This window comes from Lepus europaeus, chromosome 7 (assembly GCF_033115175.1).
Source record: "Lepus europaeus isolate LE1 chromosome 7, mLepTim1.pri, whole genome shotgun sequence".
Taxonomy (NCBI): Eukaryota; Metazoa; Chordata; class Mammalia; order Lagomorpha; family Leporidae; genus Lepus; species Lepus europaeus.
The window spans coordinates 45,003,440-45,291,797 of record NC_084833.1 but is presented as its reverse complement, the minus strand read 5'-3'; the positions used below and the strand labels follow the sequence as shown (position 1 = coordinate 45,291,797).

The 288,358-nt window shown below is 40.7% G+C and overlaps 2 protein-coding genes, 1 non-coding gene and 1 pseudogene across 5 annotated transcripts; all 4 read left to right on the top strand.

The window, feature by feature from the left end:
- Positions 1–60,656: 60,656 nt before the first annotated feature.
- LOC133764965 (small nucleolar RNA SNORA42/SNORA80 family) lies at positions 60,657–60,790 on the top strand. Its single transcript, XR_009866531.1, has one exon. It is a non-coding gene; the product is annotated as a small nucleolar RNA SNORA42/SNORA80 family (small nucleolar RNA).
- A 6,856-nt stretch (positions 60,791–67,646) lies between these two features.
- HTATIP2 (HIV-1 Tat interactive protein 2) lies at positions 67,647–88,121 on the top strand. 3 transcript variants are annotated; one of them, XM_062198072.1, is made up of 6 exons: positions 67,647–67,792; positions 68,070–68,265; positions 71,165–71,272; positions 80,602–80,739; positions 85,250–85,311; positions 86,971–88,121. In XM_062198072.1, exons 1-6 carry the CDS (start codon positions 67,683–67,685, stop codon positions 87,194–87,196), a joined length of 840 nt encoding a protein of 279 aa, XP_062054056.1. In that variant the 5' UTR covers positions 67,647–67,682; the 3' UTR covers positions 87,197–88,121. The 3 variants fall into 3 exon arrangements, with proteins under 3 accessions (XP_062054056.1, XP_062054057.1, XP_062054058.1); XM_062198073.1 differs by lacking the exon at positions 67,647–67,792 and adding an exon at positions 67,808–67,948; XM_062198074.1 differs by lacking the exon at positions 67,647–67,792 and adding an exon at positions 67,842–67,932.
- Positions 88,122–90,322: 2,201 nt separating this feature from the next.
- PRMT3 (protein arginine methyltransferase 3) lies at positions 90,323–242,020 on the top strand. Its single transcript, XM_062198071.1, has 16 exons — positions 90,323–90,426; positions 90,736–90,871; positions 92,374–92,456; positions 94,980–95,029; positions 95,654–95,756; positions 111,495–111,654; positions 112,887–113,028; positions 117,742–117,807; positions 127,292–127,413; positions 143,906–144,005; positions 180,027–180,105; positions 192,935–193,122; positions 198,561–198,647; positions 226,821–226,871; positions 227,067–227,154; positions 241,208–242,020. The coding sequence occupies exons 1-16, from the start codon at positions 90,399–90,401 to the stop codon at positions 241,315–241,317; spliced, it is 1,593 nt and encodes a 530-aa protein (XP_062054055.1). The 5' UTR covers positions 90,323–90,398; the 3' UTR covers positions 241,318–242,020.
- LOC133764848 (glycine cleavage system H protein, mitochondrial-like) lies at positions 120,853–121,326 on the top strand (annotated as a pseudogene).
- Positions 242,021–288,358: the final 46,338 nt, after the last annotated feature.

Below are 288,358 nucleotides of genomic sequence, written 5' to 3'. Positions count from 1 at the left end.
AAAAACTGAGGGATTTCATCACCACCAGACCAGCATTACAAAAGATGTGTAGGGGAATCCCACATCCAGAAGTGAAAGAAAGATAACTGCTATGTGAAGACACATGAAAGCATAACACCCACTGGAAGAGAAGAAGCACAAAAGAGAAACTGAAAAGAATCAAACCTGATCATTACAGTAACCACCAAACCAGAGGGTGAGCAACAAGAAAGATTCAAACAACGAATATTCCAAACAAACGCAAGAAAGTTAACAAAATGACAGAGTAAGTCTTTACTATCAGTAATACCCTTGAATGTAAATGGACTAAATACCCCAATTAAAAGATGCAGACTAGCCGAATGGATTAGGGAAAAGAAAGTAAGACTCAACAATATGTTGCCTGCAAGAAACTTCACCAGTAAAGACACAAACTGAAAGTGAAAGGATGGTGAAAGGCATTCCATGCAAGCAAAAACCAAAACCAAACAGGAGTAGCTATGCTTATATCAGAAAAAATGGACTTTAAAATAAACAAGCAAAAAAAAAACTATAAAAAGAAACAAAGAATCCCACTATACAGTGATCAAATGATCATTTCAATATGAGAGAGGGAAAGCTCTCACCTGCTGGTTCACAGTGGCCGGGGTAGGCCAGCCTTCAGCAAGGAACCAGATCTGCCATATAAGTGGCAGGGATCGCACTATTTGATCCATCATTGCTGCCTCCCAGGGTCTGCATTAGCAGGAAGTTGGATTTGGTAGCTGGAAGTGGGTGTTGAATTTAGGATTTTTTTTTTTTTTTGACAGGCAGAGTGGACAGTGAGAGAGAGACAGAGAGAAAGTTCTTCCTTTTGCCGTTGGTTCACCCTCCAATGGCCGCTGTGGTAGGCGTGCTGCGGCCGGTGCACCGCGCTGATCCGAAGGCAGGAGCCAGGTGCTTATCCTGGTCTCCCATGGGGTGCAGGGCCCAAGGACTTGGGCCATCCTCCACTGCACTCCCTGGCCACAACAGAGAGCTGGCCTGGAAGAGGGGCAGCTGGGACAGAATCCGCCGCCCCGACCGGCACTAGAACCCGGTGTGCCGGTGCCGCAAGGCGGAGGATTAGCCTAGTGAGCCGCGGCGCCGGCCTGAATTTAGGAATTTTGATATGGGACACAGGCCTCTTCTCCACTCATCTGAAAACCCACCCCTTCTCTCTTATTTCATTTTTTTTGAAAAAGGATTTATGTATTGGGGCTGGCACTGTGGAATAGTGGACTAAGCCTCCGCCTGTGGTGCCAGCATCTCGAATGAGCACCTGTTCCTGTCCCAGATGCTCCACTTCCAATCCAACTCTCTGCTATTGTCTGGGAAAGCAGTAGAAGATGGCCCAAATGATTGGGTTCCTGCACTCACATGGGAGACCCAGAAGAAGCTTCTGGCTCCTGGCATCGGATTGACCCAACTCCAGCCATTGGGCCATTTGGGGAGTGAACTGGTAGATGGAAGACCTCCCTCTCTCTCTGCCTCTGCCTCTGTAACTCTGCCTTTCAAATAAATATTTTAAATAAATATTTATATTATATTTAAATATTTAAATATTAAATATTATTAAATTAAATATTATTAAATATTAAATTAAAATTAAATATTTAAAATATTTATTTGAAAGGCAGAGTGAAGGAGAGAGGGAGGAAGAGACAGAAAGAAACATCTTCCATTTGCTGGTTCACTCCCCAAATATTTACAACAGCCAGGGGTGGACCCAGCTTAAACCAGGAGCCAAGAACTCCAGACAGATCTCTTACGTGGGTGGCAGGGCCCCAAGCAATTGGGCCAGCATCCACTACCTTTCCAGGCACATTAGTGGGAAATTGGAATTGGAGGAGTCAAGAGTCAAACCAGCACTCTCATAAGGAATGCCAGCACTGAAGTTTGTTATGGTGGAGTCTTAGATTATTGATTAAAGGACTTCTTCACCTATAAAGCATGTATTGCTATACATTTTCCTCTAACCTGTATCAAGAATTTGTAATGTGAAAAATTAGCTTGTTCATGCTTGTCAATTTATATAGCCTTGGTTAGAGCAATAGATTCCTAAATGTTAATGATGGAATCTGCATTAGTTATCTTGGATCAGCAATAAATGTTTTGGCTGACAGATTGCATCTTTAGTATCTCTGCCTTGGAAGATGAAATCTAGGGGCTGGCACTGTGGCACAGTAGGTTAAACCTCCACTTATGGCACCTGCATCCCATATGGGCGCTGGTTCTAGTCCTGGCTGCTCCTCTTCTGATCCTGCTCTCTGCTATGGCCTGAGAAAGCAGTAGAAGATGGCCCAAATCCTTGGGTCCCTGCACCCACATGGGAAACCAGGAAGAAGCTCCTGGCTCCTGGCTTCAGATTAGTGCAGCTCCAGCCATTGTGCCCTTTTTGGAATAAACCAGTGGAAGGAAGACGTTTCTCTCTGTCTCTCCCTCTCACTGTCTAACTCTACCTCTCAAATAAATAAATAAAATCTTTTAAAAAATAAATAAAAATGAAGATGAAATCTAGGTTCTGATTCAGCTTTGCTCAGCATAGCAATGAAGAAGTGAGGGCTGGGGGAGAATATTGCCTTTGTATCCCCTTGGCCAGCCTCTCAGGAAGAGAGAAGAGCAGACTGTGGAAACTGCCACCTTTAATACTCCCCACTGCCGGCGATAAAAATGGCCCTAAAAGCTCAGGCTCTCTAACTCTCCCATCCGAGTTAGCAAGGAATCAAGGTGAGGAAGAAGAAAAGTACTTTTCTAGTGCCTAAATAAAGGAAGAATTTCCATTCCTCTCCATATATGAATGGGGGGAAAGGAGACATGGCCCCACCCTCCTTGTGCTCCCACCCCGCTTTCCCCAATTCACATATCTTAAAGATAAGTGCACTTACTATGACTTCCTAACTAAAGCTCACAAGGCTTAAGTGGTAAGTCTAACCATACTAGCTGGTTAGTAATCGCACACACAAAGTTCCCTGGCTGCTGATCTAATATACTTTTTCCACAGTGTAATGTTTAAATCATTTTCCCCTTGCTTTTAAGCTTATAACCAAAGTGTAGAGTGTGTGTGTGTGTGTGTGTGTGTAGAGGTAGATTTTAATTAAAGGATTTGATTAGTCAATTCCTAGTTAATAGAGATAATTGTCATATGGAAGAACTCTGTTTTAAGGAATAGGGATTTTAATAGAAAATATTGTTAATATTGAATTATGTCAAAATCATTTAACTTTGGAGACTGGGTGTCCCTGATTCAAAACCCTGCCCTGTTACTTTGTCTTGTTTCTTCTCTTAGGCAATGACAAACCCCAAATCATAAAGGCTTTTTGGTCTCAAAGGCATGATTTTCTTGCTGTTTTCCAAACTGCACAGCACTTAACCCAGAGGACTGACCCTAGGACTTCCGGCTCTAACTAACTGCCCTGATTTTGACTTTACATGAGGAAGGAAGGCTGCCGTGGAGTGGAAGATCTGGTTGAAGCAGACGCTAGTGTTAAAAGAGCAGTCGCTCCTCTTACTAAATGGTTCCAAGAGCAAGGAGTCAGCCTGCTCTTTCCCCTCCCAGCCAACCTCCCACCCTCCACCCACACCCCCTTTACCCAGGCAAAGGGGTGTGTGTCTATCTGCATATTCATTAAAATGCGCCAAGTCTCAGAACTGGCTTTCTCTCCCCTCATTCTACTGCCTGACAAAGGATTTGTGACAAAAGACCTTCTTCCTGGTTTGTAAAACAGTTGTGTAAAACTCGGACTGTAAAGTCACAGTTGACTGCTTTAATGTGGAACAGCTGGGAGGGTGTAGACACACTGGCAGGTTGAGACAGGGACTGGGAATGGTCCCCCATTCTGCACAGGGTCGACTTAGTCACACCACCTGCTGCCCCTATTATCTCAAGAGCAAACCAGTCATGACACACAACAGACGGACACACGGCACCAGACGGTGCAAGGGAAGTTAAGAAAGGATAAATTAAGTGATCAATAAAGATAAGGGACCCGCTCAGCAGTAAATGGTGCTGACAGATCAGACAAAACATGAAGCAAAGGGGCATTTGATAATGTGGGGGTGTGTGGAGCTTAGCGTCAACTTTCATAGTATTGACATTTCAGAGACCACTGGGACATTGACAGTGGATTTTCCCTGACTGCTTGGAGGTGGTTGCCTTTATCTTTCCATGGTACATCAAGAAGGGTCCAGCATCCAGTTTAAAAGTGTAGAAAGGTACATGCATGAAGGAGATCTCTGCTGGCACTGCCCCAGGCCGAACTAGACAGTACACGTGGGGGAAATCTGAGGTCTGGTGACCACAAAGCTGCCTTTTTCTTTTGATGTGAGGAGGGTCATTCATTCATTCATTTATTTGAGCTGATCTTGTATGAGCATCCATTCTGGACTAAGTATAGTGCTAGACCTAAAAGACGATGGAGGCTGATGGTTTTATTAGTGGCAATGGTACAAAATTCTAATTTCCTGGAAGACATTTCAGACCAACAAAGGAGACAGCTTGTCCCAACTCAACACCTCCCCACCTCAACACCAGTCTGTAATCTTTTAAGTACTACAGATGCTGATGAATGACCAGAGCTGCTTGAAGGCGTCAAGAACGTTTGTACAGAGCAGGCTGGATGGGAGAAAGTTCAAGGAGAGGCATTGCTGGCAGAAGAAACAGCATAGCAAAGCAGGGAGAGGTGGCAGATGTGGCCTTCTTTCCCAGACTTTGGCCTGCAGAGTTCTCAAAGTCACGGTCTACTGAAGGGAATGATTTAAACAGTGCAGTTTTCTTCACATAGACAGTAGTTCCATCAGCCTTTCGTATCGATGTATTTCGCATCCATGGGTTCTGCATCTGTAGATCCACATTCATGGATTCAAACAACTGTGGACCAAAAACTTATGAAAAAAATGCAACTGTACTGAAAATATACAGACTTTTTCTTGTCATTGTTTCTTAAATAATATAGTGTAACAACTAGTTACATAGCATTAGGTATTATTAGTAACCTAGAGAGGATGTAAGGGCTGCAGGAGGACTTGTGGACGTAATATGCAACTAGTACAGCATTTTATACCAAGAACTTGAGCATCAGCAGGCGATCCTGGAACCAATTCCCCTCAGACACCGTGGGCTGACTGTGTGTAGTGGGGGAGAATGAAAATGTGAATTAATTTTTTGAGGTAAAACCCCAATATGTCCAAGGCATTGGGGAAGGGGGCTGTTCCATCAGGCTGCTTTCGGCTCTGTCCCTACAGCTTCGAGAGTTTGTGCCTATTCTGCTCTGCTATCAGTAGAAAAGCTTGAGACTTGGATTTGAGCTGCACTCAGTGTGGTGCAGCTAGAAAATAAGAAGCATAGGGGGAAGAGCTGGGGTGAGCAGGGGAAGGGAGAAGGAAAGAGGGTCGGAGAGGGCATGGCCATGACGGGAGGGCTCCCAGGCCTCCTGTTGAGACAGAGCATACAACATACAAAGTACTTTTTTTTTCAATGATAAGTTATTTATTTATTTATTTATTGGTATTCTTTTTTTAAAAAAACTTTAATTTAATGAATATAAATTTCCAAAGTACAGCTTATGGATTACAATGGCTTCCCCCTCCCCCATAACTTCCCTCCCACCCGCAACCCTCCTCTTTCCCACTCCCTCTCCCATTCCATTCACATCAAGACTCATTTTCAATTCTCTTTATATACAGAAGATCAGTTTAGTATATAGTAAGCAAAGATTTCAACAGTTTGCCCCCATATAGCAACACAAAGTGAAAAATACTGTTGGAGTACTAGTTATAGCATTAAATCACAATGCACAGCACATTAAGGACAGAGATCCTACATGATATTTTTTTAAAAAATTGATTAATTTTCTATGAAATTTCCAATTTAAAACCAAGTTTTTTTCATTTTCAATTATCTTTATATACAGAAGATCGATTCAGTATATACCAAGCATAGATCTCATCAGTCTGCACCCACACAGAAACACAAAGTGTAAAAATACTGTTTCAGCACGAGTTACAGCATTACTTCACATTGGACAACACATTACGGACAGAGATCCTACATGAGGAGTAAGTGCACAGAGCCCATGAGAGTATTTTAGGCATGGAAAGCCAAGACACTCTGGAAAAAACAACAACAACAAAAAAAGAAGACCTAAATGAAAGATCTCTGCAAGTGAGATCCCAGTGGGAAGAATGGGGCCATCAAAGAAGGAGGTGCCTTTCTCTGAAGGGAGGAGAGAACTTCCACTTTGACTATGACCCTGTCTGAATAAGATCGAAGCCGGCGAACCCTAAGGGCTTCCATAGCCTTGGCAACTCATGACTAGAGCCTAGGGAGATTACTGATGCCATAAACAAGAGTGTCAAGTTGTTAATTCAACAACAGGAGTCACTGTGCACATACAAAGTACTTTTAAAGAATTCTTTCGCTGGAGTCTGAACATAACCCTTGAAACAAGGATAGTACAAGCACATCTGTGCATTTGTTTAATGCTGACTTTCAAGAAGGTCCTGTGACTAAAGCAAAAAGAATGGACTCAATGAGAAAGAGACTAAAATTATTGAGTGCTTACACTAGGCCAAGCACTTCAACGTTCGTTATCTTATGTAGGTTTGGTTCATGCGACAGAAGAGCCAAAATAAGATCAGTCTAAGCAGGGTTTAAATAAGAGCTGTTCAGAGGCAGTCATTACAGAGCTGGTGGGAGGGACCACTATCCTTCATTCTAGGCTCTTTCCATACTTTTCCATTATCCCCAAGAACCAAAAAGTGGTCAGCCATGGCCATCATGCCGGTGTTCCAAAAAATAGGAAGGGATTAATGAAGGGCCTGTGAGAATCCCAATTTTATTTCACTGGCCAAAATTTAGTCATGTGGCAAAACTAGCTGCAAGGGAATCTGGGAAATGTAGTCTTTTAACTAGACAGCATTGTGCCCAAATATAAATGAAGAGAACAGCTATGGAATTAGTATCTAGATGAGGGAGTGCTTCTGAGAAGGTAAATGATTTGTCATGAGTCACAGACCAGAATGCTATAGGAAGCCAAAGAGCCTGTGTTCAGTTATAGTTGGCCCTAAATCCAAATCTGGTGCTACTTCTATACTTGGCTGCACCTGGACATGGCACTGTGGAGTTTTGGGATGGTGGTGGGAGGTGATGGGTAAGCTTTGATAAAATTAAAACTGAAAAAGTAGGAGTACACTGAATCCCATGATGAAGATCAGAATCAATGATAAAGAATCCTACACCATATGTTTGGTGATAATAATAAACTACCATTTCTTGAACCTTGACCACATAGAGGGCTTTATTCTGCATAAGCTCACTATTGCTCCTGCATTTGGAAGATATCAGTAGTTTGCATTTCAAATAGGGTGTGTTAAATGAGTGGTTGGAATAAGCAGGAGAAGGGAGCCGGAGAAAAACTAGTTACAGAGGATTTGGCCAGAGGAGTTAAATTACTTGCCCAATTAGGATTTTTCTCTTTTTGCTCTATCTTTATACCACACTATCTCCCAATGAAGCATTTGAAAGTAGTAAACTTCACTATAGATTTATATTCACCTACAGTTTACCTATCATTATTTCAGAGGCGAAAGGATCCCTAGTCTTTACCAATCAACTTCCCTGTCACTAATAGTGGAGATACTGAGGCTCAGGCGTGTAACAACAGCAACAACTACAACAGCAATCCTAGTTAGGGAGTACCGAGTGCTGCAGGGGAGCTGACTGCTCAGTGCTGGCTGGCAGTGCTAGGCTTGCTTCCACGACCCCTATCAAGGGAAAAAGAATTGCTGATCCGAAGAATGAGACTCTAAAACGTTGAATGCATCATGGTTACTAGTAGGCAGGATCACTGTGCTAAAGAGCCCCAACATTGCTTCCTACATCTGTATTCTGAGACCTGGACAGGGCCTGGTCCATCAGGGTGGGCCTAACCATCTCTGTCTTACTCCTCCTCTTTCTCTTCCTCCTTTCTTCTCATCCTTTTTCCTCTCTCTCTTCATTCCTTGTTCTCCCATTCTTCTTCCTCATTCTTTCCCTGTCTCTTCTCCCACGCCCACCCCACAGCAAACTAGCCAACACCTTTTCCCAGTTTCCCTCGACCTCTTTCCCTATGAACCCACCAGAGGAGAGTCAATGCTGAGATTCTGATTTGGAAGAATGTGAAGGCTTGGCTTAGTCCTAAAGCTAAAACCCTATTCCCCATCACAGCTTTTCCAGAACTTAGAACAAAGGTTTGCAAAGATAAATGCCAAAGTGGAACTTGGATTTCCATTCTGCTATGGATCTTCAAAAGAAGGAGCTAAAGCAGGGTGGGATTTGGGCATGCCTGGTTTCCTCGATCCAATACAATCATCCTCGAGCAGTAAGAAGTTATTACCTTGTGCAGGATCTCATGCAGCCCTCACAAAAGTCATCTTAGGAAAATGCTGTTACCATTGATGAAGAACCAAGATTCCCAGTGTGAGGGATGTTCCCAAAGTAACACCACCAGTGAGTGGCAGTGCCACCAAGGTCATAGTCCAGGTCAGTCTGACTCCAAACCCTGCTCTATCTGAAGGCTGGCCACTGGTCCCTCTCTTCTCCCCTCCACACACTGTACAAAAGGAACTTACATGTGCCAATACCACCTTGACTGGGTACTCTGACAATCTTACGTGAAGTAGAGAATCCCCAGTTTTTCTAAAACTGCTCCTGACAGTCAACATCCTAGTCTTTAGTTAATGCTTTGCATCTGTGAGCTGATTACTCACCAAGCTGGCCATGGAACTAATTCCTTTTGTGAACTGGACTACAAATTAAATCTTTTAAAAACATTTATTTATGGTGTACCTGAGGCCCCCAGAGGCCGGCCTCAGCCTCTAGGTAGGACTTGGGACCCGTTTGGAGCACCAGGCTGGCTCTTGCGTGCCCTGGGGCAGGCGAGAGGCAGACCAAGCCCAGCGCAGCCAGGCCTGCTGGCCTGACCGCGGGCCTCTCTCAAGCCGCGGCCTGCATTCTGCCCTGCATTCGGCCGGGCACCTGAGCTCAGCCCTGTCCCCAACGCACTGTCTTGGGCTGCGCAGCACTGTGCGTGTGTGCCTCCCACTCCGACATCTAACTCACTGTCCTAGGCCCTGCTCTAGAGCTCGCGGGCCTATAGAAAAAAAAAATATATATATATATTTATTTATTTGAAAGGCAGAGTTGCAGAGAGAGGGAGGGAGAGACAGAGAAAGAGAGATCTTCCATCTGCTGCTTCACTCCCCAAATGACTTTATTTTTAAAATTTTTTTATTATTTATTTATTTGACAAGTAGAGTAATAGACAGAGAGAGAGACAGAGAAACAGAGAGAAAGGTCTTCCTCCCATTGGTTCACCCTTAAATGGCCGCTATGGCTGGTGCTGCGCTGATCCGAAGCCAGGAGCCAGGTGCTTCCTCCTGGTCTCCCATGCGGGTGCAGGGGCCCACTTGGGCCATCCTCCACTGCCTTCCCAGGCCACAGCAGAGAGCTGGACTGGAAGAGGAGCAACTGGGACTAGAACCCGGCGCCCATATGGGATGCCAGTGCCGCAGGTGGAGGATTAACCAAGTGCACCATGGTGCCGGCCCCACCCCCAAATGACTTTAATTGGTGCTGGTTCAAGCAAAAGCCAGGAGCCTGGGTGCGGGCACTGTGCCATAAAGGTAAAGCTTCCTCCTGCGGCACCAGCATTCCACATGGGCGCTGGTTGAGTCCTGACTGCTCCAGCTCCCTGCTAATGCACCTAGGAAAGTAGCGGAGGATGGCCCAAGTCCGTGGGCCCCTGCACCTGCGTGGGAGACCCAGAAGAAGCTCCTGGCTCCTGGCTTCCGCTCAGGCTGTTGTGGCCATTTAGGGAGTGAATGAGCAGATGGAAGACTCTCTATCTGTCTATCTCTTTCTCTACCTCTCTCTGTAACTCTTTCAAATAAATAAAATAAATCTTCAAACCGAAACAAAACAAAAAGAATGCCTGCCTTCTGTGTTAAAAGCCTAGGCCTCAGACCTTATGCTCAATTGCAAATGGCCAAAAGGTTTTGCAGACTCTGCTTTCCGGCGCATTGAATGCAGGCTGGCCTTGAGACTTACTTAGATCAACAGAATACAAGTGAAGTGCCTATGAGTTCTGAGACAAGGCCTCAGCACTACTTGTAGGTTCTGCTTTCATTTCCTTGGAAGGCTGCCACCTGATGAGCAAATCTGCAGAAGCTTCCTTGAAGAGAGGTCCAGTCCCAGCATTCCCAGCTGAGGCCCAGAGTGGTCATCAAGGCCATCCCAGGCCAGCTCCAGTGCAGCCAGCATAAGCCCCCAGCCAAAGCGCAGAATCATAGAGAGTAATAAAATGGCTGTTGTAAGCCGGGAAGTTTCGGGTGGCTTGTTGTGTACCAAGCGATGAGGTCAGGGGGCTGAACTACTGTGTAGCCGTGTGACCTTGGACAGGCTTGCACAGTTTCCTTGAGCTCCAGGTCTCCTATCTATAAATGTGAATAACTAGTCACAAGTCAAGGGAACTGCACGTGTAGCACTTGCTATGTAGATATCAGATGGTTAAAACACATGAAATTCCTTCTTCATGAAGAATAAATTATGCAAGGATAAGCCTGAGAGGAATGCAAAGTGGCTGGAATATCAAACTGTAGATTAGAATTGTAAAAATTTAAGAACATGATAAGTCGCAAATTCCTGGAACAGACAAGTAGGTATAGGGATTTTTTTTTTTTTTTTTTTTTTTTGTGCTAAGAGGGGATTTAGAGTATTGGTTGCATTCCTGGGTTTGGGGATCTTTAAGGTTCATTCTATTCTTGAGAGTCTGTGAATCTCAGCTCCAAGAATCATTCTGTGAGCCAGAATAAAACTTTGTTCTCTTTTCCTCATGGTCTTTCTAACCAGATTTCTTGTAATGTTTACTGGTAATGCCGGATTGTGGCTGACATCTTACCTGCTTTGTTAGGCTTGGGTTCTTTCTAATGCCAACTTAAAGCTAGCCAAGAATAGAAGACTGAAAATTTGATGAATTCATCATCAAACACAGAGCAATACTACAGAGCAATTTTACCAGCAATGCTAATGGGAGCAGAAAAAAATGATTATGATAATAAAGGCAGTAGGAGATAGAAATGTAGAAGTTTTGTTTCGCTGATTGGTTAAACACATGTTAAGTGTTCTACGAGTGGGTGTTGTTTGGATGGTATTTTTATTTGTGGTTTTTGGCTTGCTTGTTTTCAGTTGTTTGTTTCAATATTTAAAGATTTCATCTTGATTTTATGGTGAAAAACTTTTTACAGCAAGTGGCCTCCTGTTTCTCTATTACCTATGGGGATCTTATGTAAACTCCTTAATCTCATTAAATAAATTCATTGAAAACCCCTACTAATGACTTAACTCAGAAACCCACAGTTGCATTTAGTAGATATTCTAATTCTTTTTTTAAACTAAAGACATTTAGGCTGGCGCCGCGGCTCACTAGGCTAATCCTCCGCCTTGCGGCGCCGGCACACCGGGTTCTAGTCCCGGTCGGGGCACCAGATTCTGTCCCGGTTGCCCCTCTTCCAGGCCAGCTCTCTGCTGTGGCCTGGGAAGGCAGTGGAGGATGGCCCAAGTGCTTGGGCCCTGCACCCCATGGGAGACCAGGAGAAGCCCCTGGCTCCTGCCATCGGATCAGCGCGGTGCACCGGCCGCAGCGCGCCAACTGCGGCGGCCATTGGAGGGTGAACCAACGGCAAAAGGAAGACCTTTCTCTCTGTCTCTCTCTCACTGTCCACTCTGCCTATCAAAAAATAAATAAATAAATAAATAAAGACATTTAAAAACATAGAGCAAATTAAAGTGGAATATTTCAGCAAGTGATAAACCAGTTTCTAGTGTCCCAATTTTAGGTGGTTTGAGGGAACAAGGTACAGGGCTATGGCTTTGAAATTGAAGTTATAAAATAAACCTTCACAGAATATAAGTGAGCTGAAATATTCTCCTATGCCTCGCTAATGTTTTCATGGAAGAAAAATTAAATCCCCAGGTCCAGTTTTCTCCCTGTATTTTCTGGTCTCGAGCTCTGGCCTTGGGATCAGAGCACATTCTGCATGTCTCTTTGCTGGTGCGAGTCCTCATCTTTGGGCTTCGCTCACCCCAGCACTACTGATGAATAAACATCATGCTGTCTGTGGCGCCCCACACACTTTGGAGACACTGTTCAGCTTCAAAGTGTTCAGAATGGCCCAGTCTGGTTTTGTTAATGACATTAGTGGGCCCGCATTGTGGGGGTGAGGGGCGAGACAATGCGCATCTCTTACATCATCAAGCACAAGGAGCTCTGTCTCCAGCTGTACAAACAGCACAGGAAATGGATTTTTTCATCGTGTTATTTTTTTGCCTATTAAAATTATGCAAACCCGGCAAATACAACAATTGCTTTGTTAAGTCTCTGAAATGTCTAACCATTCATTTCCCAAATAAGGAGCCTGCGGTGCGTTTGATGCTGAGGATTGTTAATCCCAATCGTGGAGAACTAATAAAATAATAAAAAAAAAAAAAAAGGGCCCCAGAAGTGTTTATAAATTTCAATTATCTCTTGCTCTCTATCCCAGGATTGGGTGAGACAGGATGGGGTTGCCTTCAAGTAGCACTTGAGTCAGGTTGCATTTTCTCTTCCCCGGCCCCTGCTCACCAGCGTCTCTCTTTTGTGGCTGAATCGCCTTAGTGGGGCTGGTGTTTGGAGGTGCTCAGGGCCAGTAGAGACAAAGCAGGCCTGCTTCACAAAGGCAAGGGAGCCAAAGAAAGCAAAATTGAATCTCCAGTACCCTGCTCCTGAGTAAACAGACAAAACTAATGGGTCTGCCATTTCTCCTCCCATCCAATTACCGAGCTCCAGTAGAGAGAATATGGCGACATCAGCTCACACGCATTCTAACACTTTTAATCCCCTGCACACATATAAACCTCACATCCACCCACATGACTGCATTCCCAAAGCCACCCAGGCAGGCAGTGTGAAGGAATGGGCTGACCAGCTGCAGAGACCTGCTTCTTCAAGTTTCAATCAGCTAATGAGGGATATGCAAATGAAAAGCTTATGGGATTACGGCTTGTCGGACAGCGGTTCGTCCCAGTGATAGAGAACTAATACAGGTGTTAGTAAACGGGTTATTAGGCCCAGCCTAATTTAGGCCTATTCACGCTGCGCTTGCACTCTTAGCCTAAGCATTTGTCCTCGTCCTGCAGGCCCAGCAGGAGCTATCTTTAGGCCTGTGGTGGGTCTGACGTGACCCCCTCACTAAAAGATATGAAGTTAATCAATCCAGCCGTTGGATAGTCAGGCACACGGGGCGCCATGAGAGCGGCCTTCCAGGGGGAAGGGCCTGAGAAACTGCCGTGGGGCAGCAAGAGGCTGTTCAGCTCAGCAGTGTCCCCCGCTCCTGCTGCTGCCTTCCAGCCCCTCCCAGGCAAGTGCTTCCTGGGAGCTGCACCCAGCCCCTGGGCTTTTCTTTCTTGGAGCCTGAGCGCTTACTCTGTGTGCTGTGCACCTCTGCAGGGTGGCACAGCCTCTCTGCGGACTGTGCAGCTGAGGATGGGTGCTGTGGAGGAACCAACGGCTACAGCTGGGCAGTTTCCTCTGCTAGCCGACTACCAGATGGGGTCAGATCCCCAGCTCGCCTAGTCCAAAGCTGAGTAAGGCCCACATTCTTTCTCTGCGTTTCTGAAATCTCCAAAGTTCAGAAAACCAAAGGATTTTTTTCTTTCTTCTTCTTTTTTGAAGATTTATTTATTTGTTTGAAAGAGTTACAGAGAGAGTGAGAGCAAGTGAGTGAGAGAGAGTGAGAGAGTGAGAGAGTGAGCTTCCATCCACTGATTCACTCCCCAGATGGTCACAATGGCCAGGGCTGGGCCAGACCAAAGCCAGGAGCCAGGAGCTTCATACAGGTTTCCCATGTGGGTGGCAGGGGCCCAAACACTTGGGCCATCTTCCACTGCTTTTCCCTGGGTCTTGTCAGTGATCTGGATTGAAAGTAGAGCAGCCGGCACACAATCCAGTGTCCGTACGGGATGCTGGCATCACAGATAGTGGCTTTACCCACTATACCACAATGCTGGCCCCCAAAGGATTTTTTCATAACCATTTGACAGCTTTTGAATTGACACAAGGCTACATGCACCCTTTATATCCATTAAGTCTAACAATTTATGTATATTTAGTGGCAGATATATTACTCTGTCTGATTTTGAGGTGCTATTATAGATGCTGCTTTGGGTTTTATGTAATGTATATATTTTACATCATTCATAAATTTGTTTTAAAAATATGAATCCTGAAACATGTGGTCTAAGAGTTTCAGAAATGAAGTTATAGAACTGAATACTTGATTCATCCACCAACAACTAGAGGAATAACTACATTATCAATAACTACATTATAATGCTGTACCAAAAGAATCTTCCAATGTCAAAGACACTGCCAATAGTACAGGCTAACCCTGTGTAGTCATCAAGGTACCCAAGAAAGCAAGCTAGAAGGCAGTAGTTAGGTGATAACCGTAGATTAATTTGAACACATATCAGCAACAGCTAACGTTACATGAAGAATTTCCTGTGTCGCCAGGCTCTGCACACACTGTGCTATTCAACACATAGAAAAGCCATCTTACAAATGGAGCAACAAAGACTCAAAGAGACAACTTTCTCATGTCCTTCATGTATTTTGAGGGATATTCCATCCAGACTTGAGAGACAGTGGTAACTTAGAACTACCTGAAAGTGGAATTCCTTGTTCTGGTAGTGGGAACATTCTCAGCTTCCTCCTTCCTCTGATAACATGGCAGAAACACTGACCAAGCTTTATAATTTGTGCTTCTGAAAGCCATTTTGCCTCACTCTGTCCTCATGCCTGTCACTTGACAGCTTTCATTTTCTTTTCCAGTATTCTCACCTTCTGGGAATACAGCCTTCATCATTTCGACTTTATACCTGAGAAACTCAACTTTCCCTCTTTCCCATTACTACTTACATGTGTGCCTATCTGTAAAACACCCAGATTAGAGGTCTGTGTTCAGTTTATCTGTATGTCTCCAAGAGCAGCTAGAACAAGGCTTCAAACAGGGAGTTCACTCCCCAGATATCTCATGAACACCTACTACATGCCAGATACTGGGAAGACAGTGCAGATGAAGAAATGAATGGGATAGAAGAAAGCATTTATTGAGTATGTACCATTCTCATTGATAGATATGTGTTAACCTGTTTAATTCTCTCCAAAATCCCTGGAAGAAAGAGCTAATATGATCTCCACTCTGATCAGAGAGTGGAAATCAATTGCCCATAGATGATACACAGCATATGGCAAATTTGGAATTCAAACTCAGGAAATTTAGCACCAAAGTGTTGGTGTTGAACTATTTTGCTGTCTTGTAGCTCCATAAGAAATAGTCTTTTTCAAGACATTACTGCACTGTTGGAGAAAATGGATTTGTAAAATAATTACAATTCCATATCCTCAGTATTAGAATGTCAGACAGTGGAAACACAAAACCAGGAGGCGTCGACTCTGCCTGGAGAACCCCAGGAAAACCTCTTAGAGGCGGCTTTGATAGATCTTCACATAGACCTGTTGATTATAGCATGCATAGACTTCTTCACTTACTCTTGTTTATTTAACACGTATCAAATATGGAGGCATGGAAAATGCTAACTCAGAGGGAAGTAAAGACGGTATCTCCAATATGAAGACTTTCATGCAATACAACAATTCAACTCACCTGTGTAAAAGGATGAAATCCTGTCATGTGCAGCAAAATGCTTGAAACCGGAGGACATCGTGTTGATGGAAATAAGCCAGACATGGAAAGACAAATACCACATGTTCTCCCTTATATATGGGAGCTAGAATTAAAAAAAATAAGAACCTCAAGCTGAACACAGACTGTTGATTGCTAGAGGCTGCGCAGGGAGCTGGGAGGAAGACAAAGAGGAGTTTGGATTAAAAAAATCAGGAAAGCTGGGTGTGGTTCATTCATTGTGACCAAGGTACTAATATGAGACGTTAATACGGGAAATGAGGCCGAGGCCGGCATTGTGGCATAGTGGGTTAAGCCACTGCCTGCAGCACTGGCATCCCATATGGGTGCTGATTTCAGTCCTGGCTGCTCCACTGGTGATCCAGCTCCCTGCTAATGTGCCTGGGAAAGCAGTGGAAGAAGGCCCAAGTGCTTGGGCCCCTGCACCCACATGAGAGACCCAGAAGAAGCTCCTGGCTTCATCCTGGCCCAGCCCCAGCACTGCAGCCATTTAGGGAGTGAAGCAGCAGATAGAAGACCTCTCTGTCTGTCTCTTACCCAGCCTCTGTAACTCTGCCTTTCAGATAAATTAAAATAAAATTCTTTTTTAAAATGGGGGAAATGCAGTGAGGGGTATATGGGAACTCGGTATATTGCCAGCTCAAAATTTTTGTTTTGTAAATTTAAGACTTTTGAAATAAAATGTTTAGAAGAAGACTTTCCCACTGAGATCAATCGTGATATTAACAAAAATAGCTTTTTAATGCTGTTTAAAGAGAGGTGTCAACATTTGGAAGATCTGCATAATTTATTTAACCAATATTTTCCAAATGACCAGTGCAAAATGCTACAGTCAGGTATGGGTAAAAGATCCATTCAGAGTGCCAGTTGCACCAATGGTTTTTAATATGACAAAGTATGAAAATTCCATTAAAATGGTTTAATTTCCACATTGCTGATAATCTTTAAGAATTCACTACTTTTAACGCTGAGGGGCACAGTCAAAGAATTAAATCCAGTAATGTGAGATGGTTGTTGAAACATTCATTTTTGTTTTTTCCGATTACATACTTGTGGGGCCAATTTTTCTTCATATACTTCAACCAAAACAACATGTCAACAGATTAAATGCACAGGCAGATATGAGAGTCCAGTTGTCTTCTACTAAGTCAGACATTAAAAGGATTTGCAAAAATGTAAGACAATGCCACTCTTATCAAGTATGTTTTCTTTTGGGAAATGGTTATTTTTCATAAAAATATGTTATTTAAATCTACTAACATATAAGGCATTTGTTTTTAATGAATTAATAAATATGTTTTAAACCTTTCCATTTTAGTTGTTGATATTGCAAATAGTGAAAGAGATAATCTTCATCAACAAAAGTCTTTGGAATTCTTGATTTTTTTTTTTTTCCAAAGTGTACAGGGGTCCTGAGACCAAGAAGCTTAAGAATCACTGACCTAATAGAGCATTATTTTGTCCATGAAGGGTAAATTAGAGTTTTCTTGCTGAGAAAGAGAGGCCAAACTGAGTGTGTGAAGCCAGGAGGGCCCATGCTTGGGATGCCATAAGGGGGTCAGCTTGGCTGGGCTGCAGCTTCTGCAGGGCCGAGGGCAAAGGAGAGCTTGTAAAGCTGCAGACCCCTTGTTTGCCTGCACAGGGGTTTGTGTTTATTCAGTGGGCATCTGGGAGCCACCGGAAGTCTTTAAGCAGGGTCATGATCTGATCTGATCTGCAATTTAGAGTGATCGCTCTGCACTGGGTCTGTAGCAACATTTCTCAGGGCCTAACCCCAGGAATTTTGTTAGGCTGCCATTGCATTTTAGAAGTTTGGGTTTGATAGCTGGTCTGTCCAATCATTGTCTGCTCTCGCAATCCCCGAGTCCCACATGTATGCCAGCTTCCTGTCCTTGGAGGGTGCAAACCTGAGGACACTGCAGCGGGAAGAGACAGGGAGGTCCACAGCAAAGGGGCGACACTGATGGCTTACCAGTGTCTCTGGGAGGGTCCTCTTTGACTGGAGGGCCCTTGAAATGCAAGCACTCTTTGGCACAAACAGAAAGAAAAGAAGGGGGCTTTATGTAACAAGCAAAATTAGGTTTGGAGAAAATAAGATTTTTCCAATTTTTAGATTTCTCTCATTTTTCTTTTAGTGAAAAGAAGCCACTACATCTTGACCTAATTTTCTACAAACTCTTCTGGAAGATAGCAAATTGATGTGCCCATTATCATAAGGGGTATCTTTTATCCTCTTGGGGGGAAAACTTATAGTAAATTAGTGTTTAAAAATTGTAATTCTTATTTATTTCTCAAGGACTATTCTGATAAAAGAAAAGAAAAGAAAAATCACCTCTAATCCTCTCTGCCACAAACACTATTTTTATTATTTTCCATGAGCTCTGTCTTGGCCCACAACATATATAATTACTACACAGTCACAGCATTAGAACCATTTTCTATTCTACCTTCTTGGTTTATTAAAGCAAGAGAAAAATGGACCCAATTGAGTTCCTGCTGAATACCAGAGACTGTAGATGTTGTAGCATACTTAATTCTTGTTGCTACTCAATAAGTTACTTAATAAGTCATAATTTTCTAGAAAAGTTGTCCTATAAGAGGTTGTGTGAATACTTATTGGTTATCAAAAGAACCAGCTTGTTAATGACAGAGGAAGACCAGCTGTTTTTGTTGGCAAGGTCTCTTCCTGTTTTCATCATATTTTCCCATATTGGTTCATCATCTCCATTGCTATACATTGTGTTAGTTTCACAGTATTCTTATAGATTATAAACTGCCTGAAGGCAGGAACGCTGGCTAAGCTGTCTTTATCCCCAGCACCTGCACAGGGTCTGGCATGTCAGGGTACTGAATAAATATTTATTGAATAAATGCATTCCACTTTGGATGAGCTCAGGGTTCATGAGAGCCTCCTATTGGATCTTCTCCCTCCTTCTCCTTGCTTACTTCATTTGGCGACATTTGATCAAATTTTATATGCTTCATGAGTTCTTCCTCCACGTGAGTTCAACAAGAAACTCACAGTCTAACAACGAGGCAGCAGAATACTGGAAAGGAAGTGCTTGCTAGAGGCGTGCACTTAGAGAAAAGAGCAACTCTCCTGGACCAGGGGTGTGGGAACATCTGGGATGGCCTTCCAAGAAAGATGGTGCTGTTCCTTCGACAGATAGCACCTAAAGCCTAGCTAGCTGTCTTTTGAATGAAAGAAGCCTCAGATGACAGGTGTTTCATGGAGCAAAGGCTTGAAGGTTTAAGCTTATCTTAATTCTTTTTGACATTTTATCTTAAACAGAAAGTACATAACACACATTTTTGTTCTTTGAACACCATATGATTTAAATCCATAAAGGCATCTTGCTATGTTAAGGAATTGAAGGAATTCTATTTGTAATTTCTCTAAAAAGTGAATAATTGCTACCTTCCCCCTGAAAAATGTGCCTGTTATCCATAATTCCATATACCTAATTTTCCAGCTTCTGTAGTTCATAGGGTTTAGAGGTAGTGTCATGTACAATGACTTTGGTTATTAAATTTTTCTTACCTGATACTGTAAAATGAAGGTAAACTCTTTACTGATTGGTTGGCATCAGTTTCATATGGACTTACTAGTGTGATCTTTTGCATTCTATCTATGCCAACATCCTCAGAACTCAGAATACTGATATGACACTTATAGTGCCAGAGAAAGCTGATTCAGGATGTGTTACATAGTTATGTAAAGAAATGATTTTCTCTCCCTTCAGAAATGTCATTTACCAGCTCTATGAACTGGTATAGAATTTATCTTTGAATAACAACATAATCAACAGCCAGCGCAGTGCCCTGCGATTTGACTGAAGGAAACTTTTTTGAACTTGGAATTTGTAGGGACAGGTATGTAATTAGACTTCTGTCCTCTGTCTCTAAAATTGTCTTCTTCTTCCTGCCCTTGCCTAGATCTCACTGGGGAATTTATTTTCCTGGAAAACTAGAAAAGATATTGGAATTATTTAAATGCCAGAGTACGAGGCAACTGTATGTATTTTGTGATTCTGGTTGATCTATAGAAGAGTAATTCCAAATGAAAGTTTTTAAACAGGGAGTCTTGTAATATGATTCTGCTTCTCGAACACAAGATAAATATCAGTAGTTTTTATCTGCAGTTGTCTCCTTGAATATGAGAGAAACTTTAACTTTGCTTGTTCTCTTGGAAGAGAGAGGGCCGAGATTTCTCAAATTCTTCTACACAAAAGTGTTTTTTGCTGCCTAAATACTTTTACTGTTGGAAATAAAGGAATCAGTTGGCTAAGTCCTTCAGCAAATGTTCCAAATACCTAATTTGGGCCAACACCTTGTCCTGGGATTGTCCTGTTAACCTTTCACCCTTTACCCAGCCTGCCATGCGGACATGATCCTCTCAGCATCCTCCCAGGCCAGGCTCGCAACATGCACGCTTAAGTCTATTTAGCCTGGGGATTTGGGGGAGGCAGCTTTTCCACACCGCTTTGTTCATCACTGCCATTTGTTCTCTGTAGTCCCTCCCAATTAGTGGGCCAGCACTTTGAAAACACGTGATTTTATTGCCTTGTAGACAATTCCTCTGTTCCCAGTGGAGAGAAATAAGAATGGGTTCCTGACATTGTATAAGATGTCATTGTGTTTACGTATTCAGATCTAGTCCATACAGAAATTGGTGCCTCACATATTGCAACATCTGTGACTAACAACATTAGAGGTTCCAAGCCCACTTTGTAAGTTACAGACAGTGTTACATGTCCAGTTTCCCTAGCTCCTTGCAAGAAACCTGTGGAATAGGTAGCAATCATCAACACTCAGTTTCAGCTGAAATTGAGGAAAGTATTTCCAAAACCATTCATGTAAAATTCACTTATTGCCTATTTCCATTTGCTATTTCATTTGAATAATAAGCTTTTAGATTTAAAATAATTTGGTTTTCAACTTAATTGGTTCATTTTTCATTAACACAAGCAACTGAACAGGGAAAGTAAGATGTATCACAAGTCTACTGGTTCACAGTCTAGGGTTGGCACAACATAGAAAAATAAAAGAAAAATGAAGCATTAGAGGCAAATCGGAAAAATCTAAAGAGAATGCATTAGCGGACTTAGAATATGAGCTTTGGCATTATAATTCAATAAAAATAGATGAGTCATTATGTAAATGGTAATAGATAACCATTTGGAAGAAAAAAGTCCCTAACGTACATCCTATGTGAAAATTACAAATGGTTCAAATATCCCAATGTCTTAAAAATAAAATTAAAAATTTAGATAAGGGTTTTAGAAATCTATTAAGTAAGAGACTTTTCTAATCAAGACGAAATCTAGAAGTCAGGAAAGAAATCAGATGCTTTTAATACAGTAAAATATAACATGGCAAAATCAAAACCAAGCACTGGCCTAGAAATAAATATGAAATATAGAACAAAAAAGCTTAATATTCCTACTATAATTAGTGCTTCTACAAATTTTAAAAACAGAACTCTAGAATTAGTCAAACAATATAAACAGGAAATTCACATAGGAGGAAATCTGCAAGACCTAAAATATGTGAAAACCAAGCAATCTCAGTAGTCAAGGAGATATCTAATATTGTAATGGTGTGATATCATTTTATCTCATCCAACTGGCCAAAAATATAAAGAACAGTACCGTTGTCAACTGGAGAGGATGCTAGAAAGTTGTCATTCCAAAAGATACACAGGAAGGGGGAATTTGTCAATCACTACAACCCTTTTGGAAAGTAATCTGGCAACAAATATTAAACATACTTTAAGATATTAAATTTCCATTTGACTTAGCAACCCTAATTTTTTAAAGAATTATTTTTATTTATTTTGAAAAATAGAGGAGTTACAGAGAGAAGTAGAGCCAGAGAGAAAGAGAGAGAGGTCTTCCATTCCACTGGTTCACTTCCCAAATGACTGCAATGGCCAGAGCTGAGCTGATCTGAAGCCAGGAGCCAGGAGATTCTTCTGGGTCTCCCACACGGGTGCAGGGACCCAAGGACTTGGGCCATCTTCTACTGCTTTCCCAGGCCATAGCAGAGAGCTGGATCAGAAAAAGAGCAGCTGGGACTTTAACCTGCGCCCATATAGGATGCCAGTGCTGTAGACTGGGGCTTCAACCCACTGCGCCACAGCACAGGTCCCAGCAACCCTAATTTTTAAAAAACACATTCCACAGATACAAAACTTGTTAAGTTTCTAAGATCAGGAATGCCTATTATGATGTCTATAATCATAAAATAAAACAAAGTATTCATTAATAGTGGCATGGTAAATATATCAACTGTATGAAATATTATTCAGTCTCTAAACAAACTACAAAGTACAAAGGTACTTCAAAAATTTCATGGGAAAATGAAAGTTTATTTTGGTGCAGAAAGTTTTGAAATCCATGCATAGTTTTTTCATAATACACATTATCCATGAGCATTTTAAAGACCCCTTTATGCATGAATTTCAATTTTTTGACATCAAAATCAATGTATATTTTAATTTCATTTCCTTTGGGAAGGAACTCATAGCAACTCTCTATAATATCACTACAAGGCTGTAATAAAAACAAGTTTTAAACTAAACTTACTACATATACAAGTATGAACGCTTACTAGGAAGTAATTGCAAATGTGTCCTATCACCAGTCCTGGAAGCTCCAGGAAGTCAGCTAGCCCTTTGGTGGCTTTAGTCACAGTACTCCATGCCAGTTTTCCTTGAACCATAAGTGACACCAGTGCAGAGGCAGTTTTGATCAGGCTATCAGAAATCCCCCAAAACAAACTAGACTAACACCCTTTGGGATCAAGCCTTAAATCCCATCTCTAGAGAGCAGCTGAAGAGACTGCAAATTCTTAGTCCACTCTTCCCATTTTATAGCTAGGAAAACTGAGCCCCAAGGAGAGTTTTTATGCCTTTACTGAGGCCATATAGGAAGTTGGTTCAACTGAGTTTATCACATCCAAAAGATTGGCTTACCACCCTTTTACCAGCTCACCTTTTTGTGCCCCAAAATTCCAAGCAGAATTTTCCTTACTTTGATAGACAAAAAATATTTTCAACCTCAAACACAACACAAAAACTTCTTTAAGGGATTCACTGATGCGTTGAGCAGTGATTCAGTTTTTGCAATGAAAAGATGCAAATTTCCTCGAAGAAATGTGTCATCTGTCGGATCAGCTCATAAATAACTCAGGTACAGGACTCATGAGCATGTGCAAGTGTTGTGCATCCCCGGTGACAGATAGGGACAGTAGGAGGAAAACTCACAGATCTCTGAGGTTTGACAATAGAAAGGATGTGAAGCACTCACCCTGCCTTCCTATTGCTTCTGGGTTTGGGGCATTGTTTTGAGAAGAGGGCCTGGTGTTTTGTTTTCAGCTTGGAAACAATAGCAATCCCAGGCAGAGTTTTCACAGTGGTGTCAGGAACATTCTCACTTTGATGGTCACCACAGTGCAGTGCTAAAGTGCTGGAGTCAGGCAAGTTTCTAAAAAACCTCAGGTTTTTCAACTGATCTCCTCTTTTGTTTCAGGCATATTGTGATTCAAGGAGCTATAAGTCACAAGTGTAAAGAATCGGAATAATTCAGAAAGACAAACATAATAGGCAGGTTTTTTCTAAAGATGCCGTGTGTGTGTGTGTGTGTGTGTGTGTGTGTGTGTGTGAGAGAGAGAGAGAGAGAGAGAGAGAGAGAGAGAGAGAGATTTATGTGAATGATAAAGGAACAATAACAAGAAAATGTGGGAGGGGGTTAGTGGAGAATGAGACTTCCAGTAGCGTAAAGAGATAGATTATCTATAGCATCTGGACTTTACTGTCTCTAATTGTCTAACTATATATTTTTATGTAATATAAGTTAAAGGAGTTAAAGACTTGGCTGATTCACATCGGGGGACTTCTGCGTCAGCAGTGATGGTGGTGGCTGTGGCTGGATCACTTCTTTAGTAACCTATACTAGCAGCTGCATGATAGCACGTGGAACACCACAGTAATTGTGCACAAGCGCAGACTCTGAAATCATACTCCCTGAGTTTAAATCCCAGATCGAACACTGATTGAGTGTGTGTTACTAGATGTTTTATTACTTGTGTCTAATGTGGGGTGAATCATTTAACCTCACTGCCTAGTTTCCCTGTCTGGAAAATGGACAAGATAATGGTACCTACCTCATAGGGTCGTTATGAAAATTGAATAATGACAAAATTCTTAGAAGAGTGTCTGGTAGAAAATAAATACTACATGTGTTTCCTATTATCATCATCTTCTTCATCACTCCTAAGCCTGTATACCTAAACTCTCTCTTTAAACTAGGTGTTAGAGTACTAGGTATGTGTCTTAAGATATGCAAGTTTTATAGCTTTAGATTTTAAAAAAGTGTTGTGAAAGTGTATGACAACACAGCAGAATTTGGAAGTTTGCACACAGTGATTAAGTGTCCCAGTTCTCTTGGAGACAGAGCTATGGCATGGAGAGTTAAGCCTCTGCCTGTGATGCCAGAATCCCATATGGGCGCTGGTTCAGGTCCCAGCTGCTGCTCCACTAAGCAGCAATGAGTTATCTCAGTAGACTTCCTCATGGATTCAGTGAAAAACATTCCCATGAGAAATGAAAACAGAGTTTCCTATCAGCAGGTAGCACATTTAGTCTCTGAATTCTTGAGAAATTTCTCAGTTATAATCCCTTTTGAAAGTGAAAACTGACCCTTTTGTTTATCCTTTTGTTTAAATCAGGCAGCCAACAATTAGCTATTGTTGATTGAGCACCTTCTGGGGGAATGTGAGGGATTCAAGATGGGATCTTTATCTTTGAGGAACTCACAGGAGAGTTAGGAAAAAGAAATGCTGAAGCATTGAGCTGTTCAGGAACAATTAAATTACATGTCTGTTGCACAGATGAATATCAGTGTGGGCCCAGTTTTCAGAGAAGGCTTCAATAAAATAGTGGAACATGAATCCAATGACAATAGGGACAAGTATCCTTTCTCCTTACCAAAGGGCATCATGACTGCCTGTCTGTGCAGATCTTCTCTAAATTATGCTTGTTTTAAGAAAATACCCAAGGAGAGAATACAGAGACAGTGCTACAGTCATGCAGCACAGCCAGCTGCCAGCTGCAAGCCACCAACTTACCATGTCATACACATGCCGCTGAGTATCTACTGAAGGAGTAGACACTCCACTGAGCCGTGACAGAGGTGTATCTCAAAGGTCAAAGCCATCAGAGGAGAAAATCAACAAGTGGTTTCACAAATGCCTACAAATAAACATAGAAAAACAATAAAGACGAACATGGAAAATAATAGGACTCCCCCAAAGGAGCACAACAATATTTCGATATTAGAATGGGAAGACAGAGAGATTGATGAAATGCCTGAAAAGGAATTCAAAAGATTTCTCAAAAACAATGAGAAGCAAATTCATGAGTTAACAAAATCCATACACAACATGGATGAAAAATTTTACTGAGAGTCAGAGATATGAAAATGAATCTGAAATATTAGAAATGAAAATTCAATATATCAAAAGTACAGTGGAAAGCCTTAACAACAGACGTGTGAGGCAGAAGAAATAGTATCCAAGCTAGATAGCTAGATAGTATCCAAGAAGACAAATCTTTGGAAATAGACAAAAGGAAAAAAATGTGATGGGGCTGGCACTGTGGTGCAGTGATTTAAAGCCCTGGCCTGAAGTGCTGGCATCCCATTTGGGCACGGGTTCTAGTCCCGGCTGTTCCTCTTCCAATCCAGCTCTATGCTATGGCCTGGGAAAGCAGTGGAAGATGGCCCACGTCCTTGGGCCCCTGCACCCATGTGGGAGACCTGGAAGAAGCTCCAGACTCCTGGCTTCGGATTGGCACAACTGTGGACGTTGAGGCCATCTAGGGAGTGAACCAGCAGATGGAAGACCTCTCTCTCGGACTCTACCTCTTTCTGTATGTGTTCCAAATAAATAAAATAAATCTTTAAAAAAAGAAAAATCTATGAAATTAGAAAAACTAAAAACAATGTTCAAAATTTGTGGAATAGTATCAACTGATGTAACATATGGGTCTTAGGAGTTCCTGAGGTGTGAAAGAGAACGGATTCAAAGCCCTATTTATTCAGTGAAATAATAGTAGCAAAATTCCCAAATTTGGAGAAAGAAAGTGTCATCCAAGTACAGGAAGCACATAGAACTCCTCATAGAAATGACCAGGAAAGATCTTCACCATGACACGTTATAGTCAAGCTTTTAACAGTAAAACATAAAGAAAAGATTCTAAAATATGCACAAGAGAAACACCAGATTACCTACAGAGGATCTCCAATTAGACTGACAACTGATCTCTCATGAGAAACCATACAGGTTAGAAGAGAATGGAAAGATATAGTCCAAGTCAAAAAAAAAAAAAAAAAAAAAAAGCAAAAACAAAAAAAACCCTGACATCCCAGAATACTGCACCCAGCAAAGCTCTTATTTACAAATGAAGGTGAAATAAAGACTTTACAAAATAAATAGAAATTTAAAGAATCTGTTACCACTTATCCAGCCTTACAAATGATACTTAAGGGTGTGCTGCACACTAAAACAGAGAAAGATAGTCACCATCATGAGAAAATGTGAAGGCAGAAAATCTCCTAGTAAAAGTAAAAAAGAAATCTAAAGCAAACAATAAAAATATTTATGGGGAAATGACAGGAAAAAGTCATTACTTATTAATAATAACCTTGAATGTAAATGGCCTAAATTCTCCAATTAAAAGATACAGGCTGGCCAAATGGATTAAAAAACAAGACCCATATATTTGCTGCTTTCAAGAAACACACCTCACCAACAACGATACACACAGACTGAAAGTAAAAGGATGGAAAAAGATATTCCATGCTAATGGAAATAAAAAAAAGAGTAGGAGTGTCCATCTTAATATCAGAGAAAATAGACTTTAAGACAAAAACTGTTAAAAGAGACAAAGAAAGGCAGTATGTAATGACTAAGGGATCAATTCAATAGGAAGATATGACTATAATAAATGTATATGTACCCAATGTCAGAGCACCAGGAAATTTAAAACAAATGTTAATAGATCTAAAGGGAAACATAGACTTCAATACAATAATAATGGGAGACTTCAACACCCCAGTTTCATTAATGGACAGTTCAACTAAACAAAAGAAATCAACAAAGAAACTACAGAGCTAATGTACACCATGGACCAAATATACTTAATTAATACCTACAGAACATTGCACCTCACAGTTGCAGAATACACATTCTTTTCATCAGTGAATAAAACATTCTATAGAATAGACCATATGCTAGGCCGTAAAGCAAGTCTTTAAAATTCAAAATAATCATACCATCTATCTTTCCTGAACACATTGGAATGAAGCAGGAAATTAACAACTTAAGAAACTCTAGAAAATATGCAAATACATGGAGACTGAACAACATACTCTTGAATGAAAAGTGAGTCATAAAGGAAATCAAGGGGCTGGTTCTGTGGTGTAGTGGGCTAAGCATCTGCCTATGGCACCAGAATTCCATATGGGTGCTGGCTCATGTCCCAGCTGCTCCTCTTCCGATCCAGCTCTCTGCTGTGGCCTGGGAAAGCAATGGAAGGTGGCCCAAGTGTTTGGGCCCCTGCGCCCATGTGGGAGACCCAGAAGAAGCTCTTGGCTCCTGACTTGGGCTCAGCTCCAGCTGTTGAGGCCATCTCAGGAGTGAACCAGTGGATGGAAGATTTTTCTCTCTCTGCCTCTGCCTCTCTGTAACTCTACCTCTCAAATACATAAATAAAATCTTTAAAAAAAAACTCAAAAGAGAAATCAAAATATTTCTGGAAACAAATGAGGATGACAACACAACATACAAAAACTTAAAGGATGTGCTCTCTCTCTCTCTCTGTCTCTCCCTGCATCTCATCCTTTCAAATAAAATTTTAAAAGCCTTTTAAAAAATTAAGATAAGGGATCGACGTTGTGACACAGCAGATTAAGCTACCACCTGCAGTGGCAGTATCCCATTTGGGCACTGGATTGAGTCTTGGCTGCTCCACTTCCTACCCATCTCCCTGCTAATGTGCCTGGGAAAGCAGTGTAAGATGTCCACATCCTTGGCCCCTACACCCATGTGGGAGACCTAAATGAAGCTCCTGGCTTCAGCCTGGCCCAGCCCTAGCTGTTGCAGCCACTTAGGGAGTGAGCCAGAGGATAGAAGATTTCTCTGTCTTCCCTCACCCCCACTCTCTAACTGTGCCTTTCAAATAAATAAAATCTTTAAAAAAAGACATTGAAAGTCATGAAATAAACAATCTAACAATGCATCTCAAGGACCTAGAAAAACAAAAACAAACCAAACTGCAAATTAGTGGAGGAAAGAAATAATTAAAATTAGAGGAGAAATAAATGAAATTGAAACAAAAAAATGATACAAAACATCAATGAAATAAAAATCTGGTTTTTTGAAAAAATAAAATTGATAAACTAATGGCCCAACTAACAAAAAAATTGAAAAGACCCAAATTAATAAAATCAGAGATGAAAAAGGAGATTTTACAATGGATACCAAAGAAACAAAAAGAATCATCAGAAATTACTACAAACAGCTATATACCAACAACTTGGAAACTCTAGAAGAAATGGACAGATTTCTGGACACATACCATCTACCAAAATTGAGCCATGAAAACATAGAAAGCCTAAATAGAACAAAATCAAGATGGACATTGAATCAATAAGAAAGGCCCTCCCAACAAAGAAAAGCCCAGGACTAATGGCTCCATTGCTTAATATACCAAACTTTTAAACAACGAATTTCAATTCTTCTCAAATTACTCAAAATGATCAGAAGGGAGAGAATCTTCCCAAACTCCTTCTATGAGGCCAGCATCACCTTAATTCCAAAACCAGAAAATGACAATACAAAGAGAACTTTAGACCAGTATCCCTGATGAACACAAAGGTAAAACTCCTCAAGCAAATACCAGCTAATTGAATTCAAGAACACATAAGAAAGATCATTCACCCAGACCAAGTGGAATTTATTCTTGCTATGCAGAGTTGGTTCAACATATGCAAATCAATAAATGTGATATAGCACATTAACAAAGAATGAAAACCATAGATTATCTCAATAAATGCAGAGAAAGCATAAAATACAATGTCCTTTCTTGATAAAAAAAAAAAACCATAAGCTAATTGGGTATAGAAGGAACATTCCAGAGCCAACATTGTGGCATGGTGGGTTAAGCCACTGCCTGTAGCACCAGCATCCCATATGGGTACCAGTTCAAGTTCTGGCTGCACCACTTCCAATCCAACTGCCTTCTAATGCACCTGGGAAACCAATGGAGGATGCCCAAATTCTTGGGCCACTGCACCTAAGTGGGAGAACAGGAAGAAGCTACTTGCTCCTGACTTCAGTCTGGCACAGCCCAAGCCATTGCAGTCCTTTGGGGAATGAACCAGTGGATGGAAGACTTGTCTGTCTTTCTCTCTCTCTCTCTCTTTCTCTCTTTCTGTAACTATACCTTTTATTTATTTTTTTTGCATAGAGGTTATTTATTTTTTTTAACTTTTTAATTTGTATGTATCTCATAAATACATTATGAATGTAGTAATCCTCCTCACCATACCCACCCTCCCATCCATCCCCCACCCCTTTCTGCCCCATCTCCTGTTTTATCTGAGAATGAAAAAGAAAAAAAGAGTGAACAAAATAAAAAAAACTAAGAGAACTGTTCCTCAACAGTCTAGACCAGGGCTGTTCTATGTTTTTGCTTCTCAAAGGTGATTTCACTTTTTGTTCCCCTTTCCTCTTTTCCCTTCCTTCCTCCCCCTTCTTTCTTTTTAGAAACTTAATTATCTTTAAAGAAGAACCCAAGGATGATACATCTTTTGTGAGCTCTTAGACATAACTATAACCTATGAGACATAACAATAGCCTCCATTTAATACACTAAAAGGAAGTGATTCTTCAGAACAGGTTTTACTATTAAGTTTCATGGTACAACTCTTTGGGTACAGAGGTCCTGCATGGAAAGTTAATGCATACTGACTCTTGTTTATTTAACAAATAACACTCTTATATAAGAAATCAGTGATCACCCAAGGCTCTTGACATGAGCTACCTAGGATATGGAAGCCTTTTGGGTCCACTATCTTGACAAGGCCATAAGCAAACTGGAAGTTCTCTCCTCCCTTCAGAGAAAAGTACATCCTTCTTTGGTGGCCCCTTTTTACCACTGGGGTCTCACCTAATGGGGTCCTTTCACCAAAATCCACTCAAAATGAACTAAAGACCAAAGTCTATGACCTGACACCATCAAATAATTAGAGAACATTGGGGAAACCCTGTAACTATACCTTTTAAATAAATAAAATGAATCTTAAAAAAGTAACATGCCTTAACACAAAGCAATCTAAGAGAAACTCATAGCCAGCATCATATTGAATGTGGAAAAGTTGAAAGAATTTCCACTAAGATCCAGAACCAGATAGGAATGCCCACTTTTACCATTGCTATTCAATATATTTCTGGAAATTTTAGCCAGAGACATTAAGAAAAAGAAATCAAAGGGATACAAATTGGAAAAGAGGAAGTAAAATCATCACTGTTTGCAGATGATCCTGCAAACAGGAAAAACAAAGAGGAAAAACAAAAGACTCTACTAACAGACTACTGGAACCATAAAAGAGTTTGATAAAGTTGCTGGATATAAAATCAATACATAAAAATAAATAACCTTTGTATACATAGACAATGTCAGATCAGTACCATTCATAATAGTTACCAAAAATTTTAGTATCTTGGAATAAATTTAACCAAGGAGGTGAAAGATCTCTATGATGAAAATTATAAAGTATTAAAGAAAGAAATAGAAGACACATATCAAAAAAATGGAAAAATCTTCCATGTTCATGGATTGGAAGAAAAGTATCATCAAAATGTCCACATGTCCCAAAGCAATTTACAGATTCTTGTGGGCAGCTTTTGGATAAGCCAAAGCTAATCTAGGCCTGTGGAGCTCCTGGGATAAGAAAGTCACATACTCCCATCCTGTAGGAGGATGTTAATCAAGAACATGCTGTTAAAATTATCTGTGCTACCGGAGGCCCCCGATAAGTTGCTTACATATGTTGTTATCTTTTGTGCTTCTTTGTGCTTCTCTATTCTGCAGCTGGTTATGTATAAATACTGCTGGGACTTTAGAATAAATGAGCCTTGATCAGCCTTGTTGTCTTGGCTCTACTCTCTGTGCCCTTGTCCCTCTTTTCATTCCCACTCCCTCCTTCAGGTTCCATTCGACTGGTGCAGCTGGCCTGCACAGATTCTATGTGATCCCAATTAAAATACCCATGACAGTCTTCTCAGATCTAGAAAAAAGGATGCTAAAATTTATATGGAAACACGAGAGACACCAAACAACTAAAACAATCTTAAGCAACAAAACAAAGCCAAAGGAATCGCAATTACAGATTTCAAGACATGCTACAGGGCGGTTATAATCAAAACAGCCTGGTAGTGGCACAAAAATAGACATTTAGACCAATGAAAGAGAATAGAAACTCCAGAAATCAATCCACACATCTATAACCAACCAATCTTTGACATATGAGCTAAAATCAATCCCTGAAGAAAGGACAGTCTATTCAACAAATGTTGCCTGGAAAATTGGATTTCTGCATGCAGAAGTACGAAACAAAACCCATACCTTACACCTTATACAAAAATCAACTCAAAATGGATCAAGGATCTAAATCTATGACCTGGTACCATCAAATTACTGAGAACACTGGGAAAACTCTACAAGACATTTGCATAGGCAAAGAATTCTTAGAAAAAACTCAAGAAGCATAGGCAGTAAAAACAAAAATAGACAAATGGGATCACATCAAAAGTTAAGAAGTTTCTGCACTGCAAAGAAAATACTCAGCAAAGTGAAGAGGCAACTGACTAAATGGGAGAAAATATTTGCAAACTATGTAACTGATAAAGGATTAATATCCAGAATTTATAAAAAGCTCAAGAAACTCAAAAACAACAAAATAAACAATTCAATACAAAATGGGCAAAGGACATGAGCAAGCATTTTCAAAGGATGAAATTCAAATGGCCAAGACACATAAAAAAATGCTCAGGATCACTAGCCATCAGGGAAACACAAATAAAAACTACAATGATGTTTCACCTTATACTAATTAGAATGGCTATCATCCAAAAAATTAAAAATAATGCTGGCAAGGATGTGGTGAAAGGCACCTGAACACACTGTTGGTGGGAATGTAAACTAGTATGACCATTATGGAAGACAATATGAAAATTCCTCAGAAATCTGAAAATTAATCTACCGTATGACCTATCCATCCCACTCCTGGGAATTTACCCAAGGAAATGAAATCAGCATGTGAAAGAGTTTTCTGTACCCCCATGTTTATTGCAGCTCAATTCACAATAGCTAAGATATGGAATCAACTCAGATATCCATCAACTGAGGACTGTAAAAAAAAGTGTTATATATATACACAATGAAATACTACCCAGCCATAAAAAGAATGAAATGCTGTCTTTTGCAACAAAATGGATGCAACTGGAAACCATTATACTTATTGAAATAAACTAGTACCAAAAAGACAAATATCATATTTTCCCCTGATTTGTGGTAACTAATATACAGAGTACAAAAAATGCTATGTATATGAGTGAAATTGATATTTTGGGATTAGATTAATATTTACAACTCTTGAGGAACAATTGTTTTTTCCATTTACTACTTGTTGAATTCTTTATTTTATGGAGAGTTAAGCAAGTGATTATAAAATAAACTGAAAGTATGTCATTGTAAAAATTAAAATGAGGGGCCAGCACTGTAGCGCAGTGGGTTAACAGCCTGGCCTGAAGCACTGGCATCCCATGTGGGCGCCGGCTGTAGTCCCAGCTGCTCCTCTTCTGATCCAGCTCTCTGCTATGACCTGGAAAAACAGTAGAGGATGGCCCAAGTTCTTCGCTCCCTGCACCCGCATGGGAGACCTGGAAGAAGCTCCTGGCTCCTGGCTTTGGATCAGCACAGTTCCGACCTTTGCGGCCATCTGGGGAGTGAACCAGTGGATAGAAGACCTCTCTCTTTATCTCTAACTCTCTCTGTAGCTCTGTCTTTCAAATAAATAAAATAAATCTTTTTAAAAAATTAAAATGAAAAATAAGGAAGGAGGATGGAGGGTGCGAGGATGGGAGCATGGGAGGGAGGGAGGGATGGAAGGTAGGGTGAGAAGTATCATTATGTTCTTAAATCTGTATATGGAATACATTAAATTTTTTCACCTTATATAAATTAAAACTTCTAAAATTTTATTTAAGTTATATAAGTTTCATGTATTTCATACATACAGATTTAGGAACATAGTGATACTTCTCACCCCATCCCACCCTACCCCCTCCCACCAACACCCCAACCCTTCTTCCTCCTCCCTCTTGCATTCCCACTCTTCATTTTTACAAAGATCTACTTTCAGTTTACTTAATGATCATAAAGTTAACCCTACACCAAGTAAAAGAGTTCAACAAGTAGTATGAAGAAAAAAGCCACTGTTCCTCAACAGAAGAGACAAGGGCTGTAAGCAATCATCAGATCTTAAAATGTCCATTTCACTCCAATATATTACATTTTAGCTACTCTATTATCTCGGGTCTAAGAAAACATATGGTATCTGTCTTTTTGGGACTGGCTTATTTTACTAAGTATAATGGTTTCCAGTTGCTTCCATTTTTTTTGCAAAAGACTGGACTTCATTTTTTTTTTACAGCTGAGTGGTACTCCAAGTGTATATATATACCATAATTTCTTTACCCAGTTAACAGTTGATGGACAGTTGCTGTCATTATTTTATAAATTAAATTTTTTTTGGTAGTTGTCATAGGATTATAAACCGAAAGCATTTTCATATCCATGAGGATGCTTTCATTATAAATGAGAAATTTTCATTCTGGCTTAAGTATTACAAGGAATATATTCTCTTTCTTAGAGACATGGGTGGATCAGGTTTTGGGCACAGTTTGACTAGGGATATACCTCTATTTCTCTATGGTTTCTTTTAAGATTTACTTATTTATTTATTTGAAAGGCAGAGTTACAGAAAGAAAGAGGGATAAAGAGAGAGACATATCTTCCATCTACTGTTTTACTCCTCAAATAGTCACAACAGCTGGGGCTGGGACAGACCGAAGCCAGGAGCCTGAAATTCCATCTGGGTCTCCCACACGGGTGGCAGGTGCTCAATAACTTGGGCCATTTTCCACTGCTTTCCTAGGTGCATTAGCAGGGAGCTGAATTGAAGTGGAGAGCCAGGACTAGAACCAGTGCCCAGATGGGATGCCAACATTTCAGGTAGCATCTTAAACCACTTTACTACAATGCCAGCCTCTATGAATTTCTCTTTTTATTTCTTCCTTTGTGAATGGCTTTATCCTCAAGCTGGTCTCCAATGTTCTTCCATGTATGGTTCTGAGCCCAACTTCAATAGGATATCCTACTGACCCAGAACTTTGGGGTATGAAAACCTTTTAGGTGTCTAAAAATCTCTTACATTTTAACAGTATTCCAGGTGACTCTTGGTCATAGTAAAGATTAGAAACCAAGGGCTGGCGCTGTAGCTCACTTGGTTAATCCTCTGCCTGCAGCACTGGCATCCCATAAGGGCACGGGGTTCTAGTCCCGATTGCTCCTCTTCCAGTCCAGTTCTCTGCTGTGGCCCGGGAGGGCAGTGGAGGATGGCCCAAGTGCTTGGCCCTGCACCCATATGGGAGACCAGGAGGAGGCACCTGGCTCCTGGCTTCGGATCAGCGCAGTACACCGTTGGTAGCAGCCATTTGGTGGGGGTGAACCAACGGAAGGAAGACCTTTCTCTATGTCTCTCTCTCTCTCTCTCTCTCTCTCTCTCTGTCTCTGTCTCTCTCTCACTGTCTAACTCTGCCTAATAAAAAAAAAAAAGATTAGAAACCATTGGAGAGCCTTGAAAGAGCACATGGTGTATTCCAGGTGTTTCAATCACAGGCCTGCAATAATGATAGGACATTAGCCAATACTTGGCAAGGCAAAGTCCCTTTGTGATTACACCAGAGGCAGTCAAAATTCAGATCAAAAATGCCATAAATTTTTCTATGTGTCTTTCCCTTGAGATATTTGACACAGCAGCTCAATCTTCACAGGGAGATCTCTAGAGGGAGAGGCAGAAGGGGGACTAGCAGAGACTATCCTTAGAATTTTTTCTTACAGCAACCAAAATATACACTCTATCTGGCACTATTAGGAATAAAGGTATTCTTTAGATAGACTAAAGTATTTTCAAGGAAAATTGAGCCTGCCACCTGGAACAGAATTTTCCTGGGTCCAAAATGTGCTATGGCAGCTGAACAGCACAACCAGTGACTCCCCAGAGGGAGAGAAATGTTGTTCTCAGTCTTCATTTGTCTCATTTATGATTTGCAGGATCTCTGTTGAGTCTGTGTTTGTGAAAAGATCCAGTGGGTAAGAATGTTTACACTTCCTCTGAGTATTTGTGGGATTCACATTTATTTCCAGTGAGACTCAAAATTTGAGAATATTCATAGAAGCCTAGAAACTCCATAAAAATCATTAGAAATGAAAGAGTACATTGGTTTAAAAATGTTTTAGCCTGAGGTCTCCTCCTTCAAAATGTGCTCTATATAATAGATGAAAGCATCACCACTCTGGTTGAAGTGGGGCGCAGTCCCAAGCCACCTTTCTCATCCTCTCCAACTTCATCCACACCCTGCTTGTCCCCCAGGTAAGTCCCTTGAGGCACCTGTGCAACACTGTGCTAGTCAGCTATTATTGCTGCAGAGCTGTGTGATAAATCAGCCCCCAAACCCAGTGGTGTAGAACAAAGGGCACTGACTTATTTATTTATTTATTAAAATTTAGTCACTTTTATTGACAGTTGGGCATTTGCCATTTTTTTAATAGTATCCAGGTGATTGCAGGAATTAACATTATTTTATAACGGTAACAATACCCTGTTATTCCTGGAATGGTAGTACAAAGGTGACTAATTTAATCTCTTATGGTTCTGCAGAACCCATGGTGCTATGGTCTTAACAGCAGATTAGGTGAAGCAGATGTGGCTGCTTAGAGTTTAAGGGCAGGCAAGTAGGCTCTGCTGCCTTAATATCATAAATTCTTCCACTGATGATGCCTTAATTTGGTTCTGCTTTCTCCACTTCTGTTTTCAGTAGTCCTAGAAATTTGTGAACTGCCTACTCTGCATTTGAGCCTAACGTGGGCACTTGAGAAACAGCACTATTTATGGGGGGAACTTTAGTTTGTAATTTAAATTAAGGTATAGATGAGTTATTAGATCTGTTCGCCACATACCTACTAGGACTTATAAGCACAGGAGGACACAGATGTCCAGATAAATAGGCATAAGAGGGCTGTGCTAGGGGCTAGCACTGTGGCGCAGCAGGTAAAACCACCACCTATAGTGCCAGCATTCCATATGGGCACCAGTTCCAGTCCTGGCTGCTCCACTTCCAATCCAGCTCTCTGCCGTGGCCTTAGAAAGCAGTGGAGGATGGCCCAGGTCCTTGGGCCCCTGCACCTACATGGTAGACCAGAAAGAAGCTCCTGGCTCCTGGCTTTGAATTGGCACACCTCTGGCTGTTGCAGCCATCTGGGGAGTGAACCAGTGGTTGAAAGACCTCTCTCTCGGCCTGTGCTGTGAGAGAGAGCTAATCCTCCGCCTGCAGCGCCGGCACCCCAGGTTCTAGCCCCAGTCGGGGCGCCGGATTCTGTCCCAGTTGCTCCTCTTCCAGTCCAGCTCTCTGCTGTGGCCCAAGTGCTTGGGCCCTGCACCCGCATGGGAGACTAGGAGAAGCACCTGGCTCCTGGCTTCAGATCATCGCAGCACGCTGGCCTTGGTGGCCATTTGGGGGGGTGAACCAACAGAAGAAAGATCTCTCTCTCTCTCTCACTCACTGTCTATAACTCTCTCTCTCTCTCTCTCTCTCGCTAACTCTGCTTGGCCAAAAAAAAAAAAAAAAAATACAGACCTCTCTCTCTTTCGATCTCTTTCTCTCTCTCTCTCTCTGCCTCAGCCTCTCTGTAACTCTGCCTTTCAAATAAAATAAATAAACTTTAAAAAAAAAGGACCATGCTGTGCAGAAAGGACATAAACAGGATTGCTGTGGACTTTCTCAGCCTGTTTTCAAGGCTCTATATCTTACACTTTCAAAACAATATACTTCTGGCCGGCACCGTGGCTCAACAGGCTAATCCTCCGCCTTGCGGCGCCGGCACACCGGGTTCTAGTCCCGGTCGGGGCACCGATCCTGTCCCGGTTGCCCCTCTTCCAGGCCAGCTCTCTGCTGTGGCCAGGGAGTGCAGTGGAGGATGGCCCAAGTGTTTGGGCTCTGCACCCCATGGGAGACCAGGAGAAGCACCTGGCTCCTGCCATTGGATCAGCGCGGTGCGCCGGCCGCAGCGCGCTACCGCGGCGGCCATTAGAGGGTGAACCAACGGCAAAAGGAAGACCTTTCTCTCTGTCTCTCTCTCACTGTCCACTCTGCCTGTCAAAAATAAAAAATAAAATAAAATAAAAATAAAAAAAAAAACAATATACTTCTGAGAACACCGAACACAGAGCTACATATTCAATCTAGGGTTAATAAATAATTTGTTCAATAAATATTCACAGGTGTGGGCATTTAGTTTAGTGGTTAAGATGCTCACAACCCACACTGGAATATTCAACACTTGGCTTTGGCTTCTAATTCTGGCTTCCAGCTAAAGAAGATCCTCAAAGGTAGCAGTGATGGCTCAGGAAACTGGGTTCCTGCCTCCCACGTGGGAGACCTGGATCAAGTTCACAGCTCCTGACTTTGACCTGGTCCAGCCCTGGCCATTGTGGGCATTTGCATAGAGAACCAGTGGATAGCAGATCTCTGTCTCCCTCTGACAGTCTCTCTGCCTCTCAAATAAATAAATACAGTAACAAATATTCATGTACTGCTATCACCTTGACTGATTAAAACAGCAACATCTGCTGGCCATCATTACTTTTCTCCGATTACTACTTCTATTTTTTTTTTTAAGATTTATTCATTTATTTGAAAGGTAGAGTTACACAGAGGCAGAGAGGATGGGTGGGGTGGGGTGGTCTTCCATCCGCTGGTTCACTCCCCAGATAGTCACAATGGCCGAAGCTGCGCCGATCCAAAGCCAGAATCTTCCTCCAGGTCTCCCACACAGGTGCAGGGGCTCAAGCACTTGGGCCATCTTCTACTGCATTCCCAGGCCATAGCAGAGAGCTGAATCAGAAATGGAGCAGCTGGGACTCGAACCGGCACTCATATGGGATGCCGGCACTGCAGGCAGCGGCTTTCCCTGCTAGGCCACAGCACTGGCCCCTCCAATTACTATTTCTAAGTGGCACTAGAAAAAAAAAATGTAGAGCTAGGCTGTGTGAGCTACAGAGCTGCATATCAATATCAATACTCTGTGAAATCAGGGATTTAGATCATTATCAGTATTATTGTGGAGTGGAGATGAGAGACTTGAAATGTGAGGTTGCTGGAGAATGGAGACTCGTGTGATGAAGAGGGAACTCCACAGCTAGTGTTGGCCATTTGATTATGGGCAGCATCCCCAGGCACTGTGGTAGGTCCTGAGGATGCAGCCATAAATGAGGCAGGTACAACTGGAGTCCTCATGGCACCTCCAATCCAGTGGACTGAGGGCCGGACAGGTGGTGATTATAATTTCTTGGAGTCAGTCTTTACTGATGTTCCTCCATAGTAAGCCATATTAGGATTAAAAACAAACAACAACAAACCATCCTGGCTTAGAGGATACTCACAGAAATATAAAAAGCAAATAGAATGACGTGTTAAAAATGCTATCATCCAAGATGCACTTGTAGGAGACTATTACTTCTGATTAAGGAAGGCGAAGTCAGAAAAAACCACAAAACAGTGTTCTGGGCTGAGCTCAGAAGGATTGGGTGGGTTGACCAGATGGATCTGTGAATGTTGGGTTAAGAAGTTACCCTAATAGTTGACACTAGACCGTGCAAAACACACAGCTTTGGAAAACATATGAACAGAAGCAACTGCCGCAAAGCATCCTTAGGCTTAATTCGGTTTATTTACAAGCTCAGTTATTTAAAACTTACATTTTCCTACTGATTTTGTTAAAATGTCTCCCATAAGAGCTTGTCATTAGAAACATACCTACTGGATTATCCAGTGTTTGGATATAATTTATAGAGTGCTGCGTGGGTGGCACATACAATTTTCCTATTGCTTCCTATTTTAACTTTACCTTTCCTGGACATTGCTTACCAAGACAAATAATGATAAAATAAAAAAACAAGATGGGGGGGGGAGGAGACTACAGAGGAGAAAGAGGGGAAGAAGGTAAAGGAGAAAGGAATAAAGGCAGGAAGGAAAGGAATAGGGGAGAGAGAAAAATTCAGGCCAGGGAGCACAGAGATGAACTGGGGGTGTGTGCTCATCTGGAGGTGAGAATACAGTACAGAAGAGACATCAGTTGTGAAAAGGAATGACACAGCCTGGTACTGAGTGTGGTAAGATACAAGCATGCTGAAGGAGTCAAAAGAACCAAAATAAGTGGGAAAAAAATGGACTAGGTCAGAAGAGAAAGATGGTGGGGCAATGCTCAATGAAGGTGACCTGGTTCCAAAAACAGGTGGAGCCTGGGCTGTTGCTTTCCTTCCTAGCCAAACTTGCAAAAGGCATGCACAGGCTTTATCCTCCTGCACAAAACCACCTAAAAACGAAACTTGCTTCAGTACAGGCAAAGTAGTTAAAAATGGGGAGTTTGCAGAAAAGAATATTAAAATTGCATATCCTGTGTGTGAGGTGAGTACGCCTAAAACCGTCTCTCTTAAGCCAGCAAGCATTATGCTTTGCAGGTTGCTGGGCACCACGGTTGTTTCTTCTCCTTCTAGTGAACCTTTGGCCAAGAGCAATTTCCCACTTGCAGGTGCCGCCCGGTTGTCACTAGCTATGGTTCCACCAGGAAATCATGTTCAGCTCTTTTGTAACAGAACAGTTGAAACAAGCTCCTGGGGAAGATGACAAAGCCATCTTCTTTCTGATTATGATGGCTGAGTCCCACAGAGTTCCATTCCTTGAAAATATCCAAAGCCCAGGCAGCTGCACATGACTTGATTTTTCAAATAGAGTCGCAGGACTGTCATTTCCCCCAGGGATTTGCCCTTTAAGCTGCAGAGCGACAGGCATCAAATGATACCCATCCTCCGCCACCGGGGAGCACAGGGAGAATTTTCATGTTTCACAGCTGAACCAAACTTCACAATGCGCCGCGGAAGAATTGGTAAAAGGTTGAGCTAGAGCAACCGTCTTCAAATTGGAATACTAATGATGACCTTTAATGAAGCCTGACAGTACAATCTGTTTCTCATTGTTGCTTAAGTGCCAGCTCCCAAGCTCACCCTGGCTTTCAGGGCAGGGCCGGACTAGGATGAATGGGCCCTGCTGGTGAGCAGGCCTGAGCACAGCTGATCTTTCAGCCAGGATTAAATTAATTAAAGTGATTCTCTCGGCCAGAGAATTAGTCTTTTTATCTGTCATTATTGTATTGTTTATTAATCTCCAATGGAGGCTAATTGGTATCTGAGCTTTTGGGGGCAAGGGATCTTCGAGTGATAGGGATGAAATTGTCCTCATTTGGAATGGGGAGAAAAGGAAGGGTTGTCTTAGTTGTAGATGTGAAATGACCTTGTTAATGTAAGACCTTCATCAAAAGACTACAACAGCCCAAGGCAAGAACTGTAAGGCCGATGAACCTATAAAGAGAAAGGTTTGCCCATGTTGGCTTTGCTTCAGATTATTAACCAATGGAATGGTCACTAAGAAACCTACTACATGCAGAGAGCTGTGCCTCGGAATTGAGAGATGGTTTCCTGGATCATGGCTACAGGGTGCACTCTAGTTAAATAGACTCTGAGTTCCATGCTCCAAAGGAATCTAGAAAAAGTGGGAATGCTTTCTAGTTCAAACTCTGATCTCAACAGATAATAGAGAAAATGCAGTATGTAGTGAGGAAGCTTATCAAAGCTATGTTATTTTGTAGAGTGAATAAAGCTGCCAGGCCAGCTTGAAACACCAAGATGTGCACCGAGTCCAAAGGGAATATAACCTCATTTTTAAAAGCTTTTAAAAATTTTATTTGAAAGGCAGAGAGAGAGAGAGAGAGAGAGAAATCGATCTTCCATGTACTGGTTCATGCCCCAAATGGCTACAACAAGCATGGTTCTGCCAGGCCAAAGCAGGAGTCTCAAACTCCATCTGGGTCTCTTTCCTGGGTGGCAGAGACCCATGTACTTGGGCCATCTTCTGCTGCTTTCCTAGGTACACTAGCAAGAAGCTGCATTGGAAGCAGAGCAGCCAGGACTTTAACTGGCACTCTGATTTGGGATGCTGGCATCCCAAGTAGCAGCTCGACACCTTGGGGTCACAGCATTGGCCCCAATGTGACCTCAGTTTTAACTCTGTCTTTGGTGCTCCTCTCAGGGCTGGGGTGAACTCAGAGGAATGACCCTTGGAGGGGATCTGGAGATTGGGCAGATGTGGGAGGGGTAGGACCCAGGACACCTTGAGAACAACTTCTCAGGGAAAGAGAGTCCCAAGCTCTGTCTGATTTAGTGAATGTGTTCTACATTGCAGCTGGCCAAAGCATCATTTCTCTCATAGTCATTCCAGGAGGGGACATCCAGGGGAAATCCCTGTTCAGAAGTTCTCCTCTCTTCTAACACAATGAGACACCACCCCCTCCCCATATGATATTGGAGAATGGGCTCTTAATGAAACACTAAAACACACCAAAAAAAGTTTAGTATAATATCTCCTCTTTTGCTCAAAAATATTGTTTTGAAGTTGGCAGCAACTCCAAGATTTCCACTAAAGATCAGGGCTAATAGCACCATCCGTTATGAGATTAAAATCTCAACTTTCACACAACTTAATCAACATTGCTGCCTCATTATACGATACAGAGTTAGCACAATATTGTATTCAGTGAGATTTACTCTACACTCAGACACAGGTTAAGGCTCAAAGGGTGGGGGGGGGGGCACCAAAGTATTGAGGAATGTAATCACTGCTGCAGACCAAAGGCTGACATTTAAAATTTTGTAGTATTACCTACAATGTCTTAATAATGACAAAATTTTATGTTACCTGGGTCAGGAAAATTCAGAAAATTACACTTAATTTGGTATTTCATTTTTTTAAAAAAAAATCTATTTAATTTAGTTGAAAGGCAAAGAAACAGAAAGAGAGACAGATAAGATCTCCCATCTGCTGGTACACTCTCCAAATGCCCACAACAGCCAGGGTTGAGCCACTCTGAAGCCAGGCGCCAGGATCTCAATCTGCATCTGTAACCTGGAGAACAGGGACTCAATTACTTGAGTCATCACCTGCTGCCTACCAGGGTGCACATTAGCAAGAAGCTGGAATGAAGAATGGAGCTGGGACTTAAAACCCAGGCACTCTGATAGGGCATGGGTGCATCTCAAGTGGCAGCTTAACACGGTGCCGAATGCCTGCTTCTTTATTTGGTATTTTAACTGGACAAAAGAGTTGAAAGCATTTGCTGTTAGACTAGAACATGTGAATCTCTTTCTGGATCTAATGCTTACTTACTATGGACATTAGGTCATAAACTTGAGACTCCTTCCCTCTTCAATAAAATGGAGATCACAAGGAGCCACGTTGTGGCCACCTACAATGCCAGTATCCCATATGAGCATGCATTTGTGTCCTGGCTGCTCCACTTCTGATCTAGTTCCCTGCTAATGGCCTGGAAAAGAAACAATGGAAGGTAGTTGAAGCATCTGGGCCTCTGCCACCTACTAGGAGAACTGGATGAGACTCCTGGTTCTAACTTCAACTTGGCCTGTCCCTGGACATTGCAGTGTTCTAGGAAGTTAACCAAAGAATGAAAGATTTCTCTCTCATTCACTGAAATGCAAATAATAAGTAAATAAATATTTTTTAAAAATATGGATAGCAAAACTGACTCTGCAGAGTCATTGTGGGCATCCAAGTAGGTAATACATGTTGTAAAAAGTGTGTTCTCTATTAAATATATGATTCAGGATGATTTGGGGTACAAGTAACAGAAAATACATTTCAAAATAGCCTGACTATACAGAGAATGTATTAGCTTTCATGGCGGAAAACCCCTGAGATACGTTAGGCTCTACTTCTTTCTGCACCGATCTCTGCTCTGCTCATCTCTGTGGATTTATTTACCATCAGTTTGCCTTGCTGGTAGTCTCGACACAGCTGCCAGCCGTACTCTGGGCCAGGGACTTCCTGGCCTTCCTATGGATGCTTCCTACGGCCTTCAGACAAAAGTTCCAGGTTTTACTGGGACTTGGCAACTCCCAAATAAGGTCAAAGAGGAAAGAATTTTCCAGAGTGGCCCAAAGCAATAAAAGACCACTCTAAGACCAAAGGATAAGGTCAATACCATCCAAAGTGTGTAGAAACTAGATAAAGAGTAATGTCTTTCCAAAGCAGTATTAGGATTGAGAAAAAAAAAAGGGGGGGGGGGGAGGACAAATGCTGAATAGGCACAAATCTCTACTCACTTGTGAAAATGGGTATTAGCATCCTAGCTCAGTTTGGAGCACACACCTTTATACTTCTGTGTATTTAATTTTCATAGCTTTAAGTTTAATTGATTGAACTTAAGACATTTTCCTCCTCACTTTTTGTTGCATGTCTCAAATTACTGAGATTTTTCCGCATTTGGTTTGTAACTCCATGTGTAGTTTCTCCACAGTGTTCATTGCTCATGAACTTTTCAAAGAACCTTCATATGCATGGATTTCAAACATTTCTTGGACCCAAATACATTTATCTTTGAATTTAGTTTTGCACAAGCTTCTTTAAGTACTCTCAAATGTGGAAGAGCTTAGAAAACTGCTTTATACAAACAGCCAATACTCTCCTCTCAACTTGGCTTTTCAGTATGGTCCTTTAAGTTTGGAGAGGCTGACTAGAACGTCAGGATATTGTGCTTCTCCAGATAGTCAAATTCCTTAGAAATTAGATCCATTCATAATAGATATGGCTTATAGATTCCAAGAAGAAACTGTTCACAACTTCAGACTTCTCTGAGACAGATCAGTCACTGGCTCTTCATGTAACAGCTCTAATAATTTTTTAATGGCTCAATTTGTTTAGCGATTTAGAATCCTTAGGGATCAGTGAGGGGTACCTCTAATGCAGACCAAAAGCAATAACAACCAAAATTCCTTGTAGCATAATTATGACCTAAAGCCTAATATTTCTTTTTATATTTCTTAAGTATCACAAGGCTTAAAAGTCTTTAATAATTATCATATTTCTTCTGTATATCTCTGTTCATTTGAGTCTTATAACCTCTCTTGGGATAGGTAAGAATTATCAGCTTTGCTTTATAATTGAGGATAATGAATTGAAGAAAGGATACTTTGTCAAAGATTTTTTAAAAAGTGACAAAACCAGGTCTTTTGACTCCGCGTTCAGTGATCTTTCCACAGCAGCATGCTGTGTACATTTGGAACTTCATGGGAACTACTACGAAAATGTCCGATTCACTTGGAGCTCAAAAAAGGACTTGGGCATCTGTGTCAGCCAACTCTTGGAATGAGTTAGTGAGAGGAGCACCAGATCTTCGTCGCTGATGAGTTTTCGAGGTCAGCAGACTCTCCAGCTTCATCTGAGTGGACACCGGAGGACGAGCTAATGATTTACCATCTCTTCAAACTCTTAAGTTCTCGAATTCATAATGAAGGGCGGATGATCATTCCAAGAGCTTCAAATATGTTGTGAAAAATGACTTGCCCATCTTAAAGCGTCTGTTTCTGACAATTAGGGTGTTTTATTAACAATTAAGTCTGCTTCTGAACCATGACCATAAAACTGATGTTGCCCGGCCACTCAAGTTGTTCCAGAAAAGAGAATACTGATGAGATGAGTTCATGTTGGCCCTGGTAGGTGTGGTCTCGTCCATGGCCCTCAAGAAAAAGAACCACCAATTCTGAATTGTGGAACTCATTTGCAGTGAGGCCCCAACCACAGTGGTCCAGTGATGACCATTCCTCCCTTTGGATTAGAATAGCTTTGATTTAAATCACTAGTAGAAAAACAGGTACAGATCCTAGCCAAGTTTTCCTATTAAAAAAAAAAAACTCACTTTTTTGTTGTTGCATAATCCGTTAGCTATAGTCTTTGCATCTCAGATACCTATAGCACATTTTTCACTTCAAAAGCACAATGCCTTTAAAACAGTGATCTTATATCTATTTTTGTCTCATATAACTGTAATGCTTTGTTATAAGCAAAAATAATCGAAGCAGATACTTTAATAGTGACTAGAGAAGATAATGAATTATCTGTAATGTAACATGGATATATAGGAGTTATTTTTCTTGTATTTGCATAACAAAATTATTGCCAAATTACATTATCTTCCAATAATGCTTGTGTATTGTATATTTTTTCTTAATTACCATACATAATTATTTTAACATAACCAGCACATGCCTATTTTAAAATTTAATTACTATTTTTTATTCCATTTCACTCGTATACATATAGCTTGAATTGTACCAAAAAGGATATGCGGTAGAATGCTGTATGTTAATTAAAAAGTAAGATTTAAAAACAAAAAAAAACTTATAAAGAGACTATTTCAAGTCCACGAAAGAAACTTGAAACTCCAGCAGCTGACTTCAATCTCGTCTATTTATGTATAATCTAAGAATAGGCTTCAGTTTCACCACTTTTAAATCCCCCAATGAGTTCTTATTTCAGACTGAAGTGATTGAGGCCAGCAATGGTGGTAGAAAGCTTTCTGAGCCTACAGAACAGTTACTGCTCTTAAATGTTAGAGCTTCACACATGACCTTTACTGCACCAGGGAGCTTCACTGACCCCTTCCGGTCTTGATGTGCTCTTCTTTAAGCTCTCACCAGCTGAGTAATCCATAGCCTTGTGAAGTATTGTCATTATGGCAGGATGACACTTGGATGTGTAGGTGAATTCCTGTCATCAAAATAATGCTATTGTTGTTACCATTACTGTTGTTATTGGAACAGGTCCTGGGATTTGATGAGAAAAATGGGGCTTGCTGTGCTCTGTTAATCAACCTTTCCTTAACATCACCTTAACACATACTAGGACATTTGCATCTGCAGTGGCTCTGCAAGAACTTGAATTTCTGTATTCAAGTCAGTCCAACTGAGTTCCACTGTTGTTAAATGGTTTTTTGGCATGAGAATGAATGTGGCGAGACTGAACTCATTACACTTCTTAGCCATGACAAGGATGAAGATAAACTGTCTGCTGTTGTCATAGGTTGTGCATTGCCTATCTCATTCAGAAGTGGTTATGTCTTATGAAAATCAATTTAGAGGGAAACAGTTACCAATTATGTTGCAAATATTGTGTTCCATAGGCTTGCTATTAATTGTGTTACTGAATCCTTCTAGGAATTCCATATACTTTTATGTTGCAAATAAATAGTGACTCAGACTGATGGATACCTAGCATGGACCCATCTGCCTCCAAAGCATGTGTTTGTTTGAGAGTAATGAATCCCAAAGCCAAGGCCTGTTATCCAAAATGTTATAATAACTCTAACTAGTTAACACAGCTATATTGACTCTGTTTTAAAAATATAAAAGGTCACTTCTAAACACCATGAGGAATCAAACAGGCAATTCCTTCAACAAGTCAATAGCATCAGTAAAGATATAAGTTTGGGAAAAGGAGATTGCTTTACGTAGATTAAAAGAGACAAAATAGAGCAGCCAAATACAATACATGGACCTTGTTTGGTTACTATTCAACTATGCTATAAAATTGTATCTGTGAGACAAGTGGAATTATTTGTACATGAATTAAGTATCAAATAATAACAAAGAAGTTAATAAAGAGCAATAATCTGTAATTATATAAGAGATGCAAATTGAAGCACATAGAGAAAACAATAACATGATGTCTGGGATCCACTTTAAAATGCTTCAGAAATAAGAGAAAAGAAGAAAGGAGACATCTCTAACAAGGCTGGCAAATTTGTTAATTATATTATCTGGGTGATGGGTATGGAAATGCACTATAGAATTCTTGCTACTTTTATGTATATTTCAATGCTTGAGCATAAAAGCATTGAAAAACCTTGCTTGTATTTTGTCCATAATCTTATAGATGGACACTATAATCCTTATACCAAAGCTGTGAATGTTAATGTAGTATTTAGATACAACTGAAGTTTAAGATTTCAGAGTTGGAGCTGAAATTCTCGAATTTTAGCGCTACACTGCTCTCTTGTGGTCTCTGCCAACATTACAGCATCAAGGCTTCATTAAAATCCCCTCACTGTCTTGCTCCCACCCCATCCTTCCTCTTCCACTCCATCAGTTGAGCTTGCCCGCTAGTTTTAAATTTAAATGCAGGTTTTAGAAGGCTCTTTGGAGATAATAGTGTCTTTGTCCACGCTGGAATCCTGAATGCTTCCTCCCCTGCACTTGAGATTTTCTCCCCTTCATTGCTTTCTCTTAACAGTAGATTGCATGAAAGTGACAAAGAGACTCCAGAGCAGCTAGTTTCCAAAAGCTCACATGTCTGAAAGGGAAACTGAAATATTTATTGAGCTGAGAAGATGACTGCGTTTTGATAATGCATTTTTGTAATTACTCAATTATGAATTCCCATTTATAAATAATTAATCAATGTTAATCAGAGCTCCTGAGAGGAAGCATGTTTGACAAATGGCCAACTGATTAGAAATCCTATTCAAAGGTATCCTTAAAATGACTTGAAGAAGAAAAAAAAAGACTCTGGGAAATGATATAAAATTATAAAAATGCTAAATGATGTAAGACTCCTCCGTAACTGAGAAAACGAAATATTCTTTACAAAACTTATTCTGACAAGGCATCCGATGGGTCACTAATTTTTAACCAAACTGCTCTCTTACAAATCATACAATTAATTACTAGATTGTTTTCAGTTCACACTAGGCTTAACCCAGTGTTAAACACATAGCCAATCAACAGAAGAAAGTCAGTCAGCAAAACGAAATTTTTTATCTCTTTTACCTAGAAGTGGCATGAATCTAATGCATGCCTTCCCTGCTGTATCATGTTTGGCTTTTCAGTCTTTTCATAACCCTATCATTTGATCCTCACAAAAAGTTGGGTGCTAAACTGAATTATTTTACACATGAGGAAATGGTAGAACAAACAGTACAAGAGCATTTGCCCAAGGCCACAGAATTGGTAAGTGGCAGAGCTAGAATGAGGACCCAGATCTGTGGGACACCAACGCTGTGTCCAGTTCCATCACAACAGTGCCAAGCACATAGCCCCTGTCTTGACCTCAGGGAAGGGCACTGGAGCAAAATTTAAGAAGATTCACTTAGTTCCAGTGCAAACAGCTGCTCACAAAATCCTGCTGTAAAACCTGACAGAAATGAGCTCATCTTAAAAAAAGTGTTATTTATTTTAATGGCAGAGTGATAGACACACACATGCACACATACACACACAAACACAGAGAGATCATCCATCTACTGGTCACTCCCCAAATGACTGCAACAGTCAGGGATGGGCCAGACCAAAGGCCAGAAGCCTGAGACTCAAGCAATGTCTCCCACATGGGTGGCAGGGACCCAAGCACCTGAGCCATCATCTGCTGCCACCCAGTGTGCACAGTAGCGGGAAGCTGGATAAGATGCAGCGTAGCTGGGACTCGAACCAGGCACTCTGGTATGGAATGTAGGTGTCCCAAGTGGTGGCTTATTCTGCTGTGTCACATATGCCCTAGGCTTTACTTTTAATTAATTAGCTAATTTATTTTATTTATTTGAGAGAGGGGCAGATGAGAGAGGAAGAGAGTTCTCCCATCCATTGGTTCAATCCCCAAATTGAGAAATGGCTGCAATCATCAGACCAAAGCCAGGAGGCTGGAACTCAACCCAGTCTTCCATGTGAGTGGCAGGGGCCCAACTGCCTGAGCTGTCATCTGCTGCCACCTAGGGACAATGGAATCTCAATAAATAGAGTCAAGACCTCTGATGTGGGATGTGGGCATCCCAGGCAGCATCTTAACCACTGTACCAAATACAAGCCCCCAAAACTCATTTTAGTGGTAGAACTGATGTATCTCTCAGTCAAGGTTCATCCTGCACATATGCATGTGGATATGAGTATGGGTGCATATGTTTATCTCCTGCGTCATGAAGATGTGAAATACATGTACAAACAAATGGGATTTTCATCATTTGTCAGTGTTTTGGCACAGTGGGTTAAGTCATTGCTTATAATACCTGCACCCCGTATCAGAATGCTGGCTTAAGTCCTGGATGCTCTGCTTCCAGTGTAGCTTCCTGCTAATGTGCCTGGGAAGGTGGTGGAAGATGACCCAAGGACTCGGGCCCCTGCCAGTCATGTGGGAAACCAAGATGGAGTTCCTGGCTTCACCCTGGCCCCTATCCGGCTGTTGCAGCTATTTGAGGAGTGAATCAGCAGTTGGAAGATCTCTTTATCTCTTCCCACCCCTCTAACTGTTGTTCTGCCTTTCAAGTAAATAAATCAATTTTTTTATAAAAAGTATTTTGACCAATGCTATCAAGTGTAAAATTCTAAATATTCTGCTTCTCAGGTTGTCCCATGCACTCAAGGAAATATAACCCACATTTGTTCATTCATCCATTCAACAAGCAGGTATTTACTGTGTGTGCTGCTCGGGCACCATTCTGGCTGTTGGAGATATAAGAGTGAATCAACCAGATTCCCTGCCTTCACAGAACATTCATTCTAGTGAGACGCTTGTCAGTACTATAGTGCAACATGAAATTGCAGAGAAATATGGTGGCTGTAATGGTGAAGGTGTGAGTGGTGTAGAAAGGCACCACTATTATATGGAGCCACTGACAACCAAAATCACACATAAAAAACATGTGTTGTACAAGGGAGTATTTGTGTCACTTCTGGGAATATCTGATTTAGTTATTTTTAAAAATGTATTTATTTATTTGAGAGAGTTAGAGAGAGGGGAAGTCAGAGAGAGAGAGAGAGAGAGAGAGAGAGAGAGGTCTTCCATCCACTGGTTCACTCCCCAGATGGCCACAAAGGCCAAAGCTGGGTCAGGCTGAATTCAGGAGCCAAGAGCTTTTTCCAGGTCTCCCACATGGGTGGCAGCAACCCAAACATTTGGCTATCTTCCACTGCTTTTCCCAGGACATTAGCAGGGAGTTGGATTGGAAACAGAGCAGCCAGGACACAAATCAGCTCTCATATAGGATGCTTGTGTCACAGGTGGTGGCTTCATCCACTACACCACAATGTTGGCCCCAAATACCTGATTTTAATGAGTAAAGCAAAAATTACATTCAAATTCCAATTCTTTCAGTTAGAAGTTGTGTTATCTTAAATGAGTTAATGGTTTTACACTCCATTTTCCGATAATATTAATACCTACCTCATCTCTACTCACAGCATTATTGTGAGGATTATAAGATAAAACAGATTAAATATGGAAGGCACTCCACACAGTAACTGTCACAAAGTAAGAAATAAATACAACTGTTGTATTAGTTGAAATTCCTTTTGTTGCAAATGACTGAAACTTAAAACAATTATTTGCCTTCATAATTACATCCAACAGCGCTTTAGAGCCTGATCTGTCTCTCTCTTTTTTATAAGATTTTATTTTATTTATTTGAAAGTTACAGAGAGAGGTAGAGAGAGAGAGAGAGAGGTGGAGGTAGAGAGAGAGAGAGAGAGAGAGAGAGAGAGAGGTCTTCCATCTGCTGGTTCACTCCCCAAATGGCCATAACATCTGGAGCTGAGTTGATCCAAAGCCAGGAGCCAGGAGCTTCTTCCAGGTCTCCCACATGAGTACAGTGGCCCAAGCACTTGGGCCATCCTCCGATGCTTTCCCAGGAGCATTAGCAGGGAGCTGGATTGGAAGTGGAGCAGCTAGGACTTGAACCAGTGCCCCTATGAGATGCCAGTGCTGCAGGCTGGGGCTTTAACTCACTGCACCACAGCACCAGCCCCTGATCTGTCTCCTGCTTGGTCCTGCTGTACTCTGCTCTGACTTCACTCTGGGACAGAGCCTCCTCCTCAGGTAACAGGACACCTTGCAACAATTGATACATTCAGGGCACATTGCCCCAGAATATGCACATTCACATACTGAATATTTAAGCTGAGGGAAATTGAGAAATGGCAGGAAGTGCTCTCTGAACCTCCCCCACCTGCCCTGAAGTTGCTCATAGGAGCCTCATGTGAGAGGTGCCCTCCCCACACCTGGAGGAGAGGAGCACCTTCCAACACAGAGGGATGCAGGGAGGAACGTGAATGAATGGGGTTCCCCCAGCGCATTACCCTTGTCCTAACTCACTTGTCCATGACTTTCCCCCTCTTCATCCAACCTGCCCTAAAAATGCTCCGGTTTAACCACTTCTCAAGACCTTCATTTCCTTATGAAGGCCCTTACTAATATAAATCATTAAGTTCATTTGTATGTTTTTCCTCTTTTTAAATTTTATTTATTTATTTTGCTTACTTGATGATCAATTTATTTTTTTAAGATCTATTTATTTATTTGAAAGAGTTATACAGAGAGAGGAGAGGCAGAGAGAGAGAGAAAGTCTTCCATCCACTGGCCCACTCCCCAATTGACCACAATGGCCAGAGCTGCGCCAATTCGAAGCCAGGAGCCAGGAGCCAGGAGCTTCTTCCCTGTCTCCCACACAGGTGCAGGGGCCCAAGGACCTGGGCCATTCTCTACTGCTTTCCCAGGCCATAGCAGAGAGCCAGATCAGAAGTGGAACAACCGGGTCTTGAACCAGTGCCCATATGGGATGTTGGTGCCTCAGGCCAGGGCATTAACTTGCTGTGCCACAGCGCCGGCCCCTCAATGATCTATTTATTTAAAAGACAGAGATGGGGCAGGTGGTGTGGCATAGTGGGTAAAGCCACCACCTGCAGTGCCAGCATCCCATATGGACATCGGTTCTGTGTCTCTGTAGCTGTCTTTCAAATAAATAAATAAATCTTAAAAAAAAAATACAGAAACAGACTGGATTTTTCACCCACTGATTCCTTCCCCAAATGCCTGAAGCAGCCAGGACTGGGCCAGGCTAAAGCCAGGAGCCCAGAACTCAATCCAGGTCTCCCTGATGAGTGGCAGGGAATGAGATACTTGAGCTGGGACTGGAAGTGGAGCTGGGCATGCACGCCAACATAGAATGAAGCTGAGTCACCAAACTCCCGTCCCTGTTTTTCTCTGGTTCATCTCTGCCTCTTTGCTCTTGTGGTCCTAGCAGAAAGCTTAGCAGGCTCAGAGGAAAAGATGTTTTACTCCGCTCCATAGACAAATATCCTCACAGATCCAGGGCTGGCAGGAAAGACCACACACCTTCTTCTTCAGCAGTCACAGTCAAAATAAAACATGATGGCTTGTGAGCTCTGCTTGAGTCCTGTAACACAATCACTAGGGCAAGGGGAAGAAAACACTCGGAGTGGTTAGCCCTGAATTGCATGCCTCTTCTTGGAAGTGGATCTAGAGGCCCCTGCTGAGCTGGGATCAGGGAGGAAGGTCCCAGGGGAGTGTGAATAGATGCTGTGACAGCTGTCCACTGTTGTGTAGACATAAATGCTAATAGATAATGGAGCCAAGCACGGACACTCTGCATGACTTTTTAGAAAATGCTTATGCTTTAATGGAAATGTCTTCTTTTGGCATTCTCTGTCTCCAAGGCTATGTTTTCACTTTCTCTGATACATAGAGTGTTTTTGTGTATTGACTCGGTGTTTATCGAGCATCTGGTAAGGCCAGGCTCTAATGTAGATGACAGGAATACAGTAGTGAAGTAAACACTGTCTCCATGGAGTTTATGTCTCTAGTGGGATGTACACCTGCACCTGCTCCAGCTTCTGCGCACAGCCTGGAATATACACCCCAGAGTCAGCACTGTGGCATAGTGGGCTAAGCCTCTGCCTATGGCACTGATTCATGTCCCAGTGGCTCCCCTTCTCATCCAGCTCTCTGCTTATGGCCTGGGAAAGCAATGGAAGATGGCCCAAGTCCTTGGGACCCTGCACCCTTATGGGAGACCAGAAGCTCCTGGCTCCTGGCTTTGGATTGGCCCAATTCCAGCCATTGTGGTCGCTTGGAGAGTAAACCAGCAGATAGATGACCTCTCCCTATATCTCTCCCTATATCTTTCTGTAACTCTGCCCCTTAAATAAATGAATAAATCTTTAAAAAATAAACAAAAAAAGACATACTTTCCTCATCCTTCTTTTCAACTAGAAAAGCAATGTGTGTGCCTTCTTTTTATGTCATGGCTGAGAGGGACTTTTAGTCTCAAGGGACATTCCATGTCCTCTCCTCATGCTGTCCACCTCATAGTCTCTGGTATCCTTTCCTGCTCATGGAAAGGGAGAAATCCAAGCATGCTGTGATGTCTGAGGTCTTTCTCCAGCTGTCACTTTGAAGTTTAAGGTATGAGATGTGTCCCTTCCATTATGTGACCATTGCAAAGACAGTCTTTCTAGTTTGCCATTTGTTTGGTCTGGTGAGAGGGGTGATGGTAAAATCTGAAATTACTTGGCCAGTTTTCTCTGAAAGCCTCAGGTTTATAGTTCGTTGGTTCACCATAGCATGGAAGAACTGAACACTGATTCCGGGTGGTCTCTGGTGGTCTTAATCTGGGTGCCTTGGTTTTTTTGTTTCTTTTGTTTTATAGGATTTATTTTATTATTTATTTGAAAGAGAGTGACTGAATGAGAGTGAGAAATCAGCCATCTACTGGTTCATTCCGCCAATGGCCACAATGGCCAGAGCCCGGCCAGCCTGGAACTCCATCCAGATCTCCCATGTGGATGTCAGGGGTCCTAGTACTTAAGTCATCTTCCTTCCGCTGCTTTCCCAGGAACATTAACCTGGAGCTGGATCAGACATGGAGCAGCATGGAGTCAAACCATGGCTCCGATATGGAATGGCAGCATCTCAGGAGGTGACTTAACCCACTTGCCAAAACACCAGCCTCATCTTGTTCAATTCTCTCAACAGCTTGGAGAGGTAGTTTCCTTAATTGAAAGGTTAAGAACTTCTCCAAGTGTGCACAGCTAGCAAGTGGCAGAATTTAATTTTCTCACTTGTAAGATGAGGGGAGCAGATTAGATAAGATTTCCGTTCCAGCTCTGCTGTGGTTTGATTCTGTGACTGCTGTGTGGGTTGTATCTAAGCAGGAACTCATAGAGACAGAGCTCTTAAAAATGACATGATTCCAGGCACTTCACATGGGTGATCTCATATAACCTTCACAACACCCAATGAGGTAAGTACTATACTACCATGGTTCCATTTTACAGACCAGGAAACTAAGGCAGGAGGAGGATAATAGCTAAAGTGAAAGAAGTAAGAATTGAATTCAGCTGCCTTACTCCACAGCCTTTCCTCTCAAACATTGCACATACTTTCTCCGGAGATGATGTGGAATGGACATGGATGTGTATTACTAGGTGAAAGGTAAAGAATAGAAGAATTTCAATTAGGGAAAAATAAAAATACCACAAAAAATTTAATTTCCAATGTCACTAATGGGATCAAGACAAAATTATGAGTCTGTCTATCTTCCTGCCCACAGCATCTAACACACCACCAAGCGCACAGGAAACAACTAAGAAGTGTTTGGTACATGGACAAATTTATTACCAGCAAACTCCTTTACTTTTTGCATTCTCTAACATCGCTTATTTATTTTACCTTTTTCACCTGTGAACTACCCCACTCCCCAGTGAAAAGTACTGGTCAGCAAACTTGCATGCTTAGTCATTCCCTGTGTTGATAATCAAGAGAATAAACAGTAAACCTCATTTTAAGGATGGGAGGGACTTTTCCAACACCAAGCGGTTCCTTGGGAAATACTGTGTTTCCACCTTCTCTGGCGCCCTCTAGTGCTTTGTAGCTGCAACAAATCCAGAGTGTGGCGGCTCCCAGGAGTTGGGGGATTTGCCAGGGATTCTTCCCTGCAGTGCTCTCTCTCTTTCCCCACCCAATCCCATCTAAGGTACTTTTTGTTCCTAAATGTTGTTCTAATCAATGCTTGCATCAGTAACTGTGAAATACTCTGTAACCTGACTTCCTCTAGTCATTGCTAGCTTGTAATTTGCGTTATCAGTTTGAGTTTCCTTCAGGCCTGCTAGAGACACACAACCTATAGAATGCCTTTATGTGTTTCTTGGAAGCAGGTCCCATGTGCGTGATTTGGCGAAACTGCTTCTCTTCCCAGCTCTCCCTCCCTTCTCTTTCTGAGCTCAGGGCTCCCAGTTTCTTGAGAAGTTTAAGCCGTAGGGAACACTCTTTGGATGAAGAAAGCATACAGTATCTCCTTTCATTGTTCCTTTATGTACTCATTTATTTTTTGAAGATTTATTTATTTGAAAGGCAGAAAGAGAGAGAGAGAGAGAAATCTTTCATCCACTAGTTCACTCCCCCAGATGGTTGCAACAGTCAGGGCTGGGCCAGGCTGAAGCCAGAGCCAGGAGCTCTGTCCAGGTCTCCATCGTAGGTGGCAAGGGCCCAGACACTTGGGCCATCCTCCACTGCTTTTCCCAGGCCATTAGCAGGGAGCTGAATCCGAAGTGGAGAATCAGGACTCACAGGTGGCAGCTTTACCTGCTATGCCACAACACCAGCCCCAGCTTTTCCTTTATTTAAAGGAGTCCTCCAAGCAGCACTACTTGTGCTTAAGTATCTTGCACAGCTTTGTGCATGCATGTTAGTGAAACAGGGCTTTTAGCTTTGTAAGTCCACTATGTGCCATCAGACTCTTTCATGTGACAGTGGGAAACTAACAGAGGCTGTGGAGGTAAATGCGACAGCAGATCCCACATGGTCTCTGGGTCACCCTTCCTTCTGATGACTAACTTTCTTACTGCATGAAGCTGCCTTGCCTGGGCTGGGTGTTTGGCACAGTATTCCAAGGTACCAGTTGGAATGCCTGCATCCCATAATTAGAGGGCCTGGTTCTAATCCTGGCTCCTCTGCTTCCCATCTAGCTCCTTGCTAATGGACATTCTGGAAGGCACATATGATGATTTAATTAGTTGGGAGCCCCAGATGGCGTTCTAGCCCTGGGGAGAGAACCAGCAAATGGGAGATCTGTCCATCTCTCTGTCTCTTTCAAATAAAAATGAAAATAAGTAAATAAGTGAAATTTGTTTTAAATAAGAAACTTTCCATGCCTGGATCATTCTCCCAAGAAGCCCCTCAGACCCCAGCAAGTAGATTCCAGGTAGTCTGTCTCAGTAACTGGACAGATAAGCTCAGGTATTTTAGATTCTCATTAGACCTAAGTTGGCATCTATGCTATATTTCCATGAACTTGAATAATGGTATTAAAATGATCAATAATAATGGCTAAATTTCCCTTAGCACATAGATGCAATTTATTTGTTCTAAACACATTGCTAAGTGCTTTACATGCCATAGCTCACTTAATTTTCAGAAGCCCCCTATGCAGTAAGATATATAACAATCCTCATCTTATAATAAGGACACCAAGCTTTAGAGAGGTGACATGCTTTCAGAAACACCATAGCCTTGAGATAATCTATCTGATGTAGTTGTCTAAGACAGAAGACTGTAGTTCAAATGCTAGCTCTGCCACTTTCTAACTGGGCAACTTTCCGTGAGCTAGTTAGCCTCTCTGTGCATCTGCTTCAGTGTCTGTGGTAATAATTCCTCCGTCATGCCGGCGCCATGGCTCAACAGGCTAATCCTCCGCCTTGCGGCGCCGGCACACCGGGTTCTAGTCCCGGTCGGGGCACCGATCCTGTCCCGGTTGCCCCTCTTCCAGGCCAGCTCTCTGCTGTGGCCAGGGAGTGCAGTGGAGGATGGCCCAAGTCCTTGGGCTCTGCACCCCATGGGAGACCAGGAGAAGCACCTGGCTCCTGGCTTCGGAACAGCGCGGTGCACCGGCCGCAGCGCGCTACCGCGGCGGCCATTGGAGGGTGAACCAGCGGCAAAAGGAAGAACTTTCTCTCTGTCTCTCTCTCTCACTGTCCACTCTGCCTGTCAAAAATAAAAATAAAATAAAAATAAAAATAAAAATAAAAAAAATAAAAATAAAAAAAAAATTCCTCCATCATAAAGTTATTGTATTCAGTGCATTATTATGTAAAAAGTGCTTTAAAGTAATTGGGAAATACAAAGGACTATATAAATGTGGGCTTTTTAAAATTTTTTAAAAAATTTATTTGAAAGGCAAAGTGGCAGGGAGGGAGGGAGAGAGAGAGAGAGAGAAATAAAGAGAGAGATTTTCCATCACTGGTTCACTACCCAAATGGCTGCAATGGCTGGGAAGCCAGGAGCCAGGAACTCCATCAAGGGCTCCCAGGTGGGTGGCAGGAGCCCAAGTAGTTGGATCATCTTCCTCTGCCTTCCCTGGTAAATCAACCAGGAGCTGGATTGGCAGTGGAGCAGGCATTAAGTGGTGGCTTAATCAGTTGTGCCACAATACCAGCCCCTGTAAAATGTGTTTCTTGGTTTTGTTTTTCCAGTAAGACAGTTGAAACTCAGTTTTCTTCAGGACACTATATGTCCTAAGGTGAAGAGTATGTTCTCTTTATGGATATTATTAGAAAATGGGTATTATTAGGAAATGCCTAGTAACACAAGATCATTAGACTTTTTAATTCTCAAACATTTGTATTAATAGCATTTTCCATTATAGAAACTTAAAGTTTGGTACCACATCACATCTTGACAGTACTTCTAATATAATCCAAATAGCCTGATTACTTGGTGTCTCTATAAGATGAGAGACATAGGTCCTTTGATTTTTTCAGTTGGGCCCAAACTGGAAAAACCAAAGTCCAAGATTTACTGGAAATTTTAGAGACCAGATTGTTTGAAACTTTGATTTTTTGAATGCCTGTCAAGAATGGCAAGAAGGCTCAAAATCCAAAATATCTGGTTGAAATAAGATTCCTTAAAATCATGACATAACATAGACCAAATTTGATCATTGTTACAAGGTGATTATTCAAATCTTTGAAAATAAGCACATATTTAAATAACCCATAGCTCTTAATAAAAATTCAGCTGTTTTTGAACAATTAGAATTTAACAGACATCAAGAGAACATAATAGATTACTTTAACACATTGCTTTAACAGAGCATCAGAGTTTAATTCTATGTCAAAGAGAAATTGAGCTTCCTGTGATCTTTTGCTGTGAGGTTTCCTTCCTTTACCTTCTTTCATATTGGTGACCATGTTTCTGTGTTTCTGTGTGTAACACATCTTTAAGCATCTTTTGCAGGGCAGGATGAGTGGCAACAAATTCTTTCAGTTTATGTTTGCTATGAAAAGTCTTAATTTCACCTTCATTCACAAATGAGAGCTTTGCAGGATATAATATTCTGGGCTGGCAGTTTTTCTCTCTTAGTACCTGGGCTATGTCTTGCCATTCCCTTCTAGCTTGTAGGGTTTCTGATGAGAAGTCAGCTGTGAGTCTAATTGGAGATCCTCTGAGAGTAATCTGACGTTTCTCTCTTGCACATTTTAGGATCTTTTCTTTGTGTTTCACTGTGGTGAGTTTGATTACAACATGTCGTGGTGAGGATCTCTTTTGGTCATGTTTATTAGGGGTTCTATAAGCTTCCTGTACTAAGATGCCTCTGTCCTTCTCCAAACCTGGGAAATTTTCTGCTAGTATGTCACTGAAAATGCCTTCTAATCCTTTCTCCCTCTCCATGCTTTCAGGAACTCCTAGAACCCGAATGTTGGGTTTTTTAATAGTATCATGTAGATTCCTGACAATATTTTTTAGATTTCTTTTTTTTTTTCCAGTGAGTACTTTTTTTAAATTTTTTTTAAATTTTTTAACTTTTATTTAATGAATATAAATTTCCAGTGTACAGCTTATGGATTACAATGGCTTCCCCCTCCCATAACTTCCCTCCCACCCGCAACCCTCCCCTCTCCCGCTCCCTCTCCCCTTCCATTTGCATCAAGATTCATTTTCAATTCTCTTTATATACGGAAGATCAATTTAGTATAAAGATTTCAACAGTTTGCACCCACATAGAAACACAAAGTGAAACATACTGTTTGAGTACTAGTTATAGCATTAAATCACAATGTACAGCACATTAAGGACAGAGATCCCACATGAGGAGCAAGTGCACAGTGGCTCCTGTTGTTGACCCAACAAATTGACACTCTAGTTTATGGCGCCAGTAACCATCCTAGGCTGTCGTCATGAGTTGCCAAGGCTATGGAAGCCTTCCAAGTTTGCCGACTCTGATCATATTTAGACAAGGTCATACAAGACAGAGTGAGGATAGTAACCAATGATCCTAAGAGTGGCATTTACCAGGTTTGAACAATTATACAGCATTAAGTGGGGAAGAGGACCATCAGTACACACAGGTTGGGAGTAGAGCCATTGGTGGTAGAGTAGAGGTTATGATTACAAAGGAATGAGGCCCAAAAGCACTAGACAGGGCCTAGAACAAAGGACAGAGTCATTATTAGAGGAGCTAAGAAAGGTGCTGTCTAAGCTACAAGTAATTTTTCTGATTGAGAGGCAAATAGAACCTGATAGAAGGGGCTTGATAATAATCTGGTGGGCTTTAGGCCTTGTAAATTCAGAGGCCCAGACCTATCTATCTCTTCACATGGGGTATATCCTAAGGGAGGTGTGAACCTCCTAGGGGAAGGCACTCTGTTGACTTTCATTACTTGGCTGGCCTGGGAGGAGAGCTGGCCAGGTAAAGGCAGGTGGCATCTCTAACAAGAAATTTACAGTTCTGCCTGCAATGTTGCTGACCCTACTTGACCATCCCCTCAGCTGCAATGGTCACTTTGGAAGTTGGGCTGAGTGAAGGGCTTTTCAGCTTAGAGCCAATAAGATCTGTGGCTCTGACCTGGGCATCCTTCGACTCCAGGCAGGTCCATTTCCAGTGATCCAACTCTTGGCAGAGCTGCCAGGGCTCTTCACAAGCTGACTTCTGCTGAAGCCCAGGCTTACCACATTGAAAGCCACTGCAGTGGACTAGCCTGTTGGGTCTCCTTGAGGGCAGATCACTGTACAGATCAGCCATTAATAGGCCTGCCACCCATTGCTTCTGATTTTCTTTTGTTTGCCTGTACCATTAGGAAATGGATCATAATAACATGTCCTTCCCCAGTGAATTTCCCCTGTAGTTTGGTAGCAGCATCACCCAAGCTATTTTAAATGGCAAATATCTTTGTTTGTCTATAAGGTCTAGGGATGTTCATGTGTGGACAGCATTGCAAACCATGCTGCCATAGCACTGTGAACTTCCTTAAGGCCTTTCCCGGAGTAAGATAATTGCTAATATTTTGCAGTGCTTACTTTATGCTGGATGCTGAGTGTTTTTTTGAATCATCTCAATTCTTCACTGGAAATGCTGTGAGTTAGGTAATTTTTATCATGTGCACTTTATATATGGAAAAACCAAGACTAGACAGACTAAGGCATTTGCCCAAAGTCTGTGCACTGAAGGCTGGCAGAGCCAAGATCTGAGACAAGGAGTATGGATGCCATGCCTGAACCCTTAACAATAGCTTATACAGCCCTCTCAATTGGTGATTCATTTACATTTTGCAGATAAACCTCTGAGTTAAACAGATTTTTTTTACCAATGCCCTCAATGTGTATTGAACTAATCAGTGTGCAAGCCAGAGCTTCTACCTGAATCTCATACCTCAAAAATGTATGCTCTTTCATTATTATTGTAGAGAACTTCAGATAGACAAAGTTGGTTTTTTTAATAAGGATTTTTTTATGCATGGGTTTGGATTTATGGCAGGCCGGTTCCCCTGGGCGTCTCATAATATTCCATGGCAGAGCAATCTATGGTCCCAAACCATTGGCTGGCATCTGTCCTTAGGTTGTTGGCACTGAAGTGGGTTGCACAGTAGAAAAGAAAAGGAAATAAGAGAAAAGAAAAGATTTTTAAAATTTATTTGAAAGGCAGTGAGAGAGAGAGAGAGCGAGAGCGAGAGTGAGAGCAAGAGAGAGAGAGAGAGAGAGAGCTTCCATCTACTTGTTCACTCCCCCAATAGCTGAAATGACCAGGGAAGTGCCAGGACAAAGTCAGGAGCCCAGAGCTTCTTCTGGGTCTCTTATGTAGCAGGGAGCTTGATTGGAGGTGGAGCAGCCAGGTCTCGAACCAGTGCCCATATGGGATGCTGGCTTTGCAGGTGACGACTTCACCTGCTATGCCAAAATGCCAGCCCCCATTTCTTTTTAAGTAAGGTCTTTCACATGCACTTCCTTTTCCTGTTTCCTGCATGCTGCTTCAGACCATGCCCTCCTCCTATAGATTCTTTCAGCAAGAGCTTCCACCGGAAGTCAATCTTGTCTTCATTTCTTCCTGACTTTCTTTATCCATCAGGTGTAGAGTTCATCATGCAACTCTTTTGCTTAGGATCTGCCTAACATTTGTCCTGTTTACCATGTGCAATAGGCTGAATGGTAGCCACCTAAAGTTTATGTCCACTTCCTAACCCCTAGAACTTGAGAGTGTGACCTTTGGAAAAGGAGGTCGTGCTGATGTCGTTAAGGATCTGGAGATGAGATCATCCTGGAGCATTCAGGTGGCCTCAGTCCAACAGCAAATGTCCTGCTAAGAGGAAGGAGGTAAACACAGGAGCATGGAGAAGCCACGTGCAGACAGAGGCAGAGATTGGAGCTTGCAGCCACCCGCTAAGGAATGCCTAGAGCCTCTGGAAGCCAAAAGAGGCCAGATAGAATTCCCCAGAGTCTCCAGAGGGCACCAGACCCTGCTGACACCTTGATTTCTGACTTCCAGCCTCTGGAACTGTGGGAGAATAACTTTCAGCCATAAACTGCTGGTTTGTGGCCATTTGCGACAGCAGCCCTAGGAAATGGTCACATCCTCTTCTTCTTTGGGGGCTCCAGATGTCTGTGGCTTCTCTGCTCCTTCTGTTTTGCATAAACCTTCTGTCCGGCTGGTTTCTTCTTCATTGTCTCCTCCGTGGGACGCTCCAATTGCTTTATGTGCCTTCTTTCATGTTGCTTTCCGTGCACTGGAAACATGACATGCTGGCTCAATAGGATTTCTCCCTGGAAGGGAACTGTCTCTTGAGGTGGGGTGACACTGGGGATGGAGATGAGATCTCCAAGGACGTGGGGGGCGGTACAAGCAGGGCTCCCTCTGCGAGTGAGTTCATTGCTATGTTTTCTCCTTTTATTATTACTTTCTGTTATTTTTTTAAGATTTATTTACTTGAAAGGCAGAGTTACAGAGAGGCAGAGGCAGAGAGAGAGAGAGGTCTTCCATCTGCTGGTTCACTCCTCAGATGGCTGCTATGGCTGGAGCTGTGCTGATCCGAAGCTAAGAGCCAAGAGCTTCTTCCGGATTTCCCACACAGGTACAGGGGCCCAAGGACTGGGACCATCTTCTGCTGCTTTCCCAGGCCATAGCAGAGAGCTGGATCAGAAGAGGAGCAGCCGGGACACAAACCAGAGCCCTATGGGATGCCCACAGTGCAGGTGGTGGCTTTACTGTCTATGCCACAGCATGCCGGCCCCACTTTCTTTCTTTCTTCTTCTTCTTTTTTTTAACCAACCTCAACCTTCCCATGCTGCCTCATGAAAGAGTAGGTCTGAGGCTTGTTACTTCACAAATTATGCCACATCCTTGGGCATCTTCTGTAAAGTCAGAATACTGACAAATGGACCACTACTCTCCTTCTCAGGCTCAATTATAAAATATGGAAACCTATCCATGAAAAACTTTCTTCTAGAACACCTACTAAGAGTGAAACACTGCCCTGGAACTGGGGCTAGAGCGGGGAGATAGATGCGGTGGCCTCACAGAGCAGTCTTCCTGCATTAATGAACACAGTGCTTATCTACTTGGACTTGGCCAAGGTCATACAGGTAGGCAGTGGCTGGAGAGGCTTCAAACTTACTTCTGTTTTGCTTCAAAGTTCCTACTTTCTGCTAGACTGGGTACATCAGTCAAGGACCCGGCAGGAAACAGAGCACATGCATCCATGGGGGCAACTGAGAGAAATTTAGACAGATAATTTAAGGGCTTGGGGAGGGTTAAAGAAAACCTGAGAAGAATGGTGCTTGCCCCAGTACTGGAAGCAGCAGGAGGCCATTACCACACCTATGTCTAAGGGAGTGAGGTGAGCAGGTGGTTACTAGAGCTCAGAGGGAGTACCGTAGCCTTAAGGGAGGCCATGAGACAGGAATTAGGAGCTTTGGTAAAGGGCCAGGCCCCCAGCAACCCTGCAGGGAGAATTGAGACTCTAACTTCTTACTCTTCCTGCCTTCAGTCTCCTGCTCTTGCTTGCTGTTGGCCAGATCCCACCAGAAGCCAGAGGACAAGGGTGATGCAGGTCTTCAAGGTCAGCTGAGGGTCGCAGAAGAGGGTACAGAGCTGGAAAGTGGGTCAGCAATGCTGAGGTGAATGGAAAATGCCTGGCGCACCAGTGTTTCTCCCACACCCGACTCAATCAGATCGGACCTTCATGAATTTGTCTTCCCCATGTCCCTATCCGCTCAGCTGTACTTAATACGGTTTTAAACATTTTCTCACTTTCATAATCTTCATTGAGTGTATTAGCAGTAACAAGTACTAACAAACTTATGGTAATTAAGGTAATAGTCCACTACCTTAAACAAAGAACACTGTGAAAAATCAATATAACGACTGGAAATCAAGTTTACTAAATTTAAGATAAATAATAAAGATAAAGATAAATAATAATATTTATAAAGATAAATTAAAAATTAAATGTAAATAATATTTATAAATGGTTATTTATCTTCTGAGGTCCTCTATAATCCAGGATCTACTTGCCTCTCCAGTCTCCTGTCTTCCATCTCTACCCTCCATGGTTTTTTGCTTTCTCAAAACCAACTATACTCCTATCTGTAACATCAGTAGTACCACAATCTGTACTTTTGCACAGATTATTCCTTCAGTATAGATCAGTGAGAGAACACTCAGGATTGCTAAGAAGGATGAATAATAATTAAAAAAAAAAAAAGAGGAGTCTTTAAAAGGTTCATGGAAAATACAAATCATGAAGAAAAAAAAAAAAACTATGCACTGGGGCCAGTGTTGGGGCCTAGAGAGTTCAGCTGCCGCCTGCAACAGCAGCATCCCATATGAGCACTGGTTTGAGTCCCGGCTGTTCCACTTTTGACCCAGTTCCTTGCTAATGTGCCTAGGAAAGCAGCAGAAGATGGCCCAAGTCTTTGGTCCCTGCATCCAAGTGGAAGACCTGGATGAAGCTCCTGGCTTGGCCTGGCCCAGTCTTGTGCATTGCAGCCATCTGGGGAGTGAACCAAGTGATAGAAAATCTCTCTCACTCCCTCTGTCTCTTCCTCTCTCTCTCTAACTTTTCCTTTCAAAAAGAGAATGCATGGATTTCAACATTTTTTTCCCACAAAAATATATGCTTATAGTTTAATTTCATTTTTCAAAATACTTTTTGAAGTACTCCCATAAAGCACTATCTACTAAAAACAAGAATGATTGCATTCCAGAAGAAGATTCTAGAACTGGACAGGAATTGCTAATGATTTTGTTATTGATCTGGATATCAGGTTTTTATCCTGGCACCAAGGCTTAACTCTGTGCTCTAAGGTCATATTACAGACACATGAAGAAAATTAGCACAGAGGCAGGAAATGTGGACGGATATACAAAAGGCTCTCCACCTTCACACACCTTTGAAAAGGAAAACCTTACTGCTGAGAACATGGTAGATACACTAAATCAGCTGCCTACGTTATTGAATCTAATTCTTTGTTGTATTTGTTCAATGACAGGGAAATATTGCAATATTTTCTTTTAGATGCTTACCTCTACCAAATTCAACCTCTGTGTTCCCAATCAGATATCTTGGTTATGTGACATTTATTTACAGCTCTCCTTTGCAAAAAAATTACCCAGCATATATATCCAGCATTAAATGGGGTAATAAAATGAAGACATATGGCCACTGTACATGCCATTTAGCATCCATTCTCCTTTCTTCCTATAATAATGACTTTTACTTTCTCTGGAGATGCTACCTTGTCCCCTAATCTCAGCCATGTGGGGGGGAGTTAGGCCCACCCAATTTTGTTCCCTGGGCTGCAGTGACAGTCATAAACTCAAACATGTGAATAAATATTAAAACACATTTAGCAAAAAAAAAAGACACAAAAGAATAAGTCTATGCAATATAATTCTGTTGTAATGAAGTTCTAGAACAGGCAAAACTAAGCTAGGTTGACAGTGATCATCAAGTGTTAGTGTCTAGGGCAGGGAGGGATCACTAGGAAGTAGGAATGAAGGTGCTTTCTGGGTTGATAGACATGTTCTATATCTTGTTTTTAGTGGTCCTTACCTAGGTGTATACATGGCTCTCTAAAATCCTGTCTGTGAACCTTAAGATTCTGTGCACTTCATCGTATGCTGACTGTGAAGTTGGGGTGGCCATTGGGCCTAGTAGTTAAGGTACCACATCACATATCACAGTGCATGGAATGGAGTCCTGTCCGCACTTCTGATCCAGCTTCCTGTTAATGCACACCTTGGGAGGCAGTAGGTAAGGATTCAATTAGCTGGGTTCCTGCAACTCATGTGAGAAATCTGAACTGAGTCCCTGACTCCCAATTTGTGCCTGGCGCAAGCCATTACAGGCATCTGGGCAGTGAACCAGAGGATGGAAGCCCTCTATCTCCCTCTCTCTCCCTTACTCCTTCCCTCCCTGCTTCTCTGCCTCTCAGAAAGTTATTATTATTAAAGAAGAGGAGAGGAGACACTAGAGTACATGAAATAATCTATCAACAGGTCTGATAAATGGATTCCTAAGACAAAGTAAGCTGACAAGGTGTCATGCTGCATTTTGGACTCAAAGGGAAGAGTCTAAGCGCTGAGACAGGCAAGTGGGGAATGAACCAATCTGCTCCCTTATCAGTCAAGGTTTTCCTTAGCAAACAACAGACTAGATCTCGTTGGCTTGAGGGAGGAGAAAAATAATTTATTGATTTATATGTGAAGCAAGTCACAGAGAAGCCCCATGTACTGAAAATTTGGAATGTGTCCTTTATTTAGCCAGCAAGCCAGAGCAGGATAACGCCTCAAGATCCCTCCACCTGAGCAGAAGCAAGGGTTGGACTTTGAAAGCCATAAACCACAGTCACATTTGCTGGAGGGATAAACAGGACCAAGGAAAAGGCAAGGGTTAACATTCAGCCATTACTGTTTTTATAAGTTGATTTACAGGTGTAGACTGTGCTGTTGAACAGGACATGGTAAATCAACCTGACAATTCCCAGAAAGTCTCCTGGCCTGCTCTCACAGGCAGGGGCTGGTGGTCAAATAGAAAACAGCAAAGGGCACCTACAGGCATTATGGAGGTTATAAAGCTAATCTAACACTTCAATAGAATAACAGGAAGTGTTCAGAACAGGCTGTGAAAACAAGCAGCAATCATGGGAGGCAAAACATAGACAAGATCATGCCAGTGGATCATGGGCATATCACGGGATGCCATCATCCTATACCCTTATCCCCCCCAGTGGGGCTGCAGCTCAGGCTTTTCCGAGTATTTGGAGTTAAGTTCCAGTCCCACTCCCAATTCCAGCTTCTTGCTAATGCATACCCTGGGAGATAGCCATGATGGCTCACGTAGCTGGGTTCCTGCTATCCACATGGGAGACCTGGACTGAGTTCCCAAGAACCCCAGCCATTGCAGACATTTGGGCAGTGAATCAGCAGATGAGAGTTCTCTTTGCCTCTCTTTCCCTCTGCCTCTCAAATAAAGATAACTAAACTATTATACAAATGATCAGCTTATTGTAGTGCAAATTTTTTTGGAAATGTATGTATGGTTTTTTCATACTACACATTCCTCATGAACGTTTGAAGAGGTGTAGCATAGTAACTCCCAAGAAGATAGGAGAGGAAATGTTTTCATTCGGCTTCTAGAGTGGGCGGTGGGCCCCACATGACCAATGTTCACAGCACAATCCATCTCCATTGTTCATATTCCTGCTCGTCATTCTAATCCCTGTCTGGGACTTCCAACATCCAGGACAGTCCCAGTGTGAATAGCTGTGGTCTAAGCCATTGACCCGGGCTATGGATGAAATGTGGAGGGTCACCCTATCCTAGGCCAGGACTAGGGAGGGATGACTACTTATACTGGTGAGCCAAGGCAAGAGCTTGAATTACATGACAGAAATATCTGGAAGGCCAAATGGGCGGACAGGAGTTTGTGGTTCATCTGGGTAGTGGAATAGCTGGCTAGGAGAGGGGTCAGAGGATTGCCCAGCCGTGGTCAATGTCAGAAGGTCAGGGTGTATGGAGGCCAGTGGCACTCAATATGCAGAGAATAGGTTTGTTTTATCTCTGGATGGCTAGACGGGCAGGGTTAAGTTTTTAACGTGGTAAATGTGAGATGAAGACGTCTGATAGACAATTAAAACGACAGCTTGGGCGATCATCGAAGGTCAACCCCGCAAAGGCTATGCCTGGGGCAGATGTGAGCTGACCCCGGTAGCGAGGAAGAAGGAACCTGTGCGGGTCCTGGGGATTCCCAAAGTGAGGCACGAAGGCTCAGGGGCGATCGCCACCCAGAGCGGCACACGTGCTGGGGCCATCTGCCCGCGCCGGCACTGGTCCCACGAGCCCTTGCCCAGGTCCCGCCCCTGTGGGCGGGGCGAGGCCGCGGCGCCGCGAAGTCGCCCGGAAGACGGGTAGGCGAGGGCGTGGCCGTCGCTGACCCCCGGGCCGGGCCGCGGAGGGGTAGCTTCAGGAAGGGACGGCTGCCCGGATGCGCGGGCCCGCGGCACTGGGCGCGGCGGCGAGCGCGCTGGTGGCCGCCTTGCTCCTGCTGCTGCGTGAGGACGCGGGGCCCGGTGCGGCCCCAGGGGACCCCGCCGGGTAGGGGACCGAGCCGGGCTCCCACACTCCTGCCGGGGCTGTGGCTGCTGTGGGGTCTAGAGGCCCGATGGAGCCAGTAGGTGGTGGCACCTGGGCGCACCCTGCAGGTCGGATCCCTTCCCAGGTGGCTGTTGGCACAGGTGCGGGGCCGCGCAGGTGACTCACCACTTTTCCCGTGGGCACCGATGAGGCGATGACAAATAAACAGCCCTTATATCAGGGGTAAGAACGGGCCGGCCCTTCCTCAGATCAGCAGCTGTCTGTGTTATTTCCCCAGCATGGCCGAGGCCGAGGAGCTGCCGAAGCTTCGGGAAGACTTCAGGATGCAGAACAAATCTGTCTTTATTCTGGGCGCCAGCGGGGAAACCGGCAAAGTGCTCTTAAAAGAAATCCTGGAACAGAGATTGTTTTCCAGAGTCACTCTTATTGGCCGGAGGAAGCTCACCTTCGACGAGGAAGCTTATAAAAATGTGGTGGGTATTTGAGCTGGGACCAAAAAATGTTCCTGCAGTGATTCTGCCTGGTGAACCCCTACTCCACTCCTGAGGGCTGAGCAGTGCGGGGCTAGTGGTAGAGGCAGCCAGAGGTGGTCAGTCGGTGCCTGATTGATCTGTGACAGCCCCTCCTGGAAGCCTTGGCCAGGTTGTAGGCCCAGGCCAGCCTCTTTCCCACAACCCGTCTCTCTGGCCACTGCTCTGTGTGGCCAGATCTAGCTTGTAAGGAGCACTGTGCCAAGTCCAAAGAGTTCTCTTTGCTGATTCATATTTGTACAGTTGGATTCTAGAAATGGTAGTGGGACCATGGCAGTTTTCTCAACTACTTTGCTTATTTTGTCGGCCTGTGCACTTCACATTGATGTGGTCAGTACATCTGAAAATGCAGAATGCAACAGGTGTATGGAAATGACCAGAGGGCGTATTTTTGCTTGTTAAGAATTTTCCCTGCTTAGCTTCCCAGGCTTGTGTCTGTAAGTGGAATATCCACACTTACGGTGGATATACCAGGTTTCTATCTGGTGATAACCCCTGAATGTATGAAGAGTGAGCTCCATGGAGACCAGGTACTCTAAACTGGTTTGCTGAACAGCAGTGAATTCAGTAATATAGTGTGATCCTGAGATGCCACACCTGCAGGATTTGGCCCTGCCGATTTCATAGATATCCCAGGTAAAAAGTGATCCCACAAATACATATCCTTGATTCCTTCAGGTCCATGTTCAGGTATTTTGCGAATGTCTTTGGTTCATCAGGACTTTCCTGTTTAAAACAGACATCTTTGCTTAGGTTTCTGCAGATAACGTGCGGTCTTCATAGTCTGGTTTGATGGACTATGTTAGATACTCCTAGTATTTGGAACCTGCCGTTGAAACCTTTGTTTTGAGAGTCAAGTTTTCATGGCACGTGTTTTGAGCAGGTGCTTTGTGAAAATGTGTGCTCCGGCAGCATTATGTAATTGCCAGGAGAATTCTTTAGGAGGAATTGACGGTAGGGAAGGAAACCAACATTTTTGAAGTTCTGGAAGACGGAATCTATCAGACTTTCATTTTTGAAGCTTTATAGCAAATCTTCATGGTTAGATGGGGGTTCTTAAATTTCAGTGTGCATGAGAATTCCTGTGGGAGCTTGTTAAAAATACAGGTTCTGTTTCACCAGTATTGCTATGGGACCCAGGAATATGCGTGTTTATCCAGCACCCACTGACTGATTCTGATGCAGGTGGGTTCATGGACTGGACCAAAGGAAAGATTATCACCTACATTCCATACCTGAAAAAAAAATGGAGTCATGATCACTAAGTTAGCCCCAATTACATACCTTGTAAGTAGCAGGCCCAAGATTTGAACCTAGGTCTTAGATTCCAAACACCATCCCATCCCCACATTATACTTGAGTGGTCTCTTTTTTGGTAGGCTACAGACAGATCTTTTATTTGTCCATAGAGAAATTGTAATTGAACCTAACTTTAGAAATCTAGTTAACCTTACAGGTACTGTGGACATTAAAGTTTGTGGGAAAATGGAATTAGAAGTGTATTTTGGTGCAAAAGTGTTTTTAACACCATGCATAGTTTTTTCATAATATGTATTCTCCATGATTTTTTAAAAAGATTTATTGATCTATTTGAAAGTCAGTTATACAGAGAGAAGGAGAGGCAGAGAGAGAGATAGAGAGAGAGAGAGAGAGGTCTTCCATCTGCTGGTTCACTCCCCAGTTGGCTGCAATGGCCGGAGCTTTGCTGGTCCGAAGCCAGGAGCCAGGATCATCTTCTGGGTCTGCCACATGGGTGCAGGGGGCCAAGGACTTGGGCCATCTTCTGTTGCTTTCTCAGGCTATAGCAGAGAGCTGGTTCAGAAGTGGAGCAGCCAGGACTCGAACCTGTGCCCACGTAGGATGCCAGCACTGCAGACGGTTGCTTTACCTACTATGCCATAGTGCTGGCCCCATCCATGATTTTTTAAAAAAGATTTATTTAGTTGAAAAACAGCTACAGGATGAGGGTGAGGGAGAGGGAGAGGGAGAGAGGGACAGAGAGAGGGAGAGAGACAGAGAACTCTAACATTCTTGGACTCACTTCCCAAATGGTTGCAACAGCCAGTTCTGGGCCAGGCTGAAACCAGAAGCCAGAAGTTCCATCCTGATCTCCCACCTGGGTGACAGGACCCAAGTACGTGGGCCATCTTTTTTTTTTTTTTAAGGTTTTATTTATTTATTTGAGAGGTAGAGTTACAGACAGTGAGAGAGAGAGAGACAGAGAGAACTATCTTCCATCCGTTGGTTCACTCCCCAAATGGCCGCAACGGCTGGAGCTGTGCCTTTCCAAAGCCAGGAGCCAGGAGCTTCTTCTGAGTCTCCCATGCGGGTGCAGGGGCCTGAGGTCTTGGGCCATCTTCTATTGCTTTCCCAGGCCAGAGCAGAGAGCTGGATTGGAAGAGGAGCAGCCGGGACCAGAACCGGTGCGCATATGGGATGCTGGCACCACAGGCGGAGGATTAACCTACTGTGCCACAGGGCCAGCCCTAGATCTTTTGCTGCCTTCCTAGTCACATTAGTAGGAAGCTGGATTAGAAGTGGAATATCCAGGGCTCAAACCAGCATTCCAGAATGGGATGCCAGCACCACAAGTGGCAGCTTAACCCGCTATGCCATAGTACTGGCATTTTGAAGACCTGTCATATGCAAGAGCTTAAAAAATGTCTGCATTGAAATCTAATACTACTTTCCATGAACTTTTTGAAGTACCCTAGGACATGTGTATTTTACTGCTTTTTGATTGGGAAAAATAAATTTGAAACATTTGATGTTACGTAGGCAAACCCTTCAGTAATGGTTTGTCGTTTATTCTTTAAATTAACACAGCTATTCCCTTGTCTAGAATCAAGAGGTGGTGGACTTTGAGAAGCTGGATGACTACGCTGCTGCCTTTCAAGGTCACGATGTTGGATTCTGTTGCTTGGGTACCACCAGAAAAAAGGCCGGGGCGGTAAGAAGCGATGTTCCCTTCCTCTTTTTGCTGCCCGGAGCCGTTTCTTGCTCCCTCTTGGTCTTTCTGCCCATTGCAGTGCTTAAGGTGGAAAAGCTCTGATTCTTTAAGATTCTCTGTGCTGCACTAACCTTTGCTGTCCTTTTAAGAGAACTGATAAGTTCTTCTTTCCTTCAGACTAATTCATTCCTCAGTGCTGGAGACATCGAACATATTTGTATGATCTTCCCTCTTGTAAATATCATTGTCATTACAATAGCCCCTCACTAATTACTGAATAAATGTAATTGGCTCATGCTGTTAGCAGTAGGCTTTTTCTCCTTTTTTTCCTTAATAAATGTTTTAAACTTGAAGCGTTCTCTCTCACTTGAGTGATTTGCTATTTCCACGCAGGCTGTGAACTGGGCTAGAACATCAGCACACCGCGGCACGATTCAGCCGTCCTCTGGGGGTGACTCAGCCCGCAGCGCTGATTCAACCCCGGTGATGATTCAGCCTTCACTGACGCAAAACTCCTTTAAGCACATTTTATCTTCTTTTTAATAGTGTTCTAAATTGAGTCGGCTCCTCTCCAGGAATCATAGTTTACTATATAGTTATAAGCCCTAATTTATGGTGTAGAGTCTGGGCAAATGCTAATACCTCTTATTTAATTTATAGTTGTCTTCAGTGTCTCTCTAGCAGAACTCACTTGCTGGAGCTCAATGTGTCTGTTAAATATGCAGAATCCTGTTTCTGCCATGGGCACTTAGCATTGGGTTATGAATAAGGCCGGTGCATCTGAATCTGTAGGGGAGCTTAGGGTTAGAAGCTATGGTTTATACCAGCTGCGTAGGTGGGCTCAGCTGAATTTCTGCAGGCCTCGTGGAGTCCAAAAAATAAATTCTGTTTATCCTTTCAGTTGAGGTGTTCCATGTTCACCTTGGAGCACAGTGTGGTGTTAAGTTCTGTGCTGGGAACTGTGGAGTGTAGAGAAGTTGGATTTGCCCATGAATTGGCACAGTGTCTCTGTTAGAAAGGGTCACGTTCCTACTCACCAGCTGGTACAGTCTTTTCTGTCCTAGAGACAGTCACAAGCCATGTGCCTTCCAAAGGCATCCAAAACTTTTGTCCTAGTACACTGCAGGTTTCACGGTCTCAACTGCCAACCTGATTTTGGTGGTGACTCAGCAAAATAAAATACTGCATTACGCATAGATCAGTTGATCTTCATGACATAAGGCAAATCTCATTGTAGAGCACTCCAGGGAAGAGTCCAAATTGCATTCAAACTGTGTAATGCAATTTTCCGAAGAATTGGGTGTCTTCATGATCCAGAATATATTTAAAAAAAAAAAAATAGGATTGTTTCCCCACCTCTCAGGCTTCTCAGTACCTTTTGTTCTCCTTTAAAATCCATTTGAAAAGATAAAAGCAATGAATGAGTAAACCAGGTAAAAGGCTAGCAAGCCAAGCTGTCTCATCAGTGAGTCAGGACTTAATGGTCTAAGAGGTAGTGACAGAAAGTAAGCTGACACTGTCTGGGAGAGATCTTCTTCTTCTTCTTTTTTTTTTTTTAATGAAACTAATCGGGGTTGGATGCAAGATAAAATTTGGAAGCTGTGATAACTTTGGGCAGTTTAAAAGAGAAGACAGCTCATCAGTGCTAGGTTGCAAGAGTTGCTGGGAAGGTCATTGTGGATTTCCAAACTCCTGCCAGGTGTTCTTTAGAGGCACTCACCTGCAGCTCATCAGATGGGTACTGCAAATCTGGTAGCAAGCCTAGTGTCATTCCGTAGCTGGTTTGTAACTGCAGCACCCCAGATTTTGCCCTTGCAACCCGAGTTTCCAATAGAGAAACTGCAAGAACTCCAGAGATTCTATCTCAGTGTTTAGATCTCCCAATTTACTGCCCTGTGGTCTTCAGTGCATTAATTTGCTGAGGCCTTCATAACAAAGTTCCACAACCTGGATGGCGTAAACAACAGAAATGTACGGCCTAATGGTTCTAGGGCCTGGACGTCTGAGCTGAAGTTGTCTGTAGGGTTGGCTTCTTCTGAGAGCCAGGAGAGAAAGGTTAGTTCAGGTCTCACTCCTTCTCTGTGTCTCCTCTTTCTCTGTGCCTCTTCACATGGTGTTTTCCCCGTGTGTGTGTGTGTCCACATTTCCGCTTTTAGAAGAGCACCAGTCATAATGGATTAGGGGCCACCCTCCTCACTGTGGCCCCATTTGAACTAATTACAGTGATCCTGTACAGTAATCCTGTTTCCAAATAAGGTCACACTCTGAGGTACTAGGTGGTTGGGACTTCAACATAGACTTTGTAGGGGCACACAATTCAACCTATAAAAGTCTGTCTACTTAGATTTCTGTTGAAAATGGTGCTCAGATAGGTGCATGAGCTTTCTAATCTTCATTTCACATTCAGAAGCCATAGTTGTTGAAGCAGTGCAGTGGCTTCCTGATATGGGCCTGATCCATATCTACTGGATCTAAATCTGAGATTGGAGTCTGTATTTTTAGCAAGCTTCTTGGGAAATCCAGATGCAGCCAGCCCTGTTCTTCTTGCTGCACCTGCTTTCGGGAGGACCTTACCTGCTGTTTTTCTGGGTAGTTGTATATGTTCTTCAACTTGCTTTAGTGAGTAACTTATATGCTAGGGAAGGTTGACGTACCCTTTGAAAACCAGATCTACATTGACCTTGAGTGAAGAGCAAAAACTTAAGGATACCACTCAAAAACAATGCGTTTCTCCTTTGTGTTAAGAAAAGGGTTTGGTTGGGAGTCTGATAGGGTTTCTCCTCTTCATCTCCTTACCCATTCAGAGTGGGCTCCAGCAGTCTGGGTCTTAGATTCTGTTGGATGGGTATGTCAGTAATGTGAAGAAAGACTGCAACTGCTGTAGTATTTGTTGTACTACAATAGAGTCTCATGGCTTCTGGTTGTAGTGATAGACTCTTCTAATCTGGGAGTTTGCAACTACAACTTGTGGGCCAAATACTGAGCAGCACCTAGTTGGCCTGTGAGCTAAGGGCAGTTTACTATTTTTAAAAGATTAAAAAATTCCAAGAATAATATATGTCATGCCATTTGAAAATTTAAGAAATTTAGATTTTAGTATCCATAATTAAACCTTCATTGGAATACAGCAATGTGCAGTACCCTACATATTATCTGTGGCTACTTTTGTGCTATAATGCTAACAATGTAAGCATGCTCATTACAGAAGCTTCCAGTGCCGAAAGCATTTACTATCTGATCCTTCACAGAAACAGTTTCTCCATTCCTCTTCTAATGTCTGTTGTTTCTGATGTCTAGGAGGGAGCTTGTGAAGGAGCAAGGACCCAGGTCAGGGGTGAGGAACCTTTTTTCTGCCAAGCACTGTTTAGGTATTTCTAACGTCATCTAACATCGGGCCATACCAAATGGTCAACTTAAAAATTGACCTGCCATAGATTTATTGAATTTTGAGTCCCACCTGCAGTTGCCTTAATAAGGCCGGAGTGGAGGCCAGATGTTTCCCACTCCAGACCTAAATGACTCAGGGGACTCAGATCACAGGCTCTATTTGGATGCCAAGTAGCTGGGGAACTTGGGTATGATGGTTAGCTTCTGTGAACTGTGCCTCCTTGTCTTTTGAAAGCAGAGGTGGCCACTACAAATTCCCTTCCAACTGCAAAATTCTTTGATTCAGCGATATAGAGAGAAGTATTCCCCAAGTGGAAAAAATTCTAATGTAGAGATTGACCCAGGAATCCTCATTATCTGATTTTATTTTTCTACCCAGAGCTCTTTCCCCTACCTAGATCCTTCCCTGCTACTGTACCTCAAATATAGTGGTGCCCTCCAGGACACAGATGGGGTCTCAGCTGATACCATTGGTTGGTTGTCAGCATGTCTGTTTTCTGGTCTAATTTATGGTCAGAATGAAGCAGAAATGTGGCTAAGTGGGTCCATTTACAGAGTGATAGACCCTTCCTCCTCAGAGAAAGACTCCATGACCTTGAGTCATTGGGCATGGTTTGTTGTCCTATCAGTCAGCTCTGAAATACCTTGTTAGGGTGAATTGTTCTGAAGCCAGAGTGCTGTTCTGAGTTTTCAGGCATTGGTAAAGAAGAGAAGAGGAAATACTTAATAACTCTGGATTTTAACAAGACTTAAAATAGGAATAACTGGGGAATCTGACTTCCTGGAGGTTTGTGGAGCCTGTGTAGATATCTCTGCTTAGTACATTGTGTTTATTTTGAGTGGGTATTGGGAAGGATTTCATTAATTCCTTTCTCTGGAAGAAACTCTGATTAGAGTAGAACACACCTGCTATGTAATCATAAAGCCATGATAAACCTGATGGACTTTGTGTTCTTTCTTTTTTCTGGCCATATATGGTTAGGGAAAGTAAGTACAGTTTTGCTGAAAACTGTTTCTGAAATACAGAGTAGTGTGTTTTAGTTAGTTTTTCTATTGTTTTTTAATTTGAGCTATTGGAAAACAGGGCAGGGCATTAATAAGATTTTAAAGATCGCTCCCTCCATCTATAAATGGAAACTGCTTTACTTCAAAGAAAGTGTGTGTCGATAGCTCCTAGCCAGTCAACCAGGACCCTTGCTTAAGTTCCATTTCTAAGTCCTTGAAAGCCGTTGACCCTTTTGCTTTTGAATTTCATTCAGCAGCTAACAGGCCATGCCATCAGGGTGAGGGAAGTGAAATTCAAAATGTAGTGGGCTTGGAAAAACGCGTATCTATAATCAGCTTGAGGGCTCAGAGGATTTGTGAAATCGTTTTGGATTAGCAGCCATTGATTGCTAATAAAACAATATTTAGCTTTGTCCAGAGAACAGCAATGGAGAAAGGTATGGGCACCTTGTCAACGGGGCCCATTGAGCAGGGATGATGGGTAAGTGTGGGGGTCTCTGTGGCGGCGTGGGTGCTCGTCCTTCAAGGAGCGGTTGTCAGCCGCCGGCGAGGCCGGTGAAAGGAAGGACGCCAGAGGCTGATGGCTGGGGGGGTATTGGTGTGCCTTAGCTGACTAATCAGATTGAAAAAGGCCCATGGTATTTATGTCACTTTAATTTTCATCAAACAATTGGAGACGACAGCACTCTATTAAGGAGAGGTTGATCCAGAACTAAAGCCAAATAAATTAGGGTCTCAGTTTAATCAAATTATCCCTTTACTGGCTCTGGGATTAAGTGAGGGAGACAGCGTCGGTCTAGAGACTTGTGATTGGTTGAATCTTTCCCTTATTTTTAAAGAAGCCGATGAAAGAAAACGCATTTTAGCAGCAACAACTATAATAATCCTTCTAAGAACTTGTGCTAAAAGAACAACACAAATCACAGAATTTATTTCACTAGTCAACTATGTGATTTTATTGTGAATAGCAAACCTATTATTAAAAATTAGATTTCTGGTGAATTGGAGTGAGGAGAAGAAATAGGTATGGAAGAGAAATTTGTTGTTGTGTTTTAGAATTTTCCTACACAGTTTTGGGTTGTTTTTCTTGGCATGCTTTCAGCACATTAAAGTTTCATTTTGGAGAAAGACTCGAGAAGAATCACTCCTCTCTCTCTCTCTCTCTCTCTGTCTTCAGGATGTGTTGAATATTAAAATTACTTTTCTTTCCATTGAGTTACAAAGCAACAACCTGAATTTGAACCAGCTTGTAAGACAGGTTAGCCAAGTCTATTATTTAAGCTCAAACGTCAACGTGTATAACACAAAAGGAAAAGGTGATGGTTCGTGGGACAGGAGATAAATTTATTTTACCTAAGGTAAGGCAGATAAATAGCACTGCGCTGCAGGTAGTAGATGTGGTTAAAAATGTACTGGTGAGTGATGAGAAAGGAGGCTGTAGGGGGCTTTTAGGGTAAGGGTAATGCTCTAGTTCCCGTCTGGGAGGTGGTTGCAGAAGATGTCACTTTAAGAAAATCCACCAAGCTCTGTGTTTATAATATGTATACTTTTTTTTTTTTTTTTTTGACAGGCACACAGTGAGAGAGAGAGAGACAGAGAAAGGTTTTCCTTTTCTGTTGGTTCACCCCTCAATGGCTGCTGCCGTCAGCGCGCTGTGGCTGGCGCGCTGTGGCTGGTGTACTGTGTTGATCCAAAGTCAGGAGCCAGGTGCTTCTCCTGGTCTCCCATGCAGGTGCAGGGCACAAGGACTTGGGCCATCCTCCACTGCACTCCCAGGCCACAGCAAGCTGGACTGGAAGAGGAGCAACCGGGACAGAATCTGGCGTCCTGACCGGGACTAGAACCCGGTGTGCTGGCGCCGCAAGGCGGAAGATTAGCCTGTTGAGCCGCGGCGCCGGCCAATATGCATACTTTTACAATATACTTCATTGCAAAGCCAAAAACATGCTGGGCCTGTTGTTTTAAAATTGCATATTTTGGGTGGGGGTTTTTGCTGCTCTAGCAAATTACAAATTACCACAAACTTAGTGCTTTAAAAACACAGATTTATTATCTTACAGTACTACAGGTTAGGAGTCTTCTGCGAGTTATCACTAGGATAAAATCAAGGTGCTGATCGGGCCTGTTCCATCTTGGAGGCTTCAGGAAAGAACCCACTTCCTACCATCTCCCGCACCTGCAGCGGCCTGCATTCCTTGGCCCACAGACCCATTTCTCCATGTTCTGGGCCAGTCCTCTTCACATGGCATAACTCTAGCCTCTTCTGCTTCGATCCTCTGTTTTCAGGGACCCCTCTGGATATGTGAGGCCTTCTTGTGTGATCTAGAATGATCTCCTTATGTTAGGGTTGGTTGATTAGCAACCGCAATTCCCCTTTGCCATGTAACCTTTTTGTAGTCATTTTTATCATTAGAGCAGGAGATCAAAAGGAACATGAGTGGGAGGAAAGAGCCCTCCTGAAGGCCTCAAGAATCTGGAGTTCTGCTCTGCTGTGCTGCTTCCCAGCTGGCAGTTCACTGGACCTTATCTCCCGCCTACACATGAGGGAGATCGACGTGATACCCCCTGAGGTCCCTCCTAACGTCTGTGAAAGATATACATCACCACACCAAATAGAGCATTTAGAATCACGAGCTGCCACAGTGACAGTTGTAAATTAAAAAGGTCACTGGGGAGGGACAAGTGTCTGGCGCAGTGATTAATATGCCATTGGAGCACCTGCATCCCATATTAGAGTGCCTGGGTTCGAGTCCCAGCTCCACACTTAATTCCAGCTTTCTGCTGGTGTGCACCCTAGGAGGCAGCGGGTGATGGCTCAGGTAGTTGGTCCATTGCACGTATTTCAGAGACCTGGATTAAGTTCCTGGCTCCTGACTTCATCCTGGCCTAGACCTGGCTTGTGGGCATTTGAAAAGTCAGCCAGTGGATGGGAGTGCTCTCCCTTTCTCTCTCTCTCTCTCTCTCTCTCTCTCTATATATATATATATATATATATGTGTGTGTGTGTGTGTGTGTGTGTATATATATATACATTTATATGAATATAAACATATAGATTAAAAAAAATCATTGGGTAGTAGTCCAGTCTTCATATTTGGAATCCCACACTGTAAGACATCATTATATAATTTTGTCACTCAGTGTCAGTAGACTTTAAACTTCTCTTCAGTTGTCTCAAGTTTGAGGATGTCAAATTTACAGGGAGCCCAGGAAGCTGTTACTCCGTAGAATTCCCTGCTCTGGGTTCCTTCAGTTAGGCCCTGGACATGAATCTTCATTCTGTCGTTTGTGTCATCCTTTTCTCTCCTGCTTTCATTGCCTTTTAGTTCTGTGTGGTTTTTTTCCTGACTAGTTTTGTCTTTTCTCAGCTTTGTTGGACTTTGATTCATTTAAGTATTTTTGGAGCACCTACCACGTTCTGGGCATATGCAGATGCTGCCAGGTGATTAAGAAGACAGAGCTAGCCACCAGCCTCACTGAACTGAGTCTAGACAGGGGCTCTGTGCTTGTTTTTTATTATAAACCCATGAGTAAGAACACTTGAGGATGGGTTCCTTACTAATGTGTAAGGTATGTTGTATAGTATACCCCCAGATTGGGAAACTAAATATATTTGGTTCTCTTAGTACAGGTGTGGGGAATGGCCAGCCCACTGACAGTATAAGGCCCACAAAATCATTTCATCTGGTCTCGCCAGGGCAGCTGCAAGTGGAACTTGAAATTCAATGAATCTATAGCAGGCTATTTTTTAAAGTTTTTTTTAATTTATTTGAAAGGCAGAGTTACAGAGAGGCAGAAGCAGAGAGAGAGAGAGAGGCCTCTCATCCGCTGATTCACTCCCTTGGTATCTGCAATGGCCAGAGTTATGCCGATCCAAAGCCAGGAGCCGGGAGCTTCCTCTGGGTCTTCCACATGAATGCAGGGGCCCAAGAACTTGGGCCATCTTCTACTGCTTTCCCACACCACAGCAGAGAGCTGGATTGGAAGTGGAGCATCCGGGATTTGAACTGGCTCTCATATGGGATGCTGGCACTGTAGGTGGCAGTTTTACCCACTTTGCCACAGTGCCAGCCCCTTTGGCAGGCTAATTTTTGAGATAATTTTGGGGGCCAGCATTGTGGTGTAATCAGTAAAGCTACTGACCGAGATACCAGCATCTCATATGGGCACCAGTTCGAGTCCCAGCTGCTCCACTTCCAATCCAGCTCCCTGCTAATGTGCCTGGAAGATCAGTGGAAATTGGCTCAAGTGCTTGGACCCCTGCACCCACACACCCTTGTGGAAAATCTAGATGGAGCTCCAGGCTCTTGGCTTTGGCCTGACCCAGCCCATTGCTGTTTTGGCCATTTGGGGAGTAAACTGTGGATGGAAGATCTCTCTCTGTTTCTTCTACTCTCTCTGTAACTCTGTCGCATAAAGAAATAAATCTTTAAAAAAGGGGAGGGGGATGATAACTTTGTATGACATACAAATGATGTTATAAATATTCAGAGTGCCTTTGGCAATAAAAAGATTCCACACCCCTGTCTTAGTGTCTGGGCAACATCCCTAGAAGAGTTGACCTAGAAGAGAAGATAGAGAGAAGGTTGTAAGACCATAAAATTATTAAAAGACAAATGTGTAACTCAACGCGGTTTCCCAGCTTGATGGTATGGTTCCCCTGGCTCCGCGCAGTTTTGTATAGTGTGTGTTTCAGTGCCATCGTCCTTGCTTTGTCATTGCCGTTTGCCTTGCTGCTGAAGCTTCTGTGCCTATCTGGAGGACTGTACTTGGAGTATTTCCCAGGGTCTTCGCCTGTCTTTCGTGTCTTGCTCGGATGCATTTTATTTAGATCCCCTCTTCCCCCTGGCCTCGCAGACTGCCACCCAAGCTGAGTAGCAATCTTTAAAATAAACTCGCAGCTTTTTGGAAATAACTCACATCCTTTTCCCCCTCAGGATGGATTTGTTCGTGTCGACCGAGATTATGTGCTGAAGTCTGCAGAGCTGGCAAAAGCTGGAGGGTGCAAACATTTCAACTTGCTGTCTTCGAAAGGAGCTGATAAGTCGAGCAATTTTTTATATCTACAAGTTAAGGTTTGTGCATGTTTCCAGCTTTCATAACTGTAGAGAACCCGGCCAACTGGCAGTTCTAAATATTAGAGTACTGTATAATACCAACAATCTGTAAATGTGTTATGCATTTTTCTAGCTATAGGGACTGTTCCTTCAGGAATATATTCAGTAAATGGGAGTTATTTGAAAGATAATTTCCCATATCTTTCCCCCTATTAATTAATCAGTAACCAATGGAATGAGATGCGGCAGCTCTGGCCAGTGTGGCATCTTAGCACTGGAAGAAACTAGGAGACAGTGATTCTTAAACTTTTCCCTCAGTTGCCCTAACAGCTGACAGGAATATTTCAGTTTCCTGTAGATCCTGGGACAGCTAAGCTGAAGCAGTCTGCTAGGTACAAGCTTAACTTTCTTGAGTCTTCTGTTTTATCTTAAAAGGAAATCCATGTACATTTACACGAGTGTACATTCAGTTCTGTACATGCTGTTAACATACCCCTGTTCATTTTAGTAAACATAAATATAAATTCCATGTTTACTTTATTAAGAAGATTCCATTGACTTACCTTCAGGATGAATCAGTGCTGAAGGAGTGCAGGCCATGGCTCTGCTTTGTGTGGCTCCTGGTGCACCCCCAGTGCCCTTAGTTTACAAAGCAGGGCCTCAGAGGGCACTCCGCTGACGACTTCCAACGTGAAATCTTTTTACACGAGGTCCTCCAGCTTCTGCTTCAGTATCTGCAGCAGTAGGGAGTTTAGCCACTTGTTAAAACCTCCTCACCTTGCTCAGATCCACTTAAAGGCCTCCAGTTGAAATCCATCATTCTATATTTGAATTGTTATCAGTTCTGCATTTTAAAACAACAAAAACAAGTGTAATCCTTTTTTTTTTTTTTTGCCTGTAGTCTTTAACATATTTGGAGATTGAGATTGCTTTAATTGTGTTTTTCCCAGTCATAAGTCCTTGCACCATTCTTTATTAGTTCCTATTTCTACCTCCTTCTTCACCCTTCTTCACTTTGTTAAGGGAAAATGTCACAAAGATGTACCAGAATTGTAGTGGAATTACTACTTTTCATGTCCTGGACACCATACCTTGATACCTCTTTTTTTTTTTTTTTAGTGAGATTAAGAGAGTAACCATTTTAGTAAATATCCTTTATCAGTTTGCTCATGATAAGTCTGTGATAATATAAATTTTTAGAACTTTTCCACATGGCTTACAGCTGAGTCATATCTTTCCTATCCTAAAATGGTATTTTGAGCCAGGTAAAGATCAGGGAGCCACTGATGAAGTTAAATCAAGAATGAATGGTTTAATATTTTAGAGTTTAGAACAGTACTGAAAAGGAAAAGTATCTGTCCAAATACGAATGGAGGTTCTGAGAAATGTTATCAAGTAGGATTTTTGTTCTCACTGCTAGCGTAATAAAAATTCATATCTTTTTGGAAAGAAAATATGTTTTTTCATCTTTAAGAATAAAGACATGACAGCCATAATACTGATTAAATTGAATAAAAAGAATAATATCTGGCATTCATTGAGTAAGGCGTACTCTTTTTTATCTGTGAGGGAGATGGAGAGAGACAGAGATTGCCCATCTATTGGTTCACTCCCTAAATGCCCACAATGGCTGGGATTGGGCCAGGCTGAAGCCAGAAGCCTGGAATGTGATCCAGGTCCCCCCGTGAGTGTGGCAGAGACCCAAATACTTGAGCAATCACCACCTGCTTCCCAGGACACACAATAGCATGAAGCTGGCATCAGGAGCAGAGCCAGGTCGAACCCAGGTACGCCAACATGGAGTGCAGGTGCTCCAATGACTTCTTAATCTCTACACCAATGGCCCACCCCCAGGTAGTGTTCTGAGGCCTTTGATGTGCATGTGTGTGGAAACTGAGGTACCATGATATAAGATCACCAGCTAGTCAGTGGCCTAGGTAGGATTTCAACACAGGCACTGTGATTCCAGGACCCAGCAGAAGGACCTGCCACAGTACCTGGGCCACGACAGAGACTCAGCAAATCCTTAGCAAGGCCAGGAAAACAGAAAGAGACCTCTCCATTCGCTAAAGTTGACCTGCTTTACCAGCTGCACTGGGTTATGCATTAGACTAATTAAAAGAACAGCAAGCCAGATGAATGTTGAGGAATCTTCCCTCCTGAATAAAGCATCGTCTCCTGCATGTAACATTCTTAGTGTTTATCTCCGATGTTCTCGGTCTCCTTATGGGTGAACTCTCCTCCTCGCACCTGGATGTAGAAAGTCCTGCATCCTTTAGGAACAGTTACTGTACTCAACAACATTTCAGGCTGCCTTCACTGTGGGCCAGCTGTGGGGAGAATCAGTCACATCCTTTTATGGGCTTCCTGCTGTGCTGTGGGGAGAGATGCTGGGGTATGGAGCCCAGAGTACTGGGGTGTGTTCTGTGCCCTCAGAGTCTGCTCTGTGGGGGAGGACACCACTTTCCAGAGTATGTGATCTTTTGTTATTGCACACAGTCCTTGACCTCAAAGATCTTTAAATCCGCTTGTATTAGGGGATCCCCAGAGGCATCCCCAAATTCAGTAGTGTGCTACATGGCTCACAGGACTCAGTATATAGTCATTCTCACAGCACTGATGCATTACAATGAAAACATAAAGCAAAGGGAGAAGGGCATGGTGTGAGTCTGGAGGAAAGCGGATGCAGGCTTCCACGAGGCCTCCTCTCCCTCTCTCAGCTCTGTTTGCACAGGCTGAGCCCACTTTCTCCAGAGTGAATACTGTCTACCAGGGAAATTTGCCTGAGCCCAGGATTAAGTCACAAAGGTGCACCCAGGCTGGCAAAAATTGCAGAGCTTCAGAAAGAAAGCAGCATAAACCACCCTGTAGGCACCAGCTCTTCAGGCACAGTGACATTCTCCTTGTCAGCCAGGGAATGCTGGGAGCACTCCTGAAATCCAAGTTCCCAAACCCATGCTCAAGGGCAGGCAGTCTCAGCTTGCTACGGTAACTCCTACACACACTGCTGATAGAATCAAAACACATCATTGTTAAAAGCTAACCAAGAAGTGCATTTCTACATAAAACCTAGTCTGTGATTGTTAGTAATAGAACACTACTAGAATGATGGCCATCAGTTGATGAATGGATGAATAAGATGTGGTACATCCATACAGTGGACCATTACTCAGCTGTAAAAAGGAATGCTACACGCTACAATGTGGATGAACCTTGAAAACATTATGCTAGATCTCAGAGAGGCAGTCACAAAAGGCCACAAATTATATGGCTCCATTGATAAGGAATGTCCAGAATAGACACAACTGTGCACACAGAAGGTAGGTTAGTGTTTGGCGAGGTCCTGGGAGAGAAGATGGGGAGTGACTGCTAATGGTATGGGATTTTTTTTAGGGTGATAAAATGTTTTAAACTTAGATTATGATGAATGTACAACTGTCCATATACTAAAATCCACTGATTAAAAAATTTAAAGGATGTTTAAAAATAAGCAGCTAAGGTTATGTGATCTGGCAGGCTAGGGCCATGTGAGTGTGGGAACAGGCCAGGAGGAAGGAGGAATGCCTGCCTCTGGCTGTCGACTGGCAAGGCCTTCTGAGGGGCCTGCAGCCTGCGCTCCCCTGGCATTTCTGGCTATGCTATGGCAATGCTTAACACATTGCATGAACAATCATGGGTTGCTTACCAACTCAGTTTAAAGCAGCATCTGGATGTAATCTCATTGTCTTTTGAACTTCCGTGGGGTTTGCTAAGTGAGACACTGGGGCCAGGGTTGTGGTCCAGCAGGTTAAGCTGCCGCCTACAACACCAGCATCCCATATGAGTGCTAGTTCAAGTCTGGCTGTTCCACTTCTGATCCAACTCTCTGCTATTGCATCTGGGAAAGCAGAGGAAGATGGCTCAAGTCTTTGGGCCCCTACACCCACGTGGGAGACCCCTCCCCTCCGTGGAGTTCCTGGCTCCTGGTTTTAGCCTGGCCCAGCCTATGTCATTGCAGTCATTGGAGGCATGAACTAGTAGATGAAAAATTTCTCTCTCCTTCTCAAACTCTGGCTTTCAAATCAATCAATCAATCAATCTTTTTTTTTAAAGAAGTGAGTGGCACAGAGGGTCTGTGGGTTTTAGACACCCCAGAACTATCTATAAGCCAAAAAAAGGCTGATGTCTGCTAGCCTGCTTTGTTAACCTGGATTAAAGGGAGAGTATTCTGTCATGATTGATCTACTAGTGTATCATGTACCCTCACTGGATCTGGCCAGTGTTCATGAAATGAGAGGCCCAGTGATGCTGCCATTCACTCTTTCAGAAGATCCTATGAAAACACTCCATATAGCAGGATTGAATGATCTCTTCCTTTTTTAATATCTCTGACTCTTTGGAATCTAAAATGTTTGATAAAGATGTTTATGAGTTTTGAGACCTAAGGAAACAGATTATCTTCAGAACCCTAAATGATTTTCCCTTAAGATTAACCTAAGTGTGCTGGTCTCACTTAAATACTAAAAATGTGGGGTTTTTTTCTTAACAGGGGGAAGTGGAAGCCAGAGTTGAAGAATTAAAATTCGATCGCTACTCAATATTTAGGCCTGGGTAAGTATTCTTACTGCTGGAGAGTATTCTGTGGCTTGTCAGTCCCTAGAGCTCATGTTCCTTTTGGAGAGGCTGACATCTGAGGTATTATTGTAAGATATGAAAGATATAGGCGAGAGGTGGCTTGCCTCTCTGAAGGACCCACCCCTTGGCTTTGAAAGAACAGGTCAGTGGTGGTACCAGCTGCAGAACAATTCAGAAATTCCTGGATGGCACCAGCTACCTTCTTTTGAAACATTGTCTTCCTGTACCACCGTATCAGCTTGGGCTGCCGTGATGGAGTCCACAGACCAAGTGGCTGAGGCAACAGAGATGGATTTTCTCAGTCTGGAGGCTGAGAGTCCAGGATCAGGGGCCTGCCAGTGTTGCTCTCTGGGGAAGCTTTTTCCCTCACTGGCAGATGGGTGCCTTCTGTCTGTGTCTTCACCTGGCAGTTGTTGGTATATTGAGTGTATCCCTCAAAGGCTCACATTGGAAGCCTCCTCTCCAAAGTGGCTGCAGGTGGTGGAAGATGGGTCCTGGATCAGGCGTTTGGTGTGATGGTTAAGACCCTGCTTGGGGTGCCTGCATCCCGAATCAGAGTGCCTGGGTTCAAGTCCTGTCTCCCCTTCCAATTCTAGCTTCCTGCTAATGTGCACCCTGGGAGGCAGCAGATCATGGCTCAAGTAGTTGGGTCTCTGACACCACATAGGAGGACCTGTTGGAGTTCCAGGATCATGGCTTTGGCCTAGCCCTACCCTCGCTGTTGTGGTGTCTGGGGAGTGAACCAGTACATGGGAGATTCTCTCTCTCTCGCTTACTCTGGCTCTCTGTCTCTGCATGTCTGCCTTTCAAATAAATGAATAAAAATTTAAAAAGGATATGAGATCTAGTTAAGTATCAGGGTGGGGGCATCACCCTAGGAGGGGATTAATTCAAGTATTTGGGGATTGTATGAGTTCTCAACAGAGTGGGTTGTTAGAAGGGAGCCTGGCAGTTCCCTTGAATATTTCTTCTGTGTGCATTACTTGCCACTCTTTTTTCTTTCTTTCTTCCTTTTTTTCTTTTTTAAGATTTACTTATTTATTTGAAAGGCAGAGTTAGAGAGAGGGAGAAACACACAGAGAGAAGGATTCCACTCTCCAGTTCACTCTCCAAATGGCTGCAACCAGGCTGAATTCTGGAGCCAGGAACTCCATCCAGGTATCCCACATGGGTGGCAAAAACCAAGCACTTGGGTCATTGTCCTCTGCTTTTCCAGGTGCATTAGCAGGGAGCTGGATCAGAAGTGGAGCAACCAGGCCTCCCCAATTTGAGCTGCGGCACCATAGGCAGTGGCTTAACTGTGCCACTGTGGCTGCCCCTACTCGCCACTCTTGCATGCACTCTGGCCACTGTGATTCCATCCGCCATGATGGGCCCTCACCAGGTCTGAGCAGATGCTGGTGCCCTTAAGCCTTCAGAAATGTGAGCTAAACAAACCCTTTATTATCAACTACCCAGCCTTAGGTATTTTAAGAGCAACACAAAATGAGTTAAGAGAGACATCACTTAACCTCAGTTACCTCTCACATTGGCAGTTAAGGGTTCAACATACAAATTTTAGTTCAGTCCACAGCACTCAATATGGTCAGAATGCAAGTTACCATCTCCTCTTGTTTTTCTTTTTTTTCTCTTTAGAGTTCTATTATGTGACAGGCAAGAATCTCGCCCAGGTGAATGGATGGTTAGGAAATTCTTTGGTTCTTTACCAGAATCCTGGGCCCGTGGGCAATCTGTGCCTGTGGTGACCGTGGCTAGAGCAATGCTTAACAACATGGTGAGACCAAGCGACAAGAAGGTGGAACTTCTGGAAAACAAGGGCATCCATGACCTGGGGAAGGCCAGTGGCTCTCTCAAGCCATGAGACTTTGCACTGTAAACCCCACACCCAGCACCACATTGGTAATTTCAGGGTCTAAAGAAAAGTCAGCATGCCTCAACTTTGTTGTTTATTCTGGGACACTCAGAGCCAATCAGGACACAATCGTGCTCTGTCTCAGTGGTTCAGAGCCCAGCTGTACGTGCAGCTCAACCAGGGAGCTTTGGAAGAACAGATTCCTAGGCTCTATCTTAAGCTTTCCAGATCAGAAGTTCTGGGACGTGGACACCAGAATACATGCTTTCCTTTTGCTAAAACTGCTGCTGGTGGTTCTGACGTCGCTGGTTGGGAGACCAGCTTTGAAACACTTGCCTGCAGAGTCACAGCAGCAGTCTCTGATGGACCACAGAGATGAGCTCTGTTCTAAAACTGGTGACATTGTTGTCTCTGAGTTATCCAGGTGCTAATGAACCATATAGCATTGTGTAAGTGAACATTGTGCCTTTACTACTGCTTTGGAAAATATAATAAAAGTTAGAGCTAAGCTTATATAGTTCACGGGGAAAATGAAAAAGAGGAATAAATGGACATCTTAGGTGCTTCTTCAATTGTTTGAAAATGTCCAAGTATTCGTGGTGAAAGAATGGCAATTAATATTTATTAAGTGCTTGCTAAGTTTTATCTTTACATGTGTTAGCTGTATGTTAACCTTCCAAACCGTCCATACTGTCATTAACCTCGTATCTTAAATGGGGAAACAGGCTCTTTGTAGTCAGCTTTCTTGCCCAAGGGCTAAAGCTGAAAACATCGCTGGGAAACGTCGGTCAGGATTCTAACCTAGATCAGCCTGATTGCATGGCTTCTACTTTTATGTACTCTGCAAGAGCACCCTGTATCTGCGTATTTTCCAGTGACTCCAGTTAATTGTTAATACAAGTTGTGGATGAATAAAATTGGAATATTTGGGTTTCTCCATTGGTCTGAGATCCTTCTAATTAATAACAAAATGTTCTCATAGTCAGGTTCTAGCTCTGTTCCGATCCAGTTTTTTTCTAATAGGTACCCAGGGAGGCAGCAGGTGATGGCTCCAGCAGTTGGGTCACTGTCACTCACATGGGATCCTGGGACTGAATTTAGGCTCTTGGCTTTGGCCTGGTCAGCTCCGGCTGTTGGGGATCTTTGAGAAGTAAACAAGCAAATTAAAATTTCTCTTTTTCTGGCTCTCTGCTATTCAAATAAATAAAAATTTAAACATGTAAAACCATGGCAATGGAAAGGACCATGCAGAAGGAGGAATGAACAGTAAGAGGAGCACACAGTGCTAATTTCCATCATGAACAAAGGATGACGGTGAAACTTGTCTTAGCTTCTGTGCTGGGGGAGGCAAAGTGATTTGAGTGACTCAGTCAATTGCAGATTCTACAGTATGTCAAGTACATTTATAGCATCAATGGACACTGGAGGATAGAGGCCATCCTCCTTAAGAGGGTATATATTCTTAAAAGGGAGATATTCCCCATGTCAGTCCTCCAGAGAAAGAGGCATACTCTAGGGCAGGCTGGGGTCCTGGAATCAGTTGTAATAAGCACATGGGACACTTTCCTCCTGCCCACTGGGGTTCCGTAGTGGCTGGATTTTCAAGAGCCTAAGTGGGTCCCAGTGCTGACAAGCGTGGTCTCCAGGAAAAGAGGCAGCTGATGGGGGTGCGCCATGAGCATATGCTGAGACCGGTGGCCAGTTTTAACTTATTTCCTTACCCACAAACCTTCAGGCAGGTATCGTTCAATCTTTCAGTCTGATGTCGAAAGTGAAGTGGGATGATGGAAAAGGGTCTGTGTTCATCTTTGCAGTGTGGAGAAAAGCAGCCCACTCCTGAGGCCCACCCAGTGGTGAGAGGTGAGCTTCAAGGGACAAGATTCTGGTCCACTCAGCCCTCCAGGCTGGGCTGGTGACCTGGTTGTTACTAAGTGAGTCAGCAGGTTTCCCCTCGCATGCAACACGGAGATGAGCCTGGCTGGATGAGTTCATTTTGGAAATACAAAGGGAAAAATTAGATGGGCCCTGAATGAGTTCTTGAATTTACTCAGCAAACACCGAGTACTGCCTGTGTGCCAGGCACTAGGGCTACGTCAGTGAACAAAACTCTTATCCAAGGGAGCCGGCAGACACTCTGGCACTGTCATAGAAAGTAAAGGGGCTTCACAAAGGTGGTGGGAAAGTGGAATGAAGAGTTTGCATTTGGGTGCAAAAAGATTTTGAAATCCATGCTTAGTGTTTTCCTATGATGCATTTTTCTAAGCACTATGAAAAACGTTTTTGCACGAAAAAGTCATTTTGATGGTTCAACGTGGCCTCCAGGAGTTCACAGTTAAGGGAGAGAATGCATTCAGAGCAGTCAGCCATAACACAAAAGCATCGCTTTCCTTATGGGCCAGGCCGCGTGATATGTGACACATGGCCTTTTACCTCATCGTGGAAACAATCAAGCTAACAAACCGTACGTGCTCCTGGAATAACAGTGGAACCTATTTTTAGAAATGGTGGTCTCCGGAAAGACACTCCAGTTAGACCAAAGGAGGACCACTTATTTGCAGTGTTCAGTCCTCTCCTCACTTGGGTTACTCAGGGCAAGCCTGGGAAACCTGTGTCTGCACCGGGCTTCCTCCGCCACCAGAGGGCGCTGAGGGGTGGTCGCACCTCCACAAAGCGCTCATCCTAGGAAACAGACGCTCAGGGGACGCCATTCCGACCGTAAAACTGCACTGGCCTCTCACCGGCTCAGGGCTCAGGGCGGCCGGCCGAGACCCCTCTCAGGCCTGCCGCTGCTCAAGGAAGAGACCTACGTCTCCCACAAGACTGCGACGCCCACAGCTCACGACGGCGCTGTGTCAGCGCGCACGGCGACCACCCTGAGGCAGCAGGAGGCGGAGCCCAGCCCACCGCCCCGGGCACTCGGCCCCACGTGACGCCACAGCCCCGCCCACTCGGCCCCACGTGATACCCCAGCCCCTCGCCCCGCCCACTCAGCCCCACGTGATAACCACCGCGGCCTCGAGGCCGGAAGCGCTCGGTAGCCAACGTGCGCGCTCTCGATCCGGGACGTCCACGGAGTTGTCCAAGCCCAAGCCCTGCCGCGCGCTCGCGCTCTCGCTCCCGGATCCCCAGCGAGCTTGGCGGCGGCGGCTGGGCGCGCGTGGCCCAGCCGGTCCCCGCCTCCAGGCACGCGGGGCTCCCGGGTGTCTCAGCCATGTGCTCGTTAGCGTCGTGCGCTGTCGGTGGGTACCCCGGCCCCTCAGCACCGGCCATGCCAGCCCCCGCCGCAGTCCCCGGCCCAGCCCCAGGGTGTGCCGCCGTGGAGCGGGAGAAAGACCTTCCGCTCGCCCCGGCGCCTTCTGACACGCGGGCCGGGGCCGTGGGGCCTTGTCGGGGGTGGAGTCGGGGTGGAGGTGGTGCTGGGTGGGGACGGCGGGCGAACGCGGCCGTGGGGCCCACCGGGGAGTGCCCTGTGCATCCCGCGAGCCCCTGCCCGTCGGGCTGCGGGGCGCACAGGTGTCCGGCGGCGCTGACTGTCGTGCGTGTGTTAGGCGGCCGGGGCGCTGTGGAGGAGGCCGAGGACCTGCCAGAACTGTCGGACAGCGGTGACGAGGCCGCCTGGGAGGATGAGGACGAGGCCGAGCTCCCCCACGACAAGCAGCAGACCCCCTGCCTGTTCTGTGACAGGTGCGTCCGACTCAGCACCCGGCCCCGGCCCCAGGGTGCCCGGGGCCTGGAGTGGAACCACAGTGGCCCGCCCTTGAGTTCTTGAGCCGGTGACTTGGGCTGAGGGCTTGCTGAGAAGGGAGAGCCCGCGGGGCGCAGCGGGTTTTACGCTGCCTGCTTCCGTGGGCCTCGGCGGCCCCTGTGTAGGATCAGACCGTTTTGCGCTGTGTCTGTGGTTCCCACTTTGGCGTGCACCCTCGTCCCTTGAGTCAGTAAAGACACATGCTCAATTCTGCACCTCGGGCCTGCCACATCGGGTCGGGTCTGGAACTCTGGGACACCCTCAGGTGATTCTAGTCTTGGTAGCTTGGTTAACACCTGTGGGAGCCACGCTGAAGCGGATAATTGCTAAAGGCCCTTCAAGACTTTGCATTCTGTAATTCCTTGACCATTAGAGAGCTCAGGTGAAACGTTTCCGTTTGAGCCCGTTCCATCCTGTTGTTCAGCTTAAGCAGCCCACCCCCCTCCACCTGTCGAAAAGGAAGGGATTGCTGGCTTTTTCACTTAGGGAAAAGAGGCTGCAGTATCAATAGCTTGCCCGAGGCCACAAAGTGGTGATATCTTTCCCAAACGCACATTCTTTCCACTTAAACTTCTGCCTCTTAGTCTCAAGAAGTTCTGACTTTGTTTGCTGTGGGCAAGTAGGCATGGCTGACATTGCCCAGTGTGACTTCCATACACATTTTCTAGTGTCTCCTACCTCTGGGCATGGTGCTGATTGATGGTCTGTCCGTGTTCCCGTTGGGTGGGCCAGTTGGCTGCATAGCCTCAAGTTGTCATGCAGTGATATTGAGCACCAGGCGTGCTGTGTCTTGCGATAGGCTCCATGAATAGGGCAAGTAGCCTAGCTCGCTAAACATTTGTTGAGGTCTAACTACAGTGTCTGTGCTAGGCCTCTGCAAGAGGTCCCCAGCTGCCTTCTATGTCATTCGGTTTTTCTGGTCCTGTCATAAGGGCGTGGTCCTCACAGTGTGTACTGCAGGTTCTTTGGGAACACTCCAAGATTGCTTTTGAAATAGGGCACTTTGGGAATGTGCGAGCTGTAAGGTTGCATATCTGGCTTTATTTCTAAAAGCTGTCTGAGCTGTGCCAGGTCAAAGCCTCTGAAAGCAAAGTTGACCCTTGAGGATCAAAGAATTCTCTAGAAGGGAGTTTTCAGGCCTTGCGGGAAACAAGGTCTCTTAAAGGGAACTCTTCAAAGCCCATTGATAAAATCGGTGCTGTTCTTCGGTGAATAAATTAACTTCCACATTTAATTTGCCCTATGTGTAAAATGGGACCCAGTAGTACTAATTCCCTTTAGAAGTGCTGGATTCTGTTCTTTTGTTTGCAAGTGTTTGTTCCATCTGATTTGAAAATAAAATTAGAAACTAGCTGGATGAAAAAGTATACATTTAACATGAAACCCATATTCAGACTTCCCCAAGGCCTGTTCCATGAAGCTGTGTTCTTGATTTTACCAGGTTGTTCACATCAGCTGAAGAGACATTTTCACACTGTAAGTCTGAGCATCACTTTAGTATTGACAGCATGGTCCATAAACATGGTGAGTGTTTTTAGAATTGAGACAATTTGAGTTGTGAAATTTGAGTTCAAATTTGATAATTTCTCAGACTCTTTGTATACAAGTCTGAAATAATGAAACATACAGTAATATCTTCTGTAAATGTAGTTTTTTGACAAGTGATTTTGAGAAGGTTAATAACTCACCCTTATAGGCAATATTCACAGTATTTTTCTTAATAGTTTTTTTTAAAGATTTATTTATTTATTTGAAATAATAATAGAGTTACACAGAGGAGAGGCAGAGAGAGAGAGAGAGAGAGTGTTCATCTGCTGGTTCACTCCCCAATTGGCCGCAACAGCCGGAGCTGCACTGATCTGAAGCCAGGAGCCAGGAGCTTCTTCTGGGTCTCCCACGTGGGTGCAGGGGCCCAAGGACTGGGGCCATCTTTTCTTTTTAAGATTTGCTTATTATTTATTTGCAAAACAGAGTTACACAGAGGAGAGGCGGGGGTGGGGGGTCCTCCACCCGATGGTTCACTCCCCAATTGGCTGCAATGGCTGGAGCTGAGCTAGGCCGAAGCCAGGAGCTTCCTCTGGGCCTCCCACACAGTGCAGGGGCCCATGGACTTGGGCCATCTTCCACTGGTTTACCAGACCATAGCAGAGAGCTGGATTGGAAGTGGAGCAGCCAGGTCTCAAACCGGCGCCCATATGGGATGCCGGCACCTCAGGCCAGGGCGTTAACCTGCTGTGCCACAACGATGGCCCCTTTTTTTAAAGGTTTATTTATTTATTTGAAAGGCAGAGTTACAGAGAGGCAGAGGCAGAGAGAGAAGTCTTCGATCCTCTGGTTCGCTCCCCAAATGGCTGCAATGGTCGGAGCTGGGCCAATCCAAAGCCAGGACCCAGGAGTTTCTTCCGGGTCTCCCATGCAAGTGCAGGGGGCCCAAGGACTTGAGCCATCTTCTGCTTTCCCAGGCCATAGCAGAGAGCTGGATCAGAAGTGGAGCAGCCGGGACTTGCACCAGCGCCCACATGGGGTGCTGGCACTGCAGGTGGTGGCTTTACCTACTATGCCACAGCGCCGGCCCCCACAATATTTTTCTTAAGATGTATTTGTTTATTTGAAAGGCAAGAGAGAGAAGGAGACAGATCTTCATCTGCTGTTTCATTCCCCATGTGGCCAAAACAGTGAGGAGCCAGGAGCTTCATCTGTGTTTCCCACATGGGCGCAGGGGCGTTTTCCTCTGCTTTTCCCAGGCCCTTTGCAGGGAGCTGTATCAAAAGTGGAGCAGCCAGGATGTGAACGAGTGCCCAAATGGGAAGTCAGCTATGCAGGTGGTGGCTTTCTCTGCTGTGCCCAATTCACAGTATTTGAGCTTATGATGGCTTCACAACTAAAAAGAGGAAAAAAATAAACACCTTGGTGTGTGATTGAAGTTTTGACCTATTTGAATTAGGTAAGGAAACAGTGGAGGTGGACTTGAGAAAAGGAGATACATCCTCATGAAAAGAGGTAACTTCATCATGTCCAGGCACATCATAGACTCCAGGGCCTACAGAATTGAGTTTTATAAGAAATGTGGTAGAGAGTATTGAAAAAGGGAATGGTGAAATTAAGGTAGTATGTGAAATAGGTGATAATTGCATTGAAACCTGCATTTAAACATACTTGGTGGTTAAAGCCTTCAACTGAATTACTATACTGTTACACTAAAGTGAGCTAAATACACAGTTGCTTTCTGGTCCTTGTACTGATTAACAACCAGAAAAAATATTAATGAAGTGTTCTTCAATAATATTCAAACACCAGATAGATTTTTAGGTCTCAGATAAATATGTGATATAATGTGTTTATACATCATAAATTGAGCTGCATTGACTTTTGTAAGACATCAATGACAACCATTTTTCTTCGATTTTTAGAATGGCATTTCTAAACTGAATGGAATAATACTTAAGTTATAATTTTGTGTTTTTCAGTTACCAATATAAAGGCCTTAGTATGTTTTTAAAGCTACTTCATAACGATATTTTTCATGACAAATAGTAAGCAGTTTGTCATTGCTTTCATTTGTGTTAAATGCTGCTTTGTTTCTGGAAAGATACAAGAACCAGATAACAAGCCTCATTATTTTTAATTTGCACTATCTAACTTTATGTAAGCTAATAAACTTTGAATATTCTGTGTCCCAGCAAAATTATAATTTGGTAAGCACCATAAAAAAGAGATTGAGAAACTTTAAGCTCTCATGTTAACTGCCAAATACTTGGTAAAATCTAGGACTTAATTTTCTGGCTTTGTGTTGTTCTGACAAATGAGTATAATTCTAAAAATTAATCTCCCATTTTTATAAATACAAGAAAAGCACTTAATTTTGTCATCTATGGCTGCTTCTCAAAATATTTAAGTTAAAATATCAAAATTACTATTTCTAATTCTTAATAAAAAATGCAGAATACTATAGTAGAGGTCAGACATTTTACTGTCTAATCAGAAGTTTTTATAGAACAGGTTAATTCATGCTTACATTATGTTAAAATAGGTTTTTTTTCTTTTTAGGACTTGAATTTTATGGATACATTAAGCTAATAAATTTTATAAGACTTAAGGTAAGTTGGCAGCTTAATTTACAATTTTGATTTGAAAATAAATACCACAGTGACTGTCAATGCACTGAAGAAAGATGATGAGCAACTATATAAGGAACTGTTTTAAATTTCTCATTCATCCTCGAGGGAATCATAGGCAATAGGAGCTAGCACAGCATGAAGTGCCAAGTATACGTTTATACACATGCTTACATAAATGTCATTTTTACTGTGTCTAAAAGATGATTCACTGCTATGTGTAAAAGTAATTCAGTTTTAGGTTAAGGGAATTATTGATAGGCAGTATTTCCATAAAATCAGAAATAATTTATGCTGTGACTTCAAGTACTTAGGTTGCTGTTTTGTTCTTTTTTTCTTCAAATGCTTTTTTTTTGTACTATTTAAATTAATATTTACATTGTCACTTTCCCCAAATCTAAATGAAGATGAAACTCTACCTGGAGAACATTAAGTAACCAGATATCCAGTCAAGCTAATGAAATGGCGGATTGACTATAGACTCTTTAACACTGATTTTATAAAATGCAGATAGAATTTGTTTCTTAATTTGATTTCCCTAGTTTTCACTAGGGAGATTTTATGACTACATGCAATTCAAAATCATGCAACTAATTTTACATCCAGAACCCTACAGTTGAGTACATGAATTCCATATACAACCCAGTGCCTTGGGAAAAAGAAGATTATTTGAAGCCAGTATTGGAAGATGACCTTTTACTTCAATTTGGTAAGATGAACTTACTGTATCTGCTTTAATTGACAGAGGGCAATTTCTTTTTTTTTTTTCCTTTTTTAAAAAAAATTTATCTGAGAGGTAAAGATACAGAGAGAAGGGTCCTCCATCTGGTGGTTCATTCCCCAAATGGCCACAATGGCCAGAGCTGGACTGATCTGAAGCCAGGAGCCAGGAGCTGCTTCTGGATCTCCCATGTGGGTGCAGAGGCCCAAGGACTTGGGCCGTCTTCTGCTTTGGCAGGCCATAGCAGAGAGCTGGATCAGAAGTGGAGCAGCTGGGACTAGAGCCAACACCCATATGGGATTCCAGTGCTGCAGGGGGAGGCTTAGCCCACTATGCTACAGCACCGGCCCCAACAGAGGGCTATCTCTTATAGCAAAGTGGAGGTACAGTGTTCAGGAAGATATACAAGTAGTCTCCTCTTATTTGTGATTTCACATTTTGTGGCTTCAGTTGCTTGCAGCCTGTCGTCCAAAAATATTAAATGGAAAAATCCAGAAGTAAACAGTTTATAAACTCTTAAACTGAGCCATTCTGAGTCACTTGATAAAATCTCAAGCCATGCTGCTCTGTCCCAGCAGGTTGTGAATCATTCCTTTGTCCCTGTATCCATTCTGTGTACCCTGCCTGCCTGTTAGTCACTTAGTACCTGTCTTGGTACTTAAACACTTGTGTTTATTAAGAGAGAGGGAAGGAGACCATGTTCACATACTTTATCACAGTGTATTGATAAAATTGTTCTATTTTATGATTTTTATTTATACTGTACCTAATAAATTTTATCATAGATACATGTATATAGGAAAATGGTATATATAAGATTCAGAACCCTCATACTTTACAGGAATCAACTGGGAGCTTGGAACTTAAGTCCCACAGAAAAGAGAGGGCTATTTTATCATCTCTTTAATTCTTTGAAGACTTCTTCAGTTAGTTGGTTTCAGTCAGAAAATTAAGTCACTGAAAGTTTGACAGTCACACTGACAGAGACCAGGGAGGAGCTTAAAAGTAGAAACTTGTTTGAGATTTTGTATAGGATGTTTGAAACATAAAAAGACTTGAAAGAATAATTCTTTATTGTTTAACACCGATTTTAGGAAAACTTGAGGTTTAATAATATTTGCTACTCTTGTGTCATATATTCAGCCCATACTTTTATTGGGACATACATAGTTTATTGAATTTTATTTTGATGCAGGACAGATTTTCATGGGCTTGTCCTTGTTTACCCTTAATCTTCCCTTGAGGCAGGGTCACTGTCATGTTGTGACTACAACTTTCTTTTGTTTACTCTGTGCTTCAGTTTATCGCTTATTAAACAAGGAGTCCAGGAAAAATGTTGTTGATCCCTTATACTTTATAGATCTGATCTGCAAGAGTGAAATTAAATACTCTTTTCTTATTTATATTTGATTTCCTATTTCTTACTCTAGTCAGGTGGAATGGAGGTTATGAGCTCCTCAGTTACCAAGGCTATTTTTTTTTTTTTTAAAGATTTATTCATTTATTTGAAAGAGTTACAGAGAAAAGGAGAGCCAGAGAGAGAGAAAGGTCTTCCATCCAGTGGTTCAATCCACAGTTGGCTGCAATGGCCAGAGCTGTGCCCATCCGGAGCCAGGAGCTTCCTCCAGGTCTCCCACATGGATGCAGGGGCTCAAGGACTTGGGCCATCTTCTACTACTTTCCCAGGCCATAGGAGAGAGCTGGATTGGAAGTGGAGCAGCCGGGACTTGAACCAGCGCCCATATGGGATGCTGGCAGTGCAGGCAGCACTTTTACCCACTATGCCACTTGCTGGCCCCACCAAGGCTGTTCTAAACAGGCTCCCACCTACAGAGAATAGGTTGACAATGTGTATTTCAGCAGATGTTTGATTATAACTGGCATCAGAGAGCAAGGACCGTCCAGTACACAGATTCTTGAATTCCTGCCAGGAAGGGATTTGGAGAATAGCAGGTAGCAAGCAGCAAGTGAGAAACGGAAAGGGCACACTGCACAATTAGAGTATGGAGGTGAGTGGCCCCATCTCTGAACTGTGTTTAACCTTATGTGGGTGTTTAATGAAAGGGAAGGTGCATTCTAATAAAGAGGAAGAGTAGTCATGGTTTTCCTGGGAAGTAGATGGGGAATTTCCCTGAAGTCTAGCTCCTGCCCCTTTTTGCTCCTTATATGGTCCAGTGTTTCATGTCCTGGTGGCTGGTAGCTGTGTTGTTTGGTATGCTAATGTATCCAGTGAGTGTATAATGAGCGGTGGGAACGGTGGGTGCATCTGGGTCAGCCTTTGCTCCTAAACTGGTATGAACCTAGCCTGTATGGGGTGGGGGGAGGGTGTCTGTTTATCTTCAGAGCATGAGGAACCAAACCCATATCCTTTACACCTTGAGATAACAAGAACTATTGCCAGGTGGCTAAGCTGCTCCATTGGCCTCTCTGTCTCATTACTACTCTTTTTTTTTTTTTTTTTTTTAACTTTTTGACAGGCAGAGTGGACAGTGAGAGAGAGACAGAGAGAAAGGTCTTCCTTTGCTGTTGGTTTACCCTCCAATGGCCGCCACGGTGGGTGTGCTGCAGCTAGCGCACCATGCTGATCCGAAGGCAGGAGCCAGGTGCTTCTCCTGGTCTCCCATGGGGTGCAGGACCCAAGCACTTGGGCCATCCTCCACTGCACTCCCAGGCCACAGCAGAGAGCTGGCCTGGAAGAAGGGCAACCGGGACAGAATCCGGCGCCCCGACCAGGACTAGAACCTGGTGTGCTGGCGCCGCAGGTGGAGGATTAGCCTATTGAGCTGCAGCGCCGGCCCCACTACTCATTTTCTTGAGCAGCACTGTTATTGAGTTGTATGGTGGTAAGATGTGGTATTAAGAACCTTACGGCCGGCCCCACTACTCATTTACTTGAGCAGCACTGTTATTGAGTTGTATGGTGGTAAGATGTGGTATTAAGAACCTTAAGGCCGGCTCCTGCAGTGCCAACACACTGGGTTCTAGTCCCGGTCGGGGCGCCGGATTCTGTCCCTGTTGCCCTTCTTCCAGGCCAGCTCTCTGCTGTGGCCAGGGAGTGCAGTGGAGGATGGCCCAAGTGCTTGGGCCCTGCACCCCATGGGAGACCAGGAGAAGCACCTGGCTCCTGCCATCGGATCAGCGCGGTGTGCCGGCCGCAGCGCACTGGCCACAGTGGCCATTGGAGGGTGAACCAATGGCACAAGGAAGACCTTTCTCTCTGTCTTTCTCACTGTCCACTCTGCCTGTCAAAAAAAAAAACAAAACAAAACCTTAAAATGATACCGAGGTACTATTGATCTTGGACAAAGCTCTTAAGCTTTCTGTTTTCAGTCTTTTCATTTGTAAAACGAGGAATTAAGGCCAGATTTCTGAATTTTCTAGGTCTGAAGTTTAGTGATTATCAGATTGATTATTCCTCTACTTCACAACTTCAGTTTCACTTCTCAGAGTGTTTATTGTGATCTTTTTGGTAAATGACAAAGTGCCCAATAGGTGTTGATGACTTCTTAAATTCAAAATCAGCTACTGATCACTCACAGGATGAGAGTAGTATGTTAAATCGATTAGGAACTTGAGCAAATGAATGTCATTATCCTGTCCACAGGGAGCTGCAGTCTTGTACTTGGGTGCTTTGTAAAATCATGTGTTTCATGAGAAGAAGAAAAGGTAATGCAGGTCAGAAGAGGAAGAGATTTCTTAGGTCAGTTACAGATTAATTGGGGACTTTGTGCTGGTCAGTATGGATACAGATCAGTATTGGACTGTTAACTCTCCAAAGCTCAATCAACTTAATTTCTTTGAGCCCGAATTTTAATTCATAGGAAGGTGATAATGACACTAACCTTGTAAAGATTGTTACAAAGATAATGCATATTAGCACATCCTTGCCACAGGGTAAATACTTAATAAAGGAGAATTTATTGTTACCGGTAACTAAATAAATTTTACAGAAATTTATATGAAAAAGTTGTGACTAAGATCTAAGGCAATTAAAGAGACCTGGGATAGGAAGTAGACCATGAATTTACTTTTTGTGTGTGTGTGTGTGTGCATTGCCATATTCTCCTATAATCTACTCCTGGTGGATGGTGGAACGATTGAAGAGCTGGTATTCAGTCTCCTGGCTCCAGGCTTGATGACTGACCATTTCACCTCATTTTCTTGCTATGAACACTTTCCAAGTATCTGCTAAATATTTGGCTTTGAGAATATAAAAATGACTAATTTAGTGAAGGAGAAGACTAAGAAAATAGGCAGTAAAAGTTCAGTCTGAGTGAGAAAAGGTAACTTTATCATGGAGAAACCTGGCAACACTGTTTTTTCCAGATAATCAACATTTGCATCATCAGTGATAAGTCCTACAGATAGTAAATACCCTTGATCTAGGTCATCAAAGCCAGGAATCTGAGGAACTGCCACAGTCAACTGGGATTTAAGGAGATAAGACAACTAGATGTACTATATCCTAGGTGGGATATTAGAACAGAAAAGAGACACTAAGAAAAAACTTGGGAAATCTGTATCAGTAAAAAAATCCTGTAATGTGTTAATATCCTTTGTGAGTTTAAAGAGTACTTAAAATTCAAGGGACAAATATTTGATAGATCAGTGGGCAAAAAATATGATTAGACTGTTTACCAAAAGTATGAAAGTAGTTCTGAAATGTGAAAAAAGGTTCAGACTCTCTGACATGCAAATTAAAATAACTCTGAGATACCATTTCTCTTTAGCAGACTGGCAGAAGTGCTTTTGGATAACAAATTGTTCTGTTGGTGAGGCAGTGGACTTGTGCTTGTGGAGTGCAAATTTGATAGCGCTTAGCAAAATTATGCATGCACTTATATTTTTTAAAAGATTTATTCATCTATTTGAAAGAGTTACAGAGAGACAGAGGCAGAGAGAGAGGGAGGGAGGGAGAAGGGGGGAAAAAAGAGATGTCTTCCATCCTCTGGTTTGCTCCTCAAATGGCTGCCAATCCGAAGCCAGGAGTCGAGTTTTTTCCGGGTCTCCCATGCAGATGCAGGGGCCCAAAGACCTGAGCCATCTTCTGCTTTCCCAGGCCATAGCAGAGAGCTGGATTGGAAGTGAAGTAGCTGGGACTTGAACCGGTGCCCACATGAGATGCCAGTACTATAGGTGATGGCTTTACCTGCTACGCCACAGTGCCGGCCCCTGCACTTGTACTTTAACACAGCAGTCTGACTCTTAAGAATCTTTCTTAAAGATACATTCTGAAAGTACCTATACACAGAAATTACTCATTGCAGTATTGTAATTTCAGAATATTGGAATTGACCAAATTCCCGTGTATAGGAGAGTCATATAAACTGTTGCATCCGTAGCATACCAGAGTATACCCCTGCTAAAAAACAAATAGCTCTGTGAACTGATAAGAGTGACAGCCAGAACATAATGTTAAATGCAAAAAAGTTAAAACCCAAAATAACACTTAAAATGTGCTTTTCTTGTAAAAAAGAAAAAAAATTCAAGAAAATGCACGTTGGCCATTTGTGCAAAAGAAATAGGGAAGCTAAAAAAGATTAGTTATTTAAGGGGAGGGCTAATATGGGAAGGGATGGGAAAAGTATATATTGGGAATTTGATAACAGAACAATGAGAGAGTAGCACTGAGTATATTTTTGTTTGGTTCCAACTTTTAGGATTACTGTAATGTTTCTCGTAGCTTTCATATAGTCCGCAAATCAAGACACAGTATTTGGCCTAGCAGTTATGGTGCTGATGGAGAAGATTGAGAGTCATATGTTGAAGTGCCTCGGTTTGAATCCTGGCACTGGCTTCTAAGTCCAGCCTCCTGCTGATGCAGCCACTGGAGGCAGCAGTTGATGGCTCATGTAGTTGGGTCCTGGCCACCCACATGTGAGATTAAGTTCCTGGCTCCCAACTTCCACCTGTCCTGGCCCCAGACATAGCAGGCATTTGGAGGGGTGAGCCAACACCCCTCTCTCATGTAAATTAAAAAAAAAAAAATTGGAAAAAAACAGGATGGGACTGGAGGAGATGGCAAGTGGTATAAAATGGAATCAAAACACTAATGAAGTTGACTGTATTACAGATGAATAACATAACATATTGAAGTGGTTGGGAAAGAGAGAACTTCAGTAGCCCTCCCCCCCTCGAGTTTCCCTTTCTACAGTTTGGGTTACCTGTAGTAAAAATTATAATCTGAAAATATTAAATGGGAAATTCTAGAAATAAGTAATTCATATATTTTATTTTATTATGATATATAATTGTTCTATTTTATTATTAGTTATCTCTTACTGTGCCTAATTTAAAATTAAATTTCAGCATAGGAATGTATATATAGGAACAAACATAAGCTCCATAGGACTTGTGGTACTCTCCAAGGTTTTAGGCCTTGAGGGGCATTGAATGTATGTGTTTACAAAGTTAAGGGGATGAACCACTAATGTGCTGGAATTTTGACTCAGTAATGGGATGAGTTAAAAAGCACTAATGTAAAGGAAGGCATTTCTCACAGGGTGTGGATTAGCAATTCTGACACTACTTTTTGTGTATACTAGAATTGAACAAGTCAGTATACTGTGGGTAATAAGAGCCATGTTGCTCCTTACCAGAGGAAGAGATCTTGAGGTAGTGAGAATGAAATGAATCCTGTGATGATAGATTGGAAGCAGCAGTATCAGTGTGAATTCATGGTCTTTATGTAAATACAGATATATAGATACAGAAACAGATATATGTGCATGTGTTGGTATATTTCCTGGCTTTCTACTGAGGAGGCCTAGAAAAATCCCATGATCAAAGAGCACACTCAGTGCCCAGTTCTTTGTTTCCAACACTATTGTCCAATAAGACGAACCAAGACTTCTCCGGGAGGAAGTGCTAGAAAAAAGGGAGTGATTATCAGGAACACAAGAAGCCTCCTGAAGGAACCCCTTGTGCCAGAGCTAGAATGATTTGAGCAACACAGAAAATGATCATGAAATTGGATTTTAGCTCATTCCTGAGTCCATACTGACATAAATAATAAACCAAATAAATGAGGAGTAGCTAGAGTTTGACTTTAGAGTAAAATTCCCATTAATAAATACAGAAGGAAAGAGAAAAATGGAAAACCACCATTAGAGAAGCGTAACAATAATTGCTTTCAGAAAAGATTGACCAATGAAAGCTAGTATTAGTGGACAGAAATTTAAGGATAAACAGGATTTGTGTAAAGTGAAGTATCTTCCCTAAGAAACTTTATTAACTTCAAAGACGTAACTTTTAAGAGCAGAAACCTGGCAGACAACTGAGAAGGATACCCATTTCTCTGCTATTCTTGAAAAAATGTGTAACTTTATGCCAGTCATTAAAAAAAACTCAGATAAACCTAGATTGAGGAACATCTACAAAGTCACTGATTGGTACTCTTCAGAAGTACCAAGATCATAAAAACATGGAAGGACAGAGGAAACCAAAGAAATAAGTAGATGTAGTGTGTAAGCCTCGTTAGGGGACATTATGGGGAAAACTGGTGAAATTAGAGTAAGGTGTGTTGTTTAGTTAATAACACTAGTAATTTTTTTTCTAATATTATATAAGGTGTTGGTTAACATTAGGGGAAGAAATGTACTATTGCACTTTGCTTAAGTCTAAAATTGGTTCAGAATGAGCTTTTAGAATGTAATGATGTTTGAACATAGGGTTCTATTGGATGGTGTAGAGGGAGGTAATCTAATCTGGAGGGTTTAGGAAGGCTTCCCAGAGGAAGTGATGCTTGAATGGTGTTTGAAAGATTAAGTTGGGATTATTCAAGTGAGAAAAAAGTAGAAAGATGTTTCAGACAGTACTTTTAGGCATGAAAAGTTGAATAAAACATATGAGGACCAGAAAGAACCAACCAACGTTATTTGCAGGTGTTGTGATTGTCAACATGGAAAAGATAAAAGGATCTACAAATAAATTGTTAGTACACAAGAATATAAAGAAGTAAAATGCTTCTCATCTAGAAGTTAAGATTACTTGTGCATGACAAAATTAAGTGGAGACAAGCTAACAGCAATGGTAATAAAGACACCCTACTATGTGTAATGTGTCCAAACAACAGACTTAGATTCCTCACTCATGTGTCTAGATCAAGGCAGATACAGACCAGATGAAGCTCTATATTGTACCTTCAATAAAAGTCCTCCAAGGGTGGTTTGGGTATTAACTTCTGGCTGACAGAGAAAGTGGAACATTGAGTGGAAGCTATTTTTTGTTCTGTTTGTTTTCAAATGAAACCTGAGAGTGGCAACAGTTTCTTCTAATCATCTTCACTGAATGTAACTGACCACACTTGAAGGCTGAAAAATACAATCTAGGAAGAAGTGGAAATGTTGATTTAATAGACCTGCCATAGTGCTGTATTTCTAAATTTTGCAATCATACCACTTATATAGATATCAAAGGGTGTTTGTTTCCTCATTGTTAGAGAGTAGGCAGGACTTTTTAGTTAAATAGATCAGATGTCAGTTGTGCCTTGCTGATATTGAAGTTTGTAATAGCTTTTGCAGCTATGCAGTGAAATGTTCTGCAGGTAACAGGTCCATTTGTTCAGTAGTGTAGGTTGGCTCTTTTTTTTTTTTTTTCCTTGTCTAGTTGATACATTCATGAAAGTGGAGTGTTGAAGTGCCCTGTTATTATTGGAGCAAATGTCTCTAGATGCATTAATATTGTAAATAGCTGGGTGCTCTGGAAATAGCTGGGTGCTCTAGCATTGGGTGCATGTACATTTACTATAGTCACATCTTGCTGTTGAATTGATCCCTTAATCATTACATAGTGCCCTTTGTCCCTGTTAACTTGTTGTCTTAAAGTCTTTTTTTCTGATATTAGGATGGCTACTCCAGCTTGTTTTTGATTTCCATTTGCATGGAATATCTTCTTCATCCCTTCACTTTTTTTTTTTTTTTTTTTTGACAGGCGGAGTGGACAGTGAGAGAGAGACAGAGAGAAAGGTCTTCCTTTGCTGTTGGTTTACCCTCCAATGGCCGCCACGGTGGGTGTGCTGCAGCTAGCGCACCATGCTGATCCGATGGCAGGAGCCAGGTGCTTCTTCTGGTCTCCCATGGGGTGCAGGGCCCAAGCACTTGGGCCATCCTCCTCTGCACTCCCAGGCCACAGCAGAGAGCTGGCCTGGAAGAGGGGTAGCTGGGACAGAATCCGGTGCCCTGACCGGGACTAGAACCCGGTGTGCCGGCGCCGCAAGGTGGAGGATTAGCCTATTGAGCCGCAGTGCTGGCCCCCTTCACTTTTTTTTTTAAGATTTGTTTTTATTTGACAGAGTTACAGAGAGGTAGAGACAGAGAGAGATCTTCGATCTGCTGATTCACTCCCCAATTGGCCGCAACGGCTGGAGCTATGCCAATCCAAAGCCATGAGCCAGGAGCTTCTTCTGGGTCTCCCATGTGGGTGCAGGGGCCCAAGGACTTGGGCCATCTTCTACTGCTTTCCTAGGCCATAGCAGAGAGCTGGATCAGAAGAGGAGCAGCCAGGACTAGGACTGGCGCCCATATGAGATGCCAGGACTTTAACTCGCTGTGCCACAGCGCTGTCCCCCATCCCTTCACTTTCAAGCTGTGTATATCTTTGTTGGTGAAATATGTTTCTTGTAGGTGGCAAATAGATGGATCTTGTTAATCCACTCAGCCAATCTGTATCCTTTTTTTTTTTTTAAGAGATTTTATGTGTTTATTTGAGAGGTAGAGTTACATTGGGAGAGACAGAGAGGTCTTCCATCTGCTGGTTCACTCCCCAGATGGCCACAGCAGCCGGGGCTGAGCCTATCCAAAGCCAGGAGCTTCTAGGTATCGCACACAGGGGCAGGGGCCAAATTGCTCGGGCCATATTCATGCTTTCTCAGGCCTTAGCAAAGAGTTGGATCGGAAGAGGAGCAGCCGGGACTCAAACCAGCATCCATAAGGAATGCTGACGCCACAGGCATAGGCTTAGCCTGCTACACCACAGCATCAGCCCTTTTTACTTCTACTAGAAGGTTTTATTTGCATTCTATCATGATGCTGATTATATTTCTCCGTTTCTGTATGTTGCACATTTGTACATCCTTAAGTATCATTTGTAAGGCTGGATGAATGGTGACAAATTCTTCCAATTTCTGTTTGTTTTGGAAAGTTTTATTTTAACTTCATTTATAAATGAGAGCTTTACAGGGTACAGTATTCTGGGTTGACATTTGTTTTGTTTTGGGACTTTGTGTCTGTCCTTTCTCCCCTGGGTGGGTTTCTTCCTCCCTCCCTCCCTCCCAAGGTTTATTTATTTATTTGAAGGTCAGAGCTACACAAAGAGAGAAGAAGAGGCAGAGAGAGAGATCAATCTTCCATCCACTGGTTCACTCCCCAGATAGCTGCAACGGCAGGAGCTGCACCGATCTGGAGCCAGGAGCCAAGAGCTTCCTTCGGGTCTCCCACACAGGTGCAGGGGCCCAAACACTTGGGCCATCTTGCATTGCTTTCCCAGGCCACAGCAGAGAGCTGGATCAGAAGTGGAGCAGCCGGGTCTCAAACTGGCGCCCATATGGGTTGCTGGCACTGCAGGTGGCGGCCTTACCCACTGTAACACAGCACTGGCCCCTCTCAGGTTTCTAAAGAGAAATCAGCTGTTAGTGTAATTGGAGATCCTCTGGTGGTAACCTGGCATTTCTCTCATGCACATTTTAGAATCTTTGATTTTTGTTTTACTGTTGACAGTTTGACCAGAATGTGTCAGTCATGTCTATTTGGAGTTCTTTGTGCTTCCAATACTTCATTGTCTCTATCTTTCTCCAAATCAGGGAAGTGTTCTGTTATTTTACTGAATAGACCTTCTAATTGATTGTCTTTTCACTCCTTCAGGAATTCTTAAGACAGGTATGTTTGGTCATTTGATAGTGTTCCATAAATCTCAAACACTGTTTTCTTGGTTTTTCTACCTTTTGTTGTTGTCATTGTTATCCTCTTCCTCCTCTTCCCCCTTGTCTCTCTCCCTCCCTCCTCTCTTTCTTCTTCATTCATTTTTTTTTTTTTTTTTTTGCCTGCTCCCTCAGTGGATATCTGGAGTTGTGTGCTGGGTGGTGCCAGGGAGCTCTGGCCAAGTGACATGCAAGTTGGGCATGGTAGATCTCTATCATCCGCGGGGTGAGGGTATGATCCTACGGTGTGTTCACAAACCCAACCCCTCTTTGCCAGGGTGAGCCAGCTCCCCAGGATAATCCCAGAGTGCCTGTGCACCCCACCCTCTCAGGTCCACCATCCACATGAAAGGATCTGTGTGCTCCATAGTGTGACTAGGGAGCCTCGCCAACTCTCAGGTGGCTCCTAGCTTCTGGAGTTGGACCAGTTGGACCCAGTGATTACTGAAGGACCCATCCACACCCCACACCCTCCTCAGTTTCCTGGTCTATAGCGCAGTCACAGGATTTCCGCAGTCACAGGCTGCAGGGCTCCCACAGCCACAACAGGCGGGGGATCTACTCCCTACCCAGTGAGCTCCTCTGCGCACAGAAAGAACCACTGTGTTCCCAAGTCAGCCACCCACCCACCTGAGGCTGGCCAGGGGAGGGTAGGGAACAACATCCCTCTCTCCACAGAATCAAGTGGGTGCCCCGCCTCACCCCAACCAGTTTCCCAGACTGGACTCAAAGTCAGTGATCACCACAGATTTCTCCCTGGTGTGTGGTCCACAGCAGCTATTGTTTGCTTTATTATGGGAAGATGGTGCTTTTTCCCCACTTGTCACTGGATACCTTGGTGGGGACGTGGGAAGGAAATCGATGTGACCTCCCTTCACGGAGTTAGGAGGGTACTCTGCCCCCTGCCAGCTCTTCAGGCTGCAGCCAAAGTCAGCGGGGACTGCTAGGTTTTCCCTCAGTTAAGATCACTAGTGCCATGCTGGCTGCTGCAGATTCTTCTCACCCTAGTCTGCGAAGATGGTGTCTCCATTGGCTGCAGGAGTCCCTAGTGGCCTCCTGCTAGCTGCTGTGTGACTGTAGAGTCTTCACTGCTCCACGGTGTCTCTCTCTTCTTTCTGTAGACTTTGCACTGGAAACCCCTCTCCCACTGTCCCTGGGAACGTGGTTCCTCCCCTGTTCTTCTGTGATCTTCTTATGGTCAAAGTCAACTGTCTGTCCCCTATTCGGCCATCTTGGATTCTGGCTATTTTTCTAGCTTCTTAAAGTAGAACCTTGAGTGTTTCATTTCAGACCCTTCTTTTATATTGTAAACCTTCAAGAGCATACATTCTTTTCTTAGCACTGCTTTAGCTATGTCCCACCATTTTTGGAATCTTAATATTTTCATTGTTGAATTTAAACTATTTTAAACTTTTCTAATTTTTTGACTGATATTTAATGGGCTTCTCAAGATAAAAATGTTCTCCCTAAACATTTCAATAATTGATTTCTAATTTGATTCCATTGTAGTCAATGATCGCACTCCGTTTTCAACACTTAGGTTTATTGGGGCTTGTTTTTATGGCCTGGCACTTAGTCTTTCTTGGTGAACATACTGTTTATATTTAAGAAGAATGTATATTCTCCAGTTACTGGCTGTAGTATTCTATAAATATTAGGTTGAGGTGCTGGATAATTTTATTCGGATCTTTTCTTTTTGAATTTTTTGAAAAGATTTTTTGAAAAGATGTATTTGAGAGGCAGAGTTAGAGAGAGGCAGAGGGAGAAAGGTATCTTCCATCCACTGATTCACTCCCCAAATGGCCACAATGATCGAAGCCATGAGCCAGGAGCTTCTTCTGGGTCTCTCACGTGGGTACAGGGGCCCAAGGGCTTGGGCCGTCTTCCACTGCTTTCCCACCACATTAACAGAGCTGGATTGGAAATAGAACAGCTGGAACTGGTGCCCATATGGGATGCTGGCTCTGCAGGTGATGGCTTTACCCACTGTACCACAGAGCTGGCCCAAAGATTTATTTTTTATTTATTTGAAATACAGAGTTAGAGAGGAGGAGAGACAGCATGAGAGAGAGAGTGAATTTTTTATTTAATTCTATCAGTGGTTGAGTGAAATGTGATTGAAGGATTATCTCTTTTGCCTTTTATTGCTTCATGTGTTTTAGGGCTCTTTTGTGACATTTATAAATGTTTGTAATTGTTATGTCTTATGAAAAATTGATCATCTTTTGTAATAGTTCTCATCTGCCTCAAGGAAGTTTCAAAGGTGATTTGAATAGTGTGAAACGGAATGTAAACCTGGCAGTTCTCATCTTTCTGAACACGGTTTTGAATTAGACTGTGGTGACAGATTTGTTGCTCTGAATCTTAATGTTTATGGAATACTTTGTCCCTTTCAAGTTTATACGTTTAACCTTTAATATTTACATGTTATTGTTTGAGTTTTTAATATGACTTTTACTATAGCAGAAAGCAAAGCAGAAACTTGTCCAACAGTTATGAGGAGTTTTGAAAACAAAATAGAAATGAGGTTTGTAAAAAACAACAACAACAACAACAACAAAAAAAAACCATGCTGTACGAGCCTTTAATGTCTAGGAAATAGTTTCTTGTGCTCACTATTTTTTTGTAAACCAAATAGTGAACTAATATATAGTTTTAAAAACATCTCAGTATTCTGCAGAATAGTGAGATGTTAGTAATATATAGCATGGCTTTTATAACAAGATTTCAACTTTAGCTCTATTTTGTTACAGTTTTATATCAAGCTTATTTTCTCTAAGAAATATTCTCTTAAATATTTTAGCTATAAACTGAGTGGGCTGAAAACATTGTCATATTTCCTGGAGTGCTATATTGAGAAAATATAATATTTGCCTTGTTTATAGGCTTAAGTTGATCTGAAAGTTAGACTGGTAAGTGGATATTAGGGTTTTGTGAAACTTACCAGCTATGTATATTGTTATTATTGTTATATTGTATATAGTTATTCTACAACATTAAATGATTTATGTGTACTGAAATTAAAATTTAAAACTTTAATATTTATTAATATCAACTATATAAACTGTAAAGTATTTATATATTCTACTCTACTTTGCCCCAAATGGAAAAGTCATTGAATATTTAGAATTCTTATCTATACATTGTTCCTGAAGAATATTCTTTTTCTCTAGCTTTATTAATGCTTAATTGATAAAAGAAAGTTGCATACATTTAATTTTTTTTGTTTTTGTTTTTGAAGGCAGAGTGGACAGTGAGAGAGAGAGACAGAGAGAAAGGTCTTCCTTTTGCCGTTGGTTCACCCTCCAATGGCCGGCGCGGCCGGCGCACCGCGCAGATCCGAAGGCAGGAGCCGGGTGCTTCTCCTGGTCTCCCATGGGGTGCAGGGCCCAAGTACTTGGGTCATCCTCCACTGTACTCCTGGGCCATAGCAGAGAGCTGGCCTGGAAGAGGGGCAACCGGGACTAGAACCCAGAGTGCTGGCGCCGCAGGCGGAGGATTAGCCTATTGAGCTGCGGCGCCGGCCAGAAAGTTGTATACATTTAAGATATACATGATGATTTCATATATGTGTGCATTGTGATTACAGTCAAGCTATTTAACATATCCATCACCTCATATACACATTTGTGTGTGGGTAGAGAATACTCAAGAGCTACTGTGTTGGCCAATTTCAAATACACTGTAAGCATTATTAACAGTAGTCACCATGGTATCGTTTAGATGCTAACAACTTAGCTCAAAATTGAAAGTTTGTGCCGTTTTTGACCGGCATCTCCCTGTTTCCCCTAACCCTTAGCCCCTGGCAGCCACTATTCTCTGATTTTTTTTTTTTTTTTTTTGGAGGGCATTCCCATATGTATGTGAGATCATGCAGTGTTGTGTTTCTATGTTTGACTTATTTCATCTAGCATAATGTTCTCCAGGTTCATTCATGTCAACACAAGTGGCAGGATTCCGCTTAAAGAATATCTAAATGTAAAACCTGCTTTTCTGTAGATCATGGCACAGCTGATAGGTGATCTTGTGAAGTGGCGAGTCCATGAGCTAGGAGGGCGGGTCTGGGTTTGAATCTTGGTTCTTCATTAAACATCCATGTGACTTTGGGTTAGTTACTTAATTTTGCTGAAATTTATTTTTCCAGTACTTTAAAATAGAGATAAATATTTATTGACATCTTAGGCTTGTTGTTAGGATGAAATGAGATATAATGCATGTATACTTGAAACATACCGGGTGATCTGTAAATGTTAGGGTTTTTTCTTCTACCTTTTCCTTTCTTCCTGGGTTTAACTCAATATAATTCAAGTTCATATATATGTTCAACTTAGGTGACTAATAAAAATTTAGAATATTAGCATACTCTGAATTCAAATTGAAACAGCTTGAATGTTAAAAATTTCATTAAAAGTACTTCTGAAGGGCCAGCGCTGTGGCTTATCAGGTAAAGCTGCCGCCTGTAGTGCCGGCATCCCATGTGGGCACCAGCTCAAGTCCTTGCTGCTCCACTTTTGATCCAGCTCTCTACTATGACCTGGGAAAGCAGTAGAAGATGGCCCAAGTCTTTGGGCCCCTGCACCCACATAGGAGGCCTGGAAGAAGCTCCTGGCTCCTGTCTTCAGATCGGCCAAGCTCCAGCTGTTATGGCCATTTGGAGAATGAACCAGCAGATTGAAGACTTCTCTGTCTCTGCCTCTCTATGCCTTTCAAATAATGGGTATGAGGATAGAGGATATATTTTTTCCTAACATAATGATGCATATTTCATTGTTATAAGATGGCCTGATAATAATGTCCCTTTATTTCTTTAGATGTAGAAGATCTTTATGAACCAGTGTCAGTCCCATTCTCATATCCCAATGGACTCAGTGACAACACATCTGTTGTTGAAAAATTGAAACAAATGGAAGCCAGGGCCCTGTCTGCTGAAGCTGCATTTGCTAGAGCACGTGAGGATCTGCAGAGAATGAAGTAATTAACCAATCTTATAGAAAATTAGATTCCCCAGAATAATATAGCTAATGGCAAAGCAGAGGATAGTAGTAGAACCTTTCATATACTGGAAAGCACAGTGTAGATACTTAGTTTTAATAGTGTTAAATGTATGTAGCATTTTATATATTGTGGATATTGTTGATTAATATAAAATTTTATGGTTTTACCTGTTCTCATATACTTTTTCGTAATAACTGTTATACTAATGGTAGTCATTCTGACAGCTGTGCTCTTGTTCTTTGATTCCTACAGTCTTCCTTTCAGTTTGCCTGTTTCCAATTCATTTTTAAAATTCTTCCTATCCTAGATTTTCAGAAGTGTAGGGATTAATATTTTTTAGGTTTGAGTAAAAATAACAGGGTTGAAATTATTGTGTTTAAAGATTCGAAATGTGATTATAGTAATCGGAAAACCAGAAACATGGAGCAGTCTTTGTAGTGAGTAAATTAGCTTTCTAGTGCTATAGTGCTTCTCAAAGTTTAATGTTTATAGAATCTCCTGGGGATCTTCTTAAAATGCAGATTCTGATTGGAGAGTTCTGGAGTAGGCCTGAAATTTATACCTTAGAGTTTTCCCTGTTGAGTTTGTAAGGTTGTTGCTTGTGCCAGAGCACCTATTTGATACTCTTCTAGAGTGTCCAGCAAAAAAGATAGAGCCAATTAGTTGTTCTTCCATAACCAACACTAGCTAGTTTCTGTTCTTGGCACTTCTCTCCCTTGCATGCCAAATCTGTGCTTAATTATGTCAAAGAGGGAGATGAGTTAGAGAGGGAGTGGGTGGTGTTAGTGTCTGTAGGGGCCAACTTTTTGTCCATTTTAACCTCTCAAGATAAGAAGGTTTTAAAGAATGTTAACAGAACTGAAATATGCTAAATTGACTCAGCTTCTAAAACATGTCTTTAAACAATAGAAATAATAAATTCCAGTAAAGGTAAAGTGCTATTTTGTTCAATTGGAAGATATAAAGAGTTATAATCCACGGCCAACATTGTTTTTGTGATTTGCAGAAGAGCTTTCAAACTGGGTTTGAATATGCCATTGCGTTAAGATCCAGCAGGGGGAGCTTTGGGTTGCTTGGGATAGAATGTGATATAAAGGCTCATCCCACTCAGTACTCCGCTCCCTCCCCTCTCTTCCTCAACCTCTAGCCTTTCCTTCTTTCATGGTCCAATAAACCTGTCTCAAGGGTGTATTTCAAATTGATTACAGACAATTTGCTCAGGATTTTGTGATGAACACAGATGTCAGAACCTGCTCGTCATCTACTACCATTGCAGACCTCCAGGAGGATGAGGATGGTGTTTATTTCAGCTCATACGGGCATTATGGGATACATGAAGAAATGCTAAAGGTTAGAAAAGAGCGCAGATGTTCCAAAGCCATGTTAAGGGGAAAATAGAATTCAATAGGTTCCTTCTTAACACATGTACAATGGGAGAACTGCTTCTTGGTGTGTTTTGGAATTTTTAGTGGGGGAGGGTATTCTGGGTTTTTGTTTTAGAACTTTTTTTTTTTTTTTTTTTTTTTAAACCAGAGTAAGGGAAAAGGTTTATTGTCAGGTGGGAGGAACCCAACAGGCTGCATAAGAGAACAGCCTAGAACTCCTTTTTAAAGCTTTTTGGAGCTTTGTGGCTCATCTTAGGTTGAAAAGATTAAAGAGGCATCAAAGTCCTTGTAAATTCTGTATAAGATTATTTATGAAATCACTTCTTAGAACATTGGAAGAAACTGAGTAGTGTTCTCAAATGCAACTATTCAGCAGTGATAATTAAATCACACATTTTCCCTTTAATTTACAAAGGAAATGATTAGTTTTAGTGTTTTAGATAGCAATGTTGCCTTTCATTAGACAATTAAATAATATTTTTGGTATAAAGTTTGACAGGTAACTCATGGTTGTTATGGTGTTAACTTTTTTGCATTTGAAATCATTGATAGTATGGTACTAGTTCCTAAATTGGCCAAATCAAATATTTAAGTCTGGCTTGTCTTTATTTTCATAATGGTAATATTTATATAAAGTAGAAATAGATTTTTCTTACCTTGTAATTACACATTTTATTAAGTATTCTATTACAGAGTATAAAAGAGTAGGATGTTAATTTTAATTAGTGAAACTGAAAATAGCTAACTAGAAGAAATATATGTGAAAATGTAAAAATTATTGAAATTTTTAGATGTTTATCTCTGAATTTTAAGTGCTACATTACCTTTTCATTTCTTAAACCAACAACAACAAAAAAAACCCTTCCTAAATCCTTTCAAAAATTGTTTTATTCTACAGAAGTTCTAAGAATAGATTTTCCTGAAACGTATGCATTTAAAATAACCAGGAATATTTGATAGTATGTGTATATTGTGCTGAGTCAGTTTTGCAGAATCAGAGTTGAAGTTTGCTGATACATAGCAGTGTCACATTTGTGCTTTTTGTTGTCACATGAGTAGTGACATAGCATTACCAATTACAGGTATCTTGTAAGTAATAAATGATTTTAAGTGAACTTGTTTAAAAGAAATTGACATCCTCTGTTTTTTGTTAATTTTATGTTGTGTGAATTTTTTGTTGCAGGAGTTAATCTCAGCCTGTGTTTATCACTTTAAATCACCTCCCAGTTTAAATGCCATGGCCCTTTAGTAGGTTTGTTATAGAAATTATTTTGGGCTTTTGAGACAAAGAGCACTGAGACTCCCAGTAGATTTGAGTGTTCTCCTAGAGTCATCAGGAAAACTTAGTTTGAATAATTAGCACTACAAATCTATATCCTGGACACTTGTTATGGGGGTTGGGGGCAGAGAGAGAGAGAGACCTTCCATCTGTTAGGTCACTCCCCAAATGGCCTCAACAGCTGGATCTGTGATGATCAGGAGCCAGGAGCTTCTTCCGGGTCTCCCATGTAAGTGCAGGGTCCCAAGCACTTGGGCCATCCTCCACTGCTTTCACAGGCACATTAGCAGGGAGCTAGATTGGAAGTGGAGCAGCTGGGACTCGAACCAGCACCCATATGGGATGCTGGCTCTGCAGTTGGCAGCTTTACCCTCTATGCCACAGCTCTGGCTTCATAGCTGTCTCTTAAACTAGGGAGTGTTCACATCTGACTGTGTACCTTTAAGTCGTCTTATTCATAGATATTAAGAAGTTCCAGGGACCATTGCTGTGGTATAGCAGGGTAAAGCCGTCACCTGCAGTGCCAGCATCCCATATGGCACCGGTTCATATCCTGGCTGCTCCATTTCTGATCCAGCTCTCTGCTATGGCCTGGGAAAGTAGTAGAAGATGATCCAAGTCCTTGGGTCCCTGCACCAGTGTGGGAGACCCGGAAGAAGCTCCTGGCTTTTGGCTTCAGATTGGCACAGCTCTGGCTGTTGCAGCCAATTGGGGAGTTAACCAGCAGATGGAAGACCTCTCTCTCTCTTTCTGCCTCTTCTCCTTTCTCTGTGTAACTCTGACTTTCAAATAAATAAATCTTAAAAAAGTTTCGGCTTCCAGGGCTATCTTCTTCCCTTGAGAGAACCATTTAAGAATTCTTACTAACATCACTCTCCATTTCTTGGTTTCCCTTAGCTTTTGTATAGTATCATTACCTCTTGGAGATGATGGTCATCTGAGCCTCTTGAAGATAACTAAGTTCTAGTGATTTCATGGAAAATATGGATATGTTCAATTCAGAAAGAACTATGTATTACAGTTTGAATTATGTGCTATGGGTGAATGTGAAATGCACCTTAATCTACATTTCTTCTCTTTCTAACCAGAATAGTTCTTAGCAGATATAAACTATTCGTTGTTAACTTATCACTAGAATGTTATCTAACTTTTATAAATTAAAATTCAGAAGCCGTATTTACAGGATTTATTTTTATGCTTAGGATTGGCATTTTGTTTAGTCTTAGGTATTTTAATGACTTTTTCAGCAGATGTCTTAATTATGATTTTGAATAAATTATTAGTGGTGTTAAGATGAGTATAACTTTTTTGAATTTCAGAGATAGCTATAAGGGGATAGATTTTGAAATTCCTTGCTACTTCATTTTTTCAAAGCAGAGTCATTATTATAAACCTGAAAGCACCACTTTTTTTTTTTTTTTTTTTTTTTTTTTTTTTTAGGAGAAACATTGTTCTCCCTAGTAGCACATACACGGGTCATAGTGTTAATTTGAAGTTTTGGCGATGTTTCTTTACTACATTCTTCCCATTGTACCAGCAGCTAATGCATGTGTTCTGTGAAATTTCACAAGTCTATAAATTAAAAACACTGTTATCTGTATATGCAAAGCAAATAGTACATACCTTGTCTATTATCTTTAGTCTCATTTTTAGTTTTTCTTAATATTTGTAGAAATAATCCCATTGTACTTTACCAATCAAAGTATATTTTCCCCTTGATTTTTAGAGGTCAATTTTGTTCTTTGGTTTAATAGGTTGGTAGAAAAGATAAATTTCTCTTTAAACCTTGTTTTGTGTTAGTCTTTTTTTTTTTTGGAATAAATTTTTAGGGATGGTTGCAAAAGCTAGTCTTCTGTTTGCATATTCATGTTAAGTGGGTTATTTCTTTCAGAATTTCAGTTTTTAAATTGAGGCTGTGCTATACACAAGGCACAATATTTGTTGCGCTTTGAATTTCCATATAGTGGGGTGAACACATAGAAAGAACCAAAATGAAAGATTGCAGTTCTCTTGAGCAGCAGTGCATGGAGTTAGGGCAGTGGTTGGGATTCCGTTGATTGAGTTAATCAGTGGTGGCCCAGTGTGATTGGTGAAAACTTTCCAAATGACTGCAATCACCCATTGTAGGTTTTGTTTTAGCAAAAATCACTGGTTATCATGTAAGCAGAGTATAAATAAGTATAAATATGCATAAATATAAGCATATTTAATGTCTAAAAATAAGTATATATATAATGTACACTCATATAAATATGTATATATAAGTATATATAAATATAAGTGTATATATAGGTATGCTTTAAAAGTTTTAAAAATAGATAATTAATATATAAAAATTTATGTAAACAGTAACTTCCCCTAGTAATTTCTTAAAATATCTTTTAAGAATTAAAAGTTAATAAAGGGGAAGATTTAAGTTTTTTTTGTAGAGCAGGTAGATGTGATAATCAGAATGCTTCTAATTAGTTATGAATATTTCCCTTCTAAGGTCCAGTAATTAAGTAAAATGACTTGACTTTCAGTTTAAGATATCCTTTAAAAAAGGCTCAATATTGGCATAAAAATGTTATGGGGAGCTATGGTTTGTATAACATTTCAATACTATAACATTTGGTGTAACTCTTTTTACATAGTGAGACTCAAAACCAGGATTGTCCTGTGATATTTATTTTAATTATAGTCATTATTTACTTGGCAGCAGAGCCCCTGACTGCTTAATTTGCAGTCAGTGTGTGTCTCAGAGAATCAGTGCATGAACCAACATAAATGTTAGAGTTGAATGCCTGCTATGGTTGCAGATCAGTGTAGGAATCTCATAATCTGGGCTTTGGTGCTTAAATGATTTACCTTTAGGCTTACAGGCTTTTAAGGATCATTTCCTAGTACAGAAATTTCTAGAAGTTAAACTGTATTATAAATGAGATATGGGATGATCACCGACTTTCTTAGAAAAATGTATTCAGAATGCCTTCATTTTTCATATGTAACTGCAACTTTTATGTTTACCTCTTTTTCTCTTTCCTATGTTTTAATATAGCTCTGTTAACATTAAGTGCAGGCTCTAGGTTCCAGGCACTTTTTAAAGGAGCATATATGATGATCATCTTTTGTTAGCTTTAATTATCACTTGAAATCTTACGGTAAAAAATACATGTGAAGAGGAAAATGTGTGCAGTTTTTAAGAATGTAAATAGCTCTTACTTAACATTCAGTGATCTTAAATATTTTGTTTTTGTGTTGTTGCCATTTATATTCTTTATTATTATTATTTTTTTTAAAGTTTAATTTTCCAGGCAAAATGTAGCGGTGGAAACTAGCATTGTGTGATTAAAATAGCAAATACTTTTCTAAAAAAATTGTTTTCCTATCTTGTGAAATGTTTTTTTCTCTCTACCCTAGGATAAAGTACGAACAGAAAGCTACAGAGATTTTATATACCAAAATACACATATCTTCAAAGACAAGGTAAGTAATAGAGGTTTAGAATAGAGTAACAGAATTGCACATTTTGTGTTGTTCTTGGGGAGTATCCTCTGTTGGGTCATCATCATGATAAACAGTTGATTTAACATACTCTAGCTTTATTTCATGGAAGACTTTTATGATAATGTTCTGTGGTGCAAAATATTGATAACAGAAATGCTGATTGGTGCTGTCATTCCACACTTTTTTAAAAAAGATTAAGTCATTAATTACAATGACAAAGCCTAGTTAAATCCTCATTCAGATAATTTTACTTAAACTGTACTTTGATTTACAGTAATGCCTCTGAATTTCAAATGTATTAGACAAACCTTAAAGCACACCTTTGGATTTTTTTAATTTTACAGACAGGAATACAGAGATACCCCTAAGTATTTTTAATTCAAGAGGCAGAAAACGGACAAAAAGCACTCTGATCTGCAGGTTCATTCCCCAGGAGCCAGGAACTCAATTCAATCTGTATTTCCCACATGAGTGATAGGAACCCAGTGTTTTAGCCATTGCTTGCTGCTGCCCAGGGTCTGCACTGGCAGGAAACTGGAATTGGGAACTGGAACTCGGACTCAAACCCGTGCACTGGGATTTGGGACCCTGACATCCTAACCTGCCTCTTAACTGCCAGGACACCAACCTGCCCCCACAGCACACTTTTAATTATTATTCTAGTTTGTATCAAGTCATTAAAAATTAACAATTTTAAGATGTTATTAATGAAGAGGGTTAAATATTATAAGGTAGAATTTGCATTTTATGCTTTCTTTTACTACCTTATTCACCTCTCTTTTAGTTACTTTGTATTTTACAATTAGTTTTTTAATACTGCCTGAAGTTATTTCAAAGATGATCACACTCGTGTATGTGTGTTTGAAATTTGTGTCATTTGCTGCTTTGTTCTTTATGAAATTGTTTATTTCTTCCTTACTCCTTCCTTCCTTCTATCTCTCTTTTCCTCTTTGTCTGCATTGGCTCAGTTACTTAAATATTCAGGTTTTCTGTTTATTCTTTCTTACTGGAAATTAGTCCACTAATTTAGTCAACAATATTATGATCACTTCCATTTATAAAACTGCTTGGAAATTTTTCCCACCCTTTTTGCTTCAAGCACATGTATATTGATAACGTAACAGATTTTTATAATTCCTTTTTCATCTCCGTTTTAAAGGATACTTCTCTAAGGTTATTTTCTGGGATTTACGTGATATTGGGGTAGAAACAACATTTATGTTTTGAGACTGCTTTTTCCTGATTTTTATAGTGCTTGGAAAGAATCTGGGTTGATTTTTCATTTTCTATGTTTCTTTCATAAGGGTACTGTTTCACTTATGAGTTAGCTGAGTAATACAGAAATGTTCTGAAATTTATATGGAGCTGTGATATCTTTTGGCCAAAGTATATCATGAAGGACTTACAGTTGTGTGTGTTTGCTGATTCCCATCACAGACATACATGATTTCATTTTTAAAATCTTACTTATTAGTACTTAGTATTTAGCTTTTTGGTATGCTTTGTATATGTGCAGTGGAGACTAAGAAATTCAGTTTTTGTATTTGCACACAAGTTCTGAATACAATGTGTTTAAAAAACTACTTTGTTTCCAGTGAAGCAAATTATGTCCCTGTTCTAGTTTTTTGTTTTGAGTTAGATTATGCCAAGATTTTAATCTCATTTTTTCCTTTATATGTTTTATAGAATTTAAGCATGTGCTGGTCTGGGAATTGCTAATATTGGCTAGTCAGGAGCTAGCTATATAATTTTGGGCAGATAATGCATCTGTTTGGACCTTGTATGTCAAGTGATTTTTTTTAATCCCTCTGGTTTTAAAATTCTGAGATTTTTGCTGTTATGAGAACATCCTCATTATCTTTCTTTGAGACATCTTCTCTTAATATTTGTATAAGATGAATAAATTGGTTCAAGAAGTTAGAGGTTTCTCCTTCAGTATACTCTTGGATATATTTTCATCTTACAGTAGGCAGAAGAATACTGAAAAGGCTCGAATACCAGTAATTACAAGATGAATCATAAACATTTAGTGTTAGTGTGTGTTTCTCTATACATGGACCAGTTCTTCTAATTTTTTAAATTAAGAGTATTTTTCTTTGGTATTTTACCTAAGCGGCTTGCATTTAACTTAGTGTGTAACACATTTGCTTGTTATTTATGTTTTCAAAGCCGTAATGTAAAATATTATATAGAGAGGGCATTGTGTTATAATGGGCTAACCAGCTACTTGGGACACCTGCATTCCATGTTGAAATGCAGGGGAGTCCCAGCGACTGTGCTTCCAATCCAGCTACTGCACACGCTGGGAGGTAGCTGATGATTTAAGTGCCTGGGCCTCTACTACCCTTATGGCAGTTACTGGCTCCTTGCTTTGTCCTGATCTGGTGCTGGCTGTTACGGACATTTGGGGAGTGAACCAGCAAATGGAAGATTCTCCGTTTCTTTAACTCTCACTATTGCTGTGCTTTTCAACTAGATGAAAATAACTATATAAACTTAAAAGAATCAGTTAAAGCACATTCAGGGTACAATTTTCTATAGTTAACAGTATTAAATCCAAAGATTTCATGTTTTTAAATGATTTGGGGTACTTTTTTTACACTAAGGCTGCTGATTTAGAAAATATATATTTAAATAGCTTTTGATAATTTAACAGATTAATTTCAAATATATTGTCCCATTGTTACTATGTAATATAATTAGGACACGTATTTGTTACCATATTACTCACGAAGAAATTTCAACTAGTAAGATAATTGACTTGCCCCCAAAACTAGAAAAAATAATCAGGTTTTTTACTATGTCTAGGGCTAACTCTGCCACCATGCTTTGAGCACCATTATGCTAATATAGAGTAATTAAGTAATAATTCAAGTGGGATATGTTACATATCAACTCATACTGTTTTTCACATGGTATCATTTCCGTGTGCCATAACCAGGATGTAGTCATGAAATTATTTAAATATAATTCTTTTTGTGCAAACATGGCACTGCTAGTGGCGTGGAGCCTGCAGGTTTGCTCATGGCTTCGGTGCCTGCTGTACCCTCTTTACCTCTGCCTTGGCAACTGAGGGCGGGCGCAGTCCAGACGCCGCATATGGGACCTGCTCTGCCTTTGGTGCGTAAATTCACAGAGAAACACGAATGGATAACAACAGAAAATGGTATTGGAACAGTGGGAATCGGCAATTTTGCACAGGAAGGTTTGGGAGATGTTACTGTAGTCTGCCTGAAGTTGGGACAAAATTGAAAGAACAAGCTAAGTTTGGTGCTTTGGAAAATGTGAAAGCTGCTTGTGAACTCTATTCTACTCTGTCTGGAGAAGTAACTGAAATTAATGAAGAAGCCCTTGTAGAAAACCCAGGACTGGGTAACAAATCTTGTTAGAAGATGGTTGGCTGATCAACATGACACCGTGTAACCCTTCAGAACTAGATGAACTAATGAGTGAAGAAGCCTATGAGAAATACAGAAAATCTATTGAGGAATAAAAGTAGAACCCTTATGTGAACTAGTATGGAATAACAGGACTTAAAATAGCAACTTTTAGCAATATTGATGGGAAGAGATAATACTTTCAACTCTGCTACTGGAAGAAAATCTCCCCTAACTTTGTAATAATTGCAAGTAAACGCAATATGTATCTTTTTCACAGTACCTTGTGATTTTTATACTAGGGTCTAGACACTAGTATTTAGAATACATGAAGTTATCTGTGGTAAAAACTAATTATAGAAATACTGTAATTCAAAGATCATTGTTATTTTAAGCCTTTTGTAATATTGTAATTTTCTTATACCCATCCCTGGATTGGTCAAAATATGGAATGATCTTTCCATTGGAAGTAACTGGGAATAGAGAACAGTTTTTGTTGTACAGTGCCAGAGAAAGAACAATACTCTTAATTTTGCAGCATACTCCATTTGCTGATACTGTTTTATACAGTGAAGCAGCAACTCTGTAGCAAAATAAGAAACATAATAAAATTTTCAACTTCCTCATTAAACAAAAATATAATTCTTTTTAAAATGTAGGAAATAACATAGTTTCTTAAATTTTATTTCCATTTTTTTCTATTTGCTTTTGATGCTATTAGAATAACAAACCACATCACCATACCAGCTTTGATATCACATTATATAAATGCATAATAGAGATTTTTTTGAAGAGTACTTATAGTTAAAAATATTTTTCTTCCTTTTTTCCTTCCCTTTTCCCTCCATTCTTTCCACCTCCCCCATGCCTCCTGTTAATATATTTTCAGTTCACAAAGCTCCTGTGGAGGCCATATGGTTTCTCATATTAATTTAACTTTGGTGTTCAGTCACACTATCACCCACTCATAATTAATTTCTATTTGTAGTTCATTGGAGAAATTCCCAGTTAGGTGGCTTCTTTATGCATTTGGTTATTATCTACAGTTGTAATTGCTAAATTTTTTGTCATCTTTTAGAACAAGTAAATCATATTCCTTCATCATTTTGTAAAATAATGTTATCCTGTTATTTCCACCTCTTTCTTTAATTCTTTCAAGTTTTGTCTGCATAATCACCTCCTCCTAAGCTACATGTGAGAAATAATTGCTAGGTAATTTAAAATAGAGGCTTTAGAGGCTAATTGACCTATGTTTCAATTCTCATTCTATAATTTACCTGTTGGGTGACTCTTCACCTGTTTCTTTCCCTCTGTGGAGCCTCCTTTTAGAATTGGGGGTTAAATAACAATCAGATATATTTGTATGTACATTTACACATTATGTGTGTGTGTGTTACCAGAGAAAACATACTCTAACTGAAGTGTACTATTCATGTCCTTCTTTATTGTCTTCACTCAAATTTTTCATAGAGATCATTCATTCCTTTTTAACATTTTATTTCCTCCAGATTTGTTATTGTGGTCATGGTAGTGGCAGTAAAATACACATAATGTAAAATTTACCATCTTAATCATGTAAATTATTAAAAAAAGATTTATTTACTTATTTATTTGAAATGCAAAATTAGAGGGAGAGACAGATCTATCTGCTGGTTTCATCCCGAATAGCTGCAGAGCTGGGCCAGGCTGGGCCAGGCTGGGCCAGGCTGGGCCAGGCTGGGCCAGGCTGGGCCAGGCTGGGCCAGGCTGGGCCAGGCTGAATGTAGGGACAGATCATTACCGGGAAACCATCTAGGCAGAGGTTAGGCCCAAAACAGTGCCCCTTTTTAAAATTATTTGAAAGAGAAACAGACAATAGATACTGCCCATTGGCTGGTCCACTCCCCAAATGCCTGAACAGCTGGAATTGGGCTAGGCCAAATAAGAGTGCTGAAATCTGAGTCCTGGTGTCACATCTGTGTGACAGGAACTCAACTCCTTGAGCTGTCACCTGTTACTTCCAAGGGTGTGCATTAGCAAGCTGTGCAATAGGAGGAAATTAGAATTGGGAATGGAGGCAAAGTTGGAACCCAGGCACTCTGATATGGAATGCAGGCATCACAAGCAGTGGCTTAACTGCCACAACAAACACCAGCCCCTGATAGTGTGTTTTGACAACTTTCTTTAGTAAATACCAGACTGTTTAGATTTTCTCTTTTGGAGAATTACATTAAGTTGTATTTTTAGCATATAATTAATTTCACTTATAATAATACAGAAGATAAAATACTGATGAACCATGTGCAGGACTTACCTGAATAGAGATTTTTTTTAAAAAATTGAAGAATAATGATTTAAAGTTTAAAATTATACTGTTTCTGAATAGGAAAATTCAAATAAAATTGTCTGCTTTCCCTAAGTTAATTTATAATTTCAGCTCAATTCTCATGAAAATTCTTTGACTTTTCTTTTATCACAGAGAAACTGATTCTCATGTTCACATAGAACAATAAATGTATAAAATTATTCCAAAACACTGTAGGAAAATTTTTGAATTAAGGGTAGATCAGCTTTATTAGATACTAAAATAATTACAAAGTTTCTGTAACTAAAATAGTCTCATGTGAATGTATAGATTATTGGAACAAATGAAAATCCAAAATAGACCCAGATATATGCAGAAATACTAGTAAATGGTAAAGGTTTCATTTCAAATTGGGACGGGGAAAACAGACTAATAATTGATATCAGAACAATTTGTTAGCTTTCTGAAAAAAAGCAGAACATTGCCTCTTATGTCATGATTAAAAAGTAACTTGTATTAATGAAAGCACAAATAGGAAGAAATGTATAAGGATGTAATTGAGTACACTTTGGAAAGGTTTGTACAATTATCAAAGTTCAGAAACCACTGACAAAAAAGTTAATAAGTTTAACTGTAATTAAAAATTTTCTGTACAGCAGTAATCACTGTATATCCTGAAGGGGTCCAGCATTGCAGCCTAATATGTTAAGTCATCTCCTGTGACACTGACATCTGATACTGGAGCACTGGTTCAAGTCCTGGTTGCTCTGCTTCTGACCCAGCTTTCTGCTAATGTACCTGGCAAGCAATAAAAGATGGCGCAAGTGTTTGGGTCTTTGACTGCCACATGGGAGACCCCAATGGAGTTCCAGGCTCCTGGCTTCAGCCTGGCCCACTGGCCCAGACCAGCTGTGTTGTTGCCATTTGGGGAGTGAACGATGAAGACAAGATCTGTCTGTCCTGTCTCTCACAGTCTGCCTTTCAAATAAATAAATCTTTTATTTTTTTAAAAAATTTCTAAAAGAAAACATTACAAATCATGTCACAGATAGCTAATCTCAAAAGAACTCTTGTTTGATGTTAGTTCTTATCAATGTAATCAATGAAAAAATGGAGACTGAATATAAGTAGATAGTTGTCATAAAAATACAGATATCTCTACAACATCAAAAATTATGCTAAATCATATGGGTAAAGAAATCAATATTAAAACTAGACTAGTGTCATTACCTTGTAATTACCAGTTTGGGAGATATTCAAAAATTTGTGTAATTCCATGGGCTGATCTCATCTGTGAAGTAGTTGGTACTGGCACATGATTCATTGGGACCTTCAGGCATAGAATTGCCCAGTGCATGATAATTTGCTTATGTCTAGCAAAATTAAAGTTATGGATATAATTTTTGACTCAGTGTTTTTACTTCTTGGAATATATCCTATAGATGCACTCATGTGGGAATGGAATTATGTATGAGGTTATTTATAGCATTTATTATCACAGTAAAATTTCAGAAACTACCTAAATATTTTTCAATAGGAAACTGGATTGGTAGATTATGGTACAGCCATAATATGGACTCCTACACAGCTATATAAAGGAAAGGAATTCTAAAAACTGATACGGAAAGAGGTCTAAATGAAGTAAAAAATTAAAAAGGAACATGTAACAGTGAGCATAGTAGGCTGCCATTTGGGTTAAAAGGAGAAGGGAGAAGGGAAAACAGCTTGTAATGTGCATAAAAATTCTTAAAAGATTAATAAGAAATATTTTGATGATTAAGCTATAGATATTACCTAGTAAAAAAAATTGGTTAGCAGTGTAATAGATTCTGTTTTAAAATAGTTTTATTTTTCTTGCAGTAGTTTTTCCTTGCCTTGTATAAAATTGAAGTCTCTGTGTAATGTAACCCCTGCCTAATTCTGACCTCTCTTAGCTCCACATGGCCTTTTTGTCAGCTAGCTAAGTCATGCTAGCTGTCTTTGCCTGGGATTGTGTGCTTTGCATTTAATAGCCTCCATGACTAAAATGGTCTAACACTGGATCTTTTCCTGGCACACCCCTTTATGTCATTTGGTTCTCTGTTCACCTGGATCAGAGTGGTATTCTCAGACCTATCTAAAATTCCACCCTTACAGCCTCTATTTGATTTTCCTTGTAACACCACTTCCAGATGCCATTTTTTACTTGTTTAATATCTGTGTCTCCCACTTGACTGTAAGCACCTTTAGGGGAGGGGTTAGGTCTTGTTTGTGGCTGTGCCCCATCACCGAGATAATGCTCGGTTCTTAGTAATGTTCCGTAATTCCTTACAGTAGGAAAGGGCAAATGTTTTCATATTTTTGGAAAAATATGTAAGATTTTTCGCCATTGATAATAAAAGACTTAAAGTACTGAAACTTTTAGTAATTTCAGAGTAGTATACCTCCAAGTATTTTAATGTTCTTGTGGCAACTTATTTTTGTTTTTGCTGTGAATTGAGCAGGTTTCACTATCCCATTCTGAGAAAGCCTTATGAGATTCTGATCTAGAAATAATTGTTCCCCAGTTGCCCCCAGTATCACCTTAAATTTTGGTTCTTCTAAATACTTTTACTAATAATTGAGTTACTGGATTTTGAGGTTTATTCTTAGTTTTTTGACATTTACTAAATTTAGTTGACTGATTTTGAAGATGGAAAAGATATGGTGATATTCTACAACCTTAATTCATTTATAACCATTTTTAAATTGTTTTGAATCAAACAGTTCTGCTTAATTCCTGCCATTCATGCTTGAAAAGGTTTATTTCTACTAAAATCTACAATTATTGAGCCCAAATTATAACATAGCTATAGTAGGGAAATTAAAAACAATAAATGTCTATGAAGAAATCTATTGAAATTGCTTGTTTCATACAAAATGTCTTTTTTTTTTTTTAAAGATTTTTTTCTGAGAGTCAGTTACACATAGGAGAGGCAGAGAAAGAGAGGTCTTTCATCTGATGGTTCACTCCCCAATTGGCTGCAACGGCCGGAACTGCCGATCCGAAGCCAGGAGCCAGGAGCTTCTTCTGGGTCTCCCATGCGGTGCAGGGGCCCAAAGACTTGGGCCATCTTCTGCTGCTATCCCAGGCCATAGCAGAGAACTGGATTGGAAGTGGAGCAGCCGGGACTAGAACTGGCACCCATATGGGATGCCGGCGCTTCAGGCCAGGGTGTTAACCCACTGCGCCACAGCGCTGGCCCCACAAAATGTCTCTTAAATTTAGCATGGTTGGGCCTAATGACAACAGATTAAGATTATGGCTAATTATGCTGTTACTGATTTAAAACAGTCCATCGTAATATCTTCCGTTTCCCTCAAGTAGGAATTACCATATTTGCTAGAAAAATTTAAAGTTTTTGTCATCTTTTCTTGGTCAGAAACACTACAACGTATGAATAGAATTTAAAAGGCTGGCACCGTGGCTCACTTGGCTAATCCTCCACCTGTGGTGCCGGCACCCCGGGTTCTGTTCCGGGTCGGGGCACCGGGTACTAGTCCCAGTTGCTCCTCTTCTAGTCTAGCTCTCTGCTGTGGCCAGGGAGGGCAGTGGAGGATGGCTCAAGTGCTTGGGTCCCTGTACCCGCATGGGAGACCGGGAGGAAGCACCCAGCTCCTGGCTTCGGATCAGTGCAGCGCCGGCCATAGCAGCCATTAGGGGAGTGAAACAACGGAAGGAAGACCTTTTTCTTTGTCTCCCTCTGACTATAACTCTACCTGTCAAATAAAAAAAAAAATTTAAAAGACCTTTTTGATAACATCTGTTTTTTTATTATGCCAGGTGGTTTTGGATGTTGGATGTGGAACTGGAATTCTCTCTATGTTTGCTGCTAAAGCTGGGGCAAAGAAGGTTCTTGGAGTTGATCAATCAGAAATACTGTACCAGGCAATGGATATAATAAGGTAGATGCATTTTTTAGTCTTCATTTTAGAATAGTTTAAAATTTGATGATTATTTAAGATATTTTATTGTTTTACCTATGTAATGCAACTGCAAGACTTTTATCTCAGTAAAAACATTACATAATAAGATTTGAAATTGAATTGAGCTAGACATGTTGGAGCTCTGGTGCTGAATAATCTTTTTACAGTTCTCATTGACAAAAATCATCTATATATAGTTTTTTGGCTTTCCAGTGATGTCGACAAATATGTTAATTCTAATGAAAAATTAGAAGTCATTGGTACGTAGAGTAATATTGAAAGAGGACTCTATAGAACTAAATACATCAGTAATGTTTTCTTTCATGAGTAGCAGTTAGACTTAAGATTATGTTTTTCTCTTGTGACAACATTAGCCCTTCTAATTAAGTAAATTCCAAAATGGCTAAAGAAATAGAGTAGATTTAGTTTATCTCCTGAAACTTAATTTTATTCTCTAAAAATATCTCCTTTTCTTTGGTTAGTTGTTAGGTTAATTGATTAATGGTAGATTTTACAGTTTTATATTCTACTAGGCAGGCTTTTAATTAAGTATAGCTTATACAATTAAATTTCTTTAGAGCCGTGCTTTACAAAAGTACCTTAGATTTGAAACTTAGGAGTAATTTGTAATTAATAAGCTTCTCAAAGCAGTTTTTAAATGGTGCTGCCACTTAGACTTATGCTCCACTTTTAGAATTGATTAGTGACTTATTGGTTGATCTTTTCTGATGGATATAAAATTTAAATATGAGTATATAAAAATTTTCAATGTTTTAGATTTTATCAGACTGGCTAAGATGTGTTTAAGAGCGCAGGGTTGAGTCAGGCTTGAATTGGAGTCCTTATCTACCAGTTAACCATTACAATCTAGTAAAGTTTGTTTTCCTAGATCTTAAGGTACAGTTACTGTGTACATCCTCCTCATTTTGTGGGTTCTGCAGAGAATACCTTCAATTGTTTGTGCAATTGCCATTTAAACAAATGAGATCCACTGTTCCTGGAGAGGTCAACAGCACAAGAAATATTAATCCCAAACTATCTAGGTTCTGTACTTATCATAAACATATTTTAGAAGTTCTTCTGATTCAGCCAGCGCTGTGGCTCAACAGGCTAATCCTCCGCCTAGCAGCACCGGCACACAGGGTTCTAGTCCCGGTCAGGGCACTGGATTCTGTCCCGGTTGCCCCTCTTCCAGGCCAGCTCTCTGCTGTGGCCCGGAAGTGCAGTGGAGGATGGCCCAGATGTTTGGGCCCTGCACCCCATGGGAGACCAGGAGAAGCACCTGGCTCCTGCCTTCGGATCAGCGCGGTGCGCCGGCCGCAGTGCGCCGGCCGCGGCGGCCATTGGAGGGTGAACCAACAGCAAAGGAAGACCTTTCTCTCTGTCTCTCTCTCTCTGTCCACTCTGCCTGTCAAAAAAAATAATAAAAAATAAAAATAAAAAAATAAAAAGTTCTTCTGATTCAAAATATTTAGTTATGTGAGGAAAAAAAAACTTTAATCAGCATAGAATTAGTATATCTTAATATTTGAAAATATTCCCAAAGGTTTTGGAATATATTGAAATGTTACTAAATTATGACTTGCACAGATTGGCTGGAAAATTAGTTTGAAAAAGTATAATAATAGGGGGCCGCGCTGTGGTGCAGCAGGTTAACGCCCTGGCCTGAAGCTATACCAAGCACTGGCCTCTCACTCTTCTCTCTTGAATTCCACTCTCAACTTATATGTTATGGGATACATGTAGATAGTTAAATTGGTTCTATAGTGAAGCAGTTTACATATTTATCGTTGGACAGTTTTTTGTGTCTGTGTGTGACAGGAACATCCAAAATCTACCTGTTCATCAAACATATCTAATACAGTTTAGTTTATTAGCTATAGTATTCATGTTGTACTTTAGATCTCTAGACTGGTTCATCCTACACTTCTGTTATTTTGTATCCTATGACCTACATTTCCTACCCACCAATCCTACCCATGGTAACCAGTATTTCATTCTCTATTGCTATTTGGCCTCCTCCTTTCTTTTCCTTTTGCTTTTTTTTTGGAGGGGGGGGTGTTCCATATATAAATGAGATCATGCTGTATTTTTCTATTTCTGGTGTATTTCACTTAGCATGGTAACTTACAGAGCATTCTAAATGAATGCCACATTTTCATTGTTTATTTGTTGATGGAACTCAGATTGTTTCCATATCTTGGTTATTCTAACTGATGCTTCAGTGAACATGGAATACATATATCTTCATTAAGTGATGATTTCATCTCCTTTTAGCATATTTCCAGAAGAGGGATTACTGGATTGTAGAGTAGTTTTGATTTTTTTATTTTTAGGAACCTCTATACTTTTTAAAATAAGGACCGTATCAATCTATATTCCCATCAGCAGTAGACTAGGGTTTCCTTTTTTTTCACACCTTTACCAACCCTTGTTATTAAGGATGGATTTTTTTTTTTAATAGCTAGTTCATTATTCTTTTAAATATGTGCAACTGCATTAGGGATTATGATTTCAGCAAATGAATATTCAGTCCATAGCATACTCTACAGTTCAGTTTATAGGGAAATCTAGACAACGTAAACAAGTCTATAGTGACAGAATGGAAGTCAAGAGTTGCCTGAGAGGGGCCAGTGTTGTGGCGTAGTGGGTTAAGATGCTGCCTGTAATGCTGGCATCCCATATGATTTGGTTCAAGTCCTGGCCGCTCCACTTCCAATGCAGCTCCCTGCTAATGTGCCTGTGAGGACAGTAGAGGATGGCTTAGGTCCTTGAGCCCCTGCATCCAAGTGGGGGATCTGGCTGAAGCTCCGGGCTCCTGGCTTTGGCCTGGCCCAGCCCCGGCCATTGTGGGAGTCACCCAGAGGATGGAAGATTTCTCTGTCTGCTTCTCCTTCTCCACCTCCATCACCCAAACTTTGCCTTTCAAATAAATAAAATAAATCTTAAAAAAGAAAAGAGTTGCTTGAGAATGAGGTTGGGGAAGGTTGGAAGAGAGGGATTCCCAAAGGGATAGGAGGAAATTAGGGGACTGATGGATGTGTTCATTATGCTTTCACAGAAGCATAGTCACATGTTATTAAATTCTACATTTGAAATATGTATGGCTTGCTGTTAATTTTACTTCAACAAATCTGTAAAAAGTAGAGTCTGATCTACTTGAAATAAATCATTTCAAAATTGAAAAAAATATGTGCAAATGACAATCTTTGAGTTGTGTTCAAAACAATTATAATTTTTACCTCATGTTTTTATTTAAAAATGTTTTTATTTAAAAACATGACCTGACATTTCTAAAGAAATGAGTTTAGGATAGAATTAGAATTCGAATTGGGTTGATGATATAAACAGGGCTATTAGGGTTTAAGAAGAATAATCTGGCTATGCTGAGTTTGCAGAAATGATTAAAGTAGAATATAGATTTTTCTAAAATGTTAGGACAAATAGAACTCAAAATGATTTATAGAAGGGAAAGAAATTGTTCTTGTTGTTCTACATTGAACTGAGCAGTGAATGATCACTTCAGAAACATAAACTTACCTAAGGATAGCAAAGCTATTCAGTGGCCAGACAATTGCATCCTGTGTTCACCCTCAGGAAGCAGAAATAGCTCCTGGTAATATTTTTACCATTACTCTGGCTGCTTTTGGTTTCTCATTGACACGGGCATAGAATAACTCATTTAGTTAGACTCATGGATTGTTGCAGAGAAGTTTTCATGAGAAAGTTGATCCATTCAAATCTAATAGCCTCAATGCAGTGCTTTCAATCTCAGTTTGACATTAAGAATGCAATCTTTTATATTGCCTGTGTCTAGAATACTGTTAGGAAGGAAGATTAAGAGAAGCCTAGGGAGTATTTTGATCTGTTATAGTGCTTATGTAAGTGTCCTTCTCCAGACTTGAGGACAGGAGCTTTAGCTTCTTCATCTTCTTATCCCCGGCACTTCTCTAAGTGTCTGCACAGGGTAGATACTTAGTAATGGTATTTGAGTAGAACTGAGGTATCTGAAGATAATAATTTTACAAGGATAGTTCAAAAGCTCATGTAAAATGGAATTAAAAGATCACTTTGTTTTTGGTGTATTAAAGTTTGAAATTCATGTATAATTTTTTCATAATACTCCTTTTGCATATATTTAAAGGCCTTACATATAAGATTCACAATAGTGTCCAGAATATACCATCAGTAATTCTTAAAATGACTTAAAGCTGAAGAGAATCTTGAACCACTGATGTGGCTAAAATGGTAAAACCATCTATTTTTCTGTTCAAAAGCCATATGACTGTGTTGTAAGTCATGAAAGTGAGCAAGGCACGTTGTAAGGAAACTGATTTTATTTCCTCTTTCCCTCCCACCCCTAAGATCTCTTAATTTCCTGTCTGCTCAGTGAGACTATCTTTGCGATCCCATGACCACCCACTAGTTCAGTGGTTCAATTGGAAAAACTCACACAACTCTCTACAAAGCTGTACTCACACCCGATATGTGTTACAGCAAAGGATGCAGTACATGAACAGCAAGAAAGACACTCAGAGGCAGAGAGGCAGGTGCAGAATCCCACATCATCATTCCTTCTCTGCAAGAGTCACTCAAGTTATGCTTTTATCCCCAGCTTCAAACCTAAGGAAAACATGTGAGGAGCACTATCCAGGGAAGGTTGCTTGGGTCTCAAGTGTTCATAGTTCTTATAGACATAATGCTGGAATATACCTGTCATGTGACCAGCCATGATGTAAACACAAATAAGACACCAGGTGCATATCATGAATTTTCATATTTACTTCATGCATGATGTTAACCTGGCTTGCCCACTGCTTCAGATCAGTAAATTGCTACCCAGCAACTATGTGAATGTTCTAGGAGTTCTGGTTTTTAGACTTTATCTGGAGAGTCATTGCCATGGCCACAGAAATAAGCAACAACTGAGTAGAACAAACCTGCTGTGTTAACTGTCTTCTCAGAGATCATATCGGAATCCTGGGATTTGTACTTGACCTTTCCTTTTCCTTTACTCAACAAATCAGTTGGAGAAAGAATTTTATTGAGTATCCTAAATGTTTCTCAAATCTATGCCTTAGCTTACATTCTTTTATCCTCACCTGCATTCGTGTGTCTGCATTTAACTGAGCTGTTGCTTGTACTTGGTCCTTACCTTCCATTGCTCTCTGTTACCCATTCTTCTTAGTGCTGCCAGACTGACTTTCCCACCCAGTTCTTCTTTCCTTTAAATAAAAAAGGATGAAAGGAAAAAAGAAGTTTTTGTGTTGGGATAAAAAGAAACAAAAAAATACCCATAATACTGCTGTCAGAGATGACTGGTACATTTAGTGTAAAAAAAAAAAAAAAAAAAAAGTCTGGCTCTGCAACTCACTAGGCTAATCCTCTGCCTCTGGCGCCGGCACCCTGGGTTCTAGTCCCAGTTGGGGCTCCAGTTCTGTTCCAGTTGCTCCTCTTCCAGTCCAGCTCTCTGCTGTGGCACCGGGAGTGCAGTGGAGGATGGCCCAGGTCCTTGGGCCCTGTACCCGCATGGGAGACCGGGAGGAAGCACCTGGCTCTTGGCATCAGATTGGCGCAGTGTGCCGGCCGCATCGCGCTGGCTGTAGCGGCCACTTGTGGGGTGAACCAATGGCAAAAGGAAGACCTTTCTCTCTGTCTCTCACTGTCTAACTCCCTGTCAAAAAAAAAAAGAAGAAGAAATATAAAAGTAGGTTTATTTTGGTTCAAAAAAAATCTGAAATCATGCATAGTTTTTCATGATATACAAATTTATGAACTTCTTAAAGATCCTTCTTTCTTCTCTATAGTCTTAAAAGTGTTAGGTCACAAGAAATGAAATACTCAGAGATGTAAGCGTCACTGGAATAAAAGCTCCCAAAGTTTAGGCAGAGATTTTTCTCTCTTCTGATTACCAGTATGCCTCATCCACCTGGAAGGGTACCTGGAAATAGGAGGTAATCGGTATAAAATACTTAGTGAATGAGTAAATGAATGAGTAAGTGTCCTAAGAACACACACCAGAAAATACAAAGGATGCATTTGGGGTGGGGCCAGTGTATGGAGTAGCCATGGTGGGGGTTCAGGTCTGACCTGTGTTTTTCACTGCCTGTTGTATTTATTTTTCATGTGCATACTTCTGCCCCTGCTTCTTGTGGTTGGGGATCCTTGCATTTTGTTGACATTTGTGACTGGAGGACCACATTCTTTTTTTTGTGTGTGTGACAGGCAGAGTAGACAGAAAGAAAGGTCTTCCTTTTGCCGTTGGTTCACCCTCCAATGGCCGCCGCGGCCAGCGCACCGCGCTGATCCGATGGCAGGAGCCAGGTGCTTCTCCTGGTCTCCCATGGGGTGCAGGGCCCAAGGACTTGGGTCATCCTCCACTGCACTCCCTGGCCACAGCAGAGAGCTGGCCTGGAAGAGGGGCAACCGGGACAGAATCCAGTGCCCTGACCGGGACTGGAACATGGTGTGCTGGTGCCGCAAGGCGGAGGATTAGCCTAGTGAGCTACGGCGCCGGCCAAGACCACATTCTTTAATGTAAGGAACTGATACAGGTTTTCTGTTTGAAGAGAGGAGAGCGGGAGACCATGTCAGCTTACAGTTCCTTCAGTACTTGTTTAGTTCCTTTGTCAGGCCCACTTTACATACCTCTGCACTTGAGGAGTTGGTTCCCTCCTACCACCTCCATTGTCACCTTTCCTGATGAGTTCTGACCATTGGGTCCTTTGTCACATCTTCACCAATATGATTGCATTACATTTTTGCCTCCCATTAAGTGACCAGAATCTTTGGTTCCCCAATATTCTCTCCAAAATCTGCATACATTTGTTTGTTAGATTTTGTATTAAAATTTAAGTTGTTATTTCAGTGCACTTCAGAAACAAAATAGTAATAAATATGTGTGTTTGGATGACAATAAAGTGATGAAACCAAAGAATTATTACTTTTTTATATTTTCAAATCTATTAGGGTATTTCTAACTCCTTTATATGCTTTTTAAAAACACAGTTATCATTCATGTATTCTTCTAAGTGAACTTTAGAGTTGTTTTTGTCACTATTTTAAGTAGCATTTACTTGATGATGTGTTCTGCATATAAATTCGCATAATATTTATGCTCTTTACTTGTCAATATCCCTGTGTTCCTTAGAATAGACCATATATTTTATCTAAGTCACATTGTACAAAAGCAGAGAACAGATTTCATTCTATATTTCTTAATCTAAGGATTGTGAAATGGCTCTTCATTGTCTTTAAGTAAAATCTAGACTTCTTACCATCACCTCTGAATACCTCCCAACATTGTCTTTGCGCACTACCTTGTATTGTTGTCATTGAACTAAGCTGTGCATAGTTGTTAAAACTTGCCATTCATCTCCCGTACATTCACATGCAGGCAGCTGTATGCACTCGCATTCCTCCAGACCTCTAAACATCTTTGTGGGTGTTGTTTTCCTAGCCAAGTTCAGATATCTCTGAGGTTTATCACATGAGCTCCTGTAGTGCCCTGCCTGCTTTCTGTCCTGTCTCCCTTAGACCATATTCTTATGGGCATGCACTTTGTCTCTAAGCCCAATGTATGGTAATTAATCATGATGATGTCCCTGTACCATTATGTAAATGTTCAGTTGCTACTTTTAAGGTGGACATTAAAAAAGTGTGTGTTCTAACAAAATTTCCACTCAGAAAAAGTTGGTAATTTAGTTTTTAAGGAATTCTCAGATAATCCAATACAAATGCTCTTTAAATATATACATCATTTCTGTAGCAAACAAAGCTATGCTATGATTTTTCAGCTCGTGTTTCCAAAGATAGGATTCATTTACGATGCTTTTATATTGAAGGAAGGTTTAGTGAGTTGCCGTTTGAGAAAACTAAATATAATCTGTGGTATTTTTCATGAATGGAAAATCAGATGGTGATTAACAATCTTAGGAAAGAGGTTATTTATGTGGTTGATATCTGTGTTGAGCTCTTTCATTATGAAAGTACTAGGATTTATGGAGCTTTTTCTTATTGTGTATTCCCTGAAATCCTATCTTTCCTGTTCTATTCATATTTGAACAAGTAATTACTGATGCATTTGTAGCAGACAGTAACGAGCCTGAGCAGATGGCCTCTTAGAAAACACGGATCTTGTTGCAACATGGCCATTCTGAAGATTTTTCTAGGCAATTGGGAATATTTTGCTCATTTAAGAAACTTGCATTTTGTTTCTCTTTGAAGTGTTTATGATTTTAAAGCCTTAATTATAAGTAACTAATTCTATGCTACTTTAGTAATCTTATCAGAAGCAACTGTGTTAAGTATCCTTTTGAAAAATCTTAGATAAGAACTTAATTTTCATCTTAAATATACATATAAAAAAGTACATAAAACAGATATTTAATATGCATAAGTATGTATAGGCATTGATTTTTTTGTGTGTATGTTGTGAAGTAGTGGTTCAGGTTTGTTTTTCATTTCCCCCCCTCCCTCCTCCTCCTTTCCATCATTCTGAAAGGCAGAAAGAGAGAGACAGGGAGATGAATTCCACCCAGTGAATGTCCCTCATGATGACCTGTTTTGTTTTGTTTTTTTAAAGATTGAATTATTTGAAAGGCACAGTTACAGAGAGGCAGAGAGAAGTCTCCCGTCCACTGGTTCACTCCCCAAATCACTGCAGTAGCTGTAACTGGGCCGATCCGAAGCCAGGAGCCAGGAGCTTCTTCCAGGTCTCCCATGCAGTGCAGGGACCAAGCACTTGGGCCATCTTCCACTGCTTTCCCAGGCCATAACAGAGAGCTGGATGGGAAGTGGAGAGCCGAGGCTTGAACTGGCGCCCATATGGGATGCGGCTTTACCCCCTACAGCATAGAGCTGGTCCTGTGATTAGCTGTTTTAATTTATTACTCCTCAGTCTATACCTACTTGCCATATATTTTTCAGGTCTCTTTCATTTTATTGTTTTCTGCAGTCATTCATGAAAACAACAGGCTTACTCAGATACTACTGACTGCTAGGATTTGTACTGTATCCTACACAGCTTGTTAATAATTTCTCCCTAGAAATCCCTTTTAGCTTCTCTTTTTCACTTCATTTTTCAAAAACCATCCAAAGAAGCTCCTCTCAATGAGCTGATCATTGTTTTGTCCACAAGTCTTTTCACCCACTGATTATCCTTTTCTTTGTATGTCAAAAACATCATGTGGCTAACAGTCCCTGTTGCTTCAGCAGGATTTTATTTGTAGATATGGGAGAGAATGGGGCAGTTACTGCTATTGGGGTAGGCGTCCTGCAACCCATTTTTACTCTCAGTAGCAGATAAATTGTCATGCCACTGGGAGCATCCATTCACAACCACTTAGGTATTGATCATCAACCCGAGTAAGCCCTTCTAGTTAGGTAATATAAAATGAGTGATACAGCTTCTTGATTGTTATTCCTAGAATCGGTGCCAATAGTGCTTCCCCAGGCTTTTCTGGTATTTCTCAGTAATATACATCTGATTTCTTTCACTGAATACACTCAGAATCTGGGTCCGCAAACTTGTTCTCCAGCTACTTGTGTCATCTTTGCGGGAACTCACAGCTTCAAGTTCATTACTTTCCTGGTGAGTACTTCATCTTTCTGGGCAGCCATAGAAGCATAAGAAGGCCTTTCAGTGAGAAGAAAAGGTGTTCTTAAAGCGTTTTCTCCTGCCATGGTCTCCTCTGTGAAAGGACAGGTGTTTATTAGAAACACTGCTAACAGCCAGAGAATGGAAATTTTCCCTCTTTTCTCCTCTGCCTGTTGGTCTCTACCAGTCTGTCAGGCAGTTTCTGAGTCTGTCTTGCTACTTCATATGGAGGGTGGGTAGGCAGCCATTCCAAGATTAGAACCTTTTCCTAGGTTTGTTTTGTTTTGTTTTGTTTTGTTTTTAAAGATTTATTTACCTGAAAGTGTTACGCAGAGAGAGAGAGAGAAAGAGAGAAGAGAGAGATCCTCCATCTGCTGGTTCACTCCCCAACTGGCCACAACAGCCAGAGCTGTGCCAGTCCAAAGCCAGGAGCCAGGAGCCTCCTCCAGGTCCTCCATGCCGGTGCAGAGGCCTAAGGACCTGCACCATCCTTCACTGCTTTTCCAGGCCACAGCAGAGAGCTGGATCAGAAGTAGAACAACCAGGACTAGAACCAGTGCCCAATGGGATGCCAGCACTGCAGGCAGCAGCCCCATCTACTATGCTGCCTTGCTGGCCCCCCTAGTTTGTTTCTTAATACCCTCCTTTCTCTGGCCAAAGAATGCCTGTATTTTGGATTTAATCAAATTGTTGGGTTTTTTGTTTTTTTGTCAGATAATGTATTTTGCCTTTTTTCTTATAGTTATTTTCCTCTGTGTATAGAATTTGTAAGTTGCTAGTGAAACTGCTGTAGTATGGAGTCAGTAAACTTCAGCCTGTAAGCCAGACACTGATCTTGTAAAATAAAGCTGGGCCACTGCCATTCCCTATTGTTCACATGTTGTTTCTTGCTGCTTTGACAGAACATAGTTGGATAGTTGCAAAAGAGACCATAAGCCCTACAAGTCTAAAATATTTGTAACTTGGCAATTTAAGAAAAACATCTCCAAATCTTTTTCTAATTCCTCATTAGTATCATTCCATTGTCTTCTGGCTTTATATTATCGATGTTGGTAAGAGACCTGTTAGAACAACCCTTACTCCATTTTAGGAAATCTGTCTTTGTTGAAGACTTTTCTCTTCGTCTTTGATTTCCCGAAGTTTCATTGTAATGTCTGAGGTGTTTTTTTTTTTTCTTTAATTTGAGATTCATTAGATTTCTTTAGTCTGTGTATGAATGATTTTTATCAGTTCTAGAAAATTCCCACAGCTCCTCAAATGTTTCCACTTTTCTTTCTCTTTTTCTGGTACCCATTTAACTCTAGATTAAGTCTTCCAACTGCATCTTTAATTTTCTTTGCTGTGCTTCCACAGTGGTCTAAAGCATGATGTGGTGTATTTTTTCTGTAAATGGTGGGATAGGAAATATTTTAAGCCTTGAGGATTATCTCTGTTGCTGCTACTACTACTTTTAAATATCTCCTTCGTTTGTGTCTGTACAAAACTGGATCATAATCTGAAAGGCCTTAATTTTCTAATGTCTGATCCAGACATTCAGTTAAAGGACAGATTAACAGATTATTGGGGGTCGGCATTGTGGCATAGCAGGTTAAGCCTCCTCCTGCTACGCCAGTTGGAGACCCGGCTTCTCCACTTCTAATCCAGCTCCCTGCTAATGCGCCTGAGAAAGTAGCTGAAGATTGCCCAAGTGCTTGAGCCCCTGCCTCATGTGGGAGACCCTGAAGAAACTCCAGGCTGCTAGCTTCGGCCTGGCCTAGCCCAGGCCGTTGTGGCCATCTGGGGAGTGAACCAGCAGATAGAAAATTCTTTGTCCCTCTCTCCCTTCCTCTTTCTCTCCCTCATCCATTCCTCTCTTTCTTTCTCTCTCCGTCTCCCTCTATCCCTCTCCGTTTCTTTCTGTAGCTCCTTCTCTCTCCATAAATCTTTCAAATAAAAATAAATAAATAAATTAGACATTGTTAGATTGAATAAAAAGAAAATATAAAAACACTATAGGTTAAAAGTGAAAAAATGGGGGAAGATATATCAAGTAAACTTGAATCAGAAAAACCTTGAATAACTATATTAATATCATACAAAGGAAACTAAAATGGGTTAAGCTGCTGCCTGCAGTACTGGCATCCCATATGGGTGCTGTTTCAGTCCCAGCTGCTCCATGTCCAATCCATCTCCCTACTTATGGGCTTGGGAAAGCAGCAGATGATGACCCAAATACTTGGAGCCCAGCCACACAAGTGGTAGACCTAGATGAAGCTCCTGGATCCTGATTTTGACCTGACCCAGACCCAGTTGTTGGGACCATTGGGGAGTGAGCCAGTGGATGGTTCTGTCTCTCCTCTCTCTAACTCTATTTTTCAAATAAATAAATCTTAACAAACACACACAAAAAAAACCCATCTGGCATAAAGAATAGTATTTGATAATGACATGTTACCAAATAATTAAGGAAATATATATAATGATATAACACTTAGCCTATTATGATCTAATAAACCTTCAAAATACATAAAGCTGGGGCAGGCATTGTGGCACAGCAGGTTAAGCTGCCACTTGGGATGCCCACATCTCATATATTAGAGTACTTGATTTGAGTCCTAGCTTCTCTGCTTCTTATCCAGTTTCTGCTAGTGCATACTGGGAAGCAGCAGAGGATGGATCAAAAACTTGAATCTACCCCTGCGATGCAAAGGAAGCTCCTGGCTTTGGCCTCGCCCAGCCCTGGTTGATGCAGGTATTTGGGAAGTGAACCAGTGGGTATTAGATTGTCTCTCTCCCTTCTTCCTCTCTTACTCTTTTTTCCTTTCTTTGTTGTTTTGTTTTTGGTTCTTTTGTTTTTTTTGTTTTGTTTTGTTTTGTTTTAGATTTTTTATTTATTTAAGAGGCAGAGTTACAGAGAGGGAGAGACAGAGATCTTCCATCTGCTGGTTCACTCCCAAATGATAGCAACTGCTGGGGCTGTGCTAGGCTTGAGGCAGGAGCTTCTTCTGGGTCTCTCATGTGGGTGCAGGGACCCAAGCACTTGGGCCATCTTCTGCTGCTCTTGCAGGTGTATTAGGGAGCTGGATTGGAAGTGGAACATCCAGGTCTCGAACTGGTGCCCATATGGGATGCTGGCATCAGAGGCAGCTGCTTAGCCCAATATGCCACAGTGCTGGCCCCTCTCACTCACTTCTTACTCTTCTTTTCCCTCCTCATTCTCCCTACTTCCCTCCCTCCGTTTCTCACCCTTCCACTTAGTCTTTCAAGTAGATAAAAACAAATACTTTTTAAACATATTTGAAATAAAAAACTGACAGAAATGAAAGGGAAAATAGATATATTTATAATCATGATTGGAGCTATCTGCTCCTCTCTCAACTGATACAATAAAAAGAGATGTAAAATTAATTGGACAATAGAAGACCTAAGCACACTAGTAGTAGCTTGGTTTAATTGATATTTATTTAACACTCCATCCAAAGATAGCAGGATCATCTTTTTAAATGCACATAGAACATTGATCAAGACAGATTACATGTGGAACACTAAAAGAAGTCTTAATAAATTTAAAAAAATTTAAACCTTACAAATTAAGCTTCTGTCCACACTGAAATTATTTTATAAAACAGTTACAGAAAGATTTCTGGTATTTCCCAAAATATTTGGCAGTTATGCAGCACACTTCTAAATAACCCACATATCAAAAGAGAAATCTTGAGGGAAGCAAATTTAGAAAACAGTTTGAACTAAGTTGAAACCAAAGCACAGTGTATCAAAATTCGTGGTATGCAAATAAAGGCATGTATAGAAGGAAATCTAAATTTTTAAGGCTTATATTGGAAAAGAAGAAAGATTTAAAATTCATGAGCAAAACTTGCATCTTAAAATTGTAGAGAAAGAAAAGCAAAATACATTTGAGTAAGAAAAGGAAAGGAAATAATGAACAGAGATCAATGAATTGCCAAGTAAAACAATGTAAAAAAATGAAAACAAATTTGACTCTTAAAAATTAGGAAAGTTGATAAATCTACACTTTTTAAGAAGAAATGATCACAGTTTTGAGTACAAGAAGACATCTCTACATACCCTGCAGACAAAAGGATAATAAGGGAAAACAGGCTCTAACTTTCAAAGGTTTGACTTAAAATTTTTTTAATCTTACTTTGATGTAAAATCAATATGCATTCAATAGAAAGTGCATGAAATTTTTAGCTTTACCTGGGATACCATGTGATATTTGCGGTGCTGAGCAGTCACAGGGAACACTGCACCCATTCAACTGTGTGATCAGGAAGGTAAACAACCAGTACTTCACATTGTACTATGTTGTTACACTATTGGTGTTGGGGGACTTAACCCCACATAAGTTGAGGAGTAGGTGAATTATGAGTACCTGCATACTCGTATTTATGACAATTTAGGTAAAATGGTAAAATACCTTAAAAAATACTATAACTGACTAAGTGAAATCTAGTAAGAAAGCAAGTTGGTAATTATAAAACTTACCACAAATTAAACTCTGGGCTCAGGTAAGACATTTCTTGTTATATTTAATGAAGAATTAATACTGTTAATTAGGAAATATTATACAGAGTGGTTAACCTTAGTAGATGTTAACCTTAGTAGATGAAAAAAACTTAGCAAAATTCAAAACTTACAATTCATAAGAAACACTCAGTGCGACTAGCATCATGGTGTAGCAAGTAAAGCTGGTGCCTGTAGTACCAGCATTTCATATGGGTACCAGTTTGTGTCCTGGCTGCTCTATTTCCTATCCAGCTCACTGCCAGTGGGGATCCGGGAAAAACAGCAAAAGATGGCCCAAGGTTTTGGTCCTCTGCCACCCACATGGATGACCCGGATAAAACTCCTGGCTTCAGCTGTTTGCGGGAGTGAATCAGTAGGTGGAAGATCTCTCATGTGCTCTGTTTCAACCTCTCTGTAGCTCTGACTTTCAAATAAATAAGTCTTTTAAAAAAGAAACACCAAAAAAAAAAAAAAAAAGGAAACTTAACAAACCTATAGTTGGTGTCATGTTTAATAATAACTGACTAATGCTTTCCCCTTAAAATTAAGAACCAAACAAGGATGTCCATTCTTCCCACTTCTATTCAACATTGTACAAGAGTATCTAGCAACTTCAAAACACCAAGAAAAGGAAATGAGATAGATTTGAAGGAAGATATAAAATTTTACTTCCTAATAACATAATCATGTAAATGTGAAATCCTAAGGAACATATAAAATACCAAAAAAAAAAAAAAAAACCATTATCACAGTCAAGGGATTCAAGATCAAAATTTGAATATCATATATCTAAACCCCTCAGTTATTTAGAGATGAATTTTACAAAGTATGTGTTAAGATATGAACTCTGACAAGTGCAGAAGATTACCAGAAGCTAATTCTGAAGTACACATGGAAGCACAAATGACCTGGAATAGCCTATAGAATTCAAAAAAAAAAAAAAAAAAATTGAGGCTGGTGCTCGCTATGCCTGTATCACATATCAGAATACCGATTTGAGTGCCAGCTACTCCACTTCCAGTCCACTTCCCTGCTATTGCTCCTGGGAAAGCAGCAGATGATGGCCCAAGTACCTGGGTCCCTGGCACCAATGTGGGAGACCTGGTTGAAGCTCCAGGTTTCAACCTGGACCAGCCCCAGGTTTTGTAACCATGTGGGGAGTAAACCAGCAGATGGAATGTATTTCTCCCTCTTTGTCTCTTAATCTCTCTTACTCTGCCTTTAAAATAAATTTTTAAAAAATTTAAGGGGGGAAAAAAGAAATTAAAAGATATATGCACCAAATTTTGTGATTTAACTTAAAGCTACAGTAATCAAGAAATATTAGTGTATTGGCCTAAGAATACAGATCTAAATCTTGGGATGAATTCAGAGTCCGGAAAGAAACCAATACATACATGTTTGCTTTTCTGTTAAGGTGCTGAAGTAATTCCTTAGGTTATTGAGTTTTTACCAACAAAGTTGAAGCTATCACTAGTGGTAGTCTTTCCAACAAAGTTTTTTCAAATACTCCATCAGTAGGTATTTGAATATTACATTTCAAAAATATTTGATATTCATAATGAAATAGCCTATAAGTAAATAGGGCAGGGCTTACCTATTTTTACACAAGAGCTCAGAGCTTAAAAAAAATCATTGATAATTACTTAGCTGAGAAGTGTTAAAGGAACAAGAATTTAAAATTAAGGGTGTCTGGTTTCTAATTCTGCCACCATTTTGACATAGTACTTCTCTTTAAACCATACATTTATTGGGGTCAGCATTCTGGTGCAGTTGTTTAACCTGCCACCTGTGATGCCAGCATTCCATATTGGAGCACTGATTTGAATCTGCTTTCATTCCATCTCCCAGGGAAAACAGTACAATGCTCAAGTGTTTGACCCCTGCTCAGCCTGTCCCTGTTGTAGCCATTTGGGGAGTGAACCAACAGATGGAGGATTTCTCTTTTTTTTTTCTCTCTCTCCCCCTCACTCTCCTCCCCCCAACACCCATCTCTTCATCTCTCCCACTCTGCCTTTCAAATTAATTAAAAAAAAAACTTAAAAATTTGTTATGTTTCTGATCTGTCTGTAACCTTCCTTTTTTTAAAAAAACACACTAACTTTATTGACATGTATTCTTAATAAAATTAGGATTTCTTTTCAGGAAGCAGTTTGAAATGTTGCTTCAGTGTATTGCTGTATCAACCAGAAACACTTTTTGGGTGTTCAGGACTGACCGAAAAATAATTATGATGACCAGAAAATAAACTTTGAAGATACTTTTTTTGTTCCACAAAATATGAACCATTGGCAAGAAATTATGTAATTTGACTACCTTTCAGAATCTGTTTCATTTACTAATCCAGTTCATTATGATAATTTTCAGACTAAACAAACTTGAAGATACTATTATACTAATTAAAGGAAAGATTGAAGAAGTTCGTCTTCCAGTAGAAAAAGTGGATGTTATTATTTCTGAGTGGATGGTAAGTATTCACAGAAGAAAAAAAAACTCTTCATTTATAAAAATAAAGCAACTTATATGGTAACACTTTTTCTGCATTTAATTATATTTGATAAGTGGAAGAATGGTAGCATTATTTTAAAAATAACTATAATCTTTTCATGATACTTTATTCTGAAAGGCACTTGTAAATTCGCTGTTTATCATCTTTTTTAAAAAGAATAAAGTGTCCCGGTTGCCCCTCTTCCAGGCCAGCTCTCTGCTGTGGTCAGGGAGTGCAGTGGAGGATGACCCAAGTCCTTGGGCCCTGCACCCCATGGGAGACCAGGATAAGCACCTGGCTCCTGCCATCGGATCAGCGCGGTGCGCTGGACGCAGCGCGCCTACCACGGCGGCCATTGGAGGGTGAACCAACGGCAAAAGGAAGACCTTTCTCTCTGTCTCTCTCTCACTGTCCACTCTGCCTGTCAAAAAAATAAAAAATAAAAAAAATAAAGTTTTTTAGGTTTATTAGAACAAATAATTACTATTTTTCTATTTTCTAAATTTGTCAGGCCCTGAATGTTTGCCTGAATCCCTCCAAGGACTAATAAGTACTTATTAGGACTATTTCATCAATCAATATGATGCTAGCAACATTACTGTCATACTAAATGTACTGTTTTGTGATGTTAGGTCATGTAATCAATCTTTTATCACAAAAAAATAGTTTGTTTTTTTTTTTCCAAGGATTGATTTATTTATTTGAAAGAGTTACACAGAGAGAGGAGAGGCAGAGCAAGAGAGAGGTCTTAAATCTGATGGTTCACTCCCCAGTTGGCCACAACAGCTGGAGCTGCGCCGATCTGAAGCCAGGAGCCGGGAGCCTCTTCTAGGATGCAGGGGCCCAAGGACTTGGGCCATCTTTTACTGCTTTCCCAGGCCACAGCAGAGAGCTGGATCGGAAGTAGAGCAGCTGGGTCTCGAACCGGTGCCCATATGGGATGCCGGCGCTTCAGGCCAGTGCCACAGTGCTGACCCCATAGGGTCTCTTTCTATTACAGAATTTTAATTTTTTCTTCATTTTTTAAGGTAAACATATTCCATATAATTCATATGTACAGATTTATGAACATAGAGATACTTTCCACCCTACCTTCCTGCCTACCTGTGCTCCCACCCTTCCTCCTCCTTCCTCTCTTATTTTTACAACGATCTACTTTGAGGTTATTTCATACTAATAGATTAACCCTACACTAAGTAAAGAGTTCAACACATAGAAGAAAAACACACTGTTCCTCAACAGAAGAAACAAGGGCTGTAAACAATCATTGAATATCAAAATATCAGTTTCACTGCTGTACGTTACCATTTTTGGTACTCTGTTAAATACTACAAACAGAGAAAATACATGATAGTTGCCTTTTTGGGACTGGCTTATTTCACTAAACATAATGGTTTCCAGTTGTATCCATTTAGTTGCAAAAGACAGGAATTCATTTGTTTATATGGCTGAATAGTGTTCTGTAGTGTGTATATACCATAATTTATTTATCCAGTCATCAGTTGGTGGGCATATGGGTTGATTCTATCTTAACTATTGTGAATTGAGCTGCAGTAAATATGGGGGTACAAATAACTAATTCATATGCTGATTGTGTTTCCCTAGGATAAATTCCCAGGGTGGGATTGCTCAGTCATATGGTATCTCTATTTTCAGCTTTCAGAGGTCTCTCCATATACTTCACTCCAATACTTCCTTGCACAGTGGCTGTACTAGTTTACATTCCCTCTGACAGTGGATTAGGGTACCTTTACCACACATCCTCACCAGCATTTATTGTTTGTTGATTTCTGTATGAGAGTCATTCTAACTGGAGTGAGGAGAAACCACATTGTTGTTCTGTTTCGTATTTTCCTGATGGCTAGTGATAAAGAGCATTTTTTCCTGTTTCTGTTAGCCATTTGATTTCTTCTTCTGAAAAATGCCTGTTCAAATCCCTGCCCAATTCTTAACTGGGTTGTTTGTTTTGTTGTTGTTGAGTTTTTTGAGCTCTTTATAGATTCTGGATATTAATCCTTTATCAGTTGTGTGGTACCTAAATATTTTCTCCCATTCTTTTCGTGTTTTCTTTTGCAGTGCAGAAGTGTCTCAGCTTGGTGTAATCCTGTATGTCTATTCTGGCTTTGATTGCCTATGTTTCTGGAGTCTTTTCCAAGAAGTCTTTGCCTATCCCAATGTCTTGTAGAGTTTCTCCAATATTCTCTAGTAATTTGAGGGAACAGGTCATAGATTTAGGTCCTTCATCCATTTTTAGTGGATTTTTGTGTAAGGTGTGAGGGTAGGGGTCTTGGCTTCATGCTTCTCCATGTGGAGATCCTGTTTTCCCAGCACCATTTGTTGAAGAGACTCTTTGCTGCAGGGATTGATTTTAGTCCTTTTGTCAAAGATAGGTTGGTTGGAGATGTGTGGATTGATTTTCAGAGTTTCTCTTCTATTCCATTAATCTACAAGTCTGTTTTTGTGCCAGTACCAGGCTGTTTTGATTATACCCCTGGGGTATGTCTTGAAATCTAGTATTGTGATACCTCTGGCTTTGAGGTTGCTTTAACTGTTCAGGGTCTCTTGTGTTTCCATCTCAATTTTAGTATCCTTTTTTCTAGATCTGAGGAGAATGTCATTAATATTTTTATTGGGATTATACGGAATCTATAAATTGCTTTGGATAGTATGGATAATTTGATAATAATTCTTCCTATGCACAAATATGAAGATTTTTCCATTTTTTTGTGTCTTCAGTTTCTTTCTTTAATGTTTTATAGATTTCAGTGTAGAAATCTTTGATATCCTTGGTTAAATTTATTCCAAGGAATTTCATTTTTTGTAGCTATTGTGAATGTGATTGATCTTTGAAGATCTTTTTAAACATGTCATTGTCTGTTTATACAAAGGCTATTGATTTTTGTGTATTAATTTTATATCCTTCCACTTTACCAAAATCTTTTATGTGTTCTGATAGTCTCTTAGTGGAGTCTTTTGAATCATGTCATCTACAAATTGGGATAATTTTACTTCCTCTTCCAATTTTATCCCTTTGATTTCTCTTCTTGCCTAGTGGCTTAGGCTAAAACTTACAGGACTATATTGAATAGCAGTGGTGAATATGGGCATCTTTGTCTGGTTCTGGATCCTAGTGGGAATGCTTCCAACTTTTCCCCATTTGATAAGGTGCTGGCTGTGGGTTGGTCATAAATTGCCTTGATTGTGTTGAGGAATCTTTCATAGATACCGAGGTTGCTTAAGGTTTTTATCATGAAAGGATGTTGTATTTTATCAAATTCTTTCTCTACATCTCTTCAGGTTATCATATGATTTCTGTTTATCAGTTTGTTAATGTGATGTATCACATTTGTTGATTTGCGAATGGTGAACTATTCCTACATACCAGGGATAAATCTTACTTGGTTCAGGTAATGATCTTTCTGTGTGTTGTTGCATTTGATTAGCTAGTATTTTATTGAGCATTTTTGCATCTGTGTTCATCAGTGATATTGATATATAGCTCTCTTCCTTTGTTGTTTTTTTGGTTTTGCAGTTAAGATGATGCTGGCTTCACAGAAGGAATATGGGAGGATTCCCTCCATTTCAATTGTTTTAAATAGCTTGATAAGAATTAGAATTAGTTCTTTAAAATTCTGGCTTTTGTTTGTGGGGAGGGTCTTTATTACTCAATTTCCATCTTGGTTATTGGTCTGTTTAGGTTTTCTGTGTCTTCATGACACAATTTTGGTAGATGTATGTGTCAAGGAATCTGGTTCTTTTAGATTTTCCAATTTGTCAACATATGACTGTAGTAATTCCTGATGATTCTTTTTATTTCTGTGGTATCTACTGTTAGATCTCCTTTTTCATCTCTAATGTTATTAATTTGGCTCTTTGCCCCTCCCTTTTTTATTTTGGGCTAATGGTATGTCAGTTTTGTTATTTTTTTAAGTAACACAGCTCTTCTTTCACTGGTCTTTTGCAATTTTTTGATTCAGTTTTGCTTATTTTCTTTTTTTTTTTTTTTTTTTGACAGGCAGAGTGGACAGTGAGAGAGAGACAGAGAGAAAGGTCTTCTTTTGCCGTTGGTTCACCCTCCAATGGCCGCCGTGGTAGCGCGCTGCGTCCAGTGCACCACGCTGATCCGATGGCAGGAGCCAGGTGCTTATCCTGGTCTCCCATGGGGTGCAGGGCCCAAGGACTTGGGTCATCCTCCACTGCACTCCCTGGCCACAGCAGAGAGCTGGCCTGGAAGAGAGGCAACCGGGACAGGATCGGTGCCCCAACCGGGACTAGAACCCGGTGTGCCGGCGCCGCAAGGCGGAGGATTAGCCTAGTGAGCCGCGGCGCCGGCCTCAATTTTGCTTATTTTCTAATTATTTCTTTCCTCCTAGTAATTTGGGATTTGGTTTGTTGTTTTTCTAGGTCCTTGAGGTGCATTGATATTAGATGTCTTTCAAATTTGTTAATGTAGGCACTGGTTGTTCTAAACTTCCCTATTAACACTGCTTTTTGTTGTAACTCATAATTTTTGATATATTGTATTGTGATCTTTATTTCCAGGAATTTTTTTATTTCTCTTTAGATTTCCTGTGACTCACTGTTAATTCTGGAGTATGTTGATCAGTATTCATGTGTTTGCATATTTTTAGAGATTCTTGAGTTGTTACGTTCCATTGTGGTCACAGAAGATGCATGGAATGACCAGTTTTTTTGAGTTTGCTGAAACTTGCTTTATGGCCTAGCATATAGTCTATCCTATGTGTATTCTGTGACTGTCAGGTGAAAAATTCTTCAGATATCAGTTACATCCATTTGGTCAATAGTGTAGATTAGCTCTGTTGTTTCTTTGATTTCCTGTCTAGTTGGTCTGTCCATTGATGAATGTGGGGTGTCACTATTGTATTTGAGTCTATGTCTCCCTTTAGATCCATTAACATTTCTTTTAAATAGCTAGGTGCCCTATGGTTGCATATATATTTGTTATAGTCACATCTTCCTGTTGAATTAATCCTTTAATCATTATGTAATACCCTTCTTTTTTAACAGCTTTTGTGCTAAAATCTATTTTGTCTGATACTAGAATGGCTACACTCACTCATTTTTACTTTGTTACCATGGAGTAACTTTTTTCATATTTCACTTTTAGTCTTGCATGTATCTTTGTTGGTGAGATATGTTTATTACAGGCAGCAAATAGAAGGGTCTTGTTTTTTAATCCATTCAACCAGCCCATGTCTTTTAATTGGAGAATTTAGGCTGTTTACATTCAAGATAACTGTTAATAGATAATGACTTGGCCCTGCCATTTTCCCATAAATATTCTATTGTTTGCTTTGGATTTCCTTTTTACTTTTACTGGGAGATAGTCTACCTTCACATTCTTTCATAATGATGAATATCTTCCTATGTTTCTGTGTGTAGCACATCCTTAAGCATCATTTTTAAGGTAGAACTAATGGAAACAGATTCTTTGAATTTCTGTTTGTCATGGAAGGTCTTTATTTCCTCTCATTCCTAAATGAGTGCTTTGCAGGTTACAGTATTCTGAGTTGACAATTCTTTTCCCCTTAAGACTTGGACTATATCTATCCATTCTCGGCTACCCTATAGGGTTTCTGATGAGAAAGCTGTGAATCTAATTGGAGATTCTCTGAAGGCAGTTTGGTGTTTCTCTCGTGCACATTTTAAAATCTTTTCTTAATGTTTTACTTTTGAAAGTTTGACTACATTGTGTCGTGGTGAAGATCTTTTCTGGTTATGTCTATTAGGAGTGCTATGTGCTTCTTGTACTTGGATGTCCCTTTCTTTTTCCAAATTGGGGAAGTTTTCTGTAATTACTTCACTAAAAAGCCTTCTAATCCATTCTCTCTTTGCACACCTTGAAAAACTCAGCAGGGGGGAGGGCATGATCATATCTGTTGGTTTATTCACACCTTCCCCTCTCTTCCAAGGTGATCAATGCCTGGGGTTAGCCCACAGTGGGTGCAGTAGTCACCAGTGCTGCCACATGAACCACATGAAGGATTTGTGCAGCCCTCAGGGTGAGCACAGACTCTGCAATGACTCACTCTAGGCAATAGGGAGCTCTGGGCCTCTGGCACCCCACACGGTCATTGCCTAGAGACCCAGCTATACCCTATGCCTTATACAGTCACAGTGTTCCCACAGTCATAACATGCAAGGCTGAGGATCCTCACTGTCCCACTGTCCTGTCCCATCCACAGAGAGAGCAAAGGTGTTCCCAAAGCCAGCTGCCTGTGGGTGCTCTGCCTCAACCATTTGAGCCCTGAAGCCTGTGATATTTTGAGGGCATTGGGGTACCTCACAGTCCTACATGGCTGCTCAGTCCCTTCTCAACCCTCCCAGCTAGACTCAAAGTCAGTGGGGAAAACCAGTTTTTCCCACTGGTATAATCCCCTGATCACACAAACCCACCTGAGCCACCGCAGCCACTACTGGGGTCAAAATGGCACTTTCTCCCCACCAGTTGCCATGTGCCCTGGTGGGGATGGGAGAAAGAAACATTCTTTTCTTTTGCTGGAGTAGGCAGATACTCTACCTCTCATTAGAACTCCAGGCTGGACTCAAGACACTGTGGTCTGCAAGGCTCTCCTGGCAATATCATCAGTGGCATGGGCTGCCACAGCCTGCTCTCACCTTGCTCTCCAAAACTGACATATCCTCCAGTTCTGGGCTGCAGGTGTTTGGTTCCCACATTAGTTGTTGCAGGTCTGTGCCTTCCACACTGCTCCATGAGGTACCTCTTCCTTCTCTACAATTTCCACTGCAAACTTTTCTTCAACTGTCCCCCTGAAAATGCACTTTGCTTTTTTTTCTGCTATTTTAGCCTTGTCTGAAGCAGTACATCTTTTCCCTAGTCAGCCATCTTGGAATCCCCCAGATGCAGTCTGCTGTTACAGAATTAATAACTGTGTATTAAAAAGCTTTATATTGTGCTTTTAAAATATCTGTGTAAGCAAGAATATTTATTTTAAAATGTTTAGAAGTTAAGATTAATGGTATTTGAGGTACTGATACGCTAATATTATCCATATTAGCATGATGTGATGGAGCTAGATAACATTTCTTATGAACAAAGCTTTCCTGTTATCTCGGTTTTAGGCTTTTCAATATCTGATATTGCAGTGTGACTAGCTGAGTAGTTCTTGCCCTAACCACAGAAACTGTATTCTGGATATTGATGTTCTGGGAGTTTTTTATTTCAAAATCTAAGATAATCTAGAAGTATAAATATGCAGTTGAAGTCTTGGAGCCAGTTAGTCTCATGAGTGAAATAAGAAACTAGCTGGATCAGGTGAATTTCTGAGACTTTATTATGTGAATGAACTTTTTGAAAGTCGTGTTAGTCTTTGTCCTTAGATCCATTTTTGCTCCCTTCTGTTTTTTTTCTGCACCAAATGTGGACTAACCTGGAAGGCTTCCTTTTACAACTGACTTCCACTCAGTTTGAGGAAGCCAATAGGAAGCACTTATAGCTTTAGAGTAGGAAGAAACCAGAGCATTTCTTCTCTTCTCACATTACTTGTCTTGTTGCTACAAAAGCTCACTCTTGGGTGACTGGACTGTCATAGTCCAGCAGCTTCAATGCTGCTGTGTCCTTATGGTCTTGCAGCGCTACCTCTTCTTTTGCCTCTGACCTATAGGTGGTATCATTTCCTGGGGTTACTAAAGTCTGGTTGCCCCACAGTCTTGATGATGCTCATAGCTTTTATCTTTTTGGATAACTTACTTCCTGCATTTTCCTCTTTTTGAGAGAGAGAGGGCACTCCCATCCACTGGTTTACTCCACCAAAGCCCACAATAGCCGGAACTATGCCAGGGCAAATCCTGTAGCCAGGCAAACTATCTATATGTCAGGAAACCAAATCCTTGAGCCATCAGAGCTACGTACCATGGTCTGTATTTCCAGGAAGCTGAAGTCAGGAGCCAAAGAAGGGGTCAAACCTGGGTACTGTGATATGGAACGCATGCATCTTAACCACTAAGTTAAATGCCTGCTCCCAATTGTCCTCTATTTACTTCTGTTTTTCTAAGTGGGCTCTAACTGATATAAAGGGCACTTTTCATTTTGGGAGGCCTATCAGGTGTGATCTCTGCTTGATTCAGAAGGCATTGTTACACAGGCAGTGTTGAGCCACTGGATCCTGAGGTGAAAGGAGTCTTTGGTTTGAGAGCCAAGCTGATGGAAGCCCTTCAGTAAGGGAAACAAATCAGCATGTCCTGGAAGTGTTAACTAGGAACTTCCCTTTTTACTCACAACAAAGATGTAACTTAAGTGTTTGTATTATCTACATTTCTTTGTTAAGTGTAAGTGGAGTTGAAGTGTAACCATAGTATTAAATGCTCTAGATATTAGACACAGTACTCTTTGGCAGTTCTATCACAGTCAACTCTGGATGGTTATTTCTCTAATGAAATTTGTATATAAGACTTTAAGAGGGATTGTGCTGAAATATTTTGAATCATCTTAGTAAACTAAAAATACCCTTCTAAATTCTATAAGTCCTCTCCTAACTGTGGTGTTGCCATTATAATTTCTGAGCTGAAAACCTGAAAAATAATGACATAATGAAAAAAGGGACAAATGTGCTTTCTAAAGTTTATCCACCATTTTTCTGATACTCCTACTTTGGCTGAAATAGTGGGCAGTTGGCAAATATTTGACCATTATAAATCTGTAGCCACATTTTCATGAACCAACATTGTAAAAACAGCATCTTTCAAAGATTTGTTTTTGTAAACGGCATTATAAGGTTACAGAAAATCTAGAATGAGCCATGTTTAAGCTGTAGCACATACTTTTTTGTTTCTTTTTACGTCTATTTTCAATGGAGAGGTACCAAAAAAGGAATCTCCTCTCCCAAATTAGCTACAGATGTTTAATGGACTTGTAATCCAGTGTAGCAGTGTAAACATCTTACATTGCAGAGATATACATCTGTTTTCTCTACTATGGTCCACTAACTGTTTCATGGCTTAATCTAGATATGTTTTTTTGTCTGCAGCTGTTCATGGATTTCACATTCCATTTGGAAGATTTTTCTAAACAAGAAAGTAATTCTAAAAGCTAAATCTGTTGTTAAGCAAGTTGTCCAGTAAATTTTCCTTTCCTTCTATTTTTATTTTTTTAAAGATTTATTTATTTTAAAGTCAGAATTACAGAGAGGAGAGGCAGAGAGAAGTCTTCCATCCAATGGTTCACTCCCCAAATGGCTTCAATGGCTGGAGCTGTGCCGATCTGGGAGCCAGGAGCTTCTTCAGGGTCTCTCACATGGGTGTAGGGGCCCAAGGACTTGGGCCATCCTCCACTGCTTTCCAGGCCAGAGCAGAGAGCTGGATCGGAAGTGGAGCAGCCGGGTCTCGAACCGGTGCCCATATGGGATGCTGGCGCCTCAGGCCAGGGTATTAACCCACTACACCACAGCTCCGGCCCCTCACTTTCCTTTTAAATTAATGAATTTCTAGGCTCAGACTTGCCTTTAATTTTACATTTCCAATTTTATTTCCTAAAAATATTTTGTTATATTTAGAATATAATTTATTTTATATAAGGTGTACATCTTGATGCTTTGATGTCTGTATATGTAGTCAAATGATGACTACAGACAATTTAACATAGCTATCATCTGACATATCTACCTGTTGTGTGTGTTTGGTAAGAGTGCCTAAAGTCTACTCTGCAAATTTCTGGTGTATAATACAGTATAACTAAGTGTAATCCTCATGCTGTGCGTTTCATTTTATTGAATAGGAAATTCTGTTTGACAAAATTGTATCAGTTAAATACAAACAGCTGAATCCCTGGAAGATACTAATATTTATACCTAAGAGAATGTAGTCTAATTTCTCACATTTTATAGAAATAAGATAGTAGAAGCTATTGTTTCTTTTTTACTTCTTTCTAATTGCCTAATAAAACTGCAAAAAATAAGTTTATTAATTCTGGTCAAGCAAACCAAACTGACTCATTTTGTCTTGCTTCTTTCTTTGTCATTAGCATCACTTAAAAGTACATAGTCCAAGTGATCAATTTCAGTTCACATTCGATGGCTCTGATAGGTCTAAGAATCAAAGGGATCACACAAACAAGACAAGTGTCTGCCAATACTAACTGACAGAATCAAAAAGGGGAGAAAGATCCAACATGGGAAGTGGGATACACAGCAGACTCATAGAATGGCAGATGTCCTAAACAACACTCTGGCCTCAGAATCAGCCCTTAAGGCATTCGGATCTGGCTGAAGAGCCCATGAGAGTATTGTAGGCATGGAAAGCCAAGATACCATGGAAAAGAAAAAAAAAAGAAGACCTAAATGAAAGATCTCTGCGAGTGAGATCCCAGTGGAAAGAACGGGGCCATCAAAGAAGGAGGCACCTTTCTCTGAAGGGAGGAGAGAACTTCCACTTTGACTATGACCCTATCGGAATAAGATCAAAGTCAGCGAACACTAAAGGGTTCCATAGCCCTGGCAACTCATGACTAGAGCCTAGGGAGATTACTGACGCCATGAACAGGAGTGTCAAATTGTTAAGTCAGCAACAGAAGTCACTGTGTACTTAGATCCCATGTAGGATCTGTCCTTAATGTGTTGTCTAATGTGCAGTGATGCTATAACTAGTACTGAAACAGTATTTTTACACTTTGTGTTTCTGCGTGGGTACAAACTGATGAGATCTTTACTAATTATATACTGAATTGATCTTCTGTATATAAAGATAATTGGAAATGAAAAAAAAAAAACCTGGTGTTAAATTGGAAATGGCATAGAAAATTAATTAATTTAAAAAAAATATTATGTAGGATCTCTGTCTTTAATGTGCTGTACACTCTTATTTAATGCTATAACTAGTACTCCAACAGTATTTTTTTTCACTTTGTGTTGCTATATTGGGGCAAAGTGTTGAAATCGTTACCTAATATATACTAAACTGATCTTTTGTATATAAAGAGAATAGAAAATGAATCATGATGTGATTGGAAGGGGAGAGGGAGCAGGAAAGGGGAGGGTTGTGGGTAGGAGGGAAGTTTTGGGAGGGGGAAGTCATTGTAACCCATAAGCTGTACTTTGGAAATTTATATTCATTAAATAAAAGTTAAATTAAAAAAAAAAAGTACATGGACAGGGTTCTGCAGCTGTGATTATGGTAGTCACCACAGGGGATTCTTGTTTGTACTCCTGTTATTTTCATTCCTCAGGACCATCAACCAAAATACGCATTAGGTGAACTATGTATTTTGTAGTCGTGATCACAAATGATACACATCTGAATTATTTAAGGTCCCTTGTAATTTTTCTGTTTAAGTTTGTTTTGTTACAAGATTTGTTTTTTTTAAATGTTCTGGATTTGTCTTTGAAATTTAAGAATCAGTTTTCCATCCCATCTTCACCAGAATAGGATTATCTGTCTGTGCATATACTCACTCATAAACCCCCCACTTAGACTGGTAGAATGTCCTTATTCATATTTAATTCTCTTTATTGTTATAAGTAGCTTTTCAGGTTTTTAAGCCTTTAATCACTTGGAAAATATAGCTTATGTTTGGCTTGCCAACTTTCCAGGAAGTGACCATGAAGCCTTTCATAAGGTCACATTTTAATCTGTTGGGAGTTGAATGTTTTTGTTGCTTTTAGTGTGGCTTGGCAGTAGAGCTATGCCATTTCAACCAACTGCTATGAAGATTAGGGGCCTTTCCTAGTGCATTTTCTGCTTTAAGTGATAAAAGTTTATATTTTTCTTGTTTTAACGAATATTATTCTGGAAGGTTTAAGATAAACGTAGGCAATTTTGTATACATAGTTTCATTTACAAAAATGTTTTCTAAAATAATATCAGATGTCTGGTAGTTCAAAATAAGGGAATATAAGACACACTTCACTCAAACTCTCTACCTCTTCCCATTTTTTTCCTTAGATTTCTTATTCCTCTGTTGCTGCCTAAGAGAAACAACATCTTTTCACTGTAGGAGTTCTTCTACTTTTTAAAGTCAGTAATCGGAGTTACCTAAAAATAACTGTAAAACGTGTTTTTGAGGGCAAGGATTATTGTTCTTGTTGCTGTTTTCTTCTCTTTTCTATCTTGTTTTTGTTGCTGTGAGAGAGACAGACAGACAGACAGACAGACACAGCTAGCTTCTATCCTCTGGTTCACTCCTCCGATGCCCACGACACCCAAGGCTGGGCTGAGGCCAGGGAGCCAGAAACTCAGTCCAAGTCTCTCTCCCAAGTGAGGGGCAGAAACTCAGTTACTTAAGCTATTACTGCCCTGCCTCTTAAGGTCTGCATTAGAAGAAAGCTGAAGTCAGGAATGGGAGCCAGCAATTGAATCCCAAGTACTCTGATGTGAAATTTAAGTCTCTTAACCATTAGGCTAAATGCCAACCTCTTTGACACTTCTTAATTAAGCCTTCTTGAATTTTTTCCAGAAAGAAATATAAAAGAGATTTGAATGCTGATACTGGCATGGTTCATAATATCAAACACTAGAAAGAAGCCAATTTCCATTATAGAAGGGCTCAATAAGCTGTGACATACTTATTCAGAACATCATCCTGAAGAGAAATGATCATACAAGCATCAACATGGATAAGTCTGAAATAAAATATATATATATATATATCTGAAATAAAATATTTTGGTGAACAGCACTATAAAAAGGACTTGTGAATTTCATTGGCACCTTTTTGTTTTTGTCTTGTTCATTTTGAAATACATAACACATAAAGAGTGTTTGAAAAATATCTAAATACAATTTGAGAACAATAATAAAATAAGCACCCTTGTCCTCACCATACTGTGCAAGAAAGCGTATTTTCAGGAAGCATCTTTGGTACTTCAACACAGGTTACATATTTATAAACCTATAGTACCTAAGCTTCTTAATTTTCATTAATTACACCTTTTCTGCTTGGGTATATATCCTTAATACCATTGCTTAGTTTTTACCTATTTCAACTTTATGTAAAGGAATTATACAGCCTATATTTTTCTTTGACTTGAAAGTTGTGCTTAACTTTATGGTTTTATTTCAGATTTATACATGTTGATGCTTGTATGATCATTTCTCTTCAGGATGATCTGAATAAGTATGTCACAGTTTATTGAGCCCTTCTATAATGGAAATTGGCTTCTTTCTGGTGTTTGCTAATATGAACCATGCCAGTATCAGCATTCAAATCTCTTTGTCCAGGTGAATGCCTGCAATTTCTCTAGAATATATGTCAAATAATAATGTCGATAGATCATGAGGCTCTAAAAATACTGAATAATGGCAGATTTTTCCATAGCATTCGTGTGAATTTACACTCTTTTGTATGTTGGCTGAGAGCTTTCTTCGCTCCGCGCCTTCACTAACACTTGATACTGGATGACATTTTAATTTTTGCTAACCTAGATGATGTAAAGTAGTTGATCTCATTGTAGTTTTCATTTTAGTTACAAATATACTTCTTACTAGTATGTTTGTAGCTCGTTTCAGTGTATTTTTATATGAGATTTCTATGGGATTTTTAATCTTTTTATTCTGAAAAGCTACTTTATTTTTCTAGTTACCAATCCACTATTAGTACTCATTACCTGTTCTTCTTGTTTCTGGGCACAGAGAATTTAACTTACATGTCCTTTTTGAAGTCAAATGTAGCTCTATGATTTACTTTGGCCAATGAATTCATTAGAAATCTCATGTCATTTCCAGATAGACTGTTTAAGAGCCAGTGTGTGATTTGCTACTACCGTTTTCCCTAGCCCATTTATTGTAGAATTGTATATTAAAATGAACCTTCTCTTAGCCTGACTCCTTGAGTAATAGTAATGAGCAATGACTCTTGTCAGCTTGTAATACAGGAAATAATTTTTTTTAACTTTTATTTAATGAATATAAATTTCCAAAGTACAGCTTATGGGTTACAATGGCTTCCCCCTCCCAAAACTTCCCTCCCACCCACAACCCTCCCCTTTCCCGCTACCTCTCCCCTTCCAATCACATCATGATTCATTTTCTATTCTCTTTATATACAGAAGATTAGTTTAGTATATATTAGGTAACGATTTCAACACTTTGCCCCAATATAGCAACACAAAGTGAAAAAAAAATACTGTTGGAGTACTAGTTATAGCATTAAATAAGAGTGTACAGCACATTAAAGACAGAGATCCTACATAATATTTTTTTTTAATTAATTAATTTTCTATGCCATTTCCAATTTAACACCAGGGTTTTTTTTTTTTTTTTTTTCATTTCCAATTATCTTTATATACAGAAGATCGATTCAGTATATAATTAGTAAAGATCTCATCAGTTTGTACCCACGCAGAAACACAAAGTGTAAAAATACTGTTTCAGTACTAGTTATAGCATCACTGCACATTAGACAACACATTAAGGACAGATCCTACATGGGATCTAAGTACACAGTGACTTCTGTTGCTGACTTAACAATTTGACACTCCTGTTCATGGCGTCAGTAATCTCCCTAGGCTCTAGTCATGAGTTGCCAGGGCTATGGAACCCTTTAGTGTTCGCTGACTTTGATCTTATTCCGATAGGGTCATAGTCAAAGTGGAAGTTCTCTCCTCCCTTCAGAGAAAGGTGCCTCCTTCTTTGATGGCCCCGTTCTTTCCACTGGGATCTCACTCGCAGAGATCTTTCATTTAGGTCTTCTTTTTTTTTTTTCTTTTCCATGGTATCTCGGCTTTCCATGCCTGCAATACTCTCATGGGCTCTTCAGCCAGATCCGAATGCCTTAAGGGCTGATTCTGAGGCCAGAGTGTTGTTTAGGACGTCTGCCATTCTATGAGTCTGCTGTGTATCCCACTTCCCATGTTGGATCTTTCTCTCCCTTTTTGATTCTGTCAGTTAGTATTAGTAGACACTTGTCTTGTTTGTGTGATCCCTTTGACTCTTAGACCTATCAGAGCCATCAATTGTGAACTGAAATTGATCACTTGGACTAGTGAGATGGCATTGGTACATGCCACCTTGATGGGATTGTATTGGAATTCCCTGGCACATTTCTAACTCCAGCATTTGGGGCAAGTCCGATTGAGCATGTCCCAAATTGTACATCTCCTCCCTCTCTTTTTCCACTCTTAAATTTAACAGGGATCACTTTTCAGTTGGGTATTATTTCTTAATGTAGGATAACCTAGTTTTTTTTTTTTTTTTTTTTTAATTTTACTTGGTAGGAGCAGATCAGAAGCCCTCTGTGGGACCTTTGCTGCTGGTGGCCAATGGGGGCATAGGGAAGGTCAGGGAGGCAATGCACTGTCCCTTCTCAAACTGCAGCAGTTGTTTAGATACCAGTCAACTTCTTTGACTGAATAGAATTCCCTCTCGGCTACAACTGCACAGCAATTTCTTTCTACCTTTACTTGGTAAGATGGCAGCTCACAGCTGGCAAGCTTGCTGTGCCTGACAGCAGGCTGCAGCAATGGTCTCTTCTCTCCTCTGGTCTGTTTTGTCACTTCACCACCAAAAATTTCCTTGTCAGGACCCCTGGAAATGTCCTCTTTTTGTTTTTTTCATCTCCCAGAGCAGCTGAAGTCAGTGTGGCTGCACCCTATTCAGCCATGTTGGATCTCTGACCTTATTTCCGATAATTTTATTATACTTAACCTTGAAATTTTTGGTTTCGATTATTTTTTACTTCTAGGGATTATTTTTGGTTCCTTAAAAATTTGGCCTGCTTATTTCTAGTATATTGAAACCTCTTCTAATGAATCATAAATTAACATTATATTTTTACTATAATATCAGTTATTTTTGTAGGTTTGTTTTTGCTTACTGTTTTTGTTGACCCTTATTCATGGTGCCTATTGTTATCTGAGTGTTTAGCACTGTTTGTACAATATACTTTATATGTGGAAGATACTTTGATTCCTAGGTAGAAGTTTCTTTCCAAATGATTGGCTATACTTTTTTGCCACATATCTGAGATAATTATAAATGCAGAAGATTCACTCTATACTAACTAAAGAGTTCTACAAATAGTATGAAAAAAAAAAATGATCCTCAGCAGTTTGATTTCCTCCATGACCCACTGTTCATTCAGGAACTGTTTAGTTTCCATGTGTTTGCATATGTTCCAGAGATTCTTGAGTTCTTGATTTCCAGCTTCATTCCATTGCAGTCACAGATGATGCATGGTATGATTTTTTTTTTTCTTTCTATTCTGAGACTTGTTTTATGGCCTAACAAGTGGCCAGTCCTAGAGAAAGTTCCATGTACTGGTGAAAAGAATGTGTATTCTGTGGCTGTAAGGTGAAAAGCTCTGTAGATATCTGCTAGGTCAATTTGGTCTATATTGTCAACTAAGTCTGTTGTTTCCTTGCTGATTTTCTGTCTGGTTGATCTGTCCATTGCTGAAAGTGAGGTATTGAAATCCCCCATTACTATTGTAGGGGAGTCCATGTCTCCCTTCAGATCAATTGACATTTTTTTTTAAATAGCCAGGTACCCTGTGTTTAGGTTCATATGTATTATAGTCACATATTCTTGTTGAGTTGATCCCTTAATCATTGCATAGTGCCCTTTGTCTCTTTTAACAGTTTTTGTGTTAAAGTCCATTTTGTCTGAAATTAGGATGGATATACCAGCTCTTTTTTGGTTTCTGTCAGCATGGATTATCTTTTTCCATCCTTTCACTTTCAGTCTGCATATATCTTTGTTGGTGAGATGTGTTTCTTATAGGCAGCAAATAGATGTGTTTTTTTTGTTGTTTTTTTTTTTGTTTTTTTTTTTTTTTTCCTTTCAGACAGTATCTTTTAATTGGAGAGTTGAGGCCATTTACATTCAAGGTAACTATTGGTAAGTGATGACTTGGCTCTGACATTTTTCCATTAAAATTCCTATTGTTTGGATTCCCTTTTTACTTCTACTGGGAGATTTTCTGCCTTCACCTTCTTTCATAGTGATGATCATGTTTCTGTGTTTCTGTGTGTAGCAGCATATCCTTGTAAGGCTGGAAGAGTGGTGACAAATTCTTTTAATCTCTGTTATGGAAGGTCTTTATTTCACCTTCATTCATAAATGAGAGCTTTTCAGGGTACAGTATTCTGAGTTGACAGTTTTTTTTTTTCTCAAGACTTGGAATATATCATGCCATTCTCCAATCTGTAGGGTTTCTGATGAGAAGTCAGCTGTGAGTCTAATTAGAGATCATTTTAAAGTAAACTGGCATTTCTCTCTTGCACATTTTAGAATCTTTTCTTTATGTTTTACTGTGGAGAGTTTGACTACAATGTGTCATGGTGAGTATCTTTTCTGGTCATGTCTATTAGGAGTTCTATGTGCTTCTTGTACTTAGATGTCCCTTTCTCTTTAATTATTTTACCAAAAAGGCCTTATAATCTATTCTGTATTTGCCCGGTATGTTGAATGTTGGGTCATTTGATAGTATCTCATAGATCTCCAACACTGTTTTTTATTTTTCTAATTTCCTTTTACTTTTTTTTTTTTTTTGGTCTGACTGTAAATTTTCCAGAGATTTGTCTTTTAACTAGATATTGTTTCTTCTGCTTTTTTTTTTTTTTTTTTTTTTTTTAAGGTTTGGATACCACTACTTTTTTTTTTTTAAGATTTTACTTATTTTTTGAGAGGTGAAGTTACAGAGAGGGAGAGACTGAGAAGGGTCTTTGTTCCGCTGGTTCACTCTCCAAATGGCTTCAATAGCTGGAACTGGACCATTCTGAAGCCAGGAGCCAGGAGCTGCTTCCAGGTCGTCCAAGCACTGGGGCCATCTTCTGCTCCACTCCCAGGTGATAAGTAGAGAGCTGGATCAGATTAAGAGCAGCTGGGACATGAACTGGTACCCATGGGAGATGCCAGTGCTGCAGGCAGAGGCTTATTAGCCTACTATGCTACAGCACCAGCCCTGGGCTTTTTGTTTGTTAACATTTGATTTGTTTGAATCAGGATCCAAGTGATACTCTCATGTGACACATATTTAGTATGTTTCATAAATATTATTTTAATTAAGCCTTTTGTTTCAGGAAAATTATAACTAATTGACATGTAATTGTAAGAAATAATACAGAGATCCCTTGTGTATTTATTTATTCAGCTTTCTTCCAGTGTCACATTTTGTAAAGCTAGAATGTAGCATTTCAACCAGGTGTTCATACTGGTATCATCAAGACTTAGAGTTCTGTCACCACAAGGACCCTTCCTGTTGCCCTTCATAGCTACCCCCACCACTGTCATCCAGTCCTCATGCTTGACTCCTACCAATCACTAAATCTGTTTTCCAGTTCTGTAATTTTGTCGTCTTAATAATGTTATGTAACTAGAAGTATGCTGTATATGCTGCTTGAGATCAGCTTTTTTCCACTTAGCCTGAGAAATTCATTCATATTTGTTGCACATACCAATAATAGTTTGTTCCTTTTTATTTCTGACTTAGTATTCCATGGTTAAGAATATGTCACAGATAGTTTTAACTGTTTGGTTTTTGAAAGGTATAAATTTATTGCTGTTAGAAAGAAAGCTGTATAAATATTTGTGCATAGATTTCTGCGTGAACATAAGTCTTCATTTCTCTCAAATTCCCAATGCAATTTGTGCTTAAAGTTTGATTCCATATTTTTACCTTTTCTGTGTGGAAATTCTTGGTTCCTGAGATGATGTGGCTTATATGTTTTATCTTACAATCTTATGATTGTTTCAAAAAATTTTATACCAACTTGACTGCTAAACTATGAGATTTCTAAATGCAACTTAGAATTTTAGATTTTCTTTTGTCCTAGATGATGAGGAATCTTCAAAATGTCCATGGGAAATATATATTATGAAAAACTCTTAAGTATCCTTGTATATATCAGGAAAAATGTACTGTCAAAATATTGTTTTAAAGTCACCTGAAGTAAGTCACATTGTTGCTAGAAAAAGAATGAGGTCTTACTCTTTAAGTCCTGAGTCATACTGTTCATAAATATTTTCTGTGGCTTCAAAAATCTGTAACTTGTAGGTATATACAATTACTCTGTTGGTTAGACCACCTTAAAAATGACCAGAAACTATGTAACTTATAGACTGGGAAAATTTATTTCTCATAATTTGGGATGCTGGAAGCACAACATTAAGGCACTAATAGATTTATTATTTAATGAGGCCCTAGTCTCTTCTAAGATGGTACCTTGTTGCTGTATTCTCTACAGGGGGCCAGAAGTGTATGTTCACACTGTGGTTGGGACAGGAGGGAATAAACCCACTCCTTCAAGCTTCTCCTTGCCCTGTTTTTTTTTTTTTTTTTTTTTTTTTAAGTTTTGTTACACAAACACATCTTCCATCCACTATTTCACTGTCCAGTGCTCTGTCAGGCTCTACTAGGTCAAAGCCAAGAGCCAAGAATTCAACCCAGGTCTCCCACATGGTCTAGGCTGGCACCCAAGTATTTGAGCCATCACCTTTTGCCTCCCAGAGAGCACATTAGCAGGAGGTTGACTTGGAAGGGAGGTATAATTCTATCCCAGGCACTTCAAAAGGACCTGTCTCTTAAGATCATAACCCATGCTGTTATTATAAATTATTGTCTTTTAATAAAGAGTAAAATATTTGGTTATAATTACTGATTTTTTTCAACCAATGTGGAAAACTCAGAATGGTTTTGAAATACTCTACCCTCATTCTTGGAAACTGACTGAGTAGTAAAGTTAAGGCACACACATGCCCTTGGAAAGATCTTAAGTTGGTTTATTTTTTCCTTTGATAGACTTGGGTATTCAGTAGCTGGCTGCGGTTTGTGGAAAAGGCTGAATGGGCTGTCAGTCTTTTGATAATTGAGAGTGCCATCTAGTGGGAGAAAGACTTGCACTAAATTTTTTCAGACTTCAAGAATATGCAGAGAAAATTATCTTGTTCTCAGTGGCATACTCCAGAGGTTCACAACACTAAAAACTAAGAACTCTGGCCGGCGCCGCGGCTCACTAGGCTAATCCTCCGCCTTGCGGCGCCGGCACACCGGGTTCTAGTCCCAGTCGGGGCACCGATCCTGTCCCGGTTGCCCCTCTTCCAGGCCAGCTCTCTGCTGTGGCCAGGGAGTGCAGTGGAGGATGGCCCAAGTCCTTGGGCCCTGCACCCCATGGGAGACCAGGATTAACACCTGGCTCCTGCCATCGGATCAGCGCGGTGCGCCGGCCGCAGCGCGCTTACCGCGGCGGCCATTGGAGGGTGAACCAACGGCAAAAGGAAGACCTTTCTCTCTCTCTCTCACACTGTCCACTCTGCCTGTCAAAAAAAAAAAATTAAAAAAAAAAAAAAACTCTGTTACAAAGTGAGAGAAGAAGAAATAGTCATTCCAGATGGTAGTAAGCACATAATAGCTACCTATTAAATGGTAGTTATCACCATGGTTCTCAACTGTGAGTCTTATTCTTGCATGAAAGGCAGTGAGTAAGTGAAATAACAGTTAAATAGGAGTTGTTCTGACATATTTGTCATTTATGTTGTAAAATTTTGTCATTTTTGACTAGTAATCCATAAATGTTTTTTGCAACAAATATTATAAATTTTATCTTTCCCTTTATTACTCAGAACCTACTACTGGTCCCCCATACAAATCTGTTACAGATTTCTAGAATATCCTTCCTAAAAATTTTAAATCTGTTACAAACATATGTTCATATATTCATCCCTTGGCGTACTCATTCATGTAACAAATATTGTATAGCTACTGTGCCTGGCACTGTTTCAGGTAGGATCAAGCAGAGAACAAAATAGATTATAGGAGTCAGTGCTGCAGTGTAGCAGGTAAAACCTGTGGTGCTAGTATCCCATATGGGCGCCAGTTCAAGTCCCATCTGCTTCACTTCCTGTTTTTTTGTTGTTGTTGTTGTTTTCCAGATAGTTAGAGAGAGAGACAAAGGTCTTCCTTCCGTTGGTTCACCCCCCAAATGGCCACTACGGCTGGAGCTACGCCAATCCAAAGCCGGCAGCCAGGTGCTTTTCCTGGTCTCCCACGCGGGTGCAGGCACCCAAACACTTGGGCCATCCTCCACTGCCTTCCCGGGCCACAGCAGAGAGCTGGACTGGAAGAGGAGCATTCCATATGGGATGCCGGCACTGCAGGCAGAGGATTAACCAAATGAACCATGGCACTGGCCCCCTCTACTTCCAATCCAGCTCACTGCTTTGGCCTTGGAAAGCAGTAGAAGATGGCCCAAGTGCTTGAGCCCCTGCACCCATATGGAAGAAACTCCTGGCTTGAGATTGGCCCAGTTCTGGCCATTGTGGCCATTTGAGGAATAACTCAGCAGATGGAAGATTCTCTTTCTCTCTCTCTCTTTCTCTCTGTCTCTGCCTCTACCTTTGCCCTTATGTAACTACCTTTCAAATAAATAAATCTTCATAAAAAACATTGTAGTCATCACATTTATATTTAGCATAGGGTAGGCATATTCTATACTATGGTTCTATATCTTTCTTTTTTCTCATCAATTTTTAATCTATAAATTTCCCTCTGATGACTGATATAGCTGTATTCCTATAATTTGTTCAGTTCGTAATGTTACCTTGTGATTTCTGCTTTGATTCATAAATTATTGAGTAGTACATTGCTCAGTTTGTGTTAGGAAATTTTTTAGGTTAATCTTTCTGTTAATCATTTCTGATTAGGCTGTCATTCCTTTAAGTTTGCTCAGACATTGTAAGCTGTGTCTTGTGGTCCAATGAATTGTCTGTTTGAGTGTCCCACATTGATTTAGGATGAATATGCAATATTCTGTTATTGTTGGATGAAATTTTATATATTGTCATTTGAGTCAGGTTGGTTGACTAGATCACTTAATATTTTAGTTTATATCTTTTCTTAATTACTGAAACAAGAACAGTGAAATTTCAACCTATAGTTTAAATTGTTTCTCTTTTCAGTTCAGTTTTTATTTCTGACATTTTTCTAGTTATTAGATGCATATACTTTAGGATTTATCATGAGTTCTTGATCAGTTTGACTTTATCATTATGAAGTATTCTTTGCCTTTGATAGTATTTTTGTTCTTTTAGTCTATTTGGCTGATATTAATAAAGGCACTGAAATTGTTTTATGGTTAATGTTTGAATGTTAAGTATTTTTTCAAACTTTTTCTTTTACTCATTTATGTTTCTGTCTTAGGGATTTTTAAATCCATAGCATGTGCTATAAATATGCTTCAAAAAGTTCATGGGGAGTGCAATATTATGAAAAGACTTCATGGGTTTCAGATTTTTTTATATCACGTTAATCTTTTATATAAAGATTTCTTTATTCGAAAGGCAGAGTTAGAAAGAGTTGTCTTCCATCTGCTAGTTCACTCTGCAAATGGCTGCATCTGCTGGAGCTGCACTGATCTGCGGCCAGGAACCAGGACCTTCCTCTGGTCTTCACACGGGTACAGAGGTCTATAGCCTTGGGCCATCTTTTACTGTTTCTTAGGCCATAGCAGAGAGCTGGATTGGAAGTGGAGCAGCCGGGATTCAGGGACTCAAACAGGTGTGCATATGGGATGCTGGCCCTGCAGGCAGTGGCTTTACCTGCTGCACCACAGCACTGGCCCCTCGTTAATCTTTTAATTCCATTTTTCATGAGCTCTTTACTGTCATAGTTGATTTTTTTAAGCTGCTCTAACAACTCAGCCTATAATCTTTGATTTTGTCCCTCATTTAAAAAAAAAGTCATGATTCCTGATATATTTTTATCTATCTATATATCTATTTATTTAACAGGAAGAGGGAGGCAGATGGATAGAGGGGGCTCCCATCTCCTAACTCACTCCCCAAATGTCTGCAAAGGCTAGGACCAGGCTAGGGCCTAAACCAGGAGAGAGGAATTCGCTCTGGATCTCCCACGCTTATAGTGGGAATCCAAGCACTTGAGCCATTACTGTTGGCCTCCAGTAAAAGGCTGTAGTCAGGGGATAGAGGCTGATATTGAACCTAACCAGTCTGATATGGGATACAGGCATCTTAACTCCTAGGCCAAATCCCACCCCAGTTCCACGTTTTTGTTCCAAAATAAAGTATAAGAGACTACAAGGGTTTTTAGTTTGTGATTATATAGTACAATAGCGGTTTCTAAAGTTAGGAATTTATATTGAAGAGTCAGTCTCATTCCCAGGCCTGTAACCCTGCTGTTACATTAGCCTCTTTCTTTAATTGGGTGATATTCCATACATGTAAACATTTTTAAATAGACATGAATATGTATTCCTTATGCTTTCATCTATATTATGGAACACTATATTATTTTGTAACTTTTTAAGTTGTCAAATATACAAAGAAATTGTGTAAACTTACAGGTGCAGTGTTACAAGTAATGATATAATGAACCCTGTGTAATCATCAACCAAAATACAGAAAGAAACCATCCAAATACTGTATCTGAATATAGCTCCCTTCCTACTCCAGAGATAATGACTCTCTTGCCCTTTATAGTTAATTATGTTTTTACTTTTCATTTCTGGTTTTATCGCTTATATTTATATCTGCAAACCATGTACTTTCTGAAAAGCTTTTTTTAAAGTAGGGGTTTTTTTGCTTTCATTAATCTGCCATTTTATAACATTTAATGATACTACCTATAAGGATAATTGTTCATTTTCATTTTTTTGTTTTGCATTTATGCATATATTTATAATTTTTTAGGTTTTTTAAAAAATTTTACTTAAGGTATATAAGTTTCATGGATTTTATATATACAGATTCAGGAACATAGTGATGCTTTGCACCTTACCCTCCCTCCCTCCTACCCATTCTCCAACCCTTCTTCGGCCCCCACTCTTATTCTTAATTTTTACAAAGATCTACTTGCAGTTTACTTTATATTCGTAAGGGTAATCCTACACTACATAAAGAGTTCAACAAATAGTATGAAGAAAAAAACACTGTTCCTCAACAGTAGAGACAAGGGTTATAAACAATCATTGAATCTCAGAATGTCCATTTCACTCCAATACGTTACATTGTAGGTACTGTATTAGTTAGGCCAGATCAGGGAAAACACATGGTATTTGCCTTTTGGGGACTGGCTTATTTCACTAAGTATTATGGATTCCAGTTGTATCATTTTGTTGTAAAGAAAGGATTACATTTTTTTTTTTTTTTTTTACAGCTGAGTTGTACTCTCTAGTATATATATACTATAATTTCTTTATCTAGTCATCAGTTGATGGACATCTGGGTTGATTCAATATCTTAGCTATTGTGAATTGAGCTGCTATAAACTTGGGGGTACAGATAACTCTTTGATATGCTGATTTCTTTTCATTTGGATATATTCCCAGGAGTGGTATGGCTGGGTCATATGGTAGGTCTATATTCAAATGTCTAAGGTATTTCCATACTGTCTTCCACAGTGGCTTGTACCAGTTTACATTCCCTCCAGCAGTAGATTAGGGTACCTTTTCCCCCCACATCCTTGTGAGCATTTGTTGTTTGTTGATTTCTGTATGAGAACCATTTTAATTGGAGTGAGTTGAAACTGCATTGTGCTTTTGATTTTTGGTGAGGTGCGTTTCTTATAGGCAGCAAATAGATAGTCTTGTGTTTTAATATATTCTGTAAGTCTTTATCTTTTAACTGAATTGAAACTGATCTTTTCCATTGTGGCTTAGGTGGAATGTTTGCACTCTAGTGAATACCCAGAGGGGTGGCCAGGGAGCTCTGCTCACTACTCCAGGGTGCAGTGAGTATCCAGGGTAACACCTAAATTGGGCATGGTAGATCTCTCCTTGTTAACAGAGAGGGGGGCTATGGTCACCTCTGTTGGTGTGATCACACCCTCAGTCTCCTACCTTCCAAGGCGATGAGTGCCCAGGTGTTAGCCCTCAGTCTGTGCAATACTCATCTGCACTTCATACAAACTATACAAAGGATCTGTACAGTCCTCACCCACCCACCCACTTGAGAGTAATCCACCCAAGGCAATCAGGGAGCTCTGAGCTTGTGGATTGACACACAGTGATTGCAGAGACCCAGCTACACCCCATATGCTTTTGTACTGTCACAGAGTCACCACACTCTCAGTCACAAAGCCCCTGCAGTCACAGAGAGAGGATCCTCTCTGCCCCCACTAGCCTGTCATGTCCCTAGAGAGGCAGATGTTCCCAGAGCCAGCTGCCTGTGCTCTGCCTAGGTGGTTTGAGCAACAGAGTCTGTGGTGTTTGGGGAGGCTGGGGGCACCTCACAGTCTTACGTGGATGCCCAGCCCACTATCAGTCCCAGCCAGACTCAAAGTTAGTGGGGAATGGATTTTTCCCTCTGTGGGAATCTCTGGATCACATACATACACAAGAGCCATTGGTCAAATGTAGCCTTCTCCCCGCCGGTTGCACCACAGCTGCTCTGCCGGCACTGCTGAGAAGATGGCGTTATGTCTCAGCTTGTTGTGCACTGCACAAGGGTTTCCGCAGCTGCTGCCTGTGCCCAAAATGGCGCCCTCCCTCTTTCTGTCAGTTGCTGGGTGCTGTTCTTTGGAGGATGGGGTGGAACAAATGTCTTTTTTTTTTTCCACTGAGTTAGTAGGTACGTTTTCCCCCTTGGGGCTCTAGGCCAGACTCAGCACACTCTCTGGCTGTATCACCAGTGGCACAGGTTGCTGCAGTCTGATCGCACCTCATTCTCCAAAGCTCGTACTTTGTTCAGCTCTCAGCTGCTGTAGTCATGTGTTGTGTCCCTGTTTGTGTTGCGCATCTGTACCTTGCGCACAGATCCAGTGTTCCTCTTCCTTCCATAGAATGTCCACTGCAATTTTCTAACTCTCCCATGAGAATGTATTTCCTACACTTTTTGTTTTCTATTATTTATCCCTAGCCTACCACTGTATACAGTTCTCTATTCCACCATCTTCTCATTTTCATTTTTGTAGGTGCCTTTGTATTGTTGATGGACACTGGATCTTTTCCAGCTATATACCAAGAGAAATAATAATGCAGTAGTGCATCTGTTCATATATGCTATTAAATTTAAGTATGCTCTTAGAGGTGTATAATTGGAGTTGCTGAATCACAGGATGTGCTGCTCTTCGACTTTACTAGATAATGCCAGACTTTTCCAAAGTGGTAAATTTTGTTTCATGCCTCTGTAGACTTAACATTGGGTGTTGTATAATTGCTAATCCATTAGTGATATAGTTGTTTCCCATTGTGTTTGAATTATCAATGAAGTTAAACATTTCTGCATATGGTTGATTATTGGTTATTTGGATTTCCTATTTTGTGGAATAATTGTGTATAATTATTCATTTTTCTTGAAGATTCTATGCTTGTATTAAAAATCAGTAATATTCTGTGCTAAAGATAGAAATACGTGTGTATTGGGGGGGTGACTGATACCTTTTGAAACTCAGTAACTTATCTTTCCATTCCTTTTGTGCCTTTTGATGAGCAGAAGTTCTGGGTTTTAATGTAGTTAAATTTACTACTTTTTTAAAATTTATGATTAGTACTTTTCCTCCCAGGCATATGAAAATATTCTCCATAAGCTTTACCTTTCACTGTTACTATTGATCTTCAATCAACTACTACAATTACAGTGGTAAAAATTGCCATAGTCTTTCTGTGCAGCAGTTTGATTATTCAGATCAAAATATTAAATGTGCATATCTTTTAAGCCGGGAATTTTGGTTCAAAAACATTGAACAGAGATGTATGTGTATATATGTAGATGTTCAAAACAACATTGTTTCTCTTACACATTCTGTGGCTAATCAGTTGAAAGGGTACAGGTATACACATGTTATTTCTCAATATCCTCAGTCACCTTGCATTATATGCCAAGTATGAGTCTGTTTCAGTTGCTATAGAACTGTCATTAAGCAAAGTGTCTTACTCAAAAGGATTTTACCTAATTACCTTGAAAACTATCATGTAACCATTTGTAATAAATCATGTAGTAAACATTAGCACATTTTAAGGTGAAAGGGTCAAGTGACAGACTGAGGGATCATTGGAAAAATTTTGTAGCTCAATATCTAAGGCTGCTGTAATTGTTAATAGTGAAATAGAGTTTACATTACAACCTCAAGTTTGTTGCATTTTTCACAGAGGGCACTGTAGATTAGGAAAGAATACTTACCCAGTTATTTCTTGGATACCTATACAGAAGAAGTTCTCAGTGGAATATGGGGGTCAGTTGTTTGCCCTGGGGAATATTTGGATAATGTCTGGAAAATCGCATGTTGCTGCAACTCGGATGAGTAGGCAAGACAGTGATCATCCATCAAGGAATGCTGCATCCTGCAGTGGATACAACAGCCCCCATGATAAAATTTTATCAGCTACAGCTGAGTGAACAGATGCCCCTCAAAAAAGAAAGTTTTATCTGGCACAAAATTTCAAATAGTATCAAAGTCAAGAAACCTTACTTGTGAGTTCTCATTTCTGTGCATTGGTAACAACTCAACCTCTCACTTAGGTAGTATTATTAAGGTTACCTGTCCTACTGGAGCATCAGGAAGAGTTCCCTGAAGCAGTGACATCATAGAAATATATTTTGTCGTGTGAATATGTAATAGTCTTCCCTAACCAACTTGTATTTAACAGACTTGCCAAATTAATGATTTTCCTCATTTTTTTTTTTTAAACACACTGCTAGGTTACTATGGCCTAGGTTTCTATGGCTTCTTTAAAACTTTAAGCTGCTCCAGTATACTACTACTTACTATTCAGCTCCTGTCATTTGTGTTATGTGTCTATTGCCAAGAGTTGTTAGTATTTGTCTGCTGTTTATGTTTGATCAGTGAAATACAGACTATTGAGTAAGATTGTAAAAAGGACATGAAAATGAAATTGAGCACTTTGGAAAAACTCAAGGGAAACCACTAAAATAAATGAACTTGAAATGAAGGGGTTAGTAAAACAGTTATGAAAGACTAGGAGTTAAAAGGTGGGAATTAGGGAATTCAAGGAATCTCTGCTTGGAAATACCCTTAGAATATTTTTTCTGTTTCAAAACAACCAAAATTGGAAACTATGTATAACATGTGAGTATATTTATGCAGGGATAATGGTAAAGAATCCAATCAATGGAATCAATCAGTTTTGGCAACCAAATGTACATTTGTCTTGTTACTTAAAATCAACTGTCAGTCCCAATCACATTGGATAAAAATTAGGTTTACAGTAAATCTTATGGAAATTGATAGTAACATTGGGGAAAATATGATCAAATATTTACTGTGATTCAGAGGTATAGTACATAGAAATTGTGAGTAGGTTTTGTAGTCTTGTTTTTTTGCTGCAAGTAATCTTTTATCTTTAAATAATTCTGGTTTATTGACTTGTCAGCAGTCTTGCAGATTAGCTCGTCATTTTATTTGATTCATTTTTCATAGCTAAATATTGCCTAGGTGTGTATTGATAATTCAGCTATTTGAACTAAAAAGTAGACCTACCTTATGCTGAAAGTATCAAGTTTCTTTTATTACTGATGTGTCACATGAATATATCATGAACAACATTTTAAAAATACTCCTGGGGTTTCCATTTCAATGAATAATGTTAATATTCTTGTCCCTAATTTGATTCTGTATGTTCCTATTTAGTAACTAATTTCTAGAATATAAATGCAATATTTAATTTTTAAAATTGACATTTTTGAAAGACGACTGTCCCCAGAGCATCATGGGAGAAAATATCAGGTGTAATTCTGCTTCCAGATGGCACCCCTACAGGTGAGGCAGCAGCCTGTGAAATTACAGTCTGAATTATGCTACAGATGAGCTGAGCATTTGGAGGAAAGCCTCCTGATATCAGTAGGAATGATTTGGTTCAGAACCAAGGACAGTTCCCAGGAACTTAAATGCTGTTTTGTCACATAGGCAGCCTATTAGTAAAATGATGTTTAGCAAAGTGAAACGTTGAGAGAAAGAACAATGACCATTAGCAAAACATGGATGAATCTTCATTTGCAACTTTAACTAGGTATATTAATGTATTTCATAAATTTCCTTTTTTTAAAACTTTTATTTAGTAAATATAAATTTCCAAAGTATAGTTTATGGATTACAATGGCTTTTCCCCAAAAAAACTTCACTCCCACCCGCACCCCACCCATCTCCCGCTCCCTCTCCCATTCCATTCACATCAAGATTCATTTTCAATTATCTTTATATACAGAAGATCAATTTAGTATATATCAAGTAAAGATTTCATCAGTTTGCACCCACACAGAACATAAAGTGTAAAATACTGTTTCAGTACTAGTTATAGCATTAATTCACGTTGGACAACACATTAAGGACAGAGATCCCACATGAGGAGTAAGTACACAGTGACTCCTGTTGTTGACTTAACAATTTGACACTCTTGTTTATGGCGTCAGTAATCTCCGTGAGTTTGCTGATTTTGATCTTATTTAGACAAAGTCATAGTCAAAGTGGAAGTTGTCTCCTCCCTTCAGAGAAAGGTACCTCCTTCGTTGATGGCCTGTTCTTTCCACTGGGATCTCACTCGCAGAGATCTTTCATTTAGATCTTTTTTTTTTTTTTTTTTTTGCCAGAGTGTCGTGGCTTTCCATGCCTACAATACTCTCATGGGCTCTTCAGCCAGATCCAAAGGCCTTGAGGGCTGATTCTGAGGCCACAGTGCTGTTTAGGACATCTGCCATTCTATGAGTCTGCTGTGTATCCCACTTCCCATGTTGAATCGTTCTCTCCCTTTTTTATTCTATCAAGTTAGTATTAGCAGATACTTGTCTTGTTTGTGTGATCCCTTTGACTCTTAGTCCTATCAGTATGATCAATTGTGAACTGAAATTGATCACTTGGACTAGTGAGATGGCATTGGTACATGCCACCTTGATGGGATTGTATTGGAATCCCCTGGCACATTTCTAACTCCATCATTTGGGGCAAGTCCGATTGAGCATGTCCCAAATTGTACATCTCCTCCCTCTCTTATTCCCACTCTTATATTTAACAGGGATCACTTTTCAGTTAAAATTTAAACACCTAAGAATAATTGTGTGTTAATTACAGAGTTCAACCAATAGTATCAAGTAGAACAAAAAAAAAATACTAAAAGGGATAAAGTATTAAATTGTACATCAACAGTCAGGACAAGGGCTGATCAAGTCACTGTTTCTCATAGTGTCCATTTCACTTCAACAGGTTTCCTTTTTGGTGCTCGGTTAGTTGTCACCGAGAACAGGGAGAACATATGATATTTGTCCTTTTAGGACTGGCTTAATTCACTCAACATGATGCTTTCCAGATAACTCCATTTTGTTGCAAATGACCGGATTTCATTGTTTTTGACTGTTGTATAGTATTCTACAGAGTACATGTCCCATAATTTCTTTATCCAGACTACTGTTGATGGGCATTTAGGTTGATTCCAAGTCTTAGCTATTGTGAATTGAGCTGCAATAAACATTGAAGTGCAGAGAGATCTTTTGTTTGCCAATTTAATTTCCTTTGGGTAAATTCCAAGGAGTGGGATGGCTGGGTCATGTGGTAGAGCTATATTCAGGTTTCTGAGGAATCTTCAGACTGACTTCCATAGTGGCTTAACCAGTTTGCATTCCCACCAACAGTGGGTTAGGGTCCCTTTTTCCCCACAACCTCGCCAGCATCTATTGTTGGTAGATTTCTGAATGTGAGCCATTCTAACCGGGGTGAGGTGAAACCTTACTGTGGTTTTGATTTGCATTTCCCTGATTGCTAGTGATGCTGAACATTTTTTCATGTGCCTGTTGGCCATTTGGATTTCTTCTTTCGAAAAATGTCTATTGAGGTCCTTGGTCCATCTCTTAAGTGGGTTGTTTGTTTTGTTGTTGTGGAGTTTCTTGATCTCATTGTAGATTCTGGTTATTAATCATTTATCTGTTGCATAGTTTGCAAATATTTTTTCCCATTCTGTCAGTTGCCTCTTCAATTTCCTGACTTTTTTTTTTTTTTTTTTGCAATACAGAAACTTCTCAGTTTGATGCAATCCCAATAGTTAATTTTGGCTTTGACTGCCTGTGCTTCTGGGTTCTTTTCCAAGAAGTCTTTGCCAGTGCCAATATCTTGCAGGGTTTCTCCAATGTTTTCTAATAATTTGATGGTATCGGGTTGTGGGTTTAGGTCTTTAATCCATGTTAAATGGATTTTTGCATAAGCTGTATGGTAAGGGTCTTGCTTCATGATTCTGCACATGGAAATCCAGTTTACCCAGCACCGTTTATTGAATAGACTATCCTTACTCCAGGGATTGGTTTGGATCCTTGATCAAATATAAGTTGGCTGTAGATGTTTGGGTTCATTTCTGGTGTTTCTATTCTGTTCCATTGGTCTATCCATCTGTTTCTGTACCAGTACCATGCTGTTTTGATTACAACTGCCCTGTAGTATGTCCTGAAATCTGGTATTCTGATGCCTCCGGCTTTGTTTTTGTTGTACAAGATTGCTTTGGCTATTCGAGGTCTCCTGTGTCTCCATATGAATTTCAGCATCATTTTTTTTCCAGATCTGAGAAGAATGTCTTTGGTATTTTGATTGTTATCGCATTGAATCTATAAATTGCTTTTGGAAGAATGGACATTTTGATGATGTTCTTTAAGATTTTGGAATTCTCATGGTAGAGATCTTTAACGTCCTTGGTTAAGTTTATTCCAAGGTATTTCTTTTTTTTCTTTTCTTTTTTTTTTTTTTTTTTGACAGGCGGAGTGGACAGAGAGAGAGACAGAGAGAAAGGTCTTCCTTTGCCGTTGGTTCACCCTCCAATGGCCGCCGCGGTAGCGCGCTGCGGCCGGCGCACCGCGCTGTTCCGATGGCAGGAGCCAGGTGCTTATCCTGGTCTCCCAAGGGGTGCAGAGCCCAAGCACTTGGGCCATCCTCCACTGCACTCCCTGGCCACAGCAGAGAGCTGGCCTGGAAGAGGGGCAACCGGGACAGGATCGGTGCCCCGACCGGGACTAGAACCCGGTGTGCCGGCACCGCAAGGCGGTGTTGAGCCACGGCGCCGGCCCCAAGGTATTTGATTGTTTTTGTGGCTATTGTGAATGGGATTGACCTCAGAAGTTCTTCCTCAGCCGTGGCATTGCCTGTGTATACAAAGGTTGTGGATTTTTGTGCATTGATTTTATATCCTGCTACTTTGCCAAACTCTTCTATGAGTTCCAATAGTCTCTTAGTAGAGTTCTTTGGATCCCCTAAATAAAGAATCATATCATCTGCAAAGAGGGATAGTTTGATTTCTTCCTTCCCAATTTGTATCCCTTTAATTTCTTTTTCTTGCCTAATAGCTCTGGCTAAAACTTCCAGAACTATATTGAATAGCAGTGGTGTGAGTGGGCATCCCTGTCTGGTACCAGATCTCAGTGGAAATGCTTCCAACTTTTCCGCATTCAATAGGATGCTGGCCGTGGGTTTTTCATAAATTGCTTTGATTGTATTGAGGAATGTTCCTTCCATACCCAGTTTGCTTAGAGTTTTCATCATGAAAGAGTGTTGTATTTTATCAAATGCTTTCTCTGCATCTGTTGAGATAATCATATGGTTTTTCTTCTGCAGTCTGTTAATGTGGTGTATCACGTTGATTGATTTGCGAACATTGAACCATCCCTGCATACCAGGGATAAATCCCACTTGGTCTGGGTGGATGATCTTTCTGATGTGTTGTTGCATTCTATTGGCCAGAATTTTATTGAGGATTTTTATGTCTATGTTTATCAGGATAATTGGTCTGTAATTCTTTCTCTGCTACATCTTTTTCAGGTTTAGGAATTAAGGTGATACTGGCTTTGTAGAAAGAATTTGGGAGGATTTCCTCTTTTTAAATTGTTCTGAATAGTTTGAGAAGAATTGGAGTTAGTTCTTTTAAAGATGTCTGGTAGAATTCAGCATTGAATCCATCCGGTCTTGGGCTTTTCTTTGTTTGGAGGGCCATTATTGATGAATCAGTTTCTGACTCAGTTATGGGTCTGTTTAGGTTTTCTGTGTCTTAATGGTTCAATCTAGGTATGTTGTATGTATTCAGGAATCTATCCATTTCTGATAGATTTCCCTGTTTGGTGGCATGAAACTCTTTGTAGTAATTTCTGATGACTCCTTATTTCTGTGGTATCTGTTGTTATATTCCCTTTTTCTTCTCTGATTTTATTGATTTGGGTCTTCTCTCTCCATTTTTTGGTAGTTGGGCCCATGGTGTGTCAAAATTTTGTTTGTTTTGAAACACCCGCTCTTCATTTTGCTGATCTTTTTAAATTTTTTTTTAATTCAATTCTGTTGATTTCTTCTAATATCTGGGTCCTGCGCTGTGGCGCAATGGGTTACAGCCCTGGCCTGAAGCATGGCATCCCATATGGGCACCGGTTCTAGTTCCAGCTGCTTCTCTTCTGATCCAGCTCTCTACTGTGGCCTGAGAAAGCAGTAGAAGAGCCCAAGTCTTTGGGCCCCTGTACCCACATGGGAGAGCCGGAAGAAGCTCCTGCCTGGCTTTTTGAGTCGGTGCAGTTCCGGCCATTGTAGCCATCTGGGGATTGAACCAGCGGATGGAAGACCTCTCTCTCTCTCTCTTTCTCTCTCTCTCTCTCTCTACCTCTCTCTGTAACTCTTTCAAATAAGTAAAGTAAATCTTAAAAAAAAAAAAAAAGATGTTCATCTTAGGGTATTTGGGGAGATAGTTATTGTTTATTATTTCAAATGGAAGCAGACATATGGGAAAGTAAGCATAAATACCAAAGTTTAGAGTATTAAGTGAAATTGAGTTTTTGCCGTGGCAGGGAGGGGGTGGAAATCCCTGATTATCCTTGGTAAGAATCTCAAGTTGGAAGTGGTATTAATTTGACCATTATGTTCAAACTATTTTTAAAATATGAATGTGTGTGTATGTATATTTGCATGAATTTGAAAGGCAGAAAGAGACTGACAAGGAGTGATCTCTCATCAACTAATTCACTCCCCAAATGCCCACAATTACCAGGGATTGGCTATGATGAAGTCAGGAGTCAGGAACTAAATCCTGGTCTCCGATGTGGGTGGAAAGGACCCAGCTATTTGAACCATCACCTGCTACCTCCCAGGAAATGCATCTGCTGATTCACTACCCAAATGGCTGCAATGTCTGGGGCTAGGCCTGGCAGAAGCCAGGAGTCCACAGAGTTCCATCTGAGTCTCCCACATGGGAGTCAGGGGCCCAAGTAATCATTTGCTGCTGCTGCTGCTGCTGTTTTTTTAAAGATTTATTTGTTGTAAAGGCAGAGTAATGGAAAGGAAGAGACACAGTGTGAAGAACATATTTTATCCACTGGTTCACTCCCCCACAACAACTAGGGCTGGGAAAAGCCAAAGCCAGGAGATGGAACCAGAGCAGCCAAGATTCTCTTGCTCCATGGTATGCCAGCAGTGCGTGGGCAGCTTACTGTGTCATAGCACCAGTCTCTATTGACATGTTTGATCAGCTGATTTTTTCCCCATAAACCACCTTTTAGTAATTCCTCAGAATAATTATAGTTCACTTTGATCAATTAATGATTGCCTGTTTATAAGCATTTGTGTGCATAGATCTACATAAATTATGTCAGAGTGATAAAGATTTCTTAGTTGAATTCTACAAAGTCCTTGGTCTTTGAATACACAGATCATATTAATGGAGAACTAACTTTTAAGAATTTGACATATTATTGAAGTATTCTATCCAAAAAAGCAGTGTCCACCAAATCCTTATGTTTCCTAATATAAACACATTAATAAGTAAGCTTTATTTTGCAGGCAGTTATTTCTTATCAGTGAATTACTGTTGGGAGGAAGGGGGAGGTAAAAGCCAGTGTAGAGTTGCTGGTGGCAATTTAATTAAGTTCCTTTATAAGTGATTCAAGCATGAGAGCTGAATTTTCTATAAATTTAAATTTGCTGTTAATCTCTTGTGGTGATTATCCATTCTGGGTTTCTAGGTTTCATTGTTTTCTTGTTCTAGTGAAACCTTTACGACATTTTTTGTTCACCTGGTTAAAGAATGTTGTGTTTATCTCTTCTGGGAGTTGGTTGTGTGAGGAACAAATGATTGGATGAGGACAGTTTTTATTTAGAATGCTAAACTAAGGGTAAAATTCATATTGGTTCACCTTAAGCAGTAATAAGATGTATTATGTGTTAAGCAGTATGCTAAGCACTTGACCTTCCCTGTGGCATGGAGGCGATTGGGAGTGCACGCTAGAAAGCAAAAGATGAGAGGAAACAGGCACTAACTCTTCAGGTCATGATTTTGTCATTTTAGTAATAATCTGTATAGCATACTATTATGTTGCAGTGTATTTGTGACTCTGGTAGCAGCAGATTCTTTCTATTTGTATGATTATTGTCCTTTCTTGGTAGATGATTCATTACTGTGCTTTAAAATCTGCAGTACACTGGGATCATGTTTCATGAACTGTATTTCAAGCACCATTTGTTCTGCAAAATGTGGATAGTGATAAAAAAAAAAGGAGGGGGGGGGGGTAGAATCCTGTATTCTGAAAGTGGCAATACTGGGTTCTAGCATGTTCAGCAATTCTCTACCATAATACTACTCAGAACTTCTGTTGTGCTGATGTGAACTTTGACTCTCCAAGAAGACAATGTGGCATGTGGTGTTCCTCAAACCTTTTAACTAAGGACCTTCTCCTCCTTCCCCTCCACTCTCAAACCTCTCCCCACACCTTTTAACAAAAAAAAAAAAAAAAGATCAGGCAGGAAATACTTTGTGAAATGCTGTTCTAGAGTAGGGTTTTTGAGCCTTAGAGCTGTTGACATTTTGGGACAAGGAAAAACATAGTTGAGCATAGTTGAAAATGGCTTCTTTACATTAACATTACAACATTCCAGGAAGCTGTACTGTTTGCTAACAATTTCTTTCTACAATTTTCCTTTTAACAAAGAAGTAGTAGTAGTATGGAAAGTAGACACAGGAAGACTGAGTATATTCTCCTGTAAGGAACTTGATGGGTCTGCTTTGTACTCTGGTTTTCTAAAAATTACTGTTTGGAGAATTTATGCCTAAAGTAATTTCAGATGTGGCAAATATTATATATTTTATTCATTACTGAAATTTCCTCTTTTCCTTTTTTATACAGGGCTATTTTCTTCTTTTTGAGTCTATGTTGGATTCTGTCCTTTATGCAAAGAACAAATACTTGGCAAAAGGAGGATCAGGTGAGTGTAAAATTCTACTCTTAATAATGTAATTTTAGTCCAGTAGAACCAGATGAACCTTTGGATTTCAAATAAACTATGCATGACTGAGAAAGTTCCCAATACAGATGAAAGATATTTCCATTAGAAAAACTTTAAGGCATTCTTCACTATATTTTTGAAAGTAGAACATTGTGTATGGCATGCAACACTCTTAAGTTAATGGTTTTCTCAAGAACTGTAATTAGAGGCTTTTTTTTTTTCTTTTTAAGTAAAATCCTAAGGACTAGGTTTTGGAAGCTTTTTGAAAAATATTTATTTAGGGGCCGGCACTGTAGCATAGTGGGTAAAAGCTACTGCCTGCAATGCCAGCATCCCATATGGGCGTCAGTTCCAGTCCCAGCTGTTCCACTTCCGATCCAACTCTGCTATGGCCTGGGAAAGCAGTGGAAGATGGCCCAGGTGCTTGGGCCCCTGCACCCGCATGGAAGACCTGGAAGAAACTCCTGGCTCCTGGCTTCAGATCGGTGCAGCTCTGGCTGTTGCAGCCAATTGGGTAGTGAACCAGTGGAAGGAAGACCTCTCTCTCTCTCTCTCTCTCTCTCTCTCTCTCTCTCTCTCTCTCTCTCTCTCCCCCCCCCTTCCTCTACCTCTACCTCTTTCTCTCTCTCTCTACCTCTCTCTACCTACCTCTCCTTTCTCTGTGTGTAACACTGACTTTCAAGTAAAATAAATAAATCAAAAAAATATTTATTTATTTGTTTTAAAGAGCTACAAAGAGAAATCTTCCATCTGTTTCCTTTGGTTCACTCTCCAGGTGGCCAGAATGGCAGGGCTAAGCCAGGCCAAAGCCAGGAGCCAGTAGCTTCTTCCAGGTCTCCCACATGGGTAGCACGGACCCAAACATTTGGACCATCCTCTGCTGCACTTCCAAGACCATCAGCAGGGAGCAGTATCACTGTTGAGTAGCTGGGCCACTAACCTATGCTCATCTGGGATCCAGCATTGTATACTGTGACTTTACTCACTATGTCGCAATGCCGACCGCTTGGAAGCTTTTCGATATTCAAATTGAAATCTAACAGGAACTTCTTTTTGTTTTTAATCTTTATATCATTCAGTTCCTTTTTTCCCAGTAGCATATTTCATACTAATTTCAAGATTATTCACTTGAATGGTAAACTTTCCCTGATCTAACTACATAAACCTAGCATCTCTATGGTTTAGTGAGACTATCAAAGTAGTGACTGGTTTCTAGTAAGTTTTTGGAGTACAGCGTACACAACCAGTGTATAAATGAATCCCAGTAAATTTGGAAGGCTTTCTTTTCAAGTTTCTGGAAAATATTTCATTTTACTAATGACATATTCAGAATAAGACTGTGTATAGGTCTTCTGCTGTGAATAGTTGTATATAAACAAAATATCATTCAGGGCAGGGATTATTTTTGCTTATTATTGATTCTTCAGTGAGTTCCACAGCTTCTGGAATATAGAATACCACAGGTGTTGAGTCATTAAAGTTGAATTGAATGGCATCTGTCCCTCCTTGTTCAACCCTCTCCTTGTACCTTTCCTTTCTCAAAGCTTTAGGTTCAACAAATGTTTTCCATGATCAGAGTTCAGTTGACAAACTCTTAGATGATAATGGATAGTGATGGAGCCATGTGTTCTGTCAATGTGCATGCCAGCAGTTGGTCACCCACCTTTGCAAATTTATTTTCTTTGAATAAATTTGATCTGATTGTAGATTCGTATACTGTCTCCTCTGTTCTGTGCTTCTTTTCAGATAGAAAGGAGGGACATTTTGAACTGGCGACATAGTATGCTTGACCATAGTCAGCCTCCTGCCCATCAGTGTTCAATGAAGTTAGTTTGGCAATTATGGTACAATTAAAAATCAGTAAGGCCCAGGGCTAGCGCTGTGGTGTAGCAGGTAAAGCCACCGCCTGCAGTGCCAGCATCCCATATGGGCGCTGGTTTGAGACCTGGCTGCTCTTCTTTCAATCCAACTCTCTGCCATGGCCTGGGAAAGCAGTAGAAGATGGCCCAAATCCTTGGGCCGCTGCACCCGCGTGGGAGACTTGGAAGAAGCTCCTGGCTCCTGGTTTCGGATCGGTGCAGCTCCAGCTGTTGTAGCCAATTTCAACCAGCAGATGGAAGATCTCTGTCTCTCTTTCTCTTGTCTCTACTCCTTCTTGATCTATGAAACTCTGACTTTCAAGTAAATAATCTTTAAAAAAAAAAAAAAATCGGTAAGGCCCAAGCATAAAACTCAGAGAAAATTTTCTCGGACAGTAGAATTATTTTCATAATACCATTTAATCTTTTTTTCATTGCTCTATTTCTGGCAGCCATTTCAAGACTGTGCATGTTCTGTGCTGTGAACCTAGCTCCCCCTAGTGTGGGAGGACCTGGGTCACTGGTGTGCTGCCCAGATGATCCCAACTGCCAGATCCGTACTGGCCTGAAACGGGAGCTGGGAAGTCTGGGGCTCCCACATGGGTAGCAAGGACCCAGCTCTACCTGAGCTGTCATCTGCTACCTCAGAGGGTGTGCATTAGCAGGAAGCTGAGGTTGGAAGCAGAGCCAGGTGTAAGACCATCCAAATGGCATCTTTCCAGTGTGTCTAACAGCTGCCCCTAAAATTTTTGAATATGTTTTATCTTGCAACACTTGGATATATCTTTCTCTAATTGTACTGGCTTTCTTTCACCAGTACTAAAAACACTATTTCCTATAATTTGTTCATTGTCTATTACCTGCCAAATAATGTACTCTCTATTTATTTTTGTTATCAGATATAATCCTCACAGCAGTCCTTTGAGGTTTTAGAAACAGTCTCATAAATGTTCTGGATGACACACATTAAGTAGCCATGGCTTGCTATTTTATTATAATTCAGATCTGCATGACTTCAGATGCTCTTCACTAAACCACTTTGCTTTTCTATTATAGGGCATCTTTTTCATTTGATGCTTGAAGTTCCAGGAAAGATTCAAATAACTATTTTTTTACTTCCCAGGGTGATATTCATTGATCTTACTGAAGAACTGTCAGCTACTTAATACACTTAAATTGAATTAGCAAAATTCATTAAGAACCTTTAGCATTTTAACAGTGGCAGAGCTGTTTCTCATCATGAGAGCTGTAAATAAGGAGGTTCAGGTATAGGCCTATGCATATTTTTATATAGCTAATATTTATGTTAAGGTAGTCTGGAAGTACATGGAAAAGAAGTTAGCATCTACCTGCATAACTGTGCTATTCAGTGTTAATTGTTAAAATCAAGATAAAAGAAAAGAATAACATGAAATGTTTAACCTCTTTGTGTATTTGAGTATATCTTGATGAATACCACCAGTTGTTTAGATGCTCATTCTTTTAGTACACAACAAAGTTTTCCTTTAAATATTTCTGAAGGAAAGATTTTAGAAATAACAATTGCTTTATGAGAGAGGGAGAATATTGAAGATCCTTATAAACATGATGGAACCATGCTTTATTTTCACATGAATTTAGGTTCAATTTATGTCTCACTATATGGTGGTACTTCGGTTTGAAATTCATACCTAGTTTTTCACAACATTTTCACACATTTTCCTTGAAGTTTTTGAAGTATCTCATACAGATACACATGGCATGGAGTAAAGGCTTGATAAATAACAGCCAAGAAACTGGTATTTAGCCTAGCAGGTAAGGTGTTCACTTCCCACATAAGAGTGCGTGGGTTCAATTCCTGACAGTTCAGATCTTGGGAATCTTCAGTGATGGCCTACGTGGCTGGGTTCAGGCCACCCACATGGGAGACCTGGATGGGGTGTTCCTAGCTCCTAGCTCCAGCCCTGGCAAAGCATCTGCCATTGCAGACATTTGAAGAGTGAACCAATAGATGGGAGCACTCTGCCTTTCTACCTCTACAATTAATTTAAAAACAAACCAAAAACGGCTGGCGCCGCGGCTCAATAGGCTAATCCTCCGCCTTGTGGCGCCGGCACACCGGGTTCTAGTCCCGGTCAGGGCACCGATCCTGTCCCGGTTGCCCCTCTTCCAGGCCAGCTCTCTGCTGTGGCCAGGGAGTGCAGTGGAGGATGGCCCAAGTCCTTGGGCCCTGCACCCCATGGGAGACCAGGATAAGTACCTGGCTCCTGCCATCGGATCAGCGCGGTGCACCGGCAGCAGCGCACCTACCGCAGCGGCCATTGGAGGGTGAACCAACGGCAAAAAGGAAGACCTTTCTCTCTGTCTCTCTCTCTCACTGTCCACTCTGCCTTTTCAAAAAAAAACCAAAAACATACAAGCAGCCAGCAACTTAGCTATTTATCCTCCTGTTATTGCCAAGTAATTCTACAGTTATTTAGAGGTACTCATTCACTTCTAAAACAATTTGGTAAAGTTAGTTGAAGATAGGTTTACTAAATACTACATCTGTTTCTACTTAAGACTAACTAAACACTGTGTGTCAGGAATTTTAGTGTTTTGCATTCAGCAAACTAAGTGATGAGGTAAAGTTGGAAAATGTGAGAAATAGTTTTTTTTATAATTAGAATTAAGACTACAACAAATGTGTATTTTAGGGTAATAACATAGAATGTAAACATTTTATATGCTAACAATGACATATACTGGAACTCACAAAAATGGGAAAGGCGATGCAGAAGGCACATGGGAGGAAGTATTTATGCTTCTGTTGTTTTGTCTTTCATAGCAGGAATTAATGGAACATATTTAAAATCAAACCGGAGAGTAATAGAATGCTATCTACAAAGCTGATGTTAAAATAATGCTATTAAAATTGAGTAATGAGATTTGTGGTGGTAGTTCATGTCAATCTCTTGCCTGAGATGGTGTATGTATTTTTCAGAGCACATAGAATTATACAACAAAAGGATGAGTTTTGCTGCATTTAAATTATACTTCAGTAAAAGTGATTTTAAAAACAAAATGAGAGGCAGGCATGTGGTGAAATGGATGAGTCAGTACTTGGGACATCTGCATGCCACATCCAAGTACCTAGTTCAAGTCCCACTTCCAGTGCAGCTTCCTGCTAATGCACACTCTGGGAGGTAGAAGATGATGACTCAAGTACTTGGATCCCTAGCACCCATGTTGGAGATCCAGATTGAGTTCCAGGCTTCTAGTTTTGATTTGCCCCAGCCCTGGCTGTGATTGGCATTTGAGGAGTAAACCAGCAAATTAAAGAAACCTATCTCTCTATTTCTCAGTCTCTCTATCTACCTTTCAAAAAGTTAAAATGATGCTAAATAAACAGAGTAAAATTTTAAACTGAAGTGGCAATTCTTTCCCCCTTTAGGACAAATGAATTATGACATGATTTGATTCCTAGCCTTTATGAACAATATATTATTTATTTTTAAAAAGATTTATTTATCTATTTGAATGAGTTATAGGAAGAGAAGAAGAGACAGCTTCCATCTGCTGGTTCACTCCCCAAATGGCTGCAAGAGCTAAGGCTGGGCTAGGCTGAAGCTAAGCACTGCCTCCATTCTTCCACATGGGTGTAAGGGCCCACACGCTGGGGCCATCTTCAACTGCTTTCACAAGCACACTAGGAGGGAGCTGGGTTGGAAATGGAGTAGTCGGGACTGGAACCTCTGTTCATATGGAATGTTGGTGCTGCCAACAGCGACTTAACCCATTAGGCTACAATGCTGGGCCCTCAGTGTATGACTCTTAACACATCTTTTGTTAAGTTTAAAATTTTTGCAAATCTTAAAAATGCAAAAAAAATTTTTTTTTTGGACAGGCAGAGTTAGTGAAGAGAGAGAGAGAGACAGAGAGAAAGGTCTTCCTTTTGCCGTTGGTTCACCCTCCAATGGCCACCGTGGTAGGCGCGCTGCGGCCGGCGCACCGCCCTGATCCGATGACAGGAGCCAGGTGCTTCTCCTGGTCTCCCATGGGGTGCAGGGCCCAAGCACCTGTGCCATCCTCCACTGCACTCCCTGGCCACAGCAGAGAGCTGGCCTGGAAGAGAGGCAACAGGGACAGGATCAGTGCCCCGACCAGGACTAGAACCCGGTGTGCCGGCGCCACAAGGCGGAGGATTAGCCTAAGTGAGCCACGGCGCCAGCCGAAAAATGCAAATTTTTAAACACCATTTTTCAGTTGGTTACTGCTAGTATAAATACACAACTGATTTTTATTAAACTTGTATTCTATAATCTTAAGTTTACTGGTTCCCTCTAGTAGTTGTTTTATAGATTCCATAGGTTTTGCTTGTAAATAATCATGTCCTCCAGAAATAGTTCTACTTCTCCCATTTATATTTTATACTTTTAATTTTTTTCTAGCTTGTAACCATTTGAATTAAATTGGAAATAATAAGTTCATTTATACACAAACAACTAAATAAAGTCTGATTAAAAATGTGATATTTGGGGCCAGTGCTGTGGTGTAGTGGGTAAAGCCGCAGCATATGGATGCCATTTTCAGTCCCAGCTGCTCCCCTTCTGCTCTAGCTCCCTGCTAATGTGCCTGAGAAAACAAAGGAAGATGACCCAAGTACTTGGTCTCCTGCATCCACAGGGGAGACTGGAAGAAGCTCCTGACTCCTGACTTCAGTTTGGCCCAGCTCTGGCAATTATGGGCACCTGGGGAGTGAACCAGTGGATAGAAGATCCTACTCCCTCCCTCTGTCTGTGTAACTCTACCTTTCAAACAAATACATTAATTTTTTATAGAAGAATGTGATATTTACTTACTTTCAAAGTCTCTCCCAGAAAATATTTATTTACAAAAGGGAAAATAAATTTGTGGTAGAAGCCCAGCTAAATCCATTTTACTAAACTAATCAAAATTGACATAGAGAGGAATAGAAAAAAATGAAATTGTATTCTGTTATGAATTATTTCTATATGCTCCTTAGGCGAGGGCATTTGGCATAGCAGTTAAAATGCTGCATCTCATATCATGATTCTTGGGTTTGAGTCCTGGGAGTGCTTCCAGTTCCAGCTTCTAGCTAATGTACACTCTTGGAGACAGCATTTAATGACTCAACTCTTGGGTCCCTGCCACCCATGTGGGAGACCCAGATTGGATTCCAGGCCCTTGACTTCCTCCTAACCCAGCCCTGGCTGTTGCAGGTAGTGAACCAGCAGATGGAACATTTCTCTCTGCTTTTCAAATAAGAATTTTAGAAGGAAGACAAATTCATTTCTTGGAAATACTCCCAAACCAGTAGTAGTTTGTAAATTATAACCGTTATAAAAGAAAACTTAGGGAGTCCATTAATTGCAACATCTTCCACATAGCTAGAAATTTGTTTTCATTGCCTTTCATTAGAAGCATAATGAAAGTGTTTTTGTTTTCTCTCTCTCTCCAAGATTTTCTATTACATTTGAAATTGGAAAACCTGATCTATGCTAATAAAAAACTGCTCCGTTATGCATTCTAAATTTGCAGATATACTTTCCATGCTGTTTCCCTCTTTGCATAGAAAACTGAATCATGTGTATTATTCCTTCCTTATTTCTGCTTGACTGCTTTTCTTCTTACTATTTTTTGTCCTGTCATCTCATTACTTAATTCAACAAAATAAGACAATGTTTCCATTTTCCTCACTTTGCCTTGAAATTTTATTAAATTCTAATCTTTCTCAACCCCTTTTCTCCTTCTTCTTTTTTCTTTTTCTTTATTTTTAATTTATTTGAGAGACAGAAAAAGAGCTCCCATCTGCTGGTTCATTCCACAGATGCCTGCCACAGAAGGGGCTGGCCTGCATTGAAGCCTGGAGCCTGGAAATCAATTCAGTGTTCCCCCACAGGGCGGTAGGAACCCAACTGCTTGAGTTCTCACCACAGCCTCCCAGGTACCTAGATCTGGGAGGTGAATCCATACTCCAGTGTGGATGTGGGCCCTCCTTCCTCTTTGTTTTCCAACAAGTGCCTACTGATATAGCTTAGCAAGATGGGGTTTCTCTTTGCCTCTCTTCCATTTGAAAAGCTTAAAATGTGGTGTCATACACAATTGAAATCATATGGAATTTTTAGTTAGACCTTAACTGTGTCCTTGATGACTAATCACCTTATTGGCTGATGGAGAACAGTAATTTGGACAAGTCACTTTCAGTGTCTTCAGCTTTACAATGAATGTTATCATCCAGCTTTATAGAACCATTCAAAAGTCACTGAGATGCTTGACATAAAGTAGTTTCTTAATAAATATTAAATATAACCCCTCCTGTGTAAAATACAGGAATTATGAGATTAACATTAGGTTTGTACTTATAAATGTTATGAAGTGAATTTAAGTATTGTGATAGTAATGCCTGTCATTTGTTTGGCACTTAATATTTTCTAACTTTGACATAATCTCCATATAAACAACCACTGGCACTTGTTCATAGTGGTTATAAAGGTTTCATGTAGTCATCATGTCTATGTTTTTCACATTTAGCATTGCTTTTGTTCAGTGGTGTTATAGCAGTATCATTTTTGCTTTTTTTCAATACACAGGTTTTCAAAGTATATTGTGGCCACATATTAGTCTAGCTGTCCTTTACTAGGCTTAGTCACTGTACGTCAGTGTTGAGGTAATATGTCCAATTTCAAATAATATTAAGGTGCCCTGATTATACAAATTGGAAATTCATTATTAAAGTTTTTCTGGCTCCCAAAATATCAGCTGATTTGGTGGCTGTCTATTTCCTTTTTTGCATATCAAGCATTTTGCTATCATTGACTATATTAACTAAAACCTTGCTCTGTATTGTTCACATATATTGTGTGAAGAACGGTTTATTTTGACTTCATTTACTATCCTTTTGTTCCCAACCTTTTTACTCTGTGGTTATTTATATACAAACAGTGATTGTAGTGCTTCCTAGGAATCGATTCTTTATGCATCTCAGTCTTATCCTTCAGTGTCTAAAAGTTTGCAAGGCATTTCTAAGGGATAAAGGATTTCCCATCTTTATCTATTCACCATGTGAGCTGTTATAGTGACAAATGAATTCTGGGCACTGAGTCGAGAAGGACACAGATGTCAAAGCCATGAATTTATAAATGGTTTGTTAAGAGGTGCTTTTGTCCAATCAGCATTTTGTTAATTTCACCTAAAAGAAGGAATAATTATTCAATTATAGCTTCTATCTGACAAAAATCAAATGACAAATGTTTCAAGATGTGAATATAAAGGATCTGCCAGGATTCTGGCAGGTGGCCCAAAATTTAGGCAGCTGTGAGGAGGTGGACATAGAGCGAAACTGACCTATAACACTGATTATAAATATTATCCCTTCTGAATATTTATAGATCTTACTGAGAGGTAAATAATTTCATTTATAAATACTGCCAAATACAAAAACCATTATTTTGTATCTTTGTGAAATATAGTTAGCTCGAAAATATACTTCAATAGCTAATAAATTGTATTCTTTTAGTTTACTCTTATTATCAATATAGTTTCAAGACTGTCTTATTACTTTCACTAAGTTAGTTTTTTTCTCACAAAAAAATTTATTTTTATTTCTTAGTGACATTACTGATAATATTGAAATGTCACATTGCTTGATGAAGAGCCAAAGATCAAAAAACTTTTTGTATAAAAGGCCAGATAGTAAATATTTTGGGGTTTTTAGGTCATACGGTCTCTTAGGCCCCAACTGTTCCTCTCTGCAAGTGTAGTGCAGAGCAGCCATGGACAATAGGTAAACAAGTGAAAGTGGCAGTGTTGCAACTATATTTACTGAATAGCATCAGCCTGGATTTGACTCACAGGCCATCGTTTGCTGATCCTAACATAGCGGTGGGTGGTGGTAGAAAATTCTGAGATTTTCAAGAATATTCTACAATAGAAGAACTAAATGGATGTGTCAGGTATCTTCATGTCTATATACTGCACAGCTCTGGATGCTGCTTAATTCCTGTAAATGATAGTATGACTGGCACTCCTGGAGGGTGGCACAGTGTGGTGGCCTTGATCAGAACCATCTGTACCAGGAGTTACCTGTGTATATCCTGCTACCTGTTTTGAAGATAAAGTTTATTGGAACACAACATTGCTCATTTGTTCATGCTTCATGTATGGTTGCTTTTGCACTAATAGCAGTAGTTTTTAACAAAAGCCATATGAGCCTACAAAGCCTAAAATACTAACTTTACAGAAAAATGTTTGCTTTCTATACCATTATTATGATCCTCTTTAAGGATGAAATTACAGAGCATAATATGAGAAAGCTTCTATGATTGTCATATTTAGTCCAACAAAGGATATATCAGGAAGTTTGCCAAAAATCTAATGTCACTTTCAAATTCTTTTTTCTTCAACATGGAGGCTAAATATACTCACTCTAGCTGATTATATGGCCGTGTGGGCATTTTGAGTAGCATATCATTACTTTGAAGAATTTATCTCAATCAGGAATTTAAGTAGGAGGTTTACCGGTTGGTGGAAAATGGGGAAATAGAAACAAATCAGTTTATATAGTAGTGGATTCTCACTCAGTGCTGCCAGCTTACTTTGTTTACATGCCCTCTTAAGGAAAACTTGAGAAAATGCTTATCAATGACATAGCCTAGGTCTTTTTTTTTTTTTTCTGGGTATCTCACAAGTTAAGTTTGGAAGCAGTTGCTTTGATGCCAGCAGATATTATCTTGGGCTTTATTTGGAAGGATAATTTAGTGCTGCTGTCATTAAATAATAAAATCACCCACACTGTAGATAGGAACAAAGTTGGGGAGGAAAGTGTGATTTCTCCACTGTTTCACTCTGAGTGCTAGTGAATAAGCATGAGAATCTTTGTTTTCTGAGTGTATTTGGTATGTTTATACTTGATCTCAGTTTGCTGCTTTGAGAACATGTGATTTATATTTTTATTTGATGAATCTCCTAAAAGTTGATATTTGAGATAGGTGAAGGATGGAATTAATTTTCTTATTTTGTATTATAAGATTTTTACTTGTCATCAGTAGGGTTTCTTCCTGGATCATTCTTTCTTAACTCTGAGGACATTTGCTCACCTGGTTCTCTGCTTACTTCTGTGACCTCAGCTTCTCAGCCTCCTTTTCTTCATGTCCCTTAAATGCTATTACTCACTGTGTATTCTGAGGTCTCATGAGCTCCAGTTACTTAATTTCCATTTGTATGTTCATATCTTGAAATTCATATCTTGAATCCATATAATTGCTTTTGCATTTCAAACCTGTGTATTATGCTTCTTATTAGATATTTTTATCTGTCCCATAAGCAGAGAACTCTCTCATCCCTATTGAATGTGCCCGTATCATTCCCTTTTAATAATGGTTAGTTGGAAGTCTCTAGAGTAAGTTACTATAACTAAATACTGCCTTTCTTGACTCTGCCGCATGTCCACAGCCAGCCTCAGGTTCCTGTGAATTCTACCTCCTAAACATCCCTTGAATACTCCTTTCCCCAGGGCGTTACCCTACTCCGGGCCGCCTGGATTATTGCAAGTATCTCTTAATTTGTCTCTGCTTTTAGTCTTGTACCTTCCCATTCATTTTCCACATTGCAATACAGATGATTTTTACCAAAAGCAAAATCTAATCCTGTTACTATCCTATGTTAAATTTTTCACTAGATTATCCTTATTCTTGGACTCTTAAGTCCAGTTTATTGATATAGTTTACCCAGCCACACATTATTTGTTCCCTACTTAACTTGTTAGACCTTATATCTCACTGTGTGTCTCTAATTGGATTGTATAAGGGCCGTCTATTAATTCTAGTAACTATTCACATGGCTCACTCTTCCTAAAACATCCTTCTCCTTCCCTTCTCCTAGCTTCCTGTGATGTCAGTTCTTACCTTAATGGTAGCCCTGCTGTCCTGCTACAGCCAGTTTTGAATTACTTGTTTTTGCTTTGAGCTCCAACAATACCTTGTACTTTGTCTATTTTAGTATTTGTTAACTCACAAGTAGTTGTGCATTTGTTAAGATTGTCTATGTATAACTTTCTTGAGAGTAGGAGGCATGTAAATTGGATTGGCATACTTGATGCCCATAAATATTTCCTTTTATATTGAGAGGATAGTATGAACTGGTGTTCTATACAACTATAAATCCCATCACATTTTTTATGTGATATATATTTTTTCATTTTCTGTTTATTAGAGCGAGCCCATCTGCTGGTTCACTCCCTAAATACTTGCAGTGGTGACCAGGCCAAGCTGAAGGTGAACTCAGTCCAGGTCTCCCATGTGGGTGGACTTACTTTAGTCATCATTGGAGTTTGTATTAGCAAGAAGCTGGAGTCAAGAGTTGGAGCTGGGCATCAGATTTAGACACTCTGATATGGGTTAGAGCATCACACCCCTATTTCAACCTCTAAAATAATTGCCTGTCCATTTTAAAAATGATTTATCTTTCCATGTTTTAGAACAGGAGTGGGGAATGTTCAGTCCTCAGGATGTGTAAGGCCTGCAAAATCATTTGGTTTGTCCTGCTCAGGCAACTCCAGGAGGGAATAAAGTTTCAATAAATCTATAGCAGGCTAATTTTAAAGTTATAATTTTGTATGGCCTGGGAATGATGTTATAAATATCCAAATGGCCCTTGGCTAAGAAAGGTTCCCCATCTGTTGTTTTAGAAGAATATACGAAGTAAAAACCTAGTACTTTTAAATAGGAACCCATCACTAAAATCCTTATTTTATTCTTAGCATCATATCTTTTATTTTTTCTATCATGCTGTCTCTTTTTTTGAAGACTACTAGATGGACCTTGGTTGTTTTCCCTTGTCTGATACCTTCATGAATCTCCAATTTTGTAATCCATACTGATGGGTTTGGTGTTTATATGTAACCTTTAAAAAACTATATTCTGTGGTGAAGGGAGATAATGCTAATTTGCTGTGCAACTTATTTGTTTCAGTCTACCCTGACATTTGCACGATCAGCCTGGTAGCAGTGAGTGATGTGAATAAACATGCTGATAGAATTGCTTTCTGGGATGATGTCTATGGCTTCAACATGTCCTGCATGAAGAAATCAGTCATTCCAGAAGCTGTTGTGGAGGTTTTAGATCCAAAGACTCTTATCTCAGACCCTTGTGGTATTAAGGTAGGTATTTTATCAATCTATTTTTTTATCACAGTATAGCCATTTATCTTAGTTCTTGAAATTATAATATATTGATTTTACATATGAATCTTTAGTCTCCTTCCAATTTTAATGGTTCTAAAACAACTTGAAGTCATAATATTTACAGCTGACTACATTATCCTTTGGAATCACTTTTCTTTATGAATGCCATTTACCTTGTCTTATGTTTCTTCAAATCTAACACTGAATAGATGTAATTATTTACATTTATTTGTTTTGCTTAAGGCAAAAAGTCCTGTAGTATTGTTTCTGCTTCACTGCCATGCCCTAGCCTTGTAGCTTTTCATTTACAGCTAGATTTTTTCTTCATATCATATATTCTATGAACTTTAATTTCTCTCATTCAAATTTCTTCTAGTCTTTTCAGATTCAGTAATTACCATGTATTTGTCCTTGAAGCTGAAGCTCTAGTCTGTATGTTTCTCAGTTACACTTGTTGTGTTTTATTATCTTTACCATATTAATCTTTGATTTTATTGTGACTTTTTCTATGTTGAATTTACATTGATTCACTTAACTTTGTGAAGAAAAGTCATCCTGCTTTTCTTAAAAACTCTTTAATTTGTTTAAACAAGCTAATCAAATATATATAGTTTGTTCAGCATTAGGTTAGATATTTTCTCATTTTAATCACACTGTTGCTCTCAGAGCATCAGTAATTGTTCTTCATAAAGTAGATATTCAGTAAATGTTAATTTTCTTACATGGATAAAATGTTAAAAATTAGCATAGAATAGGGCAAGATGGCGGAATAGGAAGGGAGCACACTATTAGTCCGGGGGAGAGACAGGTTAATAACAGTGGAGATACTGCACGGTCAAGGAAGAGTAGGGGAAGAAACAGCAGAGGAAACTCTTCTGGAACTAGTGATTCACAGTGGACCTGCGTGGAGAGCATGGGAGCCCAAGTTTGGGACACCAGCGGCAGACTCAACACACCAGCGCTGGAACACGAGGTGAGCCGAACCTCAATAGCCCGAGACACCAGCGGGCAGGCGGAAAGAGGAGACTAGAGGGAACGAGGCTTGAAATTCCATGGGGAAAAGTTCACCAGGCTAACTAGAAGAGAGAGAGAAAAAAAAAGTGACCGATACGGATACGAGTTTCTCTCTCTCCGCTCACCCCTCAAAGGCGAGCAAGACAAAGAGCAGGTGCCATTTTGGACATACGTCATAAGCAGGGCGACCTCAGGTCTGCACCGGCCCTGAGCCTAGCAGAAAAACCTGACTCTGTGGGGAGGGGTGAAATAACAGGAGATTAGCATCTAACTTGGCAACCCAGTGGGAGACTGCAGGAGAATTGGAGTCCACACTGAGGGCAGCAGAGATTCCCTGTGTGGTCCTTGGGAAAGAGCTTCCAATCTCTGGCTCCTGTGGGTTTATCATTTGCCTGCTCACTACCTCCAATTACGTTCAGCTGTGTGGAATTAATTCCCTTTTGAATCAAAAAAGAGATTTACCACACCTAACCTGGGAGTGTCATCTTTGACACACCCTCAACCCTGAGGAACCAAACACAGCTCTCAGTCCACACTCATCTCAAGCCTCTAAGGCTCCACCGAAAGCAGACAGTCCACTTAATATAGAGCCATAGTGTAACAAGAAAAAACACCACAGTGAAGAAACCAAATATCTCCAACATGCCAAACAACAAACGCAAAAACCGAGGTAACAAGAACAAGGAAGACACTATGACACCCCCAAATGAAAAAGACACCCCAATTCAAGATTATGAAGATGAGATCGAAGAAATGCAAGAAGCAGATCTCAAAAAATTGATAAGAACATTAACAAGTTCTCAAAAACAAATTCTTGAACTACAGAAATCCTTAATGGACAAGATAGAAAATCTCTCTCGTGAAAATGAAATATTAAGGAGGAATCAAAATGAAATGAAACAACTAGTGGAACAAGAAACTGAGATAGTGATGAGAAATCATAATGAAATGAAGAATTCAATAGATCAAATGACAAGCACATTAGAGAGCCTTAAAAACAGAATGGGCGAAGCAGAAGCTATTATTAAAATTGCCATATTGGTCTACTATGCTATGTTATATGTGTGTACATATTGTATGTCCACATGGGGAAATTTTATTAAGAGTTTTATTTTAAGTGGCTTATAGATAAGATTGTCCATAAATTTAAGCTGCTAAAATCAATCAAAGATAATTTTAATTCGTGTGACCTGAATCTGTGTATCATATGTTTTAAACTTGTTGGTAGAAAGAAACTAAAAACATTTTATATGGTTGTGCTTAAGTTTACTGGTTAAACAAACTACACCATGTTAGATATTTAAGAGGTGTTTTCAAATACATGATTCTTAAAATTTATAGAAGGCATTGGACCTTCTGGTAAATGTTTTCTTAAGTTGTTATCTAATGGTTGAAACGGTTTGCTAAGTATTCATGTGATATTGCTATTGTCAGCAAGCGATCTAGGACTTGCTCCCTCATGTCTCTATTCTAAGCCCAACTTGTTCTTTCATTTCTCTATTCTCTTCAAGGTAGGAAACTAATTCTATTATGAAGGAATCTGTAGGATGCACAATTTAATCTTTAGACCTTATAAAAGATATGGCTAACATTTTTCTGTAATAGCATAGCCAAAATAAGAACTTAAATAATAATCTCATAGCTAGATTCACTTTGCCATCAGCGAAGTATACAGTAAGTAGAAAAAACCTCCCTTTCAGACCAAAGGGAAAGAAAGTTTTAAAGTGAGAATATAATTTTCCTCATGGGCATTGTCTACCTTAGAAAAACTACTCCAGAACATGCCTGTGACTATAGACTTGTAGTTCAGGCCACCGAAGATTAGAGATGGGACTTGGGCACTCCCTTGACTTGCATCCTCTGGTCTGCTTTAACACAAACCAGGAGGAAAAGAAAGCTCGGCATCAGAAGCAATGGGTGGCAGGCCTATTAATGGCTGATCTGTACAGTGATCTGCCCTCAAGGAGACCAACAGGCCAGTCCACTGCAGTGGCTTTCAATGTGGTAAGCCTGGGCTTCAGCAGAAGTCAGCTTGTGAAGAGCCCTGGCAGCTCCGCCAAGAGTTGGATCACTGGAAATGGACCTGCCCTGGAGTCGAAGGATGCCCAGGTCAGAGCCACAGATCTTATTGGCTCTAAGCTGAAAAGCCCTTCACTCAGCCCAACTTCCAAAGTGACCACTGCAGCTGAGGGGATGGTCAAGTAGGGTCAGCAACATTGCAGGCAGAACTGTAAATTTCTTGTTAGAGATGCCCCCTGCCTTTACCTGGCCAGCTCTCCTCCCATGCCAGCTAAGTAATGAAAGTCAACAGAGTGCCTTCCCCTAGGAGGTTCACACCTCCCTTAGGATATACCCCATGTGAAGAGATAGATAACTCTGGGCCTCTTAACTTACAAGGCCTAAAGCCCACCAGATTATTATCAAGCCCCTTCTATCAGGTTCTATTTGCCTCTCAATCAGAAAAATTACTTGTAGCTTAGACAGCACCTTTTTAGCTCCTCTAATAATGACTCTGTCCTTTGTTCTAGACCCTGTCTAGCACACTTGGGCCTCATTCCTTTGTAATCATAACCTCTACTCTACCACCAATGGCTCTACTCCCAACCTGTGTGTACTGATGGTCCTCTTCCCCACTTAATGCTGTATAATTGTTCCAACCTGGTAAATGCCACTCTTAGGATCATTGGTTACTATCCTCACTCTGTCTTTTATGACCTTGTCTAAATATGATCAGAGTAGGCAAACTTGGAAGGCTTCCATAACCTTGGCAACTCATGACGACAGCCTAGGATGGTTACTGGCGCCATAAACTAGAGTGTCAATTTGTTGGGTCAACAACAGGAGCCACTGTGCACTTGCTCCTCATGTGGGATCTCTGTCCTTAATGTGCTGTACATTGTAATTTAATGCTATAACTAGTACTCAAACAGTATGTTTCACTTTGTGTTTCTATGTGGGTGCAAACTGTTGAAATCTTTATACTAAATTGATCTTCTGTATATAAAGAGAATTGATAATGAATCTTGATGTGAATGGAAGGGGAGAGGGAGTGGGAGAGGGGAGGGTTGCGGGTGGGAGGGAAGTTATGGGAGGGGGAAGCCATTGTAATGCATAAGCTGTACACTGGAAATTTATATTCATTAAATAAAAGTTTAAAAAGTTAGCATAGAATAATGAACATGAAGTTTCTGAAGAGCAAGCCAATTAAAATTACATTCAGCTTTTATGAAAAACAAACCACCACCGGCTTGATGTTTATAGGACTGATCAGTGTTCTGGTACACTGATATTAAGGGATTTACTTGGGCTTTTTTGGTTCAGGGTAGAGGTATACAGTTAGAATCAATACAGTCTTGAGACTAAGCAGAAAGTGGATTTCGGGGAGGAAAATGCTAATTTCTCTAGGGGTCTTTGTTCTTAGTACCCAAAACCACTATGAATAAATAAATGAAATGGAAAATTTAGGACTGAAAAATAAAGATGTTTTAAAAACATGCATGCCTTTAAAAATATTTGTCATTTTGAGCAAATGCAATTTGTTCTGTGTTCTCCAATCCTAAAATAAAAGTAACCACATTGTAAAGGCTTAATTTTTTTCTCAAACTATTCTGTGATGTCATGTCTCAGGTATTGGGTTACATGAGTTGTGTTCTCTGGATTATAAGCTACTCATGGCAAGGCAACTAACGACACACTTCCCATCAGATTGCAGTGGCTGAAAGGTGATTCCCTTCTCTCTCCATGGTGAAACAGAGAATTTGAACCAGAGAAGAGTGGAAAAATAAAGATAATTGGCTGTTTTTTCCCCAAATTGAATCTTAGTTTTTATGTTTGGTTTCAATATTTGTGGTTTTTCCCAGTATCTTAAAACAAAGTTATCTTCAAGTGCAGTTAAAAAAAGTGAATTTTAAAACAACTTTTCCTTTTCATTAGCATGTGTCTTCAAATTGGCATTTCCTATAAAAAATATTGACTGTTGTCTCATGTACCACTTGTAGCAAATGTAGGAGGAAAATCACAGTGGTATGCAATATGATTTTAGATGGAACACAGAAAATATTTATTTGAAATTGTTTACATTAGTTTGCCTAAGGAAAGCTTTAACTAGTAGATTAGAGCCATGATGTGATATATATTATTGCTTACAAGAAGTCCAAGTAAAAAAAAAGGCTAATTTAAAGAAAATGTAACTAAATGATAGTATTTGAAATTACTAAATGATACTAAATGTTATTTATTTGAAAATAAATCCCAAAAAATGACATGTGAATAAACAAAGTTTTTTGAAACATGGGTTTGAAGCATTTCCTTTTGCCAAAAAAGGAATCAATGTTTTTCTGTTTTGGGGTTTTGTTTTTATATGTATACTAAATTCTTCCTTTGCTCTTTTTAATGTGTAGCACATAGATTGCCATACAACTTCTATCTCAGATTTGGAGTTTGCTTCAGATTTTACCCTGAAAATTATGAAGACATCCATTTGCACGGTAAGTTATGTCATTGTGATTTCTCAGATTTCACTAGCAACTGAGTTGATTGGCAGGCTACTGAATTAATTACCAGATTTATGATAAATGAAAATGCCTGTTGCCTTTGAGTCTGTCTTTGCCATCGTGAGGCCATTAAACAGATCTGAATAGGAAAGTGGACTTCAAAAAAGTTAGTGTAGTTCAGTAGAGAAAGCATAAGGAAACTATGTTTGCATAATGATTTTTCTTTATAGATTCTTGATCATTATCTATTATATAATTAAGAATCTATTGTATAATTCATCAAGAGCACTCTCCAAAGACACAAATTTGTATGCTGGGGCCAGTGCGGTGGCATGGTAGGTTAAGCCTCTGCCTGTGGCACTGGCATCACATATGGGAATTTATCATTTATGAGTCCCTATTACTCCACTTCCAATTGAGTTCCCTGTTAATGCACCTGGGAAAGCAGTGGAAGATGACCTGAATGCTTGGGGCCCTGCACCTACATGGGGACCCAATGGAAGCTGCTGGTTCCTGTCTTCGGATTGGTGCAGCTATGGACGTTGTGGCTATCTGGGGAGTGAACCAGTGGATGGAAAACCTCTCTCTCTCTCTCTCTCTCTCTCTCTCTCTCTCTCTCTCTCTCCCCCCCTCCCTCCCTCCCTCCCTCCCACTCCCCCACTCCTTCCCCCCTCTCCCCATCTCCTCCTCTCCCTTTCCTTATCTCTTTGTGTAACTCTGACTTTCAAATAAATAAATCTTTAAAAAAAAAAAAAAGGCAGCGTTACAGAGAGATAGTCTCCATCTGCTGATTCACTCCCTAAATGGCCATAATGGCTGGGGCTGGGCCAGGCTGAAGCCAGGAGCTTCATCTGGGTCTCCCATGTGGGTGTAAGAACCCAAGGACTTGAGGCATCCTCTGCTGCTTTCTCTGGCCATTATTAGGGAGCTGAGTCAGAAGTAGAGCAGCACTTCTGACTTCTGCCGGGGCGTGAACCGGTACCCATATGGTGAACAGTATTGGAATTACCTCCTCTTTGAATGTTTTATAGAATTCAGTTATAATGCCATCAGGTCCTGGACTTTTCCTTAATGGAAGACTTTTGATTACTGTTTCAATCTCACTGCTTGTTATGGGTCTGTTTAGATTGTCTTTATCTTATTGATTTAATCTTGGTAGGTTATATGAATCCAAAATCTGTCATTTCATAGATTTCCTTCCATTCAGGATCTAATTCTGGAGAGTAATTGTGTTCTTTTGTAGGCATCATGCTGCCTTGCTTCTTCATGTCTCATGTGTCCCTAATTGATGTCTGCCCATCTGGTATCTTCTTTATGGACTGGCTTTTATTGTAAAAGAGTTGATGGTTTAGCTAGAATGCAGAGTCTTACTTAGCTTGTTGTTTTGGCTTTGGTTCTAGGTGAGCCCAGGAGTGTAGTCTGAGTGATTTCTTTTGTCTTTGCCAGTGTCAGCTGTGTCTATAAGTGACACATTGGTCTAGTCTGCTGCAATTCATAGCAATAGAAGTGTCACTTTTAGATGAATAAGGGTTTCCTTGAGCATGTATCTCTGGTCCACAGCGAGTATGGTGTCAGTCTTCCTGCAAAAGATGATAGCTAGGGCCTTGTTTTTGGTCCTGAGGGAGACAAAGCTGGCTGCCCCTTGTCCTGCTGGCAAGCCTGGGTGATGCTAGGGCTTGTGACACTACATGCTGTAGCTCTAGGACTGTATAATGTTGATGGACCCTTCCTTAGGTCCTGCTAGGAGAGTCCAGCTGGTACTGTGGCTTGTAACACCAACAGCTCTAGTCTTTGGACTAGGGGACATGAATTGAACCTGTTGCAGTCCTACAGGGTGATTACAAGGTATACAGGAGAGTGTGACTCCAGAGAGGTGGAATGCAGGTAGTGTCTTCTCTGTGTCCACCGGGTGGATTCCAGTGGCACTGAGAAATTTAGAACAAACTGTTATAGTCATGGGATTGCAGGGTATAGAGTAGTCATTACCCAGATCTCGCAGCATGGGTATAGTTTTTTATGGACTGTTTCTGGTGTTAACTCCCAGAAGCCAAGGTGAATCCCCTGGCTTATGTAGCGTGCATGAGAATAGTTCTGGGGCTGAATCCCAAAAACTTCACAGTTGCAGGATACAGAGGGTCTATCTTCTGCCCCTCATGTTGCCCTGCCTCTGACTATGATGCTTGTAGGAACAAAAACAGAGGGGCACTGTGAAGCTTTTTGCTCCCAAGTATGACATTCTGCACAGGTTGAGAAGGGGGAGAAAGTAAGGGAGCTTCCCTGCTCCAAGCCTAGCAGTTGCTTATACCCCAGTCAGCTCTCCAGGCTGAAGTAAAAGTGAGTGAATGACTGTGGAATTCCCTCTCCACTAAAACTGCAAGTGGCTGTGCTTGAGGAAATGTCTTCCTGCCTTGGCATGGTAAGATGGCAGCTCAAGCCGTGAGCTAGCTGCACTGTGTGACTGGCTGCAGCCATATCTCTGATTGTCCCATGGAGTCTACGCTGTTTTTGTTTTTGTTTTTTCCCCGCTTCTTTGCCAAAAATTTCCATCAGTGAGACCTCTGGAAACCTAGACCTTCCTTTGTTCTTTTCATATCCCAGAGCAGCTTAAGTTACTGAAGCTATACCCTCTTCAGCCTTCTTGGATCTCTAAAGATTTATTTATTTATTTGAATGGCAGAGTGACAGAGAAGGAGAAGCGTGATCTTTCGTTCATTGATTCATTACCAAGTGGCTGCAATGACCAGGACTGGGTCAGGCTGAAGCCAGGAGCTCCATCCAGGTCTCCCATGTGGGTGGCAGGGACCCAAGTACTTGGGGCATTGTCCACTGCCTTTCCTTTGTAGCAGGGAGCAGGATCATAAGCAAAGCAGCAAAAGCTGGAACGTGAACCAGCACTCGTATGGGATGCTGATGTTGCAGATACTCTGTGCCACAAAGCTGACCCCCAAATCCATTATTTTTATAGAAATTGTAAGATTATAATTTGTTTTATCTCATGAGTTCTAATTTACTTTTAATGTCATTGTGTAATCATATAATGTTCTCTTACTCCATATGCCAGCAGCATTTATATTAGCATCAGTAAGTTCCTTACAGGTACAGAAAAACATCTTCATTGATAATCCTTTATGTATATTAATTGACTTTTAATAATGCTCTTACTATAGCAAGTGGATTTTTTATCTTGTAAATGAAAATATTACCATTTTATCAAGTGACATCCTGATACAAATAAGTGTCTTTGGAATGTAAAAATTTTTATTTGGTATTATCTTAGTCATTTTCATGCGTTAATTTCAGTGTAATATTTATCTTATTCTCCCTTGTTTTAAAAAAAATTATTTTAATTCTTTAATTGAGAGGTAGAGTTACAGACAATGAGAGGGAGAGACAGAGAGAAAGGTCTTCCACCCACTGGTTCACTCCCCAAATGGCTGCAACGACTGGAGCTGGACTGACCTGAAGCCAGAAGCCAGGAACGTCTTCCAGGTTTCCCACACTGTTGCAGGGGCCCAACCACTTGGGCCACCTCCTACTGCTTTCACAATCCATAGCAGAGAGTTGGATCAGAAGAGAAGCAGCCAGGACTAGAACTAGTACCCATATGAGATGCCAGTGCCACAGGCAGAGGGTTAACCTATTGCACCACAGTGCTGGCTCCTATTCTTCCTTTGTATTGACACGTACTGGAATAGCTTTTTTCCATTTATACAAACTTCACTTAATAGGTTTTTAAAACCATTTAACAAGGAATGTTATTTTTCCTTAAGCATTTTTTTAATATTTTATTTGTATGTATCTCATAAATATACCATTAGGAACATAGTATCCACTGTACCTGCCCTCCCTGCCATCCGCTCCCTCCCCCCCCCCCCCCATTTAATCCAAGAAAGAAAAAGAAACAGAAAAAAAAAATGGAATATAAAAACTAAAAGGACTGTTCCAACAGTCTAGACCAGGGCTGTTCTATGTTTTTGTTTCTTGAAGTTGATTTTGCTTTTTATTCCCCTTTCCTCTTTCCCCTTCATTCCTCCCCCTTCTTTCCTTTCAGAAACTTAATTGTCTTTAAAGAACCCAAGGTGGTACATCTTTTGTGAGCTCTCAGACATAACTTTAACTTATGAGACATAGTATTACCCTCCATTTAATACACTAAATGGAAATAATTCTTGAGCAAGTTTTTTTTTTTTAAGATTTTATTTATTTATTTATTTGAGAGGTAGAGTTACAGACAGTGAGAGGAAGAGACAGAGAGAAAGGTCTTCCTTCTGTTGGTTCATTCCCCAGTGGCTGGAGCTGCGCTAATCTGAAACCAGGAGCTTCTTCTGGGTCTCCCACGTGGGTACAGGGACCCAAGCACGTGGGCCATTTTCCACTGCTTTCCCAGGCCATAGCAGGAGCAGCTGGGACTAGAACTGGCGCCCATATGGGATGCCGGCTCCACAGGCAGAGGATTAACCTACTGTGCCATGGCACCTGCCCCATGGATCTTGTTTTTTAATCCATTCACCCAATCTGTATCTTTTGGTTGGAGAATTTAGTCGGTTTACATTCAAGATTATTGTTGAAAAATAATTAGTCCTGTCATTTAAAAAATTTTTAATATTCTGTGTTCTTCTCTTATTGGTTTTCTTTGTAATTTGTTGTTTTACTGCATCGACAATGTTTGCTTTTCTGTTTCTCTTTTGTATATCTGCTCTTCTAGTGGGTTTCATACTTTCACTTGTTTTCATGATAGTTAGCTTTCTTTTGTTTCTCTGTGTAGAATATCATTAAGCATCTTTCATAAGGCTGGTTCTGGTGGTGATGAATTACCTATTTTTGCTTGTCTTCCAAAGTCTTTATTTCCCCTTCGTATTTGAAGGATAGTTTTGTTAGGAATACTATTTGTGGGTGACCGTCTTCTTTTCTTCAGAACTTTGAATACTTTAATGCCATTCCCTCCTAGCCTGCACAACGTCTGAATGGAAATTCCTTTTGACGTGACTTGGTGATTTCTTGTGTGGTTTTTAGAATTCCCTTTGTGTTGCATTTTATTTGAAAGGCAAAAAGGAAGAAACAGAGATCTTCCATCTACTGGTTCTCTCCCCAGTACCAACAATTGTTAGGGGTAGGCCATGCCGAAGGCAAGAGCCAGGATACTCCATCTGTGTTTACCATATGGGTGGCCGGAACTCATACTTTAGGCTATCATCTGCCATCTCCCAGGCACATTTGCAGGAAGCTGAATAAGAAGCATAGAGTAGCCAGGATTCCAGCCACCCATATGTATGTGAATTCCAGCACTCATATATGGGCAGTGGCTTAACCCACTGCGCCAAAACACCTGCCCCAGTGTTGTACTTTTAGTCATTTTGCTATGATATACCAATGGTGAGAATCTTTTCTGGTCATGTCTATTTGGGTTTCTATGGGCCTACTGTCCCTGGGTGTCCATTTTTTAAGTTGGGGAAATTTTCAGCCAATTTTGGTTTTTCTGTGCCTTTCCAAGAATTTTCCAAGACTTAAATATTTGTACACCTAATATTGGAACCTGCCTTCGGAAGTTCAGATATTCTTTTTTCTGCATGATCTAGTTTTTTGTTGAGGCTTTCAATTACATTTTGTGTTTTACTTACTGAGTGCTTTTTCAGAATCCTATTTCTGCTGCATTTATCATTCATACATTCATATCATATACACAGTGTTTTCCTAATTTTCTTTGCATTGTATGTCATTGAGTTTCTTTATCATTTTAAAATTTTTTATCAGCTAGTTCATGGGGGTGGGGGCCTGGAATTTGTTGCTATTTATTTTTTTAAAAAAAATTTTAATTAGTTATTGGAAAGGCAGTGTCAAATGGATCTTCCATCCGCTGATTCACTCTCTAAATGGCCACAACAGCTTGGGTCAGGCCAAGCCAAAGTCAGGAGCTGGGAGCTTCATCGGGTTCTTCAATGTGAGGGCAGGGACCGAAGTACTTGGGCCGTCTTCCACTGCTTTCCCAGGCCATTTGCAGGAAGCTGAATCAGAAGTGGGACTTGAATCAGTATCCATGCTGCTTAACCCACTGCGCCACAACACCGGCCCTTGCTCAACATTTATCAAGTGCCTTTGGGAGACATCATGTTACCTTGTTTTCTCATATCGGGTATCAGCTATTACTTTTTTTTTTTTTCTCATTTAATTGAAAGGCAGAGCTAGAGAAAGACCTGTCTTCCCTGGCTGATTTACTACCCAAATGGCCACAAATGCCAGGGCTGGGCCAGGCCAAAGCCAGGAATCTGAAACTCCATCTAGGTCTCCCACATGGGAACAGGGTCCCCAAGCATTTTGGCCATTTTCTGCTGCTTTCCCTTGCACATTTGCAGGGAGCTGGATTAGCAGGCAGCATTCAACAGATGCTCATATGAGATGCCGGGGTCACGGGCTGTGGCTTAACCCACTGCACTGCAATGCTGGCCCCTCTGTTTCATGAAGTGTCTTCATAGTCAATGCCTTTAACCTGCCGATGTGTCTTACAGTATTGGTTTGGTGGGCTACATCGGCTTAATTTCCAGTTTGGCACCATAGTATCATGTCTCCATAGCTCTTTTGGCCTTAAATGTGGTGCCTGCAGTGGTAAGGTCAGTTAGCCTTTCTAACTCCACAGGCCACTTAGGGTGAGGGTACTGTAGTAGCTCAAGTGGATATTGTACTCACAGCAGTGGTAATGGCACATCCACCATGTGGTCACTCCAGCTATAGAAGTAGTGGCACCTGGAACATAGAGTGAATTTTCCTCCAGTAGCAACTGCAGTAGATGTGATACATTTGTTGCAGGAGGTGGGTGGGACATTGAGGATAGCATGTTGTGTAGTATGCAGCACTTAGGCTCATAGTGCCTTGGGTTGATGACTGGCAGGCATCACTTATATGTCATTGTGCTATGACAGCCTGGACTCTGTAGCTTGGGAAAAGATGCTACCAGAACTTGCTCTGAAGCATAACTATGGGCAGATCCCAGGTAGCTTTCCTAGCTGGACTCCAAGCTTCCAACGTCTCTGGAACTCTAGTCCCAAGCATTGCCAGTGTCCATGGTGATGGGTCCTGCTGTAACTATCCCATTCACTCTACCCCCTGTGATGAGAAGTGCCCCAGCCTGGGGACCAAGTTGTCCAGCATGCTTTGTACTACTCTCATTGCTGCTGTCTCAGGAGTCTGGTCTTACAGTGTTGCCATCTCCCCCTTGCTGGCTTCCCGTGCCCCTAACCTTAAATTTCAGCTATTTGTTCTTCTGGTTCTTCTTTGGTGGAGGAGGCCAGCATTGACACCTTGATTGACTTTCTTGCTATTCCTTTCCCATATTGTATTAGCTAATAATTATAAACATTCCAGATATCACATTTTGATTCTAGAATAGTAGTTATAATCATTCTCTTGGGATTTTCATATATGCTGATTCACTGAACCATCTATGATTGTATTTGTCTTCGAGTTATACTTTCTACTTTTTTCTCATGTTTCTTGATTTTATATTTTGTGTTAGATATAGTATTTTAAAAGTATAGACTAGAGTAGCTAGTATTTTCCCCTAGAAGGGCATTCCTAGATCGCCAAGATGAGGAGCTGATTCCTTTTACCTAATCTGGAGTTGGTATGGGGGCCACTTCAGTTAATTTCCAGTGTTTTGAGCATAGGACCACTGCCTTGACCATCTTAAAGTCAGTATAGTGGGGGCTAGCGCTGTGGTACAGTGGTTTAATGCCCTGGCCTGAAGCACCGGCATCCCATATGGGTGCCGGTTCGAGACCCGGCTGCTCCACTTCCTATCCAGCTCTCTGCTATGGCCCGGGAAAGCAGTAGAAGAAGTCCTTGGGCCCCTGCACCCACGTGGGAGACCCGGAAGAAGATCCTGGCTCCTGGCTTCGGATTGGCATAGCTCTGGCCGTTGCGGCCATCTGGGGAGTGAACCACCTGATGGAAGACCTCTCTCTCTCTCTCTCTTTGTGTGTGTGTGTGTGTGTAACTCTGACTTTCAAATAAATAAATAAATAAAGTGAGGATAGTGATGAAACTTGGGGGTTCTGATTTTCTGTCCTTCAAGTTGGATGGGAGGAGAAATGTCATAATAGGGATTTGCTAGTTTCATGATCTAGAAGTTGAGAAGTGGCAGTCACAGGGAGGGTGGGATTCAGATGGAATCTTGTAAATAGTCCAGCTGAGCTGACTGTGCTTGAGAAGAAGGAACTTACACCCCGAGATCACTGTTCAGGTGTTCTTGAGGTACCTGAAACCACCTCATTTTTCTGGGAAAGGGTAAAATCATGGTATGATGACAGGGAACTGTGTTATGACAGGTTTTTGTCCAACGTCTAAGCACTGCAGGGAAACAACCTTGCCTTCCTGCTTGGCAGCACAACCACATACTTCATTCATCCACCTCCTGAAAAGGAATATGAAAGAGAATCATTTTGTTCCAAGGACTAGCTCTGCCTTTCAGGCTGCTCCAAATCTTAGGACACCATAAAAGCCTAGGCACAGCTATTAAAAGTGGCCTGGTTCCTCCTTGTCCTGGCTGCAAAGTTCCAACGGGTACAACATTTTTGTTACTTTGTTCAGCCCCATGGTCTCAGTACTGGGTCAGTGCCTTCAGGTATAAAGCTGCTATTTGTTTCTGCTCAACTAGGAAGGATTCATTTCTTGCTGGAGAAAATTTACTTAGACTTCTCTGCATGCATGACTCTTGAATGGTTTTAATGAAAACTATGATGTTTAGTTTTTCTAGTGTTTTCTTTTTATTGCATCAGAGCAAAGGTCTTTTACAGTGGTCTGCATCCTAAATTTAAAAAAAAAAAAAAAAATCCCATGGGGCCTGCGCTGTGGTGTAATAGGCTAAGCCTCTGACTTCAGCACCACTAACCCATGTGGGTGCCAGTTCCTCCACTTCTGAACCTGCTCTGTTTCTGGCCTGGGAAGGCACCCACATGGGAGACCCGGAAGGAGTTCCTGGCTTCCTGTTGGTTCAGCTCCAGTTGACTCCCCCACGTGGCCACAACATCCAGGTCGAAGCCAGGGGCCAGAAACACTTCCCTAGTCTTTCACATGGGTGAGAGGAGTCGAATTTCTTACGCCATCTTCCACTGCCTCCCCTGGCACATTAGCAGAAAGATGCATTGGAAGCAGGGCAGCCAGGACTCAGACTTGCACTCCAATGTGTGATACTGGCATCCTAGGCAACAGCTTAACCCATTGCATCACAATACTGGTCCTAGGGTTCCAAATAGGAAAAGTAAATGAAAGTAATAGTGAACCAAAAATAACTTCTATGCTACTTCTCAATTGAGTCTTCTCTTTTGATAGGTGTTAGGTAATGAGTCACACCCATATTCGGTTTAACTGTCAAAAACTAGTCTTTAGTTTCTCTTAATAGCAGCTGTAAACCCAGAGTAATTAGAAACTTTTTTTTTTTTAAAGATTTATTTGAAAGAGTAGGAGAGGCAGAGAGAAGTCTTCCATCTGCTGGTTCACTCCCCAGTTAACCACAATGGCCAGAGCTGTGCTGATCCAAAGCCAGGAGCTTCTTCCGGGTGTCCCACACGGGTGCAGGGGACCAAGGACTTGGACCAGCTTCTGCTTTCCCAGGCCATAGCAGAGAGCTGGATTGGAAGTGGAGCAGCTGGGACTCAAACCGGCGCCCATATGGGATGCTGGCACTGCAGGTGGTGGCTTTACACATTATGCCACAGCACCAACCCCTATAAACTATTTAAAATTCAAACTTCAATGATCCTTAGTCACAGTACTGTTTTCATTTTACTTTTTAATAAAGCTTTACATTTTCCTGAGCTTAAGAAAAAACTTCAATATGAACCCATTTCTGTGCATTTGTGTTCCTTAAATCTTTTTGAGGCTTTTTAAAAATCTCTGGCAGTATAAACCTAGTGTGCAACTCATTCCTGGATATTAAATAAGCTCTTAGTACTTTTTGGTGTTAGTTGACCTAATTTTGACCTTGTGAAGCTAATCAGCTAAAGAAACTAATTATTAAAACATCTGTGCTGCTAAGAAATTGAAGATTTGTCTTGAACTTGTATCATAGATTTTTAGTGGGACATCTGGTATATATCTTAATAGGCTTCATTAGGTAAATTTTATGTCTTGGGAGAGCATTTTTAAGTTGGTTTCAGGTTTCTCTCCTTGTAGAAATGACCATGTGATCTAGAGCATGGTCTTGAACTTCCTGCTATTCTGAAACTTAAACCTTTGTTGTTGGGTTTAGGTGGTGGTGTCCACACTTCAATCTCTTCACTTACCATCAGGAAATACTTTTCATTATAGTATATGCTGTGAGGCATTGACAATACTTGAAACACTTCTGAAGAGATAGTTCCTCTGTACACAAGGTGTTAATGGGGAAAACATCATAAAATATCAAAAAATTACTAAGAATTGGGTTATGAGTGATAAGAACATAGTTACATAAGAAAATGTTCATGTTTTCTGAAAGATGTGTACTGCATTATCCAGGAAAGAAATGACGTATTGTGAAGCATTTGCCTCAAGATAGTTGAGTAGAGGAGACCAGCCTTGGGTTAAGCTGCAGCTTGTGTTGCCAGCATCCCATATCAGAGCACCAGTTCAAGTCTGAGCTGCTCCACTTCTGATCCAACTTCCTGCTAATGTGCCTGGGAAAGCAGCAGAAGATGGCCCAAGTGCTTGGGTTCCTCTTTCCCCTGTGAAAGGATACTTTGAAGTACCTCCCAAGATATGTGAACATCTGTTTGACAAAGCATTTTAGGCAATATAGGATTATATAAAAAACTTTGAAACTAGCATATGTTTTTCAACCTGTTCTACTTCTAAAAGATTTTTTTAAACTTTTATTTAGTAAATATAAATTTCCAAAGTACAGTTTATGGATTACAATGGCTCCCCCCCCATAACTTCCCTCCCACTCGCATCCCTCCCATCTCCCACTCCCTCTCCCATTCCATTCACATCAAGATTCATTTTCAATAATCCTTATATACAGAAGATCAATTTAGTCTATATTAAGTAAAGATTTCATCAGTTTGCACCCACACAGAACATAAAGTGTAAAATACTGTTTTAGTACTAGTTATAGCATTAATTCACGTTGGACAACACATTAAGGACAGAGATCCCACATGAGGAGTAAGTACACAGTGACTCTTGTTGTTGACTTAACAATTTGACACTCTTGTTCATGGCATCAGTAATCTCCCTAGGCTCTAGTCATGAGTTGCCAAGGTTATAGAAGCCTTTTGAGTTCGCCGACTTCGATCTTATTCAAAGTCATAGTTAAAGTGGAAGTTCTCTCCTCCCTTCAGAGAAAGGTACCTCCTTCTTTGATGGCCCTGTTCTAAAAGATTATTTTTTAAAACAAATCCAATGGAGTAGCATCATGAGCAGGCATAACATACAGAATAACTAAGCGTTCAAGTAGTCGGGGAAAGAGAACAGTAACACAGCTGATTCTGCCCTCTATTTTCTGAATGTGTACCCAAAAATGAGCATGAGATGAGAAAAGGATCTTCCATTTCTTCAGTTGTCAGCTTCTAAGCATTTCTCTGGTGTGATCATCCTGCTAGACTGCATGTGATTCTTGTTTTTAAGAGTGTGTATTTTAATATAAATTAGTGATTTACTATAAATTATCTACTTTTATCTGGAACCCAGACCAAAAAAAAATGGTGATTTGTGCCTGAGGGATGGTTTATATATTAGTCTCTAATACAACACCTTAGTAAGGAATTTTCAAGAATAATTTTATTGGCTGGGATTTTCCCCATACGTGATTTATCCTCTGAAAATATATGAATACTAAAAGGGAAGCTTCATATTTCATATTTCAAAAGGATCACACCTAATTCTGGGATTTTTATATCTAATTGAAGTCCAAATATGCCGTATGCATTACATGACATTTATTCCCACTCGATTCCTTGCCTTTGCTTTTCCAACCTCCAAAAGTCTAGAACCTTCTAAACTACACCCCTACAGGGCTTTTAAAATCTAAATCATTTCAACCCATTCTTCATGTGTGGAAATATTCAGGATGTAAAACTGACAGGACTTGAGGATCAATTAGATAATTGTGGAATGAGGGAAAGAAGTACCAATGAGAACTTTTATACTCTCTCCTTGAAACATTACCATTAAGGAAAATAATATAAGAAATGCATTTGTCTTTTTAAAATTTAACTATTTTCCCCAAAGGTTTATGTATTTGAAAGATGGAAAAAGAGATCTCCCATCCACTAGTTCCTTCCCCAAATGGCTGCTAAGGCCAGGAACCCAGAGCTCCATCCAGGTCTCTCAGGTGGGTGGTAAGGGCCCAAGTATTTGAGCCATTGTCTGCTGCCTTCCAAGGCACATTAATAGGGGGCTGGATGGGAAATGGAGTAACCAGGACGCAAACCTGCACTCTGATACAGGATGCCAGAGGCTAAACCAGCTGCACCACAACACTGGCCCCCAAAAATTAACATTAAGGTTCATTGAGTGGAATAGTGAGAGGAATCACCAGCAGTATTTAAATCTAGTCAGAAGGAATGCAAAAATGAGGAACCTTGAAGGATAAGTACAATAATACACAATAATATTTCTGTAGAATACTCCTCTAAAGACATGAGTGTGCTGAAAGCCAATACGTGAGTAATGCCTCTGAATCTGTACTATAAAAAATTCATTGATTCCAATGAATGTGCATCACAATTGTTGTAACATACAGCTTGAGTTGAATCTTGAAATTTTAGATAGGTATAGGATCGTGCTTGAAATCAGCAAATTGTCAGAATACATTGTGAGTGAAATTATCACACCCAGGCAGGACTGAAATATCTAGCTCAAGCACAGCTGTAAGCAAAAACGTGGCTGATTTATCAAACAGTCAATAATAGTGGGCCCTTGATTGGAGCTGTCAGGGGACTTCACCCTAGTCTTATCACAGAGGCTGCCAATTTGCATTATTAGATTATAGTGATAATTGAGTTTGACCAGGTATTTTTTTCTCTTTGATTCTGGCAGTTAACCCTAGAGTAATGACCTATAAGAAAGTAATCTTCCCAGTTCAGATTTCTTCTGACTAACCTGACAGAAACCATTGTGAATGTTGGCATTCAGAGCTTCAGGAAGTCATAAAGTATCTAATGTTTTCAGACATCTAATGTATGTGTATGTATTAACATGAGGGATTAGTCTTCAGGGAAAGAATTAGAAAGGCTCAGAACATGCTTTATATTTGCCAAAATGAGTCAGTCCATGTTTTCAAGAAAGGACCAGTCTTGAAAATGGAAGAGTTTTCTAAAAATCAGTCTCTTTAAAACAGATGAAAATATGCAAGGAACACTGGTAATGTAGCACTGTGGTTATTTTCAGCTTTAGACCCAGTGGGCCAAGTTTACCAGTACAGTTTTAGTCAAGGTATTTAACTTCTCTGAACCGTTTTCATCTCAGAAATAGTGTGGTAACACAAATATATAACCTCCTAGTTATTGTTTTATGTACAAAATTATTCACACATTGACCATTATGCCTGGCACAAAAAATGCTCAATAAATAAACCAATTAATATTTCCTTTGATTTTTCTCCATCAAGCTGTATTCTTAACAGAAGGGTTGTTTTTATTGCTTTTATTCTTATTTTTTGTTTATAGGAATTAAAGACTTTGTGATTTTATAGAAAGGATCTCCTTATTCCATTACATACCAATTTTTTTTTTAAAGGCACAAATGTGCAAAGATGACTTTAAGACCTATCTGTACACATGAATGTCAAAGAATTAGATCAACTGTACCTTCTTTTAAAGTGTTATGCTCATCAGCTGTCTCTGCAAGGAACCATATCCTTTCTGCCTCTAGTTTCCCAGGGGGTCATGTTTTTAATTTTAGATCACTAATGCAATGACATACCACTTATTAAAGGAAAGGATCTTGCTTAATGTGTATGTCCTGGCTATCCCCAAACACTGCACCATGGTGTTCAATCTGATTTCTTTTTTCTCTTCTCTTCCTACTCTTTTCATCCAGCATCCAACCCCAGGGATCTAAGATGGACCAAACTGAATACTAGAGCCCCAGAAATGGAAATTATCTCACCCATTCATGTTCAGGTTGCAACAATAAAACACTTAAAATTTCAAATACATGTCAGAACTTATAATAAACTTCTTTGAAAAATGTCAGCTTCTAAATGAAAGAGCTTAATGAATATCAACAGATTTTTTTTTTAGTTTCCACTCAAGATATTGCATGTTTTCAGAAGGGCTCGGGTGTAGAGGAGTGGTAAACTACCTTCACTTTACTTTTCTGGGTAGTTTTCAGGGAATATGGAAAGCAAACAAACAAACAAAAAACAATATTAGGAAACAGTAAGCATGGATATCAAGCAATAAGAATCTGTATAAGGGGAGCAGGAAAAGAGGGAAATCTAGAGAAGCAGTGAATTGCAAAACTTTTTAAATAGCAAACTATATTCAAGACTACTTTTTATTCAAGCAACACATATTGAAGGTAAATACTACGTGAGCTTCTTGCTACTTACTGTGACTATAACAAAGAATCAAAATGTAGTCTGTGGCCGTAAAACAGTCATTTAGGAGAGGCCAACATATAAATAGTTAGAACTTAAAACAGAATCTATAAAAGAGTGCCTTGGCCTACCACTCTTAGTTTCCCTTGGTAATCCTGCTCATGCCTTAGGTGTGTCGTCTTTTCAAAAACCATCTTAATACCATATGCACTATATTTATCTGGAGTTATCAGGGAATACTTCTTTGGAAAGTAGGTGTCATCTTATGTCAGTTTTAAATAAAATTATAAAGTTACATTAGATATAAAGCATCATAATCTCCATTTCCTAAAGGTTAATAGGAATTGAGCTTGTATCATTTTATCATTTATTTCTAAGAGTGCTAGGTCAAGGAATCTTTTATAGATTGTTTACGTTCACTTCCTATAGTCCCTGCACATTGAGATGATAATTCATGCCTCTATAGCCATGCACAATTGTTTTCACCATTCAGGAAGCATGCATAGGCAGTGGGTGTATGGAGGTACGCAGGAGTGGTGAGTCTGTCCTTAAAAGACCTATTGGGATATGCCATTGAAAAGACATTGAACACAAAGCATTGTGAATGTGATGAGTGCTGGTAACAGGGAGTGCAGGAACATTTTGTGTGTATATTATAGTCTACTACATGGGATTAAGGAAGGCTGCCCAAAGAAAGTAACATTTAAATTTAGACATAAGAAGTGAGGAGTTAGAGAGTGGGGAAGAGAGTTACAGGCCAGAGAACCACAGGTAGGACAGAAAAATGCAGTGAAGGGCTACAGTAAAATTTTGCTGAGAACTACCAAAGCTGTAAAAAAATACCATTTTTTTTGAAGGTTTCAGAAAGCTGTTAATAAAGCATTATCAAACAAAAATTTAGAAAATAAGGAAGTCCAAAGATATGAGAATTAACATTTGGGGCTCCTTTTGCCCTACAGGGACTTGCCAGTCTAGAGGAAGGATAGCCTTTTTGATAGCACCACATGGTAGGAAATATAAAAATAGACCCCCTGTAACTCCCTAGCACTTTGCTTTGGGATACAGGAAGACTGAAGCCAAGAACAGGGCAAAACAGAGATACACGAATTGAAATTCTCAAATTTTGACACTGAATTAAGATGATCTTGGCTTGAAGAAGCAAAAATTCTTTCTAGAATTTAGGTCACAAATTACAGCTACAAGAATTTTTTTTCAAATATAATAAAACTTAATCAGTCACAAAGGACACAAAACAATATTAATCAAGAACCAGTTGAAACAACAGGCAGTAAGAACAGCTCCAGGTATTAATTCTGTCAATCATGGATCCTAAAACTGTGCATTAGTCTAAATTCAAGGAGAAAGGAAATTTCAGTGAACTGGAAACTTTAATATCTATATATAGCAGATTTGAAAAGGAACCATACATTTTAGAATTGAACTAAATATGAGATGAGAAGATCAGTGAACTGGATATTTGTTCAGAAGAAAATATTCAAAAAGAAGCACTGAGAGATTTAAGAGGCCAAAGAAAGGGTAGGAGACAGTGGATATAAGAAAAAGTCTAATGGGTATTAACTGAGAGTCCCAAAAGAAAAACATGAAAATATTACCATATTTGAAGAGGTAATAGCCAAATTTTTTCTACAATAGATAAAACAGGAAGGTATAATTCATGAAGCATGAAATAACCTGCATGGTGTAATTTTAAAATGCCATCTAATTCTAGGAATATACATAATAGAAATGAAAACATGTCCACAAAAATGTTCATAGCAGCATTATTTATAATAGATAAAAGGTGGAAGTAATTCAGTTGTCCATCACCTAAAGAATGAACTAGGTGATATATCCATACCATGGAATATTATTTCAACCACTAAAAAGAACAAATTACTGATACATAACATTATATGAATAAACCTTGAAAGTATTCTGTGAAGGCACAAAAAGCCACATATTATATCATTTCATTTATATGAAATATCCAGAACAGGCAAATCTATAGACATGGACTAGATGAGAGGCAACAAGATTTCTTTTAGGAGCAATGATAGTGTTCCAGAAAAAGATTACGTTGACAATTACACAAATCTGTAAAGAAAGTTGAATTGTATACTTTGTTTAAATTAGTAAACTTTTTTTTTTCCTTTTTTTCCTTTTTTTTGACAGGCAGAGTGGACAGTGAGAGAGAGACAGAGAGAAAGGTCTTCCTTTTTGCCATTTGTTCACCCTCCAGTGGCCGCCGCAGTAGGCGCGCTGCGGCCGGCACACCACGTCAATCCGATGGCAGGAGCCAGGTACTTATCCTGGTCTCCCATGGGGTGCAGAGCCCAAGCACTTGGGTCATCCTCCACTGCACTCCCTGGCCACAGCAGAGAGCTGGCCTGGAAGAGGGGCAACCGGGACAGGATCGGTGCCCCGACCGGGACTAGAACCCGGTGTGCCGGCGCCGCAAGGCGGAGGATTAGCCTAGTGAGCCGCAGCGCCGGCCTTAAATTAGTAAACTTTTATGCTATGTGAATTATATCTGAATTTTGAAAAGGGAGAAGTGATATCCTAGGAAAACTTCAGAAACCAAGGAGGAGAAACTTAAAAGCAGTGGGATTGTGGGTAGGGCACTAAAGAACCGTGGGTAGACTAATAGATGAGTATTCAGAAGAACCATGGAATCAAAAAAGATAGAGACACTTCAGTGATGACATCATCATTGTGCCAAAAGAATAACTGAGTTCTTCCTAACTGAAGTATCTTTTAGGAATGAAGCTGAAATAAAGATTTTTTCAGATGAACACAGAAAAAGAGAATGTGAATTTGTCCCAGGAAACCTATAGTAAAGAAGGTACCAGATGTATTTAGGGATGGAAAGCCAGAATTACAGGAAGTTATAAAAACTAACAAAAATGGTAAATATATTCAAAAATATGGAACCTGTAGTGATTCCATCCCTAGGTGTGTACCCAGTAGCCATGAGTATGTATATTCACTGAAAGATGTCTGTTACAAGTTCATAGCCACTGTTCTCTAATAATTTGATGACCTGACACCATCAAATTATTAGAGAACATTGGAGAAACCCTGCAAGATATAGGCACAGGCAAAGACTTCTTGGAAAAGACCATGGAGGCACAGGCAGGCAAAGCCAAAATTAACAATTGGGATTACATCAAGTAAAGATAATTGAAAATGAATCTTGATGGAATGGGATGGGAGAGGGAGCAGGAGATGGGAGGATTGCGGGTGGGAGGGAAGTTATAAGAGGGAAAAAGCCACTGTAATTCAAAAGCTGTACTTTGGAAATTTATATTTATTAAATAAAAGTTAAAAAACAAGTTCATAGCCACAATATTTCTGAAACTCTCAAAAATGTTCAAATACCTGTCAGCAATAAACTGGGTAAATTGTACTCATATATAGTAGTCCCCCTTATCTGAAGTTTCACTTTCCAGAGTTTCAGTTACACCAGTCAGCTAGAAGGGGATGAGTACAGTACAGTAAAATATTTTGAGAGAGGGTCAGAGAGACCATTCACATGGCTTTCATAACAGTACATTGTTAAAATTGTTCTATTGTTATTAGTTACTGTTAATCTCTTACTATACCTAGTTTAAAGTTAAACTATCAGGTAATATGTATAGGAAAAAAACAGTATATATGGGGCTCCTTACTATCTGAAGTTTCAGGCATCATTGGGAATCTTGGAATGTATCATCCAGAACACTACTGTAGTCACATTTCCTTGCAGTCATGAAAGTAAATGGGTTACAACAACATGCAACAATGTAAGTGAATCTCACCACAATATTAAGGGAAAATAAGCCAGGCACAGAAGACTACATGATATGTGATTCATGTTGAAGTTACAGGGAAAATTCATGTATGCCCTAGAATTTAGAATAATGGTTACCCTTTGGAGATGGAGGTGTCTAAGATTGACTAGGTACACAAGGCACTGTACTAGAGTGCTGAGATGTTCTGTTTCTTGATCTGAGTGTGTGTTTCACACCCTTATGTGCACTTTGCTGCATATACATGATATAACAGAAGATTCTTAAAAAGTGAAATATCAGTACATCTCAATGACTGTTGACTATAAAATAACAGCATGTCATATAGCTGGGAATAAGTATAGAACAATTAAGATATCAATTTATGTCAATTTTTACATGTGCCAAAGTTAAAGAGCTTAAATTTTAGACTCTGAAAGATTATCTTTTACCGTGTAAAATCACTTTGATAGAGCCATTTTCCATTTACAGGGGAGGAGTCTAAATTTAAAGGGAATTTCAGTTACTGAGACTATTTTAAGAAGATAAAAAGTAAATTTGAGTTTTTAAGTGAAAATATTTTTTTTTTTTACTATTTTTAGATCTATTGTCTGTTTTGCTGCTTCCCATATTGCTTGGTGTATTTCTAAACACCACTCAATCTGGCAGTATCCCTTGAGAAGTAAATGGCACTTAATGTGTATTGTACCCTAGAGGAATCATGAAAGAAAGATGCAGATTTTCTCTTGGGATAAAATAGAAAATTAATTGAAGAAGGAAGAGTCCATAATTTAAAATACAGTTAATACTAGAAAGAAATCATAATACCTAATTTATTTTTTGCTTATTCCCCTTTGTTCAAATACCAATTATCATTAACAGAGTTCTTGAACTATATACAGGAGCTTGTATGGCTTCTGTTTGTATTATCATCTGCTTGCTTTATATATGATGATGTATAAACTATAATAAAATCATTTTTATGCATTACCTATATACATATATATATATATATACTTCTGATTCTGCACCATTTGGCTTTTCAATTCCATATTATGATTTTGAAAGAAATACTCCAACAAAATATGAACTGTATTTTCATTATAGTGATTCTGCTGCATGGATTACAAGCACTCTATCTCCATGCTTGGATAAACTCCATCAAAAGCACATTATCCTCCTACTTCTGTGGCCAGCTGCCTAATTGTATCTGCTGTAACCACACGCTGTTGGAACATGATACCAATGAAGAACAGAAATGATAAATTACTCCCTGCAGGTGATAGTGATAATGATAATTTTTAATTTCCTTCTTCCTCATAAGGCCTAGTCTGATCTTATTTCATTGGCTGCCATCCTGTTACATGTACACATGATGAGTCCTATTTAAAGAAAGACTCATCACACCAAGATACAGGAGAAAGTAAATTTATTTTTATTCTAAGTCATTGTTCTCCAAATGCATATATAAAATGGACTGTGTTTAATTATATATATATATATATATATGGGGAAAAAACAAGTAAAATGTGGCTTAAACAAGTTTTTAAATCCTCTAGTTTACAAGTGTTATTTTATTTCCTTTTGTGAGATACATAAAAAGACAAGCAGCTCATTCTGAAATTTGTATTCTAATGCTTCAGAATACTCAGAATGCACAATAATTCTGTATGCTTGTGTTAATTTCCTATATGCCTCAAAGTCATTGTGGAGGATTCTTAAATTTCAGGAGTGATCAAACTATCCCAGAAATTCACTGTATGTATTCTTTCATGCTTTTTTCCCATTATCATTGTTGTTTTTATTTATTATTCTTTACCACTCATTGTTTCTTCTTTCAGCCTAGAGGATGCACATAAACAAAATTTCACTGATCTGTATCATAAAAAAATTTTATTTAATTGTGACCCTTCCTTGGCAGATTGATCCAGCTCCTATGGATCCTTAATTTTAATTCTTTATTCCCCACTTCAGCAGTCCTTAGTGGCCCTGACAAGCAATATATATGTAACAAGATGTATTCTGTGGTCAGACTTCTAACCTATCTGATCTTTTTCAAGTACGTGTCAAGTTAAAGCTCCAGTTATGTATTGCCATGGCCATCATGTTCAATCTCCTGTGGTGGTGGTTTATTCTTATTTCAGCAGCTTCCACTGACAGAATGTAAGTTCATTAAAATTAACATTTAAAAGACTTATTAAAGATACTAGCAAGGGGATGAAGCTATAATTGAATAATAACTTTGTTCTTTCTACAAAACAAATGGTTTTGTCCCTAATCAGCTGATATATTTCATTTGTTATCTAATTGTTACCTGTTTTCAAATGGCTTTTCAAAAACAGAAACTAAGAATCACATATACAGTAATTCCCCCTTATCTGAGGGGTTTTGTTTCAGGACCTTCCCTGACTGAAACCACAGGTAATATTGAGCCCTATTTTGTATATACTATGATTTTTTTCCCATGCATATATCCCTATGAAAAAGTTTAATTTATAAATTAGGCACAGTAAGAGATAATAATAATAAAATTGAACCACTATAATATAAAATATATTTACAACTTGTTTCTAAAACTTTCCACGTAATATATTCAGGCAATGGTTGACCATAGGTCAACAATTACAAGTTACGTTTCCTTTTCTCTCAAAGTTTATAAGCTATTTTTTGTTACCCTGGACTACCCTCCACTGCCACTGTATTATTATTTTTTTTAATTTATTTTTATTTATTTGAAAGAGTCACACAGAGAGAGGAGAGGCAGAGAAAGAGAAGTCTTCCATCCAATGACCCACTCCCCAGATGGCTGCAACGGCCAGAGCTGCGCCGATCCAAAGCCAGGAGCCAGGAGCTTATTCTGGGTCTCCCACACGGGTGCAGGGGCCCAAGGACCCGGGCCACCTTCCACCGCCCTCCCAGGCTGCAGCAGAGAGCTGGACAGGAAGAGGAGCAGCCGGGACTAAAACCGGTGCCCACATGGGATGCCGGCACTTCAGGCCAGGGCATTAACTCACTGAGCCACAGCCCCGGCCCCTGCCACTGTATTATTTGGAAAGCTAGAAGGAGGGTTAGTTTCTTTTGTGGATGTGGGTGAGTGGTTTTTCTCAAAAAATCTTAAAACTCATGTAAATCTATTTGGAGGTTAGAGAATAGTTTTAAATTAACTTTATTTTCAGATATTTTATTACATGTAGTTTTTGTAAGCTCATGTATTTTGAGTCTGCAATTATAATTATTTAATTCTTCTTTCATATGATTGCCAGTCTGTTTTTAACCATAATTGAAAATATGAAATTTCTTCCCATGAATTTTGTACATTACAGACTCAGGTCATGTTTTCTGATGGCATCACAATTTGTTATTTTCACAGACATCTTTCTCCAACTCTGATTTTTGCTATCATAGAATAAACATGTCTTAAAGAATAATTATAAAAGTATATTTTCACATGGCCTAGCAGTTTGTGAGTGTGACTGGTCCATTTATCTCTTTTTTCCTCTATACTTTATCCTGATAATGTCTTTGTTAGTGTTAACTTTTTTAAAAAATTTTTTGAGGTAAATTTGTCATTCTTTCCCCGCCCCCCCCCGCCCCCCCCAAATTCATCTAGTTCCTGTTACATGTTAGTGCTCTAGCTTTCCAGGGAGTCACGTATTGAATTGAATGCCTCTCCAGGCAATATTATAAATGTATGTTAAGCTTAACTATTAAACATTTTCACAGTTGTTCTTTTTTTGTTGGAAAGCTAGTTAAAGATGAGCCCAAAGATTTAGCACCAAAATCAATAGATTGTTCAACATCTTTTTAGTTATATGTGTAAACACTCACATTTGCTCAGCATACCATACGTGCCCAAAACACACATACTATTTTCAAACTGCTTTTCACCTAACAGTCTGTGACATTTTCCAAACTAATGAATATTTATCTAAGGATTACTTTTGATGGCCAAATAATATTTAAAGGAAAATCAATTCTGTACTCAGAATACTTCTGACTCCAAATGTGTGGGTTTTCCATACCATCAGGTAGCTTTCCAGTTCTCTATGACACCAACTGGTTGTGTTACAGTTTAATTCAATTCTACCGTCAACTACTCAATTTAGCACAGAACCCTCAAGTTATGAGTCCTCAGATGACACACACTTCTGTGCAGTTTTGCTACAAATCCAGAGTTCTCACAACCGCAACCTGGTTTTAATAGATTATTAAAATGGCTCTGCCATTTTTCCAAAGATATTTCTGTGATCTTTTACTGAGAGGTTTTCTTCCTTTACCTTCTTTCATACTCATGGCCGTGTTTCTGTGTTTCTTTGTGTAACACATCTTTAAGTATCTTTTGCAGGGCTGGATGAGTGGTGACAAATTCTTTCAATTTCTGTTTGCCAGGAAAGGTTTTTATTTCACCTTCATTGACAAATGAGAGCTTTGCAGGATATAATATTATGGGCTGGCAGTTTTTTTCTCTTAGTACTTGGGCTATATCTTGCCATTCCCTCCTGGCTTGAACGGGCCATCAAAGAAGGAGGTACTTTTCTCTGAAGGGTGGATAGAACTTCCACTTTGACTATGGCCTTGTCTAAATAAAATCAGAGTTGATGAACTCAAGAGGCTTCCATAGCTTTGGCAGCTCATGACAAGAGCCTTGGGTGATTACTGGTGTCATAAACAAGATTGTCAGTTGTTAAATCAATAAACGGGAGTCACTGTGCACCTATACCCGTGTAGGATCTCTGTCCTTAATGTGTTGTTCCATGCAAATTTGTGAATTAACGGTAAAACTACTACTCAAACAGTACTCTATACTTTGTGTTTCTGTGTGGGTGCAAGCTGTTGAAATCTTTACTTAGTATATACTAAGTTGATCTTCTGTATATAAAGATAATTGAAAATGAATCTTGATGAAGAATGGGATGGGAGAGGGAGTGGGAGATAGGATGGTTGCCGGTGGGAGGGTGGTTATGGGGGGAAAAGCTGCTATAACTCAAAAGTTGTGCTTTGTAAATTTATATTTATTAAATAAAAGTTGAAAAAAATAAAATGGCTCACAGAATTCAAGAAAACACTTCACTTACTTTTACTAATTTATTACACAGGAAATTTAGGTATCCAGACCATTTGAAGAGGTACTTAGGGTGAGGGTTAGAAGGGGTCCCAAGCACAGGAGCTTCTGTTTTCATGGAGTTGGGGTACACAGCCACCCTCCTGGCACTTAGATGCACTCACCAGACGCTCTCCTAACCTTGTTAGAGTTTTATGGGGCCCATTAATAGTGGTGTGATTGAATACTTGGCCATTGGTGATTAAGTTTTATCTCCAGTCCCTTTCTCCTCTCCAGAGGAAAATTGTGTCGATTGTTTTAAATTTCTTCTAAGCTGAAGGCTTTTTTCAGATGATTGTTAATCATTTGATTTTGCCTTTTATAAGTGTTCTGCTTTATCTTTTGTTCATTTCTTTTGGTATATTGTTTTCTTATTAATTTGTAGTAGTTTAATAGGCAGAGGACAGTGGCACCTTGCTATACATATTTTAGTCTGTTTTTGTTGTTTGTCTTAATTTTGATATTAAAATGTTTAATTGTCCTGATCATAGTTCCTGTCTTGTGTCGTACTTCAAAAAGCCTTCTCTACTTCTAGATTTTTAAAACACTTGTACACGTTGATGGAGTCTCACTCTTCCACTCTCCCTCCCCACTTCTCACAGATCTTTGTGATTACTTACATAAATATTGAAAAATGCCACTGAATTATGTTAATCATTTTTGCTTTAATTATTTTTTAAGGAATTCAGAGGGGAAAAGTTAGTTTTTTACATATACATAGCTGTTTGTCATTTGTTGTTCTTCTACTGTTCTTAATATTCCCAGTTTCCAATATCAAAGTGAACCACTTTTTTAAAAATGTCATCAAGAGGAATTCTGTAGGCAGTGGATTCTGTTGGTTTTCTGATGTTTTTATTTTGCCTTCATTTCTGAGGTATGTTTTCTCGGGATTTAGAATTTTAAAAGGTTTTCTGATCTCATACCTTTTCTATGTCGGCCTGCAATTAAATCTCTGTTGGATCCTCAGGTTCATCAACTGTTGTGCAGTTTATTGCAATATTTTTTCTTATTCAAATTGCATAATATCTAGATTCATCTTCATATACACTGATATCTTTTCCTCTGTCATCTCCAACTTGCTAGTTAACTGAGAGTTTTTGGTGTCAGTTGCTGTATTTTTCAGTTCTAAAACTTCCATTTTTTATTTTATTTCTCTGCTGAGAACCTCTCTGTTTTCATTCATTTCAGTGTGTTTGTTATCTCATAGGGGATAATTATAATTGCTGCTTTAAAGCTTTTGTCTGCTCATACAAGTAGCTGGTCATCTCAAGATTGTCTTTTCTCTTGAGTGTTAAGTCTTCCTGATGGCTTTTTATGTTGAAATCCTCTGGACAGTGTTGGTGTTTGGTGTTAGCAGGCAGTCAGACTTTAAGTTGTACCTCACAGTGTCTGGACAGACAGTGGCTCAAATCTCAATTCCATCTCAAAGCCTTTGCTATCATGTCTTGGGGCTCTGCTGCACCTCTATAATTGAGGGATCAGTCTGAGTCTTACAGGTTTTTCAAAGCTCAGATCGGTTCTCTAAGCCTTTATTTACTGGTTTTTCCCCACACATGTTTTATTCAACAGATAGTCCTGACTACTGGTATCATTGATGTCAAATTTCAATTCTGTTCTCTAAGCCTTTGCTGTATGGATTTGGTCCTGCCTTGGGCATGGTTAGTTCAGGGTTAGGCTGAGAAGTGTGTGGGCTCACACATAGCATTGAGGGATCCTCCTCTCCTGTTCGTCCCAAGTTTTCCATTTCTTTCATAGTTGAAAATTATTACTTACATCCAAGGTCAGGTAGTGACTTAATAAATTATACTGGTAAGGCTAGCTCTATGAGAGGTCTTCACAAAGCTCATGGAAATGCATAGTATCTTTTAATTCATTTTTCTATGAATTTTTTAAGTACTTAAAAAGTATTATTTTATGTATTTAAGGGACAAAAAACTTAATTCGAAATTTATTAAGAACCTACTGTATAATGTTGTACTGGGCAAGAGGTGAAGAATTGGGATTTACACCTAAACCCTGCTCTTAAATAAATTGCATCCCGATTGGGCAAACTATATATAATGCCGAAAGCACTATAATAAACGCAGTGACTCAGCAAGGATTTGTTATATATTGTGGGCCAGGCACTGTTCTGTACACTAAGAATATAGTAGTGACCTAGACTGATTTATAGGAATAAATTTAAGAAAACAAGTATTAGGAAATCAACTGAAAAAAAGTTATATATTCTGATTAACTGATTTTCTTTGATAATCTATAGCTGACAATTGCATTGTTCTGTAATTGTTTGGCAGAATTATAAATAGTAATTGACCCTCTTTTGGTACATAAAGTGTGATTAATCTGAAGGTTAAAGATTGAATTTTTTGGATCCAATCTATATTAACCCTACAAAAAGCAATAGAACTTCATTCTTAACAAAAGCAGCAGAGTACACAAATTCGTTTTATAGTGGTTCCTCCATAATGTCTTGCTTAACACCTTATAAGCTTAATGTAATTCCAGTTTTAAAAAGTAGATTATGTCAAGGTAGTCTCATTAATGTTCAAAAGGAATGAGTATTTAAATTTTAAACAGTAAAAATTACATATTCCTCTGAATATGTTCATTTCTATTGGAGACCTTTTTGTACTAGCACAATAACTCTTAGTGGGTTTTTTTTTTTTTCCAGTATTTGCTTAAATCTGAGTTTTTCAAGTACTAGTATTTACTTTTATTTTCAGGGAAGTTACATTTAAAATTTTGTGTCTTGGAGTGGGTGTTATGGCACAATAGGTTACACTGCTGCTTACACTTGCATCTCATGAGTGCCATTTCAAATTCCGACCACTCTACTTTGGATCCAGCTTCCTGCTAGTGCATCCTGGAAAGTGATAGATGATGGCTCAAAGTGCTTGGACTCCAGCTACCCACATGGGAGAGCAGGATGAAGCTCCAGAAAAAGAATTAAAGCTTTGGCCGGTGCCGCGGCTCACTAGGCTAATCCTCCGCCTGCGGTGCTGGCACCCCGGGTTCTAGTCCCGGTTGGGGCGCCGGTTCTGTCCCGGTTGCTCCTCTTCCAGTCCAGCTCTCTGCTGTGGCCCGGAAGGGCAGTGGAGGATGGCCCAAGTCCTTGGGGCCTGCACCCGCAAGGGAGATCAGGAGAAGCACCTGGCTCCTGGCTTTGGATCGGCTCAGCGCGCTGGCTGTAGCAGCCATTTGTGGGGTGAATCAACAGAAGGAAAACCTTGCTCTCTGTCTCTCTCTCTCTCTCTCTCTCTCTCACTGTCTAACTGCCTGTCAAAAAAAAAGAATTAAAGATTTAAAAAATTGTTTATTTAAAATAGGATGCACTACATCAGAAGATAGTAAATTGGCTCTGTATAAAATGAGTATGTTTCAGTTATTTATTGCTGTGCAGTAACTTAATCCAAAGCATAGTGGCTTGAAGGCACAATCATTTATACTACTTATGACTCTACAATATGGACTGGATTTATCTGACTAATAGTGTATCTGCTAATCTCTCCCGGGTCTCATTGACTGGAGCTAGAGGTTTCAAGATGGCCTCTCAGTTCACTAGGGACTGACTGACTTTTCCTCTTTCCATGTAGTCTCTCACCTTTCAAGTAGTCTAGCATGATCATTTCTCTACTAACAAAAGTAGTGATTATTTGATTAGACATTATTTCTGTGGGAAAATAAAACAAATTATACTACTTTATTTTTACTTATAACATCTTTTCCAGGAAAAATAGTAACCGGCCCTAAATTTTTTGTTTGTTTTGTTATCAGAATCTTTTTTTTTAACTTTGATTTAATGAATATAAATTTCCAAAGTACAGCTTATGGATTACAATGGCTTCCCCCCCCCCCCATAACTTCCCTCCCACCCACAACCCTCCCCTTTCCTGCTCCCTCTCCCCTTCCATTCACATCATGATTCATTTTCAATTCTCTTTATATACAGAAGATCAGTTCAGTATATATTAAGCAAAGATTTCAACAGTTTGCCCCCACATAGCAACACAAAGTGAAAAAATACTGTTGGAGTACTAGTTATAGCATTAAATAACAGTGTACAGCACATTAAGGACAGAGATCCTACACGATATTTTTTAAAAATTAATTAATTTTCTATGCCATTTCCAATTTAACACCAGTTTTTTTTTTCATTTTCAATTATCTTTATATACAGAAGATCAATTCAGTATATAATAAGTAAAGATTTCATCAGTTTGCACCCACACAGAAACACAAAGTATAAAAATACTGTTTCAGTACTAGTTATAGCATCACTGCACATTAGACAACACATTAAGGACAGATCCCACATGGGATGTAAGTACACAGTGACTCCTGTTGTTGACTTAACAATTTGACACTCTTGTTTATGGCGTCAATAATCTCCCTAGGCTCTAGTCATGAGTTGCCAAGGCTATGGAAGCCTTTAGGGTTCGCCGGCTTTGATCTTATTCCGATAGGGTCATAGTCAAAGTGGAAGTTCTCTCCTCCCTTCAGAAAAAGGTACCTCCTTCTTTGATGGCCCCGTTCTTTCCACTAGGATCTCACAGAGATCTTTCATTTAGGTCTTCTTTTTTTTTTTTTTCCCCAGGGTGTCTCGGCTTTCCATGCCTACAATACTCTCATGGGCTCTTCAGCCAGACCCAAATGTCTTAAGACTAGCCCTAAATTTGAGAGCTATTTGGTCTTTAAAATGGTTTTTCATTAGCCGTGTCTTAAAAGACTGAGAAATTAATAGGTATATCATGTCATTAGTTTAATTATTTACATTTTTTTAACAGGCAATTGCTGGCTACTTTGATATCTATTTTGAAAAGAATTGCCACAACAAAGTAAGTATCATGAGTTATTCATAAGAATTAATTATGCAAAGTGCATTGTATTTTTTTTTTTGCCCTAAGGTGTTTTGATCATAAGCATTTTGCTGTTGTAAGCAATTGGAGCTTGTGTTTGATGTGGTAGATTAATGTACCATGATATTAAAAATCTTGTACTTCATCAGATACTTTTGAACTCTACCAATGCAGGTCATGTTCTCTACGGGCCCCCAGAGTACCAAAACACATTGGAAACAAACGGTATTTCTACTGGAAAAGCCATTTTCAGTGAAGGCAGGTAAGAAAGACAAGGAAGGAGTGGGGGAATTCATTCTACAGTAAACAGCAGTCATTCATTTTACAGTCACTTCTTATATGCCCTCTGTATCTAAAAGCAATGGAACAGATGTTAAGACGTTCTTAGAGCTTACCATCTGTTTATGTTTTAGATGGCACATCATTTAACTAAAGACATAAGAATTTTTTATTTTACATTTAATCCCTGCCAATTAAAATGAATGGAATCATGTGGCTCAGAAGTACCACAGATTCAGAAAACTTCAGGCAATAACTAAAAGAAAATATTTTCATTTCCCAAGTTACTAAATCTAGAGAAATATCACCAATAACAGTAAAATACAAATTCAGCAAAATGCCATTCAGTACTTATTGTATTCAAAACATATGAGCATTTGTCTAGAATGCACTCCGCTGTCTCCATCTATTGACGTTTTTATGGTGTTCAAGCATTGGTCAAATAACCTCATTGATTTATTTATTTTACCACCTCTAAGTCTCACATACCCATATACTTAGCTCTAAAAATTAAATGTGATTATTAAACTTGTTGTTATTTTGAGAGACAGAGGAACAGTTCCTGTCCACTAATTCAATCCCCAAATGCCCAGAAGGGCCAGGACCAGGCTGGGCTGAAGCCAGAAATGGAAAACTCAATCTAGGTGGGCAAGAACCCAATTGCTTTAGCCTTCACCTGCTGCCTCCCAGGGCCTGCATTAGTAGGCAGCTGGAGTCAGGAGCCAGAGCTAGGTATCAAACCCAGGTATTCTGTTGTGGGACTCAGGCATCTTAACCCCTAAGCTGAGCTCTAGCCCAGAATTTTGTTTTTAATGTAAAACTGCTTATATTACATATAAGTGTTCTTGTCCTACCTTTGCAAAGCTCCCAGAAGACAGGAAAGCTGAATGTACAAGTTGCAGTACAAAGATACTCAACATCACTAGTAACTCTAATACAATGAGACATTGTTTCTTATCCATTATTTTGGGGGAAAATAATGTTTAACAATACCAAGTGCTGGCAATAATGTTAGCAGGTGGAACTTTCGTACTCTCTTGCAGTAGTCCTAATGGATGAAACAACGTTAGAGAACAGTTTGTTAATAGCACGTGTAAAGGCACCATCCTTACAACTCAGCAGTCTTTTTCCTACACTTGGACTTTGAACAGTCTCTTGCATAACATGTTCACAAAAATCTTGACAACTATATGGTTTGTAGAAATGAAAAATTGGAATCAATCATCATGTCCATCAGCAAACAAATGAATATGTTAGTTATATAGAATAAAATCTATGGAGCAAATAAATTATTGAAGTGTGTATATCAGAAGAAGTATTGAGCACAAAAAGAACTTGCAGAATGGCTCCTAAAATATGCCATTTATATGGCATTTAACAATTATACATACAGATAAATGATAAAAGATGAAGCAACACTTCAGTGATAGCACTCAATTCATTGAAGTGGTGACCTTTGAGGAAAAACAGATATTAGGAATCAGGTAGTCTACAAAGGGAGTTCAGTGTCAAGTATATATGCTTTGTTTCTAAATGAAACTATGGCAGAATGTTAATATTTGATGAAGCTGAGTCCATGGCTCCAAGTGGTCATTATATTACTATCTATTTCTCAGAATTTCATAAAATATTTTAAATTTGCCAATGCATAAATTGAATTCAGTAGATGCACCTTGTTGTTTTCTCACTTTGGGGTTGCAGTGCTATGGAAATGAAAACCTTGATGGTGTTGTTTTCTCCGTCTCCAGTAAGCTTCAGCACAGCAAAACTAAAATGGGGCAAATTTAATGCAAGCCTTTTCAAATCTTGGTGTTGGGAAGTTTGTTCATGTTAATTCTTCACTGTGTCCATTTTGTCATCTTATTGCTAGAGTTTTAAAGGATGTACTTACTCATTCACATAATTTGAGGGAGATTTAAAATAGTATTTGAGTTTTATTATCTAAATCCCAACAATTCTTTACCCAGTAATCCTTAGACTAAGTGACTCGTGCTTTGCCCTTGGGCTCTTTCACAATCCTATGAAACAGCTGTGTGACTCTAATGTTGCCCTCTGGCCCATCTGCATTTCTCTTATCGCCACTATATAATGTATATTCTTGTATTTAAGTAGTACGGCCAGTAGTGTAGCACAGACATTGAAGTATCTCAAAGTAACACAATCCTAAAGAGGAAACATTTGAAAGGGAAATTTCTAATTAAGAAAAAGGTAATCATTTCTTAGTTTTTGGAATTTAAACAAAGGATCAGAAGTAAATTTAACAGTTTTCATACCCTGCTGCACCTCTGATGGTAACTAATAAACAGAAGCTGTAAATCATAGGGCAGAGTGCTGAAGAGGACATGCTAATCAGGAAAAGACCTCTGGAAACCTACAGAGGAAGTTCTTTTGCATTTTAGGTGAATTTTAAGATGTGTAGATGTAGGATAAAGTGTGCAAGGTGAGGTGACTAGTTTGGTTAAGCTGTGAACAATTCTGAGTTCACACAGGGTCTCAAGCTATTCACATCTCAGCCACCCACAGTACACGGTGCTTTTAGATTCTATTCAGTAGGGATTCCAGGAGAACCACGGCTACCTGGATGCTCTTCAGCAGCGTTTACACACAGCCTTAAATGAAGAAACTAAACTGTAGTAACTTAGTGGTAACAAAAGAAATAAAAGCTAGACACTAACATAAAATTCTTAATCAGACAGTGAATGCAACAAATTATCAGCTGTTAGACCTACAGATGAGGATACTGAAGCAAATATTCTAGCTACATTTATATGTACATCATGAGACTATGGGAATATATTTTAAATGCAAGTGGCATCTCTAGATACAAAATACCAGCATCTGAAGTAGAAATGCTATCTGATTGAATTAAATGCAGAAGAAAAAAGATTGGGAAACTTGAAGATAGAACAATAAAATGGGGACCAGCATTGTGGCATAGCATGGAAAGCTGCTGCCTGTGATTATAGCATCCTATATGGGCGCTGGTTTGTGTCCCGGCTGCTCAACTTGCATTCCAGCTCCTTGCTAGTGGCCTGGGAAAAGTAGCAGAAGATTGCCCAAATGTTTGAGCTCCTGTCACCCACTCAGGAGACCTAGAAGAAGCTCCAGCTTTGCAGCCATCTGGGAAGTGAACCAATAAACGGAAAATCTGTCTAACTCTGACTTTTCAAATAAACACATTTAAAAAAAAAAAAAACAATAAAATGTATCAAAATGAAGCAAAGAGGGGCCAGCATAGTGGGTTAAGCCACTGCTTATGACACCAGCATCCCATGTCAGAGCACCAGATGGAGTCCTTGCTGCTCCACTTCCCGTCCATCTCCCTGTTAATGTGCCTGAGGAAGCAGTAGAAGACAGCCCAAGTACCTGGATCCCTGCCACCCACCTGGAAGACTAGGATGGAGAAAAATAACTAAATCCTCTTAAAAAAAAATGTAAGAATACATTCACAGTAATGTGTGTGAAAATATCAAGCACTCTTCTTGTAGAAATGCAGTAATAGGAGTCCCTGGGGGGAAGAGGGGCAGTGCAAGGACATAAAATGTGTTTGATGAAATATTGGCCAGATTTTCTTTAAAACTAACCCACAGATTAAATTTAGCAAAGCCCAAATAGGACAGACAGGAATAAAACCCCATGAAGATGCATCATAAATAAGCAGCTGAAAAACAGAGATAGCAGTAATTTTTAAAAACATAAGGCAGGGACCAGTACTGTAGTGTAGCAGGTAAGGCCACTGCCTGCAGTGCCGGCATCCCAATGCCGGCATCCCATATGGGTGCCAGTTCTAGTCCCAGCTGCTCCACTTCAGATCCAGCTCTCTGCTATGGCCTGGAAAAGCAGTAGAAGATGGCCCAAGTCCTTGGGCCCCTGCACCCACATGGGAGACCCGGAAGAAGCTCCTGGCTTCAGATCAGCACAGCTCTGGCAGTTGCTGCCAGTTGGGGAGTGAACCAGTAGATGGAAGACCTCTCTCCTCTCTCTCTTTCTCTGTGTAACTCTAACTTTCAAATAACTAAATCTTTTTAAAAAATAAAACATAAGCCAGAGGAAAAGACAGTATCGAGAAAAGAATAAAAAAGGGTTAACTTGAGAATACTAATCAAGGACTATTAAGTCATTGAATGTGCTGAGAGAAATGAACAACCTAGTTCTGTATAAGAAATATGTATCAAAAATGAAGGCTACTTGAAAATTTCTTTTCAGAAGAAAATAGCTGTAAAAAGAATTCTTCAGTAATAGACCAGCAATACAAGCATGTACTGAAGTAAGTTCTGGTGGGAATAAAATGTCACCAAGTAGAAACTTGGATCTAAATAACAGGAATGAGAAATAATAGAAATGGTAAATATGTGAATACATAAAAAAGTCTATTTTTTAATTTCTGAATTGATAATTGATTAAAGCAAAAATAATGTGGATTTTGAAACATGGAGAAAGTAGATGACAACCATAACAGAAGAAATTTTTTAAAGATTTATTTATTTATTTGAAAATCAGAGTTACACAGAGGAAGGAGAGTCAGAAAGGTCTTCCATCTGATGGTTCACTCCCCAGTTGGCTGCAACAATCCGAAGCCAGGAGGTTCTTCCTGGTCTCCCACGTGGTTGCAGGGACCCAGGGACTTGGGTCATCCTCCACTGCTTTCCCAGGCCATAGCAGAGAGCTGGATCGAAGAGGAGTAGCTGGGACTAGAACCAGCGCCCATATGGGATGCCAGCGATTCAGGCCAGGATGTTAACCCGCTTGCCACAGCGCCAGCCCTCACAAGGAATTAATAAAATGGAAATGTGTTATGAATTTCTTGTACTATATATGACAAAACTTAATGTTTGAAGGCAAACTGCAATAAGTATGTACACTGTAAATCCTCGAACAGCGGCTAACAAATTTAAAATTAAACCACAAAATATGAGTAATAAGCTAGCTAGTGTTAGAGATAAAAAATGGAATCCTGAGAAAATATTTAATTGAAAAGATAGGAAGAAAGGAATATAATCACAATAACAACTAGATAGAAAGTTGGAAGACTTGAACAGCACTACTAACTAGTTTGACATCCATAGACTAGTATGCTGAGTCATAAAACAAATCTTAATACATATAATTGTATAGGAGTCATACAGAATATATTCAAAACTAAGTAAAATAAAACATAATTAACAAAGATACCTGAAAATCCCAAAATATTAGGAAGTAAACAGATTTTTAAATATTCCAAAGAAAAGCATACAAAAAAAGAAAATGAGACAGCATTCTGATCTGAATGATAATGAAACAATAGATCAACTGGTAGAATAGTTAAAACAGTGCTTAGAGGAAAACTGTATAGCTTTAAATGTTACCTTAGAAAACAAAGAGGCGTCAGTAGTGAGTTCCAACCAGTATTTAAGGAAAATACTGATGAACCTATACAAATGTATTTTAAAAAGATGTAAAATTCCTTTGGACAAAAATATGATTGCCTCATGGGATGTGGAGAAGAAAGGCATCTGACAAAATTCACCCATGGTAACTTAGCAAGCCAGCAAAAAGCGCAGATAACGTTGTTGGTGATAAAAGACTGAATGCCTTCTCTCTAAGATACTGAGTCCAGGATGTTCATCGTGACCACTTCTAATCAGCACTCTTCTTAGATGTCTTCATCAGAGCAATAGGAGGCAGGGAGGGGAAATTAAGCAATTTCATTCGTAGGTCATATAACACATGTAAAATCCTAAAACAAAGTACAAAAAAAAAGCTATTAGAACTATAAGAGGGTGACAGAAGTCTTAAAGATCAAAATGTAAAATTTTTAAAAACACAACAGTATATGTAGTAACTTCAGAAAAGCTCCCAGTATTTAAGATATATATTCACGATTTAGTAACATAAAACAACTCTAAACATAAGAAATTGGGAGACACCGTTGTGTTTGTGGCTGAACAATTCAATGTTGTTAGGATATCAGTCCCCACCCTTGCAAAACAATCTATAGCTTCAATGCAGTCCACATCTAAATCCTTGCAGACACTTTTGGAGAGTAGAAATTAACAAACCGGAGGCTGGCATTGTGGTATAGCAGGTAAAGCTGCTGCCTGCCATGCCAGCATCCCATATGAGGGCACCATTTCGAGGCCCAGCTGCTCCACTTCCAACCCAGTACCCTGCTAATGCACCTGGGAAAGCAACAGAAGGTGGCCCAAGCACCCACATGGGAGACCCAGAAGAGGCTGGCCCAACCCTGGCCCCGGTGGCCATTTGGGGGATGAACCAGTATGTAGAGGACCTTCTTTCTGTGTTTCTCCCTAACTCTGCCTTTCACATAAATAAAATCTTTAAAAAATTGTCAAACTGATTTTAAGATTTATATGGCAATATAAGGAATCAAGAATAGCCAAAACAATTTTTTTTTTTTTTATTTATTGGAAAAGTTACACAGAGAGGAGAGAGACATATTCAATCTACTGGTTCACTCCCCAGTTGGCCACAACGGTCAGAGCTGTGCTGATCCAAAGCCAGGAACCAGGATCTTGCAGGTCTCCCTTGTGGGTGCAGGGGCCCAAGACTTGGGCCATCTTCTACTGCTTTCCCAGCAGAGAGCTGGATCGAAAGTCAAGCCAGCCAGGTGTTGAACAGGTGCCCATATGGGATGCCGGCACTGCAGGCAATGGCTTAACCCACTTTGCCACAGCGCTGGCCTTGCCAAAACAATTTAAAGAAGAAAAGCAGGAGGACTTATACTATCTCATAAAGCCAGTGTCCTACTAGCTTAAGGACAGACATGCAGAACAATGGGACAAAACAGAGCTCAGAAGTAAACTATGCACTTAGGTTAATAGGTTTTTGACAGAGGAGCCAAGGTAATTAAATGATAAAAGGATATTCTTTTCAAGAAATGATAGAATAACTGACTCTCTTTAATGAGTTTTGAAGACAAATTTATGGTTTGCTCTTTGTGATACAAAGATTTTTTTAATGAAGACACAAAAGAGTTTCTTATAAAAAGTTTATAGTTTCTGCTTCTACATCTGTGTCTACAATCTGTTTCATGTTAAGAGTTATTCATTCATCTCAGCCCCAACCCCCACAAAACAAAATTAAAGTGGTAATACTAATGTATAATAACAGTATTACTATAACTGGATGTCTTGGAATAGAAATTGGGGGCTGGCTGCATAGGAGATTGACAAAGAAGCTGTTTGGAGTACTGGGAATATTTTGTTTCCATGATGGTGCATACATTTATTAAAACTTATCAAACCTAAAATGTGTGAACTTGTGGTGCCTTGGGAATAAATGTAGGTAAATGAAATGTAATAGAGAAATAAGAAGATCCATTATGAAGACTCAGTACCTGGTAATTGGGACATTTTAAGTTAGTGAGGAAGAGATTCAATAAAATTGTGTAAACATAGCAATACAGTCTTAAACTCAGAAAACAAAGGAAAAAGTTGCAGGTTTGACTATACAAAAATGGAAAAAATTCTATAAAGTGATCTAGTTTAAAGAAAGAAAAGCAAATTAAAAGTTTTATTTTGTACTTCTTAGAGGAGCAAATATATTTTGAAGTGTGAATTTTAAATTGATTCCCTAGAATGAATTTTTCATTAGCAGGTTGTATTATTAGAAGCTAGACAACCATGGGGCCAGCGCCGTGGCGCAGTAGGTTAATCCTCTGCCTGTGGTGCTGGCGTCCCATATGGGTGCTGGTTCTAACTCTACCTCTCAAATAAATCAAATCTTAAAAGAAACTAGACAACCAAACTTTAAAAATTAAAAGGAAAAAAAAAAAACACCTTTTGTCTAGATAAACAAAAACCAGCATTTGGTTGCTCTGATTCGCATTTCAGTGATGACTAGAGGTGATGGGTATTATTTCCAGTGTTATCCACAATCTTAACAACTGGTACATTAATTTCCGAGGATTTTCTTATCGAGGTGTATGAGGTAATGCCGCAGATATTTTCTTTTAGTGCATTTGCTCTGACGGTTTCTGCTCTGTCAGCGTTACCTTGGGAATGTTAGATAATAATTTAAGTTGCCTTGGTTATAGATGTTCTATTCAATCCCAAGTATGAGGGTCAAAATGAAAACGTTTCATGGTGTTGGTAAAGCAGCTTGTCAGTTTCTTCGTTTCAGGATCCAAGGATATACCTCTAAGAGTTCTGTATTTTAGAAATATATCTCAAATTGAAATGACTTACTAATAGATGTTTTTGTTACATTTTCACAAAAAATTTTTAAGCATCAGTATTAAACATCTGAAAAAAATAGTGACTTGCTCTATATCCTGATGCTGCTGTTGTCATGTCTGAAAAGAAACACAAGCAAAATGTCTTTTCTGTAATAATGTTAATTTCAAAGAATAACGTACAACATACTTATTTAGGTTAATTAAATAGCAGGTTGGGTCACAGTAATAAATATGTATTCACACTGCTGAACCCCCTTCAATTGTTCAGGCCTAAGTAAAATGCCATGGCAGTAGCTGCAATACCAGACTAGATCAGAGTAATTAATCAGTGTCAAATAGATAGAAAATGACGGATGTTGTTAAGTGTGTGTATTGTGAGGGCTGCAAAGGACGCCGTGGAGCTGAGCTGTACCACCTTGGTTTTATCATCTGCAGACGGCTGTTAGTTTACCACAAAGCAGTGCTGCAATTTAATCAAGACTAAAATTGATTTCATTTTAATTCTGTTATGAGGCATTCTTAAAATTTCCTCCAGAACAATGAAATTTCATTTCCCCACAAAGAGAAGAGGAAAAACTTAACAAATCATTGTAACTATTAAAGCTTAGGGTTTAGAAATGAAACAAAACACCACCTGGATACTCCATCATATAAGATGTCACTATGTGTATATGAGAAATAAATAGCCTGATTTTACTCATATTTTTCATATCACATGAAATAGACCTGAATTTTTAGCATAAAACTATAATGTAAGTGATTATAATATAATTGAACACTATATTTCATAGAAAAAGAAAAATCCTGAATTGAAGCTTAACATTCTGTAACTCCTTTCAAAGTATTTGGTCTAGGAAGCTGCTCCAGATGCTCAGATGCTTAGATCACTTCCTTTTGGAACTACTTTAGAAACTAGGTCAGGAAAAAAAACACCTAGGCTCTTTAATTTGTAGTCAATTTTGCTTTTTGTAGCCAAATTCTTATTATTTTAGGCAAATTCTTAGTCTGATAAATTCTGTATTCACATTGTCTCTTCCTACTTTATAAATACCAAGTCTATTCTCAAGAGTAAAATTTTAGATTTATCATTATCTCCCCCTACCAAAAAATAAAAACAAAAAAACTTTACCATTACTAAAGACTGCCGGCGCAGCAGCTCAATAGGCTAATCCTCCGCCTTTCGGCACCGGCACACCGGGTTCTAGTCCTGGTCGGGGCACCGGATTCTGTCCCGGTTGCCCCTCTTCCAGGCCAGCTCTCTGCTGTGGCCCAGGAGTGCAGTGGAGGATGGCCCGAGTGCTTGGGCCCTGCACTCCATGGGAGACCAGAAGAGGCACCTGGCTCCTGCCTTCGGATCAGCGCGGTGCGCCAGCCGCAGCACACCCACCGTGGCGGCCATTGGAGGATAAACCAACAGCAAAGGAAGACCTTTCTCTCTGTCTCTCTCTCTCTCACTGTCCACTCTGCCTGTCAAAAAAAAAAAAAAAAAAAAAAAAAGAGTAGTAATGAGACAGAGAGGCCAATGGAGCAGCTTAGCCACCTGGCAATAGTTCTTGTTATCTCAAGGTGTAAAGGATTTGGGTTTGGTTCCTCATGCTCTGAAGATAAACAGACACCCTCCCCCCACCCCATACAGGCTACGTTCATACCAGTTTAGGAGCAAAGGCTGACCCAGATGCACCCACCGTTCCCACCGCTCATTATACACTCACTGGATACATTAGTATACCAAACAACACAGCTACCCGGGAGTGCAGTGGAGGGTGGCCCAGGTGCTTGGGCTCTGTACCTGCATGGGAGACCAGGAAGAAGCACCTGGCTCCTGGCTTCGGATTAGCACGGTGCGCCGGTCGCAGCACACCAACTGCAGCGGCCATTGGGGGGTGAACCAACGGAAAAGGAAGACCTTTCTCTCTGTCTCTCTTACTGTCTACTCTGCCTGTCAAAAAAAAAAAGATAGTATCACAGACACACACTCAGCGACACTTGCATTACCAGTACAGACAGAATAACTAAATATGCTTATATTTTACTTATTTTCTAAAAACTTATCTTTTGAACACTAAAACAAGGTTACCTACACAGCAAATTTTCCCTACTAGACTCCACTTTATTTTATTTTTTTGGCAGGCAGAGTTAGACATTGAGAGAGAAAGAGAGAGGGAGAGAAAGTTGGTTCACCCCCAAAATGGCCACCATGGCTGGCATGCTGCAGCTGGCGCGCTGCGCCAATCCGAAGCCAGGAGCCAGGTGCTTCTCCTGGTCTCCCATGCAGGTACAGAGCCCAAGCACCTGGGCTACCCTCCCCTGCCCTCCCGGGCCACAGCAGAGAGCTGGACTGGAAGAGGAGCAACCAGGACAGAATCCGGCGCCCCAACCAGGACTAGAACCCGGGGTGCCGGCGCTGTAGGCGGAGGATTAACCAAGTAAGCCGCAGTGCCAGCTCGACTCCACTTTATCTAAAACTATTAATTTAAACCCAACTATAGAGAATTTTTTTTAGCCATGCCAAGATAAAGTTGTATTAGTGTAATAAAATTTGAGACATGAAAATTGACAAAATCAAGCAGCCAGGTACAGCAGCCAGCTAGGTGTCCTTGGCATTACTCAGAGATAAGAGGAAATCAGATTTCATTGATAACACATTATTGTACTTATTTGGCATTAATTTTATTACGTCCAGTACTACATCTGATCAAAAAGAGGGCAAATAACTCTTATTCTATTAGAGTTCTGTATCACCACATAGAATGTTGTAACACAGATGTGTGCGTGAATTGATTTGGGAGAACAAAGAAGGAGCAGTCTACTTCCTGAGGACAAATGGAGAAAGATTTACAGAAATAAGCTTGGTCATCTACGTTAAGTAAAATTTCTCAAGTCAAAGAGGTCAAAACAGCTTTCTACACAAACAGCTTGGATGAAGGCAAAGAGGAAGAAGAAAGGGAAGGTAGCTTTAAGATACCCAGGTTTTGTAGCTAGAGCACGTGAGGTTATGTGGGGTTGTGAAGGGGTGTGATTAGAAACTGTCAGAACATTAAGGGCCATGGTAAGGAGTTCGTATTTTATCAGGAAAATATTGACTATCTAATGAGGGGCTTTTTTAAATTAACTTTATTAAGGCCTTGGTTACAATAAAATGTTCACATTAAATACATACAGTTGAGTTTTGCTGGTATGTCATAAATTAAGCTGAAGTCTTAAAGGTCCTATATTGTATCCTACAAGTTTTACAGTTTTAAGATTTTATATTTAAATCTATGATCTTCATAGTTAGGATGGTTTTGCATACTCATAGTGTGAAAAATTGAGATTCACTATTATGTGAATATTTTGTTCTAGCAATATTTGTGGAAAATATTGTCCTTTCATCATTGAATTACATTACCCCTTGGTAAAAATTCAGTTGATTATACAATAGGTTTATTGCTCAATCCAGTTTTCCTACATGGGTGGCAGGATCCCAATTTCTGGAGCCAGAGCCAAGCATCAAACCCAGTCACTCTGATACATGATTCAAGAGTCCTAATCAGCATTTTAACCACTAGGCTAAAAGCCCATCCCTCTATTATATTGATCTTTGTAGTATATACCAGTAGTGCACTAGCTCGATTAATATACTTTGTAGTACTTTTAGAAATCACTTATTGGCCGGCGCCGTGGCTTAACAGGCTAATCCTCTGCCTTGCGGCGCCGGCACCCCGGGTTCTAGTCCCAGTTAGGGCGCCGGATTCTATCCCAGTTGCCCCTCTTCCAGGCCAGCTCTCTGCTATGGCCCCAGAAGGCAGTGGAGGATGGCCCAAGTGCTTGGGCCCTGCACCCGCATGGGAGACCAGGAGAAGCACCTGGCTCCTGGCTTCAGATCAGCGAGATGCACCGGCCGCAGCGGCCATTGGAGGGTGAACCAACGGCAAAAAGGAAGACCTTTCTCTCTGTCTCTCTCTCTCTCTCTCACTGTCTACTCTGCCTGTAAAAAAAAAAAAAAAAAAAAAAAAAAAAAAAAAAAAAACACTTATTACAATAATTCAAATTTTGTTGTTTATCAAGACCATTGGCTTTTCTAGGTCTTCTGTGTTCCATACAAGTTTTAGGGACAGCCTGTTGATTTCTGCATCAGGTATTTTGAGTAGATTGTACAGAATTAATAAAATTTGGAGAAAGTAACACCTTAAAAATATGAAGTATTCCAATCCAATGAGTAATTATTTAGTTTTTAACTTCTCTCAATAGTATTCTGTCATTTTGAGTGTAATAGGTTTTACACATACCTATACTTTTTAGTTATCCATGTCTTAATTGGGGTATTGGGAATGTTGATATTTATTGTTACAAGGGTACTTAAGAGTTCACAGGACAAGTGTATTTTAAAACTATGCATGGATTTCAATTGTTTTTGACACCAAAATTCCATTTTCTCATCTATTTCAAGTACCTTTGTATATGGTAAATAGTAAAACTTTTAAAGATTTAAAAAGTAATTGAAGCAAAAGCAACATTTGTATTGTGGGGTCCCCAGCGTTTGGGGAACTGAAATGTTTACAACAATTGGAAGGGAATGGAAATGTATGGGCAGGTCTTGTGGTACTACTGTGTCACTGTTGGTAGTCTTTGACAAGCTGAAGATAGAGCAACCATTACAAAAATAACACCAAGCGGTATAGTTTATAAGTCAGAAGTAGAGCTAAAGTGAAAGAGAATATTCAGTTGAAATGGGAGAGTAAGAAAAAAAATAAACAGTGAATAAATAGAAAACAAATGACAAGTGGTAGAATTAAACCCAGTAACACACATTATATAGACTGTTTCAAGTTGTTCATTGGAAAGGAGAATTCAGATATGTTTATTTTGGTGTGATTTTTTAAAAAAATATGTAGAGTTTTTTTTTAAATTCACATTTTTGTAAAAAGTCCCCTCATACTTACTTAGTTCTGGCCTTCCTTTAGTATTTCTTATGATATAAATCTAAAAAAAAAAATTTCTGCTTCATTGGAAAAGTCCTTAACTTCACCTTAATGTTAAAACATATTTGCTGAATATTGAATTGTAAGTAGTCTTTTGTTGTCTTTAAGGGCTATTTGCAAATAAATTTTTAGAAATCAAATGAAATTTGTTATAATCAGAAAAGCACGTGGATAATCAATTCCACTTTGCAACATACAGAACAAGTTTTTAGAAATCGGTCATCCTTTGCCTTTGAACAGACATGCAATATTTTTGTGTTGTTTCACCTACCTATGCATTTCTCACTTCCAGTGTCAGTTTCTTAAAAGCCAGCAGCCTTGTCATGGGCCTCTAGAAAATGTTTTCCCAACTGTAATTTTTAGTTCCTCAAAATGTTATTTCCTAAAAGGCTCTCTGCATGTTTTCTCCTCCTCAAATATCATTATTGCACACTCCTTAAAGCTGACCGTGACTTTAGCCCTGCTCTTGGATAACTAGTCCTTGTGTGATCATTGCCTTTCCCAGTCCTCGCATTCTTGAGACACATACCTGGTACATGGTGTAGCTACCTGTCATCACCCTTGACTGTTAACTCTGATGGCGAGAAACCTGTCTTCCACCCCCCACCCCACCCCCATATGCCCTCATATTCCAGTGTTCAATAAAACTGCCTGATCAAACCCTAGGTAGCCACTGTATTTAGCTCATAACGATATGATACTGTGGTGCAAAAACTAATGAAGCAAAACTGCTCTAATTTTAAAAATTTTTTTAAATTTTTAATTTTCAATTTTAAAAATAACCAGTTTCAAGTAGTGCAGTGTATCATGGCAAAGAGAAACCTGCTTGGTAAACAATATTCTCTTTTCCACTAAACTGTATTCCTTAAATTCTTAAACACGTTTTTTGCTTTTCATAGGTGAAGCCTTGAATGGAAGAATTACAGTTCACAAGAATAAGAAAGATCCACGTTCTCTCATTGTGACCCTTGCATTGAATAATTCAACTCAGACTTACAGTCTTCAGTGAAAAACACAGCTACATTACAGTTTTTCACATGGGGAGCGTGTGGGCCAGTGGGTGGGCCCCGGGCTCAGCTGAGGGAGGTGACCAGCTAATCCTGCTGGGCCACCTCGGTCGTTATATCCTCAGATGTCTGCTCAGCTAGATTTAAGCAACCGTAACCTTCACAGTATGTTTATCAGTATTGAACATTTCAGTTGGCCTATATTTGAAACAGATAAAGGCTTTTGTTTTTACTGTGTTTCTTACTATAAATTTTAATCAGTAATAATTGGTTATTTGGATATCTTATTAAACTAATAACACAAGGTAATGTACATTTTATTGCAGATTTCCTGAGTGCTAGAATGTCAGAAGACAAGAGACGAGCAAGTATAGGGACTAGAATACAGACAAGAGCATCAGCCTTCTCACCCCAACCATATTTGAAGACAGCGTAGTTGCTCACCCCCGTAGCATACCTCTACTTCTCATTTTGTATTCCTTCCCTCTTTGTGCATATGCTTTAGCCAGATATTTCTAGTATTGCCCAGGAAATCTAATTTCAATATGTGTCCTCAGTTTCATAAGAATTTTTAAAGGGGATAAATGTGTACTTGTTTACTAATACATTGCCTTTTTCAAACTAAATTTATGTGCAGAGATAAACATGTAAGTGTTAATATACTCAATAAAAATGTTATTTGCAAGTATTGATTTAATTTGAAATATGGAGTGGAGCACATTCAAAAAATATATACAACTGCTAACATTAAAAATATTTCAATATTAAGGTCTTTGTGAAATCAGAACAATTAAAACAAATTTTAGCAAAGGGATCATTTTTAGAAAATAGGGTTTTAGGAGAGGTGAGCCATGACTGCTGGGTTTTTGTCAAAATACAGTGTACATGGGCAGCTTAAAGTGCTGTTGAAAAGCATAAGCCGTGAGGTCAGTGACAAGTTCAAACTGTGACTCCAGCTCATACGTGCTGTGTGTGTGATCTTTGTCACTTTCCTGAACGTCTTGCTGCCCCATGAACGTGCCACTCTGAGTTAATGCACTTCAAGTATGTAGATCCATGCCTGACACATAGAAAACACTCAGTAAATGTTAGGTGATGCTGTCGTGTGAGATTTTTTTCTGGTCCAGCCACAGTTAGTGGATCTCAGTTTTCAGCTTGCCTTCCCAGGCTGGGTCATTCTATTTTGTGTACCTGAGCATTTTCTGAGAACATAAGCATCCAAATGTTCGCAATTGGAATTTATGCCATTAAACTGCCCTGAAAAATAAGTATTTTCTAGCCCTTGACCACGAGCCAGTGTCTCTTCACGCTGTGGCAGATGGACATTTATAGATAGCAGTTTACTGTGTCCCAGAGATTTGATTTGATTTCCTTTAAGAAACTACCTTTTTCTCCTGTTTCCTCTTGTGAAAACATTTTTATGTTAATGTGTGGCATCCATCTGAGTATGGTAGTCACCTGTATTAATGTGTTGAGAAGCGAGCGAGTGCTTTGGAAGGGGTGTTCCAAGAATACAGCACTCTTGAGGGAGTACACATCGCACAAACTGGTCTAATAATAGCCTCAGCTACTACTGAACACACTTTAAAAGTGGGGTATCTAAAATGTATCAAGGGAAGTTACCCATTTGAAATCAGTCTACAGGAGTCTCCGCATTCATTCTATAAAGTGGGAGAAGGTAGGGTAACAGAATTGCTAAGAACAATCAACACTGAGAAATGAAAACCAGATGGATGACATGCCACTTAGCTCCTAGTGGCAGAGCAGAAAACTCATTTAAGCTGCTGGGCTGTAGCATAACCCAGAATGTCCAGATATTTAGATTTTTCTGTATAGCAGAACAAAAATGCGTCAAGTTGGCAGACTGTCAGAATTCTAGCTACACTCTAAGGGAAATGCAAAAACAATGTAGCTTACAAATGTAGTTTATATTTGAAATCTCTGAAAGATACCAACTGGAGATGAACAGCACAGTCAGTGAGACAATTGAGGTCGAGCATTTCCTAGAGCAGAGATGGAAAGCTAGAGCCCTGGGAACTGTTGTGGTAAGTAGTTTTCTTGGTACACAGCCACACTTAATTGTGGATTGCTGTAGCAGCTCTTGCACTACCTTGACCAAGGTGAGTCACTGCAACAGAGATCAGATAGCCCACAAGTCTTAACACACTTTACTAGCTGGGCCTTGTCAGAAAGTCTTCCCACTCTTGGCCTAGGGCTTAATATCTTGTAACTGCCCCTTCAGGCTTATAAGAGTAGCAAGTTAATCACTAATAGTGTTTAGAATACATGTTTCTTAGAACTGAGAGTGATGTGACAATAGGGAGGTAAATTCTGAATGAACAAATTTAGAAAACTTAGGAAAAATCTGGTTTTAGTTGCAGCCAAGAAAGGACAACTGCAATGTGGGCAGATAGCTAATACTGAAGTAAAATGTACCTCATTAGTGGTCGTGGCAGAGAATCTGCACACAGCAGCAGGACTGTGTTGCCCTCCCCTCCACACCCCCCGTCCCCCAACATTGAACTAAGCAACTGGAGGTGCCCTGTTTATGAAGACAGGATTGACCGAGACTTAAATTTCTTTTAAAAATACAGTATTTACATACATGAAACAGATGTGTTGAATTGTAATGTTTTAAGGCTCTACATTTATGTAACAAGTTGAAGCTATGTTTCAGCTGATTATCCACTTCATTTGAAAGTTTTAATAGAAACAAGAAATGTACAGACAGAACTTTTCTAAACTAGATAGTTGAACTCTGCCTATGAACTAGGAGGTAACAGGAGTAACTTCTGAGGCTTAGAAGCAGTTGGGAACTCAGATCAGTGGTTTCTAGCCTATCTTAACGCTTCCTTGCTGGGCTGTTTGATGCTCGTGTAGTACTGAGGCATGAGGACTAGAGCAAGATCAAGTCCCTGCGTAGCTATCAGCAGAAACTTTGCTAGACTGTAGGCTCATCTTGTTTGCTAGAAAGGGTATACTTCTGCAGGCAGAATGATCAATAAACAATGCACTTTCAAATGTCTTAATTCATTTGACCTCTCCAATAAAGTCTTAAGGGGGAAGATATCAACAAGAAGCAGTTATGGTCTCAACATTTTGGCTAACGTGGAGCAGTTAGCATTCATTTCGTTCTAGACTGTAGCTAAATACACACAAAAAAGTTGAAGGGCTGGTGCTGTGGCATATCAGGTAAAGCTGCCACCTGCAGTGCTGAGGTACCATATGGGTGCCAGTTCGAGTCCCAGCTGCTCCACTTCCAATCCAGCTCCCTGCTAATGCACCTGGGAAAGAAGTGGAAGATGATCCACATCCTTATGCCCTTTTACCCATGTGGGAGACCGGGAAGAAGCTCCTGGCTTCAGATCAACCCAGCTCTGGCCATTGCAGCCATTTGGGAAGTGAACCAGTGGGTAGAAGAAAGACATCTCTCTCTTTCTCTTTCTCTGCCTCTAACTCAATCTTTCAATTTTTTTTTTTTAAAAAAGGAAAGGTTGGTTGTAATTAAAATTGAAGGTAATGGTTTAACAATTAGTAAAGGAAGCAGTTTAACAAAGTGTAGCATACTCATTTCATGGAATTTTATGCAGTATCATTATCAAGTCCTCGCGGCAACATGGAAAAGCTCATGTTGTAAATGCTAGATAAAGCAAAATAACTTCATGTGTCTGATTACAAAAAAAAACTGATATAAAGTACTAGGAAAAAATGTTAGATTGGATTATGACTCTTTATTACCTATACTTTGTGATGTTATGTATCTTTGATAAAATATGGTAGCTAAAATAGTCTTACATAGTGTTGATACCACAAGTGAACTCCCTGGCCACCCACCCCCCACCCCCACTCAGAAGGAAGGTGGAAGCCCAAGACCTCTGCTTATTTGTGGGAGGACCCACGTTCCCTCTCTGCCAACACTCCCAGCCTTAAAACCACTGCTTTGGGACCATCAGAGCTAAGAATGCCCTTTAGTCCCATTTATGTCACCCAGCTCATTCTCCGTTTGTCATCTCTATGCCATTCTTCATATCCCCTTTTCTGTGGAGAATCTAGCTCTCTGGCAAACGTCTTGAGTGGTGACTGTCCTCTCCCTGTACACTGGGAGGTGAAGTAGATGCGTCCTTGCTCTTGGTTGCCAACCATAGACCATCTTCCCCACCTTCTTTACATCTACAATCTCGTCATCAAGACACCAACCACCTTACTTTGTCTCTATCATTCCCCTTCCCCCACATCACTCACCCTCATTCCTTAAAAATGTAGTTCCTAACTCACCCACACTGCTGCTGCTTAACCAGCGAGTCCCTGTCTAATTTGGATGATCCTCTACCCTGCACTGGATAATCTTGCTGGCTGTCATCCTTTCCTCCCTCTCTCCTATCTGATCACTCTCTAAGACTGGCCATGACTCAGAATTCCAACTCCTACATGATCTCAATTTTAAGTACCATTTGAACTGCCTAGCTTCAGCTCACTCTCCAGCAATCCAACTCCTCCAAAACTAAAATCCATCGATTCTTACATTGTCCCTCCTCACTTCATATTTGCATTTGCTACGTTGCCCAGTTTAGAATCCATAGTTTATCACTATCACACTCCCTTTCATACAGCTTTAACCCCTTGCTGCTCTTTAACTCGCCTATTCTCAGCCAAACCACAAGCCTATTTTAAGGCAAATCCATAACCACCTGTGCAGCTGCTGAGGCTGAAAAGAAACACCCAGCTGTGTGGGTTGCCCAGTCTCCAGGTGGTATCTGTGCTGTGTGGAAGTCTGCCCCGATCCAGTTAGTCTCCCACTCCCCTTAGACTGTTCATACCTTTTCCCCTCAAACCTCCAACACTTCCCCCTCATTTTCACTTCCAGCTGAAATCCTTGTTTCCTAGGCCTCTGAGAAAGAACCAAACAGGAGGATTCCCACAGGCTGTCGCATTCCCCGACTTTATGTCCTTACACTGCCTCCAACCTATGCCTGTGGGCGAACCTAGGCTACTTCTGGACAAGGCTGGTGGCTCCCTGTTCTCCAAGATGTGGGTCAGCATTTCTCCCCTCCCCCTTGTATCACCACACTCTGTCTACTGCTCCCCAATTAGCATATAAATAGGCTATCATTTCTCCTCTCTTCAAGAGAATTCTCTTGACTCCACTTCCTCCTGCCACTGCCACATTTCCAATTTGCCCTTTACAGTAAGCTCACTCAAAGAAGTGTTGTCCATGATGTTGGTTTTCTCTTCCTGTTATTTGAGCTGTGACTTATATACAATAAGATGCACACTTTTTTTTTTTTTTTTTTTTTTTTTTTTGGACAGGTAGAGTGGACAGAGAGAGAAAGGTCTTCCTTTTGCCATTGGTTCACCCTCCAATGGCCGCAGCGTGCCGGCCGTGGCCAGCGCACCACGCTGATCCAAAGCCAGGAGCCAGGTGCTTCTCCTGGTCTCCCATGCGGGTGCAGGGCCCAAGCACTTGGGCCATCCTCCACTGCCTTTCCGGGCCATTGCAGAGAGCTGGCCTGGAAGAGGGGCAACTGGGACAGAATCTGGCGCCCGACCGGGACTAGAACCCAGTATGCTGGCACCACAGGTGGAGGATTAGCCTGTTGAGCCGCGGCGCCCGCCAAGATGCACACATTTTTAATAGGGTGAGTTTTGACAACTGCATATGCCAATGAAACCATCACCCCTAGTGATATTCAGAAAGTTTCCTTCAACGTTTCCTATGCCAGCTTGCATTAAACTGTTATCTATCATCTTCCTGATCTGAATTCTATCATTATAAATTTGTTTTGCACATGGAAAACTTCATGTACGTGGTATCTCAGTCTGTGCTGCTCTTACAGTGTCATAGACTGGGTAATTTAACAAGAACAGAAATTAATTTCCTTGCAGTTCTGGGGCTGGAAAGTGCAAATCGAGTCTCCAGCAGGCTCAGCAGTCAGGCAAGGGTTGCCGTCTGCCTCCTGATGGAGCCTTGTTGGAGCACCCTCCAGAGGGAAGGGTGGATGCATCCGCACAGGACTGAGGGCAAGAAAGCCGAATGCTGCATAAAGCTGCTCTAAAGGGCCTTCGTCTCATTTCTAGGAGAGCAGCCTTCAGAGTCTAAGCACCTCTTACAGGCCCCACCCCTCAAGACCATCCCATTGGCCACTACATTTCAACCCCTGAATTTCGGAGGGGCCACACTGAAACCACAGCAAATGGAAGCAGTTAGTGCGTTCTCGCATCTGGCTTCTCTCAGCTCGCTGTTTTTAGAGAGTCACCATATTGTGTGCCCATGGTTCACTCCCTTTTGTTAGTGACCATTATTCCACTGTATAAACAGGATACTACTCCTTTGTTTCTCCCTTTCCCGTTAGGGAACATTTGGGCTGTTTCTGGGTTGCAGCTGTTGTGATAAAACCACCCCAAACACTTGTGTGCAACTTTTTTTGCGCCCCCGCTCACCAGGCCTTTGCCTCCACTTGCTTTCAAGTTCCTCTTTCCAAGGTCACCAGTGAGCTGCATGTTGCCGATTCCAGTGACCAATTCTCAGCCCTCATTTTGCTTGACCTCCCAGCAGAATTCACTCCTCGGGATGCTTCGCTTGGGTTACAGCCTGAATGCTTATGTGCCCTCCCCCAGATTCATACGTTGAAATCCTAACCCCCAAGCAGAGGCCACTGGGAGGCTGTTGGCTCATGAGGGTGGACCCCTCCTGAGTGGGATGAGTGTCCTTAGCACGCTCTGCCCGTCTTCACGCTATGTGATACAATGAGAAGTTGACCACCTAAAACCTGAGAGGGGACCCTCACAAGAACCCAAGAATACCAGGCATCCCAATCTCAGACCTTCAGCCTCAAGACTGTGAGACACAGATTTCTGTTGTTTACAAGTCACCCTTAGGCAACCTTTTTAAGCAGCCTGGACTAAGACACTTGGCTTTCCCTGTCTTCCTTTCTCCTCCTTGGATTCTTTTCAATTTCTTTTGTTTCTCTTCCTCATCTTACCTTAAAAAAAAAAAAAAAAAGATGTATTTATTTGAAAGGCAGAATTACAGAGAGAGAGAGAGAGAGAGAGAAGAGATCTTCCATCTGCTGGTTCTCTCCCAGAGAGAGAGAGAGAGAGAGAGAGAGAGAGAGAGAAGAGATCTTCCATCTGCTGGTTCTCTCCCAGAGAGAGAGAGAGAGAGAGAGAGAGAGAGAAGAGATCTTCCATCTGCTGGTTCTCTCCCAGATGGCTGCTGTGGCAAGGGCTGGGCCAGGTAGAAGCCAGGAGCTTCATCCCGGGTCTCCCATATGGGTGCAGAGGCCCAAGCACTTGGGCCATCTTCTGCTACTTTCCTGGGTGCAAGTCTCATTTCTAGGAGAGCAGTCTTCATAGTCTAAGCACCCCTCAAGACCATCCCATTGGCCACTACATTTCAACCCCTGAATTTCGGAGGGGCCACATTGAAACCACAGCAAATGGAAGCAGTTAGTGTGTTCTCGCAAGTAGCTGGATTGGAAGTGCAGCAGCCAAGACTCAAACTGGGGCTCATATGGGATGCTGGCATCACAGGCAGCGCCTTAACCCGCTGCACCACAGTACTGGCCCCTCATCTCACCTTTTACATGTTGGCAATTTAGCCATGTGATCTTTTTTCTATCCATCTTCCTTGAATTGGTCATTTTTATGTAGTCTGTTAGTTTTATTTTTTATTTTTATTTATTAAAGAGAGAAAAAGAACTCCTACCCACTGGCTCATCCCCAAATGGCTGCTATGGCCAGGGCTGAGCCAAATCACAGCCCAGTGCTGGAAACACAATCCAGGTCTCCCACATAGGTGTCAGGAAACCAATTACTTGAACCAGCGCTGCTGCATCCCAGGGTCTGCATTAGCAGGAAGCTGGAGTCAGGAGCTGGAGCTGGGCTTGAACTCTGGTATGAGACGCCAGCTTCCTACCTGGATGCCTGCCTCAGTCTTATAACTTTAAATACCTAGAAACGCATGGCTCCTCAGTGTATATCTCCATTCATTTATCTTCCGCTGGAAGTCTCATTCAGCTGCTTACATGATACCTCTACTTAAACATCTGACGGTCTTCTCAAACTTAACATATTAAATTTTTGAATTTCTGATCATATCCCACACCCTATCCTTGCTATCTTCTTGGCTCATGTCACTTAATGGAATTACAGGCCAGAAACCTTAAAGCCATCTTTGACCCCTTTTTCTTTCTCACTCCACACCCAAATCTTACAAGATCTTCAACATATATCCAGAATCAAAATACGTCTTACTTCCATGGCTGCCACCTTTGTCCAAAACACCATTGTCTTTCACCTAGACCATTGGTTCTCAATGATTCCTGGTAACTTCCTACAAACCCTTGCAGGTAGTCCAGGTGGGCAAAAGCATTTTGCCACAGTATTCAGACATTGTTTGTCCTTTTTACTGGATTAACAAGTGCACTGATGGGCAAAATTCTGGGTGCAAAACTGCTGACTCCTTATCTTAAATCAAGGCATCTAACTGTACTAGTAGCCACCAAATTATTCATTTTCACATACTCCCTTTAAAATATACTTGCCGCGGCTCAATAGGCTAATCCTCCACCTGCGGCACCAGCATACTGGGTTCTAGTCCCGGTCGGGGCGCCGGATTCTGACCCGGTTGCTCCTCTTCCAGTCCAGCTCTCTGCTGTGGCCCAGGAGTGCAGTGGAGGATGGCCCAAGTGCTTGGGCCCCTGCACCCGCATGGGAGACCAGGAGAAGCATCTGGCTCCTGGCTTTGGATCGGCGCAGTGCACTGGCCGCAGTGCGCCGGCTGCAGCAGCCATTGAGGGGGTGAACCAATGGTAAAGGAAGACCTTTCTCTCTGTCTCTCTCACTGTCCACTCTGCCTGTCAAATATATATATATATATATATATATATATATATATATACATACTTGAAGAAGCTAGAGAGAAAAAAAGATGAGGGGTGGACATTGGTGGCACAGTAGGTTATAGCCCCTGCTTGGGACACCCATTTTCCTCATCAAAGTGCTAGTTCAAGTCCCAGTTCCCCAGCTCCCTGCCTCCTGCCAATGCACCTGGGAAGACTGCAGAAAATGGCTTAAGTATTTAGGTCCAGGCTATCCACGTAGGAAATCCAGATGAAGTTCCTGGCTCTGTCTTCAGCCTGGCCCAGCCCTGGCTGATGCAGGCATTTGAGGAGTAAAACAGACGGAAGCTCTGTGTGTCTCCCTGTCACCCTGCCTTCCAAATTAATAAAGCTTTTTAAAGTACGAGGGGCTGGGCATTTGGTGCAATGGTTGGGGTGCCCACATCCCATATCAGAGTGCTTGGGTCTAAGACCTGGCTCCACTTCTAAACCCAGCTTCCTGCTGTGCACACCCTAGGATGCAGCAGGTAATGGCTCAAGTACTTGGGTCCTTGCCACCCACGTGGAGATCTGGATTGAGTTCCTGGCTCTTCTGGCTTCAGCCTGGCTTAATCCTAGTTGTTGCAGGCATTTGAGTAAACCTGGAGACTCTCCTTCACGCTCACTCTGTGTGTGTGTGTGTGTGTTTGCCTTTCGAAAGATATTTTCTACAATAGGAGTCTTACTAAGTAACAAGATGAAAGAATTCACAGAGCGGTCAGTGAAGCGAGCAGAGCTGGTTTACTGAGTGAGCATGCTGCGAGGAAGCAGCAGGCAGCCAGGACACTGGAAGCTGCCGGGAGCATCAGGTCTGCTGTACAGCACTGCCACCTTGGCCATAGGCTTGGAGCAGCAGTTCCTTCTCACGGTAGGTTTTCCCCATGATCCAGTTGGCTTTCCCAGGTACACGATTTGCATGTCTAGGCAGAGCTAGGGAGCCTGCACCACCCTTAGCTCTTGGACTTTCCCATTGCCCTGGGGCAACCCTCCACAAAAGGCACTGTGCCATTGGATTTGTGAGCTATAAATAAAATGATTTAAAAGAAAAAAAGGAATTTTTTACTTGAAAGAATGACAAACCTTGGCAGATATTTCCCTAAAGAGCGGAAAATGAGCTTCAGAACTTCAAATAAAACTGATAGCATTTGTTATTAATGGCAAAATGCAAGCTTTTAATCAAATAACTGAATTTTTAAAAACATGTATCCACTAGCGTGAGCTTGAGGGCTACGCAATTCTCAAAGGCTTTGAGACTAATGGGGATTTTTTTTTTTTTAAGATTTATTTGTTTATTTGAAAGTCAGAGTTACACAGAGAGAGGAGAGGCAGAGAGAGAGAGGTTTTCCATCCTCTGGTTCACTCCTCAGATGGCCGCAACAGCCGGAGCTGCACCGATCCAAAGCCAGGAGCTTCTTCCGGTCTCCCACGTGGGTGCAGGAACCCAAGGACTAGGGCCATCTTCTACTACTTCCCCAGGCCACAGCAGAGACCTGGATCAGAAGTGGAGCAGCTGGGTCTCGAACCGGCACCCGTATGGGATGCTGGCACTTCAGGCCAGGGCACTAACCCACTTCACCACAGTGCCAGCCCCAAATGGTGATTTTCTTTTTAAGATTATATAATGTATGTGTCAACATTTAGAAGCTCTGGGTAACCCAGTAAACTAATGGACAATGCTACTAATGTTACCAACATCCATTCAAAGGGCAAGACATATTACTGGATTTTTAAAACTTTTTAGTATATTAATTTAACAGACACAGGAATTTGGCATTGTGGCTGGCTCAGCAGGAAAAGCTGCAACCTGGGATGCTTCGTCTCTCAGCTGCTCCATGTTTTTTTTTGTTTTTTGTTTTTTTTTTCAAAGATTCATTTATTTATTTGAAAGAGTTACACGGAGAGAGAAGGAAAGGCAGAGAGAGAGGTCTTCCATCTGCTGGTTCACTCCCCAGATGGCCCCAATGGCTGGAGCTGCTCCAATTCGAAGCCAGGAACTTCTTCCAGTTCTCCCATTGGGTGCAGGGGCCCAAGGACTTGGGCCATCTTCCACTGCTTTCCCAGACCATATCAGAGAGCTGGTTTGGCAGTGGAGCAGCCGGGACTAGGACCCAGCAGCACCCATATGGGATGCCAGCGCTGCAAGTGGCGGCCTTACCTGCTATGCCACAGGCCAGCCCCAAGCTGCTCCACTTTTGATCCAGCTCCCTGCTAATGGCCTGGAAAAAGCAGCAGCAGATGGCCAAAGTGCTGCCACCCAGGTGGGAAACCTCGAAGAAGTTCCAGCCTCCTGGCTTTGGTCTGGCCCAGTCCTAGCCATTACAGCCACCTGTGGAGTGAACCATTGGATAGAAGATTCTCTCCCCACCCACACCCCACCCTGTAACTCTTACAAATAAATAAATGTTAGAGACAGACAGACAGACAGAGACAGAGACACAGAGAGATCTTCTATCTGCTGGTTCTCTCTCCAAATGCTACAACAGCCATGGCCAGCGTTCTTGCCAAAGCTAGGAGCCAGGAACAATTTCCGAGTCTGCCGTGTGGGTGGCAGGGACCCAGGTACTTGAGGTGTCACCACTGTCTCCCAGGGTGTGCATTAACAGGAAGCTGAAATCTGGAACGAGGCCAGGACGTGGACTCAGGCTCTCAGGGTTGGAACGCAGGGGTCCCCATGCCGACCAAGCATCTGTCCCAAATCACTGGAGTTTTAAGCAATACAAAATTTAATAATTTGGTTTCAGATGCCCACATTGCATCAGACCTTTAAGAAAGCTGTCAAATTTTTGTTCAGTGTTAAAGATTATCCATGTGAGGCTATGGGTATCTGACCAAACGCAGAAGCAGTCATGAGAATCCAGCCGTGTTCTTATGAAAGGAGACGTAAAGAGATTTGTAAAAATACTGCACACTACCACTCTCCTAAGAGGTTTTTGTTTTGAAAAATATATTTCCATATAATTTCGGCTAGTATGCAAGGGCTTTAAAAAATAATCATTTATCAGTTGTAATTTCTAGAAAGAGGGTTTTATGAACTTACAGAATTAAAGACGAATTTAGGAGCAGGCATTTGGCCTGGTAGTTAAGATGCCTAGACCCCATATTAGAGTACCTGGATGTGGTAGATGGCTCTGGTTTCAGATTTTAGCTTCCTGCCAATGTGGACCGTGCGGAGCAGGGCATTATGGCTCAGATGGCTGGGTTCCTGTCACCCCTGGGGGCGGTTTGCATTGAATTCCTGGCTCCTGACTTAGGCTTGGTCCAGTCCCAGTTGTTGCAGGCATTTGGGGATTGAACCAGTAGATGGAAGATCCCTGACTCTCCACCTTTTGAATTAAAAAAATTCTGAGTGTGTGAAAGAAATCTAAAACCCCAGGCCATTTTTTTTCAGAATATGCATTTCATATGAGCTTTTTGAAGACCTCTTATATTAATAGATATAACACACATAAAAGTTCTTTGAGATTCTAAATATTTAAGAATGTAAAAGCTTCCTGAATGAAGATGGTTTGACTCGGAGCTGGTGTCATGTCACAGCAGGTTGAGCTGCTGCCGGCAATCCCGGCATCCCACATGAGTGCCAGTTCGAGTCCCAGCTCCTCCACTTACCATCCAGCTTTGTGATAATGCACCTGAAAAGCAATGGAAGATAATCTGAGTGCTTGGCTCCCGCAGCCATGTGGGAGACCTGGATGGAGTTCTAGGTTTCTGGCTTTAGCCTGGCCCAGCACTGGTTTTTACAACCATTTGGGGAGTGAACCAGAAGATGGAAGTCCGCACTCGCTCTCTTTCCCACTCTCTTGACTTTGCCTTTCAAATAAATGTTTTTTTTTTTTAAAGTAGTCTGACATAAATCACAAGACCCTCTGAGTTGGTTTTTCTGCTTCTGATCTACCCAATTACACCCTACTTCAGTCTCAATATATCAACCAGTGTTCTTTTAAAAATCCGATCATTGTTCCTGTACTCGGGCACTCCCAGAGGCTTTCCGAGCCACTCAGAATGAAAGCTGAAGTCCTGACATTTGCTGCAAAACCCTGCACAGTGCAGTGCCCCGAGCCTGACGTCTCTGGAGCCGCGCCCTCCTCCTGCCGTCCTGCTCCTACCTCCAGGCACACTGGCCCAGCCTGCAGTCCACGCACTGGACACTCTCACTTCTGTTTGCCGTTGCTCCTTTCACCTGTACAGCTTTACCCCAGATAGCCACAGAATTCGCTCCCTCACCTCCTGCAGGCTTGGCTCAGAGGTCAACTTTTCCAGTTTCTGTGACTGGCCAATTTAAAGCTGCAGGTCTCCCATACATTCCCCAATCCCCTCCCTTCACTATTTTTCTCATTGTACTTCTTACCATCTAAAGTATCAGATCTTGTGTGTGTGTGTGTGAGTGTGTTTAAAGATTTTTTTATTTGAGAGGTAGAGCTACAGAAAAAGGGAGACAGAGAAGTCTTCCATCTGCTGGTTCACTCCCCAAATGACCACAACAGCTAGAGCTGGGCTGATCTGAAGCCAGGAGCTTCTTCCAGATCTCCCACTTGAGAGCAGGTGCCCCAACACTTGGGTCACATTCTACTGCTTTCCCAGCACATTAGCAGGGAGCTGGATTAGAAGAGAAGCAGCCAGGACAGGAACCAGCTCCCATATGGGACGCCACGTTGCAGGTGGAGGTGTTAGCCCACTATGTCGCAGCACCGGCCCCAGTACTACATGTTTTACCTCAAGATTAGTATCTGTTTTGTTTTCTTTTTTTTTAAAAAAAAAGATTGATTTTATTTATTTGAAAGACAGAGTTACAGAGAGAGGTAGAGACAGAGAGAGGTCTTCCATCCGCTGGTTCACCCCCCAGATGGCCGCAACGGCTGGAGCTGTGCCGGTCCAAAGCCAGGAGCCAGGAGCTTTTTCCAGGTCTCCCACATGGATGCAGGGGCCCAAGCACTAAGGCTATCTTCTACTGCTATCCCAGGCCACAGAAGAGAGCTGGATCAGAAGAGAAGCAGCCAGGACAAGAACCGGTGGCCATATGGGATTCCGGCGCCACAGGCGGAGGATTAACCTAGTGTGCCACGGTGCTGGCCTTGATCTGTTTTGTTTTCTTTCTCCTCCCACTAGAAAGCAAATTCCAGGAGGACAGGGATCTTTGTTTCATTAACTGCCGTGTTATGCAGTGGCACATAGTAGGAACTCAGTATCTGTTGAATGAATAAATAAGTGTAGGACTTACTGGCCAATAGTCCAGACTGGTGTTTTCCTATAATATTCCATTGATACCTGGCCAGTTCTTTTCTTGGATGTCCTATATCAATTACTTTGTTTTGCCTTTCTCAAGTAGGATACCTCTTGCATACCAATAGTATATGCTTAGATGTTTTTTTTTCCCCCACCACTGTGATACTTTAAACTTTCAGAACCTAAAATCATAGAATATTCTGAGCCCACATATGGGTTTGCATATGGATGTGTCATTTATCAATCTATCATTTATATAGCTTTGAGTTGACTTGTATATTGATTCTTGCGAAAATGTTGATAATCTGGTATATTCTAGAATTGGCAAAGGCTAATCCTGCGGTGTTTATGGTATGAAACTATTTAGATATATTTACAGCTTCCTTTAAAATATCTATGGTGGTAAGTCTTTGGCACAGCGGTTAAGACTGCTCAGGGAGCCGGCACTGTGGCACAGTGGGTTAACGCTCTGGCCTGAAGCGCTGGCTGCTCCACTTCTGATCCAGCTCTCTGCTTTGGCCCGGGATAGCAGTGGAGGGTGGCCCAAGTCCTTGGGTCCCTGTACCCACGTGGGAGACACGGAGGAAGTTCCTGGCTTCCGATTGGCATAGCTCCGGCCTTTGTGGACAATTGAGGAGTAAACCAGAGGATGGAAGACCTCTCTCTCTGCTTCTCTCTGAGCACTGATTCGAGTCCTGGCTGCTCCACTTCTGATCCAGCTCTCTGCTATGGCCTGGGAAAGCAGTGGAAGATGGCCCAAGTTCTTGGGTCCCTGCACTGCGTGAGAGACCCAGAAGAAGCTCCTTGCTCCTGGCTTTGGATCAGATTAGCTCTGGCCATTGCAGCCAATTGGGGAGTGAACCAGTGGTTGGAAGACCTCTCTCTCTCTCTCTGCCTCTCCTTCTCTGTGTAACTCTGACTTTCAAATAAAGAAGTCTAAAAAAGCCGGCGCCGTGGCTCAACAGGCTAATCCTCCGCCTTGCGGCGCCGGCACACCGGGTTCTAGTCCCGGTCGGGGCACTGATCCTGTCCCGGTTGCCCCGCTTCCAGGCCAGCTCTCTGCTGTGGCTAGGGAGTGCAGTGGAGGATGGCCCAAGTCCTTGGGTCCTGCACCCCATGGGAGACCAGGAGAAGCACCTGGCTCCTGCCATCGGAACAGCGCAGTGTGCCGGCCGCAGCGCGCTACCGCGGCGGCCATTGGAGGGTGAACCAACGGCAAAGGAAGACCTTTCTCTCTGTCTCTCTCTCTCTCACTGTCCACTCTGCCTGTCAAAAAAAAAAAAAATATCTAAAAAAAACCCCAAAATACTACATACACTGATACTAATTATTAGAAACATTTTTTTTTTTTTGGACAGGCAGAGTGGACAATGAGAGAGAGAGACAGAGAGAAAGGTCTTCCTTTACCGTTGGTTCACCCTCCAATGGCCGCTGCAGCCAGCGCGCTGCGGCCAGCGCATGGCGCTGATCTGAAGGCAGGAGCCAGGTGCTTCTCCTGGTCTCCCATGGGGTGCAGCGCCCAAGCACTTGGGCCATCCTCCACTGCACTCCCGGGCCACAGCAGAGAGCTGGACTGGAAGAGGGGCAACCGGGACAGAATCCAGTGCCCCGACCAGAACTAGAACCCGGGGTGCTGGCGCCGCAAGGCGGAGGATTAGCCTATTGAGCCACGGCACCGGCCTAGAAACATTTTTATAAAAAATCTCTGATAACTTTGTTTTTATTTTATTTTATTTTTTTTTTAAGCTATACTTTGCTCAAACTTTATTGAAGTATGGTTAATAAATCAAAACTGCATATGTTCAAAGTGAATCACATGATGTTTTCATATACATGTACATTGTGAAATGAGGATCACAATCAAAGTAACATATCTAATAGCTCACATAGTTATCTTCTGTGTGTGATAAGTAAAATCAACTTATTCAGAAAATTTTAATCATGTAACATCCTGTAAGTATTAACTGCATTCACCATGCACCAGAACTGATTTATCTTTGAACTAAAAGTTTGTAACACTTGATCAAGAAATCCCCATAACTCCCACACGTCAGGCCCTAGTATCCTAATTACTCTAGCCAGGACTTGCAGCACTGTAATGAATAGAAACTGTGAAATGGAAATTATTGTCTTATTACTGATCTTAAAGGAAAAGCTTTCAGCTTTTCACCACTGAGTGTGATGAATAATCCTTTTAATGTGATGTTGAATTATTGATGATGTAGCTCTGTTGAAAATGAGTATTGAGATCTCATTATTATTGTATTTTTCTTTTCTTTTTTTTTTTAACTTTTATTTAATGAATATAAATTTCCAGTATACAGCTTATGGATTACAATGGCTTCCCCTTCCCATAATTTCCCTCCCACCCGCAACCCTCCCCTCTCCCGCTCCCTCTCCCTTTCCATTCACATCAAGATTCATTTTCAATTCTATTTATATACAGAAGATCAATTTAGTATAAAGATTTCAACAGTTTGCACCCACATAGAAACACAAAGTGAAACATACTGTTTGAGTACTAGTTATAGCATTAAATCAAAATGTATAGTACATTAAGGACAGAGATCCCACATCAGGAGCAAGCGCACAGTGGCTCCTGTTGTTGACCCAACAAATTGACACTCTAGTTTATGGCGCCAGTAACCATCCTAGGCTGTCGTCATGAGTTGCCAAGGCTATGGAAGCCTTCCAAGTTTGCCGACTCTGATCATATTTAGACAAGGTCATAAAAGACAGGGTGAGGATAGTAACCAATGATCCTAAGAGTGGCATTAACCAGGTCTGAACAATTATACAGCATTAAGTGGGGAAGAGGACCATCAGTACACACAGGTTGGGAGTAGAGCCACTGGTGGTAGAGTAGAGGTTATGATTACAAAGGAATGAGGCCCAAGTGCACTAGACAGGGTCTAGAACAAAGGACAGAGTCATTATTAGAGGAGCTAAGAAAGGTGATGTGTAAGCTACAATTAAGTTTTCTGATTGAGAGGCAAATAGAACCTGATAGAAGGGGCTTGATAATAATCTGTTGGGCTTTAGGCCTTGTAAGTTAAGAGGCCCAGACCTATCTATCTCTTCACATGGGGTATATCCTAAGGGAGGTGTGAACCTCCTAGGGGAAGGCACTCTGTTGACTTTCATTACTTGGCTGGCCTGGGAGGAGAGCTGGCCAGGTAAAGGCAGGGGGCATCTCTAACAAGAAATTTACAGTTCTGCCTGCAATGTTGCTGACCCTACTTGACCATCCCCTCAACTGCAGTGGTCACTTTGGAAGTTGGGCTGAGTGAAGGGCTTTTCAGCTTGGAGCCAATAAGATCTGTGGCTCTGACCTGGGCATCCTTCGATTCCAGGGCAGGTCCATTTCCAGTGATCCAACTCTTGGCAGAGCTGCCAGGGCTCTTCACAAGCTGACTTCTGCTGAAGCCCAAGCTTACCACATTGAAAGCCACTGCAGTGGACTGGCCTGTTGGGTCTCCTTGAGGGCAGATCACTGTACAGATCAGCCATGAATAGGCCTGCCACCCATTGCTTCTGATGCCTAGCTTTCTTTTCCTCCTGGTTTGTGTTAAAGCAGACCAGACGATGCAAGTCAAGGGAGTGCCCGTGTCCCATCTCTAATCTTCGGTGGCCTGAACTACAAGTCTATATTCACAGGCATGTTCTGTAGTAGTTTTTCTAAGGTAGACAATGCCCATGAGGAAAATTATATTCTCACTTTAAAACTTTCTTTCCCTTTGGTCTGAAAGGGAGGTTTTTTTTTTCTACTTACTGTATACTCGCTGATGGCGATGTGAATCTAGCTATGAGATTATTAGTTAAGTTCTTATTTTGGCTATGCTATTACAGAAAAATGTTAGCCATCTCTTATAAGGTCTAAAGATTAAATTGTACGTCTAACAGATTCCTTCATAATAGAATTAGTTCCCTACCTTGAAGAGAATAGAGAAGTGAAAGAACAAGTTGGGCTTAGAATAGAGAAATGAGGGAGCAAGTCCTAGATCACTTGCTGACAACAGCAATTATTACATGAATACTTAGCAAACCGTTTCAACCCTTAGATAAGAACTTAATAAAACATTTACCGGAAGGTCCAATGCCTTCTATAAATTTTAAGAATCATGTATTTGAAAACACGTCTTAAGTATCTAACATGGTGTAGTTTGTTTAACCAGTAAACTTAAGCACAACCATATAAAATGTTTTTAGTTTCTTTTTACCAACAAGTTTAAAACATATGATACACAGATTCAGGTCATACAAATTAAAATGTATCTTTGATTGATTTTAGCAGCTTAAATTTATGGACAATCTTATCTAAAAGCCATTTAAAATAAAACTCTTAATAAAATTTCTCCATGTGGACATACAATATGTACGCACATATAACATAGCATAATAGACCAATATCAAAATCCAAAATATTTGGTTGAAATAAGATTCCTTAAAATCATGACATAACATAGACCAAATCTGATCATTGTTACAAGGTGATTATTCAAGTCTTTGAAAATAAGCACATAGTTAAATAACCCATAGCTCTTCATCTCCTCCCTCTCTTTTTCCACTCTTAGATTTAACAGGGATCAATTTTCAGTTAAAATTTAAACACCTAAGAATAATTGTGTGTTAATTACAGAGTTCAACCAATAGTACTAGAACCACAACAACAACAACAAATACTAAAAAGGATAAAGTATTACATTGTACATCTAAAGTCAGGACAGGAGCTGATCAGTTCATTGTTGCTTATAGTGTCCATTTCACTTAACAGGTTTCCCCTTTGGCGCTCAGTTGTCACCGATCAGGGAAAACAAATGATATTTTTCTCTTTGGGACTGGCTTAATTCACTCAGCATGATGTTTTCCAGATTGCTCCATCTTGTTGCAAATGACTGGGTTTCGTTGTTTCTTACTGCTGTATAGTATTCTATGGAGTACATGTCCCATAATTTCTTTATCCAGTCTACTGTTGATGGGCATTTGGGTTGGTTCCAGGTCTTAGCTATTGTGAATTGAGCTGCAATAAACATTAATGTGCAGATGGCTTTTTTATTTGCCAAATTAATTTCCTTTGGGTAAATTCCAAGGAGTGGGATGGCTGGGTTGTATGGTAGGGTTATGTTCAGGTTTCTGAGGAATCTCCAGACAGACTTCCATAGTGGCTTAACCAGTTTGCATTCCCACCAACAGTGAGTTAGTGTCCCTTTTTCCCCACATCCTCTCCAGCATCTGTTGTTGGTAGATTTCTGAATGTGAGCCATTCTAACCGGGGTGAGATGGAACCTCATTGTGGTTTTGATTTGCATTTCTCTGATTGCTAGTGATCTTGAACATTTTTTCATGTGTCTGTTGGCCATTTGGATTTCCTCTTTTGAAAAATGTCTATTGAGGTCCTTGGCCCATCTCTTAAGTGGGTTGCTTGTTTTGTTGTTGTGGATTTTCTTGATTTCTTTGTAGATTCTGGTTATCAATCCTTTATCTGTAGTATAGTTTGCGAATATTTTTTCCCATTCTGTTGGTTGCCTCTTCACTTTCCTGACTGTTTCTTTTGAAGTACAGAAACTTCTCAATTTGATGCAGTCCCAAATGTTAATTTTGGTTTTGATTGCCTGTGCTGTTGGAGTATTTTCCAGGAAGTCTTTGCCTGTGCCTATATCTTGCAGGGTTTCTCCAATGCTCTCTAATAATTTGATGGTTTCGGGTCGTAGATTTAAGTCTTTAATCCATGTTGAGTGAATTTTTGTGTAAGGTGATAGGTATGGGTCTTGCTTCAAGCTTCTGCACGTGGAAATCCAATTTTCCCAGCACCATTTATTGAATAGACTGTCCTTATTCCAGGGATTAGATTTGGATCTTTGGTCAAATATAAGTTGGCTGTAGATGTTTGGATTGTTTTCTGGTGTTTCTATTCTGTTCCATTGGTCTATCCATCTGTTTCTGTACCAGTACCATGCTGTTTTGATAACAACTGCCCTGTAGTATGTCCTGAAATCTGGTATTGTGATGCCTCTGGCTTTGTTTTTGTTGTATAGGATTGCTTTGGCTATTCGAGGTCTTCTGTGTCTCCATATGAATTTCAGCATCATTTTTTCCAGATCTGAGAAGAAGGTCTTTGGGATCTTGATGGGTATTGCATTGAATGTATAAATTGCTTTTGGGAGAATAGACATTTTGATGATATTGATTCTTCCAATCCATGAGCATGGAAGATTTCTCCATTTTTTGGTATCCTCTTCTATTTCTTTCTGTAAGGTTTTGTAGTTTTCATCGTAGAGATCTTTAACGTCTTTGGTTAAGTTTATTCCAAGGTATTTGATTGTTTTTGTAGCTATTGTGAATGGGATTGATTTTAGAAGTTCTTCCTCAGCCGTGGCATTGCCTGTGTATACAAAGGCTGTTGATTTTTGTGCATTGATTTTATATCCTGCTACTTTGCCAAACTCTTCGATGAGTTCCAGCAGTCTCTTAGTAGAGTTCTTTGGGTCCCCTAAATAAAGAATCTTATCATCTGCAAAGAGGGATAGTTTGAGTTCGTCCTTCACGATTTGTATCCCTTTAATTTCTTTTTCTTGCCTAATAGCTCTGGCTAAGACTTCCAGAACTATATTGAAGAGCAGTGGTGAGAGAGGGCATCCCTGTCTGGTACCAGATCTCAGTGGAAATGCTTCCAACTTTTCCCCATTCAATAGGATGTTGGCCGTGGGTTTTTCATATATTGCTTTGATTGTATTAAGGAATGTTCCTTCCATACCCAGTTTGCTTAGAGTTTTCATCATGAAAGGGTGTTGTATTTTATCAAATGCTTTCTCTGCGTCTATTGAGAGAATCATATGGTTTTTCTTCTGCAGTCTGTTAATGTAGTGTATTACGTTGATTGTTTTGCGAATGTTGAACCATCCCTGCATACCAGGGATGAATCCCACTTGGTCTGGGTGGATGATCTTTCTGATGTGTTGTTGCAATCTATTGGCCAGAATTTTATTGAGGATTTTTGCATCTATGTTCATCAGGGATATTGGTCTGTAATTCTCTTTCAATGTTGCGTCTCTTTCTGGCTTAGGAATTAAGGTGATGGTGGCTTCATAGAAAGAATTTGGGAGGATTCCCTCTTTTTCGATTGCTCTGAATAGTTTGAGAAGAATTGGAGTTAGTTCTTCTCTAAATGTCTGGTAGAACTCAGCAGTGAATCCATCTGGCCCTGGGCTTTTCTTTGTTGGGAGGGCCTTTATTACTGTTTCAATTTCTGTGTCAGTTATGGGTCTGTTTAGGTTTTCTATGTCTTCCTGGCTCAATTTAGGGAGGTTGTATGTGTCCAAGAATCTGTCCATTTCTGATAGATTTCCCTGTTTGCTGGCATACAAGTCCTTGTAGTAATTTCTGATGATTCTTTTTATTTCTGTGGCGTCTGTTGTTACGTTTCCCATTTCATCTCTGATCCTATTGATTTGGGTCTTTTCTCTTCTTTTTTTAGTTAGTTGGGCCAATGGGGTGTCAATTTTGTTTATTTTTTCAAAAAACCAGCTCCTCGTTTGGCTGATTTTTTGTAATGTTTTTTTGGATTCAATCCTGTTGATTTCTTCTCTGATTTTAATTATTTCTCTTCTCCTACTGGGTTTGGGTTTGGTTTGCTGCAGATTTTCTAGATCCTTGAGATGACTTGAAAGCTCATCTATTTGGTGCCTTTCCAATTTCTTGATGTAGGCACCTATTGATATAAACTTTCCTCTTAACACTGCTTTTGTTGTATCCCATAGGTTTTGGTATGTTGTGCTGTTATCCTCATTTACTTCCAGAAAATTTTTGATTTCTCTTTTAATTTCTTCTATGACCCTTTGTTTATTCAGGAGCATGTTGTTCAATCTCCATGTGTTTGCACGTGCTCTAGGGATTCCTGAGTTGCCAATTTCCAATTTCATTCCTTTGTGGTCTGAGAAGCTGCATGGTATGATTCTAATTCTTTTGAATTTGCTGAGACTTGCTTTATGGCCTAGTATGTGGTCAATCCTAGAGAGGGTTCCATGTACTGCTGAGAAGAATGTAAAGTCCTTAGATGTAGGATGAAATGTTCTGTAGATATCTGTTAGGTCCATTTGGGCTATAGTGTCATTTAAATCTACTGTCTCCTTGTTGATCTTCTGTCCTGTTGATCTGTCTATCTCTGAGAGTGGAGTATTGAAATCCCCCAGTACTACTGTATTGGGGTCTAAGTCTCCCTTTAAGTCCCTTAACAAGTCTTTTAAATAAGCTGGTGCCCTGTAATTAGGTGCATATACATTGATATTCGTTATATCTTCCTGTTGAATTGATCCCTTAATCATTAAATAGTGCCCCTCTTTATCTTTCTTAACAGTTTTTGTGGTAAAGTTTATGTTGTCCGATATTAAGATGGCTACGCCCGCTCTCTTTTCATTTCTGTTGGCGTGGTATATCTTTTTCCAGCCTTTCACTCTCAGCCTGTATGGATCATTGTTGGATAGATGGGTTTCTTGTAAGCAGCAAAAGGATGGGTTTTGTTCCTTAACCCAATCAGCCTATCGGTGTCTTTTAACTGGACAGTTCAAGCCATTAACATTCAATGTGACTATTGAGAAGGAGTAACTTTGCCCTGCCATTAGCCAAAGATACTTTCTAATATATGGTTTGAGATTCCTGTGATCTTTTGGTGTGAGGTTTCCTACCTTTACCTTCTTTCATATTGGTGACCGTGTTTCTGTGTTTCTGTATGTAACACATCTTTAAGCATCTTTTGCAGGGCTGGACGAGTGGCGACAAATTCTTTCAGTTTCTGTTTGCTTTGAAAGGTCTTTATTTCACCTTCATTCATAAATGAGAGCTTTGCAGGATATAATATTCTGGGCTGGCAGTTTTTCTCTCTTAGCACCTGGGCTATGTCTCGCCATTCTCTCCTAGCTTGTAGGGTTTCTGAAGAGAAGTCAGCTGTGAGTCTAATTGGAGATCCTCTGAGAGTAATCTGGCGTTTCTCTCTTGCACATTTTAGGATCTTTTCTTTGTGTTTCACTGTGGTGAGTTTGATTACGACGTGTCGTGGTGAGGATCTCTTTTGGTCATGTTTATTAGGGGTTCTATGAGCTTCCTGTATTAGGATGTCTCTGTCTTTCTCCAAACCTGGGAAATTTTCTGCTAGTATCTCACTAAAAAGGCCTTCTAATCCTTTCTCTCTCTCCATGCCTTCAGGTACTCCTAGAACCCGAATGTTGGGTTTTTTAAGAGTATCCTGTAGATTCCTGACAGTATTTTTTAGATTTCTGATTTCTTCTTCTTTTCTTTGATTTGATTGTTTCCTTTCCTGTTCTCTGTCTTCTAAGTCTGATATTCTCTCTTCTGCTTCGTCCATTCTGTTTTTAAGACTCTCTAATGTGTTTGTCATTTGATCTATTGAATTCTTCATTTCATTATGATTTCTCATCACTATCACCATTTCTTGTTCCACTAGTTGTTTCAATTCATTTTGATTCCTCCTTAATATTTCATTTTCACGAGAGAGATTTTCTATCTTGTCCATTAAGGATTTCTGTAGTTCAAGAATTTGTTTTTGAGAACTTCTTAATGTTCTTAGCAATTTTTTTAGATCTGCTTCTTGCATTTCTTCAATCTCCTCATCTTCATAATCTTGAATTGGGGTGTCTTTTTCATTTGGGGGTGTCATAGTGTCTTCCTTATTCTTGTTAGCTTGGTTTTTGCGTTTGTTGTTTGGCATGTTGGAGATATTTGGTTTCTTCACTGTGGTGTTTTTTCTTGTTACACTATGGCTCTATATTAAGTGGACTGTCTGCTTTCAGTGGTGCCTTAGAGGCTTGAGATGAGTGTGGACTGAGAGCTGTGTTTGGTTCCTCAGGGCTGAGGGTGTGTCAAAGATGACACTCCCAGGTTAGGTGTGGTAAATCTCTCTCTTTTTTGATTCAAAAGGGAAGTAATTCCGCACAGCTGAATGTAATTGGAGGTAGTTAGCAGGCAAATGATATACCCACAGGAGCCAGAGATCGGAAGCTCTTTCCCAAGGACCACACAGGGAATCTCTGCTGCCCTCAGTGTGGGCTCCAATTCTCCTGCAGTCTCCCACTGGGTTGCCAAGTTAGATGCTAATCTCCTGTTATTTCACCCCTCCCCCCAGAGTCAGGTTTTTCTGCTAGGCTCAGGGCCGGTGCAGACCTGAGGTCGCCCAGCTTATGACGTATCTCCAAAATGGCGCCTGCTCTGTCTTGCTCGCCTTTGAGAGGTGAGCGGAGAGAGAGAAACTTGTGTCCGTATCAGTCACTTTTTTAATTTTTTTTTTCTCTCTCTTCTAGTTAGCCTGGTGAACTTTTCCCCACGGAGTTTCAAGCCTCGTTCCCTCTAGCCTCCTCTTTCCGCTTGCTCGCTGGTATCTCGGGCTATGGAGGTTCGGCTCACCTCGCGTTCCAGCGCTGGTGCGTTGAGTCTGCCGCTGGTGTCCCGAACTTGGGCTCCCACGCTCTCCACGCAGGTCCACTGTGAATCACTAGTTCCGGAAGAGTTTCCTCTGCTGTTTCATCCCCTACTCTTCCTTGGCCCTGCAGTATCTCCACTTATATTAAACTTTCTCTCCCCCCGGACTAAGTGTGCTTCTGCCTATTCCGCCATCTTGCCCGGAACTCATAACTTTGTTTTTAAACAGATAGGGTTTTATGATACTGACAGAAAGGGGGTTTTTTGCATAGTGATTTTCTCCTCATCTCTATTCTAAAAGATTTTTGAAGGAATAAAACCTATTGTGTAGATCAAGGTTTGCCTCAAAAATGTCTTTTGAAAGCAAACAGCACATTTTTCCCATTTTTGCACTGGAGTGGAGATCTCATTAACATGAATGGAGCTCCAGGTCTGACTTTCATTTAGAGAAAGCGACAGTGTGTGTGTGTGTGTGTACGTGTACACTCTCTCTCTCCAGTGAATCTCCTGCTGGGAACCCTAATAGGATTTCTTCCCCTTACACCTCTGCTTGCCCTGGCTCCTCATGCTGTCCTATGGTGTTTTGTTTAATGAAACAACCTCTGTGATCCAAGAAGAAAAACAAGAAAGGATCCTATCTTTTCCTTAAATAGAAAAAGGTGTACCTGAGAGAATTCCAAGCTCTGCTCTACTGTTTCCTGACATGTTGTTAGCAAAGTTTGAGGACAATCCTGAGTATTCTTACCCAGGAAGCTCACAAATGCCACTCCACTTAACCTCAAAAACTCAGCCACGGCTGGGCAGATCCCATCGCATACATGTCCGTTTAGCCTTAACAACACCAAAAGACATTGCTGGGGGGGGGGGGTGTGTGGCAGAGGAGGAAAAGCAGAAGGGAGAGTTGGAGTGCTATCATTTTTCTTTTCTTCTTTTTTTAAGATTTATTTCTTTGAAAGGCAGAGTGACAGAGAGGGCAAGAGTGAGAGACAGGGAGAAAGCCAAAGGGGAACAGAGACGAGGGTAAATGGGGAGGGAAAAGGAAGGGGAAGGAAACAGAGATCTATCCACTGGTTCATCCCCCAGATGACCACAACAGCTAGGCTAGGTCAGGCTGAAGCCAGGATCCAGAAACTCCATGCAGATCTCCCACGTGAATGGCAGGAGCCCAAGTACCTGGGTCATTTTCCTCTGCCCTACCGGGTTCATTGGCAGGAAATTGGATTGGAAGCAGAGCAGCAGAGTCTAACCAGTGCTCCAATATAGGAGGTGGCATCTCAAGTGGTGGCTTTACCCACTGCACAACACCAGCCCCCCATCATTTTCATTAGAGAGAACTTGGAACATAACCTTGTGTGGATGGACGGAGCAATCGAAGTCCTTGTGTGAAATATTGAAAGTAACACTATGAAAGGAAGAATACTGATGTATACTGAGAAGGTCAGAGTAGTACAAGCAAACTGAATCTTCTTCTATCATGGACAAAGTTAATCATAGATAATGTCTAAAATGGGTGTATTAAAAACAGATATAAACATTATCTAGGGATGTAAAAGTGACTACAAGAAACATTTAAAACAAAAATTGCTTAATTAAAAGAGGTTAGTTCTACAGATGAGCTGGGTTGGAAAGAACTGGGGCAAGAGCAGGGGCCAGTGCTGTGGAATAGTAGGCTAAGCCTCTGCCTGTGGTGCCAGCATCCCACATGGGCACAGGGTCGTGTCCCTGCTGTTCCTCTTCTGATCCAGCTCTCTGCTTAAGGCCTGGGAAAGCAGTAGAAGATGGCCCAAGTGTTTAGGCCCCTGCACCCACATGGGAGACCTGGCTCCTGGCTTTGGATTGGCTTAGCTCTGGCCATTGTGGTTATTTGAAGAATGAACCAGTGAATAAAGGACCTTTCTCTCTGTCCCTCTGTCTGTAACTCTACCTCTCAAATAAATAAAACCTTAAAAGAATTGAGACAAGGGCATTTTTTTACTATGATAATAGTACCTTCTTGTTTGTTGACATTATAATCAAGTGTACATATGTATGTGGATAGAGATTATTATATATACATATATATGTATATATATGCATACACACACAGACACACACACACACACGGCCTAGGATGGAATCCAAACTGATGCCGATCTGACTCATCTGACAGCTGAGCTGGGGCAGGAGAGAATGGATCATGTCTGACTCAGGTTTGATACATCAGCTTTGGCTGCTGGCCTTGTTTAGCCACGGGTGATGAGCAAGAGGATCAGAGCAGCCTCTAGCTGTCCTGATGTTGTGGTCTTGTTGTGAAGAGCTGGATAACAGGCAGGAACCATCTCATGGTAATAAACAGCGTCACAAAGTGGGGTTTTGTTACTGAGTCATTGCCATGTCTTTTGGATGGCCTAGAGAAACTGTTCTCTCCTGGTTGAGTCATCTGTAGAGGACTGTAGATACAGAACACCTTTAGGACATAGAACTTTCTCCACCCTTAGCCTTGTACCAACATGTCACACTCTCGAAAAGCGATAGCTTGATTTACAAGGTGCTACTGTCTATGCTTGAGTTGGAAGAGAAGCGTAACTGGTCAAGGTGAGTTTGGAAATTTCTATTCTTTTCTATTCCTGGCTTTAATGGCTTATTCCCTAGTGCAGGTCTGTGAGCTATTAGCAATGATTGGTCCCCAAGGAGACTTATTCAGAAGACAGATCCCTGGGCACCATCCGTGGAGATTCTAATGCTCGAGGTCTTGAGTGGTACTTTCTGGAATCTGGAGTGATTCTGATGTGCAGTCCAGGAGTGGCAATCATTGCTTTAATCCAGTCCATATTTTAGAGCCCTTGCCACAATTTTAGGAAACAAAGGATGAAGGTCCAAAAGCAAATCATTTTTCTCAAAATCACACCAAGAGTAGAGTGATCATTTTCAGTATATGTGCCCACTGGAGAATGCTGGTGAATGTTTAACATCCAGGGGTCTACACACAGGTCTTCCTACCCTCAAAGGAGCCCTGATTCAGAGACTTTGCCAGTTCTATTGCCATAAGTATGCTGACATTTGCTGATCTGAAGCTGCCAACATGACATCACCGAATGTGGAGTTGGAAAGAGACGCTCAGGGACACATCAGAGCACAGGTTAGTCAAATGTAGGACAACAATTAGGCAATGCCAAGGTACCTTTATAATATCATCTATTCAACTGGAAGTTTATAGGGGCAAGTGTTTGGCGCAGTGGTTAAGGCACTACTTGGGATACCTGCATCCAATTTCTGAGTGCCTGGGTTTGATTCCAACTCCTCACTCAAGGAGGCTGCAAATAATGGCACAAGTGATTGCGTCCCTGCTGCCCACATGGGAGACCTGGATTGGATTCTTAGCTGCCAGGCATCTGGGGAATGAACTAGGGATGGGAGTTCCCTCTCTCTGCCCTCTCAAATTAAATAAATATTTAACTGTAAGTTCATATAGTAATCTTAAAAATATTTTTATTTGAAAGGCAGTTGCAGAGAGAGAGAGAGAAAGAGGAGAAAAGAGGGAGAGGGGATCAGAGAGAAAGAGGGAGGAGAGAGAAAGGAAGGAATGGGAGAGAGAAAGATATTTTCATCCACTGGTTCACTCCCCAAAAGGCTGCAACAGCTGGGGCTGGGTCAGGTCAAAGGCAGGAGCCAGGAACTCCATTTGGGTCTCCCCAATGTGTGGCAGTGGCCCAAATACTTGGGCCATCTTCCATTGCTTTCCTAGGTGCATTAGTGAGGAGCTGGATTGGAAATAGAGCAGCTGAGACTTGAACTAGAGCTCATGTGGAATGCCAGAGGCATCACAGGCAGCAGCTTTACCTGCTACACCACAATGCTGCCCCCTAGTAAATTGTAAATAATGGCTAAGTTTAATATCCAACTTCCAAAATTTCTCAAAATTTAACCATCAGCTCTCCTGAGCTGATAACAATCTAACCCAGTGACTCCCTATGTGCCTGCCTTCAAAGCCCTCTATATTAGTGTTTAATAAAATATGATCAGTAGAATGTCACTTCTTTAAAATATTTTTTGAAACAGGATTTTAAAGATTCAGATGTATTTGGGAAATGCTGCATGGTTAATTTGCTTCTTTAAAATCCACCATTTGGACTGGTATGTTTTAGACCTTAAAAGATGATGAGCTGGTGCTGTGGCACAGCAGGATAAACCACCATCTGAACACCAGCATCCCATATGAGTTCTGGTTCAAGTCCCAGCTCCACTTCTGACCCAGCTCCCTGCTAATACACCCGGGAAACCAGTAGAAGATGGCCCAAGAACTTTGACCCATGTAGGAGACCTGGAAGGGTTTCCTGGCTCCAGACTTCAGCCTGGCCCAGCTCTGGCTGTTGCAGCCATTAGAGGAGTGAACCAGTAGATGGAATAATCTCTCTCTCTCTCCCTCAGTCTGTTTCTCCCTCTCCCGCTCTCTCTGTAGCTCTGGCTTTCAAATAAATAAACATGTACTGAGATAAAGAGAATTATTAACCTCATCTCAGTATTTCTTTTTCTGTGTAATAAACTTAGGATCCTAAAGGATTCTATTCCTTAGAACCCATTTTGAGATAGACTGTGCTGTTTGGAAAATCCAAGTAAATGATTAAAAGCACTAGCTCGGAAATCAGACAACCCGAGTTTGAATCCTGGTTCCACCATTTACTAGTTGCAGTCCTTGGACAAACATAATCTTCTACCTCACTTTATCTGAGCTGTAAAGCAGGAATTACAATAACTCTTTTGTATGGTTATTGCAGGATTAAATATATAAAATGAATTGATATTAAATGAGTAGATGCATCTAAATCAATAGGGAGGGAGGTAGCAGGCAGGGATGCCAGGCAACCAAAAGTTGCAATGTGAATATAAGCTATAATCATTGTTGCTACCCTCTTACCATTTAGCCTCTAACTCCATCATTGTGGTCTCCCCAGCTTTCAGGTTTTCTATCAAGCTGTACCGAAGAAGGCGAGATGGTAGAAAGGAGAGGGCACTTGACATTCTTCCTTAGTCCAAAATGTTTCTAGCCACACTAGAAGGCTTTAAGGTTTTCCATTTTCTTTCTGGAACCTGCCAAGTGGGACTTAGGTTGGAGATGTACATAGCTTTAAATAAAAGTTCCCTTAATCAGAAGACATTTAGCTGTCCCACTGCATTGGTTATAGAGGAAAGTCCTCCTGGACTCAAGAAATAACACTGATTTTGTAATAGGTCCCTTCCTGATGAGTCAGCGTCTTAAGAGCAGGAACTGTCACCCTTCACACACGACTGCTCCAGGTTCTGTCTCTCGTGGCCATCTCATACCCCTTGCGTTTTCCCAGTGAAAGGAAAGGCATGACTCTAATGCCCCTCCAGTGCCTTACTTTCTTGCCAACTTTGCTAATTGCATTCTGCCTTAAGAGAGGGGGTGGCGGTGAGGCCATGGAACGTAGAATTCCCCAAGGCTTAGGTTAAGAGAGTGCATCCTAGTTTTTTGAAAATATGATTTTATTTGGAAAAAGTGAGTTTAATAAGAAAGCAAGGAAATGTCATTTATAAAAAAATATAGAAGGCCAAACAAAAATATTTCTAATATCACTTATCACAAAATACTTAAAAATCAAGCACATTGCCTCTATCTGGATGGGCAATGTTTTTAATTGGTAAAACAAAGCAGTAGCAAAGTGTGAGGAAGCCAGCACTCACATGGTTACTACATCTGTCTAATCTCATTGGAACGCCGATGAACAACACGCCTGAGTACTTGAGATGCGCGTGCCCTTGGACACAGCAGTGTGACTTTGGAAATGCAGCACAAGAAGATAACTGGGTGAGTAAGCAAAGTGTATATTCAAGGAGATTCCTAATGGCTCACAATGTTAAATACTGGAAACAAAACTAATCATTTATGTAGAGGATTTAAGTGTTGCCTCAATTCTTCCCCATCTGTGTAAACTTAAATCCATCAATTTCCCCACCTCCTGACTTAAGATGTGGCCACATGTGGCTTGGACAATGGAACGTGGGCAGAGTGAACTTAAGCCTGAACCGTAAGAGACCCCAGGTGTTTCTATTTTCCTTCTCGTGTTTCTGTATTTTCCATGAGAAGAGTGTTCTAGGGGCAGACGTTTGGTGCTCGCAGTTGGGATGCCACTTGGGATGCCCACACCCCACGCTGGAGTGCCTGAAGTCAAGTGACAGCTCTGTTCCCAAGTCCAGTTTCCTGCCGATGTTCTCTCTGGGAGTGAGCAGTGACAGCTCAAGTGACTGTGCCTGCCACCCACCTGGCCGTTGTGGGCATTTGAGGAGTGAATCAACCAATGGGAAATCTCTCTCTGCCCTTCAAATACATATATTTTTTTAAAAAAGAAGGGTGTCTTAGTCCATCTTCTGTTGCTATAATTAAAATACCTAAGGTTAGGTACTTTATAAAGAAAAGTTGATTTATAAACAGTTCTGCAGGTTTAAAAGCATGGCACACTCAGCTCTCATGAGGGTCTCAGCAGACAGAATCACAATGGTGAGACAGGAAGCAAGAGATTAGGAAAGGGTAGGCTCATTCATTCTAAAACCTACTGACTTAGGAACTAATCCATTCCTGCCAGACCTGACCTACTCCCTCAACACAGCAATAACCCATCCATGAGGGTGGAGCCCATGACACCTAACTACCTCCCCCTAGACCTGCCTCTTAAAGTTTCCAACACTGCCAAAAGGAGGATCAAGCCTCCAGCACGCTGACCACTGGGGGATGAACCGTATCCTAACCACCGCAAAGAGCATGCCCAAGTTTCGCTTTATGGTCCCAGAAAGAGGAGGAGAGACAAGCTGGACAGCTTGCGGACGGAGCAGCTGTGACCTGAAGCAGAACTGCCGGCTGAAGCTCTGCCTACGTCAGCCAAGCTCCAGCGCCCAGCAGACATGCGAGCTATATATTACTTAAAGCAACTGAGATTTGGGGTGATCTGTTATACCGAGCAGCCCATCAGTAGAATCTATTACATCTAATACCACGCTAGGCAGCTGCTATTCGTGACGGTCTGCCACACACCTACTGACATGGAAGGATGTCTATTCAGTATCACTAAATGAAAAATCAGGTTCTAGAACACAGCTTATCTCTTATACACATGAATAATAAAGCATATTTAGATGTAGGAAATGCACACATAGATATGAACAAGGATGTATTGCAGGGGTTATTGTTGTGCATGAGAAACTGGGAAAATATTATTTCCTGTCTTCTGCAGTTTGATTTCGTTTTTCAAAGAGCATCCATCTTTATAAATGGACACATGGCAAAGGCAATGATTATATGCACTGGGAGGACAAAGACTAGTCTTTTTAGAAGAAAGAGAAATGTGGTTAAAGGGGAAAACAGTAGCCCAGATCACAGGAGGTCTCAAAAGGTGGGAAGCTTAGATTTCACTCATAAAGAACTAGAAATAGACATGATGATCATTGATGTTGATTAGTGCCTAACCCTGAGTTCCCTAGTAAGTGTACTGTCTCATATACAAAGTCATCAGAGCAACCCTATGAAGTTCTAACAGAAAATGACACTCATAGAGGACAAATGATTTCCTGTAGGTCACACAGTCCGGGTTGGGGCCCAGGTCTGCCTGACTCCTGAGCCCATCTCCCGGCATACACTCTTACTTCCATTGAATGACTTTGAGTAGAGGGAGCGACATAGGAGAGTGACAAGGATGCACCAGACAATGGAATCCAAACACCTGCGCTTTTACGACACGAGGGACAGTAGATGAAAGTTCAGTGGAAGGCATCATAGCACAGAGGGTGGCTCATGGCATCAGCCAGATTCAGAGGTCAAACCCCACCTCTGCCCTTAGTAGCTGAATCATCACATACAAGGTGCTTAGCCCCCTGTAGCTCTGTATTTGTCCTTCTATGAAAACAGAACTAATCACACATATCTTCTTTAGAGTCAGGAGAATCCCTCCAGTGCCTGCAATATAAGCTACCAGTAAGTGGTTACTAGTATTTTAATGTACGTTACAAGTACTTTGGACACTGTAAAATGCTCATCAGAGGATACGAGTTGCAACCTGGACTTCATGAACACAGCATTTTAGGAGAGCTTTATCGAATAGACCCAGGAGAGACTGGAGTCAACCGAGAGGCTGCACACCTTACCTGAGAGTGTCAGGTAGGAGCTACACTGAGCAGCTGGCAGTGGCAATGTCTGGTCCGCCAGAGTGACATTCCAGCAAAAAATCCACAGCACATGGTGTCCAGCTGGTACCTGGAGGTGAATAAATGTGACAGGTTCAAAAGGTTATCTTGGCTTCAAACCCAGAAAAATAGTGATGAATTTTTTGAAGAATGTCTCCTAGAGGTTCATCAGAAACATGTTGAAAAGTCAGGAATAAACCCGAGGAAGGATTTGTGCATTCATTCATTCACTCATTCATCCCTTCTGAATATCCATTGCACGCTTACTGGGTGGTGCTGTGGTAAATTCAGGGAACAATTACAGTGTGGTGACAGCGGTAGAACAAACCTTAATGAAATGATCACACAAACGTAAGACACATGTGACAAATGCCAAAGAGGGACACAGGGTTATGGCCGCACAGGACAGGGAACATGGACAGAATGGGACGATGCAGGTCGCACTGGAGGAGCAGCCATTTGCACAGTTAAGTATCAGGTAGTCACGGTGCAGGTGCGTGGGTCAGCTTTTGGAGGTTCTCCGACTTGACTGTGCACCAGGATCGTGGGGAAGGCTCGTGAAATACCCAATTGCTGGCCTTATTCTCAGAGTTCCCAGTTCAGCAGGTCTGTTGTGGGGCCCCTGAGTGTGCTTATTTAAGAAGTTCGGGTGACCTTGCTGCTGATGATCTGGGGCCCACCCCCGGGGGAACCATTGCTCTAAATTAACACCCACGGGACCTCTCATCAATGCACAGAACTCAAGGGGAGCAACTTCTAACAAATGTTTTCCAGGTGGCTCACCACAAAAATCAATTTCCAAAGTCTTGTGGATGAAATGTTTTTACACTAGGTTGAATGTTAACATTATATGTTCAACCTTTCAATCCTATTGAAAAAAAATAAAAACTAAGAAAACAACACTGTAATTGTGGACTAGCCCTGCAGTTAGCTCTGGGTGACCAAATGTCAAAGCACTGTAAACAACATGAATGGAACCTTTGAAGGCAGAGGATGAAAGTCTGGCCTCAGACTGCAGCAGAATGTTGAGGACGGCTCCAGCGGGCAGGAGCACACCAGGGACCTGCTAGGAAGAGAGTGGGCTTATGCTATAATGGATGGTGGTGGAATTCCTTTCCATGCAGGCTGGGAAATGGAGACACTATAAGCTATCGATCACTAATATATTTTAATACTTTAAAAAACTCTTTTAAGATTATACCAGTAATGCATGACTATATTACCTTTCTAAGCAAATCAATACAGGACAGGGTGGGTAATGTGGCTGGTTAAGTGCCCCCTGCAATGCCAGCAGCCCATCCTGGAGTTTCAGTTTGAGTCCCAGTTACCCCGCTTCTGATCCAGCTTCCTGCTAGTGAATCCTGGGAGGCAGCAGAAGACTGTTCAAGTGGTTGGGCCCCTGACACCCATGGAGGAGACCCAGATGGAGATCCAGACTCCTGTGTTCAACCTGGCCCAGCCCTGGCTGTTGTGGGCATTTGGAGAGTAAAATGGGAGGTGGAAGATCTCTTGTTTCCTGGCACTCTGCCTTTCAAGTAGGTGAAAATAGAGCTTTTCTAAAAGAATAGATAAGACTAAGCCTCCACCACACTAATTCTTTCCCTTCCCCAGAAACAATTCATGTTGTCATTTAGTATTTATGTTTACAGACCCTCTTCATTTTAAAAAAATTATTTATTTGAAAGGTAGAGTGACAAATTGAGACAGAAGCAGAGAGAACTCTTCCATTCAGTGGTTCATTCCCTAAATGCCCACAACGGCCAGGGCTAGGCAAGATCAAAGTCAGGATCCTGGAACACCATCAGGATCTCTTACATAGGTGGCAGTGACCCAAGTATTTGGGCCATATCTATTGCCTTCCCAGATACATTAGGAAGATAATTGGAAACAGATTAGCAGTGAGTTAACCAGCTACACCACAATGCCTGCTTCCAGAACCTCTTCTGTGCGGTTTCAATGAGAACATTTGTGATGGCATCATCCTCTATGTATTACTCTACCATGTGTTTTTTTCCACTAATCATTCACTGTCTTATGGACTGTTCTATGGCAATATTTAATTCTATCACATTAATTTTCTGTATATAGTTGCACAACATAGAACTCTTTCTGCATTCAGCAGAAGCTGTTTCTTACTTGTCAGTTTTTTTTTTTAATTTTAAAATTGTGTTTCTTTAAATGAGAGAGAGAGAGAAAGAGAGAGAGAGAGAGAGATGTTTTTAGCTGAAGGTTCACTCCATAAAACCTTCAATGGTCGGGACTGGGCTGGTGCCAGGAGCCATCACCACTGCCTCTGAGAGTCTGCATTAGCAAGAAGCTAGAGTCAGGAACATGGGCCAGGTATTGAACCCAGATACTCCAATATGGGATGAAAGAGTCTGAACTGCTAGACTACATGTCCAATCCAGTTGTTTTGTTTATTAAGCAATGGCAAACAATGCTGTAACATTTTTGTGTATGCCTTCTTATACGTGAGTGTAGGTACTTCTCTAAGTGAATTACTAGGAAAGCTAATTGTAGAATCCTTTGGTTACAAGTCCAATGGGTGAAAACATAGTATATTCCAAATGTTTTATATGAAAAAGTACTAATTCATCTTTGATAGTAGTATTTACTCATATTTTAGTTATAGTTTCTCATTACTAGTAAATTTGAATGTGTTCGCATGTTTTTGTATGTAAACAATGATTATTCATGTGGATTACCTAGTCATAATCTGCTCCTCTTCATACTTTGTGTAGTTTAGATAGCAGCTTTTTTTTTTTTTTCTGGTGTGGTACAAATATGGTCCACCCCACCTCCCAGACCCGGGATGATTTTAATATTGTTTCGACAAAAGATGTGACTATAATAAATATATATGTACCTAACTGCAAGGCACCCGGCTATTTAAAAGAAATGTTAATGGATATAAAGGGAGACATAGACTCCAATACAATAGTAAAGAGGGACTTTAGTACCCCATTTTCAGCAATGGACTGATCAACCAGACAGAAAATCTGCAAGAAAACAACAGAGGTAACTGACATTATGGACCAAATGGACCTAATAGATATATATAGAACTTTCCATTTTATGATCATAGAACACACATTCTTCTCACCAGTGCATGGAACTTTCTCTAGGATTAACCACATGCTAGGCAATAAAGCAAGTCTCATCAAATTCAAAAAAATCAAAATCACACCCTCACTTCTTAGTCTTTTGGCCAAGATCAAGTGTAAAAATATCACAGCATGCATCTTCTCTGACCACAATGGTATGAAGCTGGAAATCAACAACTTGGGAATCTCTAGAACATTGGAAAACACATGGAGACTGAACAACATGCTCCCAAATGAATAGTTGATCATGGAAGAAATCAAAAGAGAAATCAAAAAATTTCTGGAAACAAATGAAGATGACAATACAACATATCAAACTTATGGGATAGAGCAAAAGCAGTGTTAAGAGGAAAGTTTATAGCAACTGGAGCCTACATCAAAAATTGAAAACGCACCAAATAAACAAGCTATCAGTACATCTCAAGGATCTAGAAAAACAGCAAACCAAATCCAAAACTAGTAGGAGAAAAGAAATAAAGGAACCGGTGCTGTGGCACAGTAGGTTATGACCTGGCCTGAAGCGCTGGCATCCCATGTGGGTGCCAGTTCGAGTCCTGGCTGCTACACTTCCTATGGAACTCTCTGCTGTGGCCTGAGATAGGAGTGGAGAATGGCCCAGGTCCTTGGGTCCCTGCACCCCATGTGGGAGACCCGAGGGAGGCTCCTGGCTCCTGGCTTCGGATCAGTGCAGCTCCAGCCATTGCGGCCAATTGGAGAGTGAGCCATCAGAAGGAAGGCCTCTCTCTCTCTCTCTACCTCTCCTCTTTCTGTGTAACTCTGACTTTCAAATAAATAAAAATAAATCTTGAAAAAAAGAAATAAAATTAGAAAAGAAATCAACAAAATTGAAATAAAAAAATATAAAAGATCAAAACAAAGAGTTGATTTTTTGAAAAAATAAACAAAATTAACACACCATTGGCCAAACTAACAAAAAAAAAAGGAGAGAAGACCCAAATCGATAAAATTAGAGATTAAAAAGGAAATGTAACAGATACCACAGAAATAAAAAGAATCATCAGAAATTACTACAAAGAGCTTTATGCCAACAAACTGGGAAACCTAGAAGAAATGTATAGATTCCTGGAAACATACAACCTACTGAAACTGAGCCATGAAGACATAGAAAACTTAAACAGACCCATTACCAAGATGGAAATTGAATCATTAGTAAAGGCCTCCCAACAAAGAAAAACCTGGGACTGGATGGCTTCACTGCTGAATTCTACCAGACATTTAAAGAAGAACTAACTTCAATTCTTTGCAAGTTACTCAAAACAATAGAAAGGGAAGAAATCTTCCCAAATTCTTTCCGTGAAGCCAGCATCATCTTAAATCCTAAACCTGAAAAAGATGCAATGGGCCAGCGCCGCAGCTCAATAGGCTAATCCTCTACCTGTGGCACCGGCACACCGTGTTCTAGTCCCAGTCAGGGCGCAGGATTCTGTCCCAGTTGCTCCTCTTCCAGTCCAGCTCTCTGCTGTGACCCAGGAGGCCAGTGGAGGATGGCCCAAGTGCTTTGGCCCTGCACCCACATGGGAGACCAGGAGGAAGCACCTGGCTCCTGGCTTCGGATCAGCGCGGTGCGCCGGCCGCAGTGGCCATTGCAGGGTGAATCAACAGAAAAGGAAGACCTTTCTCTCTCTCTCTAACTGTCCACTCTGCCTGTCAAAAAAAAAAAAAAAAGATGCAATGGAGGGGCTGGCACCACGGCTCACTGGGTTACTCCACCACCTGTGGTGCCGCATCCCATATGGGCACCAGTTCTGGTCCTGACTGCTCCTCTTCCAGTCCAGCTCTCTGCTGTGGCCCAGGAGGGCAGTGGAGTATGGCCCAAGTGCTTGGGCCCCTGCACCCGCATGGGAGACCAGGAAGAAGCACCTGGCTCCTGGCTTTGGATTGGTGCAGCCAGCACCCGCTGTAGCGGCCATTTGGGGAGTGAACCAATGGAAGGAGGACCTTTCTCTCTATCACTCTCTCTCGCTGCCCATAACTCTACCTGTCCAAAAAAAAAAAAAAAAAAGATGCAGTGGAGAAAGAACTACAGACCAATTTCCTTGATGAACATAGACACAAAAATCCTCAACAAAATACTAGCCAATTGATTCCAACAACACATCAGAAAGATCATCCACGCCAAACAAGTGGGATTTATCCCTGGTATGCAGGGATGGCTCAGCATTCGCAAATCAATCAATGTGATACATTACATTAATGAATCGAACAACAAAAACCATCAAATTATCTCAACAGATGCAGAGAAATAATTTGATATAATACAACATCCTTTCATGATGAAAGCTCTAAGTAAATTGGGTAAGGAAGGGACATTCCTCAACACAATCAAGGCAATTTATGACAAACCCATGGCCAGCATCCTATTGAATAGGGAAAAGCTGGAAGTATTCCCACTGAGATTTGGTACCAGAAAGGGATACCCACTCTCACTATTGCTATTCAATATAGTCTTGGAAGTTTTAGCCAGAGCCATTAGGTAAGAAAAAGAAATCAAAGGAGTACAAATAGGGTAGGAGCAAGTCAAATTATCCCTATTTGCAGATGACATGATTCTATATATAGGGGATCCAAAAGACTCCACTAAGAGATTATTAGAACTCATAGAAGAGTTTGGCAAAGTAGCAGGATATAAAGCCAATACACAAAAATCAATAGCCTTTGTATACACAGACAATGCTATGGCTTAAAAAGAACTTCTAAGATCAATCCCATTCACAATAGCTAGAAAAAAAAATCAAATATCTTGGAATAAATTTAACCAAGGATGTCAAAGATCTCTATGATGAGAATTACAAAACATTAGAAAAATAAACAGAAGATTCAAAAGAAATGGAAAAATCTTTCATGTCCATGGGTTGAAAGAATCAATATCATCAAAATGGCCATTATTCCAAAAGTAACTTACAGATTCAATGTGATACAATCTGAGACATTCTTCTCAGATCTAGAAAAAAAAAGCTGAAAATCATATGGAGGCACAGGAGACCTCGAATAGCTAAAGGCATCTTGCACAACAAAAACAAACCGGAGGCATCACAATACTAGGTTTCAAGACATACTACAGGGCAGTTATAATCAAAACAGCATGGTACTGGTACAGAAACAGATGGATAGACCAATGGAACAGAACAGAAACACCAGAAATCAATCCAAACATCTATAGCCAACTTATATTTTATCAAGGAGGTAAAACCAACTCCTGGAGCAAGGACAGTCTATTCAACAAATGGTGCTGGGTAAACTGGATTTCCACATGCAGCAGTAGGAAGCTAGACCCCTACCTTACACCTTACACAAAAATCCACTCTACATGGATTAAAGATCTAAATCTATGACCTAAAACCATAAAATTATTAGAGAACATTGGGAAAATCCTGCAAGACATAGTCACAGGCAAAGAGTTCTTTGAAAAGACCTGAGAGGCACAGGCAGTCAAAGCCAAAATTAACAAATGGGATTACTTTAAATTGAGAAGTTTCTGTATGGCAAAAAGCAGTCACGAAAGTGAAGAGTCAACCAACAGAATGAGAGAAATTATTTGTAAACTATGCAACTGATGAAGGATTAATAACCAGTATCAATTTAATAATCAATTAATAACCAAAGATCAAGAAAGTCCCCAACAACAAAACAAATAACACAGCTAAGAAACGGGCCAAGGATCTATATAGACATTTTCAAAAGAGGAAATCCAAACAGCCAACAGAAACATGAGAAAACGTTCAGGATCACTAGCCATTAGGGAGATGCAAATCAAAACCTCAATGAGGTTTTACCTCACCCCAGTTAGAATGGCTTTCATACAGAAATCAACAAATGCTGGTGAGGATATAGGGAAAAGGTACCCTAATCCACTGTTGGTAGGAATGTAAACTGGTAAAACCACTATGGAAGACACTTTGGAGATAACTCAGAAATCTGAATGTAGTCCTACTCTGTGACCCATCCATTCCACTCCTGGGAATTTACCCACGGCAAATGAAATTAGCAAATAAAAGAGTTATTTGCACCTCTGTGTTTATTGCAGCTCGATTCACAATAGCTAGGACATAGAATCAACCTAAATGCCCACCAATGGAAGACTGGATAAAGAAATTATAGGATATCTATTCTATGGAATACTACACAATGGTTAAAAAAACAAAAACAAAAAAAATGAAATCTGGTCATTTGCAACAAAATGAAATAAGCCAGTCCCCAAAGAACAAATACCATATGTTCTCCCTGATTTGTGACAACTAACAAAACACCTAAAAGGAAACCTATAGAAGTGAAATTGATGCTATGAGAAGCACTGATTTGAACAGCCCTTTTCTTGACTGTCGAGGAACAGTTTATTATTATTTTTCTACTTAACACCATTGATTGAACTCTTTACTTAACACAGAATTATTTATAGGTGTATAAAGTCAATTGAAAATAGATCCAAATAGGGGCCGGCGCTGTGGCATAGTGGGTAAAGCCAACACCTGCAGTGCCAGCATCCCATATTGGCACCTGTTCGAGTCCTGGCTGCTCCACTTCCGATCCAGCTCTCTGCTGTGGCCTAGGAAAGCAGTAGAAGATGGCCCAAGTCCTTGGGCCCCTGCACCCATGTGGGAGACCTGGAATAATCTGGCTTCTGGCTTCAGATCAGCACAGCTCTGGCTGTTGCGGCCATTTGGGGAGTGAACCAGCGGATGGAAGACCTCTCTCTCTTTCTCTCTGCCTCTCATTCTCTCTCTGTAACTCTGACTTTCAAATAAATAAATCAATCTTAAAAAAGAAAAATAAAATAGATCCCAATAAAAAATAACAGTGGGAATAAGAGGGAGGAGCTATACAGTTAGGCACACATTCCTACAGCCTAACCCCTACAGGTAAAGCTAAAAATTTGCCATGGGAATCCAAATCCCAATAAGCTGGGTGGCACTAATGCCATCTTATGTGTTAAAGTGATATTAAGTGTGTAGTTGATCATATAGACGGTATTAAGTGCAAAGGGATCACATAAATAAGACCAAGTATCTGCTAATAAAAATAGATAGAATTAAAAAGGAGAGAATGTTCCAACATGGGAAGCAGTCCACACAGCAGACTCATAGAATGACAAACGCCCTAAACAGCACTCTGACCTCAGATTCAGCCATTAAGGCAATTCAGATCTGGCTCAAAAGCCCATAAGAGTATTTCAGGCATGGAAAGTCAAGACACTGTGGCAAAAAATGTTCTACATGAAGGATCTCTGTGAGTGAGATCCCAGTGAAAGAAATGGCCATCAAAGAAGGAGGTACTTTTCTCTGAAAGGAGTAGAGAACTTCCACTTCTCTTATGGCCTTGTCTAAATACTGACAGAGTTTGTGAACTCAAAAGTCTTCCATAGTCTTGGCAGCTCATGTCAAGAGCCTCTGATATTATAAGTGTGTTAATTGTTAAATCAACAACAGGAGTTGCTGTGCACTTAGCCCCGTGTTGGACCTCTGTTCTTAATAAGTTATACTATGAGAATTAATTGTAAAGCTTGTTTTCAAATAGTATTTTATGCTTCGTATGTGTGGGTGCAAATTACTGAAATCACTACTTAGTATAGAGTTGTTCTTCTGTATATAAAGTTAATTAAAAATGAATCTTAATGAATGGGATGGTAGAGGGTTTAGGATTGGGATGAGAGTGAGGGTTGGAGGGTAGGTTGGGGGTGGGGTGGGGAAGAACTGCTATATTCCTAAAGCTGTACCTATGAAATTTGTATTCATTAAATAAAAGCTTTAAAAAAAAAACAAATGGATAGACTAATAGAATAGAATGAAAACACCAGAAATCAATCCATGCATCTACAACCAACTTATTTTTGACAAAGGAGCTAAAATCAACCCCTGGAGCAAGGACAGTCTCTTCAACAAATGGTTTTAGGAAAACTAGATCTTTGCATGCAGAAGTATAAGTGAGACCTCTACACAAAAATCCACTCAAATTGGATTAAAGAGGGGCTAGCATTGTGGCATAGCAGATGAAGACACTGCCTGCAGTGTTGGCATCCCATATGGGCACCGGTTCAAGACCTGGCTGCTCCACTTCCAATCCATCTCTCTGCTATGGCCTGGGAAAGCAGTGGAGGATGGCTCAAATGCTTGGGCAATCTGCACTCATGTGGGAGACCTGGAAGAAGCTCCTGGCTTTGGATCGGCACAGCTCCAGGTGTTGCAACCAACTGGGGAGTGAACCAGCAGATAGAAGACCTTTTTCTCTCTCTACCTCACCTTCTTTCTCTGTGTAATACTAACTTTCAAATAAATAAGTCTTTTAAAGAATGAAATAAAGATCTAAATCTGTGAACCAATACCACCAAATTATTCAAGAACACTGGGGAAATCCTGAAAGACATTGGCATAGGCAACGAGTTCTTGGAAAAGACCCAAAGGCACAAGCAATCAAAGCCAAAATTGACAATTGGAATTACATCAAATTGAGAAGCTCTGTACTGCAAAAGAAACACTCAACAAAGTGAAGAGGCAACTTACAGAATCAGAGAAATTATTTGCAAATTGTACAGCTGATAAAGGATTAATAAGCAGAATATATAAATAGCTCAGGAAACTCAACAACAACAAAACAAGCAATCTTGTTAAGAAATGGTCAAAGGGGGCTGGCACCGTAGCATAGTAGGCTAAGCTTCTGCCTGCGGTATAGGCATCCCATATGGGTGTCAGTTCAAGTTCCAGCTCCTCTTCTTCCAATTCAGCACTCTGCTTGGCCTGGGGGAGCAGTGATGGATGGCCCAAGTGCTTGGGCCCCTCCACCCGCATAGAAGAGCTAGGAGAAGCTCGTGACTTTGTATTGGCCCAGCTCCAGCCATTGTGGCCATTTGGAGAATAAACCAGTGGATGGAAGACCTTTCTCTGTCTCTCCCTCTCTATCTTTAACTCTGCCTCTCAAATAAATAAAATCCTAAAAAAAAGAAAGAAAAATAAAAAGAAATGGCAAAGGACTTAAACAAGCATTTTTCAAAAGAGGAAATCCAAATGGCCAATAGACACATGGAAAAATGCTCACAATCACTAGCCATCAGAGAATTGCAAACCAAAACCTCAGTGAGGTTTCACTTCACCCCAGTTAGAATGGCTTTCATGCACAAATCAACAAAAATAAATGCTGATGAGGATGTGGGGAAAAAGTTACCCTATCCATTGTTTGTGGGACTGTAAACTGATAAAGCTACTATGGAAGACAGTATAAAGATACCTCAGAAATCTGAACACAGACCTACCATATGACCCAGCAATTCCACTCCTCAGAATTTACCCAAGGGAAATGAAATCAGTATATGAGTTATCTGTATCCCCATGTTTACTGCAGTTCAATTCACAATAGCTAAGATATGGAATCAACCCAATGCCCATCAACTGAAGACTGGATAAACTACGAGTTATATACACCATGAAATACTTCACAGCGGTTAAAAAAATTAAATCAGGTCATTTGCAACAAAATGGATGAAACTGGAAAACATCATACTGAGTGAAATAAACCAGTCCCAAAAGGACAAATACCTTATGTTGTTCCTAACCTCTGATAACTAATAGAGGAAAGGAAATCTGAAGTGGAATTGACATTTTGAGAAGCAATAACTTTGAACAACCCTTGTCTTAACTGTTGAGGAACAGTTTTTTTTCTTTCCATACTATCTGCTGAATTCTTTATTTAACTTAGAGTTAATTATGCATGTATAAATTTAATTGAAAGTAGACCTTAGTAAAAAACAAGAATGGGAATAGCAGAGGGAGGAGGAAGAAGGGTGGGAGGGCAGGTACGATGGGAAGAATACCATGTTCCTAAAATTTTAATTATGAAATGTATCAAGTTTGTACTCCTTAATAAAAGGTTTCTGGGAAAAAGATTTCTCAGACAACCAAAAAACAGCAACAACAAAAAGATTTTAACAGTGACTCTCAGAGCCTGGGAAGCTATGCGGAAGAGATGATTAATGGGTGCATTAATGGATGAGAGGAATAACTTGTAATGTTCTATAGCACAGTAAGGTAACTATGGTTGACAATAATTAACTGAGTATTTCAAAATATCTGTGGTGACAGACCAGTTACCCTGATCTCATCATTGAACGTTGTTTACAAGTATTAAAATATCACTCCATATCCCATAAACAGTTGATAATAACTGTCTATGGAAAATAAAGATGTATCTTAAAAATATATTCCATACTTGAAAATAGTTTGATTTCATTGTTTCACTACAAAGAAGTGATGTTTCAAGCGGTTGATATGCCGATTACCTCGATTTCACTGTAATGAAATGTATAACTATCAAAACATCATGTACTCCGTACATTTATACACTTAGGTGTCCATTAAAGATGAAAGTAAATCAAATGTGCATCTTGGGGCTGGCATCCTATATAGGGGCCACTTCATGTCCCGGCTGGCTGCTGGTCTTCTAATCCAGTTCTCTGCTATGGCCTGGGAAAGCAGAAGATGGCCCAAGTGCTTGGGTCCCTGCACCCACGTGGGTGACCCAGAATAAGATCCTGGCTCCTGATCAGGCCAGCTCCAGCCTGTTGCAGCCCTTTGGGGAGTGAACCAGTAGATGGAAGACCTTCCTCTCTCTCTCTCCCTCTGTAATTTACCTCTCAAATTTTTTTTTAAAAAGTGCATGTTGAGTGCTGTCCCTTCTAGTAGAATATATGCTTTATGACAACAAGGACTCTTTTCCTTGCTTTGTCTCCCTGCCTAGAACAGTGCTTGGAACACAAAGGTCTGATCAATATTTATTGATTAACTGAATTAAATACAGGTCTTCTCCCAGGAGACACTAACTGCTTTCATATTCTGGTTTTGTTTTTTTTCCCCTCCCGGGAAGAGGAAGACATTGAACTCATATCCCTCCCTCCTCCCAACAGAATGGCCCCTCGTGGGTGCATTTTTGCAGCTGTAAGCTTGGACATCAACATCAAGAAAGCTGGAGAACCAGGGTGAATGGTTATCAAGAGTCAGAGTGCTGGCCAGTGCCGTGGCTCACTAGGCTAATCCTATGCCAGTGGCGCCGGTACACCGGGTTCTAGTCCTGGTCGGGGTGCCGGTTCTGTCTCGGTTGCTCCTCTTCCAGTACAGCTCTCTGCTGTGGCCCGGGAAGGCAGTGGAGGATGACCCAAGTCCTTGGGACCTGTACCCTCATGGGAGACCAAGAGGAGGCACCTGGCTCCTGGCTTTAGACAGGCACAGATGGCCGTTTGGGGAGTGAACCAACGGAAGGAAGACCTTTCTCTCTGTCTCTTTCTCTCACTCTACCTGTCCAAAAAAAAAAGAGTCAGAGTGCTATGAACGGGCTGTAGGCAGGAATGTGGCCACTGAACTGCAGGGCCAGGGCAGAAGGTGAAGGGCATCCTGATGCTTTTCTTCCATTTCTTCCAGATTATTGCTTTTGAAATAAGTTGCCCCAGATACACAGAGAAATCTGAAGGTAAAAATCACTACAAATCCTGCAATCCCAGGCCAGCCACTCTTAACATGGTCTTGATATCCTTGCAGGCTGTTCTCTATGCATGTGTGTGTGCACACGTGTGTGCTGGAGTTAGGTTTAGATCGAGATCACAGAAAACCCTAAGAATAATGCTGTAGCCAGGACAGGAGCTCCAGCTCTTTTCTCTCCCACATAGAAACGTAGGTATGGGTAGGGGTTGGCGTTGTGACGTGAGGAGTTAAGCTACTACCTGCAGTGCTGACATCCCTTATGGGCATGGTTTGAGTCCCAGCTAACCCACTTCCGATCCAGCTCCCTGCTACTGAGCCTGGGAAAAGCAGCAGAAAATGGCACAAATCCATGGGCCCCTGTACCCATGTGGGAGACCTGGATTAAGCCCCTGGCTCCTGGCTTCAGCCTGGCCCAGTCCAGGCCTTGTGGCCATTTGGGGAGTGAACCAGTGGATGGAAGATCTCAGTCTCTCCATCTTTCTCTCTGTAACTTTGCCTTTCAGATAAGTAAATCTTAAAAAAAAAAAAAAAAGACATCCTGGTAGGTGGCTCTAGATTAGCATGGTTCTCCACAGTACCAGTCATTCTATTGTGTTGCTGTGTTGTATGTGGCTTCCACCTCATGATCCAAAGGGCAGCATTTGCATTCTAAAAAATAGAGAAAGAAGGAGGAACAAATAAAACAGGATGGGAGATGTGGAAGGAACAGGTAAAAGAAATGCATGTTGTTCTTAAGGAAGTTTCCATATAATATTTTCTCTTACATCCCATTGACCTGAATTAAATTGCCTGGCTATACCCAGCTGCAAGGGATTTGGGAAACAGAATAATTCTTCTGGTAGCCAAGTGCCTGGCTGAAAATCCTATTACCATTTAAGAATGGAGGAATGAACACCCAGGGAGGACTAGCAGTGTTCATCAGTGGTTTGTAATCATACATAGGAGGATCTCAGAAATAACGTAATATAAAGAGGACAAGCTCTGGAGTTCATTATGGCTCAGGTCTGGCTTAGTAACTCACTCTTCAGTTTACTTGACTGTTAATTAGGAGTGGTACGAGCAAACCTATTTCATAGGATTGTTATGAGGATTGAATGAACTAAAGCATATCGACGGGCTTAGCATAGGGCTCTATTATGTAAAAAGAACATAATTAGCTCACAATTCATCACCATCATAGCTTGTTAATTTTTTTGCCATTATCGACATCATTTTGTACTTGTACGATTATCCCTTAGTATAAGTTTCTGGATGTGGAATAGCAGGAACAAACTTATGCATACTTTACACGAAATGATATATTGCCAGACTGGACAAATAGCTACCTTCTGAGGACTCTTGCTCCATTTTAATGCAAGTGCTTCTGAGCATCTGATATATACAGAGCCTTTTGCTAGTTGCTGTAGAGGAGCCAGAGCCAGATAAGACTTGCTCTGCAACAAGGGAGGAACTACAACCAAGGACTTTTGAATACAAAGTTCAGATTTGGGGACTGCCTGAACACTGGGGGTCTAATTTAAGGTAGGAGACTGGGAAGGTCTCCTCAAGGAGATGCTATTTTACCTGGAATCCGGGGGCCCTAATCCTGTGTGAGTGGGGTGGAAAGGGAAGGATGGGAGAGGAAAAGTATGTTCTCAGGAGAGGAATGTGTAAGGCAGAGTAGGGTGCAGTGGCTACAGACCCACGTCCCAGAGCCTGAGCATCCAGGTCCAGAGTACGTCCTGCCACTGAGTACCTTAGAATCCCTGCTCTAGGTCTCAG

Coding starts and splice junctions, on each gene's coding strand:
- HTATIP2 (XM_062198072.1), top strand. CDS start 67,683: ATGCGCGGGCCCGCGGCACTGGGCGCGGCGGCGAGCGCGCTGGTGGCC. Junction 68,266..71,164: donor AGGAAGCTTATAAAAATGTG/GTGGGTATTTGA, acceptor TCCCTTGTCTAG/AATCAAGAGGTGGTGGACTT. Junction 85,312..86,970: donor TACTCAATATTTAGGCCTGG/GTAAGTATTCTT, acceptor TTTTCTCTTTAG/AGTTCTATTATGTGACAGGC.
- PRMT3 (XM_062198071.1), top strand. CDS start 90,399: ATGTGCTCGTTAGCGTCGTGCGCTGTCG. Junction 92,457..94,979: donor CAGCATGGTCCATAAACATG/GTGAGTGTTTTT, acceptor TTTTCTTTTTAG/GACTTGAATTTTATGGATAC. Junction 227,155..241,207: donor GCCATTTTCAGTGAAGGCAG/GTAAGAAAGACA, acceptor TGCTTTTCATAG/GTGAAGCCTTGAATGGAAGA.